We start from the raw sequence: 218577 nt of genomic DNA, 5'->3' as shown, positions 1-218577 counted from the left end.
GCATCACAGTCAGTTGTTAATGAGTGTAAGTGAAAATCCCCAACAGTTATCAGATTGTAAGTCCACCTTACGATCGCGTAACTACTGACCAGGATGCCAGCCATGGCGTTTACCAAGTTCCCAATGGGTTGCCTTTGGATGGGTGGCTCATGCCTTGCCCACTCAAGATTAGGGACCAATGAGAAGGATAGCTGTGAGAACTGAGTTCATGTTTAGCCCTCTAAAAATGGGGGAAATTAAATTTATCCTTGACGAAGAGAATTGTAACAATAAAGGTAAATGCTTTACCAAGGCTTTTATTTTATGTTATTTTATTTTTGAACACTCCCCATTTTAAGAAACAGAAAATCCTTTGCACAATGGCAGAAGGAAATCTCCAGATTTATCTGGCAGGCAAGGAAACCCAGAATAAAATTTAAAATATTGTGTGACGCTGAAGAGAGGGATGAAATAGGGCTTCCTAAGGTCTGCTGTTTTATGTGGTTGAAGGGATGGATATTGCTAAGAGATGAGAGACTTTTGGAACTTGCGGGTCATGATTTAAGATTTGGGTGGGATGCTTATCTTTGCTATGATAAAGTTACCGTGTTAGAAATGCTATTCTATAAGGCTGACTTAAGTAAAAGGAGAGACTTTCCCCCAAAATAATATTAGCTACTTCGCTACAAGAGGCTTCTTTCAGGAAAGAATGGGCTAAAAGTCAAAGATGATTATTACATGATGATATTTTGCATTTGGGACAAGATAGTTGGGAGCTTACTGTAGGTCAAGAAGATGCTCCTCAAAGAAAGCAAAGATCTTAGTTGGCTTCCTTACAGTCAACTCATGAAGATTTAACAAAGATAAGGTTGGAAAGAATGAGTTTTGTTCAGAATTGTGTGAAGATGACCATCAAGTAATCAGAAAAACACATGTAAATGTCTTTTGAAATTAGGGACAGAATATGAACTGGTAAAACGTATGATAAAAATTTGGGGGTACAATGTTCAAATGGAGACACAGGGAGAAATGTGGACCACAGATATAGAATTTAGTGTGTAATAATTTAAAAGAATATATGGTTTTTAACTCCAATTAAGCTCTTAAACATTTCTATGAATGCTTCAAATCAGTCAAGATAAGGCGGCAACTTTTTCACATATAAGAAAGCAGTTACTGGTCCAAGGAACCATATATACACTAATGCAAAAACTGTAAAGGTACAGTTTGCAATGACACCACAAATGTTTTTGCTGGGTATTACGGGTAAAGAACTGGATTGTAAATTTGGACGACTTAAATATATGATAACAGTGGCAAGAATATAGTAGGAATGTGGCTGAGTATCTCATGGTGCCACACACTTTATCCCTGCGACCAAATTCTGTGGCTGTTCAGGCTCATGTGTTGCCTGAAGTTTTGGGTTCATATCCCAAATTGAAAGAGGCAGGTTCTGAGCTGATTTTCACTGTCCAAGGACAGGTACATTTTGCAGGGACACCTCATTGCCAAATGGAGGAAGCAATTCAACATTCCTTCAGTGTAGAGTAAATCTCCACTTGTGGTGATTATGGAACCCCTATGCAGAAAAGCAACATTGAGCAATGTATGTCTATGGCTGCGTGTCATTGTACAACATGCAACCATGATGCACAATATTGCTGTCTATACAACTCTGCTTACACTGCTATCAGAAGAATATGCCTGTTGCCTTATGGCAAATAATTTGCCATGCATGTGTATAGAAACTTATGCATGCATGTGCAGCTTAGGAAAGGTTTTCGGTTTCTGGCCATGCTGGCTGAAGGATTCTGAGAACTGTGGTCTAAAACAGAAACATCCCAAAGATCTGACAGATTCAAAGAAAGAGCAAAATGATCAATCGCAGCGGTGATTTAGTAGGGGAGACCAAGTGGGTTTACTGACAAATGCTCACAGAGCACAGTATACCAGAAGGGGCTGCGCTCCTCCTGCTTCATCCGAAGAGCATTAACAGAAAGCCATGTCCCTTTCAATAAACACTATGTTTTAACTTCAGATCTCCCAGTCTCCAGATCTGCAAAGACAAGGAAAGGGAAGGTCAGGCTGGGAGAAGCTGAAACACGAAGCCCCCTTCCTTCTCCAATTCACATTTTGTTATAAGTTCATAGAATGGAGCTTTGCAGTTTTCTTCATCCACCACCAGCATTTGAAGTAGGGCAGGAGCAATGGTGAGGAGCGACACTGGTAGAGATGATCTGAGAGACACACCATAGCTAACTGGTGACGCAGTATTAAATACCAGTACTGCAGCCAGAACGTCATGGCAAACCATTGCTCAAGACGTCTACACTGAAAACCCAATGATGAGAGAGACTTTGGGTAAGTCATAATCTCTCAGCCATGGATCAAAGCAATAACAATCCCCCTCTGGACAAATCATGCCAAGAAAACCCTATATTTTAGAGCCAGTGTTTGACTAGGATGCCAGCTGTTGGATCCCCACTCAGCCATGGAATCTGACAGGGTGATCTCCAGTGTCACACTTTCTCAACCTCAGAGGAAGGCCATAGCAACCCCCCCCCCCCAAAAAATCAGGCCATGATGGCATCACCAGAAGTTGAAATCAACATAAAAGCAAATAATGACAGCAACTACCCCCCTTAAGCCTACTCAAATGTCCCTAAAATTGCCAGAAACGAAAACTGGCAGCAAAAAGCCCAAGTGGCATAATTTCCCTTCCAAGTCATGCTTAATGCTCCAAATGCAATCCCATAATGGGAATGAATATTGTGCCATCCCTCCACCGTCCTTCTTCCATCAAAGTAGCCCACCCCTGCTTGGGTTGGGACCTTGGTCCTTACCATCTTCACAGTACTCCACATCTTTCAGAAAGAGACCGCACGCTGGTGCAATGGTGTTCGGAGGATAAGCCATCAAGTCCTGGATTTCCAGGAGCTTCTTCACATGGTCAGGTTCCAGGCGATTTTGGCCCACGGCCACCAACACACCAGCCATGCGGCGCACCTGGAACGACAAGAAGGAGAAGCTCTGAAATGGGGGCAACAGAAAAGATCTGTCATTGGTAGACAAGCATGACCCACACAGCTACTTCTCTTGATGCCACAGAACCCACTTTTTAAGCAGTGTAGCCCCTAATTCTGTGGCACAAAGGGAAAAATGGATAAAGAGAGATACTTTTGCTACAATCTAGCAGGACCTTCATATTTAACCCATTAATTAATTTTAAAATTATGTTTCACTCGGCCAGAAGCATGCCCTCTTGATTTCAGAAAGGAAATAATTGCAACACATACTTTTTCCTTTTGCGGAATGGTGCATGACCACCACCACCCCACACATGCTCAAGATTGCACTTTAATCTGATGCTCAGATTCAGTTCCTATGTACTTATCAAACTGCAACAGCAGCAGGAAACATGTTATGACTTACTTATTTCCATCAGGTTTTGCTGTCTGCAGAGGTGTAAATAAAGGGCAGAGAGTCATTTTAAAAGACACAAATACAGACACACCAAAAGTGTGGGAAAGGAAAGTGAAAAGGGAAAGCAACCAACCACAACTGCATCCCCTCTAACTAGGCGAAATATAGAGACAGAAATAAACAGGGGAGGATCATAGCTCTGTCTGCTCTCTGCTTGCCCACCTTCAATGTCACACTTCTCAGAGAAGATTTCCAACACCCACAGTGCATAGGAATTATTTATAGATGTTTAAACGCTGAAGAAACATGCCAGGAAAAAACCATGATAGGTTCGCTTTAGGGTCGCCACGACTTGTAAACGCCTTGAAGGCACAAAAACACCACCACCACCACCACCACACTTTCTCCAGCTTGTCCACACCCTTCTTGTATTGTGATGCTCAGAACTGGACACAATATTCCAAGTGAGCTCTGCTGAAAGCAGAATCGAGTGGGACTATCATGTCTTTCGACGTAACCACTATTAGTCTGGAGGACAGAAGGTTAAGAGGTGATATGATAGCCCTGTTTAAATACTTGAAGGGATGTCATATTGAGGAGGGAGCAAGCTTGTTTTCTGCTGCGCCCGAGAACAGGACCTGGAACAATGGATGCAAGCTACAGGAAAAGAGATTCCACTTTAACATTAGGAGGAGCGTCCTGACAGTAAGAGTTGTCTGACAGTGGAAAATGCTCCCTTAGAGTGTAATGGAGTCTCCTTCCTTGGAGGTCTTTAAACAGAGGCTGGATGGCCATCTGTCAGGGATGCTTTGATTGAGAGTTCCTGCATGGCAGAATGGGGTTGGACTGGATGGCCCTTGGGGTCCCATCCAACTCTATGATTCTAAGATGCATCTTAGAATTGCACTAAGTTTCTTAGGTGCTGTTGACTCATGTTTAGATTGTGGTCTCCATCATCCCCAGCCAAGTGGAGCTGATGGGGTGGTGGGAGTTGTAGTTGAACTACCTCTAAAGGGGACAAGTTAGGGGACTATGTCCTGCAACATATTCTTCACCAGCTTTAGGAGTGCACTACGTTTTTGTTTGAGCAACGATGGATAAGCACAAGCAACTGCTCTGGAAATCACCGCCAGAGGGTGCCTGCCACCCACTTACACACTGGCTTTGCAAAGAACATTTTTGTTCTGTTTAAATCTCTTTACTTGTCTACCTTTCTGTCCCTGATCCGTCAGACTGTACAGCATTTGCCTACACAACAAGGCAAACTTGGCCTTTTTTAAAAATCACTTTCTGATCTGGTGTGGCTTTGCATCAAAAATTCTTCTCATCCCAAGGGAGAAAAGTTATTCCGCTGTGCCTGAACCTAAAAGAAATTCTGAACCTGGCAATGCAAATCTTTTGCTAAGAAAAAGCAGATTGTGCAACCAGTATATATTATGCAAATTAAAATCCCTCTCATTCTGCTAAATCTACCCTTCTTTTCCTTCTCTTTTTAAATTGCATCAAGGCCCTCTCACCAATGGAAAAGTCAGCCCACTGTCTCTGGATTCTGACTTTTCAGATGTGGGCTCATGGTTTAATAAAATCCTCTTCACAGCCTTAAGCATTACTAACTTGATGCCCTCCCCAATAAATGGACAAGTTTCCCAGGATGATCAATTTGTTACCTAATATGTTCCTTTTTTGCATTGTGACAGAACTGCAGCATATGCAAGATGCAACAATATCTGTGGTTACATTTCCGCTTCAATGCATTGAACATGGAAACATTCAGTTAGCGCCTAATGTGTTAACATCAGCCGAGACATTAAGAAAAGGTCAACAGGCACCTTCTTCCGGAGCCCAGCAAAGACCATGTTCTTTCAGGGTTTTAAAGGCATATTGGTTTTAATACCCCCCAGCCCAGTTTTCACATATTCTATGTACAGGTTGAGTCTCTCTTATCCAGAATTCTGAAATTGAAACTGTTTCAAAATCCAAAATGATTCATATGGATAGCTTAGATAGCGACACCTTTGCTTTCTGATGGTTCGACGTACACAAGCTTTGTTTTGTGCACAAAGTTATTAAGAATATTGTGTATAAAATTATATCCAGGCTATGTGTATCAAGTGGATATGCAACATAAAAGGGTTTTATGTTTAGACCTGGGTCCAATCTCCTTTGGAGTATTTGCAAATCTGAAAAACCCCAAAATGGTCCCAAGCATTTTGGATAAGGGACACTCAACCTGTACTGATAAAACAAGAGGGTGGTTGAGTTTACATGAGACAGAAGTGGACACAGTCTTCCAGGTGGAGCCTGACCAGAGCAGAATAGAGGGGCACTATTACTTCCCTTGATCTAGACACTATACTTCTATTGATGCAGCCTAAAATTGCATTGGCCTTTTTAGCTGCCACATTGCACTGTTGACACATGTTCCACATGTATGTGTGTTCTGTGTCTTCGAGTCAATTCTAATGTACAGTGACCTTCTCTTAGGGTTTTCTTGGCAAGGTTTCTTCAGAGGATATTTGCCCATGCCTGCATCTGGGGCTGAGGAAGCATGACTTGCCCAACATCACCCAGTGGATTTCCAAGGCTGAGTAGGGATTTGAACCTTGGTTGGTCTTAGTCCTAGTCCATTACTCAGTCTGCTATGGCACACTGACTCTGACACTCTTCCAGCCTGCCTTTCAAGACATTATCAAAAGGTAAGTAGAAGTAAAAGGTAACAAAGGAGCTTGAAGCTTCATAAAGAATGGAGGCAACATGGATCTCAAGAGGAGCATCTCTTTTTGTCTTGCTAATGGAACTCAAATTTTATCTCCTGGAGTACCTACATGACCAGGAGAAGGAGGAGCTGTCTATCCATAACACCTGAACTGAAAACAGCTATATCTTGACAAAATGCAGGCTTGTGACTAACATCATATTTTTTCTGTCCTGTGTGATTTTTAACACCTTTGTCTGATGAAAAAGCCAATGGACCTTTGAAGCCAATGGACCTTCGAAAGCTTGTAAAACATGTTTTGTGCATTTCGCTTGGCTCAATCAAGGTATCACTGTTTTGTGGGTTTTGGATGTTACTGTACTTTGCAGCAGGACCAAGAGAGCTACTCCTGGATATGCTATCAAAAGGTAAGGGTCAGTTTATGCACTGGTCAGTTAAAAATACTCTAAAGTACGGTAAGTGGGGCAGAGGAAAAATAAAACTGGTTTCAGTTACAGACTGCCTGAAAGCAGCGGTTTGCTAGCGCTGCCAGTTGCTGCATCCGGGAACTGCAGCGGCCAAACCGCGCAGTTCCCGGACACAGCAAAAAAGAAGCCCGAAAATGGCGCTTCTTTCTGCACCCCGGAAGTGGCACTGCGAGGTGCTAGTCGCGCACTCGCGGCATCACTTCCGCCACACGATTTCTGGACGCTACACGTCCGCGATGTGAAGATGGCAGCGCCTGTGTGGACGGGTGCCGCCATTTTGTACAGACCCAGTCCGTACTAGGGTTGAGGGGCGTCTAGAATAGATGCCCCTTTCTAACCCTAATACGCCCCTTCCTAACCCTAAGATGTACTTTCGGCGCGTGTGTAACGCACCATAGATCTCACCATACCTGCTTGTAGAGAAATGACTTGCTGGTGAATTCTAGCTCCCAAAACTTCAGCTCCCTGGAAAAGAGAAAGTGAAGTATTAAAACAGAGCCACACATCTTTGCACACAGTCATGGAATTTGCTTCTGAATGCCCAAATCCCAAACCCTTCTGGTCCCAACCGTTTTGGATAAAGGAAACTCAACCTGTACTGATAAAGCAAGAGAATGGTGGTGCTTACATGATACAATAAGAAAGAGATGGAGGAAGCTTTCGCCTGCCAGATGTTTTGGACGACAACTCCCCACCCCACTCAAATGTTTTGGTATGTTTGGGTTGCAGTAGGAGATGTGGCCAACAAGGAGACGTGGGGAAAAGTGTCCATCTCTGCACTTGATCCAGAATAGGGAACCTTTTCCCAGTGGTTGGGCAAAGACAAAATTGATGGGGCCAAAATGACTGCATGATTTAGATCTTATGGCCAATGACTAAGTCTTAGGTGGGGATTACAGTGGGAAGACACTCATTCCAAAGCTGTGAAAACACCAAACAATGGCAGATGGTGTTATCAGGAAGGGGATGAGGCTACCTGAGGAAGCCCAATGAACCAGATAAAAGCCAGATTCTCAGAGGAAGGCGGACATGGACTTTATTGGTCCTTCCTAGAGGGGTTTAGAATGGCACCCTCCTTGCCATCTTACTGCAAGAATGTTAAGACTTCTGGTATTGTTGTTGTTGTTGTTGTTGTTGTTGTAACCACCACCACCAACAACAACATTTATTACGGCACACAGCCAGCACAAAGCAGTAAAAGGTATTCAGGAAATTCAAGGAAGATATGCTCATGCGTACAAAACAAACTGATGAGAAACAAGATTCATCATCACACTTTGGCTTTTCTCTCCATCACATTACTCTGTCCCTACTCCACCCAGCGCAAAGCAATTCAATGCTAAACAATGCTGACAAAAACCAAGGTGGAATAATAGGCCACTAATACCTCAGATGTGATTTCATGGAGGGAGGCCTTTCCACTGGGCTTTGCGGAACGCATTTGGCCATTCAGCAATTGAAAGCAGGGCCGAGAGAAGCGTCAGCAGTTCTGACAAACAAAGCGACACGCTTGGGAGAATCCTTTGCTGAGTGTGTGTGATGAGGGGGTGTTTGTAGCTTTGGTAGAACCTGGTAGTAAACTTATGTTGTACCAATTCTGGTGTGTGGTGAGGAATGCCTAGGGATGAAATTAATGCTCCAAACACATTCGCCATCCCTTCCACAGGCCAAGAGGGTTAAGAGGACGTTTCAAAATGGTGAGGACATATGAAACACTGCTGGTAGACCTCTGAAGAACTGCATTTCCCATGGCTTACAATTCCTACTATCCTTAGACTCTCCTATCCCTATGGATTTTAGTACAACCCAAACTGAGTTGACCAGGTTAGGGGAGGCGACTTGAAAAATTAATCTCTTATGGGAGGAGTGAAAGGGATCTAGGAGTCCTAGTAGACCACTAGTTGAACATGGGTCAACAGTGTGACGCAGCAGCTAAAAAGGCCAATGCAAGTCTAGGCTGTATCAATAGAAGTATAGTGTCTAGACCAAGGGAAGTTATAGCGCCACTCCATTCTGCTTTGGTCAGATCTCACCTGGAATACTGTATCCAGTTCTGGGCACCACAATTAAAAAAAGATAAGAAGCTGGAGCATGTTACAGATCTGGGATTCTAATGGCTGGTTCCAGATTTTCCTTTAAATGACCATTTTTGCTATTGTTAAGCAATAGCAAACAGACAACTGTCCCTGAACATCCTGCTCAGAGATCGATCATTAAATCCAGATCTAACCTTCTATCACCCCAACAGTTAAATCACATGATAAAACTGAACTGTATAGTTGCCCTTCGTATTCATGGATTCTGAACTCTTGGATTCAACCATCCATAGCTTGATCCCAAAAAGCAATCCTTTTTATATAAGGGACACCATTTTACCATTGCATATAATGGGGCTTGCGGCACATCCATGGATTTTGGTATCCATGGAGGTCCTGCAACCAAACCCCAGCTAATAGCAAGGACTGGATGTAGTTTCTTCCTGACTAAAATAGCTTTTTAGGTAACAAAAAACACCCACACCAGACTCCAATTGTTCTAGTTTACTGTTTTTTCCTTCTCCAGCCCACCTGCAATCTCTCACATCTACCTGGTGACAGCAATGAGACTAACACATTGAGCTTAATCCTTCCCACATCTGGGAATGTTTTGCCTGGGTGTGTTACATGCCTTCAAATTGCCTGTCGACTTCAGGGTTTTCATAACTAAGGAATACTCAGAGGTGGTTTGGCCAGTTCCTTCCTCTGAAATACAACTTGGGAGCAGTCACCGAGAAGCTTCTCTTCCATGTCCTCAGCAAGGAGGGTGGTGAGACTGAGACAAAGTGCCTCCCCTGCAAATCTAGAGGATGGACAGGTTCACATAGGGAGAAGGGGTTTTCCAAATACCCTGGACCCAAGCCATGTAGGTCCCTGGGCCTATGCTGGCTGAGGATCTTGGGCCTATAGTCATGCAAAAGTAACTTTTTTTACTAGGAGAAGGCCTACCAACTGAAGCCAGATGGAAAATGGAACGGAGCGAAGGCCAGATGTGTCAGTTAGCAGTTCAGGTCATGGAACTAGTTTAGCAGGTGGAGTAAATTTCCCACCACATTACAGTCGGCCCTTGGTATCTGCAGGGGATCCATTCTGGACCCTCCCACAGATAACAAAATCCACTGGTGCTTAAGTTCTGTTGTCTCCAATGGCGGCACATGCATTGGGGACAACACGGGGTTGCCATCCTCAGATGCTTGCATCTGTGGATGGTAAGGGCTGACTGTACAAGAAGCCACATATTGAGAAGAATCTGAAGAGGAAAGTGCAGGGGTTGCTACAGATCTGGGATTCTAATGGCTTATTCCAGATCAGCAGCCAGTCAGGTTGTTTCACCAAAAGGGTTATATGCTCCCCATAAGCTGCCTCAGTCAGCAACCCGTCCGCAGCACTTGAGACCTGCTAACATTCCTGAACCATTTTCAAAAGCAGACCCACACAGAATGTGTTACAGTAATCCAAATGGGATGTAATCGAGGCACGTGTCACTGTCTGATGGTGATTCAAGGGATGGCCTTCTCAGTGGCTGTTCCCAGCTTATGGAACTCCCTTCCACTGAATGCTAGGCTGGCCCCAGCAAGCAAAGACATTTTCATCCAAGTCAGCCTTTGGAAAGCATAGCTGGCTGAAAAGGGGGCTTTTCAACTATACTTTATTTTCCTGACGGATCATTAAATTTTCTAATGCTTGTTATTGTTTTATCACATTTGTATTATAATACATGCATTTTGGTGGTATAATTGTACAGTGGGCCCTTCCCTGATGTGGGGGATCTGTTCTGGACCCTCCCATGTAAGGGAAAAAATGTGTATGCACGAGCCCCATTAGAAGTAATGGGGCTTGTGCCCATGGCGCAGCGCGCACGCCACAAGCATGTACCTCATTACTTCTTCCAGGGCATGTGAGGATTTTTTCCGGCATGGCCTCCAGCGTACAACGCAGGAGCGCTGTATTCTGTTGCACACTGAACTGTCTCAAATCCCAGTCTTGGGAAGGAAGACAGACTTCAAACCTCATGCACAAATAAATGTGAACACTGTCTGAGCTATGGATGCATGGAAGGCCAGGGGATGCACTTTCAGTACTAGGGACAGCTCATGGCCCTTTCACAATCGCTCCTCTTCCCAAGCTTTTGCCTGGGCAGCTGTCCTCAGCCATCCTCTCCTTTCCTTGCCAAAACATTTGTTAAAGAATAAATCCCTATCCCTTGAAAACTTAGGCCTGTTGCAGACTGCCAAAATAAAGCTGCTTCGGGTCTCTTTGGAGGTATGCTGTTTAAATGATGCATGCATCCTAAGAATCCAGAAGCTGCACCAAAGCTGCACTCCAGTGCTTAGGAATGGAGTGTGGCTTTGGCACGACCTCCGGACTCTTAGGATCCATGCATCATTTAAACAGCATACCTCCAAAGAGACCCGAAGCAGCTTTATTTTGGCAGTCTGTAACAGGCTTTAGGCTGCATGTACACTGCAGAAATAATCCGGTCTGACACCACTTTAACTGCCATGGTTTAATCCTACAAATTCTGGGAAGTATAGTTTGTTGTAGCAGAGCTCTGGGGCCACAGCAAACTACCATTCCCAAATTCCACGGCATTGAGCCATGGTAAAGTGGTGTCAAACTGGATTATTTCTGCAGTGTGGATGCAGCCCTAGATTCCAGGAAGAATCAGCTGGGAAGCTCTTTATCCTTTTGTGCTTCACAGAAAAAGGTCCTGTGTTTTATTAATCTACATTAATGTTTGGTTTTTAAAAAGGAAAAAAAAATCTTGGGCATCCAGGAATAATTATATTGCAGTCTCTGCATTTAAATTATCCTCCAGCATTTTCCCCTTGGGATTTCTCCACTTTGACTCCGAGACACTGAACATCACTTCTACATTTGGGGGCTTAGATGGCATTTTAAGAGTCTCTGTTAGAACAGGCCATATCTTGCAAGCAGTGAGTTGCCAAGCAACATGAGAAGCGGATTCGAATAATGCCACACACTGGAGGGCCCAGGTCATGTTGGGGAGAAATGGGCTCCTTACAGTCAGAATGGCCACGTGTGGCAGTCCATTCTTCCTCACCATATTTTTGATTTGGGGGTCGTCCAGAGTAGCGAAAATCTAGCTGGCTGAGAAATGGTGCCAAAGCACCCAGAGCAGGGGCTGCTCAACTACAGCCAGTGGTGGTGCTATGGAAGGGCCAAAATGAAGGCACTGAAAAATTGTGTCCTTGCATGAAATTTCCTTCCAGTTTCCAAATTTCTAGCATTGCAGAGAGTGTGAGATATTTAAAACTGTTCACACCTGGAGCTCTTACATTTGCTGTGGTTTGCATGCCCTTGGTCACTGTGTCTGCACCTTTTTTTGGATGCCTAAACAGTATTTCTAAGTAACTGATGTTTTCAGTTATTGCAATGCTAGAAATTTGGGCACTGAAGGGACCCCAAATTCTTATTTGGGACTGCAATGCCTTCATTTAGATGTCCACCCACCCATTTGCATGACTATAGGCCCAAGATCCCCAGCCAGCATAGGCCCAGGAACCTACATGATAGCATCTTTAAGACTAACTGTGTGAAAGAAGTTGTAGCAAAAACGTTTGTAGCCTAGTTCTTCAGATGCATGAAGAGAGAAGTATACTTGAACTAAGCCTACATTGAAACAATGCAGCTCCCTCTGTTCCTGTATCCTGCATAGCTCCTTTGCCTTGAGTTACAAACAGCAGAAGGAAATTATGGGAAAGCCTCCAAAAATGGTGCAGAATGAGCAGTGCAACCTGTCCCAATTGACTCCCCTTCTCACCTATTCTTGATATGGTGCATCAAGAAACCAGAAGCAGGTCTGACCTCCAGCCAGTTAAGGGTCTTGACTGGGTTCTTCATGGGTAATTCAGAGGAAGCAGAGCGGAAGGTGCTGAAGTCATGGGTGCCCAGAAGGAGTCCTGCTGCTTCTTGCATGGCTGGCAGGTTCAGATGGCTGAAACAAGGAGGCAGAAGGAATCAGTGGGGTAGAGGTAAGGATCACAGGCAGCTGGCCTAAATGTTGTGCCACTAAGTGAACTATCACCTGCCATCCATCCAGTTAGCAACTTATGCAGGCATAAGTGCAACTTACATTGTAAGTCAATGTTTCTTTTTGGTCATTTCAGAGGCTGGAATTCCCTATCACTCTTGTGTAATGCTCTCCACTGTGTTTGGGGAGGATTGCAGTAGCTTAAAAGGAGGATTAGAGGGGTGGGAGCGGGTGGGCAAGGAAGAGATGGGTCAAAATTCCACTTGGGCATTGGATCGTGACCATTGTTTTGCACCAGGGAAACAACCTGATGTCTTCTAGAGATGTTTTGGATAACAAGGACCATCAGTCACCAATCTAAGGAGGACCTCACCCTCTACGCTGGGGAATTATGGGAATTGTCACCAAAAATGTTTGGAGAGCACTGGATATCTTGCTCTTCCAAGGCTTGAGAAACTGTGGAAGGCGTGGGGGACATTCCCTCCTGTGCCTGCCAAACAGGACACATAAGTGTGTTTCAGCACATCCAATGTGATGTAATGTCACTTCCAGTCACCCATGTGTGTTATCCCACTACACTTCGCTTGCCAGTGCTGCAGAACTCCTTTGTTTGGTAGGGCTCCCTGGCTTTTAAGGTTGGTTTTAGGAGATGTCGCAGCATGGTTACAGTATTGTAGCTATGTGTACCATGCAGGATACTATTAGGATTAGGAGGGCATGTTCTTGATGCAGACACCCATCACTTTCAGATTCAGCTTCTCAACCTGAAACTGAATTGACATCCACATGCCTAGTGTGACTGTGTGGTGAAGGAAGGCAGTTGCAGAATATCTCTGTCAGACTTCAGAAACTCACCCTCTATGTGTCGCCCAACAGAGGTTCTGTTCAAAGATGGGCAGTTCAGAAGGGCAACAGCAACCAGTTACTACCCGGTAAACATAGGTCCTCGATAAGGCTGAGAAACGTGCGTGGAAAGTGTCCCCGACGTGGCGAGCACCAAGGACTCTGAGGAAGACAGAAAAATGATAAGGATGATTTGCCAAGATGCAGGTGTTGGTGCAGGTAATGTTTCCTGTTTGGGTTAGATTTGAACGGACAGAAGCAAACGGCCTCTAGCAGACACTTGGTAGTTTTAAGCATGCACATTTTAACAGAATTGCTGTTTAATTCTTTTTTTTAACTTCTGTAAAATAAGGTTTTAGCTAATATTTTATTTTAAATTATTGTAAGCTGCTTTAGGACCCATGCTAGAAGAATAAATCGAATCAGTCAGTCAGTCAACCAATTAGTCAAAATATAAGCATGTCTAGATCTGTCTTCTATCCAGCCATACTTTAATCCCTTTTCAAAGGATCCCATTTTGGGAGAAAGGCAGGAGAGAAGTGCAATCCATCCATCCATCCATCAATCAATCAATCAATGGAATCTAAGGCAGCATCCAGAAGGACATTAGTTCCATTGTGTTCATTCTTCATTAATCATAGAATCATAGAATCGTAGAGCTGGAAGAGACCACAAGAGACCGCAATTTTGACGTTGCGGACGCAATGCTTCCGGACGTCGCGCGGCAGAAGTAACGCTGCGAGTGCATGACTAGCGCCTCGTGGCGCCACTTCCGGGGCGCAAAAAGAAGCGCCATTTCGGAGCTTCTTTTCGGCTGCGCCCGGGAATCGCACGGTTTGGCCGCTGCAGTCCCCAGATGCAGCAACTGGCGCCACCGGCAGACTGCTGCTTTTAGGCGGTCTGTAACGTTCCTGAGTCAACCTTGGAGCCTTGGGATTGAACTCACAACCTTGTGGCTGCAGTACTGGAATTTAACCACTGCGTCACCAGGGCTCATACAAATACTTTGTGATCAATATGCTTTGGACCATTTCAAACATGTAGCTTCCAAAATCAGATGAGATAAAGGGTATGGTGGTATAACTTTGTCTCTTTCGGATAATAGTCAGCCACACTCCTGCAAAAGGAAATCCTTATACACTGAAAGAATCTAGTCTGCCCTGTTCCCTGAAACACTAGCTTTCTATGTATGGGTACTTTTCTTATTTGTCTGGGGTATGGTTGCCAGAGTGAAAAGGCGAGTGCTCACGTGCCTTCAAGTGCAGAAGAGGGGATTTCAGCAAGTGTTGCTTGTCAGGCAACCAGGTAACAACCAACACTTGTTGAGATTCCTCTTTAACCAGCCATTAAAGGTACAGGTGTCCTCTCCAATTTTCATTCTGGCATCCCTAGTCTGGAGGAACCTCCGAAAAGCCCTGGCCCTCAAGTCGGAAGCAGCATGAGCCAGATCCAGGTTGACAGCTTCACCGAGCATTAGGCCCCTGGCTTCCCCACAGTGCTTCAGGGAAGCCGGCCTTCCTTGTCTGGCCCCAGACGGATTCAGTCTTGCAAGCGCTGTGCGCTCCGACACGGCTGCAATGCAGACGTGTCATAAAGACGACTGGCTGGGAGGGGTGGAAAGAATGACCTAGTTTCTTTCTCTCGCCATCTCTCCCCACAGCTGCTGCAGCAAAGTGATTACCAATCCTCTGAAAACAACCAGGGTAAAGGAGCTGTTCCTGGGCAGCTTGGGGCAAGAGGCGGCCAAAGATGCATCCCAGCTGTGGCTCTCCAGATCCCTACTGGACAGCTGTCTGTCTCTTCCGACTCCAGAAGGTGATTTGCAGATCAGTGGGAAAAGTTTCACTCCTGCAGTCTCAGCTGAGGATACTTAGAAGAAAGCTCAGAACATTCCTTTTGAGGATGATAGCTCCCAGCATCCTGCATAGCCAAGAGGGCCCCCAAATGGGAGGAAAGGCTGAAATGAATTCGGAGACTTCTTTCCCAAAGCTTGTGAATCTCAAACCACGACTCATAGAGGCTTCCAGCTGTGGGAAACCTCCATTTTGGCAACTGTCTTTTTTCTTTCTTGGTGGTGAACCCTGGAGGGCTCATAGGGCTGTAGAAAAGGGGCACTGGAAAGGGGTACAAAGCCTATGCCTTTGTTCCCCCCATAGGTCAGACAGACTTTTAATCCAATGTACAAAGGAAATTCTCATTGGCCATCATAGTAAAGAATGGGTTGTTCAGTGTAGTTCTGAAGAACAGTTTCCAGGTACAATGGCAGGAGTGGACTACTGTCATCATGCCTCTACCTCTGGACTTCCAGGAAGGGAACAGGCTGAGCTTTGAATCTATCTATCTATCTATCTATCTATCTATCTATCTATCTATCTATCTATCTATCTATCCATCCATCCAATAGCATGCTGGCTGGGAGATTTTCAGGCTTCCTATATACAAAAGTAACTTTTGTACACATGGCATAATTTCCTGCTCACATCTGGTAGGCAAAGATATACTGCCACTGAACATAGGTGTTACATTTAGCTATGGATTTGCCTAATCTCCTTTCAGAGCAACTGTAGTTGGTGAGAACGGTGGCGTCTCGTTGGTCAAATATGAAGCTTACAATGGAAAAGAAGACACTCAACATCAGTTCTGTTAGGGAAGTAACCAAAAACACCAGCATGAAAGTATTCTGGTGTATAGGAGTTTACTGCCGGCTCATGGTTGCAAACACAGCTGGCTGTGCTTTTGAACCAATGTGAAGAAATAGCATCATGCTAAATCGCATTTAGAAAATCCAGCAATAATTATGGATTGACGGATCACTCTAATTCCAGTCCATTTCACATGTGTTCATTCATAAGTTTGCTCCATCCTATTTATAAAGCAACCTGCAATATTTTAGATTTTTAAAAACTATATTATGTTTGCATTCAATTAGCCTGTCTTCTTTCCTTTGTGCATCATTAACTTTGAATACTGTAACGTTTATAATACTTTCATAAAAGGGGATTTTTCAACACTTCATTGAATACTTTTTGTAAGCATGCTACTTCAAAATACATGATTTTCTAGATATTTCTATCTATCCAAGCCAAGACCTGTACTCCAAAATATGTTGCTCTCTGGCTACGCAGCCTCATTCTCACAATCACATGCTTTCATTGCATCTTACTTGGACTGTAACATACATGGGGCTGTCTTTGGAAATTGTTTGGAAACTTCATCAAGTTCAACATCTTTCGATATCTATTCAACATATTTATCAACAACTTGGATGAAAGAATAGAAGGCATGCTTATCAGATTTGCAGATGACCCCAAACTGGGAGGAGTAGCTAATACCAGAGGAAAGGATCAACATTCAAAATGACATTCATAGATTAGAAAGCTGGGCCAAAACTAACAAAATGAATTTCAACACAGAGAAATGTAAGGTACTGCATCTAGGCAGAAAAATATGAAATGCACAAATATAGGATGAGGGACAGTACATGTGAAAGGAAACTACGAGTCCTAATAGACCACAATTTGAATACTTGAAGGGATGTCATATTGAGGAGGGAGCTAACTTGTTTTCTGCTGCTCCAGAGACTAGGACCCAGAACAATGGATGCAAACTCCAGGAAAAGAGATTCCAGCTCAACATTAGGAGGAACTTCCTGACAGTAAAGGCTGTTTGATAGTGGAACACACTCCTTCCTCAGAGTGTAGTGGAGTCTCCCTCCTTGGAGGTCTTTAAGCGGAGGCTGGATGGCCATCTGTCAGGGATGCTTTGATTGAGATTTCCTGCATGGCAGAATGGCGTTGGACTGGATGGTCCTTGCGGTCTCTTCCAACTGGTTCGATGAATATGAGTCAACAGTGTGATGTGGCAACTAAAAAGGCCAATGTAATTCTAGCCTGCATCAATAGAAATATAGCGTCTAGATCAAGGGAAGTAATAGTGCCACTCTATTCTGCTTTGGTCAGGCCCCACCTGGAATATTGTGATCAGTTCTGGGAACCACAATTCAAAAAGGATGTTGAGAAACTGGAGCCATGTGTCCAAAGGAGGGCCACCAAAATGGTGAAGGGCCTGGAAAGCATGCTTTATGTGGAAAGACGTATGGGCCTGGGTATGTTTAGCCTGGAGAAGAGATGGTTAAGAGGTGAAATGATAGCACTGTTTAAGTATCTGAAGAGGTGTCATATTGAGGAGGGAGCAAGTCTGTTTTTTTGCTGCTCCAGAGAACAGGACACAGAACAGTGGATGCAAGTTACAGGAAAGGAGATTTCACCTGAACATTAGGAAGAACTTCCTGACAGTAAGGGCTGTTCGACAGAGAAACACACTCCTTCCTCGGAGTGTAGTGGACTCTCCCTCCTTGGAGGTCTTTAAACAGAGGCTGGGTGGCCATCTGTCAGGGATGCTTTGATTTAGATTTCCTGCATGGCAGAATGGGGTGGACTGGATGGCCCTTGGTGTCTCTTCCAACTCTATGATTCTATGAAAATTATAGCATTATTATTCCAGGTTAACTGCCATGTTTCTATTCTATAGAATCATGGGATTTATACTTTAAGACAGGCATTTAGCATTCTTAGCCAGAGAGCTCGAGTGTCTCACCAAACTCCAAATCCCAGGATTTAATAGAATGGAACTAGGGAGTTTGAAAGTGGAATAATAGTGCTGTAAGTGTGAACGGGACCCAAGGCATACCCCTTGTGATGCCACCCCTTGTCCTGATCTGGGAGCCCTAGTCTATTGTCCCTGAAGGCTAAATCAGTGTGAATAACAATGACAATAAAATGGTCCCAGCGGCTTTTTACTCTTATGAAGAGAACAGAATATACGGCATGGCCATTTTGAGGTTTAGCACCACTAGGGTTGGCAGTCTGTAAAAATGAAAGCAACACCTGCTGATGGTTAAAAGTACAGGAGTCTTCTCTAGTTTTCACTCTGCCGACCCTGAGCACCACAAGCAACATTGTGTGTGTGTGTGTGTGTGTGCCTTCAAGTTCCCTGTCAACCTACATCAACACCGTGAATTTCATAGGATCTTCTTAGGCACGGAATATTCAGAGATGGTTTCGCCAGTTCCTATAATATATCAGTGCCCTATAGCACCTGGTTGGCAGTCTCCCTTTCAAGTACTAAACAAGGCTGATCCTGCTTTGCTTTCAAGTGTGTCGCAGAAGCCAAAATTCAGGGAAAGGGTCTGCCTCCTAGAAACACACTCCACTCCCATTGCAGATATCTCCTGTGGACAACACCGAGAAAAACAGAACAATTCAAACAGATGTTCTGGCCTTTTGTCTGCCCAATTGGCAGCAAACGCTGCCACTGTTAAGAAGGAACAGGTGGGTAAGCGTATGGGTCCCCCTTAATGCCAATCACCATGACAACAAAATGGCTCTGCATAGGCCCAGACCTTTAAGCTTGCAGCGAGGCCACCGGAAAAAAATGGAGCATGACGGGCCATTGGCGAGGGGAGGTGGCCGCTAAGCGCCTCCAGGCAGATTAGCTTCTGGGGCGTAATAGGATCACTGGCCGTGTAAAATCCTTTTAGAGCAGATAAGAGCAAGGGGGGGGTCAGGCAGAGAGGAAAGGAACCACTAAAGACACCTAGATCATGGTCTCAGCACTGCCACTTTGTCGGTCATAAGGTGTGCAGCAAGAACACATACACTGACTACAGCAGTGGTTCACCATCTCTGGCCTTCTAGTTGTGTTCACCTTCCAGAATCCCTGATGGTTGGGGACTGGAAGTCGAAAACCCATGAGGGACCCAAGTGGGAACCATTTAGGATTTAGCATATAAGACGGTAGGTTTGAACATAGTTAACATCATGTATTAATTGAAAGGTCAGCTCCAGACAACTAGTAGTGGATCATTTCGTCACCATCACAATTATGTTTCCACACTACTTGTTTGTACAAGACATAGCATCATAGCATCATAAGGTTAGCAGAGACTACAAGGGTCATCCAGTCCAACTCCCTGCCATGCAGGTACCCACAATCAAAGCACCCCTGAGAGGTAGCCATCCAAGCTGGAGTCTCCTTCCTTGGAGGTCTTCAAACGGAGGCTGGATGGCCTTCTGTCGGGGATGCTTTGATCTGGATTTCCTGCATGGCAGGGGGTTGGACTGGATGGCCCTTGCGGTCTCTTCCAACTCTATGATTCTATGAATAGCAACAAGCCAATGACAAGGAAAACCCTAGAAATCGGCAACTCACACGCAGAAGCTAGGCTGCTTCTTATGTCCATCCATTTCTCCTCTGCACCTAAAACGCCCTACTGCATTTGCAGAAATGCAAATTCTGCAGTTCTAGAAATCTAAGCTACTGCTTTCGATTGGCATGGGAGATGGGCTAATATATATAAATACACTAGCGGTTCTGGATGGGTTCTGGGTGCCCTTAGGTAAGATTCCCTCCTCCCTAGCAATAATGATAGTTCCAAAATGTGTGTGTTTTCAGGTCATCTTGGGGGCTTGTAGAAGGCGTTATTTTGACAGCCCTGAACTCAGGAGATGCTTAGATTTGCCTGACAGCTATTTTTCCATTACAGCTTCCAGCCGTTGTCATGGAATCTCTTTTAATGTGGGCACAATCCAAGTCTCAGCACACCTACTCCCAAAAGACCAAGGGAAGAGGGAAGATAAACAGAAACAAAGTCTCTTGTCATTTTTTTCCATTGTGGTTGAGAGTTATATAAGCAGACCTTTTTTCCAACAATATAGATAAAATGCATACTATCCAAGTGTCCCAAGTAATCCTCTCTTGTACCCACCTTTTTCCACTACTTTTCAAATGTCCCTGTTTCTCTCTCCTCTTCAGACTTTCCCACTTTGTCTTCAGCTTATTTCAGTTGTTGCAAACTGAGGCCCCATACAGACTGCCAAAATAAAGCTGCTTCAGGTCACTTTGGAGGGATGCTGTTTAAATGACGCATGCGTACTAAGAGTCCAGAAGCTGTGCCAAAGCCAAGATCCAGTACTAAGGACTGGAGCACACTTTGGCGCAGCTTCCGAATCTTAGGACGCACGCATCATTTAAACAGCATATCTCCAAAGTGTCCTGAAGCAGCTTTATTTTGGCCTGTCTGTATGGGGCCTGAGTTTGAAGTAGTTCTATGTGGCCATGTTCTAGAAGTTTGTTTCTGACGTTTTGCCAACATCTGTGGCTGGTGTTTTCAGAGAATGCTGGCGAAACGTTGGAAACAAACTCTTCTAGAACATGGCCACACAGCCCGAAAAACCCACAAGATCTATGGATGCTGGCCATGAAAGCCTTCAAGTTTGCAGTACCCAAGTACTTTGTATTTCATTAACTCAGTGGGAGGAAAGAAGAAATGGGGGCAGAGCCTTGCATTTCCCAGTTGCTCAGGCAAAAGCCAACTGCTGCAGCCTCTCTTCGCTTGTGCATTCGTCTTCATTTCTACCTTCTGCCATCTTGACCATACTATGCGACTGCTTGGCCACACATATCCTGGTTGCCATCCATGATACATTGAAGGGTAAGAAAATGGTTCCGTAACACCAAAGATAAGGAAGCGACGGTACTTATCTATGGGTAACTGAAATAGTGTCCCCCATATGTTCCTATATTTTTGACATGTAACTTCATATTACTCGTTTACTTTCCCTATTTCGAAGTAACTCATTCTATACAACGGTGTAACATGTTCCTTCCAAGATTTGGCAGAGAGGATGGAGGGGCAGCTCGAATTCCTTCACTTTGAGACAAAAATAAGATGGGAAGCAAACCACAGATACATCAGACATTCAGATGGTTAGTAGAGCACAACTTTTGTGGATTAAGAGCTCTGTTGCGGCTCCATTGGCTTGGTATGGGACTCAAGGCTGAAGCAGGAAATCTCCAGTGAAGAAATGGCAAGAGGGGGGTGTCAGGAAGTGAGCAGAGAGCCCTAAATCTCCCAAAGAGCCTGGCTTTCCATTCCAAGGTCTGTCAAAAACAAGATGCTCTGCCAAGCTGCTCAAAAGGCCTGGGTTTTTGTCATATCCCCACTTACAGCCGGCTTTACTATTACAGTTGCCCCTCTGTTTTTGTGGATGTAGAGTCCATGTCCCTTGGAAATACGTGAGGGCAAACGGAGAGCGACACAATGGGGCATTAGCCCAAGGCACATGCGCAGCAACATGTGCAGGAGCGGGTTACCATTGGAGTCAATAGGGATTCCAATATCGGTGATTTTCCATTTTCGTGGGGTGGATCCGGAATGGATCCCCCACGAAAATGGAGGGGTGATTGTACAAGGCCATTTCCTTGGAGTGGCAATATTTACAAAGAGGGAGCAGCCGTTCTCAGGCTCCGTGGCCTAGGCTTGGTCAAACCCATTCCCTCAAAACACAAAGCAGCTGGGCCACCTTCTGCTGTCCAAACTCAAAATACAGCCGGCCCTCCACATTTGCGGCTTTGACTTTTGCGAATTTGATCACTTGCGGTTTTGATTCGTATGTTCTCTCTAGGAATCTCTAGGTCCTCCAGCACAGTTCTGCCAGAAGTTGACCATAGAGTTTTGCTGGAAGACCTAGAACAGGGATAGGCAACCCTTTTGAGCCGGGGGCCGGGTTGCTGTCCCTCGGACAACTGGGGGGCCGAAGCCAAAAAATAAATAATTAAATATTTTTTAAAAAATTAAATAAATAAGCTGGGACAAATGTAGGACAAAATTTTCAAATGGAGGGCACTTTTTAAAAAAAATGGAGGACACGTGAAAAAAATTGCTGATTTTAAAAAAAATGTTAAGATAAATGCATGTTTCTGAGGCTTCCATAGACAATTGCCCCACCATGCCCCTCGCGTGAGACGCCAAAGGCCCTGGCGGCAATTGGTGGCAGGACCGGGCTGGGTCCCAAGGCCTTGCCGGGCCGCATCCAGCCTGCGGGCCGCAGGTTGCCTACCCCTGACCTAGAAGTTCCTAGAGAAAACACTTGTCGAGGCTGTCAGGGATGATGGGAGTTGTTGCTCTTCACCTCTGGCTCGAACTCACCACCTTGTTATGCACTGGCACTGACCAGTTTTGGCCAGTGGATAAAGCTTTGCTCTAAAGCAGCAGAGTTACAGAGAATAGGCTGAAGACCCTGACAAACTCTCCAAGCCTTCTCACTCTTGCTTCCACAGAAGTCTTCACACTTCTTCAGGATCCAGCTGGCTCTTGTATCTTCACCCAAGACACCAGACAACTCAGTAGTCTTATATAAAAGATCTACTTTATTCTACTATATACAGCTCCAAAACTATCCAATACAACAATACTCCTCACTACTATCCACTGCTACTACCCACACAATACATTGGGAATCATAGCCATTATTATAGTCCTTGGATCATACCACCCACTCTTGTCAGTATCCACCCAGTGGGCGTGTACATCCATTCTCATTGGCTCTCTTGTTTCTACCCAGAATTAATGATTTCATCATCTCAGCCTTGACCATTTAACAATTCTCAGGTGTGTTCAATTATCCACTTTACATTTCTGTCCTTGGCATTTAGGACTTGTTAATTGCATTACCTTATACACCTGTGTGGCTCTTAATTGCTTTTGCTGAGTCATCCTGACTCTCACATACAAGTTTTATTTCATTCACTGTATATCCCATGTTGCTTTTTCCTTAACAGAGGCATCTGTAGGTCCTCCAGCATGAATCTATGATCAACTTCTGGCAGATATTGACTACAGAGTTACAGTGGAGGAGTTGGAGATTCCTAGAGAGGTGTAAAAATACCATATATAGGCCCTATACAGACAGGCCAAAATAAAGCTGCTTCAGGTCACTTTGGTGATATGGTGATGCATTGAAGAGTCTGGAAGTTGCATCAAAGCCATACTTGACTATAAGTTGATCTCATGTGTAAGTCGAGGGTAAGTTTTAGGGCCCAAATTATGGATTTTGATATGACCCATGGCTAAGTCGAGGGTAAAACTTAGGGCCATGTAACAAAGGAAAACAACACCAAAGGACTTACAAAATTCCAGCAAGCATCACTATGCTCCCACTAAAGGTTGGATGGATGAGAGAAGAGAGATATGTCAATGCTTCCAGGGCAGATTATAGTTTGCCTTTCACCAGGGGATGGTTCCTTTTTTAAAAAAATAAGAGCTAAAATACAATTGTACATTGTACTTCCAGACATGGCAGCTGGGAGAACAGGATAAAATCCTTGTTCTCTGCCCCACATTGGACCTCATGTGAAGCCTAACCACTAGGCAAGGAGAAATGCATTGAGCACACACACTAATAAAAGTTGACATAAAGTATTATCAGAAGGTGCTTTTCAATGGGGGTGGGAAGAGGACAGAACCAGGAGCGGAAGAGGATCGAAGGGCTAGGGTCAGCCCTGCCAAGAGGAGAACTTGCTGCGTCTGCATGCCAGCCATGCAGTATTAAACAGAATGCAGATTAGAAAATAAAGCAGATGTGAGCAGCTGGGTTGTGAGTGGAAAAGAATGGGGAGAGTCAATAGTCACAAATGCTTGCTACGTTCTTTACAAAGTAGGTGACAGGCTTAAAGTGGGAGGGAAGCTGGACTTTTTTGTCCCATGCTGAAGCAGGGGTTTATGGAATCCCCCTAATCTGTCTTTTGTTGAGACAATTTTGATGCCGCCAGACAGCAGACAATGCCATTGTGGAAGCAACAACTCCGGTTCACTGGCAAACTGGTGACAAACGCCTCCTGCTATTGTTGTTAAAGTACACAGCCACATCGTTCCTCCATGGCAAGTTGGAGGAACGATTCCATGAGCCAGCATGGTGTAGTGCTTTGAGCACTGGATTAGAACTCTGGAGACCAGGGTTCAAATCCCAGTTCAGCCATGGAAACCCACTCGGTCACCTTGGGTAAGTCACACTCTCTCAGGCTCAGAGGATGGCAATGCCAAACCCCTCTGAAGAAACTTGCCAAGAAAACCCCATGAAAAGGTTGTCTTGGGGTTGCCATAAGTCAGAAACAATTTAAAAGCACACAGCAACAATAAATGATTCTGTGATCAGTGTGCAGTGCACTTCCCCTGAATGGAGGATCCCTGCCCCAAGGACCTTACAATCTAATGTATGACAAGCAGAAAGAAGAAAGGAAATGGAAGTAGGGCTAAACTGCGGCAAGGATACCACTGCTACAGAGTTACAAACCAAGGTTCATTGAAAGCTATGACAGGGCATGCTCCCTTAAGAAAGGAGTCTGCTCTTGTTGATTTCTGTCCAAGTCCCTTCTCTTCTCCTACCAAACAGAAGGGAATGCACTAGGCAGTGATGGCAAACCTATGGCACACATGCCAGAGGTGGCACTCAGAGCCCTCTCTGTGGGCACACATGCTATTGCCCTTGGACAGTTTGCCAGAGTTTCTTACTAGAAAGCCAGTGAGACGTGGCACTTTGCAATAAATAAGTGGGGTCTGGGTTGCAGTTTGGGCACTCAGTCTGTAAAAGGTTCTCCATCACTGCACTAGTGTCTCTTGCACTAGTGCCTCTCCCTGGAGCAAATAACCACTTTAACAGGTTTGCATCTGAAGTGTACATTTTGCTTCTCCAGGTTTTAATCTAACCACCAACCCTGTGGGGTAGATAAAAAGAGTATCTCTTTGAGAGCTTTACGGAGCCAATTTTACATACCATACACTTGACTATAGGTCGACCTCGTGTATAGGTTGAGGGCAGGTTTTGGGGCCAAAATTATAAATGTTGATATGACCTGTGGATAAGTCAAGGGTAAAATGTAGGGCCATGCAACAAAGGATCTAAATAATGAAGCAAAGGGAACGATGCCAAAGAGCCTACAAAATTTCAGCAGTTATAAGTTTGTGGTCACACTAAAGGTTGGATGGATTAGAGAGTAGACAGTGCTTCCAGGACAGATTATATTCTTGCCTTTCACCAGGGGATGGTTCCTTTTTTGGGTACTTACACTGACCATTAGATAAGTCAAATCAGGTTTTTTGGGTCAATTTTTTAAACTAAAAATGCTAGACTTAGACATAAGTATATACAGTAGACTCATGTCTGAGTATATACAGTAGATATGGCAAGAACAACTGCATTTGAATTGTGGTGACAGCTGGCACCAGATAGACAACTTATGCTGCCATCACAGGAGCACAAGCACCCAAGGCCTAAGAAGAATGAGAAGCAAAGTCTGGGAGCAGCATGTTTTCACCTTGCTGTAGCTTTTGGTATGGCAGTACCACAAAGCCTAGGTTTGGATAAATCTGTTTATGTAACATCTTAAGAGAAAGTGATGAGATTCATCTCTCTAACATCACCATCTCCTCCTGTCTCTGCCCTCTCCACCAAGGAAGAGTGCCTTTGGAGAGTAGGTGTGCTTAAATTCGGATGGTGTCCACGTTACTTGGATTCCATGACAACGGCTGGAGCCCGTAGTGGAAAATAAATGTCACACAGATCTACTCATCTGTCTAGTTCAGGGCTGTCAAAATAGATCCCCAGGGTGGGTGGGTGAGACCTTTGAGGATGATCCACACATCTATCGAGACATCTTCAGGGTTAGAAAGCCAGTCATGAGCTTAAACCTGCCTGTGATTAAAGATCATCTTTGGAGACCCTGTTGGTTGACTTGTCATGAGTGGTTGCTAGAGAGGAGGCTCCTTGGTGGTTTGTTGTTGTTGTTGTTGTTGTTAACCAACCTCGAGTTGATCTCAACCCATGGCGACCCTGTGGATGAGACATCTCCAAGACTCCCTGTCCTCCACTGCTCTGCTTAGGGCCTCAACACACAAGCCAAAATAAAGCTGTTTCGGGTCACTTTGGAGGTATACTGCTCAAATTATGCATGCGTCCTAAGAGGCCGGAAGCCACGCCAAAGCCATGCTCTAGTCCTAAGGACTGGAGCACAGCTTTAGCACAACTTCTGGCCTCTTAGGATGTATGTGAGCCCTATGAGTCCTTAACAGAGTTCATCCATCTAGCATGCAGCCTTCCTCTCTTTCTACATCCTTCCACCTTTCTTAGCATTACTGTCTTTTCCAATGAGTCATTGCTTCTCATGACATGAGCAAAGTACCAAAGCCTCAACTTTATCATCTTGGCTTCCAGGGAGATTTCAGGCTTGCTCTATTCATGGACCCATTTGTCTTTTTGGCTGTCCATAGGATGCTCAGCACTCTTCTCCAGCACCACATCCCAAATAAATTGATTTTCCTCCTATCTTCTTTCTTAATGATCCCGCTCTCATATCCATACATGGTAATAGGGAATACGATGGCTTGTATGATTCTAACTTTTGTGCTCAGTTGTGTATCTTTGCATTTTAGGATCTTTTCTAGTTCTTTCATAGCTACCCTCCCCATTCTGAATCTTTATTGAGTCCCCAACAGATGTACCTCCAACCACGATAGGGAGAAAAGAACAATCTTCCCCATGGTCTTGAAACTCAGGCCAAGCCCTTTATACACATGCTCCAAACTTAGTAACAATCAAGTACTTTATAGTTCTAAGAAACTCACCGGATGGGCTCAGATTTAAGATTGCGGTTGAGAGCCTCAACAAGAATGCTTTCGGAGAAAGGTGGCTTGCCTCCTGACCTCTCTATGTCAATATGGGCGGCATTGCAGAGGGCATGCACCCCGGCATCAGTCCGGCTGGAGATGACGAATTTGATTGGCACCAAAGGCCGGAGCCTCTCCGCTGCCTTCTGAAAGAACACAGACAAATAGAAGACATAGATGGGATGGACCCAGGTGCTGAATCTCAATATAAGGTAGCTTTCTATGTTCTTGTAAAAGAAAACTGGAGATGCCAAAGACTGGACATGGGACTTTCTCCATCATGAAAAACCCATGCTTTATCCCATTTCACCCTTAAGTAGATGAGCTATCATGTAAAGAAACTGGGGAAGCGGAAATTACATTGTTAAGATTAATTGATTTCTACATACATACTACCAAAAAATCCTATAAAAGAGAAAAGAATGTTCTGTTCAGAATATGTGTATTTGGGGAATACGTTTCTAGTCCTTTACAAGTGCTAAGACAAGTTTGCAAGCACGGGGACAACATGAAATCAGAAGCTCAACTAGAAGGGAAGCAGTTTTCCTGTGTGGCAGATAGAGACTTATGCCAGCATCTGTTTGTCCATCCATCCATCCATTCCTCCCTCTCTATGAAATTGATGGGGTTGGCATAAGTCAACAGACAACATGAACACCCCCCCAAAAAATGCATGGAGGCTAACATGCACTCCAGAAACTTGCCCAAGAAAGGGATATTCCTCCCGTCCTTCCACCAGCTTTTACAAGAACCATGTATCCCTCCTGACCTTGTTGCACTATAACATCTACCAGCTTTAGCAAGCACCATCAATGATGAGGGATTCTGAACGCTGCAGTCCAGACACATTTGGAGGCCACATGGCTCCCACTCCGGCTTTAGCACAACCAGAATAAGTTATGCAGAGTAATAAAAACTATTTGCATAGTTGATATAGATCATAGGATCTGACTTTTTGACATGGCGCTCACAGCTTTTGCACTGCCAGAGCTCTTCCTCCTATCCCCAGTGGCATGAAGTCTCTAGTGATAACCCTCAGAGTTAAGAACAGGTGGAACACAAAAACATTTCTAGTTAAGAACATAAAAATCTACTAACTTTGCACTCTCAAAATACGTTTCTCTTTAGGTCAACTGACACAGTAAAGAGCAGTCGGCTTATTGTCAAAATGCATTAGCATCAACTGAACAACACCAAAGTGCATTACACACCGATTTCTTTCACCAGCAAACAGAGTGAGGCTGTACTTTAGTTAACCCTGTTATAAGGAATATTGTGGTTTAAAGGAACACTGGGAGAATGGAAAGTTTTAAAAGGAAGCTGATGAACTGGGTGAGGAAAGAGAGCCATCATATTACCTGTGTTTTTGCCAATGCAAGTTATACATGCCAAGTTAAGGCTCAGTTGCAAACACAAGCTATTAAAGCATCAATCCCTGACCAATACAGGGCAACTTTCATGCAGAGCACTTATAACAACGGCATTAAGGACTCCCTTGTAAAGAACTAAAACACTTCTTTGAACCATGCTTATGAATTAGGAGCACAGTAGACGCTTGGCTGCAAAGAATCCAGGTTCACCTGGAAATAATAAATCCTGTCTGAAACCACAAGGATCCATGGCCAACCTGTGCAGCACAACCATTCCAACTAAGCATTCTCCAGATGGTTTGGACAGCAATACTCACTGGTCAGATTCCTATTATGACTTCCAATTAGAGTCAACCCCTTGAGTCAGTGGGGTTTACCTATCTGTTGATCCACCACTGAACAGTTGTTTCAATGGGTTTATTTGAACTGGAAGTAACCAAAAGGTGCCAGGTAGCACTGCCACTGACAATTGAAGCTGAAGTGTAACACATGTGGATGGCACTAGACTGGAGAAAGATGGAGTAGACAGTCCTGAGATATAGATAGCTCAGCTGTTAAACTTTTTAATAAGCAAACTGGGGGCTCTGGGTGTTTTCTGTGGGACTGAGGCCCACATCTGGCCCACAGATCACACATTCTCCAGCCCAGGTTTCAAGTAACGCTCCTAAGTTAGCAAAGCCGCTTAGAAGAATGGCATGACAGACAGGCTTGCAGGAACATGGAACATTATGTAAAACAGATTATAGTATGAATATCATCAGCTTATATTTTTGGATGTTGTGAGTGAAAGGTGACAGAACAAAGCCACTTGGAGGTCAAGAGCACTAACAGTTCATGCGCTCTACTCCAGGCGATGGTAGACTCAAGGCTGGGAAGTCAAGTATTTGGCACAGGGAGCCAATCCACCCACCTGCCATGTCTTATGGCCTTTGTCATCTCTGATGGGAAAAAGCGTTGTAGAAAAGAGAAGGACACCTAATCCCAAACCTTTACTAAAATGAGAGAAGCTTCTGGGAGGACTGTGCAGTGATGTCTTCCGATGCTGTTAACCTTTCCCCATAAGCTGAGCATGAAATACAAACTGCAATGGTTAGCTACTCTAGTGCAGTGCTTTCCAGCTGCCATTGGCAATTGAGAGAGGCTTTCAGTTGTTCAGTGGTACAGCTTCAAATTCCATGTAAATCTATATAGCAGCCTTCCCCAATTGGTGCTCTCCATATGTTTTAAACCACAACTCCTAGCATCAATGGTCAATGACCATACTGACTAGGGTTGTTGGGATATGAAGACTAAAATGTCTAGAGGACAAAGCTGGTATATAGGATGCAGCCCTTATTGGGGGTCCTCATAGAATCATAGACTTGGAAGAGACCCCAAGGGCCATCCAGTCCAACCCCTTGCCATGCAGGAAATCTAAATCAAAGCATCCACGACAGATGGCCATCCAGCCTCCATTTAAAGACCTCCGAGGAAGGAGACAAATCATTTGAAAAGGTTGGAGGAACTATATAAATAGTAGAGGATTTGTGTATGTGTGTTTTTTAGAAGACAAACTTTCCTAGTCCTTCTTGTTAAACCTCAGAAAGCAAGACTGGGTTGGGAGTGGGATGGAGACAGAGACAAAATGAGTCCCATTCCCAGTGGTTCAAGGGGTGGCAACCCTGTTACTGCACAGTCCTCAAAACAGAAATAAAACTGAATTTAAAGATAAAACACTAAGCAGAGAAATGATTATAATGATGGACATGGTATTAATAATAGTGGTAACAGAGTGAGTGTGGTGTTGTGGTTTGAGTATTGGACTATGACTCTGAAAACCAGGGTTCGATTCCCCACTCAGCCATGAAACCCACTGGGAGGCCTTGGGCAAGTCATGCTCTCTCAGCCTCAAACCCCCTCGGAATAAATCTTGCCCCAAAAACAACCCTGTGATAGGTTTTTTAGGGTCACCTTAGGGCAGTGATGGTGAACCTTTTACAGACCAAGTGCCCAAACTGCAACCCAGACCCCACTTATTTATTGCAAAGTGCCATGTCCCTCTGGCTTTCTAGTAACAAACTCTGGCAAACTCTGTGCTGGGGCGACGGCACATGTGCCCACAGAGAGGGCTCTGAGTGCCACCTTTGGCACGCATGCCATAGGTTCGCCATCACTGCCTTAGGGTCTCCATAAGTCAGAAATGCCTTGAAGATACACAGCAGCAACAGCAAAAGTAGTAGTAGTGGCAACAACGATGATGATGCAGCAACAACAGAACTCTAATCTACGGACACACTGACAAGATACGTAAATATTGCACAGGAAAGGCCCTCCACGAATTCAGCACATGTGTTCAATTTGCATTGCAAAAAGAGTTCTGGGCATGGGATTCATTTGATAAGAAAATGATCCAAGGGCTAAAGCAGCTAATCAAGGCAAGCGTTTTAGCATCCGCAGGTGGCAAGGTGGGGCTGAGACAATGGGCACAAGAGGGGAGGTAAAGACAGACAGAGCAGGGGAGAAAGGGATCTTTGGCCCCCCAAGATGCTTTGTAAAATCAGCTCTCAGAAGTTCTGCCTAGCATGGGATTATGGGAGTTGTAGTCCGAAACACACTGGTTAGGCATGTAGAGAGGTCTTATAGTACCTTTGAGACTAAGGCCCTGTATACAGACCGGCACTTTGTCAGGGCGCAATGTCCTGACACCACTCCCAGGACGTCATGATGCCACACACCATTCCAGACACCGCTTTAACCACTATGGCGCAATCCTATGCAATCCTGGGAATGGTATTTAAATGGAAGTTAAAGCAGTGCCAGACCAGATTGTTTCCGCAGTGTGGATGCAGTCTACTTTTCCATCCCCCCATTATAACCATTACGTTGGCATAGTAAAGCTAGAGAGATTGCACTGTCTTGAATTACTGCCACTGTGACTAATTTAGTGTATTCCTCTTGTACACATATCAACTTTACATACAAAGGTCGCCGATTCCTGCTGTGTTTTCATATTGCCTTAAGCCGGGGGATCTGGGATTAATGCAAGCACTGAGCTTGTTTGCCCTCCTCTTTGTGAATATGGATCAACGGACCACAAAGGGGAAAGTTTTGTGTGACAGGCAAAGCAGGGACTATGGGGAAGAAAGCCCAAACAAAATGGAATACGTAATCCAACAACAACAAACCTTGGTTTTAAGTGGATTTATGAAGCCCAGCTTGTTTGAGCGCCCTTAAGCATAAGCCTGGGTTCACACTTGAAAGAGAAGCCATTCAGTCCCTTGGTTTGCTCGGTTTGCAATGTGGGGAAGGCCTGCAGAAACAACAGAATGAGAATCCTTCTCCTGAATAGTTATAGGATTCTCATTAACCAAATAAAACCCCATTATTTACTACCTTTATGCAGAGTAGCACTTCTTTTAGTACATTCTGACAGATATTATACCGCACCATAGAAAGCAAAAGTGACACTTTTGAGGATGGAGAGACATGGGGAGGGCTGAATACCCCGAAGGCACCGGAACCCATCTGATCTTGGAAGCTAAGCAGGGTCAGCTCTGGTTAGTACTTGGATGGGAGATCACCAACAAGCACCAGCTGCTGTAGGCTACCAGGAAGGAACTGGCAAAGCCCCCTCTGTGTATTCCTTGCCTAAGAAAATCCTCCAAAATTTGAGCGGGATACAAATATAATGATGATGATAATAATAATAATAATATAATGAAAATGTCATTGCAGAATATCCTCATATTCCACTGTACTTCAAATTACTTTGTTATTTACCCATAGCCCTGGTGGCGCAGTGGTTAAATGCCTGTACTGCAGCCATTCACTCGAAACCACAAGGTTGCGAGTTCAAGACCAGCAAAGGGCCCAAGCTCAACTCAGGCTTGCATCATTCCGAGGAGGGAGCTAAAATGAGGACCCAGACTGTTGGGGGCAAATTAGCTTACTTGCTAATTAGCTTACTTGCTGTTCACCGCTATGATCTTTGGAATAGCGGTATATAAATAAAACATATTATTATTATTATTATTAGCTCCCATGGAATATTGGGATTTGTAGCATGGTGAGGTACTTTAGTGCACTCCCTGAGCTATAGCCTAAGAGGTATCTTGCAGAATGTTCATGAAACTACAAATCTTAGGAGTCCATAAACCAAACCACAGCAGTTTAAAGTGATATCTAAGTGCTATAACTTGTGGTGTGGATACACCTCAGTCTGTTGTCCATGTTTCAGTGAAGAGGACTTTTGCCTCAAGACCACAGGATCAACGAAAACCATTTTAGCCTTCCTAGGGATGGAGTTCCACAATCTGGGAGCAGCTACAAAGCAGGCCCTCTCTCTTGTTTCCACCAAACAAGACTGAGAAGTCGGCTGGACAGAGAGAAAGTGCTCTCTTTACCTTTGCCAGGTGATCTCTTGACATGTGCATGTGGCATGGTTATGGTATGCTTTCGTGATCCTAACTGAAGGTACAAATCATAGCTGTCTGAATTCTTGTCTCTTCCTTTTGATTGTTTTCTCCAGTACAACATGCCTCTAATCCTAATGCAGTCTGCAAAAGGGATCTTTCCATCTGCAATCCAGTTGAAAGGACCTTGTAATTCATATAGTGGAGCGCATGAACTCCCGACCCCATTCACAAATGACCTCTCTGTGTCCTCCCTGTGCCATCCCAGTGCCCCCCATGCTCCCCCATGCACATCTGCCACTTTTATGTATTCATTGCCTTCTTTCTACCGCCCTCCACCAACTAATCCACTAATATCATCCACGCCAAATTATATGGCGATGCATTATTTACTGGGCAGTCATATTCTGTGTGTTGGAAGTGGGGGAAACAATGACCAGTAATCCCAATTAATGATGCCCAAGGTGGAATGGGATGAAGAGGGACAGAGAGATCCGGATACAATGAACAACCTCTTCCTTCAAAGTACATTTGGATTAAGTCTCAGTACCAACAGCAGCTAGTCGAACATTTCTCAGGAGCTCACATGTAGGTTGTGTTGCAGGCAAAGGCCTTTCCATTTTTGTTACCAGCATCTGGAAATTCCTCATTTGCCTTGCAGACAATTTCATTGTTCAGAAGGTGGGAGAACGAACAAGGAGATCAGATCTATATTAGATTTGATCCTAACCAAACAGTTCCGGTGAGAAATAAAGATGAGAGGTGTCTAAACAAAACCAGGATGGATGTCTAAAGAACCTTTCACTGAGCTAAGACTCAAAAGGGCCATGCGCAAGAAATGGAAGAAGGGGGAAATCACCAAAGAAGAATCGAAACAAATAGCCAGCTTGCGAAGGGAGAAAGTCAGAAAAGCTGAGGCACAAAACAAGCTCAAGCTTACTAGTGAACTTAAGAACAATAAAAAGGGCTTTTTGGTTATGTCCATAGCAAAAGGTCTAGAAACCATGCCCTATGTCAGTGATGGTGAACCTTTTCGAGGCCAAGTGCCCAAACTGCAACCCAAAACCCACTTATTTATTGCAAAGTGCTATGTCCCTCTGGCTTTCTAGTAACAAACTCTGGCAAACTCTGTGCTGGGACGATGGCACATGTGCCCACAGAGAGGGCTCTGAGTGCCACCTCTGGCACGCGTGCCATAGGTTCGCCATCACTGCCCTATGTGGAGTGGCTTAGGGAGCTGGTATATTTCACCCGGAGAAGAGAAGGTTAAGGGGTGACATGAATGATTGTCATGTTTTAATATTTGAAGGGGCGTCATATTGAGGATGGAGCAAGCTTGTTTTCTGCTGCTCCAGAGAACAGGACAGGAAGCAATAGTCAAGCTACAGGAAAAGATTTCATCTCCACTTTAGGAAGAACCTCCTGGCAAAAAGAGCTGTTCGGCAGTGGAATATGCTTGGAATACGGTGGAGTCTCCTTCCTTGGAGATTTTTAAACGGGGAGCATGGCCATATTGTCGGGAGTACTTTGACTGTATATTCCTGCATGGCAAGAGGTGCGACTGGATGTCCCTTCTAATCTCATCCAAATCGATGATTCTATGACTACCCCAGAATATGGCAGTTCTTATATGTCGTGGCTAACAACTGTTGAAAAATGTAACCTCTGTAAGTGTATCTGATTTCTTAAAACACTGGCCTGTTACAGACTGCCAAAATAAAGCTGCTTTGGGTCTCTTTGGAGGTATGCTATTTAAATGATGCATGGGTCCTAAGAGTCCGGCGGTCGCGCCAAAGCCACACTCCATTCCTAAGCACTGGAGGGCAGCTTTGGTGCAGCTTCCGGATTCTTAGGGTGCATGCATCATTTAAACAGCATACCTCCAAAGAAACCCCAAGCAGCTTTATTTTGGCAGTCTGTAACAAGCCATTGTTTCCTGGGATATCTGATATGAGAGGTTGAAAATCCCCCCCCCCCATCGCCAATGTGCTAGGATTTGTCAATTTTAATTGTCGTCAAGTTAGTTTTGACTTATGGTGCCTCTAGGAATGGGAGACAGTGTTTCATCATAGGATTTTCATAGTAAAAGAGACTCTGAATTGGTCCACCAATCCACTCCTTCCATCCAGTACTAACAATATAGAATCCTGCACGTCTCAGGCAAGCTTTTCCAAGTCATGCAAGATTCCCAGATGTCTTTTTCTGAACCCAGCCACACACGCCCCTCAACCCCAAACTCCCTTTGTCTCTCCAAAGACTCAGTCTGTCCTGGGCTCTTGTCCCGTTCCACTCCCTTTGGTGTTTTCTCTTGCATGGGAAGAAATTCTTGGACCTTGAACAACTGTTCATAGGCCAAGAAAAAGAGATTTGCATAGAAAAAGATTTGTTCTGGGCAGCCTTTGTTGCAAGAAATAAGAAACACAAGGCTGGGGAGGAAAGTAGAGGAGGGAGGGGTTCTTCTAGCAGAAACCACAGAGCATGCAAATGAAATCCAGGGAAGAGGAGGTAAAAGCACCAACCGCTACAATCCCTGTTTATCAGGGACAGCCATGAATGTGTGACATTTCTCCAGAAGACATCACCGTGACCCTATGTTGCCAATGGGGAGATTTTAAGATCTTTGTTAATTGTGGCTGCCACATTCACTTTTCTGAGTTGGATCCTCCTAGTCCCCTCAAATCTGCAAGAGAGCAACCTGTGGCGCATGAACACCCACCCTTCAATCCCTAGAGCAGTACTTCTCAAATAGTGGGGTGCGACCCCCAGCGGGGGCGCGAGGCTCCGTAAAGGGGGGCTCGTTTGACCAATTTTATAGACAAATGATACTATTTACAGTCGCGCGGGGGGCGCGAAATGTTTTCTTCTTCCTAGGGGGGGCATGACAGAAAATAATTGAGAAGCACTGCCCTAGAGGCACAATGTAGGCACAATATAGTACACAGGCTAATACAGTACAGTGTAAGATTCCCCTGTATCAGCAAGATTGGAGATCTGGCACTGAGCAGATAGCTGGACTTCATGGCTCATGAGGCCCCTTCCACTTCTATGGTTCTATGGCCTGTTACAGACTGCCAAAATAAAGCTGCTTCGGGTCTCTTTGGAGGTATGCTATTTAAATGATGCATGGGTCCTAAGAATCCGGAAGCTGCACCAAAGCTGCACTCCAGTGCTTAGGAATGGAGTGTGGCTTTGGTGCAACCTCCGGACTCTTAGGACCCATGCATGCATCATTTAAACAGCATACCTCCAAAGAGACCCAAAGGAGCTTTATTTTGGCAGTCTGTAACAGGCCTAAGTTTTCAGCAGCCCTCATTTCCTTCATTTTATCTCCTCAACCACGGTGGGACCTACATATCCAAAAGGAACCCATCTGATCTTGGAAGCTAAGCAGGGTCAGCCTTGTTTAGGTACTTGGATGGTGGATGGCCAACAAATACTAGCTGCAGTAGGGTATATTTCAGAGGAAGGAACTGGCCAAACCACCTCTGGCCATTCTTTGCCAGCTAAATTCATGGGGTCGCCATGTGTCAATGGCGATTTGAAGACACATACACACTCCTTAATCATGAGGGACAGAGCCTTCCTTCTTTGTGTTAAAAAGCAACAGCCAAGATCTTCAAATTCTTTGCTAATTCATTAGCTTCCATGCTTCAGCTGAACTGGGATATGATCCCAGTTAGATATGATCAAATAGATATGATCAAATAGTGAAATCCAGCCATTCAGTGAAGGGAAGAAGGAAGGAGAGCATGTTATGTGTTCAACCAACATTAGTGGGAAAAGGGAAATGGCTCTAATCCTTCAGAATGAGGAGGGGAGCAGATCCTGCACACCCAAGGATCAATTTCTTTTCTCTCTCATTCAACACAATGATATGGAAGGGCTATCTCTGTTCTCTCGCCCACCCACCCCCTATGACTTTTTATCATGACAATCAAGTCAAAAACCACATCTGAAAGATGTTGAACCACACCAGACACATTAGATGTGGAATTGTCAATCTGAAAACCACAGAGGATGCCCACCATGAAAAATTAGGCCACAATCTGAACTGGAACAGAGTGTAGTGAAGTCTCCTTCCTTGGAGGTCTTTAAACAGAGGCTAGATGGCCATCTGTCGGGGATGATTTGATTTGGATTTCCTGCATGGCAGGGGGTTGGACTAGATGGCCCTTGCAGTCTCTTCCAACTCTATGATTCTATGAATTCTCCTTAAGCCAGGTTGGAGTCTTTGCTCATCTAGCCCAGTGCTGACTACTCTGACTGGCAGTAGCTCTCCAGGGTTCAGGCAGCAGACCCTTTCAGACTAACTTGGGGTTACCATGGCTTCAATCTCAGACATTTTGCATGCAGATTATGCTTTCTACCAATGAGACTGCCTTTAAAATAAAGCAAGGCGTCAGTCCTCATGGTTCTGAATAAATAATTGTTTCCTCATGCAACTTTGGGACATCTAGCTCAGAAGAGGTATACCTAATTTAATGAAGTAGATGTGTTCCTAGGCATTACTTCTTTAACAGAAAATTTGCTAACAGTCAGATATAATATAGAAAGAATAAGGATAGTTTTGTACATTGCAAAATAGAAGAACAGTTCGACATGTTGCAGCACACTTATTATCCAAAACTAACAATATGCACATGTGAAATGGAACAACCAGGTGATATAAGTCATAGAATTATAGAATCATAGAGTTGGAAGAGACCCCAAGGGCCATCCAGTCCAACCCCATTCTGCCATGGAGGAAATTTCCATCAAAGCATCCCCATTGACAAATGGCTATCCAGCCTCTGCTTAAAGACCTCCAAGGAAGAAGACTCCCCTCCCCTCCACTACTGTAGATGGCTGCTACAACCCAACAATGAAATCTTGTGTTTCTCCAGCCCTCCTTTACCATCCTCCTAGTACTGATGCTGTCAAAAGTCTTTCAGAAGACAAAGGCAAAAGTGGTCTGGGCAGGTGTACAAAGTCTTTGTGGGGTTTGGACTGCTACTTCTCATTCAAGACATTTGGCAAAAGGAATCATTTGGAAGTTCCCAGGACTGGACAGGTTTTGTAAGAGAACAGGCTGCAGGGCCTCCAAAAACTGAATGTGGAATTGGTCAGTCATTTTTTCTCAGCCTGGCCTACCTCACAGGGTTGAAAGAAGAATAAAGGAGACAGGAGAGCCATGGACACATCCTTTCGTTCACTAGAGGCAAGCAAAGATATAAACAGAACTAACAAATAAGAAAAATATAATGCATAATCCCCTGTGCGAGACCAAATTTCCAAGGTTCAAACACTTGAAACCAAAGGTAGTTAGCAGGGTGTAGTGTTGAGAATACTGGTTAAGGCCTAAAGAGACCCAGGTTCAAATCCAGACACAGTTATGAAGCACACTAGGTGACTTTGAGTTAGCCACTGATTCTCCGTTTAAACATCATAGAGCTGTTGTGAGGATGAAATGCAGGTTGGGGAGAATCACATCCACTACATTGAGCTCTTTAAAGAAAGACAAATAGCTAAGAATGACCTGTTACAGACTGCCAAAATAAAGCTGCTTCGGGTCTCTTTGGAGGTATGCTGTTTAAATGATGCATGGGTCCTAAGAATCCGGAAGCTGCACCAAAGCTGCCCTCCAGTGCTTAGGAATGGAGTGTGGCTTTGGCGCGACCTCTGGACTCTTAGGACCCATGCATCATTTAAACAGCATACCTCCAAAGAGACCCGAAGCAGCTTTATTTTGGCAGTCTGCAACAGGCCTATGAAAATAATAGATACGATTCTGGATCCCTGACTCAACCAAGGTGGCAATAAAAAAGAAAAAGAAAGAAAGAAAAGGCTGAGCAAAGGGATAGATAGGACCACTAAATTTTTATTTGCCTTTTATTATTGCCTTTTATTAATATCATAAACATAATTTGTTAAACATGATGTAAAGGTAAGAGTTATGGTACAGTATTAACACTTATCAAAGGAGGAAACACCTTAGTGTATATATTCCTGCATGGCAGAGGGTTGGGCTAGGTGGCTCTTGTAGTCCCTTCCAAGTCTATGAGTCTATCCAGAGGGAGGCAGCTGGCGAGGGATGTGCTTGCCCACCTTCGTCCATATGCTCCGAACACGGAGCACAGAGGAGGGGATGATTAACAGTTCTGAGTCACTCCTCTACCTTTCAAACGCTTCCAGCATTAAAACACCATCCCAGCAGGCGTGCTGTCCTCACAAGTTCAGATTGGGAACTCTAGACAAAGAGCCCTAAGACCAGGCTCATGCTTCTTTTTCAAGACCAAATCCTGACTATGTTCTTTCATGACGAATCAAATGCCTCAGGGTTGGAGCAAACAGGCATGAAAGAGCAGCTCAAGTCCACTCCGGCCAGAGGTGGGTTAGAACCCCACTGACCACATGGCTTGCGCCTAAAGTGGATTGTGCATGCAGCGGCTGACCTGTGCCGCCAGGAGCCAGATTATCCCGGCTTCTTTTTGCTCTGGTCCTAAGGACCAGACTGAGGCTTCAGTGTGGCTTCAGGCTACTTTGGAGATGTGCGTTGCCTAAACGCCATGCTTCCAAAGTGGCTGGAAGTTGCTTCATTTTGATTGCGTGCTTCACCTCCAGGGTGAAATTTCTTTGTATGCTCACTTCCACACTTACAAATCTAGCTATTTAATTGCTCTCACTGCTGCTCTGAAACATCACAGAAGAGACCTGCCTTAAACAGAGTTTGGAAAGTTTCTAATTTGGACCACAGCTCCCACAACCCCCCAGTTGTAGTCCCAAAAAGTAAGTGACTACTCAAGGCACAGACTAGGAAATAAGGCAGTGAGTAGCCTTCATCAGCCTCTTGAACTGCTGGTGGTAGTCAAGCTGTACTTGAGTTGCAATGCATCTAACCCTGCAAATAGAAAGTTAGTGCTGAAGGGAGAAGGCTACGTTACTATCCTTCTTCCCTGACATACTGGCTTTTTCAGTATAGGAGACTGTAATTGTGGTGATGATAGTTCACAACTGAAACAAAAGATTTTTGCACACAGAAAATCAACATGACCGAGACACGAATTTAAGAGCTTAACATTTATCCCGATATACCAGCTTTGTATGTAATGGATTTTTGTTGTTGTTGTTGTATCACCATCTCCATTTTGAGATGGCACAGCTCAAACACAGGTTGGCTTTGCCTGAAATCTTGGTTTCAGAAAGAAAGAGAGAAAGAGGGAGAAAATAGATTTTTGCTGGAAATGCTGGATTTTCCGCACCAAGCAGAAAATTGGCTTGAAGGCTGACATTACTCTTCCAGCTCTCTGGTATTAAGACACCACCTTTCCTCCTACCTTTGGAAGGACTTCTGTCCATTTCTCATTGCTACTATTCTGCAGCAACCCCAATTCAATTTTAGAAATTTCAAATGTAGCACCTACCTCTAAATAATTCTGCACTCCAAGTGTTGCCTGGTTAGGAGGTGACGCCATCACACCACTGAAGAGAGAGAAAAAACATTGGAGAAAGACAATAGTTATTATAATCTTTATCTCTCTTTCTCAATCTTAATTTCTCTATGGCCCCATACAGACAGGCCAAAATAAAGCTGCTTCGGGTCACTTTGGAGGTATGCTGTTTAAATGACGCATGCATACTAAGACTCCAGAAGCTGCACCAAAGCCACAACCCAGTCCTAAGGATTGGAGCACAGCTTTGGCGCAGCTTCCGAATCTTAGGACGCATGCATCATTTAAACAGCATACCTCCAAAGTGACCCTAAGCAGCTTTATTTTGGCCTGTCTGTATGGGGCTTTTCTCTCTCATCTGTCACACCAGCATTTTACTGGTCTACCTCAGCTATGAACCGAAAGCATTTTTCTCAGAGGTCTTGAGCCAGACAAGTCCAGTTAGCATTGAAAATATTACTCTTTGGACCACAACTCCCAGCTGCAATGGATAATGGAAGTTTCTGGGAACTGTAGTCCTAAAATGCAATGTTTTAAAGCTCTGAGTCCACTAGATAGATAGCTACTGTCCATCAATTGATTCCTGTTCCCAGATCATTTGCACGTTCTGCAAATTCCCAGCTCAGCTGCATGTTTTTTAAAATTCGGGGTTTGTTACAAAGTGGTATTTCTTCAGTATGCTCCATCTCCAATGGCTTTTTGTAACATATTCTACACTGTGAGAAACTCAGGGGTTCTTAAACCCACCCCAGCCTACTATTAGTCCTGCACTGTGACTTTTGGTGGCCTCTAACTACACAATAACAAAGGCCATATTGTACTTTCTGGTCTTCTAGGAAGAGCAATGATCCCATCTCTAGTTTGTCACCACAGATCTATTCAACTAGTATGCTCTGTGAACAGCCAGTGACTGTGAATGACCAAGGCTGCATCCACACTGCGGAAACAATCTGGTCTGACACCACTTTAACTGGCATGGCTCCATGCTATGGAATTCTGGGAACTGTACCTTGTGGCACCAGAACAGTGTGGATGCAGCCATAGCTTTATCTGGAAAATTAACATATAGAGTGAGGTTAGAGAGAGGCGAAATAAAAGAGGACTTATTTGAGGCCATATGGGAACCATATCCTTGGGAGAGGCGGGAAATATAGATATAAGTAAACTTTATTATTATTATTATTATTATTATTTTATTATTATTATTTGTCATGGCCATATAGGAATCTCTGACCACAGAAGTGTCAGGATTATTGGAGACGCTTTCAAAGGCATCTGTCTTACCTATACTTTGTTCCATGGTACTGAAAGAAGATTAAATACCGAGTCTTCTGAGGCAACATCTTGGCTTTTCAGGGTTTCTTCTCCAATTCCAGGCCAAAATACTCAGCTTTTGGCTCGTCCTTCATTACAGCCCATGACAACCTGCAAGATTCAGGCAAGGCATGCTGTTATGGCTACTGCAATTGTAATTGCTTTTTATAAAGCTTGTAAGTTTACATCTGGGAGACCCTAAAAGTGACAAACATGGAGGGCAAAATTTTAAAAAGAAGGATCCCACTGACCTTTTTAAAACGGCTAATTAAGCAAAACAAACCACATTTTCCCTCCTCCTCTTCCACAAACCTAGTTCTCATTGTTTGAAATGCTTGACTTCTATTAAGAATGGACTCTTTAGGAGGTGTTTTTCCCATTGTCTTTCCTCCCAAATAAATTTATATATATACACACACACACACACATAATTGTCCACTAAACCAGGGATAAAATGTGGAACAAATTCTAGACTAAACTGTAGGACAACTGCAGGACAAAACTCAGCCCAAAATGTAGGACATTTGAGAAAAATGGAGGACCTTAAATGTCCTACATTTTGGGCTGAGTTTTGTCCTGCAGTTGTCCTACAGTTTGGTCAAGAATTTGTCCTACATTTTGTCCCTGGTTTTAGTGGACAATTATGGCAAACCTATAATATATAGTTTATATATATATATATATATATATATATATATATATATAGTTAAAAACACAATTCCTATGCATTTCTAGTTTTGCAGAGTCCCTTTCCTTCGCTTCATTTATTAATTTTATTAGTTTAATTTTATTTCTAGGTCGCCTTTCTCCCAAAAAGGGACCCAAGGCGGCTCACAATATTTAAAATGTGTGTGTGTGTGTATAATTTATGAATATAATAAAGGCAGGGCAAGGCACCTTCCCAATGCATTATTCCTACACTGTCTTGCCCTGCATTCAATGCTGTAGAAATAATCCAGTTCGACACCGGCACACCACTTATTAGCCACGATAAACGACAATTCCCACAATTCCATAGCACGGAGGCGTGGCAGTTAAAGCGGGGTCGAAACCGGATTATTGCTACATTGCGGTTGCAGCCTGAGAGAAGGCTCTAGAAGGATTTTTTCGCCCCCCTTAAAATGTTTACTTTTTTGGCAAATGTTCATTATTCAGGCAATTATTGTAGCCACCCAAATTGGCACCGCCGGAGAGAAAGGACCTTTGCGTCGGGGTCCTCAGAGTGCTGCGTCGCGTTCTGATTGCCTTTCATGACCATAAATGGAAAGCCGGGCAGCCGCGGGAGGGGCTGAGAGCGAGCTGGGATTCCTGGTTAGGGACTGGGGAAAAATTCCTCGCTTAACAAGAAACGTCTAACCGCCTTTCTGCCAGGGAGGCTCTGGCAAAACCGCTTCTGAGGATGCAAGGCTGCCTTTGATCACTGCTTCACTTGTTTGCTGAGCAGTTCCTAAGCAAAGCAGCATTAGACTCCAAAGGAGGAGGCAGAAACCTCAACAGTGTAGTCTGGATCCCTAACATGGATCATCCAGATGTTTTGGACTTCAACTCCCAGAATTCCTGATTGTTGGCCAAGCTAGCTAGGGCTTCTGGGAGTTGAAGTCCAAGAAATCTGGATGGTCCAAGTTTGGGGTAGTGATTCCCCCCCAAACTGTGCCCTTTTAAGAGGTTTTGGAAACCATCTCCCAGAAGCCTCAGCCATGCTGGGAACTGTAGTTTGTTGTGGCACCAGAGCTTTCTGACCCAGAAGGCTCCCTATCCCCCAAAACTATAGTTTCCAGAATCCTATAGCATTGACCCGTGGCAATTAAAGTAGTGTCAAACTGGATTATTTCTGTAGTGTGCATGCAGGCCAGGTTCACATTCATGAATCATCTATCATTTTTCAGCCTTTACTTTCTCAAGATCTGGCTATGATCTCTTTATCTAGAAATATGACCCCAAATGTCATATTCGTCCCCAAATGTCCCAGTATGTTATCATTTAAGCAGATACGCCTGATGCAAGCCGGCTGAGCACTTATGCAACCGGTCTCTCTCTGAGCATCTCTGTGGTGTGTGTAGAAAATGTCCCCACAGCTTCTGCAGATGTGATGAGGGTGGGATCAGGATTAAGCAGGCACATCATGCGCTGCTCCATTGCTCTTCAGCCACACCGGATTAATTTAATCCGATTGGGACGCACAGGCTGCCACTCCATTCACAAGACTTTAGCCATGGAGGTGCACCATCCTCCTGGTTTCCCTGGGACTGAGAATGCAGCCTATCCCACACCTCCTAAATTAGGAATGGGAATTCTAGCACCTTCCAGAGATGGTTGGACTGCAGCTCCCCAGAAGCCTTAGCCAGCAGAGCCAATAGTGGTGCATGCTGCATTGAATCGTGAGATCATAGAGCTGGAACAGACCTCCGGCGCCATCCAGTCCAACCCCATTCTGCCATGCAGGAACTCACAATCAAAGGTCTGTTACAGACTGCCAAAATAAAGCTGCTTCGGGTCTCTTTGGAGGTATGCTATTTAAATGATGCATGGGTCCTAAGAGTCCGGAGGTTGCGCCAAAGCCACACTCTATTCCTAAGCACTGGAGGGCAGCTTTGGTGCAGCTTCCGGATTCTTAGGACGCATGCATCATTTAAACAGCATACCTCCAAAGAGACCCGAAGCAGCTTTATTTTGGTAGTCTGTAACAGGCCAAAGCATCCCTGACTGATGGCCATGCAGCCTCTGTTTGGAGACCTCCAAAGAAGGAGACTTCACCATACTCTGAGGACATGTATCCCACTGTCATACAGCTATTACTGTTAGGAAAGTCCTAGATCTCTTTTCTTGTAGCTTGCATCCACTGTTCCATGTCCTATTCTCTGGAGCTGCAGAAAACAAGCTTGCTCCCTCCTCAATATGACACCACTTCAAATACTTAAACAGGGCTATCGTATCACCTGTGACCCTTCTATTCTCCATCCTAAACATGCCTAGCTCCCTAAGCTGCTTCAGCAACATCCAGGCGCCTCCGCTCCCGATTCCTATCTCATCTTGCTGTCCTCAAGTGTAATGGAGGGCCCAGTCTCATAGCCAGCTTTCCCATAAGATTCAGGTCTCTGGCACTATCTTCTTGTTCCCCAGGTAGCAAAAATATGTTGGGTCAGCTTTGTGGCTGAAACACATTTCATCCTTCCAACTCCAAAATTGAAGGTTAAGAGCCTGAAAAGAGGTGCCTCGGACTCATTTTGGAGATGTGACCAGTCATTGCCCCATTAAGCTTTTCAGTCCCAATTGCAGCCCTAAGGACTCAAAACTTGGCTCTCTGTTAAATGCTCTGTCCACCTTCCAGCGATCCCTCCATCTGTGTTTCTGTATGACTGGCAAAACAACAAGCCTACAAGAATGAGTCGGATCCAGACATAGTCAACCTTACAGCATTTTGAAACCAGTCTATTCTGGGACTAGCTTAAGTCCCGTGGATTTTAAGCAGGAGTTAAGTCTGGATCCAAATAAAGACTAAATTGGTGGTGCCCAAGTGGGCATGTTTATAGTGCAAAAACATATCATTGGGCAAAATTCAGGAGTCTAGTGGATTTTCCAGGAGGGAAGAATGGTCACCTTCTCTTCCCATACCTTTGACCAGAGACATCAATGCGAATGTCTCTAGTCAAAGGTAAATCACACCTGGAGGGAGGTACTCTTGGCTTTGTTTACTTGAAGACACCTCAGTCGCACCCCACTATTCAGACTGGAGCCTTGGTCTATCTATCCATGGCTATGTGCTCTTGTCCTTCCCCATGCTGAGCCTTCCAGATCCCCAAATATGGTCCCAGATCTTCTATGGTATGGCTGTTTCCTTGCACTGGAGCGCCTTTGTGGCTATGTGCCTTAGACGTTCCCTTTGCATCAACTTAATATAAGAAAAGAAGGGAGTGAAAGGAGGATTGATTTTGGGGTAACAGTCTTTACAAACTGGCCATGCCACCTGAGGCTTCTGGGATCTAAGGGCTGAAGCACCTGGCAAACTAAAGATCCTCCACTACCTAGAAGAAGAAGAAAACTATCCTCTGCCATGGATGTTACTAAGACCAGTGTCACAGCATCTGATGTGGAAACGTGGCACCTGGCTGCACCCTAGCATCATAGATTCCTAGAGTTGGAAGAGACCCCAAGGGCCCTGATCCAGTCCAACCCCATTCTGCCATGCAGGAACTCCCGATCAAACTCCCAATCATTGACAGATGGCCTCTGTTTAAAGACCTCCAAGGAAGGAGGCCCCAGATCTTATATGGTATGGCTGTAAACAATCTTGCTCCCTCCTCAATGTGACTTCCCTTCAAGTACTTAAACAGGGCTCTCGTATCACCTCTCAACCATTCATTTTCCGTACTAAACATCCACAGCTCCCTAAGCCGTTCCTCATAGGGCTTCATGGTTTCCAGACCCTTCACTCTTTTGGTCATCCTCCTCTGGACATGCTCCAACTGGCAGTGTGTTCCACCCACAGCCCTCACTGTCAGGACGTTCCTCCTAAAGTTGAGCTGGGATCTCTTTTCCTGTAGTTGGAGGTCTTTGAGCAGAGGCTGGGTGGATATCTGTCATAGAATCCTAGGCCTGTTACAGACTGCCAAAACAAAGCTGCTTCGGGTCTCTTTGGAGGTATGCTCTTTAAATGATGCATGGGTCCTAAGAGTCCGGAGGTCGCGCCAAAGCCGCACTCCATTCCTAAGCACGGGAGTGCAGCTTTGGTGCAGCTTCCGGATTCTTAGGACGCATGCATCATTTAAACAGCATACTCCAAAGAGACCTGAAGCAGCTTTATTTTGGCAGTCTGTAACAGGCCCTAGAGTTGGAAGAGACCCCAAGAAAGGCCGTCCAGTCCAACCCCATTCTGCCATGCAGGAACTCTCAGTCAAAGCATCCCCATTGACAGATGGCCATCCAGCAGGGGGTGCTTTGATGGTGAGTTCCTGCATGGCAGAAGGTGAGTTAGGAGCGGGTGGCCCTTGGGGTCTCTTCAAACTAGGGTTCTAGGACATTCTATGAATCCATTATGCCATGTCCTATTCTCTGGAGCTCCTACTAATTCTTCCTAATGTTGAGCTGGAATCTCTTTTCCTGTAGCTTGCATCCATTGCTCTGTGTTTTAGTCTCTGGAGCAGCACAAAACAAGCTTGCTCCCTCCTCCATATGGCCTCCCTTCCAGTATTTAAACAGGGCTCTCATATCCCCCCTTAGCCTTCTCTCCTCAGGCTAAAGACCCCCAGCTCCCTCAGCCTCTCCTCAGAGAGGGCTTCATGCTTTCCAGGCCCTTCCTTCCTTCCCCACTTTTTAGACTTAAGGTGAGGCCTGGTCCTGGGCCTAGGCTGGTTGCCATGGGAACCTCGCAGGGAACCTGGGCGTTGTAGTCCTGGGGGCGTGGCCGCGAGTGGGCGTGGCCTAGGGTAGCCCCGCCCCCGTGTCTGTGGCTGCAGCAGCAGCAGCAGCAGCAGAGTCCCGGCAGAAGCGGGCGAGGAAGGTTGCAGCCAGGTCTGTGCGGCTGCAGCAGGGACCCGCTGCCGGGGAGGATGGCGCTTCTCCGGCGGCGTCGCTGCTGCTGAGCCCTTCCCTTCCTCTTCTCTTTTCCGCGACGAAGAAGGAGCCAAGATGACGGTGGAATTCGAGGAGTGCATCAAGGACTCGCCCCGGTTCCGGTAAGACTCGAACCGAACCCGAACCTCTCCTCCGCATCCGCACTGCAGGGTTAACCCGCTTCCAGACCGCTCTTCATTCATCATTGGCTCGACGACGCTGGGGGACGTCTATGATAAAGCACCAACCCCCAGTTTTCCATTGCGGTATCGAAGCGGGTTAATTCTGCAGTGCGGATCCTAGTCCCTCTCCTCCCTTGGAAGGACCCTCTTCTTGCCGGATCCATCCCTTTCCCCCCCATTTTTTGGCCCCTTCCTGCAAATGGAGCATCTCCTCTTCTGCCCCTCTTTCTAATCGCATTAAAGGAGGTGGGGAAGGAAAGCAAGGGAAGATGGAGGGAAGGAGGAAGAGGAGGAGGAGAAGACATCAAGGCTCCTCGGATCTGGAGGCTTTTTGGGGGGAATGGGAGCAGCTCAGCTGGCCTTCAGCCTGGAAGGAGGCATGGCTCCTCTGCAGCAGAAGGAAGGAAGGAAGGAAGGAAAGAAGGGCCTCAATGTCACTCCAGACTCCATTGAGAGAGAGAGAGAGAGAGGCCATATAGAAAGGGAGGGGTCAGAATTCCCATATGTTCCCATAATCCCCATCCCATACTTCCCATAGATCCTCCACATCCCATATACCCCCCACACCCCAGTCATATTTTCTGTATACCCCATCCCATATATCTCCCACACCCCAGTCATAATTCCCATATAGCCCCCCCCCCCCATTCCTTTCTATACATCTCTCTCTCTCTCTCTCTCTCTCTCTCTCTGTATGGTTGTGTTTGCATTTGTGTGCAAGCTTGGATGCATCCTAGGATCCTCCAGACACATGAGTCCTTAGCCATGCCGTGCATGGGGCATCTATGACCCCACAGCTCCACCGGCGTTGTCTGGGTGCCTGAGGTGCCCGCTTGGCACGACTGTGTGTGGGGTGGCAGAGTGCTTGGCACAGATGGAGGAGGCAGACCTGGATGCTCAGGGGGATGGATGAAGAAGCCAGGGAAGAAAGGAGTGGGTGGTGTCCAGGGAAAGGAAGGAGGAGGAGGAGGAGGACCCCCTTTGTGTGTGCGTTGGGGGGGGCATTCAGCATGGCAAGAAAGAAGAGAAGATGGAATGGAGGAGGGAAAAAGGAATTTCAACAACCAGAACCCCCATATATCGCTCACATCTCACACATCATCCACATCCCAGTCATAATTCCCATATATCTCCATCCTATATATCCCCGACATCCCACGCATCATCCACATCCCATATACCTCCCACATTCTAGTATGTATTCCCATATATCCTCCGCATCCCATATATACTTTGCATCCCAATCATAATTCCCAAATTCCCATATACCCCCACATCCCATTTATCACCTACATCCCAGTCTACATTCCCATATATTCCCCATATCCCATGGATCCTCCACATCCCATATATCCTGCACATCCCAGTCATAATTCCCATATAGCCCTATCCTATATATCCCCGACATCCCATGCATCATCCACATCTCATATACCCCCCACATCCCAGTCTATATTCCCATATATCCCCCACATCCCAGTCTATATTCCCATATATCCCCACATCCCAGTCTATATTCCCATATATTCCCCATATCCCATGTATCACCCACATCTCAGAGATCCCCCACATCCCATATATCCTGCACATCCCAGTCATAATTCCCATATCCAATTTGTCTGCATCCCAGTCTATATTCTCATTTATCCCCCACATCACCCATATCCCCCCCACATCCTATATATCCCACATCCCAGCCTGTATTCCCATCTATTCCCCATACATCACCCACATCTCAGACATCACCCACATCCCATATCTCCCCCGCATCCCAATCTTTATTCCCATATGCCCCCACATGCAGAGGGGGGCTGCAGGAGAGGGTGGGTGGGTGGCACCCTCCTTTCTGCCCCTTCTTCTGAAGCCACAGACTCTGGCAGGTTTCGCATCCAGGGCAAGGCAGGGGCCTGGCCCGCTCTCTCTGTCTTTCCCTCTGGTCACCTCAAGGTCGTTGGTGGCCTTCTGCATGTGCGTCTGCCAGGGCCCAGGATTTCTGCCCGCTGCGGAGATAGAGCTCCATGTGCAAAGGACCCACTACCTGGACCATGCCCACCTGTCTGCCGCCTGGAGATGGAGCAGGGATGGGTCCGAAAGGAGAAAGGGATGAGGGGCTGGATGGACATGGCTTGGAAGGGCCAGGTTACATGGCAAGGGGCAGAGCACTCAGGACAATGCAAGATGCAGGTGTGGAAGGTCTATACGTTAGCATTGTTTGGAGGAACAGCGAGATGCAAATGCATCGGAGGACCAGTGGTCCAAGACACACTGCAGAAACCATCCAGTTTGAGACCTGGTTCAGTGCTAGGGAATCCTGGGGACTGTAGTTTATTGTGGCACCAGAGCTCTCTGACAGAGAAGGCTAAATGTCTCCCAAAACAACAGAAGTCCCTAGCATTGTGCCAGGGCACTTAAAGTGGTTTCAAACTGGGTTATTTCTGCAGTGTGTTTTGGACCGATGATAACATATACACCTTCCCCACGTGGCCCCTTTTACTTCTTCCTAAACGTCCGTTGCCGCATGTACCTTGACCCTTCCAAGATGTTTCTGCCCATCTCCTTATGTTTAGTGAGTTCAGAGTGGCATATAGAGGGGTGGGGGGTTTCCGCCTCTTCTTTGGATGCTCACAACAACCCTGCAAGGGAGGTCAGGTGGAGAGAAAGAATAGCCAGACCAAGGTCACACAAGAAGTTTCATGGCTCCATGAGGACTAGAACCTTTGAGCCTGAACGGTCACTTTGGAGGTATGCTGTTTAAATGATGCATGCATCCTAAGAGACCGGACACCATTCCAAAACCATGCTCCAATCTTAAGGACTGGAGCGCACCTTTGGCGCAGCTTCTGGCCTCTTAAGATGCATGCGTCATTTAAACAGCATACCTCCAAAGTGACCCGAAGCAGCTTTATTTTGGCCTGTCTGTACGGGCCCATGGTCTCCTAAATCCCAGTCCAGCATGGCTTTCTGTACATGGCTCTTTCTTGCTCTCTGCTTCATTCTATGTATCCACACTTGCTGCAGTGGGCTTGGGAATAGCATGAGGCCTCCAGATGTTATGGAACTGCAGGCCCCAGCATCCCTTGCCTGCAACTGCACTGACTAAGGCTGCTGGGAGTTGCTGTTCAGCAACATCTGGGAAGCTGCATGACTTCCACTCCTAGGAGAAAGGAAGGAGAAGGGCCCTGCTGGATATCGAATCCAGCATCCTGTTTCCCACAATATCTGCCAGGAAGGCCGCAAAAGGAGGATGGGAAGGCAACAGCTCTCTCTTGTTGCTGCTCCCAGCGGCAGAGACAGGGAGCACCGAAGAAAGGAGGATCGGCGCATATAGCAAAAAGGCAGCATTTTATGACAAAGCATTCAGACCAGTGCTTTGCAGTGTATACTCTCTGAGTGATGTGTACAACAATCCTGCAAGGTGGACCTAGTTTTTGCTCCCCGAGGCAAAAATAATCTCTCTGTGTATAGAAAGCTCTTTGCCTTGGGGAGCCCAATGTCATGGGCTGCTTTGGGAAAGAAAACAGGTCTACCTTGCAGGATTGTTGTGGGATGGGCAGAAGATCCAGTCTATGGGCAGAAGGCATGGATTCTTAGTTCTGCACTGGTAGTGTGTTTGTGTGTGTGGGATGTTTGGGGGGTCCTTTGCGAAACCTAAGGATAGCAAACAGGTTTAGGGTTTGCAAGACAGGCATGTGGCTGTTGTGGGAAGTGGGCATGGCTCTAGGGAGTAATGAGAGACAGCATGGTGAATCCTAGAGTCCTTGTGAGATCTATAGCCTTCTCTGCCAGAGACCTCTGGTGCAACCACAAACTGCAGAGCCCAGAATTCTATAGCGTTGCGCCTTTACAATTAAAATGGCGTCAAACTGGATTATTTCTGCAGTGCAGATGCACACACACAAAAAATAGCGGCCACTCAGATGGTCAAATCTCAGGGGCTGGCTCTTCCTTCTGGTCTGCAGGCGAGAAGAAGGAATCCCAGGGTGAGAGGACTGTCTTGAAAAGAGTGTCTGTGCATTTCCCATGGTGTTTTTGTTTTCACTGATATACTCTGAGTGGCTATGGCTGGTGCTTAATAACATGCCCAGGGACAGCTCTTTGTCACATTAACCTTGTAACATCCCTAAATCTTTGCCTTTGGTGATGAAATCTTACAGGCCAGAGTAGTTCTGCTCTGGCATCCTCACTCAGCCATTGTGAGTTCCTGCATGGCAGAGGGTTGGACTGGATGGCCCTAGTGGTCTCTTCCAACTCTATGATTCTATGGGGACCTTTTACCCACAGCATGTACCGACTGCTTCAGCAGATTGGTGACAGCCGTCCTCTCGTGCCACCGGTGTGTGTGTATGTGTTAATTATTGTATCTCTGGCATAGAGCCGGAATAGTGACTTCAACCAGCCAGATGTCTCACTTTCCTGCAGCTGTGACCCTTTGTAGTGTGACGTCAAGATGAATTGTATAGGTTTGTGTATTTATTTACTCAGTGCTTCAGCATGCATAGGCTCGGCCAAGTTGTTTCGCTTGCCAGGATATGTCCTGTATCCTTTTGTTAAAGATGTCTATGCTCCTAAACATTAGTAAGAACCTCCTGATAGTAAGAGTTGTTTGACAGTGGAAGACGTGCCCTCAAAGTGTGATGGAGTCTCCTCCTTTGGAGGTCTTTACAAAGAGGCTGGATGGCCATTTGTTTGGGGTGCTTTGATTGAGAGTTCCTGCATGGCAGGAAGTTGGACTGGGTGGTCCTTGGGCTCTCTTCCAACTCTATGATTCTGTTTTAGCTTGTTTTCTGCTGCTCCAGAGAATAGGACCAGGTGCAATGGATTCAAACTACAGGAGAAGAAATTCCACCTCAATATTAGGAAGAAATGATTCTACAAAGCAAAATAATTTTGGGTCAAGCTGTTTGTCAGGATCCCATTGTGCCAAACGGTGTGATGCAGCGGCTAAAAAGGCCAATGCGATTCTAGCCTGAATCAATAGAAGTGTAGTGTCTAGATCAGGGAAAATAATAGTGCCACTCTGTTCCGCTTTGGTCAGGCCTCATCTGTGTCCAGTTCAAAGAGGATGCTGAGAAAGTGGAGCATGTTTAAAGGAGGGCGATCAAAATGGTGTTTTTCCTCTCCGCAAGGGTGAGATGCATTGCATCCCTGTTGCAATTACAGTCATTATTTCTAAATTATCATCTACTCACATAAGTAAGCATATGTCTTTTCTTTAAAATGCAAATCTGTATCCTCTTCTGTCTTCTTTTTTGGCAAATCCCCAATGGTTCTTCCATACAAGAGACAGCCACTGAGCTGCCAGAAGGAGAGAAGGAAACTGTCAGTTCCTCTCTTCCTATTTACATGGGTGTGTGTATTGTGTGTTGTCTGTCCATCTACCCGTCTCTGTCTCTCTGTTTCTCTTTCACACACACACACACACAAATCTTTTTAGTCTAGCCTTCCTATGAGGATACCTTCCAGATGTGTTGGATCACAACTCCCATCATACCGCAGGGGTGTTTTCTGTAGCCCTGAAGTGTGTTGGAGGTTACTGTCCTGTCACCAGTGTTGGTCTGGTTGGATTCTGCATATAGACATGGCACTTTCTTTGCCTCGGGTAGCAAAATGTTTGGGGTTGGTCTTGGGTTCAAGTCCAGATTTAGAGCTGAGTGACCCAACTGTGTCTGGGACAGCGATGGCGAATGTTTAAAAGACAGTGCCCAAACCGCAACCCAAAACCTACTTATTTATCGCAAAGTGCCACATCCCTCTAGCTTTTTAGTAACAAACTCTGTGCTGGGACGATGGCACATGTGCCCACAGAGAGGGCTCTGAGTGCCACCTCTGGCACTAGTGCCATAGGTTCGCCACCACTGGTCTGGGAGGTCTGTATCGTCCCACCTGCAGGTGACAACTCCTTACATTTAATCTTCTTCCAGCAGGACATAACAGTTAGAGCAGTCTTTCCAACATAGTGTGGGAACCTCTGGGCACACAATGTCTATCATGCCCAGGTCAGTAATGGAAGTTGTTGTTCGACACATCATGGGAAAGGCTGCATCTGCACTGCAGAAATAATCCGTTTTGGCACCACTTTAGCTGCCATGGCTCAATGCTGTGGCACCAGAGCTCTGCGGTCAGTCATTTTCAGGCAGGTCATCAGATACCAAAAGTTCACCTTAGGGATGAGTGAGAATTTCAGTGGCATCATTTTTAGCGTAGCGCTTTCCCAAATTCACAAACCTCTTCCTATATTAGTGAGAAAGAACTTAAGATTTTAAGAAATTAAATGCGAGAGGATCCCAAACTGATAGATTCCTCCGTTCCTGATGGCTTAAACTCTTTGAAGTCTGGCTTCAAAAGCTTGTGTGTTCAAGCACATTTGCTCTGCTGAATTAGGGTGGAGCATGGCTTTGGTGTGGCTTCTGGACTCTTAGGACACATGTATCATTTAAACAGCATACCTCCAAAATGACTCGAAGCAGCTTTATTTTGGCCTGTCTGTATCAGGCCTAAGTTAGTCTCAAAGGTGCTACAAAATTCCTTGGCATACTGTTATTCTGGACCAGTGGTTCTCAACCTGTGGGTCGCAACCTCTTTGGGGGTCGGTCGAACAACCTTTTCACAGATGTTGCCTAAGACCATCGGAAAACACACATTTCCAATGGAAGCAACAAAGATAATTTTATGGTTGGGGTCACCACAACATGAGGAACTGTATTAAAGGGTTGCGACATTAGGAAGGTTGACTGTTTTAGACTACCATGGATAGATAGAGCCTAGAACATGAACCAGTGGGTTCCAAGTACAAGGAAAGATATGCCACCTAAACATTAGGAAGAGTTTCTTTTACTGTAAGATCTGTTCAGCAGTGGAATAAGCTGCCTTAGGGAACATCTTTGGAGTTCTTTAAACAGACGTTGGATGGGCATCTTTCAAGAGTGTTGTAAAGGTGTGTATTCCTGCATGGCAAAGGGTTCGACTAGAATAGATAGTCCTGGTAGCCTCTTCCATGTCTAAGATTCTGTGTGTCTACTTCAATGAAATGAAAGTATTCATGCAAGTTAACTTTGCCATGTATTGTCCACATGGATCAATTACATGATGTACAAATGTATGCCGTAGAAGGGCCCACCCCTCCAGATATGGAATTTCTTGGCATCTTGTTCAATTCTATATGAAAGGAAAAATTCCTCAAATGGGGACATTCTTTCTAAGGGAGACCTGCCAGCCCTTTAAGGAGCAAACTTTTCAGCCCTCAAATAAGGGATATCCCTTATAATAAGGGATGCTTGGCAACATCAGATGGCATGAGAAGCCCTGCTCTACATCCACGCTACTCAAAGTGATGTGGACGAGTGATAGTTCATGGGCAATTTTCACGGGCACGAAGGAAATGTAGTTAATGGGCACAAACATGACATGAATCCCTGGCACACGGGACGGAGGACCTTGCCGGTCTCCTGTATCAGAAAGCTTAAGAAGCACTGGTCTAGATGACCACAGATTTCCCAGTGCGGGTTTTTCAAAGCATTTGTTGTTGTTAGTTGCTGTCAGCTTTGACTTGTGACCACCCTATGAATGGGCTGGTACAGAAAGGCCAAAATAAAGCTGCTTCGGGTCACTTTGGAGGTAGGCTGTTTCAATGATGCATGCATCCTAAGAGGCCAGAAGCTGCACTAAAACTGCACACCAGTCCTAAGGACTGGAGCATGGCTTTGGCATGGCTTCCAGACTCTTAGGACGCATGCATCATTGAAACAGCATACCTTCAAAGTGACCTGAAGCAGCTTTATTTTGGCCTGTCTGTATAGGGCCATAGTCTAGTTATTTTGACTACCACAGCTCAGGATTGATGCGCTCTGAAATCCACTCATTAGTCTTTCCCCAGTCCATGGTATCTGTACAATCTTCCTCCAAAACCGCATTTCAAATGAGTCGATTTTCCCCCCTGTCAGTTTTCTTTACTGTCCGGCTTTTAAAACTATGCATAAAAGATCCCTTTGCACATTATAGGACACCCTTCAGGCTCTTGTAAGCAATCTGCGAATTAAGCTGGGTAAACATATGTCCAGCTTTCCCAACCGTGAGGGGGGGAAAAAGCAAAAGGAAAGAAGTGCAGCTCCGCAGAAACTTGGAAATCTGTGATCTATGGGTTGGCGTCCGTGGCCTCATTCCTGCTGTGCACCTTGTAGAGGCATGTATAATTTTGGCACTCAGGTAAACAAATGTAATTACCTTGAAAGACCTGTTTGGAGTGCTGCTTTCTGTCATGCGCTTGGGTTCCGCTGGGTATCCTCATCCAACTGGCATGCAGACATCCCTTGTCACCGGGCGAATCCGGTCATAGTGGTGATGTCAGTCGCTGAGCGGCATTGCTGACTCCTCATCACGCATGGCTGAGAAACCCCAAAGCAAGAACAAACAGCCCTGTGTTAGGAAGGGGCCTTAGACCAAATCCCTCCATTGATATATTGAGCTTACCATTGTTTGTACTAACAACTCTCAGATGCAGGTCCTGGCAACGTTTTGGACTTCAGCGCCTGGGCATTGCATTTGGTACGGCCAGTGTGCTGGGGTTGATGCTCCCAAGCATCTGGAGGACTGAGTGTGAGCATCACTGGTATGCATGAGCCATTTGATAAAATGTAAAAGAATAATTTAAAAGAAGATTGTGAAGTCGAAGGCTTTCATGGCCAGCATCCATAGTTTTTTGTGGGTTTTTCAGGCTATGTGGCCATGTTCTAGAAGAATTTCTTCCTGATGTTTCGCCAGCATCTGTGGCTGGCATCTTCAGAGAATGCCAGAGCCTATGGCCCAGAGCAATGGGTGCAAACTACAGGAAAAGACATTCCACTTCAACATTAGAATGAACATCCAGACAATAAGAGCTGTTTGACAGTGGAAGGTGGTGGAGTCTCCTTAAACAGAGGCTGGATGGCCATCTGTCAGTGATGCTTTGCTTGCGTCTTCTTCCATGGCCGAAGGGAGTTGGATTGGATGGCCCTTGTATTCTCTTCCAGCTCTGTGATTCTATGATTTTACTTGCAAATACTGTAATTGTTGCTGTATATTGCTGGCTTCCAGTGCTGCAGGATGCTTAGAGCTGGCTGCTGGAGGCTCTCCAGGGCTTGGTGTTTCATGCATCATGCCTAACGTCGTCATCATGGCTCAGCCCCGACATCAACAGGGCTGTCCTTTTCCATGGCTCTCCAGCTGTGGAACTCACTCCCAAGGAGGGTCAGGCTGGCTCCATCCCTTCAGAGTTTCCAATGGACAGTTTGCGCTCTTTCACTTGGCTTAAAATTAGGGCTCTCTGCTTTGGCTGTTTTTAAAAGCTGTTTGTAATTGTCTGCTTTTAAATAGGAGCTTTGCTGGGTTTGAGATGAATTAAGTATTCCTTTAATGTTTTAAGTGTTTTTATCCTTTTATGTTTCGCCTTGGGGGACCCGGTGAGTTGAGAGGCAACCAAAAATACCTACGTACAATAAAATAAAATGAAATGAAATACTGGTAGGTCTCAGATCTCAGGTTTTGGCCTGAAATATCAGGGCTTGGCATGCTCCTTTCTTGGAAAACCTACCCACAACTGTTTTAGATCCAAGAACTGCAGTGTGGACTGTTTCTGTCCATTGCTTCATGATACTCCATTCCATCTTCTGCCCCCTAATTATTTGCTTGGCTAATGGAGCTAAGGATAATGGAGCAGAGGACAGAATAGGTGAATTTCAGCACAGAATAAATAAAGAGATAGTTAATCTAAATGAATACAAGTCTCCAGGACCAGATGGACTACTTCCAAGAGTATTAAAAGAACTGGAAAATGTAATATCGGAGCCATTGAAAACTCCTGGACAACAGGAGAAGTTCCAGTAGTAGAAGTGCCCTGGAGGAGGGCAACCGTTATCCCCATCTTACCGTCCAGTTAGTCCAATGGCATCTGGAGGACCACATTATTTTCATGCCCATTCTAGGCAAAAGTCTTCAATTGGGGATTGAAATTCTAATTGGGGATTGATGCTTGAGATTGAACCCTGCAAAGGCAGGGACTCTGCCACTGAGCTAGGGATGATACAGTCCCACACCTGCCTATGTACAGACCAGACTAATGTGATGCACTCTTTGTGAGGTTGCCCTGGGAGATGGGTATGCTTAGCCTGGAGAAGAGATGGTTAAGAGGTGATAAGATAGCTCTGTTAAGATATTTGAAGGGGTGAAGAGATAAGCATTCAAAGCCCTGGGCCTGGATGGGTGAGTCTACCAGTTTGACCTCCTCTCATGCTTGCATTCACCACCTCCAAAAGATATTCCACTTTTTAAGAATCCCAAGTTCTTTCTGCTTGTTTGCATTCTGCTGGACCCTTTTGATGCTATACAGTTATCACACATTGGGCCTGTACAGACAGGCCAAAATAAAGCTGCTTTGGGTTGCTTTGGAGGTATCCTGTTTAAATGACACATGCAATTTAAGAGGCCAGAAGCTGCGCCAAAGCAGTGCTCTAGTCCTTAGGACTGGAGCATGGCTTTGGCACACCTTCTGGAATCTTAGGACGCATCCATCATTTAAACAGCATAATTCCAAAGTAACCCGAAGCAGTTTTATTTTGGCCTGTCTGTACAGGGCCTTTGATACCACATTAACTGGCTAGAGAATCCTGGCATTGGTCGTTTTGAGAGGTATTTAGCATTGTCCATTTTGGTGCCTGATAACGCTACAAGGAGAGTTGGAGTTGGAGTCTAAGAACATCGGGAGGGCCACAGGTTTTCCATTCATTTTTCACAGCCGGAGTGGTTGATTTTATTTATATCCAAACTTATTTATATCCTGCTTTTTTCTCTATATGGGACCCTCCCCGTTAGGCTAGGACTGATGGTAACCACAGTTCAAAAAATTTGTTGGGCCACATGGTTATCACCAAGTTTTAACTGGGAAGATGGCAGCCACAGGTGCTGGCAAAACATCAGGAATAAAGCAATGTTTAGGATTCTGTAGGGTGCAGCCATAACAGGTGATGCAGTATCAAAGTGCTATAGTGCTACGGTGTGGAAAGAGCCCTGGGAGATTCTTGCATGATGTGAACCAAAACAAAATTTCCACCCATCCTTACTTTGCACGCAGGGCATTGCCAGCAGCCTGGGCGGCTGATCTCACCACCTTGGCGCGAGAAGAGAGGTTGGATCCCATTCGCCATATGCGTGGTTGCTCACACATGGATGCTTTTGCCATCATGCTGGGTGCATCATTGTGACAGCCACACCTCAGGAGCTGTCTCCTCTACTGGAGCCCCGCTTGACCGCTCTGTGGGCCTGTCACCCGCATTCGGCTCCCCACCGATCACCTGGAGAGCCTCCATATGCCCCGCCATGTGGTCTGGAGCAGCTGTGCTATGAGCCACAGTGAACATGTGCGTGTGTTTGTGTGGAGGGGTTCACTTTCTTTTGTTTTCTCTTGGAAGAACAAAGTAGATGGGAGGCGAGAGGGAGGTTAGTTGATGAATGAGAAGGAAGGGATCTGGCAGGCTCATAATAAAGGTCCTTTATAAAGGGCCTTTGAAGGTTCATGGGTCTGTATGGGAGCAAGTGGTCCAGAAAGGTAGGAACCAGAAAGAGGGACATCCCTTCCTTCTGTAGAGGACCACATTCCCAAATTGGTGGGGGGGAGAGTTAAACTGTTGGGGGCTATGTGCAGGCAATGGATGGGGCCAGAACCCCCTCCTTTTCTCCCTCTCTTTTTCTGTCCTTCTCTGTCCTTTTCTTTCTGAGACCCTTGGATTTTCTCTTTCTCCCCTTTATGCCACCCCATCTCTCTATCAGTTCAGTTTCTGACACTCCTTGTCTACTCCTTTCATCATCTTTTCCCCCCCGTCTCTTTGACACAGCTTCTCTTTCTGACACTCTTTCTGATTCCTCAATCTGTTTCTGATACCCCCTCTGATTCCTTCCTTCCTTCCTTCCTTCCTTCCTTCCTTCCTTCCTTCCTTTTTCTGATCCCTCCCTCCCTCCCTCCCTCCCTCTTTCTGACTCCTTCCTTCCTTCCTTCCTTCCTTCCTTCCTTCCTTCCTTCTTCTGACATCTCCCTCCCATCATCTCCATCCAAAACCCACAAAACAGTGATACCTTTAATCCACCAACCAAAGTGCACAAAATACATGATGCCGGCTTCTGAAGCTCAACCTTCCCCAGCAAGACCAGACGGGCTCCCACTTTGGAGCCCTTCTGTCAGCAAGCAAAGACTTTATCCCAACATACTTTTAGAATGGAAGAATTTAAAGATATAGCCATGTTAGTCTGTAGAAGCAGTATGTAGAGAGATCTTGTAGCATCTTTGAGACAAAGGCCTATTACAGACTGCCAAAATAAAGCTGCTTCAGGTCTCTTTGGAGGTATGCTGTTTAAATGATGCATGCATCCTAAGAATCCAGAAGCTGCACCAAAGCTACACTCCAGTGCTTAGGAATGGAGTGTGGCATTGGCACGACCTCCAAACTCATAGGACCCATGCATCATTTAAACAGCATACCTCCAAAGAGACCTGAAGCAGCTTTATTTTGGCAGTCTGTAACAGGCCTAACTGAAAGAAAGAAGTTGGCAGCGTGAGCCTTCGTAGACTGCAGTCTATTCTTCAGATGCCTTTAGTGGAGTGGTGACCAGCGACAGACATATATATGCCATTGGTATGTGAGAATGTCATTTCAAATTCAAACGCCTTTTCAGTAGTTTAATTCTAATCTAATTTAAAGTATAATTTAATGTTGGCATCATTATTATTATTATTCAAACAGTATGCTTATGTCGATCGTCTTCTGCTTCGCCCGCTTCTCCATCCCTCCTAACTGCACCCCATTTCATTGGCTCCCCCATTTGGCACATTTTTAATAGCAGAACGCATAGGAGTCAAGATGCTCAGAGGCTAAGCAGGGATAACAGCATATATTTATTACAGAGGATTAAGGCGTGATGTCAGCATCCCGGGGTGGCTTGGCTCGGGCGGAAATGATCACTCAACTCCTAAATAAGCAAAGCGTTAGTCCAGTCTAAACAGATTTATGTAATTTTGGCGTGCAAGAGAATGCACTCTCTCCCCCTGCAACCTCCCCCCTCTTTTCCAAGCAGACAGAGTCTGTTCATTCGAAGGCTTTCATGGCCGGCATCCATAGTTTTTTGTGGGATGTTCGGACGATGTGGCCATGTTCTGGAAGAGTCTCTTCCTGACGCTTCGCCAGCATCTGTGGCAGGCATCTTCTCTGAACGTCAAAGCATCCCCAACAGATGACCATCCAACCTCTGCTTAAAAACCTGCAAAGAATGAGACTCTGTCATACTCCAAGGTACCATCTTCCACTGTAGAACAGCTCTTGCAGTCAGGAAATTCCTCCTAATGTTGAGGTGGAATCTCTTTTCCTGTCGCTTGCATCCATTGCTCCCGGTTCTATTCTCTGGAGCAGCAGAAAACAAGCTTGATCCATCTTCAATGTGCCACCTCTTCCAATATTTAAACAGGGCTGTCATATCACCCCTTAACTGTCTCTTCTTCAGGCTAAACACACCCAACTCCCTAAGCCTCTTCTCATAGGGCATGGTTTCCAGACCCTACATCCTTTTGGTCACCTTCCTCTGGACATGTGTGCTTGGGAAGGTTACTTTTAGGGGCTGTCACCCCACCAATCCCTCCACAAGAAGGGCCACTGGGAGATTTTGGTGAGCTATGGAACCAACATCTTCTCCAAGTTGTCTTCCGCAAAGCATGAAAATGGGAGGAAGGAGTGGAAGTGCTGCTGTGTTACCCAATGGGCAAGAGGCTCAATAGGGGAGACGCACCCAAACAGGAGACAGAATCTGTTTCGGAAGGCATCCCAGCAATGCCCTTAGGGTTATGCCTTGTTGTGATGACCCCTAAAGATTCTCTCCACATACCAAGGCAAAAAACCTATCCATAAAGCTTTCCTTGTTTCCTATTGCCTGGGAAGGAGTGCTTGGCAGAGTATCCCCCATTCATTTCCATTTCAAGCCGTTGATGTGTCTTGTTGGTGGCCTTTGAATTCTTCCAGCACTCCCTCTGCATTTTCCCCTTTTAGCCACATGATCACTTGAAATCATCTGGTCAGGCTTAGTAGGAACTCGTGAAATCAGGCGTATCTGGACAGGGTGGGACAGACCGTTTCCTAGCATATAAAGACATAAAGTACAGTGCGCCCATGTCATCTGCAGATGTGCTATACACAGTTTTCAGCTTATACTGAAAAGGCAATGGTGCACATGCCCATGGTGCATGTGCCGCATCGTGCCATACTGCGCCACATGCATGAGCCCCATTGTTTTCAATGGGGCTTGAGCATTTGCAGAATTTCCCTTACGTTTGGGGGGGGGGGCTGGAGCATGCATGTTTAGTTGCAAGCTCTTACTGCCAATAATTGACATTTACAGTTGGCCCTCCACATTTGCAGACTTTGCAGATTTGATTATTTGTGGATTTGATTAATGTGTTCTTTCTAGGAAGCTCTAAGTCAGTGATGGTGAACCTTTTAGCGGCCGAGTGCCCAAACTGCAACCCAAAACCCACTTATTTATTGCAAAGTGCCATGTCCCTCTGGCTTTCTAGTAACAAACTTTGGCAAACTCTGTGCCGGGGCGACAGCACATGTGCCCACAGAGAGGGCTCAGAGTGCCACCTCTGGCACCTGTGCCATAGGTTCGCCATCACTGCTCTTAGTCCTCCAGTGCAATTCTGCTGGACGTTGCCCAAAAGTTGTGCTGGAAAACTTAGTGGTTCCTAGAGAAAACACTCCTCTAGGTATTTGTGGGTCCTGCAGCATGATCCTATGATGGCAGATGTTGACCATAGAGTTCCCCTGGAGGGTCTATTTTTTTTTTTTTATTTGTGGGTTTTCCACATTCATGAGGGTCTTTCACTCATAACCTCAGCAAATGTGGAGGATCCACTGTATTTCATTCCAACATGTTGGACTTGAGACAAGAGGAACCAGTTTCAATGCTTGATAGTCCCTCAACCGTGGGGTCCCAGGTTTAGTTTCCAGGGCCTAAGATTCACAACTTGAAGGCTTTTCACGGCCGGCATCCATAGTTTTTTGTGGGTCTTATGTGGCCGTGTCCTAGAAGAGTTTTTTCCTGATGTTTCTCCAGCATCTCTGAAGATGCCAGCTACAGGAAAAAACTCTTCTAGGACACAACCACAAAGGTATTCATACCTTTGGCTCAAACAGTTGAAAACATGAGTCTTCTTGCCTCCATCCCTTAAGTCCGGTCTTATTTTTTGACTGCAGGAGCCTCCTTGCCAGACTCTCCTTGTTAAGGATCTGTAGGAGAGGCAACAATTCACCAGCCCCAATGTGTTCATCTCACCATCAGGGTTGAAGATCCATCACTGTAAGGGGCTTGGTTTGGTCTTTTAGCAGAAGGACAGTTTCCCCATTAATTGAAGGTGGGATGAGAACAAGATTGAACGAGGCAGAAGATTGAAAGAGGCATCCGGAGAGTGCCTTGACTACAGCTCCAATGGTTATAAACGGTCTATAGATGGGTGACTGGCTTCCCAGCTGAAAAAGTTACTGTTGCTTGTGGCAACGGAGAAAGCTGAATTGCAAAGGTACCGGAGAGAGAGAGATGCCGAGGCAGAACCATTTGTGTGACTTTCTGTTGCGTTATGATTCACGAGAGATCCATGAAATGCACCTATGCTGCGCATGTAAAGAATATTTGTCTCTCCATGCTGCAATATGCACAATTTTTTTAAAATTCAGTTATTCCTTGTCTCAGTATTCAACCGATGGCTCCATCTCCTGCCTTGTGAGGACCATGTAGAATCTACATGGTCCTCACAAGTAGATGCTTGTTTGAGCAGGTTTAGATGGGAGGATGATACAGTTGGAAGCGCATGTTTTGAGTCTGAAGAGGATGGAGGGACAACATTCCAGGCCACAGGGGACCATGAGCTACTGAATGATGTAGCCGGTAGCTGTATGTGTCTCAGGATGAGGTGTGGAGCTGGGTTCAGAGAGTTGCCTTGGTTAGGCCTCACCTGGGATACTTGTGTCCAGTTCTGGGCACCACAATTCAGAAAGGATGCTGACAAATTGGAGCGTGTCCAAAGGAGGACCACCAAAATGGTGAAGGGCCTGGAAAGCATGATTTATGTGGAAAGACTTAGGGAGCTGGGTATGTCTAGCCTGGAAAAGAGACGTTTAAGAGGTGTTATGTTGTGGTTGGAGCAAGCTTGTTTTCTGCTGCTCCAGAGACTGGAACCCGGATCAATGGATGCAAACTACAGGGACAGAGATTCCATCTCAGCATTAGGAGGAACCTCTGACAGTAAGGGCTGTTTGACAGTGGAAGGCACTCTCTCGGAGAGCTGTGGAGTCTCCTTCTTTGGAGATCTTTAAGCAGAAGCTGGGTGGCTATCTGTCGGGTTGCTTTGATTGTGATTTCCTGCATGGCCGGGGGTTGGACTGGATGGCCCTTGGGGTCTCTTCCAACTCTGTGACTCTCATGACCAGTGAAAGTATGAAATATGGGGGAAGGGGGGAGTCAGCATTGCCATCTTGCATGCTTAGCTTGAGAGAATAGGGGAGTTGTAGACCACTTGTAGTTCTAGACCATTGCCGTCTTGCACACTTGACTGAGAGATTTGAGGGTGGTGGACCAAAAAACCACCTTTCCAAGCTTTGAGTTGCATAAAGCTGGGCTAAGTGTACCTGTTACTTGGAGGCTGAGGGAGAATGACCACCCACTGTCTCCAAAGTGGGGTTTCTCCTTTCCTCAGTACTGTATCCAAGGGAAGGCGTTTATATTTGCTGGAATTCAAACCCAGCCAAATCCTCAAGGTCTAGCAAATTCCTCACTTGCCTTGGAGATAATTTCATTGTCCAAAAGGTGGAAGAGGCAACAAGGGGGTCAGCTATTTTGCATCTGATCCTAACCAACAAGGATGACTTGGTCAGTGAAGTGCAAGTGGTGGCATCCTTAGGTGGAAGTGACCACGTTCTCCTGGAGTTTGTTATACAGTGGAAAGGAGAAGCCAGGCATAGTCAGACACATATTCTATACTTTAGGAAAGCTGATTTCAGTAAACTTGGGGAAATACTTGGGGTGATCCCGTGGTCAGAAATATTAAAAGAGAAGGGAGTTCAGGATGGTTGGGTGGTGATATTATGGTTTCTGGAAACTACAAAGAGTTTTTAATACTTAAGAAAATGAATATGGATCTATTGTTTTGTGAAAATACCGTACTCTGCTCTGGATCCAGTGGTACAATCCCATAAGATTTTGCTGCTTCCCCCAGAACCGATGCTACTCTTCATTTCACAGCCACTTGGGCACCCTTTAAAAGCCTAGTAGGCTAGGAGACCCTTTGGAGCACTTTTTGGATGCCACAGAGGGTTCCAGTTGGAGAGTGGAGGCGAAGAAACCCCCCAGTTTTGCTGGCAGAGGATATCAAAGCACACCACTGAATCTTGGCCATAATTTTATTTTGTTTAACCTATATTTATTATCCGCTCTGATGATGGAAACTGCTCTGTAGGTTAATAAGAGGCTGTGATAATTGTCAAGCATTAGTAACCTGTCGTCGCACTCTACATTTAATAATTAAAATGAGGGATGTGGCTATAATCTAGCAGGTTTGATGTCCCAGTGTGGCTGCGATGTGAACGATTTATTCTACTAACCCTTTTTTCAGTCTGAAAGGAGGAGGAGTGGAACAGCGCTTATTGTCCCTTCCACTAGAGCTGCTGCGATCATAGTCATCATCATCATCATCATCATCACCACTACCACCTCCTCCTCCTCCTTGCTCTTGTCCTTATTGCGCAGAGATGATCACACAGGAGGAAAGAAGGATAAAAAGAAAGGATGGATATGGCTCCATTTGTCATGAGTAGAGAGGTGTGGAGGGATGCAGAGGAGGAGGAGGAAGAGGAAGAACACATTTCTTTGCTGGTGCTGGGAGAGTGAAAGGGGCTGTAATGCAGCCTGGATGAACAGTTTGAAGACTGGGTCTTGCGGTGTGTGCAAACTGAGGGTGCAACTGGCACTCATTCTCTGGTGATTCTCAAGCCAATGCCTGCAGCGATGTAGTCAGGGCTCTCCATCTCCAGGTATCTTTCCCTTCTCTCCTTGGCCTCCTCTCCTGATTCCCAGGCAGTCAAGTGGTGCTTGGGCTGGGAGTTGGTGGAAGGCTTGTATGGGACCAGGAAGGCCAAAGTAAGACAGTCTTGGATTACTCATAGAATCAGAATCATGGAGTTGGAAGAGACCACAAGGGCCATCCAGTCCAACCCCTTGCCATGCAGGAACTCAGGGGGCAAAAACTGAGAGCAAGGATGGGCAGGGAAGCTGGCAGAGTACACTGCCTTGGCAACCCAACAGTAACCCTGCAGCAATAAACAGCAGGAAAAGCTTGAAATCCAGGCCAGAGAATGCGGGAGGTGAAAATAAGGACATTTGCAAAGCATCTGAAAAAGCGGGAACCCAGAAGAGGAAGCATGGCTGCCCTTGCCAAACCAGGGTATATTATGTGCAGTTGCAGTCTGATGATTCTATGATTCTAACATCTCACAGAAGAGAATTAGGACATGTATGGCCAAGCCATATCAGAGTATGGTCAAGGCAGCTTGGACCTAAATCACTAATGTGTGAATAGTCTTGAGCTTGGGCTCTTTTCCTGCAGAAGCAGGAAGAGAAACATCATCAGTTCTCTGCAAATTTCTAGCCAGGCAAAGTTAGAGGGCTAGCCCAAGCCATTTCATGCTCCGATGCCAAGAAGATGCTACGATTTCCATTCCATGGACAAATGCCTCTTTCTTCAGCACCAAGAATGGGGCAGCAGCATCTTTGATGGGGCCTGAGGTCAGCAAACTAGATGAAAGATCCCATCACCTTCTCTTCCACTGTCTTGTTGCCACCTTTCAGCACCTGCTGCCTGAGGCAACCGCCTTCTGCAGTCTAATGATAGGGCCAGCCCTTCACAGCTAGATCACCTACACCTCGTCTCAGACCTGAAGTGTATCCTGTTGATCCTGTCCAGGGAACTCCTACGCTGCATGGACGCCAAATATTTGCACTGATCTGGAGCATCCCTTGGTCTTCTTGGTCTCCTCCTCTTAAGGCAAAGAGAGAATTGCTGGATGAACTATCATATATACTCGATTATAAGATGACTTCATGTATAGGTCGAGGGCAGGGTTTGGACTTTGAGTATATACGGTAGATCTGACTCTCCCTGTAGAGAGAGGAATGGATGTGCTCCTCTCAGAGCTACTGGGGAACTGTGGGTTTAGAGCACACTAGAAACCAGTTTGGTGTGCTACCAACTCTAGTGGAGGCTGGGGCTTCTGAGTCACTGATGGATCTACGCTTGGTTTAGTCTGAACTCGGAAGGAGAGGGCCTTCTCAGTGGCTGCTCCCAGTACATAAAATGCTGCTCTCCTGCTGGCAGACTAAGGCCTGTTACAGACTGCCAAAATAAAGCTGCTTCAGGTCTCTTTGGAGGTATGCTGTTTAAATGATGCATGCGTCCTAAGAATCCAGAAGCTGCACCAAAGCTGCACTCCAGTGCTTAGGAATGGAGTGTGGCATTGGCACGACCTCCAAACTCGTAGGACCCATGCATCATTTAAACAGCATACCTCCAAAGAGACCTGAAGTAGCTTTATTTTGGCAGTCTGTAACAGGCCATTGTATTTTTGGTTAGACTCCTCTGTTCTCCTCTCCACTCAATAACTAAGTGCAAACTACTTAAGCAATTTGAATTAATTTTGCAGCACCTGAAATAAACTGAGGACAGAGAGGAAGAGTGGAAGGAGGAGGGAGAAACTGGGACATTTGAAAGTTAGCTGGCAAAACGGAATGACAGAGGATTAATTGAGACTGTCCTTGCCAAATCAGGACACTTGGAAAGCGTGGCATGCACATGACTCAATATTTGGTGGGCCACATGCAACCTCAGGCCACTCTTGGCTCATCCCTGATAGAAACCTATCTATTTGTCCTCAGCAGCTGACTGTGAGCCTGGGAAACTAACATAACAAGGGCATCACATGCTCCCTATTACTGGCCCCAATGAGCAGTCTGGTTTTGGACCAGACGAAGCTTCCAAACACTTTCCAAATCCTGCCCTGTGTAAACGGTTGCAATCGCCTAAGCGATTCCAATTCTAGGTGTCTAGTGTACTGTGTCATTTGGCTTCCACTTTCCAGAAGCGTCGTCCACACAGTTTGGCAATGGGGTTCAAGCAAAGCGCGGGTTCCCCCCCAGCTTTGACAGATCTTGGCCATGGTTGAAAGGAATCTGTCCTTCAAGACCTGGCTCAGAAACGATGGTAATAATCCAGCCCTTTGTATTCAGAGCCAGGGCGCTGGCTGCAGAGTTTGTAATGATACACTGGGATGGCTAACTCAGAAATGCTCAAAGAGAAAGAGGCAGGCAAGAGAGGGAGTTCATATCCAGCCTTGCTCCCATCTTGTTTGATTCCCCGCAATGAAAACGGCAAGAGAATGAATGGAGGATGCCTTTTGCTGTTCGCTGTGCAAAAAAAGACAGAGGTAGAAATGACTTCTTGCCTTGCCAGGTGCAAACTGAGCTTGGAAACCAGAGGTGCAGCTATGGCGAAGGGGGGAAGGCTAATTCTAATCCCTCCATTAAATTTTTCCTCTTCCTGTTGGAAAGATAGGCTTAAATTGTATTTTTATTCCCAACTAGGGTTGACCGATTGCACCAAAGGAACTTAACACTGGCGGGTTACAGACCGCCCATTTGGGACGGGCTGTACCTGCCCCTTTCCCCGGTGTATCGGGGCCTCAGCTGCCCCAAGGACACACCGCGGCGGCAGGGAGGAGGAGAAAGGGGCCGCTTGGCCCCTTTCTCCCTTGCTTCGCTGGGCGCAGCCGTCTGAAGGCTGCGCCCAGCGACGCAAAGCGGCACTGCAAACCAGGAAGGAGCTCCGAAACAGAGCTCCTTCCTGGTCTGCACAAAGGGCACACTAAGCGCCCTGGCGCGAACCGACAACATCACGTCCGCGCCGCCCCGTATAGAGGAGGCGCAGTCGTGACGTCGTCATGGCGGCCCCCATGTGGAAGGAGAGCTGCCATTTTGTACGGACTCAGTCCGTACTAGGGTTAGGGGGGTGCGGAAGCACCGCACCTTCCTAACCTTAGTACGGACTGACTCCGTACTTTCATGGCGGTTTATAACCCGCCATTGTTTAGGCTGAAAGCTCCCAACATAGAACAAATCTAGACTGTAAATGGGGAAAAAAAATCATTTCATCTGTCCTTCCCTTCCTTCCCTATCTTTTTGCCTAAATCTACTGGGAAAAGTAAGACTCCATCATGAAGTCGAAGGCTTTCATGGCTGGCATCCATAGTTTTTTGGGGGTTTTTTGGGCTATGTGGCCATGTTCTAGAAGAGTTTATTCCTGACGTTTCGCTAACATCTGTGGCTGGCATCTTCTCTGAAGCCTGGAAGACCCACAAAAAACTATGGATGCCGGCCATGAAAGGCTTCGACTTCATGATGGAGTCTTGCTTGCCCAGTAGGCTCAGGCAAAAGCAAACTGTTTCAGCCTTTCCCACTTTACATGTTCTTCTTCATTCATACCCTTCACATCTTCTCTGAAGATGCCAACCACAGATGCTGGCATCAGGAATAAACTCTTCTAGAACATGGCCACATCGCCCGGAAAACCCACAAGAAACTAAGACTCCATCCTCTGTTTTCATCACTCCTGAGTTAATTCAGTGCATTGCAGCAACTGACGCTGAGGACAAAGGGGGGAAATGGGAGGACGAGAGGGACATTTTAAACGAAGATGGAAAGGATTACTCAGGACAATGGAATTAATTGAGATTGTCCCTGCAGTTGGACAGTTTGGTGGTCTGGGTTAATTCCAAAGCATGGCACCCACCGCGTTGAGACACAAATGGCAAAGGTCGCAAAGCTCCTTTATTCCTGCTAAATTGAGACGCAGACTAGGTGGGTTTGACCTACAAATTGGATTGGGCTCTCCTGGCGGGTCTAAATTGCCCCGTCTTTTCTGCAACCCCCAGACAAACCCTCCCCACCCGGACTGCTCTTTGAAATGACAATTTCTTGCATTTCCCAGGATATACATTTGATCAGATTACAGGCGGCAGAAAGGTTCTCTCAGGAGGAGTGGGGCGGTTCCTTGGTTCCTGAGCCCATCTGTCAGCAGAAGGGTTGCCTTCCTCTCTGGAGGGTTTCCTAAGCAGTTGTTTTTCCTTCCAAAGAACTCTGCTTGTTTTAACCTAATAGTGGCTGGTGAATCTTTGAGAGGGGTCTTCACTTTCTGCAACTGCAGCAGGTTTGGAGACCATGTATGGGACTCTCCAGTGGTTGCACAAACGATTGGTTTGTAAGTTCTTTGAATTTAACCTTCCTCACAACCAAACATCCACAGCCCTTTCCTCCTAGCCTTTCATCTGATGGTAGAATTCAAAGACATAGCGGTGATAGTCTGTAGAATCGGTACATGGAGAGATCTTGTAGCACCATTGGGACTCACTGAAAGTAAGAAATCGGCAGCATGAGCTTTCATAGGCTAAAATCTACTTCCTTGGATGTTACTCTATAAAGTAGGGTCAAATGGATGTGGGAATGGAGAGATTTAAAACTAGCTGGGCAAGTAGGCTAGAGGACTGAATCTGTTCCTTTCTGTCCCCAGCTGCTGACCAGTGTCAGAGATTGGCATCACTGAGTATCTGCTGAGGTCCATCCCCATAGGGACCTTGTTCCTGACCCACTCTCCACAATACTTCCCACTTTTCCTCCATGTCCTTGACATTGTTATCTGTTCTCCTGGCCTTTTTTTTGGTCCAAATCCCCCAGCCAGCATGACCAGAGGCCAGTGTTTCTCAAGCTCTCCAACTGGACCACCAGGGACAAGTCTCCTTCTTTGGAGGTCTTTAATCAGAGGCTGGATGGCCATCTGTTGGGGATGCTTTGGTTGAGAGCTCCTGCATGGCAGAATGGGGTGGACTGGATGGCCCTTGAGGTTTCTTCCAACTCTAGGCTTCTATAAAATGGAATGCAGCTCACTGTAGTGGCGTAAATGGTGATAAGATGAATTGTTTCCCTGCCTGCTCAGGTCTATTGACCGGACATTGTTAACAACAGGCAGACCTCCAGGAACAGAGATTCCAACTCAACATTAGGAGGAACTTCCTGACAGTAAGAGCAGTTTGACAGTGGAACACACTTCCTTAGAGAGTTGTTGAGCCTCCTTCTTTGGAGGTTTTTAAACTAACATTGGATGGCCATTTGTCAGGGATTCTTTGATTGGGAGTTCCTGCATGGCAGAATGGGGTTGGACTGGATGACCCTTGCAGTCTCTTCCAAATCTTTGATTCTATGACCTCTGCTGCTCTTCCTTCTTTGGATGATTTGTGTTAAAACCAGACTTGACAGCTCTTCAAAAAGAGAACTATCCTCTGGTAACCCTCCAAACAGAGGAATGAGTCCTGTGGCACCTAGACCAGTGATGGTGAACCTTTTAGAAGCCAAGTGCCCAAACTGCAACCCAAAACCCACTTATTTATTGCAAAGTGCCATGTCCCTCTGGCTTTCTAGTAACAAACTCTGGCAAACTCTGTGCTGGAGCAATGGCACTTGTGCCCACAGAGAGGGCTCTGAGTGCCACCTCTGGCACGCGTGCCACAGGTTCGCCATCACTGACCTAGACTAACCCATTTGTTGTGCAAGGCTAATTTGTGATCCACTTTATCTGGTGCAACACATTAATATGGCTACTCTCTTTGGACATTCTTCAAATAGCAGATCCAACTAAAAGAGGACTATCCTCTGCAAAGTAGTCAGGAGGCTATTCTTCTCTCGACCAAGGACCATCCAAAACACCGCCGTTCTCCCCCTCAAACCACACATTTCCACCCGGAGCCATTTTTAGCTGTTTCTCTCTTGACGGGGTTATTTCCAGTTTTGGAGACAACCAGGAGAAAACAACCTTTTCTTAAAAAGAAGAAGAAGAAAAAGAATTGTGGGTGTGATAGGGAAGTAATCCTTTGCTAAATTAGTTCTCAAAGGAAGCGATGAGTAATTTTAGCAGTTTTCTTCCCACTGTGAGAACGTCTTTGAAAATTGTGTTGTTTTCAAATACTGTTTCAGTAGTTATTTTGTGCAAGATTTTGCTGTAGGCTTTGTGTGTGTGTGCAGAAACCAGCATTTTCTGTGCACTTTTTGTGCAGAAAATAATACTCCTGTTCAGAAAACATATGCAGAAAGTGCGGTTTTGTGCCAAGAAAATGCCGGCTTCTGTGCAAATAAAGTGAATGTTGCTCAAATTCAGCTGCTGTTGCTTATGATGCAACTTGGCAACAGGTGATATATAGTGAGATTCTCTTTTCAATCTGTCAGCCCTAGTTTGCTTCAATATGAAATGGATAGGCCTTCTCCAGCCTGGTTAAGTCAGACCACAAAGCCCATCATCCTATCAGATGGCTGGGGATGCTGGGGTTTGTAGTGTGAGTTGTTGGGGGTGTGCCGGGTAGGGGAAGCCGAAAGGGTGCAACAGAGGAACAGTGTCTAGATCAAGGGAAGTCATAGTGCCACTCTGTTCTGCTTTGGTCAGGCCTCACCTGGAATATTGTGTGCAGTTCTGGGCAACACAATTCAAAAAGGATGTGGAGAAACTGGAGCATGTCCAGCGGAGTGCAAGCAAAATGGTGAAGGGTTTGGAAACCATAAAGCCCTATGTGGAGAGACCTATGTTGGAGGTCTTTAAACTGAGGCTGGATGGCCTTCTGTGGGGGAGCTTTGATTGTGAGTTCCTGCATGGCAGAATGGGGTTGGACTGAATGGCCCTAACAAAACAAACAGCTTCATTTATATACCACTTCATACTGAACTAACGGTGTCTAAGTGGTTTACAACTGTAGGCTAATTGCGCCCAACAATCTGGGTACTCACTTTAGCGACTTCCTCGGAAGGATGCAAGCCTGAGTCAAGTTTGAGCCCTTTCGCTAGTATTGAACTCGCAACCTTGTGGTTTTGAGTGAGTGGCTGCAATACAGGCATTGAACCCCTGCGCCACTCATGTGAGCCCTCATGAGAAAAAGTGGCCTGTAATTCATTAAACCTTATGCTGAAATGAATAAAATAATAGAATCCTAGAGTTGGAAGAGACCTCAAGGGCCATCCAGTCCAACCCCATTCTGCCATGCAGGAACTCACAATTAAAACACTCCTGACAGATGGCCATCCAGCCTCTGTTTCAAGACCTCCAAGGAAGGAGACTCCATTACATTCGGAGGAAGCATCTTCCACTGTCGAACAGCCCTTACTCTCAGGAAGTTCCTCCTAATGTTGAGCTGGAATCTCTTTTCCTGGAGCTTGCATCCATTGTTCCAGTCCTGTTCTCTGGAGCAGCAGAAAAGAAGCTTGCTCTATGCTCAAACAAATGAGTCTTAAAGATGCTACTAGACTGCTTTTAGAGCTTTTGTGGAATGTTATAATCCACTCCCCCAGTTGCATGGAGTATAATTTTAAAGGTTCAGACAGATAGATAGACGGAAAGATAGATAGGGCACATAGTTGTGGGTGGGATTTTGAGGTCAGAGTGGAATGAAATACCGAATGTCACAGTTCCATTATTAATATTGGCCATTAATGGAACTGTTCGCACAGATGTACCCACCGCTCTGTCTGGCTTTGTCTCACCTTACGGCTCCATAATGCAGAAAGCCACCCCGAATTTCCTGCGCCGGGAGGGCAAGAGTTCAGATCTTGAGCGGAAAGCATTTCTCGCACTCGTGCTTAATCAAATGCAGCCTCATGTTTGCATTTGTGGTTTTTTGCTTATGAATCAGAGGCGGGTGGAGGAAAAAGACGAGAAGAGAGAGAAGAGTCAGACTACAGGCTAACTATATCCCCTCTCCAAGAGCTTTGAGCGAAAGAGGCTTGTTTTTCCTGGCTGAAGGCAGCGGCCTTTAGCAGACGGCGTCCCATTGATATTCAGCATTGCACAAAGGAAACTGGCAGGACATGTGGTTCCGTGGGGGTCTTTTCATCAGGATATTTCCCCCGCTCTCTTCTTTAAACAGACACAAGCAGAACGATCAAGATCCCTGGGTGGTTTAGCAGAGTGTTTGTTATCATGTGTTAAATGGCGTGGGCACCGTGGCGGGCGAGATGAGAGACGCGTTGGCTATTCCAAGATGGTTGGCCTACGTAAACAAACATGGTGTCGCTTTGACCTCAAGCCCACAAGTATTATTGGGAGGCGATTGGTAGAACTGGGAGGCTGAGAGCGTGAGCTGAAACCCCCTGGATCAAAGCGCATATATATATATATATATATATATATATATATATATGCTTTATAAACAACCATCACCACCAAAACAAAATGGTGCTATGTAAATGGATCCTTATGGCCTGTTACAGACTGCCAAAATAAAGCTGCTTCGGGTCTCTTTGGAGGTATGCTGTTTAAATGATTCATGCATCCGAAGAATCCGGAAGCTGCACCAAAGCTGCACTCCTGTGTTTAGGAATGGAGTGTGGCTTTGGCGCGACCTCCGGACTCTTAGGACCCATGCATCATTTAAATAGCATACCTCCAAATAGACCCGAAGCAGCTTTATTTTGGCAGTCTGTAACAGGCCAATGTGTCCTAATATCTTCTATATACCAACATCTGTAGGGATAATGGGCAGGTTTAAAGTAGTTGAAATAAGTACCTGATAGTAAAATCATTACAGTGTCTGGCAACAAATGACCCGGGTCTTTCAGGAACTCACAGATAGGAGCTCAAGATGGGTACCTATCATCTGCCTCCTTGTTTTATGTTAAGAGTGGGTTGTTTTTATTAAAACAAGTCTGGTGGCATAAACCTGGAGAAACTGGATTATTTGGATTGTTAGGGGATTAGCCAATCAAAGTGATATATTATCGCGCTGGCTTTGACAACGGGATGCCAACAGGAAGGAGAACAGAAGCCTGGGTAGCTGCCAAGGCTATGTTGGAAAATCCATGAGAGACATTGGAGCTGGACAGATGGGCAGCTCTGCGCCACCCGTCTTTGCCCCGAGTTGGTGCTGCAGCAGCCGCACGCTGCGACACCGATGCGATGCCAAAAAGAAGCTGCCTAGAGCAGCTTCTTTTTGGCGGCGCCGCAAACAAGAAAGGGTGCCACCGTGATGCCACTTCCTGCCAGCGATGTCTGGACGCTGCGCGGCCCCCCGTGCGGACAGAAGTATACCTTCTAAATGCATCTGAGGAAGTAGGCTGAAGTCTACGAAAGCTCATGCTGCCAACTTCTTTCTTTCAGTGCGTCTCAAAGGTGCTACAAGGTCCGACTACATACTGATTCTACAGACTAACATAGCTATATCTTTGAATTCTACCGTTATTTTATATTAGTATATGATTTTAGTATTTTAACATTATGTAGTGTGGCCTTTTGTCATTTGCTTTTTATTTCATTCTTTTTATTACGGCACACAGCCAGCACATTTGCTTTTTATTGTACGCGTTTAAATTGTATAACATTATAATTATGCTTTGATTGTGCGTTCTTCCATGGCAGGGGTTGGACTGGATGGCCTTTGTGATCCCTTCCAACTCTATGATGGTGATGGTGGTGGTGGTGGTGATGATGATGATGATGATGATGATGATGATGATGATGATTTACCAGTCAGAGGAATTGAGCCGTCTGCTTTGCTCCTGAGTCCGGAGCTGCTAAGCTTTTGGGAAGATGGTCCAATGTGTGGAAATACAGCACAGTGGAGGGATTTGTTGGAGTCCAGTTGTGGCGAACACAGCCGTCAGTGTTAAATGTGACAATTGAGTTCCTGTAGCAGAAGCCAAAAAGGGAGAGAGAGAGAGGATATTGTCTGCCATCCTTCAAAAATGCTCCAGTGTTCATCAGAAACAAAAGCAAAGCCTTTAGCATCCAATGAGCTTTTGGAAACACACAGACACACTAAATAAAATCAGGAGGGAATAGAGATGAGTAGCTATCAGTTGCAAAATGCCTGCCCTGTATGCGCAGACTGAGAGAGTTTGTGTGCAGTCAATTGTTGCATGCTTGGTGCAAGCAAGGAAACAAGCGATGAAGTGTGAGAGTCTGATGATGTGGATGGATGGTGCTTCTCGCTGCCAAGAAGGGACACCTGCAGTGCATGGCATGAACCAGTGGCTCAGGAAGGGTTAAGTGCTTCCGCCATCCCTTCCCTGGGTTTCAGGCTTCCGAGGAGCCTGCAGACAGTGCCAGCTGCCAGCTTAGTTTATGAATGAGGCCAGGCCTCCTTGGAGGAAAGTTGCAAAAGCGAAGGAAGTCGCAATGAAAGACTGTCACTCCAGCTGTTGAAATCAATGGTGGCACTCCTCCTTCCCAGCTCTCCCCCTCCAACCTCAGCCTCTGTAAAAATAAAAAAGGACCCAGGATCTGTGCCAGAAAGAGCTGGCACGAAGCTTGGTAGTGGAGCGGATAGCCTCCGAACAACCGAACAAATAGCCTCGTAGGGGAGAGGAAAAGGGCAGATTATTTCTAGAGAGAGTAAGTTGCTAGTTTCAATTTGGGGAGGGAAAAACAGTGGTGTCCAGATGTTAAATGAATGTGGGGAGGTCGTTCCTACTGTTGTTGTTGTTTATTTATGTCGACTTACAACAACCAAAAACAACCAAAAATGGTGGGTCCTGTCAAAGGCGTACAATGCAATATAATACAGTGCGCCCGTGCCATATGCGGGCTTCCCATATGTGGACTCAAGATCATGCAGACGACAAGCCCCCATTGAATGAATAGGGCATGTACCCACGGTGCGCAGTACGCAGGAGCACACCACATATATACAAATGGGAATGAGGTCCCGCATTTTTTGCCTTTCGCGGGGGGTCCGGAATGGATCCCCAATGTATGGCAAGGGCAGACTGTATAAAGCAAGCTGACAAACACATATAATCATGATATACAACAATATTATAAAACAGTATTAAACTAAAATTTCAAACGCTTGGCAAACAGGAAGGTTTTTAACTTTCCTATTTTGTGGTGATATCCCAGCTAGGACCATAACTGCCGCTTCCTCCTTACCAGATTATGCATGAATTAGACATTAGTAAGTATTGATTAAGTCTTCACCTTCCTTTTAGTCTTTGTATTATTCATTGCATTTATAGCCCATCTGTTCCTGGAGCGGCTGAGTGACCGTATTTCAGGAACAGGTTTGTGCGATGTGCTTTAAAAAAAACCCTGCGCACCAATCCAACAGGAAACTCTTTTCCACAAGCCTTGTTGAAATGAATAAGAGCCACAGAAGGGAGCAATTACTTGCTTTTCATCACCAAACGATTTGCAAATGAATGCATCGACTTTCTCCCTTGGCTGGGAATTTGTGCCTTAGCTGTGCAACTCCTTGTCGCACTGGTTTGGTAGCGGCATCAGGGCAAGACTTTGGGGCTGAAGTCCAAGCCACCTGCGCACCAGAAGAACGAACAGAAGGGATCACCAAATGCAGTAGGGCAGCTTTAACACTTTCCAAAATCAGCAAAATAATACATATATACACATACACACAGAGAGAGAAAGAGAGCATGTCAGTGTAGTGCGGTGGTTTAAGCTCTGGAAACCAGAGTTCAAATCCCTGCTCAGCCATGCAAACCCACTCTGTGACCTTGGGCAAGTCACACTCTCTCACCTGCAGAAGATGGCAATGGCAAACCTCCTCTGAAGAAGCTTGCCAAGAAAACCTAGTGATTAGGATGACCTTCCTGACAGTAAGAGCTGTTTAACAGTGGAACGCACTTCTTCGGAGTTTGGTGGACTCTCCATCTTTGAGGCTGGATGGTCATCTGTCCAGAGGCTGGACGGTCATCTGTTGGGGATGCTTTGGTTGTAAGTTCCTGCATGGCAGGCCTTGGATTGGATGGCCCTTGTGGTCTCTTCCAACTCTATGATTCTATGTCAGAAAAGATTTGAAGGCACACAACAACAACAACAACAACAACCGCTCCCGTCTCAAGCTGTGGTTCCCAGCCTTGCATTCTCAGGTGGTGTTAAACCACAACTTGTAGAAGCCCTGATCTAGCATATGCTTCCGGGAGCACAAACCTTTATGCCTGTTGGGATGTTGTTCTTTGGCATTGTTTTCCTTTGCATTGTTCTTTACATCCTTTGTTACATGCCCCTAAGTTTTACCCTCAACAAATCCATGGGTCATATCAAAATCCATCATTTTGGCCACCAAATCTGCCTTCGACTTATATATATATGAGGTCAATGTATAGTGGAGTATATACAGCAACTGGTGATATAATACATTGTCTTCAGTGCCCATTTGCTGCCCTTTTGCCAACTCATGCCCTGCCACCCTCCTACTCTAAATATGCTCCTGGATCCAGTAAGCATGCTTCTTGTCGCCTTGACAGTTGTTGCAGAGGATGCTCTTGAAGCCACCGAAGCCATCCTCCCACTTTGAAGCTGACATCTTTGGCCCCGGTTGCTTAGCTATGGAGGGAATGTGCGAGTCCCACAGGATGCTGAATTCTTTCGCTAAGCAAGCAGTTTTGATGCTCACGGCCGAAAGAAAGAAGGGGGAAGGACCGGTTTCTTCCAGACAAGGGAAGTGTGAGAAGCTAGAAAGTGGTGGAAGTTCATTCCTCAAAAGCTTTTCATACTTCCCCAGCTAAAAATATGTATCCCCCCACATCCCCATTTACACATTTCTGCAGCATTTCTGGCCTAGCAATGCTGGAGAGGAAGGACCGCTTCCGGAAGGCTGCCGACTTTGTGTAAACAGTATGTGAAGCGAGTGGGGAAGGGACTATTTTAGGAATTGTGTGATTTATGACCCAGATACGCTAATGGCACCATAGCCGGTCTAAGCTTGGAAGCTTAAGCAAGGTCAGCTCTGGTTAGTACTTGGATGGGAGATCATCCAAAATGAATGGTTTGATTGAGAGTTCCTGCATGGCAGAATGGGGTTGGACTGGTTGGCTCTTGTGGTCTCTTCCAACTCTAGGATTCTATGATTCTACGGATAGCAGGTGCTGTAGGATCTATTGCGGAGGAAGGAACTGGCAAAACCACCTCGGAGGATGCCTAAGAAAGTCTGATGAAATCCATGGGGTCGCCATAAGTTGATAGCCACATGCATGCAAAAAAGGTGATTTAGTGATGTGAGTTCAATGCCACCCAGGGACTCTGGGTCAACTCAGCCTGGCATCCTTACCTAGGTCTTTAAAATGAATACCCAGCTTGTTGGGGGCCATTAGCTTACACTTTGTAAGCCGCTTCGTACATTGCTAAGCAGTAAGAAATGTAGTTGCTGTTTATCTATATCCCTGACCAAGTGAGGCAGTTTCCAATAAAAGTATTAATATCACTATTAATTCCATAAAATGGCTAGGTCAGTGCCTGGATGTCTAAAAACATACAGTCGTACTCCTTGTGAAGATAAGATAGGAAGGAAGAGAGCCATGTGTGCTAGCTTGAGCTAATTTCAGGCAAAGTGGCATATACATGTAACTAACTAATACATGTGCATCATGCACACCAGGTGTCCAAATGGAATGGTATTACTTTGGCATAGCAGAGTGTCACTTTGAATGAGAGATCATGCTGGTTGGGGCAACTTCACATCAATGCCTGAGGACAAGGATCTGGCTCTGTTGCTGTTATCCTTAGGGTCAATGTGCTGAACATCATGTTCAACACTAGGTGAACCTTCTGAACAAGCTTTGGTCTTCGACAGTGGAAGATCTTCCCTTGGAGAGTGGTGGAGTCTCCTTCTTTGGAGATCTTTAAACAGAGGCTGGATGGCCATCTGTCAGGGGTCCTTTGATTGTGTATTCTTGCATGGCAGATGGGAGTTGGAGTACTGGATGCCCTTGGCGTTTCTTCCATGATGCTATGATTCTCTTCCAAAGACCCAGTCCTTGACGTATGGTTCTGTGATTCCCTTCCAAAGACACATTGCTTGATGGAGCCCTGGTAATGCAGTGGTTAAATGCTGGTGCTACAGCCACAAGGTTGTGAGTTCGATCCCAGGTGCTCCAGGGTCAACTCGGCCTTGCATTCTTCTGTGTGGGCCTGTACAGACAGGCCAAAATAAAGCTGTTTTGAGTCTCTTTGGAGGTGTGCTGTTTCAATGATGCATGATCCTAAGAGGGCAGAAGCCTCACCAAAGCCACACTCCAGTCCTAACTGGTGTGGCGCGATGTGTGGATGCTATGTGTCTGTTATGTCATAATGGCGATGCCTGTGTACATGGGATGCTGCCATTATAGCTCTGCTGGCACGTATTAGGGTTAGGGACCATGTGGTCCTTAACCCTAATATTGGCACGAGCACGGCGCTTTTGCGCAATCTGTACCGCGCCTAAGACACATTTGAAGACCCATCTCTTCCAGCAGGCCTATGCAGGCAGTTTTTAATCATGAATTTTAAATATGAATTGTATATTTATGCGCTGGCAAGAGTGGTGGTTTGGACCTTCATTTTAAAAAGTAAACATTCCCCCAGCTCCACGAAATACTATATTTCAGCGGGGGCAAAAGTGTCACTTTTTGACATTCCTTTTAAACATTTGCCTCCTCGGCTTGTCTTTAAATATTTAAATTTATGCGATTGTATCCCAAACCCAGCCAACCCTGAACACATTTTTTTCAGAGGTAGCCTTGGAATGCGCTTCATAATCGAGGCCGCCCCCAACCTGAAACTGCCTATGTACCCCCAGCGCATACCAGCCAGCGTCTACCCCTCTGGGCAAGCGGAGGGGGCATTTGTGGCTCTGTGTGTCTTGGCATGAGAAGGGAACCCATAATTAGTTCTCGGTGGGTCTGTTGTGTCTACCTCTCCCTGCCTTTTGTGTCGGCGAGGCTCAAGGAACCAGAGAGACCCTCCAGACCTGTTCCGTTTAGAGCCAGCTGATAGAAAATAATCCTTATTTAATAACAGGCCACCTGATCAGCGGAGCAATTAACGGATTTTGAGACGCAACTGGAGTTTTGGATGGTGCTTGAGAGGAGGAGTTGGCGAAGGATTTTGTCTGAGTCCCATGCAAGAGGCGGAATAAAAGAGAGTGCCTTTAAGCTTGCAAAGGTTTATGCAGAAAGGAACAATTCCTGAAAAAGTGCAAATAACAAAAACACCATGTTTTTACCCGAGAAGACACCTTTCTAGGAATCTCTAGGTCCTCCAGAGCAACTCTGTGGTTGACGTCTGACAGACACTGAGCATAGAACTGCGCTGGAGGAGCTACAAAGGCCTAGTAGAGTGTCTTCTCTAGGAATCTCTAGGTCCTCCAGTGCAACTCTGTGGTCAACGTCCAACAGACACTGGCCATAGAACTGCCCTGGAGGAGCTACAAAGGCCTAGTAGAGTCTTCTCTCTAGGAATCTGTAGGTCTTTCAGTGCAACTTTTGGTTAAGTTTGAATGTAGAGTTGCACTGGAGGATCTAGATATTCCTAGATAGAACATATTAATCAAATCCGTGAATAATCAAATCCGCAAATATAAAAACTGCAAATATGGAGGGATGACTGTGTCCTCAATTTTCCTTCCTTCCCTCTTGTGTCCTTCCTGCTGCTCATTCCCTCTGCTCACATCTCACATCTAGACTCTGATATGATTTCCAAAACTGACTTTCACCCATCTCCACTGAGCCTATTTTAATGCTTATTTAGGAGTCATGCATTTTTGTTCCGTTGTTATAGCACGATTGTGCGGCTGTGTGTAACTATTGATCGCTATAGCGCTATGCTAATGTTATCTTCCAACAGCGCGATTGTTGTGGACTTGGCTCTAGTGTGATAATCTTCATTATCAAAGTGTCTAAGTACTAGTTCAGGATTAGGATCCTTTTCTTTTATTGCTAGCATTCTTCTTTCCCTCACAATGATTATTCCCCCTACAGCTGTTTATGACACTAATCAACTGGACATAAGACAGGTGTCAATCATCCAAGGAGTGGGGAACATATATATTTCCAGAAGCCATATATGCCCAGGGGCCATATATCTCATCCAAAGGCCATGGGTTGCCTATCTGTGGTTTGGTGACTTTCCCCTCTTTTTAAAGTTATGGGATGTAACTTTGTTTGGCTTAGCTTCTGATGAACGATCCTGTACTTTGTGGCTGTCGGTTTTGTTTGCTTTTGTTATGGTTTAATGGGATTTTCTTGGAGAAATGTTTTAAATTCTTCGTAAGCTGCCTTGAGGGTGAAAACTGGGGAGGGGTTCTACATCTTTGAAACAGTTAATGCTATTAACTCTTTCCTACTAAGTGGGGCCTGCATCAAAAACCCGCAGCAGTTAGAATGGAAATGTGCAGTGTCCATGCACAGGAGCGCACAGCCATTATATCTAATGAGGCTTGGATATATATATATATATATATATATATATATATATATATATGCCATCCCCTGGTGAAAGGCAAGAGTATAATCTGTCCTGTAAAGACTAACCCACCTCTGCCCTCTCATCCATCCAGCTTTTATGGTGAGCGCAAACAGTTATGCCTGCCAGAATTTTGCAAGTTCTTTGGCATCATTTTCCTTTGCTTCATCTTTTACAACTTTTGTTACATGTCCTAAAGTTTTACCCTCGACTTATCTATGAGACATATCAAAATCCATAATTTTGGCCCCAAAATCTGCCCTCGACTTATATATGAGGTCAACTTATAGTTGAGTATATATGGTTTATATATATATAGGCAAGAGTGTAATCTGTCCTAGAAGGACTAACCCAGCTCTACTCTCTCATCCATTCAGTCTTTAGGGTGAGCGCAAACAGGACTATCATATCATTTCTTAACCTTTTCTTCTCCAGACTAAACATCCCCAGCCCCCTAAGCTGTTCCTCATAGGGCATGGTTTCCAGACCCTTCACCATTTTGGTGGCTGTCCTTTGGACACATGGCTCCAGTTTCTCCACATCCTTTTTGAATTGTGGTGCCCAGAACTGGACGCAATATTCCAGGTGAGGCCTGACCAAAGCAGAATAGAGTGGGACTATTACTTCCCTTGATCTAGAGACTATACTTCTATTTATGCAGCCTAAAATCGCATTGGCCTTGTTAGCTGCTGCATCGCACTGTTGACTCATGTTCAACTTGTGGTCTTCTTGGACTCCCAGATCCCTTTCACATGTAGTTTCATTCAGCCAGGTGTCCCCCATCCTATAGCTATGCATTTAATTTTTCCACCCTAAGTGCAGTACCTTACATTCCTCCGTATTGAAATTCATTTTGTTAGCTTTAACCTAGCTTTCTAATCTAATAAGGTCATTTTGAATTTTGATCCTGTCCTCTGGGGTATTAGCTATTCCTCCTAATTTGGTGTCATCTGCAAATTTGATAAGTATGCTCCCAATTCTGTCATCCAGGTCATTGATAAAGATATTGAATAGCCCTGGGCCCAGGACAGAACCCTGTGGGACCCCACTGGTCACTTCTCTCTAGGATGAAAAGGAGCCATTGCTGAGCATCCTTTGGGTTCGGCCAGTCAACCAATTACAAATCCATGTAACAGTTGCCTTGTCTAGCCCACATTTTACAAGCTTGTTTGCAAGAATGTCATTGGGAGCCCTGTCAGAGGCCTTACTGAAATCAAGATATAATGGAAGCTCGTTCCCGTTTTTGTGGACAATGGAGCTCCAGATGGATGATGGTTCTTGTTGTTTGGGGCTCTCACACTCAGGCGCAGCACTGAGTCTAGGATAAAAGTATGATCCTTGGTGACGGTTGCCCTCTGTGCCGAATGAGGATGCCCATCCTTTACCTTATGCCAGGTTGGTCCCCTGCAGCCCAGCGGTGCTGTCGGAAGCTGTTGGTGTCAGCGAAGGGCAAACATGTCCCAACAGGGAGGGAAGGAGAGCGAGAATGCACCGGAAGACGCTTGCAGAATGAATGGAGATATGAGGCTATGGGACATTAGGCATCTGAGGTCACTGAGCAAGAAAGAAGGATGCTGTTGTCTGCTGCAGCTGTGCACCTTTTGCAACATCTGAAGTAAAACGGCAAGTCAAAGGCTATATCCGCATTGCAGAAATAATCCAGTTTGGCACCACTTTAACTGCCATGTATGCTTATGTGACTTCAATCTTGCTTACCAGAGGGATTTACTCCTGTCTAAGTGCTTTGAACAGATATGCTTACTTACATGAAACGAACGTGCCTAAAATCAGGCTGTCTTTTATGGATCCCACCTTAATATTTAAAATGCAGTTATGGGAGAATCGTGCTTCAGTTCATTTGATGCTGAAACCGCACCGAAGGCAAAGGGGTTTTGTGGGGGAGAGAGAGCTAAATGTTGAAAACCAGGGGTTCCCCCCCCAAAAAAATAGCAATTCAGTTGTTGTGTTATAGTGTTGTTTTCCATGCTGTTTGCAATTCCATCTGGAAGCTGGCCCCAAGCGCGCATTACGTTTCCTCTGGGTTGTTGCAAAACCCTGCGCAGCTGACCAAGTGACAGGGCGGCACACGCAACCAAGAGCCCTCTTCAAGCTATTGGAGCGGATGCTGTTGCCGGAGCGGGATCCTGTTATCATGGAGATGGTTGCCATGGCGCTGTTTTCTCATCCTGGCAAGAGAGGGGGAGAGATGTAAAGTAATAATTCAGAGGTGGGGGAGGACAGTATAGAATCTGGGGGAGGTTTGTTGAGGACACGTACTTGGGAGAACTTTTAATTGGCGCTGCTGAGATATCGTTTTAGATTTTGTGGCCCATATGTATGAAGTTGTAAGGTGCAAGCTCTGAGAGAATGCAGGAACCATCATCATCCAAGAGTGGATCAGCATTCTGGTACCCAACATTGGGATGCCTCTGGGAAGGGCCATAGCCAGAGACTGGGAAAATTGCGCCCAGAATCATAGAATCATAGAATTGGAAGAGACCTCAAGGGCCATCCAGTTCAACCCCATTCTGCCATGCAGGAACTCTCTAGCAAAGCATCCTCATTGACAGATGGCCATCCAGCCTCTGTTTAAAGACCTCTAAAGAAGGAGACTCCACTCCACTCCACTGAAGGAGTGTGTTCCACTGTCGAACAGCCCGACGTTCCTCCTAATGTTGAGCTGGAATCTCTTTTCCTGGAGCTTGCATCCATTGCTCCAGGTCCTGTTCTCTGGAGCAGCAGAAAACAAGCTTGCTCCCTCCTCAATATGACCTCTTTTCAAATATTTAAACAGGGCTATCCTATAACCTCTTAACCTTCTCTTCTCCAGGCTAAACATACCCAGGTCCCTGAGACGTTCCTCATAGGACATGGTTTCCAGACCCTTCACCATTTTAGTCACCCTCCTTTGGACACATGGCTCCAGTTTCTCAATATCCTTTTTAAATTGTGGTGCCCAGAACTGGACACAATATTCCAGGTGGGGCCTGACCAGAGCAGAATAGAGTGGCACTATTACTTCCTTTGATCTAGACACTATACTTCTATTGATGCAGCCTAGAATTGCATTGGCCTTGTTCAACTTGTGGTCTACTTGGACTCCTAGATCTTCTAGTGGCCATGCTGGATGGAGGATTCTGGAGCTGTAGTACAAAATAACCAACTGTCCCAAGCCATAATTGTGGTACAGTGCATATTTGATCCCTGGGATATCTACCTATATATGACTCAAAATCCTGGTCTGCTACTGATGGTCAGGGCAGGCAGTGATGAGTTAGCAGCATCATGTTCATCTTTTTTGCAGATGACACACTGGCTGACCCATGTTGAAGAAGTGGATACATGAAAACTCATGATAAAATAGATCAGGGGCCCTGATAGAAAACCCACAGGTTTCCAAGCATAATTTCATAGCTGTGGGAGTGGGAGAACGATGCAAAGTGAGAATGTGGCCATAAATCTTCAAAGAACGGTGTGAGGTGATACAGGTCTTTCAAGTGGCTGGTAGGCAGGCTTTAAATTAGTAAATGTTGATGCATGAAAGCAATAAATTTGCTTCCCAAAAATCAGTTTCCTTGGGTATGAAGCCTTCTCTGAAGACATCCCTTTGGTTATATGTGCAAGTTGTGATGTGGTGGTGTGCGCTAACATATGGCAACCTTAAGGTTTGCTTAGAGTTGCCATATGTTAAATCTAAATCTAGATTTAAATCTAAAGCTTAGGGTTGCCATATGTTAAATCTAAATCTAGGGTTTGCTTAGGGTTGGATAGAGGGAGTATTAGAGAGTATGACTGGAAACTCCCATGGAATAGGCAACGCATCCATTCCAGGTTTTGGCTAGTGTAGGGAGCTCTTCATAGTGCTAGACCTGTTTAGGAATGGGAAAGCTCCTTTAAAGTCTAGGTCAGTGATGCCCAAACTCTGGCCCTCCAGTTGTTTAGGACTTCAGCTCCCAGAAGCCTCAGCCACCTTGGACTATGCTTTGGGATGCTGGGAGCTGAAGTCCAAAACACCTGGAGTGTTTTCTAGGAGTGTGTGAGTGTGTGTGTATGTGTGCAAGGCCAGAGGAGGGTCACCAAAATGGTGAAGGGTCTGGAAACCATGCCCTATGAGGAAAGACTCAGGGAGCTGGGTATGCTTAGCCTGGAAAAGAGATGGTTAAGAGGTGATACGATAGCCCTGTTTAAGTATTTGAAGGGGTGACACATTAAGGATGGAGCAAGCTGCTCCAGAGACTAGAACATGGAACAGTGGATGCAAGCTACCGGAAAAGAGATTCCACTTCAACATTCGGAGGAACCTCCTGAGAGTAAGAGCTGTTGGACAGTGGAATGCACTCCCCAGAGAGTGGTACAGTCTCCTTCTTTGGAGGGTTTTAAACTGAGGCTGGATGGCCATCTGTAAGGAATGCTTTGATTGTGATTTCCTGCATGGCAGAATGGGGTTGGAATGGATGGCCCTTGTAGTCTTTTCCAACTCTATGATTCTATATCCCAAGCCGCCTCATTCCTGGCAGCTCCACTGATGCCTTCATTTACAGCACACTTCTTAGGATCAGAGATTCTCAAGAGGGAGCGGAGCACTAAGAGACAAAGAGCAGTTGCATTTCGAACTGATGCATTTTTAATAAGGACTCTTTATCCTTTAGAAAATGTTGATACAGCCTTTTAAATAAGTCCTCGTTGGAGGAAAAGCCCCCCTCAGTGATGGTTGCATGGAAATGAAGGCTACAACCTTTTAGTAATGTTTCCACACTTGCTAGACTTGGAAATTTTTATTCAGATGAAATACTCTTTGCAGCTATGGTTGATGGATGCTTACGGTTGGATGCTTCATGACATCATCAGGCCCCAGTTCCTGTGACATCACAGGAAGTCATTCCTAAGTCTCATGTTTAGGCTCTGAAATCTTAGCGCCCGGCATAGCCCCAACCTGACAACCCTAATAATAAAATAGTGTTGGTGATGTAATACATGCATCACTGCATACTATATATGTAATACATAGTGTAGACAGTTTGGTATAGTCCTAGCAGAGCCTTTGGTAACTTGGCATCTTCCAAAAGTGTTAGATTGCAACTCCCACCATCCTCATGCTGGTGGAGGGTACCAGGTTGGGAGATACTGCTTTAACAGATAGGGATGCAGATTGCATGATGGACAGAGGTCTGGAAACTATGAAGCTCTATGAGGAGAGACTTAGGGAGCTGGGAATGTTTAGCCTGGAGAAGAGACGGTTAAGGGGTGATATGATAGCCCTGTTTAAATACTTGAAGGGATGTCACATTGAGGAAGGAGCAAGCTTGTTTTCTGCTGCTCTAGAGACTAGAATAGGGAACAATGGATGCAAGCTCCAGGAAAAGAGATTCCACCTCAACATTAGGAGGAACCTCCTGATAGTAAGGGCTGGTCAACGGTGGAACACACTCCTTCTTCGGAGTGTAGTGGAGTCTCCTTCCTTGGAGGTCTTTAAACTGGGTGGCCATTTTTTTGGGATGCTTTGATTGAGATTTCCTGCATGGCAGAATGGGGTTGGACTGGATGGCCCTTGCGGTCTCTTCCAACTCTATGATTCTATGATTCTAAGCCTTGGGATCCAGCTTTTCCGCAGCCGCTTCCACATGCATCTCTGTGAAATGTTTTGGTCTGCTGAAATGCTTTGGTTGTGGAATGGATTCTGAGCCTTCCCCCCCACCAATGAATCATGACAAAAGTAGCCTGAGGGTTGGAAAAGCACGGAGAGGGGAAGAACAACGGCTCATCGTATAGGAGCAAGCAGGGCATCCAGCCAAGAGATGACAGCATCACCCAGAACTCTCCGAGGATTAGAAACTTGGTCTGTTTGGGTGTCCTTAGCATGAGTCAACAGCTTTCTGGCTCGATGCTCTCGGAGCAGACAGATCCAAGGCATCCGGAGACTTGATCATCTCTAAGTGGCCACCAACATTGCTTTTAGGATAACTTAGGAATTAGTCAGGGATATGACAAGGGAGTAAGGAGAAGCTGTGGGTGTCCAGGACCAAACATTGCCCTAGTAAAAACAAAACTCTACCAATTGGAGCCTACTAGGAAAGAGACGATCCTTTGAATCAGAGCTTGGAATGTTAGTTTTTTTGGACTGTAACTCCCAGAATTTCCCAGGGTTTAAGTAACTTGTACAAAGTCTGCTTTGAATTACAGGACTGGTGGCACGGCGATATGTTTTGTGCACCGGAGTGGAACACAGCTAAGAGTCCTTCAACAACTATCTCTTCCTTCCATGATATTTCAATCTAAAGCGATGGAGCAAAGGAGGGAGTCATTTTCCACTAGGCATTTGTAGCTCCTCCAGTGCAATTCTATGGTCAATGTCTGGCAGATGTTGACCACAGAGTTGCGCTGGAGGACCTAGAGATTCCCAGAGAGGTGTTCTCTCAGGTAAAAACGGCCTGTTACAGACTGCCAAAATAAAGCTGCTTCGGGTCTCTTTGGAGGTATGCTATTTAAATGATGCATGGGTCCTAAGAGTCCGGAGGTCGCGCCAAAGCCATACTCCATTCCTAAGCACTGGAGCAGAGCTTTGGTGCAGCTTCCGGATTCTTAGGATGCATGCATCATTTAAATAGCATACCTCCAAAGAGACCCGAAGCAGCTTTATTTTGGCAGTCTGTAACAGGCCATAGTGTTTTTGGTATTTGTGGCTTTTCCACATTCACGGGGGTCCTGTACCCCAGCCCCAGCGAATGTGGAGGGACAAGTGTATATCACCGTGGTTCATGAAAGCTCATGCCATAATAAATGTGTCACCCTTAAAGTATGTCTCATGACTCTCATTGCTTCGACATGGCATATTCAACATATGTCTAGTCCTTTCATGCATGTGTTCAGAACATTTCTCAGGCAAGAGCATCCTGTCATGCTTTACAGTAACTTGTGGAGTCAGTCTGAAGAGTTGCTCTTGTCATTATTCTTCTGGCCATGCTGCCAGGCTGGCTGGGGGCACTGAAGCTAAGAGAGGCAGGGATGTAGCTTGCAAGGCCCTTGAGATGATGTTGAACTGCAGGTCCCATCAGTCCTGGACAGCATACTTAGTGATGAGGAGCATTGGGAATTGTAATCCAATAGCATTTCGAGGGCCACACAATCCCCATTCCTGGCCTGGAGGTAACTTTGAGATGGAGGCAAGATCAAGTCCCATTCGGGGCACCACATCAATTCAAGGTTTCCTATTGAGGTCTGTTTCAGGAAGAAATAGACCTCAACATCCTTGCCTTCTGGAAAGATCAGACCAGTGCTTTTCATACTACTTTAGTAAAATACTAGCAGAGTCTTTTCCCAATGTGCCCAGGACTGGTAGCGTATAAGTGCCATATTACTGGCATAGTTTCCTGGCAACTCACCATGGATTGGCAGCCATGAGCTTGCAGACTAGCAATGGCCTATGGACCAAAGCTTTGAATGGCACCAGGCACCCAAAGGGCTGAATTGAATTATAGAGCGGTTTTCAGGGGTTGCATTCCAGGGGCGGGTGGAACCAAATGGTGAGGCTAAAAATACCAGCATTAAAGCTCTTACTGCCAGTCACCAAGCTTTAGGTCCGGCTGTTCAACTTTTTACAATGGAGGGGAAATAGTTCTGGGCACCACAATTCAAAAAGGATGTGGAGAAACTGGAGCATGTTCAAAGGAGGGTGACCAAAATGGTGAAGGGTCGGAAACCCTGCCTTACGACAAAAGACTTAGGGAGCTGAGGATGTTTAGCCTGGAGAAGAGAAGGTTAAGAGGTGATATGAGAGCCCTGTTTAAATATTTGAAGGGATGTCATGTTGAGGAGGGAGCAAGCTTGTTTTCTGCTGCTACAGAGAACAGGACCCAATGGAGCAATGGATGCAAGCTCCAGGAAAAGAGATTCCAGCTCAACATTAGGAGGAATGACAGGAAGGGCTGTTCGACAGTGGAACAAACTCCCTTGGAGAGTAGTGGAGTCTCCTTCCTTAAGAGGTCTTTAAACAGAGGCTGGATGGCCATTTGTCAATGGGTATGCTTTGATTGAGAGTTCCTGCATGGCAGAATAGGGCTGGACTGGATGTCCCTTGTAGTCTCTTCCAACTCTGTGATTCTATGATTCTATGATAGCAATGTCCAGATTCAGCCCTATGACCTGATGTTCCTCACCTTTGCTTGAGCAGTTTTCCTTCTGGCAGGTTACACCCCGAGGCCTGATTTATTATTGATTGAGACGTAACCTTTTCTCCTCTTCAAGACCTTCCTTTCTGTCTCCAGCAAGGCTTTGCCAGTTCGGAAGGGAGGGAAGAAAACAGCGCCTGCCCTCCACCTGGTTTCCGAGCCGCTTGCTGTCAAGAACAATTGCCTGGGACACCGTTTGGACTCATTAGCCGGCTGCTCGGCTGCGTGCCAAAAGAGCCGGGATCATAACCAATTTATCTGGAGTTAATGCTGCCTGTCGTGTGTGATCCCTTGTTGGAAGAAGGCGAGGGAAAGGGAGCAAGCGAAAGGCTCAGTGGGCCAGGCAGAGACGCAGAGCATCCTTGGCCCTCCCTTTGCTTCCAGAGGACTCCTCTCTTTGTCGATGCAGCAGGCCGCAAAGGCAACTGCATCTCTGGAGGGGAAAACATAACCTGGTGAAATGCATGTTTGAAAGAGAGGGAGAGACAGGAGAGGTTCAAGGTGGGGCTGCACACGAGTGGCTTCCAGAAATGTCATACATTTGTTTCTTGCCGCATGAAAAGGAGGAAGGGAGGGGAAGGGAGGGGGAAGAAAAAGACAGGCAGCAGACCCTTTAAGTCTTTTTCTTCTCTCTTTATTTTTGCATGAGCTTTCGTGGATACAAACCCATTTCTTCATATGCAGTACCAAATGGTATTCAAGCCTCGGCCCTTCTTATACACTGATTTTTTATACGCGGATTCAAGCAACCGCCGTTTGAAAATGTTGAAAAGAAGTACAAATTTCAAATATCAAACCTTGATTTTCCAATTTATATAAGGGACACCATTTTGCGATGTCATTATATTTAATGGGACTTGAGCATCCACAGATTTTGTTATCCACGGGGGATCTTGGAACCAAACCCCAGCATATAACAAGGGTCCACTGTATTTATACAGTTGTGGGAATGGGGCAGAATGTACTCGGATCCAGAGAGATGCAGTTTTGTAATCTTCTAGTGTAAGGGCTGCAACCTGTGCATCCCTTGTAAGGATTTGCATCTTTTTCCAGGGAGGTTGTAATGTTCTGCAACTTTTTTTAGCATTGCTATTTCTAAAGTCAGATTTGTGTCCATTAATCCTCTTGCATAAAGACGGTCCCATTTGTCCAATGCAAAATGTACGGGGTGTTGCTGGCATAGATGGCATATATCACATGGGGGGGGGAGCAATTAAATGTACCTCTGGAGTCGGGAGTGATGTTATAGTCTCTGGCTATAGAACAGAGAAAGGCTTGGTCACCTTGGTGGATGACCTATGCAGAGAACTAGACAGGGGGATTTTTGGTTCTACTGGACCTCTCAGCGGCTTTTAATACCATCGATCATGGTACCCTTCTGGGCCACCTCTCTGGGATGGGATTTGGAGGTTCTGTTTTACAATGGCTCTGTTCCTTCCTGGAGAGACGAAATTAGAAGGTGGTACTAGGGGACTCCTGTTCGACCCCCTGGCCATTGGGGGTCTTCATCTGTGTTGTCCCCTGTGCCATTCAACATATATATGAAACCGCTGGGAGAGGTCTTCTGGAGTTTAGGGTTGTGGTGACATCAATATGTAGATGACACTCAGCTCTGCTACTCCTTTCCAACTCAATCCAAGGAGGCTGTCCATGTCCTTTACCAGTATCTGTCGTCCGTAATGGACTGGTTGAGGACAAATTGAAACTTAATCCCAACAAGACAGGAGGTGCTCCTGGTCAGTCGGAAGGCAGATCAGGAAATAGGGATCCAGCCTGTGTTAGGTGGGGTCACACTCCCCCTGAAGACACAGGTTTGCAGTTTGGGGGTACTCTTGGTCTCAGCTTTGAACCTGGAGGCCCAGGTCTCTGCAGTGACCAGGAGCGCTGTTGCACATTTAAAGCTTGTGCGCCAGCTGGGAGTAGTCTCTTCCAACTCTATAATTCTACGATTCTAAGGCCTGTTACAGACTGCCAAAATAAAGCTGCTTCTGGTCTCTTTGGAGGTACGCTGTTTAAATGATGCATGCATCCTAAGAATCCGGAAGCTGCACCAAAGCTGCACTCCACCGCTTAGGAATGGAGTGTGGCTTTGGTGCAACCTCCAGACTCTTAGGTCCCTTGCATCATTTAAATAGCATACCTCCAAAGAGACCCGAACCAGCTTTATTTTGGCAGTCTGTAACAGGCCTAAGTCTCTCTCTTTGTGCGTACACCTTCGGGTCCCCTATCTACTTATGGTGACCCCATGAATTTCATAGGATTTTTTTGGGTAAGGAATACTCAGTTGGTTTTGCCAGTTCTTTCTTCTGAAATATAGCTCACAGAACCTGGTATTGCCTCCCTGTTTGTTCCCAATTCAGTGCCTCCCTCTTTGCAAATTACACAAGCATCAAGAAAAGGGGTTTGCTTAGCATAAATTAAGTAATGGGAATGAGAAGCCAAGGAAGTCAAGATTAAGAAGGAACTGAGAGAAAGGACTGGGTTTGGCAGGTCGGAATGAATTGTGACACCGCCGACAACATTAAGGCCTGCAATCAGTCTGTGGCAAACCAATTAAAACACACACACACACTTTCCCCCTCCATTTTTGTTCATTTTGGATACTTCTGTCTCTGGCTTCTGCAGCCAAGATGAAACCAAGTGGAAAGATTACATCCGGATGAGCGGGGAGGAGATGCCCGCGAAGATCCACGTGATTTCCAAGCCGGGAGGATGAAAATAGTCAGGAGGCATCTGCCCAAGAGAAACTTTTCAATCGTTCTATTTTGTACACACAAGAGCTTGCCAGCGGCATAAAGAAAGAGGCTAAGATTCCTACCGGGCATCTGGAGCCTGCCTTTTATTCTTGGAAGACGCTTCAAAACGGATGGCTCAGTTGTGGTCAGACCTTGGGCCTTGCCATTGCCACTGGGCAACGCTTAAGGGTCTGACTCACTTCGGATTTTTTAAACCAGCGGTGCAATAGAGCCAAGAACGTTCAGAGTTTCTAAAGCAATAGCAATAGCAAATACATTTTTGTACCACTTATCAGTGCACTTAAGCGCTCCTATGACCTGTGGAAGGATGCAAGGCTGAGTGGACCCTGGAGCCCTGCCTGGGATCGAACTCAAAACCTTGTGGATGTGAATGGCTGCAATACTAGCACTTAACCACTGCACTACTAGGGCTCCTTTTAATTGCATGGATAGAGTGCTTTTTCCTGATCATGGATGTTGTATCTTATGCGGAAGGGGTGAGTTGTCTTGAAGGCATGTAACAGCAGCATAGAAATTAAGCATCTAGTGTTGTCATAGGGTGCATCTACACTGCAGAAATAAAGCTGTAGTTTTGTGAGGCACCAGCACTCTTTGGCAGAGAAGGCTAAATACCTTGTACAACTACACATCCCAGGATTCCATAAGATGGCGCTGAAGCACTTAAAGAGGTATCCAACTGTATTATTTCTACAGTGTGGATGTACCCTTAATAGATATTGGACCTGTGAAGGGCAGCGAAGAGGTGCAAAGCCTGGAAAAGTTACCTTGTTGGACTCCACATCCAACTGGGGGATTCTGGGAGCATAGTCCAGCACATTTCCAGGTCTGGAGAAAGGGTTACATACTATGATGTCTGACGTACTAAAATGCTCAGCAGATGGAATTGCTCATTCCCTAAACTCCCCATTCCATATGTTCACAAATCCTTTCGCTCATGTTGTGGGAATGAGGCAAAGAAGCCAGCTGCGTTCACCTAGAGACCGCAAGGCTTGCTGGCTGTGTTTTGGTTTCTCAACTCCACCGTCGTTGAATGAAACCAGATCTCTCCCTCTTCCTTATATAATCCAGAGCGGTGATTAATAACTTGGAGCATTTCCTCCACGGTTTAATGTTTGGCTTGTATGTCAGGAAGTCAATTTGTTTTGGTGCGAGGGTCCTGTTCTTGGCAAGGAACCCAGGAATGCCACCGTCGAATTCAATAAGGAAGGGAAGGAGGGTTTCCATCAGTTTGGCCATGGCTGCTGAACATGGAGGCCTTGCGTTGCAGAGAGCAGGGGGACCTGGACTGCATCCACACTGCAGAAATAATCCGGTTTGACACTACTTTAACTGCCATGGCTTAGTGCTATGGAATTCTGAGAATGGTAGTTGTAGCAGAAAATCCAGCTATTCACATTTGGATGTGAACTGCGCACCATCATGATGTCGCTGTAAAGCCGATAGGGAGAGTTCAAAAATACAGTGGCCCCTTGCTGTCTGCACAGGTTTGGTTCCAGGAGCCCAGTGGATACCAAAATTGATGGATGCTCCAAACCCATTAAATGCGTTGGCATAGTATAATGGTGTCCCTAATATAAAATGGCAAAATCAAGGTTTACTTTTTGGAATGTATGCTTGTTGAATGTTTTCAAACTATTGGATGGTTAAGTCCATGGCTAAAGAATTCGTGGATCTGGAGGAGCGACTGTATGTAGATTTGCACGCATGGGGTGGAGAGAAAAAACTTGGAATGGCCATGGATGTTTGGTTCTGCATACTGTAATGTACTGGGACTGGGGTGTGCTGGAAAGGGAGAATTGGTTGGACAGTTGCAAACTAGCTAGTAAAATGTGGGGGATTTGTAACTGGTTGACCGGCTGAACCTAAAGGGTGCTCAGCAATGCATGCTCAGCTTGGAGAGAAGTGACTCCAACAAGGTGCCACAGGGTTCTGTCCTGGACCCAGTGCTATTCAGTTTCTTTATCAATGACTTGGACGAAAGAATAGAAGACATGCTTATCAAATTTGCAGATGACCCCAAATTGGGAGGAGTAGCTAGTACCCCAGAGGAGAGGATCATCATTCGAAATGACCTGAGTAGATTAGAAAGCTGGGCCAAAACTAACACAAGTAATTTCAGCAGGGAGAACTAGAAGGTACTACACTTAGCAAACATAATACAGTGCACCCGTGTCATACGCGGCTTTCAGCATGTGCTGAAAGCTGCGCGGGAGAAGGGGCGTTGTGTCCCGTAGGGATTAATGTGGCGCGTGCCACCATGTGCACGAACCCCATTCATTTAAATGGGGCTCGAGCATAGGTGGATTTTGCTTTACATAGGGGAGTCTGGAACAGATGTTCCTATCATTTTAACATCTTAACAGGCTGGGGTTGTCTTAAATTCTCTTATGGTTGTGCAAGACTGTGCTGTAACCTGACAATCTTTGAAGACAGAGTTGAGAAACGGAGGGAGGGAGCTCAGCGCAGAGGTGCTCCGTCACATGGCTCCATTCCACGGCTGATGCTGGCATTGACCAAAGGGCATGCCATGACTGAGATGCCTGATTCATCTTCACGAGAGATTCCAGGTTGCCCTCTCCTGTCCCAGGGCAGTTTGTTGCATCCTCTGCTTCTTGGGCAGAGCTCTGGATCCCATCTTAGGAGAGAGAACACAGCTTGCAAAGGCCAACTCTGCTCTTTTCATTTGGGATTTGGCCTGTTTGGGTTACCAAAAATAAGGACCAATGTCAGCAGCATCGTAGCCATTCCAGATGGGCAATGTGTTCCTCTGCACAAGGTACAATGAACCCTTTGCTTGTTTCACCATAGTTTGCATTGGAAGTTACTTCTGTTTTTGGATGTGGGTGCTCTTATTTTCAAGGATGGGGGCATGTGTTTGGGTGATAGATGGAATCACTCACTTTAATACTGATCTCAGGTGCTGAGTGCCCATCACTATGTAGCCATGGGGAAACAAGAAGGAGGCACTGGCATGCTTTGAGATGAAATCTTAAGATTTGTGGAAGGAAAATGACAACAATATTGTGACCATGGAGTGCTGAATGTCTGTTTCGGGAGGATTTTTGGAGAGGTGTGGAGAGACTGTAGACCCAGAAGGCAGGGAGGGGAATGGAGCAGGATTCAAAATATGTTATAGGTTGCAATTGTTCTGTCTTCTCCCTTCAATGCACAGTTCAGGTGTTCCTCCTTTATTGGTATGACTTCCAGAACAACTTGATCAGAGATCTGGTGATGTTCAACCACCAATTTCAGTATGGTGAATTCCTACCCTGGATGCTGCCTGGCTGGAATCTTAAAGTTTGTCTCTAGTCTGAAGAGGGAAATCTTTTCTGGCACCTTTGCATGTTTCCTGATGTATTTACATTTGTTCCCCTACATTTGCCCGAATGAGATGAATACACTGTGTCTGTGGTTTTCAGGGACAGATGGTGACTTTGGCCCAGTACAAACGGGTGGAAAGCGCTGTCCTCAGGCCAAAATTAGGGTTTGGAAGCGCATAGCGACCGCATGCTCCCGAAGCCTAATACTGAACGGCGGCGCCATCATGGCAGCCTCACATCCATACAGGGGCCGCCATGATGATGCCTACACCGCACAGTGCCCAGATGTCGCTGGCAGGAAGTGCTGTCATGGCGGCGCCCTTTCCTGTTTGCGGCGCCACAAAAAAGAAGCCGCGCTAGGCAGCTTCTTTTTGGCAGCGCATTGGTGCTGCAGTGTGCGGCTGCTGCAGCACCAATTTGGGACCTCTTAGGAACATGTTGGCTCCACATATGAAAATACGGAGATCCCCAAATACAATGCAAGGTATGCAGGTTGTCCTAACAACAGCATAGCGGAAGCCATTGTGATGTAGTGGTTTCAATGTTGGGCTAGGGCTCTGGGAGACCAGGGTTCAGATCTCTGGTGCATGGTAGGTTGATGGTAGCTTTGTATTTGTACTCCAACATGCTCTGTGGGAATCTATTGCAATGCATAAGCAAAGGCTGTTTGCTGAATAAAGAATGGATCTTGATGCAATATGTGAAACAGAGGGTTAGGCAGGCATGTTTGGTGTCGGAGTGATTACAATCCCAGAGCCAAGATGTTTCACAGGCCTCTTCCTCTTTGCTTTGTGGCCCAGACCACAAGGATAAGAGCTGCTATCCACTGGGATTTGGCCAGGCTGCTTGGAGCAGACAAGATGGCCTCATGGCTTACCGCACTTCCAGGTGCCGATTTAAAAGAACCATTGTCCACTTCTACCACAGGAATGAGCTCCTGGAGAGAGATCGTTTTCTGGCTCACCCGGACTTCCAGAGCCAAGTGGATTTTATGCCCCGAGTCTTGGCCTGGAAGTGCCTTTCCCCCTTCAGCACTGGCTAGAATATCCATGTTTTTATGTAATACATGTCTGTGAGTCCATGTGGGGGTGGATCCTTGCTTAGAAGAAAACATTACATGACCAGGATTATAACTCCAAAAAAGTAATGTTTTCCCAAGCTTTGCTCAGTCAAGTGGCCAAACACCAGATTGCTAGAGTTTGCTGTTGAGGAAATGAATCCTTTAACTAGCAAACAGAGTGCCACGAAACCACATCATTATTTCACACCCATCGAGACGATGGAATGCCACTTATTGGGCCTGTGGAAGATGCATTTCCTTTGGAGCAGGAAGGTCAACTTTGGGCTCCAGATGTTCTTGGAGTGCAGCCCCCAAGAGCCCTTGACAGCACAGTCAATGGTGGGGAATGCTGTGAGTTGCAGTTGCAGCCCAAGAACATCTGGAGGGCCACATGTCCCCTAGCCTTGGTCAAGGATGGGAGTGAACATAGTGTGGCCTATTAGATGCACAAGGGCACCACATTCTAGTTTTGTGGCCCGTGAAACCACAAGGGATTGTGTGTGGCCCACTGAGATAGAATGTGGAGGGGGAATTTACTCCTGGGCTTCACACAGTTGCCCACCTCTCATCTAGGCAAGTCCTTCTTGTGATATCTTATGATGGGACTGGCTGGTGCTCACATCCATCTCTCTTTTTTCTCTTTACAGGGCGACCATAGATGAAGTGGAAACAGATGTTGTGGAAATCGAAGCCAAGCTTGACAAGGTAAGCCAGGAAAGAAAATGTGTAGAAGAGATTTGAGACCTGCGCAGAGGTTCAGTTTATTCACTGGGAACCAAGAACAGGGCTGGCCCTACCACTTGGCATGGCGAGGCAAGTGCCTTGAGTAGTAGCTTCTGGCGGACAGTAGTAGCTGTTTCTCCTGAACTCTCAACTGTTTCCTTCGCTTGGAGGATAGACCTGTCTATGGCATACAGTTAGTGTCTAGATCAAGAGAAGTAATAGTGCCACTGTATTCTGCTTTGGTCAGGCCTCACCCGGAATACTGTGTCCAGTTCTGGGAACTACAATTCAAAAAGGATGTTGAGAAATTGGAGCCATGTGTCCAGAGGAGAGCAACCAAAATGGTGAAGGGTCTGGAAACCATGCCTTATGAGGAAAGACTTAGGGAGCATATGCATCTGAGGAAGCAGACTTTAGTCTATGCAAGCTCATGTTTTCAACATCTTTCTTTCGGTTAGTCTCAGAGATGGTACAGGATCTCTCTACATACTGATTCTACAGACTAACATGGCTATATCTTTGAATCCTATCCTCATGTAGGACTACAGCTAGAGATAGGAGGGAACATAAACAATGGCTAGTCAGAATTAAAGTTTTTAACCTAGGCTGGAATCTATGCTTGCAAAGAAATAGTTGTATATGTGGCTCGGTACGCTCAGGTCTAAGCAAACTGCAGCAGCCTCTCTTAGGTTTTCTGTTGTTCCTTTACCACAATCTGATACTGCTTGGTCACACTTGGCTTGGATTTCAGTGTTGGAGGGTATGGACTTGTTGCATGGACTTATAAAAACTAGAAGTGTCAGGTGAGTTGTTTGCATCTTTTCCTCCTTTGGCCAGTCCTATCTTTGCTTCTTGTCCATAGTCCCTTGTTTTTCTTGGAGATATTTTTTTGGTCATGGTACGGAAACCTTCACAAAAAAGCCATGCTCTCTTTTATGTTCTTGCTTTGGAGGCAGGAACCAGGAGCCATTACAGAGACTGGTCATTTTCCTTGTTGAGGGGACTTCTCCTGTTGTGACATTTTGTGCATAGTCTTCACATCCCTATTTCTAAGTAAATGTGCGTCGGATGACAGATTTAGGCTGAATTTCTGACCTTCTTAATGTGCCGAACACTAAAACCTCTCTCTCTTATTCCTGAGCACATATGGATCCTTCTTCCTGAAGTTACAGTCTTGGTTGGCCTCAGGCTTTGCTGTGTCGGGCTCTTGTGGATGGATTTTGTACCATCTCCAGTGTTTTGAATAACGTTTGAGGACGTTCCCATCTTCACCCCCCCTTCTCTTCCCTCCAAAGTGTGCTTCCAGCAAAGAATGTATGGCTCCTTTTGCTTCCTGGAAGGACAAAATCTTCATGGCAGAAACTGCCACGTTGCAGAAGGAGCTTTCCTTTCCAGAGGCTTTCTCAGAGCCTCGCTGGTGTTCATCTGGGTGCCAGATGTGACCGGGAGTTTGCATCTGCTTGCTTTTGTGTTCCCTGGAATCGGATGCAACAGTGCAAAGACGCTTGCCAGCATCCAGCCTTGCTTCGGCAGATGATAGGAATGAAGAGAACATGAGAAGCGTGAAGAGAAATGCATGCAAGATGTTAGCTCTCTTGGCCCTCTCTCCAGAGTTTGGAAAGTTAAAGGGGAGAGTTATAGTGATAAAGTGTACGTAGAGAGCTCTTGTAGCACCTTTGAGCCTAATGGCAGCTTTCGTAGACTTAAGTCTGCTTCCTCAGATGCACTTGGTCATAAAGTGTCAGTGATAAAGTGTGTCTGTGTCTCAGAGGTACATTGGTTTTAGACCATTTTACTTATCATGGCTCCCTTATGGAGACCTGAGATTTGTAGTTTGACTTGTACAGCAAGGTACCCAAAGTACCCCAAGCAGAGAAGGAATGAGGATTAAATCATTAGAGAAGGAATGAGATTCAACATTAGGAGGAACTTCCTGACAGTAAAAGAGCTTATCTTCAATTATTATTATTATTATTATTATTATTATTATTATTATTATTGGTATTTATACCCCAAATGATGATGATGATGATGATGATGATGATGATGATACCTGAAGATACTCTCAGGGCCTGCAGTAGTTCTGACCCAGCAACCTTACTATCAGATGACCCCAAAATACTGGATATGATACTATGTACTGCTGTTCTTTTATATGGGTGCAAATATGTCCCCAATTAGATAAATACAGATCAAGTCAGGTATTTGCATTTTTAGACTTATCCTGTTGATGACATCATCATCATCATCATCATCATGATTCATATTCTGCCTTCTTCTTACAAAGTGGGGCTCAAAGCAATACGTTTGTGACTAACGTGTCGAAACATACTACTCCACAAAAACACCCTTGCCTTCTCTCTTTCTCAGCTGGTGAAGCTATGCAGCAATATGATCGAGGCTGGCAAAGCCTACATCATCACCAACAAGCACTTTGTTGGTGGAGTCCGGGACCTATCGCAACAATGCAAGAAGGACGAAATGATTTCGGTAAGTGGAGTGCCAACAGAAACAGGAGCTCCTGAGCATGGCCAGAGCAGCTAACCCTACCACCAGCAAGTCATTATAGGATGCCCTTACCCTGAAATCTGGTTGTGTATGCACACATGGGTCTTAATTTATGTTGCAGTTGCATTCATGAACTCACAATAGACGTTGAAGTTAACATAACTTGGAGCAGCTACTTCCATGGGAATTCATTGGAGACCAGGGGGATGTGTTCCGATGGAACTGAAATAGCCATTATGTTATTGATTTTGCTCAACCCACCGCCATTTTAAACAAATTTAAAGCCTAAATCATCAGGACTTACCTTTTCTAGGCCAGAGAAATATGCAGATGCTCTCTAGAGCAGTGGTTCCCAACCTGTGGGTCAGAACCCCTTTGGGGGTCGAATGACCCTTTCATGGGGGTCACCTAAGACCATTGGAAAACACATATTTGCATGTAGCAATGAAAATAATTTTATGGTTGGGGGTCACCACAACATGGGGAACTGTATTAAAGGGTCGCGGCATTAGGATGGTTGAGAACCACTACCCTAGAGGGACCAAAAGAGTACTGGAGTGTGGCTTTGGCGTGGCTTCTGGCCTCTTAGGACACATGCATCATTTAAACCGCATACCTCCAAAGTGACCCAAAGCAGCTTTATTTTGGCCTGTCTGTGTGGGGCCCAAGATTTCCAAGGCAGGTTTTCAGTGCTACCTTAAAAGGAGGCCATAGGAGCAGGTTTTCTGCATTGGCACCCATGGTGTGTGACCTTTGAGTTTCCTTATGGCAGTGATGGCGAACCTATGGCACGCGTGCCAGAGGTGGCACTCAGAGCCCTCTCTGTGGGCACATGTGCCATCACCCCAGCACAGAGTTTGCCAGAGTATGTTAATAGAAAGGCAGAGGGACACGGCACTTTGCAATAAGTAAGTGGGTTTTGGGTTGCAGTTTGGGCACTGCGCCTCTAAAAGGTTCACCATCATTGCCTTATGGCTTTATAATTCCATGATGCTCCATTTGTGGAAAGGTTCTGTGGAGGCGAGGCAAAATAAAGAACCTGGTCATACACGGAATACATGATTTCTTATGGAATATGCTAACATGTACCTATAGACCAAAGGAGAGTCTTCTTCTTAATAAGATTATCAAGCAGATTGCTAATTAGCATGGACCGCTGGGAGCCTGTCTGTGAGATGAACACTGGAAATGTACAAACCAGAGATGTGCAAAATTATCCCGCTTGCAAAATTGCGCAGGGATCAGGAACCTCTACAAAAGCTTTGTTATTCTCTGCATCTTGCAAAAGCGAATGAATAAATAAAAATGTTTGGATCGGGGAACTCACATCGCTGTCTCTCTCCCTCTCTCTCTCTCTCTTTCACACACACGGATCTCTCGCTAAGCTAAAAATATCTGAGGAGTTTGATGCCTCAAGGAATCGCATTGGTTTTCTGGAAGAAGAAAAAAACCCAGAAAGCAGAGACGATGCAGCTGAAGTAGGTCAGCGAGCATCCGTTATTTGGGAAGAGGAAGATAAGCTCTTGCAACGGGGAAAGGAAACCCAAGCTTGAGCGGAGGCGGTGCCTTTGGGACAGTGATCAAAAAAGAGCGAGGGATGTTTTGACTTCAGAGCTACACCTCTCACAACATCCGGGTGCATTTGCAGCTTCCCATGTTAAGAATCACAGAACTGGAAGGCTCCCAGGGGCCACCTAGTCCACCTCCCATTGGCCTATTGTTTACTCCAAATACAGGCGTATCTCACTTAAGAATGTCTTTCGTAGGTCCAGGATAGATGGTCGCAAAGTGGTGTGGTGCCGCCAATACTAGGGTTAGGGACCGCACACCAACTGCACAGTCTGTAACCTTCACATGGCACGGTGGTGGCCTAATGGAGGTGTCCCATCCACACAGACGCCACCATCTTGATGTAAGTGATGCGCAGCATATAAACATTGCTGTGTGTCACTTATGTCATAAGTGCACCATTAATGCGCTCATGACGTGTGCATGGCGACCCAAAAAGAAACCGTTTTTTCCGGCTTCTTTTTGGGGTGGAGGGACGCCGGTCAGTTTGGCTGCTGCAGAGTCCCTCTGGAGGGAAACAGGCCACCCTTTTGGGGCGGTCTGTCCCAGGCCATAGAATCATAGAATCGTAGAGTTGGAAGAGACCGCCAAGGTTATCCAGTCCAAACCCCTGCCATGCAGGAAATCACAACCAAAGCATCCCTGACAGATGGCCAAAGCTTCTTTTTACAAAGGGTTTTTATACCTCCCCACTCTCTTCTATTCTCAGCCTCTGTTTAGATGGAAGGTTTTTAGCAGCATTGGCATTGGGAGGATGGTGAAAGGGTCCTGGAGGAAAACAGACTTTCAGTGCCAGGTTACAGCAGTGTGTCTGTAGTATATAATGCAATAAACAAAGGTTGAGCTGGAATAGACTGGGATTTTCCTCCATCTGATCCTGCTGTAGTTTTCTGTGCCTGTCTGCAGAAAGCAAATTGCACAGCAGCTGCCTACAGAGTCACTTACCGAGTGTGTAAGAACAGCAAAACAGAGAGGAAAGGGAAGAACAGATAAGCCAGCCTCACCAGATACCACTTAACATGTTAAGAAAGCTTATCTGTTTGGCCACCACAATGGAAATCATAAGAATAGTAGAGCCAAGTAAATGAAAAAGCAATCACTGCATACATTTTGGAAGAAGTCTTTCAAAGGGTCTCTAAAAATGTTCAAAATCTTAGAACAGCATAGCTATAGTATCACAACTATGCAACTGACTTTCCCCCCCCATAGAACAAATTCTATATGACACTTTGTTCTCAATTACTGTTTCCTCTGAGCTTCCTTCCTTCCTTCCTTCCTTCCTTCCTTCCTTCCTTCCTTCCTTTCTTTGTTCACTATCTTGCTTCTCTTCTAACTGCAGGAATGCCTGGACAAGTTTGGAGACAGCCTGCAAGAGATGGTCAACTATCACATGGTATGTTAACGCTCTGCTCCGGCGTGTGCCCTTTGCTGTTGTGCCCGCTAACATTTCCCAACTGTTATTAATGTATCCCACTAGCCATTGTTAGGAATGCAAGAACTACCTTGCCGATTTAGACCACAGTCAATCTAGCCCAGTGTGTTGTGATCTTGGTGGTCAGCCAATTCACTCTAGATGTCTCCAAGTAGAGTAGGGTAGAGTAGGGTTGCCAGGTCTCTGGGCACTGGCTCAAATCTCTGGAACTGCTATGCTTCTCTGGATTTCCAGGTGGAGAGACCAGTCTCAAGGTGAGCCATGCTGGGAGAGGAGAGTGTTTGGTTTTATTATTTAAGGTAGCATGGAAGCCTAGCTACTCCGCTTCTTTCTTTTAGCAACACAAATGAATAGATGCAACACAGGCCTGTTACAGACTGCCAAAATAAAGCTGATTCAGGTCTCTTTGGAGGTATGCTGTTTAAATGATGCATGCATCCTAAGAATCCGGAAGCTGCACCAAAGCTGCACTCCAGTGCTTAGGAATGGAGTGTGGCTTTGGTGCGACCTCCAGACTCTTAGGACCCGTGCATCATTTAAATAGCATACCTCCAAAGAGACCCAAAGCAGCTTTATTTTGGCAGTCTGTAACAGGCCACAGTTTCTAATTCATGCTTAATTATTTTCCAGTGATAAAACATGGGGAGTTACTATGTAGCTGATGCTCAGCTCTAGAATTAGTATTAATAGACTTAGTGTCGGTTGTCTTAGAATCATAGAGTTGGAAGAGACCATAAGGACCATCCAGTGCAACCCCATTTTGCCATGCAGGAACTCTCAATCAAAGCATCCCTGACACATCCATCCAGCCTCTGTTTAAAGACCTCCAAGGAAGGAGACTCCACCACTTTCCGAGGGAATGTCTTCCACTGTCGAACAGCCCTTACCATCAGTTTGCTCCTCCTAATGTTGAGCTGGAATCTCTTTTCCTGGAGCTTGCATCCATCCTCGGAGTGTAGTGGAGTCTCCTTCCCTGGAGGTCTTTAAGCAGAGGCTGGATGGCCATCTGTCGGGGATGCTTTGATTTGGATTTCCTGCATGGCAGAATGGGGTTGGACTGGATGGCCCTTGCCGTCTCTTCCAACTCTATGATTGTATGATTATATGATTGCTCTGGGTCCTGTTCTCTGGAGCTCCTGCTAGTTCATCCTAATGTTGAGCTGGAATCTCTGTTCTTGGAGCTTGCATCCATTGCTCCGGGTCTTGTTCTCTAGAGCAGCAGAAAACAAGCGTGCTCCCTCCTCAATATGACATCCCTTCAAATATTTAAACAACACTATCATATCACCTTATAAAAACTGCAACTATGGCAACATCTCACAACTATTTTGAACCTTGGAACTTTAACTGTAACTAATTAGTTTTTCAAGAGTAGCCTCCCAAGTTCTGGGAGTTGGCAGAGAGGAGGAAACAGTTTCTTGGGAACCCCCCCCCCTCAACCAAACCATGTATGCGTAGCACTTTGGATGCATTTAGGCTGTTCCCCTATCAATCTGTCGAGGGTGGGCTCTCAGTCTTGTTCCTCCGAAGCTGCTGAGTTAGCACTTAAGCAGGCTAGGAATCCTGTCTGCAGCTGTACGCCAGACGGAGGGAGGAGACGGCTTGGAACGGTTGCCATTGCCATGGGTGGGGAGGAGGAAGGATTTTGGTCCCTGTGGTGGCAAGAAGTCGGGGATGGTGTCGCTCATGTTTTTCATCCTTGTTTTGACATTTCCAAATCAGTCCCCAGAGAAAGCCTGGCAGTCGGTCAGAGCCTCAGTGCTGTAAAATCGGTGTCCAAAAGGAAGGGCTAGAACATTTCCTTCTCAGATCAAGGGGAGAAGGAAGGAGGAGGTCCAGCTTCAGTTTCCCCTGGCTCTGTTCCTTATTCATTTATTTGGACACAAATATATATATATTCTGCCTTTCTAGTACTTATACACTTCTCAGGGTGGCTAAAAGCAATACAAAGAAATAAGCCAGAATGTCAGAAAAATAAGGAACATAAATAATATCATATTTTTCTGTCTGTAGTCATTGGTTTATTTCACTATATTTTATATAATGCAGCACTCCAAACATTGCTGGGTGTCTCTGCCCAGCCGCTCCTTCCATTGCTCACAGTGCTCCAAAATGATGCTAGGTCAGGTGTGTTGTGGAGGTTGTCCTCCAAATCTATTTGAAGAAGGCTCCCCTGTGTCACATCCAGCTTGGTCTGTACGGTTATGAATCCACAAGCATCTCTGTGTGCCTCCATGATGTTTGTTGGGGGTGCTGCCACCATGTTGTCATCAAAGCACCTTCATTTGCTTGCCATAGAAATGGAATCTTTTGGGCTGGTGATGCTCATTCCCAAGGGCAGTCCATGCTGCGAGGGCCCTGCGCTCTCGAGCATGGAGTTCTGTCTTCAGGGAACATCTGCACATTGGCTCAAACGTCTTTTCGCTGGGAGTGCAAGTGAGGCTGGTGGTGGCGAGAGTTATTTTTAGTGGCTTTTCTGCTTCAACTGTTGTTTTTGCTCTTGTGTGGGTGAGCATGTTGGGCTCGTCCTTCCCTCAAAGATCGAAGGAACTCCAGGGCTATAAGCAGCATTCACTCGAGGCGCATGTCCGATGTGGATACATTGAAAAAGAGAGGACGATCCCTGGCAGGGCTTGGCCTTTGGCTGCAATTACAAAGATGCATTGTCTCTTGTCCAATTTCTTCTCCAATGGCAGAGGCTCCTTTTCCGGAAGTGGATTTGGGATGTGCACATGCGCAACTTCATTCCTGTTGTGGTTCCTCAGTCTCCTGCTGATATTCTCATTCTGTTCCAGTACTGTATCTTTATACAGACATTTGGGTGCATTTTGCCTGTTTTCCTTCAAAATATGCCAGGTTTTTTTTCATGTTTTTAAAATGTGTGCATGTGTTTTATGCATAGGAAGTTGACTAAACCAAATTTGTACACATTTAATGCATTTTTTCTAGTGACGGGAGAATGTTTGTGGACTTTTATTTGGCCATTATCTCATTAGTTTTTCAAAAGCCTGTTATTTAATCTTGAATATTTTGACATGCATATATGGATTGTCACATAGGCCTTTACAGACAGGCCAAAATAAAGCTGCTTCGGGTCGCTTTGGAGGTATGCTGTTTAAATGACACACGCATCTTAAGAGACCAGAAGCTGCGCCAAAGCTGCAATCTGGTCCTTAGGACTGGAGCGTGGCTTTGGCGCGGCTTCCAGCCTCTTAGGACTCATGCAGCATTTAAACAGCATACCTCCAAAGTGACCCGAAGCAGCTTTATTTTGGCCTGTCTGTACAGGCTCATAGTTTCCCTGGCTTTTGTGATTACAAGGTGCACAAATCATATAGCAAATTCAATAATATCCAAACAATATTATACCTTTATTGGGCCAAACAAAATGCACAATTGCATGTTGCAAGCTTTTGAAGTCACACTGGCTTGTTGAAGAAGGGTCATTTACTCAATCCCAGTGCAGCAAAACCACCCAGCCCCATAGGAGAGTGTCTGTTGCCCCTCTTTTACTCAATTCCAATGCAGAAACTGGAGTGTGTCCAAAGGAGGACGACCAAAATGGTGAAGGAAACCATGTCCTATGAGGAATGATTTAGGGAGCTGGGGATGTTTAGCCTGGAGAAGAGAAGGTTAAGAGGTGATATGAGAGCCCTGTTTAAATATTTGAAGGGATGTCATATTGAGCAGGGAACAAGCTTGTTTTCTGCCACTCCAGAGAACAGGACCCGGAGCAATGGATGCAAGCTCCAGGAAAAGAGATTCCAGCTCAACATTAGGAGGAACTGACAGAAAGGGCTGTTTGACAGTGGAACACACTCCTTCCTTGGAGTGCAGTGGAGTCTCCCTCCTTGGAAGTCTTTAAGCAGAGGCTGGATGGCCATCTGTCAATGGGGATTCTTTGATTGAGAGTTCCTGCATGGCAGAATGGGGTTGGACTGGATGCCCTTGTGGTCTCTTCCAACTCTACAATTCTATGATTCTATGATTTACTCAATTCCAGTACAGGAGAGCCACCCAGCCTCATAGGAGGGTGTCTGTTGCCCCTCTTTTCTGGGCTCCCCTCTGTTCTAGTCACCAGGCATGCGCAGAACATACACAGTTCATGCAGAAGCGCAGACTGTGGGTCAGGTTCATCTGGCTTACATTAAGACTGGTTTGGTTGATAGTGTTGAATACTTCCCACTCATCACTTCTGAAAATCAGAGGAAAGCATCTGGGGCATGAAGCTGATGTGTTTCCACAGAGCCAGCTCAGCAGTTTGTGTGGATCCTTGCCATGCCTCAAGGGACTGCACTGTTGCAGGATACTCTGCTTGGTGCTGCCCTCGGGACTTCTCCAGATGCCGCCTGTCTCCCAAGTAGAGGGGGCTTTTGACAATGAATAACATCCCATCTGCAGTGAAGGAGCATCACTGTTTATTGCACAGGGGACGGGGGAGTGATCCTATCCCATCCCTGTGTGACAATCTCCAGGGTGAGGTGACATCCTTAGGCAACAGATCCTGAGAGCTGCAAGTGGTAGCCATTTTTCAGAACCTCCATGTGGTCCTATATCTGAAAATAGAGTGTCCCATGCCCCACAACTGTTTCTTTTGCACTTTGGACTCAGATGTGCTGGAGGACCCTTTCCCATTCCTTGCTCCAAAGGAATGGCCAAACCAGCTGGTCCTATACTTGGAAGTGAGGCATTCTCATGGTGCCTTCTGTCAGCCACTACTGTTAGGCTGGCTCCAAAACCAAGAAGAAATGTATGGATTAACCCTATTCCCTTAATCCCAGAGAAGGATCTCCATCCAAAATGACCAATGTGGAGTGAGTCACATCCTGGAATTTTGATGACTTCTTTGGGGCGGGAAGAGGAGACAGATTTTCTGGAAACATTTATTTCATACAGTGGGTTCCAAGGATGGGTTTGGGAGCCAAGAAAATGACGGAGAAGTTAGAAATCAGACTTTTAAAGGATTTAGCCAAATCCATTGAAACATAGGAGTCCCTCTGGAAATCTTCCTCGTATGATATTGGCTGCTGATCAGTTCAATACAGACAACTATAATGTTGGTTTCTTTTCTGTGGCTCATATTGTCAGAGGCACTGAGTTGCCCAGGAAGCAAGTTTGCTAGCATTGAGAAGATCCCAAATAATATAGGCCCCATACAGACAAGCCAAAATAAAGCTGCTTCTGGTCACTTTGGAGGTATGCTGTTTAAATGATGTGTGCGTCCTAAGAGGCCGGAAGCCGCACCAAAGCCATGCTCCAGTCTTAAGTGCCAACATTTAACCTCTGCTCCACCAGCGCTCTTTGTAGTCGTAGTCTATGACATTGGCAAGGCACCAAGTTGGGAATGAGTTTATAGAAGAGTAGTAGAGAGGTAAGTTACAGAGAGGATGAGGATGAGGATGGAATGGGAGCAAGGAACTGGGCCATTGTATGTTAAATTATAGACCTCATTTGACAACCTAATGGGCAGAAACATCATCATCATCATCATCATCATCATCATCATCATGCTTTCAGAAAGAATACTGGACAAGAGCGATCAAGGGTCTTACTATTACTTATTGGAAGATCAGAATCGGCATATTATGACCCTGATGCTTTTTTGTAAATGTATATTGTTGTATAGCTAATAAAGGTTGAATGAATGGAATGGGCCTTGCTATAAGGGAATATGTCCATATGGCATATTATATTGATGATGGTGCCCTCGTCTGGCAAGCATGAAAAATTCAGTTCTATAGACATCCTTGACTCCATTGTTTTAAATGTTCAAATGGATTAAATGGTATACCGCCCTGAGATCTTCAGACAAAGGATGGTATCTAGATAATTTAATTAATAAGTAAATTAATAAATATCAAGCTTGATGGACCTCTGAGGGTTCGCTGGCTGGTAAATATGAAGTTATTGGTTCGGAGAGTTTGGTTTGCATGTTCTCATCTTTACATTCTCCTTGCTTTCTTTCAGATCCTTTTTGACCAAGCTCAGAGGTCCGTCCGGCAACAGTTGCACAATTTCGTGAAAGAGTGAGTGTTTGGGGTCTGTGCATCATGCGGCATTGCCAGGCTTTGGGGAATTCATTACACAAAGGGCATAGGAGTATGAAGTCAAGAACTCCAGGTAGACAAACTGGGATGGAAGGACTCAGATCCCCTTCCGTGTTTGACAGACATATTTTCAGAATGAGCATGGCTTTTGGACAAGTTGGTCAGTGGCTACTGGGAGCTGCAGTCCAAAATAGTAACTTTTCCAAGTTCTGCATTGTTTTCAGTAGTGACCAGTAAATTTTGCTTGAAAGAAAAACAGTAGCGATAGCACCCTCAATCCTTAAGATTTGTTTCACGCCAAATTCCTTGCAAAATGGACCCAAGCCAGCTTGGTTTCCTTCCATCAACCAATGTTCACCAATCACAATAATAATAATAATAATAATAATAATAATGATGATGATGATGTATGATAACTAGTGTCCAAAGACGCTTTTATCTTGTTAAAATTCTCTTTTTATAGCCTCATGTGATAAAGTCCTTAGTCTAAATATCAAGTTTGATTAAACTTTGGTGCATAAATGTGCATTATAGGGCCATTTTAAAGGCAGCTGAAAAAGTGGGATGATAGAGAGCTAATTGGGACTGTCCCTGTCAAATAGGGAAGGTATGTTCACATGTTGCAATATAGTCCAGGTTAATGTTTATTGTGCTAGCCAAAGGCCATGACAAAATGAGCATATATGTTGATATGTTGGAATATAGAGACGTTCAAAGCTAGACTTTCAAGAAGTAAGCACACATTTGCAGCCATCTCTACTAGAGCTGCATTTCATTAGCAGGAAGCTCCTTATAGACTTTGGTTTAAAGCACTAGTGGGGGACATCTGTCCCACCGACCGTAACTCCCACCATCCTTTGCCAGATTAGTCAGAGGTGAAGGCTGATGGCCAATGGTCCAATGTCTAGAGGACCATACATGACCAGAACCTGGGGAAATTACATTGTGACACCTTTGGGACTAACTGAAAGAAAGAAATTGGCAGCATGAGCTTTCCTAGACTTCAGTCTGCTTCCTCAGATGCATTTTAAAATGTTGAAATCTGCATCTGAGGAAGTCAGATCCTTAAGACTGGTGCATAGCTTTGGCGTGGCTTCTGGACTCTTAGGACGCATGCATCATTTAAACAGCATACCTCCAAAGTGACCCGAAGCAGCTTTATTTTGGCCTGTCTGTATGGGGCCTTTCCCAGGCTCTTTATGTTCCATTCTTGGATTAGAGAGATTTGGTTTTTTATTAGTCCTAGGCATGTTCACCAAACTCTGTTCTTCGCAAGCAGCAGTAAGAGTCCTGTGTCTTTCTCAACTTATTGTTCCCTTCCCCAACTATGTTTCCTTCTCCATTCCTAGCCTTTCCAGAGAGCTTCCATTGCTCACGGTGGAAGGAAATGGTCTGCGGATATGGGATATCCCTTTCCATCAGGCCTTTCCGTTTCAAGCAACAGGATCTGACCTCGCTTGCTCTGCTCTGCTTTGTCCGCATAAAACATCTCTGTACGCTTTCATGTCATTAAGAGAAATTAAAAGAATCTCAGTTTTGGATATATCAACGTTTGCCAAAAATTCTTTTTCTCTGAGAAAAAGAGGTCCAGCAAAGGTGAAACTGCTGAACAGAGTCCAAAAACAACATCTGCTTGTGAAATTAGCAATGTGCTGAACACTGGAGGGCATAGTGTCAAATGTCAGATGTGTGGCATTGTTGGGATCCAGTTGTTTTGTATGTTTCCAATATCCAGATTTAGCTGTGCATTGATCCATTGGTGATACATTGCTCTTTTCAGTTAAATCCATCTCCCTTTACTTTGCTGAGTTGCTCTATCTATCTATCTATCTATCTATCTATCTATCTTAGTAAAATCGTCTTACCTAACGTTTCTGTTACAAAGCCCCACACAGGCTGCAGCAAAGCAAAGCAATGAAAGTGCCACAGCTGCAATGGATGTAATTACAATAGAGATAAACCAGACAGTCCAACATAGGGGGCATGGGGTGAAGGGAGCATGTATGCCAATGTGCTTTGCCAGTGTATCACTGGGCACACTGATGTGCCATTGCACATGCGACTGGGTGGCTGGTCATGCAGGTGGGCATCCAATGGAATAGCATCTGGGTGGGAAAAGGGAGGTCATTGGAGGTTGTAAGCAGTGTGTTTGTGCGATGGTGTGTATGCGTGGTGGGGAGGCAACAACAACAACAACCAAAAGCACCGCAGAGCTTGCATGGAGTGGGCAGCCTGTGGGTGTTTGACCCATCTTGGCAGTGGGCCTTGCAGACAGCATGGTTTCACCCCATTCCTCCTCTGTTGGACTATCTGGTTTGTGTTTGTTGTAATTATATCCATTGCATTACTGGCCATTGTGTATTTGCTTCACTGCAGTCCCATACTGGTGCCATCATACTGGTGCCACGATGTGCATTTTCTGCCTCGAGTCGGAGTAGCCCAGCTTCCTTTTGCTCCTGTTTTTAGCCTGGAAGTGCAGCTTTGTTTCGCTTTTAGCAACAGCAGCTTCAGTAGCAGCTTTTCACCTGCTTTCGACTTGCGCATCGTCTAAACAGCCGGGCATCAAAGCTATTAGAAGCCACTTTATTTGGCCAAAGTAGCTCAAATACAATCATTTAAACAAAGCAGTCCCTGCTCACAAGCTTGGAAATTAAAAACCAGGACACCAAATGAAAAGGAGAGGGGGGAAAACCGAGACACCAGTTGGTAAAAGATCCATTGCCGTTCATTAAATGAACAGCTGGAATGGAAGAGAAGGGAAGCAAAACTCCTGCTAATGAGATGGTTTCTGATCACTAGTCCCCAGAATTGTGTCTCTCCAAGCATTGCTCTATTGAAACTCCCATCGTCCCTCACCATTGACTGTGCTGGCTAGGGATGATGGGACTTGAGGTATGGCTGTTTACCACTGCATCAGTGGCATTTGCAGAGTCAGGATGGAAAGAGCCTTGTTGAAACCCTTTGCAGTCTCGCTGGGGCAGAGAATATGATGCTGCTCCTGAGGGTCGGTGAGAGCTGAAAGTGCAGCATGGAGACTATGGCCTGTTACAGACTGCCAAAATAAAGCTGCTTCGGGTCTCTTTGGAGGTATGCTATTTAAATGACGCATGGGTCCTAAGAGTCTGGAGGTCGCGCCAAAGCCATTCCTAAGCAATGGAGTGCGGCTTTGGTGCAGCTTCTGGATTCTTAGGATGCCTGCATCATTTAAACAGCATGCCTCCAAAGAGACCCGAAGCAGCTTTATTTTGGCAGTTTGTAACAGGTCTATATATGCTGCCTTGAGTTCTTTCGAGGAAACGAGAAATAAATATGTAACTAACTATAATGCTGTGGAAGCGGGGGCAAAAATGATTTCCAGACAGATATAATCCTCCCTGAGCTGCTTTCTTAATTTTCTGTCTGGGGAACGAGTTGGGAGTATATATTGTCTTTGGTGCAGTCTAGATAAATGTGATTGGTTTTTGTCCTAGAAAGTTAGAGAGCATCTGGACCTTTCGATGAATGCCAATGTACAAATATAATAAAAGGACAGATCCAGTGAAAAAGTAATGTTAGGATGCTCAGATTCTCAGTAGAGTTACATGTTCCTTGGCAGAGGTCAAATGAATGGTTGCCCAGCTGCGAAAATGGTTCACTAAACCTAAGCAACTGCCAGGCCCAGCTCCTAGGTCAGTGATGGTGAACCTTTTAGAAGCCGAGTGCCCAAAGTGCAACCCAAAACCCACTTATTTATTGCAAAGTGCCATGTCCCTCTGGCTTTCTAGTAACAAACTCTGGCAAACTCTGTCCTGGGGCGACAGCACACGTGCCCACAGAGAGGGCTCTGAGTGCCACCTCTGGCATGCGTGCCATAGGTTTGCCATCACTGTCCTAGGTGCTTTCTTTGCTTGTATGCTTGCTTAACATATTTATATGCCAGCGTTCCCTTCGAAAGGATGGCAAAAGGAGATGAAGCCGGCAGTTGGGGAAGGAGCAGGCTTCCTGATTCTTCAGGACAGCAAGCTTGCCTGACCCAGAATTTAAGGGTCAAGAGGTGTCATTTGGCCCCTTCTAGCTAACCAGATGTACAAAAGCTTTCTTCATTTTCAATATTATTTAGTTTGTCATGACCCTGCAGTTGCTTTCTTTGCCAAGAGCTGGGTGGTGTTGTGCAAGGCTGCTTCTGGTCCCTTGAGACTTCTGCAAACTCATTGGGCTTCCCAGGGGCAGAAAGCTTTGGTCGAGAGATGTTAATCCTCTGTTGTCTTTCTCTTTCATATGAGAATGAGAAACCAAATGCAGGTGCTAGTAGACCGGAAACAATCAGTATACATCCCCCTGGACAAAAAAGGAGCAGCAGTTATTGGACCATACCATTAATTCCATACACAAGCAAAACTAAACTCAAAATTGTGCAACATAGACTCCAGCCATACATGGAGAGAGAAATCCCAGAGGTGCAAGTAGAAGGAAGAGACATTAGGGACCACATTGCAAACATATAATGTATAATAGTATTCCAGGGAAAAAAATCAGCATGTGCTTTATAGATTATAGCAAAGCATTTGAATAGCATGTCACTATTTTTGCAGACCCTCATTATACTGCCCTCTCTTGTATTCATAATTTAAATATTGTGTCATAGTTTTATAGATGGCTTCATATTGTATAGTGTTGTGCTGTCCTTTGAAATCCCTAGATGTGTGAACACAGTGGCAGCTGGTGGCTTCCATGTGAATCTGCTCTGGCTGAACTCGAAAGATGTTATTCAAGAACCACCATCTTATCTGCAAAATACATTTAATGGTTGGAATACAAACCAGACCAGATGCATATGGAGTCCACCAACTGCCCTTGCACATGGACCCAAAGGTTTCAAAGCAGTGGAGTAGATTTGCTGCGCCACTGATATGGGAGCCCCCAGCCGCTGTTGCCCAAGTGGTTTCCAAACATTGACAGACACATAAATTGATAATCCGGTGTGTTCTGATTTCAAGTTAATGGTTCGAACTGAGAAATGACACATCCCTGTTACCTTGCAGTGATGTCCGGAAATTCAAGGAGACTAAGAAGCAGTTTGACAAGGTCCGGGAAGACATGGAGATTGCTTTGGTCAAGAATGCCCAAGCGCCACGGCACAAGCCGCACGAAGTCGAAGAAGCCACTGGCACCCTGACGATCACGAGGAAATGCTTCCGACACTTAGCCCTCGACTACGTCTTACAGGTGAGACCTTAAAACCCACATCCTGGGCTGAGCCATCTCTGTAGCCTAGGTCTTCAAGAACACTGATCTTGCAAATTTCCTGTGTTTATGTTTAAAATCTGTTCTCTGATCAGAGCCGTGTAGATTGGAATATTACTGTATATGCGTGACTATAAGTCATGTATACATTGAGGGCAGGTTTTGGGGCCAAAATTATGGATTTTGATATGACGCGTGGATAAGCCGAGGGTAAACTTAGGAACAAAGGATGTAAAGGATGAAGCAAAGGAAAACGATGCTACTGTTTGTGCTCAGCCTAAAGGCTGGATGGACAAGATAGTAGAGGAGGTTGATGCTTCTTTTGGGTGTGCTGAGAGGAGATTAAGCTCTCACCTTTCACCAGGGCATCATATAATAACAATGGCGCGTTACAGACGGGCCTTTTGCAGCGCATCCACGACATGCTAGGGTTGCCTCAGGGCGGCGCGTGCACACGGCGTGCAACCCTAGCATGTCATGCATGCACCGCAGTTGCACAGCACCATATGTACGGCGCACGTATCCATTACGTCGCAGCTGCGCAGCTTCCATATGGAGCTGTGCAGCCGCAACGTTATAGCGCCATCTTTGGGGCTTTGCGGCGCCGCAAGAAGGAGCTGCTTTTTTGAGCTCCTTCTTTGGTGCGCAGCTGTGCCGTGCGATTTTCATGCTGCAGCACAGCTCTGCAGCAAAGAGAGGCGCCGAGGAGGTGCCTCTTTTGGGCGGTCTGTAACACGCCAATAATTCCCTTTTTGATAAGAGTTAAAGTACAGTACTTTCATTGACCTGTGGATAAGTCAACCTAGGTTTTTTGAGTCAGTTTTTTGACTAACCTTTCTAGACTTATACATAGGTATATACAGTACTTTTCTTTTTAATGGAAGGACTGTCGCTGCATGGTCAGAATAATGTCATTTCAATCCGCAAGCATCTACATTCATTAGGTGGATCAAGTGGCAGGCAATGGGAAAGACGCTCCTCTGCCTGACGCTCTGGACAGATGTTTCCATTCAGAGCGGGCCATCTCAGCCTAGGTGAGGAGAGCATTGGATCTCATGCAACGCAGCAGCTGGTCTTCTAACTGCTTCGGCTTGGTTTGAAGAGGAAAATGGGCTACCGGTTCAGCTTAGCAATTAATTCGCCCTGATTGAGACCCTGCTTAACATTAGTTTTATCCCACCCTTTCCCCTCTCGGGAGTGTGAGATCATTGCTCCTAAAGCCATTTCCAGACTGATTCATTCCCCCTGCTGCAACCCCCGAGAGTTTGCTGCTTCACTGTGAGTCTCCCACATCCCTAGTAATGGGTTTGCTGCAACACAAAACAGATTCCCAGCTAATATTGATCCAAGCTGTTCCATTAGCCCCCTCGCTCTCCATCCCTTTAAAGTGGAGCCATCTGCCGAGACCTTCTGTCTCGGCCTGGGACTGCTTACGCTGTCATGTCCTGTTGATCAGCACGAATGAACAGGGGAGTGGGGAAAAGAAGGAGAGACAGCGTGCCCTCAATGCCATGGGTCACCACCATTACCTTCTTTGCCTTCCTTTGTGACAAGTTGAGGAACATTATTGGAAGCGGTGTTTATTTTAGCTCTTGGAAGGAATCATTACAGAGAAGGGAGAACATTTGCGTAGCTCACAAAGCCGAGAAGAAGAGGAATACTCAATAGATGGGCTCCACTCCTGGGAAGCACTGGGATTCTCTGTGGGTTTAGGATATGCATTGTGCGTTGTGCATTAAAACCTTCTGCTAATCCTCTAGTTAACCCTGGAATTCTCCTGGGATCGCGCTTCATTCAGCATTTTTTAAATCCTTGTGTTAATCTTTAATGAGCGACGGTGAGCTCATATCTGTACTTAATGCATACCCTCCGACATTTCACAGAACAGGTCTGTCCAAGCAAAATCAGCATGTGTTCAAGATGGTAAAGAAATATGAATGAGGAAGAACAGGCAAGCTAGGAGAGGCTGCAGCAGTTTACTTCTGCCTGGGTTTACAGGGAAGGGCCAGATTCCTCTGCCTTTTCTCCTCTCCTCTCCCTCCTGCTTTTGCAATTTGAACTCAGAACTCAAATTGCAATAAACTGGGGACCAAGATGGAAAGTGGGAGGAGGAGATAAAAGCTGGGACATTGTAAAAGCATCTGAAAAAGTGGGACTGCCGAGGATTAACTAGGACTGTCCCTGCAATATTGGAACCCTTGGATGGTATGCTTAATGGAGCTCCTGGGTTTGGTGTTATTTTACAAAGTGGATCTAGTTACCTTCAATATTAGTTATCCATTATTAATTAATTATACAAAAAGGATGTATTCATCTTACATATTTAGATTCAAATTTCTGAATGCTTTTTAAATAAAACTGTTCTCCGGACATCTGTGGATACGGGATGGAAGATGCTTCGGAACTAACTGGATTACAGCCATCCGTTCTTTCGTTCTTTCTTTCTCAAGCATTGCATGTGAGATTGTGAAAGCGGGAGGCAATATGTCAATCCAGACACAAGGTGGCTCTGTGGTGCCACATTTTTTGACCAGGATAAAATGTTGGGCAACGAAGGGGTACATAACCAAGAATCCCATTCCTGACATCTTCTATCTCTAGCGAGTGACTTTTATTGTTGAGACCAGTCTTTCAAGTTCCCTTGTTTAAAAAATCCCACTTCAAATGTTCATAGCCACCTCTATAAGTCTAAAGATACCTCTGTCCTGTGCATTGATGGCGCACTTTTAGCGCCACCAGGACTAGCACACGGACGCTGAGTTCTCTTAAAGAAAGAACTGCTAAGGGGTCCGGTGCCAAATGCACAGGTTTAGGTGCCTTTTTTCGTAGGAGATGGGCGCCTGGGGCTTGCCTTGTTCCCAATCTTGGGGGAAAGATGGGCTATGAATAAAGATGATAGTGATGGTGATAATATGATGAAGGATTTTTGCACAGGCACCTCCATCTATGCTGATTTCTGCAGATATTTTTACTCTTGTTAGAAGCCCAGACTGCTTTGTTTCATATTTAGTAAGCAAATCTCCATTTTCATCCCCCTCCTTTTTTCCCCCCATTCCTTTTAGATCAATGTCCTCCAAGCCAAGAAGAAATTTGAAATTCTGGATGCGGTAAGAACTGCGTTTAGTTTGCAGGTGATTTCTGTTAGGTTCATCTCCCCCTTCTCCAGAGGTGAGAAGAAAAGCAAATCTGGGTTGCAAATTGGAGAGAACCTTAAACCAGTTTAATTACTGTTAGTAGGGTAAATGGCTTCTTTAGGGTGGTTCTCCTTCCTTCCTTCCTTCCTTCCTTCCTTCCTTCCTTCCTTCCTTCTGTTCACATTTTGGCTGGCATCTTCAGAGAATGACTAGACTAGAACATTGATCTCTCAAGATTCAGTCCAACACTCAGTTGCTGTGAGGGAAGAAAACAGAAAACAATATTTGTGCACAGATATTACAACCAAGAAACACATTTCCTATCTATCTATCTATCTATCTATCTATCTATCTATCTATCTATCTATCTATCTATCTAATCTCCCCCCATTTGCTACCATACAAAGGTGGGATGTCTTTTCTAAGGGAATATATATTCACTGATCTATGGCCTGTTACAGACTGTCAAAATAAAGCTGCTTGGGGTCTCTTTGGAGGTATGCTGTTTAAATGATGCATGCATCCTAAGAATCCGGAAGCTGCACCAAAGCTGCACTCCAGTGCTTAGGAACGGAGTGTGGCTTTGGCGCAACCTCCAGACTCTTAGGACACATGCATCATTTAAATAGCATACCTCCAAAGAGACCCGAAGCAGCTTTATTTTGGCAGTCTGTAACAGGTATATGTCCAAAAAGGGGGGTACTTTTTCTTTCAGAACTATATTTCTTTGCTCATATTCATTTGTAATCAACATAAAAATGAGCAAACAGTTTCTGTACTCACAGATACTACTAAGATATTGGTCAAGTTAGGTATTGTGGGAGTAAAAGTGAATGTTTCTTGTCTGCCTCTCCAGTCATATTCAGGCTTTCCTTCTTTGTCCCCTAGATGCTGTCCTTTATGCATGCCCAGTATACCTTTTTCCAGCAAGGCTACAGCCTCCTACATGAGTTGGACCCCTATATGAAGAAACTGGCTTCTGAGGTGAGAATGTATTGTGTTCAGGATGGAGAGTCAGAGGGAAAACAAATAGAAAGAAGTAAAAATGGGAATTTCATTGACTTTCACATTCAGATTTTTAAAGTCTAAAGTTCTTTCTGTTCATTGTATGAAGCAACTTGTGAGTTTTGTTAAACTCCCTCTCACAATTGCAAAGTGATTTTGCAGCACCTTTTGAGACTAACTGTGCAAAGTAAACCAAGTCTATGAACGCTGATGCTTCAACATCTTTTGCACAGTTAGTTTCAAAGGCGCTGCAAGGTCTGATATTGCAAACTAACATGGCTCTCTATGTCTCCAAATTGTACCCTTCTTTCCCATTTGCCCAAGACAAATTAGTTACAGTTATTGCCAGCGTGAAGAGGACTATGTTATACTTGCATGGCATGAGGAGCTTGTTAGAAAGAGGTGGAAACTCTAATTCAGCCCTGCAAATAAGGTTGAATATGGTTGTCCCCTAGATGTTGTCTTTTATGCATGCCCAATATACCTTTTCCCAGCAAGGCTACAGCTTGGAGTGTAATGGAGTCTCCTTCCCTGGAGGTCTTTAAACAGAGGCTGGATGGCCATCTGTCAATGGGGATGCTTTGATGGAGAGTTCCTGCATGGCAGAATGGGGTTGGACTGGATGGCCCTTGGGGTCTCTTCCGATTTTATGATTCTATGATGCTAAGGCTTTGCAAGCAGTGAGTGAAGGAAGCATTTGGCCCTGGGAATGCTAGTTCAAAAATGTAACTTCCCCAAGCTTTGGTTGCAACATGCGCAAACGAAAATGACTCCTGACCTGTGCCCAGAAGGTACAGAAAAAGATGAGATGGATCATTCTGAAATGCGCATGCCTCTGTGAGGATTGGAATGGTTCTGTGGCCGTGAGGTTTGCGCTGCCGGCTTTGAAGCCAAAGCCGCCGGGTTTTCCTGTACTACAGTCTCCTAACGTCCCTCATGTCAACTTAGGATAAAAGCCTCCTTGGTTAATCCTCAGAGCGATTGCCCAGTATCAGCGCCCTAATCCTCAAGTGCCCTCACGTGGCGCATATCCCCTGGCATCCCCTGGCAAGCTGCCATGGAGGTTTCTTTCTCTGTCTTGACATTTTTGGGCCTTGCTCAAGAGGGCACAGCTGACCAAGGTGGTTAAATTGAAGCGCTACAAACCCAAAACAGAATAGTTATGGTTGTCTTAAAAACATTTATTGCAATTTTAAACTGCCCACTAACCAAAATCTTCCAAGCCCAATGTGTTAGAAATACGAATCCTCAGGTTGAATTCTAAGACCAACCATTTGCTGAGTACAAAAAGTGATACAGACCTTTCATGATACAAAAATATACTTCTATATACCCCAGGATTTATTTATTTTTTACTTTGATAGTGGTTAATTTAGTAACTTGGTAGTAACTTAGTGGTTAAGATGCCAAGACAATTGGAAGATTGGAAGGTTGGCAGTCCCAAGTGCCACATGATGAGTTGAGATTCTGTCACTTAGTCCCAGCTTCTGCCAACTTAGCAGTTCAAAAGGATGCAAATGCAAGTAGATAGATATGTACCACTTCCGTGGGAAGGTAACAGCGTTCGGTGCAGTCATGCTGGACACTTGACCACCGGAGTAGTCCTTGGACAATGCTGCCTCTTCGGCTTAGGAACGGAGATGAGCACAACCTCCTATAAGTCAGTTACAACTAGACCAGTGGTTCTCAACCTTCCTAATGCCACAACCCTTTAATATAGTTCCTAAGCCTCAGAGGGATCAAGTAAGAGTAGGAAACTGGACCCTGGATGTGTATTTACTGGACCCTATTTATTCTCTTCCTTGCATTAAGCTGGACCAGTTGGTGATCGACTCTGCCGTGGAGAAGAGGGAAATGGAACACAAACATGCACTTATTCAACAGCGGGTACGTTTCATCCTGGTTGGGAAAAAGTATCTGTTGAAGTCATGCTCCCAAAGGTTACCAAGGCTGGGGTCAACCTAGATAAGGGTTGGGCTACTTTATGGGAGCCAGGGGACATTTCTCCCATGGATCCCATCCAGTGGTGGCGAACCTATGGCACATGTGCCAGAGGTGGCACTCAGAGCCCTCTCTGTGGGCACATGCACCATAGTCCCAACACTGAGTTCAGTAGAGCTTGTCACTAGAAATCCAGAGAGGTGTGATAAATAAGTGGGTATTGGGTTGCAGTTTGGGCACTCGGTCTCTAAAAGGTTCTCCATCACCATCAGCAAGCCCAAATATTCCTGTTTTCGACCCATTTCAAAATGGCGAAGGGAAGTAGTGTACCCTTTTGAGTGGGACTAGAGAGGAAAATGGAGGTTGCAGAGTAATGTGGAGTTCTGGGAGTGTGGGGTGTTATGATGTGTTTTCGTACATTTGGGGCTTTTCTGTGGCAAACCATCAACAACAAATTGCACCTTTTTAAAATTAAAAATGTAAACTTGGGGGGCTTAGAGGGATTGGTGAATGGTTTCAAGTGGCACAAGAGTTGGGTTCAGGGTCTGCATGCAGCTCACAGACCCAGCATGAAGACCTCTGTTTCTCAGAGCTTTTGATTTCCCTTGTCTAGGAAGCTGGCAATTAATGTACTTGGTTTTGTGGCAGGACACTGAAAACAAGCTTTAATTTGCAAGTCCGATTGCCGAAGCATGTACTTGGAGGTGCATCATTATGGGAGGGCAAAGTAGTGACTCCTATAAGTTCATCACATGGGATGGATCCCATAGAGAAACTGGATTTGAACTGAAACCTCCTCGCTAGAGTGGGTAGTTTTTCAGACGACGTTAGCATTAATGAGAATTAACATGACATCAACCCTAACAGAAAATCCTGAAAGTAAAAAGGAGCGGGTTTTGTCTACTTTCTGTTTGGATCAATGCCACATTTACCCCGTCGTGTGTGAAAAACTACCCGCTTTTGCAGCTTTCCCCCTGCTTTTTCTGCATCGGATTTTTGCAGTTTGCCCCTGTGTAATAAATTTCCATAGTGAATACAAATTCTAGTTTGAGCTACAGCTACCTCTAGGAAGTGTATGCGCACAGGACATGGAGGCAATGGCTTTCCCCTGTTCTTTGTATGCAGCATCCCATTAGGACAGGAGTAGCCAAAGGGCAACGCTGGGGCTACCTGTCACGCTGCCTTGCTGTTTTTGCAACCTTCGTCCCATCAAACTCAGCCCTATACTAGGGAATAAGTCCATTGGGTTCAGTGGGATTTGCTCCTGATTCTTAATGTTGCACTTGGCCTTTGCATCCCAGCTCCAAACTGGATTGAATGTCTCGCACATCTCTGCCTGCTCTGGAGAAGCAACACTTTCCCTTGTTCCTTCCCTACACATCTCTCCAATGGCCTCTTCCTCCTCTTCCCCAACTTGCCCCACTCTCCTTGCCTTCCCTGCCAGATGGCCTATACTGCCCCCTAAATCAGCCACTAGACAGGCGAAGGGCTGGAGTTGTGCGCTTTCCCACCCTCACCCCACCCACAGCATTGAGACTGGCCAAACTGCCATGTTTTTCTTCACTCCCCATAAGAGACCTCACAATGCTCTGTCCAGAACGTTATCTAAATGGACACTAAGGAGGGCTGGAGGCGGAGGGAGGATCTCGGCCATAATGATAACACTCTTCTTCTCCCCTCACCCCAATTTTTGGGGGGCAGAGTTAGTTAACCTGTCGATTACACACCCGCACATGAGCGGGACTGAAATGTATTAGCTTTCTTTCCTGTCCATTGCAGCCCCAAAGGTGGCTTACGATAGAGTACAGTTGAACATCCAATCCGCTACATACTCTCCAACTGTCCCAGTGCGTCCCAGTGAATCCTCTCCTGTCCTACGTTTAGAACTGCTTTTAAAATGTCCCAGTTTCTCGCTCCGCATCCCACTTTCCCTATTTGTCCTCAGCATTTGGTACTTCCATTGGTACAGACTGAATTCAAGGTATAAATGTAGTTTGACCGTAGTTAGCTCAGCAGCGGGTAGAAAGGGGAAGAGACAGCAGAATCGTGCTCTTCCCAGTTGGCTCAGACAAAAGCAAACTGCTGCAACCTCTCCTAGTTTGCCTGCGCTTTCTCCTTAATAGCTTTTGCCATCTTGACCACACACTGGTGTTGTTTGGTCACCTGTGTCCTGGTTTCCACCTATGCAATGTTCGCAGGTACAAGCTGTTCAGAGGAAGGAACTGGCAAAACCACTTCTAAGTATCCTTTGCTTAAGAAAATCCTATGAAATTCATATGGTTACAGGCAACTTGAAAGAACATAGAGCCGGTCAACGCTGGCCGGAATACTCCAGGCTGTTCTCAGAGTATTCTGGCCTCAAGGCTTCCCCGAACATTGAGTTTGTGGTCAATTCAACAACAAACCTGCTCTAATGAGCAAGACTGAGGTTGCATGCTTCCATCCTCCCTTGTAGCAGGCAAGCTGGTGCCCTCTGAATTTGACTATAATTCCCATTAGCCTCAACCAGTATGCCCAGTGGCCATGCTGGTTAACAGTCCCAAACTTTGAAACCTTGGACTGATAGATAGCTTCTAGTTCTGTTAAGAGGATATGTTGTCGAGGGTTGTGTTGGAGATGCTGAAAGGCCAAGATCTGAAAGGTTGTCCTATAGAAGCGTCCACCCTAAAGCACCCTGTTTTACTCTTAAACATCTCTTACAGCCAAGCAGTTCTTCCTAATGTTGACACGGAATCTCTTTTCGTGTCATTTCAACCCATTGATTGGTGTTCTAGTCTCTGGAACAGCAGAAACAAAGCTCACTGTGGTCAAAAACACACTGCAGAAACAATCCAGTTTGACACCACTTTAACTGCCTGGGTTCAATTCGAGGGAATTCTGGAAAGTGTAGTTTTGTGAGATATTTCGCTTCCTCTGTCAGAGAGCTCAAGTGCCACAATATCCTACAATTCCCAGGATTCCCTAGCACTGAGCCAGGGTCTCAAACTGGGCTATTTCTGCAGTGTGTTTTGGACCTATATATATGTGACAGCCCTTCGGACGATTTAAAAGTGGCCTTCAGCCTGCTCTTCTCCAAGAGACCCAGTTCCTAAGTCGTCTCTTGCTTGTGGATAACAAATTCTACTCATTTCAATGGGAGCGATCTAGGTTGGACTAACGTTGGATTTGTCCTTATGCAAAAGAATGATACTAAATTTGGGTCTTGTAGACATGTTACAGACTCTGGGTGCTGTGCATACAGAGTATTACTGGGGTTTTTGGTTTGCATCGAGTGTACATCATTCTTAGTCTTACCTACCGACTTCGATTGTCGGTTTCCAGGCACACAAACTCCAATAACACTGTTTTTCTCTTTTTCCTTTTTCTTCCTTACTCCTTCTTCTCTTCCCCGGTTCACCAATTTCTGCCATGCGCACCCAGACTCTGTTGCAGGTGAGTACCAGTTTGGATTTACTTTCTCTTGTTGCTGACATTGGCAATAGGTTTGGGTTGTGCTTGTCTGCAAATGGGCTTGCTATGGGGTTATTTCTCTAATGTCCTACCATTAGGAATGAGAAAAAAATCCCAGTTGCTTTGAGAATCTCAGTGTAGTTGTTCGCTTTGCGCCTCCTGAGACGTCCACAAGATGAAGCACGGTTTTCCTCACTGGTTTGCATCTTCGTCCCAAACGTTTCCGTATTTGCAAGGCTTGCAGTTTTGTTTCCTCTGCGTGAAATCATGCATACATTTGTTAAAAAACGCTTACAAAGGAAAAAAGTGCACAAATGCAGAAAAGGTATGCAAAATGAGAACATAAAAGAAGGTATGTAAATAAATGCATACGTTCCAGAAGACGCACGCCAAAAAACATACACATTTTCCTCTGGGAAAGAAAGAAAAGTCCCACAACCAGATATGAATGGAATGGAAATGCAGGTGTGACTTTGGAGAAAAGCAACAAACCACTGGCCCATCTTGCCTGATGTTTTCTATTCTGGCGGTGGCAGACGTTAGGTGGAAACCTTTTCTGGAGCCACAATCTGAGTTCATTGAAGCAAGGGATGGGACATGGGACCTTGTGGACGTGCGCACACACATACGGCACAAACCCCTTCCCAAAGGATTTAATTCTTGGTGGTGCTTCCCTTATGATAGCTAGGGCTTATGAGCGTGGCTTGTTACTTTTGTGCCTAGAGAACAATAGTCAAAGTGTGAGACAGAGAAGGAGAGGCTTGGAGAACCTTCAAACGGAATCTGGATTATTCTTTTCATTGCATGTGACTACTGAAGCACTCTTTCCCTGCTCCTTTCTTTTTCTTCTCCCAGGGGAACTATTATGCGTATTCCCACAAAGACCATCGTTCTGGACTCCTTTTATCACGCCATAAACTGCCTGTCTCCTTGTGGGTTGTACCCCATATTCCTTTCACATCTCAGAAAGAACGGTTCCATTTTGTTGATTTATTCCCCATTGGTAAACCAGCTTTGCTTAAACAGACGTCAAACCAACCCCAAGCTCCACTCATAAACCCTCATCTCGCATGCCCTCCAATGCGCAGGCATTTGAATTTTTATGGCCTTCCTTTAAATGTCCTGACAGCTGGGAAAGTCAAAAGGGAGAAGAAAGGGAATAACATGGTGTTTGCTGCCTAACGGTTTAACTTGTTCAGAATCTTCCTAAGATATAATGCAGAGTATGGCCTGTTACAGACTGCCAAAATAAAGCTGCTTTGGGTCTCTTTGGAGGTATGCTCTTTAAATGATGCATGGGTCCTAAGAGTCCGGAGGTCGCGCCAAAGCCACACTCCATTCCTAAGCACTGGAGGGCAGCTTTGGTGCAGCTTCCGGATTCTTAGGGTGCATGCATCATTTAAACAGCATACCGCCAAAGAGACCCGAAGCAGCTTTATTTTGGCAGTCTGTAATAGGCCTATGTTTTTGTTGTGAATGGGTAAACCGGCTTTGAACAAGTCTATAGTTTGCTTGTCTTTAGAGAAATCCATCCGAAATGGTGCAGGACTTGAACCAGACATCCATTTCTAAAGGGTAGCATGTGCAATTCACAAGGTGACAGGGACAGTTGCCAGTTAAGATAGATCCAACGGTGGCTCTTAATATATACATGTTTTTAAATGTGTACATTATTTGTCACTTATATTAAAATTTCTATCCTGCTCTTCCAGCACCTATGGATTATTCCATAGTGGATGTCACAAAAATACAACAAAAGCAGAGACCGCAGAAAAGCATAAGCTTTCCATAAAATGGCCGTTGACTATACTGGTGGCAGGCATTCTGCATTGGCCAAAAACATCTAAGTGAGACTGCTCATCTGCCATGCTGTTTTTCTGCACCCCAGATTTCTCTGGGTAACCTTTTTCCTGGCCAAGAAAAAAACATTGCTTTATCCCATTGTGGTCCCCAGAAGGTCCTGGGACAGAAAAATCCAGATGTGCTGGAGTGGCCCACCTTAACCAGCATCAACAGTGGTGAGGAATGCTAGGAGTTGCAATGCTAGGAATCCCAACTTGGGACAAACTGGAGTTCAACAACATCAGGAGGGTTACAGAATTCCTGTTCTGGTTGGCGAGACCAGGGATGCAATGTGGGTTTTTTTGCATTCAAAGCAGGCAAGCCCCCGTCCAGCTCTAATCCTACCTCTTACATGAGACCATCTTAAATTAGGCCAGACTTTTGTACATCTAGTGCAGGACTATCTACTCCAGGATCTACAGCAGAGAAAGGTTTAACCCTTTTAAAACTGGAGAGGCTGGGGATTGAACCTGAGACCTTCTGCGTGCAACGTAGGCATACCTTTGAGTACAAAAGAACAAATAAAAGATGGGCATTGCTTTAGTAGCGCCCTGCTTATTAACTCTTAACTCTGTGCCAGAGAACAGGACACAGAACAATGGATGCAAGCTCCAGGAAAAGAGATTCCAGCTCAATATTAGGAGGACCTTCCTGATAGTAAAAGCTATTCGACAGTCGAAGACACTGCCTTGGAGTGTAGTGGAGTCTCCTTCCTTAGAGGTCTTTAAACAGAGGCTGGATGGCCATCTGTCAGGGATGCTTTGGCTGAGAGTTCCTGCATGGCAGGGGGTTGGACTGGATGGCCCTCAGGGTCTCTTCCAACTCTGTGATTCTATGATTCTTTCATCTGAACATGGGAGATCTGTTTAGATACCCTGGGCAATGATCGCTTTGCCAGTAAGGCCAGTTAAGGTGTACTGGTGTCTGTGTCCTTCTAAAGCAGTGATGGTGAACCTTTTAGGAGCCGAGTGCCCAAACTGCAACCCAAAACCCACCTATTTATTGCAAAATGCCATGTAACTCTGGCTTTCTAGTAACAAACTCTGGCAAACTCTGTGCTGGGACGATGGCACATGTGCCCACAGAGAGGGCTCTGAGTGCCACTTCTGTCATGCGTGCCATAGGTTCGCCATCACTGTTCTAAAGGGTGAGATGCCTTAATGGTGGATCAGAGGCTATGAAGCACAACATGATTTGCCAGGTTAATGAAGCAAAGATAAATAAAAACACCAATGCAGATTAGAGCGAATGCTCTTATTTTCTCAACAACATTCTCTCTCTGTCTCTCCTTATATCAGTTGATTTGTGGAGAATTTCATGATTCTCCTCTTCCTCCAGAATGGACTGGAGCATTGCCCACAGCGTGTGGATTGCGAATGTGTGGGAACAGAGGAGGGGTGCGTGTGCCCATTGGGTTGATTTACTGGGGAGGCTTTCAAAATAAATAGGTAAACCAGCTGGCCATATGGCACTGCTTTATTGCAGGTCCAGCTTTGGCTTGGCCAAGGAGGGGGTCCCTATCTCCCCAAGTGGGATCCCAGGGATGATGGCTGGTTGCAGATGGATGGGGAAGGAGGATACAATCTTGATGGAAAGTGCTCTTCCCGAGCAGCTTTCCAAATTCTCTGGCGCGGGTCAAAGGTGGTTTTTGCCTCCCCCTCCGTGACTCGGTTGTGTTTTCTCTTGCCTCTCCATCCCAAGATGACAGTTGTATGTTAATGAGCCGTTGTGCTAAGCTGATTGACTCTGAAAGAGAAGCCCCAGGCCCCAGAAAGAGGAGGAGGAGGAGGAGGAGGAGGAGGAGGAGGAGGAGGAGGAGGAGGAGGAGGAGGAGGAGGAGAAGAAGGGGTGGGCAGGTGGTCCACAAACAGGGGTCCGACACTCTCCCTGGTGCAGCCCACTCTGACCGGAGGAGCCAGAGGAGAGGAGCAGTACTTGGAGGGATTAAAACAAAGCAAAACGTGTGGGTGTATATGTGTGTAGTGTGTGTGTGTGTGTAGTGTGCATTTGGTAGCCGTGGACGAGAAGGAGGCAGAGGCAAAGAGACCCATTCTCTGCTTCTGGCTCTGTGTGGCATTCCCACTCCGGTGCATGATCTGACACCAGACCGAAAAGCACGGGCATCATGAAGATTTTTGGCCGCCTTGAGTATCTCCTGGTAAGGAATTGCGTTTATGGGGAAGGCAGCTAAAAGGGATGCAGGGTTACAGTTTTCAGGTTGTTGTTTCATGCTCTTGTGCCGTTCCCCCCTGTATCCCATGGTGTCCGAAGGTGGTTTGGAAAAGGCCAGTGGCGTGTGTGGCTTTTAGTGAAGCATCTGTGGAGTGAGACGTTCCCATTTTGTGGCTTTGATCCTCTGGACTCCAACTTGGAATGAGACAAGAGTTCTAGTTTTGAAAGGGCTCTTCCAAGTGACAGATCTGGATGGCCCTGGAATGGACTCTGCATGTTGTTGGTCTTGCTTTTTGATGCTGTTGTACTCTTTTGGATGTACAAAAGCACAGCCTTCACACGTGAAGTGTGAGGAAGCTGTTGTACAACATATCTCCATCAGATTGTTTGTCCATGCAGCTTCATGCAACTTGAAACTGGATCTTCCAAGTCCCAGTCTGCTTAGATGGCAGTGGCTCTTCTGAGTCTTTCTCATCCCCTTCTACCAGGTCTCTTTAGGTAGAGATCGAACCTGTATAAACCTTCTTTATACAAAGCATGTTCTCTCCCCCAGAAGATCTCTTTTAGGAAAATGCCTTATACTGAGTCAAATGGTCGGGCTTTCTCCGATCAGCAAATTTGGTGTATCATAAAAGGGTTACAGATCGTTAGTTATTTAGTCGTTTTTTAAATTGCGACGGATCAGGACAGATATGTATGGGATACTTGGCTAGAATAAATCCCTTGGCTTTTGTTACAGTGGACCATACTTTGGTGAGAAGGGGCACTACACTGCTTTTCTACTCAAATTGGGCAGTGTTTCTAATACATGGGGTCTCCTTCTTTGGAGGTTTTTAAGCAGAGGCTGGACGGCCATTTGTCAGGGATGCTTTGATTGAGAGTTCCTGCATGGCAGAATGGGGTTAGACTGGATGGCCCTTGGGGTCTCTTCCCACTCTATGATTCTATGGTTCTGCCGCCTTGGTTGTGTTATGGTCAGACAGTCATTCTGCCTCAATCTGTCTTGTCTCCTGCACTCACTGCCTGGGTTTTCTTGCAAAGGGCATGCACTTACTATGCAGTTCTTTTTAACTAGAGATGGGATCAAATGCAAGGCAGGCACTTTACAACCACCAGGATCAAGAGTCAGGGGCCTCTTTGGGTCGACAGGGCCACCTTTCTGTTTTGTCTTTGTGAGTCTTTCCCCCCCAAACCATCTTATTGAATGTGATTGCTTTCATTCTTTCCACGCATGGGCGACTCCGCATATGCAGCTGACGAACTGACCTGCCACATCCAATGTTTTGCACTGTGGCGGACGTCACATGGAACTGGAAATGGAGAAAGAAAGAAACCGAGTGAGAAAAATAAAGGGAATCAGAAAGCAAGAGCGTGTTGAGAGGCGAGAAGGAATCTTTTCACTCTCCAGGGCTTTGTGTGGGTTCACACATAAATGGAAAGTCAGATTGTAATGTGTTGAATGCTGGTTTGTTGCAAAGCATTGAAAATTAGCTTTGAGGGCATAAAACCAACATGGTACTTGCAATGCTATCAAGATTTTTGGCCCTTTCCCCCTTGCAGTCATATAATCATAGAGTTGGAAGAGACCTCAAGGGCTATCTAGTCCAACCCTATTCTGACATGCAGGAACTCTCAATCAAAGCATCCTTGACAAATGGCCATCCAGCCTCTGTTTAAAGACCTCCAATACACTCCAAGGAAGGTGTGTGTTTTACTGTTGAAAAACCCTTAATCTCAGGAAGTTCCTTCTAATGTTGAGCTGGAATCTCTTTTCCTGGAGCTTGCTTCCATTGTTCCGGGTCTAATCTCTGGAACAGCAGAAAACAAGCTTGCTCCCTCCTCAATATGACATCCCTTCAAATATTTAAACCTATGATATCCCGTCTTTCTCCCAAAATAGGATTCGAGGCAGCTGGCCACTGGTTTTTCGGTTTCCACCTCTATCCCCATTGGCCACTTCAAAAGCATTGCTATTTTGGAGGCTGGGTGCACCAACGCCACTTCCAACCCCAAAGGGAAGAATAGGGGAGGCTGCTCGCCTTTCTTGGACTCTGGTCCCTCTTTTGTGGTGGCATTTTGTGTTTCCAGGGAAACCATTCTCTGGTGTCATTTTCTTTTTTCCCCTCTTTGAAAAAGTGCTCTCAGCCCTTGCCTGGGATGTATAAATTCAAATCAATGGGGGAATGGAAGCCGAGTGCCTCTGGGATGGGATGACGCTGTGATTTATTGAAGTGACATGAAAGCAAAGAGAGCAGATGAGAGAGGAGGTTTGCAAGAGGTTCTGAGTATGCAGTTTGGCAGCGGCTGCTTTATTGAAGCCTCTTGTTTGCTGGCTCTCCAGCTAATTTTTCAAGTCAGCAATTTCTTTTCTTTTTTAAATATTCCCTCCAGTTGGGATGTGAAAAATTCTGTTTCTATTGTGTTGCTCTTCTCCAAATCCTACCGACCTTCTTGTCCAAATCTTCGTTCATATCAGGTTGCAAGACTGAGTTTTCCCCGCATGAAAATGTGTATAGACATTTTTCTAGAGCCCCTTCTGTGCGCACATGTGCCATCACCCCAGCATAGAGTTTGCAATAAATAAGTGGGTTTTGGGTTGCAGTTTGGGCACTCGGTCTCTAAAAGGTTCGCCATCACTGTCTTAGGCAAAGCCACCTTTCTTTGGATTGGGGGTCCCTTGGCAGCTCTTGTGAGGCCATGACTCATCCGGGTCCCCATGGCGCCTTCTCCGTCTGCCTCCTTCCCTTCATTACGACACTTTCCTGGAGCGCCAGCATCTTCCCGCATGGAAATAACTCATCCTAATGAGAGTGAAGGGCCCGCTGCTTAGCAACCAGCCTTCATCGTGGACCTGGATGCTGCCATGTGGGCAAGAGGCACTTAAGTTAATGACGGCTGTTGGTGCTGCATTTCCCATTTCTGAGAATGCTTGGGTGGGGAAATGGCAGTGGGGGCACTTCTTGGGTGCTTACCCTCAAAGGAGTGCGGAGAGGAATCAGGATTAGAAGGATCTGAATACGATATTTATGTACGGAGACAGTGAACTTCATCCTTTACATCCTTTGCTACATGCCCCTAAGCTTTATCCTAGACTGGTCCATGAGTCCCTAATTATGGCCCCAAAACTTGCCCTCGACTTATACATGAGGTCAACTTATAGTCAAGTATATTTCTATACCACTATATAGTGCAGTGATGGTGAACCTTTTAGAGGCCGAGTGCCCAAACTGCAACCCCAAACCCACTTATTTATTGCAAAGTGCCATATCCCTCTGGCTTTCTAGTGACAAACTCTGGCAAACTCTGTGCTGGGGCAATGGCACATGTGCCCACAGAGAGGGCTCTGAGTGCCACTTCTGGCATGTGTGCCATAGGTTCGCCATCACTGATATAGTGCTAGGCAGTCTCTAAACAGTTTACAGCGTTAAGCCAATTGCCCCCAACATAGAGCTCCTAGTCTAGAATCATAGAATTGTAGAGTTGGAAGAGACCCTGAAGGCCATCCAGTCCATCCCCTGCCATACAGGAATACAGTGGGCCTTTGGTATCCACTGGGGTTTGGTTTCAGCCCCACCTGCTGTGGATACCAAAATCCACAGATGCTCCAAGTCCCATTATATACAATGCCATAGCAAAATGATATCCCATATAATATTTTCAGACCGTGGAGAGTTGAATCCACGCATAAAGAATCTGTGGATATGGAGGGCCAACTATACACAGGCAAAGGACTCCATGGGACAGATGGCCATCCAGTCTCTGTTTAAAGACCTCTAAAGAAGGAGACTCCACTACACTCCGAGGAAAGAGTATCTTCCACTTTCGAACAGCTCTTACTGTCAGGAAGTTCCTCCAAATGTTTAGGTGGAATCTTTTTTCCTGTAGCTTGAATCCATTGCTCTAGGTACTATTATCTGGAGCATCAGAAAACAAGCTTGCTCCATCCTCAATATGACATCCCTTTGAGTATTTAAACATGGCTATCATGTCACCACTTAACCTTCTGGCTTAGAAATGTAAGAAATGAGGCACCAGTTTAACCTCTCAGGGATGGAAGGACCAGATCCTGGGGGCAGCTCCTGAGAAGGCCCTGTCCTGTGTTTCCCCCAGATGTACCTATGAGGGTCCCCTCCAGATCTACTCTTTGAGGGAACCAAGCGAAGGGTCTTGCCTGAAGATCCCAAAACAGAGGCAGGCTCATATGGAATATGCACCTGAGCTGTGAAGGGAACATATTTTTCCACACACACTATGTAATTCAAGATTACTTTCCATTGGGTTGGATTCAGACTTAGGCTGCAGTCCTATACAGACCTCCTGGGAGTAATCCTCATTGAACTCAATAGGGTTTGCCCCATGTCCTAAGATTGGTCTGCATTGTGGCTGAATTTCTCCTCTGTCCTTCTGCTCACTTCTCGCCTTTCTTCTCCTCTTGTAGCTCTTAACAGTCTTTCTTATGTTTGGTCATATGCTTTTGCCATTTGGCTTGTCTTTGTGCCTTTAGGATTTCTCATACGATGACTCCAAAGTGGAATTCAATGTCGATGCTCCAAATGGAGTGGTGATGGAAGGCTACCTCTTCAAAAGAGCAAGCAACGCTTTCAAGACCTGGAACCGGTAAGGCATGTCCTTGAAAGGACACGAAACAGCGCGGTGCAGTGGTTAGCGCAGGCAATAGGCAACACTATGCCTTCCAGATGTTTTGGGTCACAGGTCCTATAACTCTCAATCAGTGCAACAAATTGTCAAGGAATATGGGAGCTCTTGGTTCTTCTTGGTTCTGCATTCACCCTTTTTGTGACTTCATGCATGAATGTCCAAAGTAAAATGAGTCCAGAATCCAAACATTTTCTGAATTCATAATTTGGCAGCACTTGGCCTGATCTAAAGTATGTTGGAATTACATGTTAAAATAGAGGTGGGCTACTCCAGCAGGTCTGCAGGCCACTGAGACCCTTCATTTTTTGGTGCATGGACTGCCAACAAATGGAGGGGGGCACATGGCCAGAGGCAGCCATCTGGCTTTGAAATCTGGTGGGTTCTTTTCAAGAAATTTGGGCTTGTGTGACCTATTTAAAAGTGAGTTGCATCTCCTGGACACCCCTAGGAAGAGGCAGTTCACTATTTAGGGGCCAGAAAAAGTGCATCACAGGTGCATCTAAGACAAACATGCTACTAAGGCCTCATTCTCACATTTAAATCAGTTTGCGATCCAGATTGATGGATTGATTCGACAGTGGAACGTGGTTCACACTGCATTTGCCTCCATCACATTTTCTTCTTCTCGTTCACGTTGACCAATGATTCAATTCCAAAGGGACCATCTTCGGCGGATGATCATCTGATCATGTCATTTAAAAAATCGATTCTGAACCGTGTCCTGTTCACACTTGCTCTGAATCGATTTATTGCAAAAGACATGGGAAAAAATGGGTCTAGCGCATGCTAAATGGGTCTAGCGCATGCCCCCCTCTCCAAACCGCTTCGGCGATTCGGCTCAAATGTGAACAAGAGTCATTTAAACCACTTCACACCGGTTTGCAAACCAGTTTAAAAATGCAGTGGGAATGAGGCCTAAGACAACCATGTGGCCATATACCCCGCCTTGAATCCCATTATGGGAGAAAGGTGGGATGTAAATCCTTGAAACAAATACTATATATACTCAACTATAAGTCAGTCTCATGTATAAGTTGAGGGCAGGTTTTGGGGGTAAAATTGTGGATTTTAATAGGACCCGTGGATAAGTCGAGGGTAAAACCTAGGGCCTTATAACAAAGGATGTAAAAGACAAAGCAAAGGAAAAAGATGCCAAAGGACTTGCACAATTCCAGCAGACATAACTATTTGTGCTTAAACTAAAGGCTGGATAGATGAGAGAGTAGAAGGGATCAATGCTTCCAGGGCATATGCATATGTGCATACACACACACACACACATACACACATAATACAGTATATATGACTTAAAATGCAGTACTTTTGGACCTGTTACAGACTACCAAAATAAAGCTGCTTTGGGTCTCTTTGGAGGTATGCTCTTTAAATGATGCATGGGTCCTAAGAGTCCGGAGGTCGCGCCAAAGCCACACTCCATTCCTAAGCACAGGAGTGCAGCTTTGGTGCAGCTTCCGGATTCTTAGGATGAATGCATCATTTAAACAGCATACCTCCAAAGAGATCCAAAGCAGCTTTATTTTGGCAGTCGACTCAGGTTTTTGGGGTCACTTTTTTAACCAACATTTCTAGACTTATACATGAGTATATACAGTACATATTTTCCCCATCTCTGCTTTAAAACTGGTCCCGGTCATTTTAGTTGCTCTTGCCAGAATCTTTTCTAGTCCTTGTTTAATTCAGGAGGAAGAGAAATGATTTTTTGCTTCTCTCCCCCCATCTCCCTCTTCCCTTCCCTGCCCTCTTCCTCTCCTTCTCTGTCTCCATTTGTCTCCCCAGGAGGTGGTTCTCCATCCAGAACAGCCAGCTGGTGTACCAGAAGAAGCTAAAGGTCAGGAAGGCCGCCTGGGATGACATTAGCGGATTAGCTGGCTTGTCTTGATATCTTGTTGTTCAAGGGATTGCGGAGCCATTCTCTGTGGGGTGGAAGGAAAGGGGACAGGTCAGAATAATAATCCCATGCTAGTCCGGTCAACACATGCATCCAGAATGGGTTGCAGAATCCTCCACTTTGGATACCGCAATCCGTCTTGGAATTCGGGTGCAACAGAAGGCATTCATGTCGCTCGATCAGTGCTCCAAAGGGAACTGCAGCATCTCAAATACATTCTGCAACCCACTCTGGACATATATTTACTAATGCACAAACTTATATCTTGCCCTTCTAGTGCATACACATCACATAGGGCAGTTAATGACATTGCTATGGAATTGTTAGGAAAACCAGTAGCAAAATACAATGACATTACAAAATCAACATTATAAGAAAAATTGGCAGATACAGCAAAACAACAACAATGACCAGTGAGTAAAACATCATTTTCCAAAGTCACCCATTGGCAATGCTGACTGAGGATGCTGGGAACTGTAGTCTGAGATAGTAATTGCCCCAAACTTTGGTTAGGCCAAAACAAAACCCCTCCGGCAAATCTTACAATGTCAAGGATGCTGCTGCTGTTCACACTTGGGTCCCGTTCTTTCCCTTGGCTGCATCTGCACTGCAAAAATAATCCTGCTTGGCACACTGTAATGGTTATGGCTCAGTGCTGTGGAATTCTGGGACTTGTAGTTTCTTGTGGCATCAGAGCTTGTCTCACAAAACTACAGTTGAACCTTGCAGCACAATGAACCATGGTAGTTAAAATAGTGTTCAATAGGATTCTACAGTGCGGATGCAGCCTAAGTAGTTCAGATCAAGCACAGTATCCATTTATTTATACATTATGTATTTGGGGAATAGACACCTAATAGATTGCCCTGGAGAGAAATAAGGTTCACTCCCCTGTGAATGCTAAGAAAAACAAGGCAGAATAGCAAATACAAGCTCAACAAATAGTTCTTAAATGCAGCTAACTGTGCTAGTGTTCTTTCAGCTATGAATGGCTCCCAAGGGCCATTACACTGATGGCCACCTCTTCTCCTTCCAGGATGTCCTCACGGTGGTAGTAGAAGACCTCAGACTTTGTACCGTCAAGCCCTGTGAAGACATTGAGAGGAGGTTTTGCTTTGAGGTTGTGTCTCCCACTAAGTAAGTTGTACAGGCAATCTTTGATTTCCTTCTTTTCTTTTCCCCCTTTTGTATTATCCCAGTGTGCTTTATGGAGTGCATGAAGTCAGGTCCTTGCCCCATGGAACTTGCAATCTAAAATTCAACAGAGATAGAGGAGGGAAGGTGAGATGGAGTAATAGCAATAGCAATAGCAAGTGCATTTCTGTACCACTTCTCAGTGCACTTAAGCACCCCCTATGCAGTTTACAATCTGTAAGCCAATTGCCCCCAGCAAGCTGGGTACTCATTTTAGCAACCTCAGAAAGATGCCAGGCTGAGCTCTGGCTGGTATCGAACTCACAACCTTAGGGTTTGTGAGTGAGTGGCTGAAATATGGGCATTTGACCACTGTGCCACCAGGGCTCCTGGTAAACAGGGAGACATTGTGCTGCAGTTCCAGATACACATTGCCAACCTTCGTTGCAGGATGAGGATGTTAACACTACATTTGAAAAATAAGATATCCACCTTCTTTTATTGTTATGTAAAAATCACATTACTCAATACAAAGAGTGGGAAGATTTTGTTTTTAAAGAAGTGAAATAATTCAAAAATGGTGACTAAAATGGTGAAGGGTCTTGAAACCATGGCCTAGGAGGAACGACTTAGAGAGCTGGGGATGTTTAGCCTGGAGAAGAGAAGCTTAAGAGGTTATATGATAGCCCTGTTTAAATACTTGAAGGGATGTCACATTGAGGAGGGAGCAAACTTGTTTTCTGCTGCTCCAGAGACTAGGATCCGGAGAAATGGATGCAAGCTACAGCAAAAGAGATTCCACCTCAACGTTAGGAGGAACATATTGACAGTAAGGGCTGTTTGACAGTGGAACATATTTTCTGAGAGTGTCATGGAGTCTCCTTCCTTGGAGGTCTTTAAACAAAGGCTGGATGGCCATCTGTCAATGGGGATGCTTTGATTGAGATTTCCTGCATGGCAGAATGGGGTTGGATTGGATGGCCCTTGCGGTCTCTTCCACCTCTATGATTCTATGGAAAATTTCCCAGATGAGCATTGGTTGTGGCATTAACAATAGTACATCACCAATTGTAGTTTTAAGGGCTTGGTTGTGTCTGTGAGTTAGGCTGAAATGTACCACATGGATGGAAGGTGCATAGAACGTGTCCCTCACCCCATCCTTTGTGGAAGGTGTGTGTGTGTGTGTGTACGCATGCATCTCCTGGTCATGCTATTCAGTATTTCAGCTTGAGAGACAGGCAAACTGTGTTTTCTGTAACCGTTCTTATGGTTTGTAACATGTGTCTCACTGCTTCTTCCCTTGACAGAAGCTGCATGCTGCAGGCTGATTCCGAGAAACTGCGTCAGGCGTGGATCCAGGCAGTTCAAGCTAGCATAGCCTCTGCATATCGAGAGAGTCCTGACAGCTGCTACATTGAAGTGAGTTTACGCGTTATGGTTTAGAGATGCCAATGGTCCCATTCTGCTTTGAAGAAGAGATGTTGCTTCTGAATTCAGAAGCTTTCACAATTATTATTAAAGTCCCAAACTGAATGGACGTCCCAGCTATCTCCACTAGCCAAATTCAATAAGCCCAGCTATTTCCAAGCACACTAAGGTGCATGTACATGTCGGTGTTAAAAGATGAGACGCCTGTAAGACAAAGAGGTGGCTCTGGTAATCCAGCATCAAATGTGGTTCGATATGTAGGGATTCAAAGTCCTGTATCACCACCTTGTGAAAGAATTTGGTAGCACATGCATTTGGTAAATTGTGGTCCCAGAACCTCCTCCAGATACCTCAACTGATGGATATTAAAATCCTATTATTTACAATGGCATTGTAAAATTGTGTCCCTTATATAAAATGGCAAAATCACGGCCCTCATTTTGTGTCCCTTCCCGCCAGAGACTGGACCGGACTGCCTCCCCTTCTACCAGCAGCATCGACTCTGCCACTGACTCTCGGGATCGCAGCGCCAAAGGGGAGACTATCTTGCAGAGGGTGCAGAGCATACCAGGGAATGACCAGTGCTGCGACTGTGGGCAGGCAGACCCTCGATGGGCGAGCATCAACTTGGGCATCTTACTATGCATTGAATGTTCAGGGATACACAGGTATTTTATAGACGCGCAAGAGCTTGGGCAATTCATAGTATCCTAGAGTTGGAAGAGACCTCAAAGGTCATCCGGTCCAGTCCCCTGCCATGTAGGAAGACACAATCAAACCATTCCTGGCAAAAGGCCATCCAAACATTAGTGCCACTCTATTCTGCTTTAGTCAGGCCTCACCTAGAATACTGTGTCCAGTTCTGGGCACCACAATTCAAAATGGATGTCGAGAAGCTGGAGCAATTCTAGAGGAGGGCAACCAAAATGGTGAAGGGTATGGAAATCATAAAGCCTTATGATGAGAGGGAGCTGGGTATGTTTAGCCTGGAGAAGAGATGTTTAAGAGGTGATATGATAGCAATGTTTAAATATCTGAAGGGATGCCATATTGAGGATGGAGTGAGCTTGTTTTCTGCTGCTGCAGAGAATAGGACCCACAGCAATGGATGCAAGCTACAGGAAAAGAGATTCCAGCTCAACATTAGGAGGAACCTCATGACACTAAGGGATGTTCGACAGTGGAAGATATTCCCTTGGAGTCTGGTAGAGTCTCCTTCCATGGAGGTCTTTAAACAGAGGCTGGATGGCCATCTGGCAGAGATGCTTTGATTGTAAGATCCTCTTGTCCATCAACCAGTTCTGGAATTATGCCTAGCTGGACACAAAGACCAAAATGCAACCTCACTGGCCGGATGTATTTATTTCAAGTTAGATGCTATATACTTTCCAGTGTACGCACAGTGTGGGCAATGTATTATTATGCTTAATGATGTGTTGCAGATATTGAAGCAATGAGGTGGCTGGTAGAAGCCATTATTTTGTACTGCAAGCCAGCCACTTGTAGCATTCCTGTTTTTAAAAATTGACATGAGAAGTGACAATATAATGTGAGTTAGTTAAAAACAAACTATAAAGGTAACTGTTTGGGGGCACGTAAGTGTACTGTAAGTCAGTACCTTAAAATAACATTACAAGCTTTGGATATGTATAAGTACCAAACAGATGTTGAATTTTATTAATGTTCCTCTGGGTTGTGTTTCCCTTCCTTACAGGAGTTTGGGAGTTCACTGCTCCAAAGTGCGGTCGCTCACACTGGACTCCTGGGAGCCAGAGTTACTGAAGGTAAAGACCAAACTTCAATACCAAACAGAGATGGATGGAAAGGAATGCAATGGTTAAAGGATAATTGGAAGGAATGGCATTCTGTTACCAGGGAGGGGGTCACCAACAAGTCCTTTTCTGTATTAGGTTCCTGCCGCAGCTATGGCTTTGAAACAGAACATTGTGGGGAAATGAAGGTGCCGGCATGAGGGTTAGGGAGGAGAACTGACTTAAGCTTTTAACACTTTGCCTTTCTTGCACGCTTTCCGAAAGCTGATGTGTGAGCTGGGCAACGCCACCATGAATCAGATCTATGAGGCACAATGCGAGGAGATGGGACTCAAGAAGCCCACCGCTGGCAGTTCCAGGTAGGACTTCATCCAACTCTGTCGGTTCTTGTGAAAGGTCTCACAGTTCTTTACTGGACTGGCAAGAACTCTCCATCTTCTTGCTATGGCCTGTTACAGACTGCCAAAATAAAGTTGCTTGGGGTCTCTTTGGAGGTACGCTGTTTAAATGATGCATGCATCCTAAGAATCCGGAAGCTGCACCAAAAACTGCACTCCAGTGCTTAGGAATGGAGTGTGGCTTTGGCGCGACCTCTGGACTCTTAGGACCCATGCATCATTTAAACAGCATACCTCCAAAGAGACCCGAAGCAGCTTTATTTTGGCAGTCTGTAACAGGCCTTAGTCACCTGTGTTTTTTAGACTTTGGAAGTAACTTATTACAAACAACTTGTTATTATTTCCATTACATCCTTATATAGAGTCAGACCATTACTTCATATACTCCCCTGTTGTCTCTTCTGGTAGCAGTTCCTAGGTTCTCAGGGTGGAGTTTCTTCTTTGAAGCTCCCTGGGTGATTTTGGTTTAGCATCTTTCTTTCCTCCGCCCCAATAATGCATTTATTTGTTGAGATGTTTGTACCTGGACTTCTAAGTTAAATAGCTTTTAGTGCAACATTCAAGCTCAGAAAAGCAAAATGAAGTACAATAACAATAAGATCAAAAGTAGTAAATTAACCAACCCCAGTTCTAAGAGAAGAATAGAAGAGCTGCAGCTCTGTTAGAATGCGTGTTTTGCATGCAGGAGGTTCCAGGTTCAATCCTTGACTCTACCGGAGCCCTTCCACACTACAAAATTGTATCACTATGATTCCACTTCAACTGCTATGACAACATCCAGTGGAATTATGGGATTTGTAGTTTGGGGAGGGGGGTTTATAATCCTCAGCCAAAGAGCTCTGGTGCCTCACCAAACTGCTTTAAGCTTCAGCCACAGAAGTTAAAGTGGAATCATGCTGCTATCATTGTGTAGTGTGAAAGGTCCCTAAGTTGGGCTTGGAAAGACGTCTGTCTGAAACTCTGAGAGTGATTGTTATGTTAGCATTGTCGACAACACTAACCTACACAGATTCATGTCTGAATTCCTATTAAAGAAGTCTAACCTTTTCTTTATTGGAAATATTCAGACACAAATCTGACTTTATTGTAGAGCCATAGCTCAGTGGAAACATTGCAGAGTCAAGGGAGGACAGTTAGCAAAGTGGATGTTTTCCTGGGCATTATTTGTTTTAGAGAACATTGGTTACCAGAGGCAGAAATAGCATGGAGAAATTAGGAGCTTTGAATGCTTGCAACAAGTATGTTTGAATTCTCTTTCACAGGCAAGACAAAGAAGCTTGGATTAAAGTCAAATATGTGGAGAAGAAGTTCCTGAAGAAGCTGCCATCTGGGGAGGCTCTGGCTGAGCATGAAAGGAAACCACGGCGCTGGAGTGTGAAGAAGTGCCAGAGGCGCAACAGCTCCACGAAAGCGCCCACCGCGCGCAGGAAGTACCGGCACGAGGCAGGAAACGCATCGCCGGCAGCACACTCTTCAGGTGGGGGACCCATTTTAATGTCTTCTGTATCCTCTCCTCCACTTGCCTATCTCTCAAAGCCTGCATCCACACTGGAGAAATAGCCTGTTTTGGTGCCGCTTTAGCTGCCCTGGCTCAAGGCTATGGAATTCTGGGAGTTGGAGTTTGTTGTGGGCCCAGAGAGGAGCAATTTCTATCAGCCTTCACTGGAAGGAGCGAATGAGGCAGAATAAATAAGGGACCAAAACATATGGTCCAAAAGCACTGCTTTTGGACTGATTTGAGAGCATGGAGTTCAGAAGATGCACCCCCCCCCCCCCCCCCGGATCAGGCTGAAGCCGTGCCATGGTGGCTCAAAACCGGCCATAGAAGGAGCACAAAAGACGTTCTCCTTGCCAGCGGTCCATTGCAGACTGCGGCAGGACTGCAGCATCTGATTGCCATGGTTGGAGCGGGCAGAGGGTGCTCCAAGGCACCCATCTGCTTGAGGCCAAGTAACAGGACCACCAGCTCATTCCAGTGCCTTAAGAGCCAGTGCAAAACTGTATTGCTAAGGACAGATTAACAGTACCAACTCTGGAAGAGACAAGATGGCAGGAATATGGGGCCATCGGCCCAGATCAAGAAATGCCTTAAGGGAGAAGGGTAATTTCACCAGAAAAGTACCATTTGGTCGCCTCCTCCATCCTTATGCTGCCTCATTGAATCTTACCAGTCGCATCCTGGTAGAATAAAGTCACCCCTTGGTTTTAAGTATACCATTAATTGGGTATAGTTACCATTTATCCTAGTTTAATTAACAGATTTAGCTGTATGATGCTGCACAGTCAAATTTGGGATCAGGCTTGGAGCAAATTGGATCTGAATTGAAATGGACCCAAACTGGATCCATGTCCAAATTGCCAAATCAGGCTCTGAACTGTCCACATCCATAGTATATATTCTGTGTGCCTGTGCTGGGAAAACAAGGAAGTAACTAACTATAACAATCTCTCTTTATCGGCAGCGGCCACCTTGGAAAGGAAATTCCGGCGAGATTCCCTCTTCTGTCCCGATGAGCTGGATTCCCTTTTCTCCTACTTTGACACAGGAGCTGGAGCTGGGCCACGCAGTAAGTAGACCTAAACCATCCATCATTTGTCTGCCAGCTGCGTCTTTCCCTCCTGGCACTTTTTGGGCACGGGCATTGAGTTGAAACAGCAGTGTTTTTGGTTTGGAGAATTGTACACTCATATGCGGGCAAACGTTTTATGAAAGACAGAAGAAGAGGTTGACATAGGAAATTGTTTTCAGAAACCTCCACCTATAATCTTTGCCCCCCATCCTTCCATTGCACCTTTATTATTTCCCCTCATCCCCAGCGTTTGCTATTTTGGTGGCTGGGCTTATATCTCCCCTCCCTCCCATCTTCTTTTATGCCAAACCTGTGCAGTTGGCTGGCATTTTCTCTCCCTTCTCCCCTTCCCCCATGTCTTCATTTTGTCCTTCAAGGGAAACAAAATCCATTCCTGACCGCTGCATTTTTGAACATACAAAAAGAACGACGTCAGATGCCTCTTTGACAATGAACTCCCCCTGACGTTCCGTCCACCTTCCTCTTAGGTGGCAACCACGTCTCAGTGCCGCACCCCCTGGCAGCCAGCCCAAGGAGTGACAGTGGCCATGGTCCCGCTGGGAGCGGTTCACCGTTCCTCCTGGATGGAGGTAAGGGGGATGCCTTAACAATGTAGAGTTGCAAGAGCGTGTCTGGCTGTTTTAGCCAAGCAGCACCTCCACGTTCGGAGGCAGTATACCTATACCTTGAGGTATCAGATGCCCATGACAAGCAGGGGTGCTGTGACCATGGGGTTTGTGCAGCCTCCTCAAGGCCTTAGTTGTGGCTCCATAGGTGCATCAACCTGGGATCTTCTGCATGCAAAGAAGCTGCTCTGTCGCTGAATTACGAATTCAGGGAAGGATTTTTTTCTTTGCTCCTTCAGCAGCTTCCTGATCTCAGTTCCCTTCCTTGCCCCCCAGCCCAAGAGTTGGCATTTGTCTCCTGGAATAAAGCATACACCCATGTGCATTCATATTGATCCTTTCCCTCCCAGTTTCAAAGAAATCCCACTGGAGGTTGAGGTGTGAAAATTACATTTGAGTGTTCTGCAAACTAGGCAAATAAATAAAATAGGTATAATTGCTGTTCTTTGAAATGCTTTGGAAACAACATGGAAAGTCTCTGCCAGTAACCCTGCAGCATGTCCTTAGTCACGTCACATTCCTTTTCTGGTGCTTTTGGGTTTCCTCGCTGCATTGTGACCAGCTATCCGGCAGCATTTACCAATCGTTGTACCTTGGTACAATCGATGGAGGCAAGAGCTGAATGATTTGTCACTTACTGCTTCTTTTGAAACACAGAGAGTATTAGAAGCACACACTTTAAAGCAGATAAAGGCAACTTCTGGAGGTTCAGGGCCTCATTGCTGTCCCCCCCTCTAACTCACCAACTGCCACAAATCATTAACTAATAATAGGATTGCTGCCACTGCTATTGTTACTGCCAAAGCTCAATGGAAAGTACGGTAGCTCTTCACAGCGTCAATGGGAACCAGAATTCAGAAGTGCCCTGTAGACCACATGCGATCCCTGGACCATAATTTGACTCTGCTTTAAAGTGATTTCAGAATCTATGCAGAAAGGATCAGCAAATGAGAGTACTTTTATGGCATCATGTGTAACCCTGTTCCAAACGGCTCTTGGGTACCATTTCTGACAGTACAGTAGTTTGATCCCTTACAGATGTTCTTGCAATGCTATGCCTGCTCCAGAAGATGGGGCTCTGGTATTCTCATGTCTTATCACTTAACGAGTAGCCAGAAGAAAGAAAGAAAGTGGAGGGACATATACTGGAAAGTCAGTGTACCTGCATATTAAAGTGCATTTTGTTTGTTCCTTGTTGGCCCTGCAGGTCTAAGCAGTGACAGCGGACTTGGCGGCAGCACTGACGGCAGCACTGATGTCCTGGTGTTTGGCTCAGTGGTGGACAGTGTCACAGAGGAAGGTAGGCATTGCAAGCATGGATGGATGGAAGCAGGATGAGTGTCCCCTAATAAGTAGGGGACAAATATTTGAATAGACTAAATGCCCTAAAGGCACCAGATCCCAAAGTGCATTCTGTTAACTGAAAAAGGGAGAAAGGAAAAGGAGTGTAATCTTGGTCTTCCCAGTAGACTCAGGCAAACGCAAAAGGCTGAAGCCTCTCCTAGTTTGTGTGTTCTTCTGGTTTAATATGTTTTTGCCACCTTGACCACACTCTGATGTTGCTTGGCCATACTTGTCCCAGTTTTCATCTCTGCAATGATGGAGGGTACAGTAATAGCCTTAAAATAAACTTCCCAAGTGGGAGCTTATTTTTCCACCAGAGGAAATGCAGCTAGGGAAGGAAGGAAGGAAGGAAGGAAGGAAGGAAGGAAGGAAGGAAGGAAGGAGAGTGTGTGTGTGTGTGTGAGAGAGAGAGAGAGAGAGAGAGAGAATGGGACAACTCTGGTTGCATCCAATTTTGTCTTTCACCTTATCCTCTATGGACATGCCAAACCCATGGCAGCTTTTACCAAAAAACCATAAGGCCGTTTGGAAAACATTCACCTCCACATTCTCATGGGATCCAGGAAGAAGCCCCCATGGAGAAAAGAGGCTGGAAATATACAGTGCACCCGTGCCATATGCGGGCACACTATATGTGGTTTCCAGCTTACGTGGAAGCCGCATGACAATTAAAGTAATGGTGCACGCATGCTGCCCCAAGCCGCAAGCATGTGCCCATTGTTTGCAATGGGCCACGAGCATACGTGGATTTCCCCTTAAGTGGAGGGATCCGTAACGTATCCCAGTGTAAGGGAAGGTCCCGTTGTATAAGTGATAGAGCCAATGACCAGGCCAGTCAGGGGAAAGAAATAGGTCTATAATTTACTTGAAAGGAACAGAGGTAGAAAGTAGGTAGGTAGGTAGGTAAGGTTTAAGGATTTGGCTTCTGGTGCCAAAGATTCATTTGGCAAAGGACGCTGTGGTGAGAAGGACGACAAGTTTGGGCATATGCAGTGCAGGGGTGGGCAGCTTCTCCGAGGCCAGGAGTTGCACCCGTATTCCCGCTACCCACTCGCTGGACCTGGGAATGCCACAGTTTCCTCCGTGCCCACCTCCATTGTAAAAATAGAGAGCTATCAGGGGCAATTTTGCAGTTTCCCCCCTATTCACACCCATCCTGTCTGTTGTAAGGCTTTTTGTAAATAGGGAGTGACTATAAATAGGAGGATTTTTGGGTTTCTTAAAAAAGGAGGTAGTGCGTTTTTGGGCACAAGGTGGGCATTGAATTGAGCCGCTGGATGGGGCTGCCTATGGTTGGCAAGCCACACTTTCCCCCTCCCTGATGTAAAACATGCCTGAGCATTGGGTCACCAATGCTAATGTCTCATCGCAGTCTATTCCTCCCTGACTGCGCCTGCAGAATGCGAAGTTTCAGAGGAATCCAGCGGAGAAGCAGAAATCGAGCAAGAGGCCTCTGACCTGGAGGACCTGCGAGAGCTGCACCCTGGCCTGTTGGTTTACAAGGCGTCACGGGCCAGGAACCTGCCCATCATGGCGGAAGCCTTGGCACACGGCGCTGACGTCAACTGGGTGAACGACGAGGATGAGAACAAGACCCCCTTGATCCAAGCTGTAATGGGGGTAGGCAATAGGTTTATATTATGCATTTGCGTCTCTGGAATAGAACCAGTGGCTTCATCCGTCTCTTTTGCAATGTAGATCACAACTAGTCTTTTTTCAAATGTTATCTCCCCTGTTCCCAGAGATATAACTATCACCATTAACAGTTAATGACCTCCGAATACTTCAAACATTCCCTTTTCTTAGGCTGGTACCATCATCACAAGAAGTCTTTGTGCAGCTGGTTTTATTTGAACGGTGATTTAAGGACTTTGGTTTAAACACAAGAACTTATTTAACCACATCGGAGCGCATTTATAAAACCCAGCCATCACTAATAAAATATCTCCATTACATTTCTTATATCTCTTCTAGTAAACCTGTTTTAAACCAAACTTATAACAACTTATAAAACCTTGACAATTAATTTCTTTAATTCTCTCATAAATAGGCATTTATGATCTTATTCGTTTTAATACTTACTAACACGTGTTTTTATTATCAGCCGATCAACTAAGAGCAGATAATGTTTCCCTATATAACATTCTCATAAGCAACTTACTCTCACAATAAAACAAGCTTTAGAAGAAACTTATAACTGTAAAACCAAATATAATATTATATAATCCAACAACATGTTAACAAATCCTTATATAACTGTTGCCCCATAACTGCCCCACTTGCAATCCATACAAAGCCTTCGCTCTCCCCTTAATTTCTAATACGCTCTCATAAAAATCCCATAACACAAAACTCAATTCTGAACTCTGAATTACCTTGTCTATAATAACATAACTTTTATTAAACATTAAACTTAAGGATAACATTCAGAAACAAAATCATGTCAGGATTAATGCAATCCTGACTCTCTTATACAGTCCTCAGATGGCACTACACATACACAAATCTGTACCAGCTTGAAAGCTGGCGTTAGATTTTGCCCTAGAGTCACCATAAGTCAGAAAAGATTTGAAGGCATACAACAAGAAGTAGTGATGCGATTCAAAGCTACAAGATTTTCTCAGTGCTTAATGTAGCTTCGTAGCCTTCCACAGTTGCAGTCCCTGATCTAAGAATGGCAAGCTCCATGTGCTTGCTGTAAAAACAGGGTAGGCATTATGGAGGAATTTACTATAGACTAGGTTTTCTCTTAACAGTTCCACCACTGTCTTGGCTAAAGCAGGCATTTCATGTCTGCTACTTAACTTTCCTCCATGACTTCATTTTTCTTGTTATTGTGGTATGCCTTCAAGTCGTTTCAGACTTATGGTGACCTTAAGGCAAACCTGTCTGGAGCAGAGAGTGTGCGTCTTGCCCAGGCTCACCCAGTGGGTTTCCATGGCTGAGCAGGAAACCAACCCTGGACATCTCCAGAGTTGTCCAGTGCTCAAACCATGCTGCCCTTTTCTACTATTTCATTAATCTCCACTCATCCATCTTGGTGTAGTCTGAATATTGCAGCCCCATAGTTTTGTAACTGCACACCTACTTCATAACCAGAAGATTCAGTTTCAACTCTTGCCATCTCCTAGTTGGCTGGGAAAGGCCCCTGCCTTAAACCCTTAAAAGATGCCACCAGTCTTTTGGCTGTGCTTTAGATGTGTATTCCTGAATGGCATTTGGTTGAACTCAGTTGTTTTTGTGTTCCTTTCCAAATCTGTAATTCTGTGACCAAAACTCTGAATGCTCTTAAGGCAGCTTCTTCTGTCTCTCCAATGTTAAAACTTGTTCAAGTCTATACATAAACCTGAGATTGCAAACTCATCTCTCTCCCTCTCCTGTCTTCTCTAGGGCTCTTTGATAGCTTGTGAATTCTTGCTCCAGAATGGAGCAGATGTTAACCAAAGAGATATCCGAGGGCGAGCGCCTCTGCATCATGCCACGTATTTGGGGCACACTGGGTAAGTAAGCTGCTGTGCATTCTGGGGTGCAGCCACAAATGCTTAGATCCAAGGCACTGGGGTGGGGTCTGGGGTTGTGACGACCAAAAGCAACACCGGGGGGAAAACATCTTTCCCCACCCCATGTGAACTGTAGCAGCATGATCCTTTTACACTTCCCTGTGACTTCTTGTGCCCCTTACATCCTATCAGTGTGTAGACAACCTGCTCTGCATGTCATGACATATGGTTATAAATAATAGCGCTGAGTCCAAAAACCGTAGCAGATAACATCTGAATGCTTTTCCTAAGCAGAAAACCTCTGCAGATGTTTCCAAAGGGCAGCTGCCTTTGGTGGGGCAGTGGCTACCATTCCCCGACCCCATTGAGATAGTCTGTGCCATCTGGCCCAGTTTTCTGATCTGTTAAGGTCATTTTGAATTTTGATCCTGTCCTGGGTACTCCTCCTAATGCCCTGTATTTCATCATCCTAGTCATTGCTAAAGATGTTGAATAGCACTGGGCCCAGGACAGAGCCACTGGTCACTTCTTTCCAAGCTGAAGAGCAGCCATTGCTGGGCACCCTTTGGGTTCGGCTGGTCAACCAATTACAAATCCATTTAATGGTTACATCATCTAGCCCACATTTTACTAGCTTGTTTGAAAGGATCTCTTTAGGGACTTGGTCAAAAGGTCTTACAGAAACCAAGATACACTGCATCCTAATTTCAGTAAGGCCTTTGCATATTGAGTCTGCAGCTAAAACACTTTTGGGAAGTTGGAGATGCAAGAAATCTTTTTCTTTGCCAGAGACCCAGAAAAATCACACCCACCCAGTGGAGATAATCCTAAAATGCACACTGTGCAATTATGGCACTGTGGTTGCACTTTAACTATCATGGCTCCATCCTACAGAAGCCTGGGATTTGTAGCTTGGTGAGGCAGAAGAGATACCTGGCAGGGAATTCTAAATACCTCCCAAATTGCAAATCCTAGGATTCACAGGATGGAACCATAGCCATTAGTAATCTCAAAATGCTAGAAATGCGTAGTGTGAAAGAGACTGTAGTTTAGCACAGATTCCTATGAAAGTATAGCGCTTGGGAACGTCAGTTTTTTAGACTCGAAGTCAGGGAGTCACCAGGCCATGCTGTCTTGGGATTCTGGAAGAAACCAACATGACAAGCTCTGAAGTACTAGAGTCATAGGTCTGATACAGACAGGCCAAAATAAAGCTGCTTTGAGTCACTTTGCAAGTATGCTGTTTAAATGATACATGCATCCTAAGAGTCCAGAAGCTGTACCAAAGCCACACTCCAGTCCTAAGTACTGGAGTGCAGCTTTGGTGCAGCTTCCAGACTCTTAGGACGCATGCATCATTGAAACACCATACCTCCAAAGTGACCTGAAGCAACTTTATTTTGGCCTGTCTGTATAGGGCCATAGAATTATAGCGCTGCACTAGATCAAATGCAAGCTATTAAAATGTCAAAGTGCATTACTGCAGTGCTCCCTTCCCTTATATGGGGGATCTGTTCCGGACCCCTCAGTGTAAGGGGGAAATTGCATATGCTCATGCCCCATTGAAAATAATAGGGTGCGGGCATGCGGCGCCGTGTGATGCACTCACCATGGGCACATGTATCGTTTATTAGATTCTTATGCAGCTTCAGCATATGCTGAAAGCCGCGGAAGTGAAGCCCACTTATGGCATGGGCTCAATGCAATTCTGTTAAGGTTATTTTTTACACCATGGGTCATATCTAACATTTTGCTTTTTTAATATTTGGCAGCCAAGTCTGCTTGTTCCTAAAGAGAGGAGCCAACCAACATGCGGTTGATGAGGATGGGCAGGACCCTCTCAGCATCGCGGTCCAGGCTGCTAATGCGGACATTGTTACCTTGTAAGTAGACCACTGTTACAAAGGGATGGATTCAAACCTAGTTATGTATTATGTATTCAAACCTAGTTATATATTCAATTTCATGGACTTTTGTTCTTCTTCTTGCATATTTGTGTGTTTCTGCTGTTATCTTTTCATTCAACAGACTGTAATCATTACAGGATTGATATAGTAAAGCTGAGATCCAGCATGGTGTAGTGATTTAATTATTGAACTATGACTAGAGACCAGGGTTCAGATCCCTTTTTGACCATGGAGACTCTCTGCCTTGGCCAAGTCACCCTCTTTCAGCCTCAAAGGAAGGCAAGGCAACCCCATGAAAGGTTATGGCCCTTGGGTCGTCATAAGTTTGAAACAGGGTGACCAAATGTCATAACCACAAAGGTGGACAAGACATTGGAAAACGTAAGACGATCAAGAAAAATGTAGGATACTACTAAATAAAAGCTAAGAACATTCACATACATGTAAATTCATGCTTCTAATCGTGCTTAAAGTGGAGGACATTTTGGAATTTCTCCTGGACAGGAGGTTGAAATGTGCGACATGTCCTGGAAAAGGAGGACGTCTGGTCACTCTGGTTGGAAATGTCTTCAAAGCACACAACAGTAGTAAAGTTATGTTGTGGACTTTTAGAGTAGCTGCTAACTAAAGCTCTCTGAGCAATGCACAGCCTGTTAAATCAGATAGCATGCACTATTATCAACACTATTAATAGTATTAATTAATAATAACATGACTAATAGTGTTAAAGGTAAAGGTAAAGGTAGCCCCTTGACATGAATGTCTAGTTGTAACCGACTGTAGCGGACAGTGCTCATCTCCGTTCCTAAGCCAAAGAGCCAGTGTTGTCCAAGGACTACTCCAGTGCTCATGGGGCCAGCATGAATGCACCGAACACTGTTACCTTCCCACTGAGAAGTGGTATCTGTTATCTACTTGCATTTACATGCTTTTGAACTGCTAGGTTGGCAGAAGCTGGGACTGGTGGCAGGAGCTCATCCGTCATGCGGCACTTGGGCCTCGAACTGCCAACCTTTCGATCTTCCAATTGTCAGAACTGGCATCTTAACCACTAAGCCGCCTGTCTTATTATTATGATGAAATGGAGTAATAGTAATAACAAAGTTACTCTATTTTATGGAATCATGGGACACGTAGTTTGGCGAGTGCTGGGGTTGAGAATGAGAAAAGCCTCTTCCTAAACTGGCAGTCGCAGAGTGGCATAGGATGGAATCGTGGCAACTAAAGTGGAATGATAGTGCTTAAATTAATGTAGTGTTAATGGGCCCCTGGTCCTCAAAAGACCATAATTTAGGAGACACCAGGTGAGCTGTGCGCAGGATGGGTCTTCCAAAGATGAAGGATGGTTCTTCCATAGATGAAGGATGGTTCTTCCAAAGATGAAGTGCCACCATGGAAAAGGCCTTTGCTTTCCAACCTTTCCCTCTTTCTCTCTCCCTCTAGGTTGCGTCTGGCTCGAATGAATGAAGAGATGCGAGAAGCTGAGGGTCCGTTTGGTCATCCAGGTCAATATCCCAACAACAGTCCCACAGAGCTCCAGTACAGAAAATGTATACAGGAGTTCATCAGCCTTAACATAGATGAGTGTTAGTGACTTCTCCCGCCAACCCTGCTGCCTCCTCCTCTTCCTCCTCTTTTGGGTCGAAATTTAAGGATGCTGACTGAGCCCTGGAAAAAAGAAAGAAGGAAACTGTAGACATGTCTTTGGTGGAGTGGGGGGCATGGCTGCTGACAGAAGGCTTCCTGAAAGCTAAACGCATATGGGTTGTACAGAAGTAGAGGAAGAGAGAGAGGGACTGAGAGAGAGAATCTGAGAGAGAGAACCCTTAAGGTAAAATTAAGTCAACTTTTCATGCCTGGTCCTGTATGACTTCTGTTTTTGACACAGATTTGCTTTGGAAGGGAGCAGACTGAAACTTAAAAATCAAATCCTGGTGTGCAGGATTGCCTAAGTCAAGGATATAAGACCGATCAACAGTAAGCCACAATTTAAACATCATTCTGTATGTGTCACATTGGGATAAAAAGTGGGACTCAAAATAGGTTTCATGGGTTTGGAGAGAATTCTACCTCTATATAGAAAGTCAGTCTGCACTGAAACTGAAGGAGGTTTTTCTCTCCTTCTCTCTCTCTCTCTCCCTCCCTCCGTCTCTCTCTAGCAATCTTTCTAATGCACACACACATGCACACACAAACACTTACTTTCCAACAGCATTGACTGTCAACTTGTAATGGGATCGGATTGGTTTGAACGCTGAACATTGCAAACACACACACACAAAGCGGATGGTTTGGGGTGGACTGCAACTGCTCAGCCCGCTTGGGTTTAGCAGGGCTTCTGGTGGACCTGTTTGCTGTGTCCTGTGCATGCGCTGCAGTTCTTGGATCGAGAGGCATGACTCCCCACCTTACATGCTCTCAGGTTAAAGCCAGCAAATGCTTCCTCTGACTTTTTTTTCTTGGGAGGGTGGGGGATCGTAACAGAAAACTAAGCATAGCTGGTAAAAGCCATAACTCGGCCGCTTCCAAGATGAGGACACAATTTTTGCAGGGCGAAGACAGATGTCTTGTACATGGAGGCACATGCTCTTCATTTAAGGTCAACATACCTTCTCCTTTAGGATTGAGTTCTGGGGCTGGATGCAGGCAGTTCTCTAACCTTTTTAGCAAGAGCATGCAATTGGAGGTACCATTTGCATTGCATATGTGACGCCAAGAGGCTACCACCCATCCTCATCCCCAAAGCAGGATTGCAGCTGTTCTTCATGAAACATGAACGAACAAAATAGATGAACATGGGAATCACTCCTCCTTACTTAGGATCACACAGTGTGTGTGTGTGTGTGTGTGTGTGTGTGTGTGTGTGTGTGTATATATATATATATATATACACACATACATACATACACACACACACACACACTCTCTTCCAGGTCAGCATTCTCTGAAGATGCCAGCCACAGATGCTGGCGAAACATCAGGAATTATTATGAGTATTATGTTTGGACTTCATATCCAAGAATACTCCAGCCAACTACTGGCCAAGCTGGCTGAGGGATTCTGAGAGATGTAGTACAAAATGTAACTTCTCAGATGTTGTCATAGCTGTATCCCTTCTGACGCCACTTAATGAAATGCTCCTTCATCCCATCATGTTCGTTTTCATCACCGCACATAGAAAACCAGCCTGTCAGGGAGGTTTCTAACCTTTTGTCCTTGATGAACATGCAAAAGGATGCCAGTCTAAAATGGAAACAGAGTCTGCCGACTAAGCTCTCAATCTGATGGCTTGTATTCATGCAAACCACAAACCTAGGAGTGTGTTGGGCTTGCATTGCAGGAGGAGCACATTGCTGCAGTTCCTCTTTAAAGAGCACATCTGTTTTCGCCCTTCAAGTATTATGCCTGTCTTCACCTTTAGACTCGCCAAAATGGTGAGGCTTGGAAGAAGACGCTCATCGCCGGCGATGGGTTTTTGTTGGTTTGGTTTTTTTTAGGGGGGGGGGAACCACACAAACACACCTATCCAGGGAGAACTGTAAATTCACTCTCCTCAGGCCTTTTGAGGCCACGGTTAACCGGAGCACACAAGGGAAGGGGGTCATATTCCTAAGTCACAACGAATTTCCTACGTCCCTGTTTTGGAGAAAGGGATTTCTTCTTTTCTGCATGCCTGCCCTTGCAAAGACTGTGATACCTCCCTTCACCATTGCATGACTGCAGAGGGCTCAAAGGATCTGGATTTCTGGGATTTGGGGGTTTGGGGGTTTGGGGCGGGGCACGGTGGGATGGGGAGGGCTATTTATTTATTATGCTTTTTGCTGGAGCGGGATCTGTTCTTACTCTCCGAGTAACTCTGGGGTTTTATGGTCTTTGTCAGAAGATGGACTGGGATTTTACTTTAGACTTAGAAGTAGCTAATTTCTCTTGATGATCTTATATACAATATAAAGCGGCAGCTAGCCCAGAGTTGTTCTCCCAAAGCAGCTGAACCCTGCAGTGTGCTTTGCGTCGTCTTTTGTCTGGGATGGGCAGGGAAGTCTTTCCTTCCTATCCTCTTACACAGATGTTCTCTCATCTTGAGGATTGCTCTCCTCCTCATCTTTATGCTTCTGTTCCATTTCCCCTGATATCTCAGCTGAGATGTCAGTCCATCGGACTTGAAAAGTGCCCAGAGGCAGGTGGTATGTTTTAAAAGGCAAACGTTTCTCCTTGACATGAATGTCTAGTCATAACCAACTCTAGAAGGCGGTGCTCATCTCTGTTACTAAGCCAAGGGAGCCAGCGTTGTCCAAAGACGACTCCGGTGCTCACGTGGCTGCATGACTGCATGGAACGCTGTTACCTTCCCACCAAAGTGGTACCTATCTATCTCCTTGCATTTGCATGCTTTCAAGCTGCTAGGTTGGCAGAAGCTGGGACAAGAGATGGGAGCTCACTCCATCATGTTGGCACTCGAACTGCCAATCTTTCCGTCTTACCATTGTCAGAAGTGACATCTTAGCACATTCAGCTTCTGCCGATCAACATAGCGAGAGAAGAGTGATAAGAGATTAGAGGGGGTAGACACTGGCTTGGCCAAGGATGCCTGAGGGATCCGTATAAGCTCTCGGACTGGACATCTTAGCCACTAAGCCACTCTTCACCCAATAGGCCCCATGGTATGGCAGAATTGGGTAGATAGGAATAGTTTGACTTCAACCTGATTTAAGACCTGTGATGGAATGGTTCCACTGAAGGGCTTTTGTTGACTTTGCTGGAGATAGGATGAGTGCTAGGGGGTCAAACTCAGCATGAAAGTCGGCAGGGAGAAAGCTCTGTTGTATTGACTAACCAAGTCAACAGAATCTGGATTCTCTAACAGGCCTAACCAATTCTAGCAGCCCCAGTTTTTGCACACCTTGGTGCCTGTACAGTCCTTCTAAGACCACAGGGTCCCTGGCTGCTTTCTGTAGCTCCTTGGCTAGCCCATCAGTACCTACCAGGCATGTGATGCTAGCAATCCCACCATGTTCTCCACTTCATTGCAGATTAGCTCATTACATTGAGCAATGGCTTTGTCCTCCTTGTATATATCCATGTGTGACCACTGCCCAACCTACATTATACTGTTTGTTCGCTTCCTTGCCACTCCACTGCAAAGTAGCCCTGGGTGGTTGATATGGATAGACTGAAGAACCCAGCAAGTGTTCTCTCTCTCTCTTGCACACACAAACACACTCATGGTCCTGCTCCTATAGGTACTATACCTGAATCCTGCACCCAACCTACAGTCTGGATTCAGGAGCCTTGTTCCATCCTAAACTCATGGGGCTTCCCTTCGGATAACCTCTGTGTAAATTTGCTTGTGACGGGTACATTGGAATATAAGAGCCCATACTTCTCATTCCATATCTGTATAGTAGTTCTTCTCCTCTGGTGGAATGAGTAGTTTAAGGCATAATAAATCCCATTCTACTCTTGCATCTTTGTAGAAACAGTAAGCCACCATGTTCTGGTTAGAGCTTTCAAAGGTTACCGTATTAGACTTTAACTCTCAGAATCTCTCAACCAATATGGCTGGGGGATTCTGGGGTTTGTAGTTCAAAGAAGTAACTTTCCCATTCTTTTGCTCAGCAGATCAGGGCCTTGCACATGTAGAAGTAGAAGGAGTTTCCATTTCCCCTCTTTATCACAGAAACCCCACATAATAGGTAACAATCCAATATTGAATGATTGATATTAAGGTTGCACAGTGAGAAAGGTTTTGGCCCTAGTTCTTCCTAGCGAAATTTGCATCATGGTATCCATTGCATACTGTGGAGCACTTGAGAGCATACATTGCTCCCCTCCATAGGTGCAAATGTAAATGCAGTCTTTCTAAATCTATTTTAGGCAGTTCAGTCTTCCATACAGGCGTCTCAAAAAGTGGTTCATTTATGCTCTGTGCTACTTTATTCTTGGACCTCCAACTTCTCCCTCCTGTTACCACCAGTGCCGTCATCCCAGCATCCATCTTCTGTTTCATGGGCACTTATGTATGGCTTAGATCTTACAAAGAGGCATTTAGAAATCCTTTATTCTATCAAAAACTTGGCATCCCAAACTGAATTCGCTTTAAGCAGAGCACTCCAAGATCATTCACTGTTCTTTCTAGAGCCTGGGAGCCACTTGGTTGGATTAAATCTACCAAACAAACAAAACCACAGAATCACCAAAAAACACACACTAAACTGCCAGTTTTTCTAGGCTCTGGTCTTTCCCCAGAGTTACAGTGTGGAATCCTGACTTTAAGTCCCACCAAAACAGGAGAACAAAGTCTCTCTATATTCCAGCTAGGCATTCTACCTTGGAGGGATCAATAAAAGTCATTTCCAAGAGATGTAAGACCTGAATAGACAGGCCAAATAAAGCTGCTTCGGGTCACTTTGGGGGTATGCTGTGTAAATGACACATGCATCTTAAGAGGCCAGAAGATGCACCAAAGCTGTGGTCCAGTCTTTAGGTCTGGACTGTGGCTTTGGCGTGGCTTCCAGCCTCTTAGGATGCATGCAGCATTTAAATAGCATACTTCCAAAGTGACCTGAAGCAGTTTTATTTTAGCCTGTCCGTACGAGTCCGTTGTTTCACATCTCAGAGGATTTGACCATTCCTCTACAGATAGCAAATTATACCTTGCCACCCATCCATCCATTATAGGAAACCATGTATACATCTGCCTAAGATGATTGAATCTGCCCAAGACCAGGCCTTTGAATCTTGCTGTGAACCTTGCCTCTTCTTGGTGCTGCTGCCCATCCCTTCTCTCTTTGTCCCCAACCTACTGACCATGCAATGGCATTGGGTTGCTCACATAACTCTCAGCGCCTCAGCAAATCTGAGCATATCTCTCAGCTTTGCTCTTGTTGAGTTACTCTGAATCCCACCTGCGTTTCCTCTTCCTCTTCCTCTGCTTCTACACCAGGTTGCAAGATGTTGCATTTTCTTCCTGCACTGAATTTTGCACACATTTTTGAATGTGTTTCCTCCAATGTGTTCAAATAATGTGCTCCCTAAGCACAATTTACCTAATTCATGCAACATTCCCCGATTGACGAAAGCCTGCTTACTTGTGTTTTTCCCAGTTAGGTGCATCTTTAGCCATTTCCACTTCAAAACGTGGGCCTTGTTCTTTTTGCACCGTATAAAGACATGCTCAGCTATGCAAAAGGAGCCAAGCTGAGCTTGTTGCGCCGTTTCTTGATCCCTTTGGAGAGGCGGGGTATAAATAAAAATTATTATTATTATTATTATTATTGCACCAAGTCTTGGGAGAGGTGAAAACGCTACTTCCACCAAGACGGTCAGGGCCATGAAAATATCGTCTTGTACGATAAACTCTTAATTCCCTTTGGAGGAGGAGACGCCATGGCAGTTAAACATATAAGGCGCTGAAACCAAAGCTTTTCTTATGTCCACATCATTCCTCTTCCCCTATTGTAGGCATGAATATGTACAGCTGATGGGCCAGAATTTGGAAGTTACATTTTGGATTGCAACTCCCAGAATCTCCAGTCAGCATGAATTCCATGCTGTCTAGGAGTTTGGAGGGACTATAGTCCATCAAAGCTATTGTTCAGTGCACTGTAATGGGCGAACCACCTCAAAACAGTATGTGTTTTCAGTATGTGTAAAATGCTTGCGTGAAGTCCCCACAAACATTTCCCCCCATCCCCACACACACACAGACACACACACACACACAGACACACACACGCCATTATATTACCCTACAGTTTTTGTTGCCATTGAGGCGATGGAGCAAAATGCACAAAGTCCACAGGGCTGGCATGAGCCAAAATTGGAGACCTTTGGAGAGGATGACAAACCGCATGTCTGATAAGGGAAGGCTTTCTTTTTCTATTTAAGATATTATCGGTACCTTCTTTAAATCCAATGTATAAAACCGACTTTTGTGCACTTTTTTGTTCTTATATAACAGTATTGGGTCCTTTTGTTATTATTATTTGTCACGTCCTTTTTGTTACGGATTATGTGCTTGTCTTTTTTTTGTTCAAATGGGTGACAGTTGTTCCGTATTTAATTTATTACTGAGAAAGCCCCGGAGGGCGAGTGCAATGACATTTTCTTCTTTGTTTAAGACAGTTTGGTTGTATTTAATGTTGGTTTCCCCCCCTTTTGTACAGTTGCGAGGGAGTGTATTTTTTTTAACACAAAACCCCGAATCTCCCATTCCCAACCATTTTCTATAATGGACAGTTATCATTTAGTTGTATTTGCAGTTCAAGGGCCGCCGGAAGCACTTAGTTATAACTATGGGTCCAATTTTAAAAACACGAGTGCATTGCTTTTTTTTTTTGGTTACGCAAAAGTAACTAGTGCATTGAAAGGGACAACATCCGAATGTCACAATCCGCTGTAATATAAGACACACTGAAGTAATGAGCCCCATGTAACTGTGAAAGTAATTAAAACGGTGATCTCTTGTTATCTTATATTAATATAGTTCGGCCTTATTTATTGTACAAAGGAATTATTTACAGGTAACTGAGTATCTGTTAAGTAGTTGCTTTGAATCTCTGTTCTTCCTTATCCCTTATTTTTGGTACGTAGGTTGTGTTAAGTTAATGCTTCTGTGACTCTCATTGATTCAATGGGTCTATTTTGGTTGGGCTTGCCATTAGATTTAGGTCCAGTGCGTCCCATTACATACTGGACTGCAACTCCTATGATCCCCCATCATTAGCTATGCTGGCTAGAGCTAATAGGAGTCCGAACCAAGCACCACCTTGAAAGTCATAGCTTCCCCACCCTTGTTCTAAAGCATTTCTGCAATTTCTATATGCACTAATGGGTATGTTTGGCATTATGGGGAGAGTGATGTTCAAAAATGTATATAACTCCACATTTCTTTGCAGCAAAACAAACAAAGCCATCAGTAATTCCCGTTGGAATCAATATAATGTTGCATGACTTGGCTTATTTTCTGCACCCTCTCTTTCAAAATGGAGTGTACAATCTGCACAATCCTATTTGCACTGTAGAGTCCTATTTGAAAGCATCTCTCCTTTCCTGCACTAGTCTCCTCTCTTCTTTTTTGCAATCAGGACTGCATAAACCAGCGATGTCCAAACTCTGGCCCTCCAGTTGTTTTGGACTTCAGCTCCCAGAAGCCTCAGCCACCTTGGCCAATGATCTGGGATGCTGGGAGCTAAAGTCCAAAACACCTGGAGGGGCAGAGTTTGGGCATCGCTGGCATAAACCATTTGCGCCTGTAGATTTGCATTCGTGAATTGAGCAGCACTCCTTCAACAGAAGAGCACAATTCTCCTTAGCAGATGCCATTACATGCTCTCATATATTTCTTTAATAGCTGGTTATGGTTTCCATGTTAGAGATGAGAAAATAAGGCAGGGAGACAGAGGCCTGTTACAGACTGCCAAAATAAAGCTGCTTCGAGTCTCTTTGGAGGTATGCTATTTAAATGATGCATGGGTCCTAAGAGTCCAGAGGTTGCACCAAAGCCACACTCCATTCCTAAGCACTGGAGTGCAGCTTTGGTGCAGCTTCCGGATGCTTAGGGTGCATGCATCATTTAAACAGCATACCTCCAAAGAGACCCGAAGCAGCTTTATTTTGGCAGTCTGTAACAGGCCAGAGTGTTTGGCCAAATTGTGGGTGGGGAATTTTTGGACCTCCTTTAGCTGAAGGGGGATTATGGGAGTTGCAGTCCAGCACCAGTTGCTCAGCCCAGCTTCCTAGTTGTCAGTAGTCAATTCATTATTTGGTGGAGTGATTCATTGAGGAAATGCTATTAGATCAAGCTGTTGAGATAAACCTAGGGAACAAGAGATAACCTCACAAAAAAGGAGGGCAGGAGAGGAGAGGACACAACAAAATGTGTGTATGTGAGAATGCTCTCATTCCCAAGTGAACTGGATTTGGACTTAACCTTCATATGGTTCATGCAAACATGTGCGGGTGCATCTATGCAATGGGCAACCTGTGTGCATGTATGGAGTGATGTGTGTGTGTGTGATGAGAGAAGAGGACTGAGTGCATGCGGGAAGCAAAAGCTTCTATTTGAAAAGGTATCAAAATATGAAGTGTTTTCCCCCAATTTTGTGTATCAGTGTGAACATAGTGTAAACATTGAGCTTCTTCAAAAGGGCTGTGTTTTCATTAGCCACATGCACACACAAACACATACACATTTTAAAAAGGTGTGGGATCACTTTATTTAAAAGAGGAATTACCCCTCCTGGTAGAAAAGAGACAACCTCCCGAATTCTACGGAACATCTCCCTTGGAGATGCACTTCTGTACCATGCCAGACCTCGACCGTTCAGGTCCATAGTGGTAACAAACATCACACATTTGTATTATAAGATTAGATTACCCATATTGCAACCCGACACCTGGGCCTTCCTTTTTGCACAGTTTGACTTTCTACTACATCACCTTTAAATCGCACCGGTAAAAGGAATTTGTTGTTCTTCCTGCTGTGTCACAGTGGAGCTGTACAGTCTGCAAAACTGCAAGGCAGCATCCTTCATGGACCTATATATACACCTCTTTTTGCAAGGCATACAACAGGACCAGCCCATTTTATAAATGCAGGTGGAAGATGGGGGCCTAAGCCTAACTGCTAGAGCCAGCCCCATTGAATCAGTTGCTGAACGGTAAGCCAACCCTTCCAGTTGGTTCACTGGCGAGGCTCTGGTGCATTTAGGCCTAGACTTTTAAAAACGTGGGTACATATGCCCTCTCAGTTGCATGCATTTAGAGAACTGTCATGCTAGAAAAAAAAAAGAGTTGCCACTTCCTAGGGAGAAACAAGTGGGGGAAAAACACCTTTCAACATTGTGTTTTCTCAGTGATCCATCCGCCTGCCCTTTTAAAGTGGCACAAGCCAAGGGGAGCGCTGCGTTGTGGTTTTGCCGAATGTGCAGAAAGGCTTGAAGCATACCCTCCAACTGTCTTAATCTGGCAGCGACAATCCTGATGCATTCTCTGTTGTCCCACTTTTTTCCGCTGCCTTTACAATGTCCTGGCTTTCCTCTCTGCTGTCTGCTTTTCCTCTTTGGTTGCAAACAGTTCAGATTGCGACGGTGGTTTGCGCTCAACTCCAAAGAGTGGGAGGCAGTCTTGCCCTTCCCAGTTGGCTCAGTCAAAACCAAACTGCTGCAGCCTCTCCTAACTTGTGCGTCCTTCCCCATGAATAGCCTTTCCCATCTTGACCGCACTCCGTTGCATTGCCAAACGCGTCCTGTTTTTCAGCTGTGAAATGTTGGAGGGTATGCCGAAGCCAAGAAGTGTGATTTTGGTTTTTAAAAGGCTTTGCAATGCCAAGAATGCCAAGTTTGGGGAGAAGGGCAGGGAATGGTGGGGCGGGTAGGATTATGGGGACCTCTCTGTATGAAACTGACACTCTCTGTAAATATATTCCAGCATATTAACAGCTCCTCTGTCACTTTGACTTGCTTTGACTGTACAATCTTTGTTACACTGGTTCTTTACCCTTTCCTCCCCATTCTTCTACCCAGTTTACCCACTCCCTCTCTTTACTGAGGAATGCCTATGGACCCCAAACACTTTGTATATGATTTATCTTTGTATGGTTTGAACAAATATAAGGACGATTCTGGCACGCAACCATGCGCACCGAGGAAAGACCCTAGGGAAACTCTGCTGCTCTGGCGTCTTACTGCCCACCCTCTTTCTCTTCCCTTTCCTTCTATCGTCTCTTGAAACACTGTTAATAAAAAACCTAGAGTAAAGTCTTTTACCTCCTCCTGCTTTGCCTCTTGTTATTTATGTCGTGATCTCTTCTTCGCCTCTCTTTTTCCTATATTAACCTTCAAACTTGGGGACCAAACTGAGAGTAATCCAAGCCCACTACAAAATGCGATGGCTTTTTATGACTTGTGGCACTAACAAAATAGTTGACATTGACTCTCCAACCCTGGCATTAATTTCGCAATGTTGCATCTACATTTTACCGACTGCTGCAAGGAGGGTGGTGTGCATTTATGGGTTTCTGGAGCGCTGTACATAGTAGCTGGCTGAATCTGGCCAAGGATTCACTCACCCCGCAAACCCAAAAATGCTTACCAGCTTGGAAGTAAGCTCCATTGAATTCAGTTGGTAAATGTGTACAGAGGGACCTTGTTATCCGCTGGGGTTTGGTTCTAGGATCCCCCATGAATAGCAAAGATCTGTGGGTGCTCAAGTCCCATTAAATATAATGGCGAGAGAGTGTGGCCTCCTCAATGCCAGCCTGTGGGTTTCCATGGCTGAACTGGGATTGCAAACCCTAGCCTCCCACTTCTCCATAGAAATGCACTGGGAGACTTTGGGCAAGTCCCATGCTCTCAGCTTCAACTCCAACCCTATAATCCAAGTATTCCTTCATGGTAGAAGGCAGTTGACCCCTGGGAATGCCTTCCAATGCTCGGTGTTATCCATGGCAGGACCCCTGCCATTGCACCCCACCCGTCCCCTTCTCCTTCTTTGTGAGGGTCACACTCTCTCAGCCTCAGAGGCAGGGCATGGCCAACCTCTCTCTCTCTCTGCACCTCTCTCATGGTGATGCTAAGGCAAACCCATCATGCATTTTTATTGATTGGTTTATTAATTTTGGGCAGGGGGAGATCAGAATATTCATGAATAAGCGAGTGCGATGTATCCAAGAAGGGGGTTGGATGAGATGATCCTTGGGATTCCCTTCCAATGCTAGGATTTCACCCCCTTCTTCTCTTCGGTGAGAATTTGAATGGGAGAGCATGGCGAGAAAGGGGAGAAGGTCCGACAGTATCCACCACCACCGACACACAAAATGTTCTCTCCTTTGGTTCTCTTTTGTTTCTCAAAGCAAAGCTGTGGGCCAAAATGGAGGGGGGGGGACATTACCCTAAGAAAGGAAATAGCCTCTGGTAAAACCCAGTATGAATGGTAGCTTTGCTTACGCAAATCCTGGCCATCGAATTGTCAGCTGAAATCGCTATTGTCAGGCTTATCTACAAAGATGGAACTCCATTCTCATAGCTGCCCCATTTCCCTACCTCTCAAACCAGGTGGCACTCTGAAGGCAGAGTTCCCAAAGTGCTCCAGATTGGGGAACTGGGAAATGAAAACTGCAACACTCTCCCAGTCTTAGGGGCACATTGAGACAGGCATCTGGAGAGACCCCTTTGGTTGTGCCACAGCTGCCTGTCTCAATGCACCCTACTACCTAGAGAGTATGGGGCTTTACAGACAGGCATTTTGTGCCAGACTGTAAGCGTAGCATCCACACGCTGGATGTCATGACTCTGTCCCTATCACGTCATGATGCCACATGCCCTTGTAGATGGCGCGCAGCATCATGGCGCGGCTGTGGCGCTGCATCTAGACGATGCAGCACCAAAAGGGCATCAGGAAGTTGCGCCGCTGTCGCTATGAGGCCCTTTAGAGGGAGCAAAAAGGAACCGGGTTTTTTTTTTTGGCTCCTTTTTGTGCTCCCTAGAGGCCGTATCGGTGGCGCAGCATGCAGTTGCTGCGGCACTGATCCGGCCATTAAAGGGGCGTCTGGATGCCACCCATCTTTCCAGGCCCTATGTTCTCATCACCTTGATCTTAAAGGCCTTGAAGACCCTTCAGTTGGGGCACTGCCAGGATGAAAAGATGGGCTGGAGGGGGAGTTCACATTTGGCCAGTAACTACTGTAAATGTAAATTCTATAAATTATGAGATCATAATCTTACAATCGTGTAAATACTGAACAGAACGCCAGCCTACATTTTGAAAGTAGCGTAGTGTTGTATGAATTCATAAGTATACTCGTTCCTCCACATTTATGGCTTTGACTGTTGCAGATTTGATTATGCACGGATTTTATTAATATGTTCTCTATAGGAATATATAGGTCCCCCGGTACAACTCTATGGTCAACTTTAACCAAGAGTTGCACTGAATGACCTAGAGATGCCTAGAGAGAACACTCTGACAGGCATTTGTAGCTCCTCCAGCACAACTCTATGGTCAATGTCTGGCAGATGTGGACCACAGAGTTGCACTGGAGGACCTAGAGATTCCTAGAGAGGTGTTCCCTCAAGTAAAAACATAGTGTTTCTATTATTTGTGGTTTTCCCCCATTCATGGGGGTCCTGGGCCCCTAACCCCAGCAAATGTGGAAGGACGAATGTAAATAGGTCTGGAATAGAAATTTGGTGTAGTTGATGCTCCTCTCTGTGCTGACCTTTTTCTTGATCATTTTTCTCAAGTTCTGATATGTCATGGAAATGTTCCGGTATTTCTGAAACCGGTGAAACTAGGAGCTGAAATTTTCCCCAAAGGATTGCAATCCAAAACATATATGTCCCGGGCTCGCTGTCATCTGGGATGTGAACATTTCAGTGTTTGCAACACAAAAAGGGGAGAGAGCCCTAATGATTATTCACATGTAAAGGTATTCCCTGTTGACACGGTTATCAAGTCATGTCCGACCTTAGGGTACGCATATATGACCTTAGGGTAGGCTTATGCGCATATGCACATCCTCTAATAAATTCGCCAATAGTTAAAATGTTTCCCATAGGTCAGTGATGGTGAACCTTTTAGAGGCCGAGTGCCCAAACTGCAACCCAAAACCCACTTATTTATTGCAAAGTGCCATGTCCCTCTGGCTTTCTCTGTGCGGGGGCAACGGCACATGTGCCCACAGAGAGTGCTCTGAGTGCCACCTCTGGCATGCATACCATAGGTTCGCCATCACTGTGATGATGAGCAGGGAACCCAGGACGGAGCCTACATCAGACGGCAGCTTTCACGCCCATAGCAGGGCTCTGCGGTTTTAACTGGCCAGTGGCATTTGGGGTAGCTAGGAGCACTTCTACCTTTGATACATCAAGGCAGCGCTCTAGAAAGGGAACACTGGGTCAAAAGGTTGATGTTTTGCTCAACGAACATCCTGGAAATGTTGAAAAAACAATACACACCAGCCTTATCCAGTGGGTGATCTCAGCTGTGCCCTAGGCAGCTGCAAGACATCAGAGGATGGAAAAGAAAAGAACAAGGCAGAACTACCCCTCTTCCTTACCACAAACCCAACGTTTCACTTTGAGGGTAGATACCTTTGGCTAAGTTGGGTTGTCTTCAGAGGTATAGCAATATGGAGGGAGGGGGAGGCACTGAGAGCCTTGCTATTATTATTATTATTATTATTATTATTATTATTATTATTAAATACGGATTTATTTTATAAATATGGCACAATATAGTGCCATAAATCCACACGGCGCTTTACAGACACGGCAAAATCAACCCATAACCTGCCAATGGCATACAATCGAAAAGCCATAAGATATAAATAATGTACCATGGTCCGACTAATTACCCCATTTAAATACAACTATAACCCTATAAAAACTATAAACCAGGTAATAACAGTCTAGATTATCAGACAATATCAAAAGTGTTTAGTTTGGACCTGAATGCCAAATGAGAATGCTTCGCCTCCCCAATAAAATAGTCCTCCAGTCTCCAAATTTCTGGCATTGCAAAGAGTGAGATACTGAAAATCACTTTTAAAGTTCCTATTAGCTTTGTTCACATTTGTTTGGTCACTTTGCCTGCTCCTTTATCTTTGGATGCCAAAAATATGGCCAAAATTCTCTGTCACTATCTATGGAGATGATCGCACTAGCTGTCTTTTCCCGATCTGGGTATGTGCTGAGACCATGTCTTATTGCACAGCTCTATGCCCAGATCGGAGGCATGCCATACCGGATCGGGACTTCTCCCATCCTTTGCTAAAAATGGGGCTTTCCCGTTCTTAGCAAAGTAATGGGAGATGTCCCAATTGGGTATGGGATGCCTCTGATCTTGGCATGGGACTGTGCAACAACACATGTTCCCAGCCCGGTTTTAGCCCTTGCCTAGATTGGGGAAAAACAGTACGATAATGTCCTAAGTTACACAACTTTATGTCTACTTAGCTGTTTAGCAGAGATGCTAGTAAACCTTGTTAGTGAATTGCAAAGATGCATAACAGGAAACAGTGCATTGGCACTCCTTAGCTGGTGTTTCAATGCATGATGGGACCGATGCACAACGGGACTGATGTGCATGGGTCCGTTGTACATCAGTCCCAAAGCACATGGGTTACTTTGGTGGCCCTATTACAAAGTAGCACAACAGCAGCCCTTTACTGGATAGAGACATTACAGAAGTGCCTGATTCTAAGTCTGGTTGATGTGAGTCTGTTTAGAAAGACGTAGGTCCTCAACAGGATTCCAGAATGTATTTCTAAATGCTCAACTTAGATGTCAAGTTTCTGTAATGCTAAAAATGCAGGGACTGAAGGAAAATTGAATGTAAGGGGGCAAAATTCTTATTTGAGGACAATGTCTTGGTTTCCCTGCCCATCGCTACATCCTCCCCTCCCCAATGCCATTCTTTCAGAGAAATATGGATAGGGTACAGGATGCCAAGATTGGGTATGCAATGTCTTTGGACTCGGCATGGAGAAAAATCAGCCTATAAATGTCCCCAATAAAACAGAAGTATGGTTGCTTATTAGCTACAATAAGCGGTTGGTTGGAGTTATGTAGTTGCTTTAATAATCCTTTGCTATGTTTGCCCTCCCATTAGTTCTCCTTTCCAAATTCAAAAGCTGCTTTCCTAAAGGAGGGGCTCCAATCCTTTGACCGTTCTGGTTGCTTCTCGTCGTGCTCCATCCAGCCCCAAAAGGTCAGGAACCTGCAAAAGCGAGGAGTGAAAAAATGTGATTGTTTTTCTCTCCCCCTAAAAGGAATCCATCCATCATGGCCAGGTGTCACAAATAGACCAGATGGGTCACCGTTGCTTTGCTTCAATGTGGCAATTGCTGTCTTTCTGTGGGACAGAATGTTCTTCCTCCAAAGTATGTGCCGTTGACGTGACCCGATGGGGAACCTTCTGTACTGTATCCCTCGGCTTGGTTTTCATTTGAGCTGGTGGATGCACATAGGAGGGGAAGAATAGGAACCTTTCCAATTCATCACCAAACAACAGTCGGTCCTCCACATTTGTAGCTTTGATTATTGCGGATTTGATTTATTCATGGATTTGATGAACATGCGCTGTCTAGGAATATCTAGGTCCTCCAGCCCAGATCTTCAGGACGTTGACCATGAAGTCATGCTGGAGGACATAGTGATTCCTAGACACTGTAGGTCCTCCAGCACAAGTCTATGGTCAGCTTCTGCTTGACGTTGACCATAGAGGTGCTTTGGAGGACCTAAAAATTCCTAGACGGGTGTTCTCTATGGTTTTTTATTTGCGGTTTTCCCACTTGTCGCTCACCCCAGCGAATGTAGAAGGCCCGCTCTATAGCGCTATGATGCCACTTGAACTGCCATGGCTCCTTCTTAAGGAATCTGGTGACTTGGTGGGATATAGAATTCTCACGTACCTCCAACATTTCACAGATGAAAATAGGGACATATGTGCATCAGAGTGTGGTCAAGATGGTAAAAGTGATGAATGAAGAAAAGCATACAAGCCAGGCGAGGCTGCAGCAGTTTGCTTTTGCATGAGTCTACTGGGAACGGCAAGAGGCCACCACTTCTTCCACTCTTCCCCAACCTTCTGCGTTAACTGAATGCAAACTACTTTTGCACATTGAACTCAGTTTGCATGAGTTGAAGTCGGCTGAGGAAAAGGGGAAAGTGGAAGGAGGAGAGAGTCCTATTGTACGGCAAATGTGGCTGCAAATGATTATACAGTAGAGTCTCGATTATCCGACGTAATGTGGCAGTCCCATAGGTTAGATAGTCGAAAAAGTCGGATAATCCGGAGGGTCATAGGAAAAGCCTAGCAACCACTATGAAAAGCCTTGAATCACTATGAAAAGCCTAGCAATGGTGGTGCTCTGGGCCAGGTGGCGCTATGGGCCTGGTGGCGCTTACTGCTGCACTCGGGGCTGGTGCCTGTGCCGCTCGGGGCTGCGCTCGGGGGCCGGCGCCTCCACGCTTGCGGCCTGGTGCCGGTGGCGCTTGGGGCCACTCGGGGCCACGCTCAATGGCCGCTGCCTCTGCGCTTGCTGCGCTTGGGGCCTGGTGCGCTTGGGGCCTGCTGCTGTTCGCTGCCGCGCTAGGAGCCCTTTCCAGCTGGGGGCGTGGCAAGGGCTCCAAGCCACGCCCACCAACCAATCCGACGTCGGATAATCCGGAACGTCAGATGAACGAAGGTCGGATAAACGAGACTCTACTGTATTAGGAATATATGGAATATATGGGTTTTCTTGGCAATATTTGTTTGGAGGAGGTTTGCCATTGCCTTTCCCTGAGAGAGTATGTAGTGAGACCTTGCAGCGCCTTTGAGACTCACTGAAAGAAAGACGTTGGCAGCATGAGCTTTCATAAACTTAAGTCTACTTCCAAATGCATCTTAGGAAGTAGAATTAAGTCTATAAAAGCTCCTGCTGCCAACTTTTTTCTTTCACTTGTTAATACTGTATTTACAAAGGGTATGTCCTGGGCCATTCAGCCTTTGCTATCATGCTGCTCTGTTATTGCTTGGGTCCTTGATGCCTTCTTGTTTCCATTTGAAATGGCTGGTGAGCCGAGCCTCAGTGTCTACCTTCCCTTCTTCCTTCTGCAGGAGATGCCACCTATCTGGATATTTTCCGGGAGTTTTCTCACATGGCTTCAAACAATCCAGAGAAACTCAACCGTCGCAGCCTCCATGTCATCCACTCCTACAGATAGCCTTGGGTTCGTCGGTCGATTTCTCAATTCAAGACTGTGGATCCTTCCAGCTTTGGAAAGCAAGACAAGACCCCAAGCCACAGATGAAGAGGGCCTTGAATGAAGAAGTTGAGTCGTCCAAAATGGAGATGGTTCGACATAAGAAGTTGTGATCGCGCTGCATCATTTGCCATTGGTACATGCACTTTGGGCAGCAGTCTGTGCGCCATAGGAAGAAGAAACTAGAAAGCATGCTAAGGAATCCATGGAGACATGTCTCAAGATACTCACAGTGTGATGCGGCAGCTAAAAAGGCCAATGCTATTTTAGGCTGCATCAATAGAAGTATAGTGTCTAGATCAAGAGAAGTAATAGTGCCACTGTATTCTGCTTTGGTCAGGCCCCACCTAGAATATTGTGTCCAGTTCTGGGCGCCACAATTCAAAAAGGACATTGAGAAACTGGAGCGTGTCCAAAGGAGGGCGACAAAAATGGTGAAGGGTCTGGAGACCATGCCCTATGAGGAACGACTTAGAGAGCTGGGGATGTTTAGCCTGGAGAAAAGAAGGTTAAGAGGTGATATGATAGCCCTGTTTAAATATTTGAAAGGATGTCATATTGAGGAGGGAGCAAGCTTGTTCTCTGCTGCTCCAGAGAACAGGACCCGGAACAATGGATGCAAGCTACAGGAAAAGAGATTCCACCTGAACATTAGGAGGAACTTCCTGACAGTAAGGGCTGTTCGGCAGTGGAATGCACTTCCTCGGAAGGTGATAGAGTCTCCTTCCTTGGAGGTCTTTAAACAGAGGCTGGATGGCCATCTGTCAGGGATGCTTTGATTTGGATTTCCTGCATGGCAGGGGGTTGGACTGGATGGCCCTTGTGGTGTCTTCCAACTCTACGATTCTATGATTCTATGATTCTATGATTCTAGATAAAAAAATCTATGGATATGGAGGGTCGACTGTATACACCAGAATCTGGTGATCAGGATTCAAATACCAGCTTGCCCATGTAAACCCACTGGGTGACCCTTGGGCATGTCACACTCTCTCAACCTCAGAGGATGGCAACGGCAAACCCCCTGCCAAGAAAACATAAGGCCTGTTACAGACTGCCAAAATAAAGCTGCTTCGGGTCTCTTTGGAGGTATGCTATTTAAATGATGCATGCATCCTAAGAATCTGGAAGCTGCACCAAAAGCTGCGCTCCAGTGCTTAGGAATGGAGTGTGGCTTTGGCGCGACCTCCGGACTCTTAGGACCCATGCATCATTTAAACAGCATACCTCCAAAGAGACCCAAAGCAGCTTTATTTTGGCAGTCTGGAACAGGCCTAAGATGCATTTGGATAGGCTTGCCTTTGGATAGGTTTGCCTTTAGGTCGCCATAAGTCCCAAAAGACTTGGAGGCGCATAACAACAACGCTAAACTCTAGGTCGCAAATCTGTAACTGCAATTCTGGATGCCAGTCATTATCATGAGTTCCTAAGTGAGAAATATCGCTAGCCAGTTTTCTCCATTTCACAAGTCTGGAAAAGACGTTCTTTGCGGAATTAGATCAAAAGGAAGAGTCTGGTAAATTCGGGTAACAACTGTAATTGGTGGTAGCCCTTTTCTTTATTGGAAAAATTAAGCATTAAATAAATAAATAAATAAATAAATAAATAAATAAATAATAAGCTTGTTAAAATAAAGTTTACCCTACTCACTTCCATGCCAGCCTTCTCTGAAGATGCCAGCCACAGATGCTGGTGAAACATCAAGAATAAACTCTTCTAGAACATGGGCACAGAGCCTGAAAAACCCACAAAACAACTATGGATGCTGGCCATGAAAGCCTTCGACTAGATATACAGTCTGCACTCCCCTTTGCGCATATGGGGAAAAGAGCACATGTTCAAGCCTCATAGGAAATAATGGAGTGCGTGCTCATAGTGGTGCATGGGGTGCACGGCACATGTATGCACCACATTATTTCTACCTGGGCTTACCTTCCACGTGATCTCAAAGCCGTGGAAGGCAATCCCGTCTATAAGGAGGGCCAACTGTATATACACTATATACCCAACTCTCTTCCATGCCAGCATTCTCTGAAGATGCCAGCCACTGATGCTGCTGGCAAAACATTAGGAATAAACTCTTCAAGAACATGGCCACATAGCCCGAAAAAACCCACAAAAAACTATGGATTCCGGCCATGAAAGCCTTCGACTTCACTAATTTTTTTCCCCTTCATAAAAACATTTTTGAGCATCTTGAGACACGTCTCCATTATTTTCTGTATGCGCTGCCTAAGCATGGATATGGACTCCGATTCAATTTGAAGATGTCTTTCTTTCAAGAGAGCTGGAAGGCGAAGGAGAAAGAACGGGGTCCTAAAAACCCACCAGGGCCCTCTCCAGGTTGAGAGGTCCAATCCATAAACCCCCCTAAGCTTCCATTTTCAGTTTCCCACAATGCCACGGGTTATCCCACCACTCCAGGGCATTGTGGGAAATTTAAAACGAGACCCCCCCCCCACCAGCTGCATTAAAACCAACCCACTATATACCCTGTTCCCATATATTTAATTACGGTATCTCCACCTTCTCCCTCTTTGATTTTTAAGGCCCTGCTCCCTACCGTTTGGAAAGCATGGTTTGAGGGTGCATCTGCACTGCGGAAACAATGGAGTTTGACACCACACTAAATGCCATGGCTCCATTCTACACAACCTTGGGATTTATAGTTTTGTGAGGCACTGTAGTCGAGAAGACCTTGCAACATTACAAATCCCAGGATGCCAAAAGACGGAGCTGCAGCACTTAAAGTCAATGGACACTTAAGGTGCACTTATAGTATCAAACTGAATTATTTCTGCAGCGTAGCTGTACCCTTAATTATTGTTATTGTTGTTATTGTTATTATTATTATCATCAAATCTTGTACTATTGTTTTATAGTAACAAAATATAGCGGTCGGACCGCCTGTACTGGTACAGGCTCCGCTCCTCCAAAGCCGCCTTTCCTTGAGCATGTATAGAAATCCCTGTTTATATCCTGAAAATGTAATATATCTCCGGGCAAAAGAAATGTATGTTTAAATCATTGGAGTAGGAGGGCGAGGAAGTTTGTGGTGAGGAGAAAAACCCTATTTACAAGGTTATAAATAAAGACGAGAGTCTTTTTTCCCCTTCTTCCGCTATGCTAGGCACTACTGTTTGCTTGTCGCTATTCTGGTCTAATCCTCTTTTGGGCAGGTGAGAAAATGATGCCATGGGGCATTTTATAGGGCGAGATTTATTGGGTACATGTTTACGGCTTTGCAGCCAGCTGCCAAATAAGACTTTCCCCCTATTCTTCCGGGGAAAAAAGGTCGAGTTTGAGCTGGTGTGCTATCGATGTGCCTTATGTAACAGAGCTATGTGCACACACAGCCTTTTTTGCATGGTTTCCTCGTCTCCAGCACATCAAATTCCATGAAAGGCAATGTTTAAATAGTGCGTCAGATTCCATGAGAAGACGATGTCTATGTAGTACATCAAATTCCACGAAAGGTAACAACTAAATATGAAGTAGTAATAGGGTTGCCAGGTTTTCGGGAGGTCACTATGGGCATGGCGGCGGTGACGATAGTAGGGTTCTGGACTGCGCAGGATGTGCGAACAGCGGCCTAATGATGGTTTCCCATCCACACGGAGGCTGCCATCTTGGCATAACTGACGCACAGCGTCCACACGTTAATGCACATCACTTACATCACAAGTGCGCCATTGGTGCATTTGCAACGTAACCTGGGAGGTGCAAAAAGAACCCAGAAGAACCGGGTTCTTTTTACCGCAGAGGGACACCGCACTGTTTGGCGGCTGCGGTGTCCCTCCAGAGGTAAAACAGGTGCCTGCAGACCACCGGAAACTGAGCCTATGGCATAGTCCTTCTGTCTTGCCAAGCCAGCTCAAGGCATGCAGGAGGCCTTCTGTGGGTTCTGGGCTCCCATGAAAATAGAGATCTAGATCCTACATAGTCCAATGTAGCATACATTTTCTCATAAATACCACCAAGAGAAGAAATTCTGAAGCACCCTTGGAAGAAGGCATGTCCTTTTTGAGCCACATCCTCCAAGTTTAATCACTGTCTGCAAACACTGTTTGGAGATAGATGACTAAGGAACTTCTCCTCCTCCAACTATTTCTGACCACTGATAAAACCTTCTTTACGGGATGATCAATAAAGATGGGAGTGATTTTCTTCCAGTACACTAAGTACTGCTTCCTCATCTCTTTTCTGGTCCAGCTCTCCTTGGGGCAGGTGAAAGAATTTTATAGGGTGAGATTTATTGGGTACATGTTTATGGCTTTGAGGATGGTTGCCAAATAAGATTTTGTTCGCCCTCTCAGCGTTGTTCCTGAAAATCAGTGAGTGAGAAGTCAGGCCACTGAGTATAAAGTATAGGCAGACACATACTGGTCAGACTGGAAAAAATGGAGTCGGGGAGCCAAAGCACCAGAGGGAGAAAGCGAGGATGTTGGGGACAAGTACACCCCCATTATCCAACCTGCATAGAGTTGCATTGAGGGAGGGCATCTTCATCTCCTCCCACACTGGGTTCCCCATCTCTTGCCACCTTGCTGTGATCAATTGCATGGAGGCAGCAATCCCAAATCCCTCCATTTTCCTTCTTTGTCTTGTCGCTCACCCCATAGGAAGTGATATTGCATTGCTCCCAGTCACCATTTTGAGAAGGGCTGCAGAGGAAACAGTGGTATTTAGCAATAGAGCCTTACATCTCTATACCGTTTCATAGGAGATTATCACACGGGGGACGGGATGTCATTGTCTTGTCCTTATCCTGTCCTTCCCATGTGAACATGGGAAGGACTTTCAGATGACATTGCGCTTATCTGGACATTATCCCGGCTGGAAAGCGCAAGTGACAGCGATAGTGCAAAAGACTTTCATATGATGTTGCGCTGATCCTGTCATTGTCCCATCACTGGAGTGGCATTGCCTAGCATTTTGCATTAACAGGACTTCATGTTAATGCAATGTTGCTTCAATAATCAGCGCCACATTATGAAAGGCTATATTACGAACGACTGGGAAGCGATCCCATCTCTATCCTGTCTGTGGCATGATAATCTCCATAGTGAACTCTCCAAACAGTATACATTCTGTAAGCCAATTGCCCCCAACAAACTGGGTACTCATTTTACCTATCTATGAATGGATGGATGGCTGAGTCAACCTTGGAGCCCCTGGGATCGAACTCACAACCTTGTGGCTGCGACACCGGCATTTAACACCGGTGGCCAAAAAGTCCAGACCTTGTGTGTGGGCATTACTCCACATTGCATTTCACGCAGGCAGACAACATCATATATTATTAAGATGTTTATTTAACATTGCTTTAGTGCATGTATATGTTTCGCTATTTAAATAGGTTTCGTCCAGTGTCATCTATTAAGGAGAGCATCAGGATTTCTATGTTATGAGTAAACTGATGAAGAAGCAGGCGGAGAGAACAGAAACACTGATTCTGTTACTCAACAAAATGGCCTCTGCGCCTGACAGTTGGCCACTGGGTGGTTCTTGAACTGAGGATTGTAGGTGAAGATATGCTTCCGGAAGCAGCTGGCAGCTTTCCGGTCACAGTCACAGATGAGCTTCTCACACCGGTCCCTTGACTTCACTGTGAAAAGATGAGATACTATCAGTTGCATGGATGAGATGAGAAAGAGACACACAGACGGTTCTCCAGACTGAAGCCCTGTTTGACCACCTGGAATTGTTCCTCACAAGTAGTCAACCATCTCTGGTCCCAACCACCAACCTACTCACCACATTTAATTTTATCTCTCTGAGCATAGAATCTGTATGTGTGGATGTGTGGAGTACATCCAAACATCTCTGCTTTGTTGTAGCAGCAGTCATGGCTGTGGCAACACCTGGGATGGAAAGAAAGAAGAACAGAGAGGAGAACAGGTATCATTCAGGCCTGGTGGCACCTTCCAACGGTGGCCCTGTTAAGATGGGGATCTCAGTTATCACTTCAGATGAAGTTCTGCCCATAGTATCCTCACCCTGAGATCTGTTATCATTCAGAACTTTTTGAACCCTCCAGACCCCAAACCTATGGCACTGCAAAGAGCGCCACTGAAAACCATTCACAGTTGGAGCTCTCCAAAATGATCCCTTTGCCTGCCCCCTTTCTTTGGATTCCCTAACAGAATTGCTAAATGCTCCTCTGATGTTTCAAGTTACTGTAACGCAGGTCATCTCTGGTGGGCCTCACCTGTCAACATCATCCACAGGGAACCCTTGCGTCCCTGGTCCACAGTGGCATCCGTAGTTGGTGAAATTGGCCAGACTGAAAGTCACGGTGTTCAGTTGGATCATCTCATTAAACTGGGAGGCAATGGCGGTCACAAGAGTTGACCCTGGAAGAGAAACAATCGATGGGCGTGGGATCATAGAGTTGGAAGAGACCACAAGGGCCATACAGAACAACCTCCTGCCTTGAAAAGCACCCCTCCTAGGCCAATGTGGAGAAATGAACCCCAGAGTAGATCCACTGCTCCTTAAACTTCAGAGATCCCAGCTTCATCCTAGTCCTAAAGAAGGCTTAAAGTCTCTGAATCGTACCATCATCCCTTTGCCACAACCATCCTTGTGGCTTTTCCCATTTACTAAGTCGTCCCTGTTGGTTAGGATCAGATCAAGGGAGGAATTTGCTAGACCTTAATGTTTTGAGTTTGAGTAGTCATCCATCACTACTACATCTCTCCTTTCCGAGTGTGCGGTCATCTGTTCTAGAAAGGCATCATCCAATTCCTCCGTCTGACTTGGGAGTCAATATTAGACTCCCAGAATAACATCCCTGTTGCTTTCCCTCCCCTTTAATTTTTATCCCGATGCTCTCCGCCTGGCGTCCGGGATTTAATCCTGGATCTCTTCACAGATGTAGACATCCCTGATCCAGCCTCATCCCGTACTGTGCCTGGGTTGGCGTGAAAACTGCACATGATAAACTCCCTGGTGCGATCCTCTCCTCCCATGCTTCTAATGGCTGACCTTACTTAGTTTGCAAGTTCAGATGGGATCTGGTGCTTTCTGAGCCAAAAAAATATCAGAGCGGCTTACAAATTGTCATAGAATCATAGAATCGTAGAGTTGGAAGAGACCACTAGGGCCATCCAGTCCAACCCCCTGCCATGCAGGAAATCACAATCAAAGCATCCCCAACAGATGGCTGTCCAGCCTCTGTTTGAAGACCTCTAAGGTCCATCCTTTCGTAGGTACCCAGCTTCTTGGGGGCAACTGGCTTACAGATTGTGCACCGCTTAGAGAGTGCTAACTTCACTGATAAGCGGCATAGCAATGTAAATGCTATTGCTGTGCAGTCATGCCAGTTACAAGAAAATCAGAGCACTGCAATTGTGTACATTGAATAGGATCCAGGTTTTCAGCCTCTGAGTCATTGAAGGCATCAATTCCAGTTAGCCTATTCCCATAAAAACTGGCCAGAAAAAGAGACAGACACAGAGACGGAGACATATTATATCTGAGGCCCCTCCATTGCTTGTTTTGCCCGCCACCTCCATTAATATCAATATAATTATTATTAATATTATGTTTAATTATATCCCGCATTCCTCCCAGTACAGGGACTCCAGGCGGCTTACAAATCAGTTCAAGTTAAAACACTATAAAACACGCAAAATACAAGTTCAAAAAAGCAATTAAATAATTCAAACAATTAAAAATATTACATTATTAAAATTTAAAGTGTAAAATTCTTTAAAACCAAGGAAAACAGCAGCCATGTCATGTGAAAGCCTGGCGGCATAGAAACGTCTTTACCTGCCGCTGGAAGGACAGCAGGGATGGAGCCAGCCTGGCCTTCCTAGGGAGGGAGTCCCAGAGATTGGGAGCAGCCACTGAGAAGGCCCTTTCTCTTGTTCCCAGCAAACCCATCTGAGAGAGTAATGAGATAGTGATAAGAGCCTATAGTGCCACTCTATTCTGCTCTGGTCAGGCCCCACCTGGAATATTGTGTCTAGTTCTGGGCACCACAATTTAAAAAGGATGTTGAGAAACTGGAGCGTGTCCAAAGGAGAGCGACTAAAATGGTGAAGGGTCTGGAAACCATATCCTATGAGGAATGGCTTAGGGAACTGGGGATGTTTAGCCTGGAGAAGAGAAGGTTAAGAGGTGATATGATAGCCCTGTTTAAATATTGGAAGGAGTGTCACATTGAGGAGGGAGCAAGCTTGTTTTCTGCTGCTCCAGAGACTAGGACCCAATGGAACAATGGATGCAAGCTCCAGGAAAAGAGATTCCAGCTCAACATTAGGAGGAACTTCCTGAACGTAAGGGCTGTTCAACAGTGGAACAAACTCCTTCCTCAGAGTGTAGTGGGGTCTCCTTCCTTGGAGGTCTTTAAACAGAGGCTGGATGGCCATCTGTCAGGTATGCTGTGATTGAGAGTTCCTGCATTGCAGAATGGGGTTGGACTGGATGGCCTTTGCGGTCTCTTCCAACTCTATGATTCTATAGGGAGATACGGCCTTCAAATAGCCTGGACCCAAGTCATATAGGTCCGTATTGAAGTCCTAGCCACTTCTGGGGAGCAGGAGTGGTCCGTGGTGGGTCTCAGGCATGGAAAATGGTTCCCTAGACCTCTGCTTTAGATGGATGAGGAGTGGAAATATTCACTTACCATAGGCCAAAACCAGCAGGAAGACAATGATGTTCTTCATCTGTGCACGTGAATGAAAGCGATCTATGACGGTTCTTGTCTCGTTCTGGAAAGGACAGTTTAGTACCATCTTGCTGGAGTCAACGTCCCTGCTTTTATAAGCCATCTCAGCAAGATATTTCTGTCAAATTACCTCTCCTTCTCCTGTGGTTTATAATATTTACACTTGAGGTCTGAGACAAAACAAAGCAAGGGGCCATAATTATCTAAGAAGTGGGACAGAAACATGAGAGCATTTTTCCTGAGTTCAACGGTGGGATCTGGATACAGGATTTCCATTAGCCTGGTGTTTACCTCTAATGTCTGCCACTTATTTTTAAACCTGCTGAGACACCCATCAAACGATATGAATGCATAAAGAACATTTGCATTTGTTTTAGGACAAACAAACCCGTCTTTTTCCAGTCCTCTTTTCCTGGAGCTTGCATCCATTGCTCTATGTTTTATTCTCTGGAGCAGCAGAAAACAAGCTTGCTCCCTCCTCAATATGGCACCCCTTCAAATATTTAAACAGGGCTCTCATATCACCTATTAACCTTCTCTTCTCTGGGCTACATATTCCCATCTCCCTAAGTCGTTCCTCATAGGGCATGGTTTCCAGACCCTTCACCATTTTAGTCACCCTCCTTTGGACACATGGCTCCAGTTTCTCAATGTCCTTTTTGAATTGTCGTGCCCAGAACTGGACACAGTATTATTCCAGGTGACCAAAGCATGACATGGGAGCCACCAGATATCATTGAACTGGGGGGGATGGGGGTTATTTTCCACCTTGCTGCAAATGGATGGCCTTCCATTCCACTTGCCTGGTTAATTATAGCTTTTCTTATTGTCCAGCAAAAGTACGGAAGGGAAAAAGACAGGTAGGATGATAACTGCTTGTTTTGTGTTCTATTTCCAGCCTGGATGATGGCTACCTTGAAGGTAAGTAAACAAACCCTGCGGGAAATAGACCATTGCGTACTGATCCTCTGAGATCATGTCCCTTTGCTGTTTGGACATCTTGAAATACGATCATCGTAGTAGATGTAAAGATTTAAAGTCGGAAGGGCGGTCTGAGCTAGAGGAAGGAATTTGGATTGCATGAAAGAGGATGCCTGGAAAGAAAACAGCCATATCACCTTTCGCCCATCTAAGAACAAGGACCAGAGGGCCAAAATAGCCAGAGGAGATGACACCTAGACGTCAAAGGTCCAGGAGAAGAAGCCATCGTTGTGTATGGGCTGCATGCATCACGCCGGCTGTCGAAACAAAGTCATCCTAGAACCAGACTGGGCATCTGTGCCACGAATTCTCCCTCCACACCCTTCCCTGGGTCAAATGGGCACATTTTCTCTGAAATGGAAGTGACATACATTGACTTCTGGTTTTGGTTCTACCGTGTTTTGGGTCATAGGAGGTGATCAGGTATGGGTTTGGGTTGGTTACAGCGGCGAGAAGCAACAGATACATTTGGGGGACATTTTCCCTGCTCTGTTTGGAGGTAATAAATCACATCCCCAAACTGGGTTCAAGGAGCTATACCCTCCAACTGTACCACCTTGGAATCAGGGGGAAAGGGACTAGGAGTAGACACTGACATTGCGTGATTGTAAATATCACAACCTTGGGACTAGAATCATACAATCGTAGGCCTTTATCACAGAGAGGCAAATCGGTTGAATCAGGGACGTAGCCAGGATTTTAGGAAGGGGGGGGGGTCCAGACTAAATGCCACCATTATAATGGGGCCCTGGCACAGCGGCGCAGCAGCATGCACCATTCATTTTTCTAATGGAAGGTGGGGGTCCGGACCCCAAGACCCCCCCCCCCTTGGCTACGTCCCTGGTTGAATCCCATGTAGAAACAGGATTTTAAAATCTGCTTTTGCAGGTTGTTTTTCAGACGCGTCGGCATCACTGAGAAAGACTGCAACGTTAATCCGGATGCAAAGTCAACAAAACACACTCCTTTTTTCACTTTTGGGAAGTTCCTGAACGTACAAAGGAACGGATTTTGTCGACTTTGCGTTCGGATTAATGTTGCGTTGTTTCTCATTGATGCAAATATGGTCTGAAAAACTACCCGCTTTTGTGGGTTACTTCTAATTTCTGTTCCTCCAAAGCTGGGACTCAAAGTGGGTAGACTCCAAGATCAGCTGAATGAAGCCATGCTGCACAACACTGCAGCAATGAAAAGCGGGGAACGCAATGAAATATCCTCGGAGACAGAAGGACTCCATTGGTGCCTCATTTCACTTTAGGTTCCACTTGTAGTGTTGACAATTCAAGACGTCTCTTGATGCCAAAATGAGTGGTTATTTCGAAAACCGGCCTTTCGTTCTCACATGGAAGGGAGGACGAAAAACTGACTATATTGTCAGGTTTCGTCAAATGACAGGGGCAGTAGGTTTATGGCCGAAATCGTGTTGCGGCAATACGCCGGCGTAAAGATGGTTGCATAAGGATTTGCGATTTCACAGCGGTTGCATAAGTGTGATCCTTCATGCAGCCAGTCATTTCATAAACTGTCACCCCAAACCCGCTCTCTCTTGTTCTCTCACTCTCCTTCCTTCCTTCCCTCCCTCAATCTTTCTTTTAGTTTTGGCTTTAGTGGGTGGGGAACTATTTGACTGTGACACAACAGGTGAGATCAAGTCTTGTGCAATTGGTTGTGTAACTGTGGGATGCAGCCCAATTGTGCTGAGATATATTGACACTGAAGGAACCTGCCAAGAACCCTATGATAGGTTGCCATAAGTTGGAAATGACTTGAAGGCACACAACATCAACAGCTATTTATACTATTCCAAACATGGGTTGAATTTTGCCATTGTTTCGGCTTTTTCAAGTGCAGTCAGAAGTGTGTTTGTGTGTGTATGTGTGTGGTGAGGCAATAGGGAGGCACTCCTCATTGCAAGTCATGACATTTCCCAGGAGACCCTGGGAGGAACCTTTAGCTGCTCCATAAGCTTCCTAATGATGATTTTTCCTGGTTCCCGGATGGCACGCTTCCAGTTTGTGATTGGAATGACTTGGTTATGACCTTCATGACTGACAGTTAAAACGCAACGCACAGCATATTGTTTGGAGCCATACCCATTGGGAACTATGGCTGAGATGCCGCATCATCAGATGGAGCTACTGCTGCCCGTGCCACCGCCCAAAACCCTACCTCTTAAGCTGGGCAGCAATCCAAGCCAAGTGTTTCGGAGGTGCTGAGAGGTCAGAGCACTGGGAAATGGTGACTGCAGCACTCTCCCAGCCTCAAGGCGCATTGAGACACTAGGCTGGAGAGACCCTTCAGGGACCTGGGGCAACTGCTTGTCTCAATATGCCTCACTAGTAGGACAACAGTGCAGATGACAAGGGATCAAGGGAAGTAATAGTGCCACTCTATTCTGCTTTGATCAGGCCCCACCTGGAATATTGTATCCAGTTCTGGGCACCATAATTGAAGAAGGATGTTGAGAAACTGGAGTGTGTCCAAAGGAGGACTACCAAAATGGTGAAGGGTCTGGAAACCATGCCCTATGAGGAACGTCTCAGGGAACTGGGGATGTTTAGCCTGGAGAAGATAAGGTTAAGAGGTGATATCCCTGTTTAAATATTTGAAGGGATGTCATATTGAGGAGGGAGCAAGCTTGTTTTCTGCTGCTCCAGAGACTAGGACCCAGAACAATGGATGCAAGCTCCAGGAAAAGAGATTCCAGCTCAACATTAGGATGAACTTCCTGATAGTAAGGGCTGTTCGACAGTGGAACAAACTCCCTTTGAGTGTAGTAGAGTCTCCTTCCTTGGAGGTCTTTAAACAGAGGCTGGATGGCCATCTGTAAGGAATGCTTTGACTGAGAGTTCCTGCATGGCAGAATGGGGTTGGACTGGATGGCCCTTGGGGTCTCTTCCAACTCTATGATTCTATGATTCTTGTACAGTATCCCAATCTCAAGTGCCTGGGAAGACCTTAAGCCTAACTTAAGAGATAGGTTTTTGAGGACATCGAATCGTATTGTAGAGTTGGAAGAGACCACAAGGGCCATCCAGTCCAACCCCATTCTGTCATGCAGGAACATTGTGAAATGGGAGAGGTTGTGTATTGGAAACCTTGTGCAATGGCCACATGGTTGACTTCAGTTCAAGCTGGTCCCAACGACATACTATGTCTCTGATCCCTTCCTGAGAATATGAGCATCACACAATGGTGCAATTCAACTTTATGTGACTGTAAGTCAATTTAGAGTGACGTAGCATGGTTTAGTGGGTTGGGCGTTGGACTAGGACCCTGGAGATCAAGGTTCAAATTCCCACTCAGCCATGGAAACCTGCTAGTTAACCTTGGGCAAGTCACTCTCAGCCACAGAGGAAGGCAAAAGCAAACTCCCTCTGAACATGTTTCTAGAACATGGCCACATAGCCCGAAAAACCCACAGAAAACTATGCATGCTGGCCATGAAAGCCTTCGATTTCACATAAGAACAAACTGATTTGCAACCCAACCGTGGAGTCATCACTGCTGTGAGTCATCTCTTTCATATTGTTCATCCTTATCTGAGCCAAGCGCATCTGCTAACAGATTGATGGATGCTATGCCAAGGGAAACCCCCCAATCCTTCCCTTCCCAATATGCTTTCCCTTGAGTAGGATTTTGTCCTCCACAGCTCCTTAGAAAACGGGTTGACGATCAAGCTGCCCATGTTTGTGGAGGTGGCAAATGGGCAAATTAATGAGACTGTTCATTCTTTCTTATAATTCATGCTTTCATTTTGAACTGACCGAGAACCATGACCAAAAGTCGGTGAGGATTAGAAGGGCATGGCTGTGGCACAGGAGTCATTTGGGAGGAGGGTGGCACAGTTACCATTGGATTATCTTTCAGTGGTTTAAACCCCGCTTCGTAGGAAAAGGAGTTGTCTAAACCGGCACGACAAGACAGACAGCACCGAAATTGGGATCCCTTCCTTCCTTCCTAAACAAGGATGGGGGAATAAATGAAGTTACAGCAACAAGGGCACCCAAGTATCTATATTTATTTCTCTCCCTCTCGTACAAGCACACATCCCAAAATAAATTACAGTCAAATGTTCATCTTGCCATTGCATCCATACTTCATCATCATAGTACAAGTAGCAGAATACTAACAACAAGAACAAATGGGCAGAAGGAACACAGCAGCAGAGACGGGGGCTTCGGGATCAGGGGCTCGGTGAATCCATCTTGGGTTTTCCTCCAAACACAAAAGGCCTTACTCAAGGTGCTGAACCTATTTTGGGAGGATAGGGCTCTTTAAAGGCTAGAATAAACCCAGGATGGAATGACTGAACCTCTGAGACAGAAGTCACATTACCCCAAAACATAATACATCTTTTAGAATGAAAAACAATACAGTTCTCATGGTTTCTCCCTCCTGAAAATGCTACTTGGGTTTGGTCAGATAGGCATGTTCATCACTTGCTGGCTGGCTGGCGGAAGAAACACAGCTAGGAAAAGCTAACTCTTTGGATTAGAGTTCCAGGATCACTGGCGGTTGGGGGATTCTGAGACCTGTTGTTCCTAAAACTCAATTTTGCAAGAAGTAATGATGATTAGTTCTTCTCATTTTAACTGAAGCCCAATGCTCAACTGAAAATACATTGGGCTTCGGGTGACAGTGGGAGAAAGAATTGGGGCCAGCAAGAAAATGTTCTGACCAGGGTTCCAGCCAGACAGCCCAAGACATTCCACTTTGTTGGCCTTCTATATGCATTTTCCAGCCCTCCGCAATCAATGCTTAGCAAGCTGTTCATGCAGAGTAGGCTCAGGCTGCATCCGCGCTGCAGACACAATCTGATTTGGCACCACTTGAACTGCCATGGCTCACTGCTATGGTACTGTAAGTCACCATTTCATGTGGCAGCCAGCAAGAGATGAACAGGTGCCTCTGACCAGGCCCCGAATATATAAAGTGCATTATACCCCTCCGCTCCCTACAAAGCCCTTGGTGGCTTTTCTTTCCTCCTATTTCTTAGCTAAGGTGCAGGGAGATACCTTCTAGATTCTAGCATATGTGTAGCAAGGCAGTTTACAGAGTACAACGGAGACACATTTAGGAGGAAATGGATCAGCTGAGCAAACGTCGTCCTACTCTCATATCCCTGGCAAAAATTCACACACGTATGTGCAGTTTGTTTGAAATAATAACAATACCTAGTTACAGGAACAGCTGGGTGTTGCGCCCTTTCGTAAGGGAGGGTGAGGAGTGCCAGCTTGCTTGGCATCCTGGGAGTGAGTTACTGTGGCGTAACGCCAATCTAAGCCATTGCGACCCTCTCTTGTGGTGGTTGCAGATGGTGGGATTCTATTCTGGCTGCACAATGACAAAAATACCCCCCTAAATCCACTTTTAAAGTGCAGCAACCTCCCCGAAGGCAGCCATGCCCATGTCAGTGAAGACTCAGGGGAGCAGCAGATAGACATCCAGCCATGTTCCTTTCCACAGCAATGGCATCATCCCCAGGGACTCCTGAAGGACCCAGAAAGTCTCAGAGGATGCCTCTCACAGTGTGTCTAGCTAAAAGAAAAATGCTGGGCACATCACTGCTGCTTCCTTTGCTTTCTATCAATACAGAAATGGCAATCTTGGGAGTTGCTGCCACACTGAAAAGGTGAAGTGGTTGCACCAGGAGATTTATCATGACTATTGCCAGAGATCTGTCACCCGAGGCAGGATGGCAGCCCATAAAGAAATGAATATGTATAGGCTGGAATTCATTATTGCAGTTGCAGATATGCATCCCGGTGTTACATACCCATTCATTCATATTCTTAGGAATTCATGATTGTAGCACTATTGCAATGTTGATAAAAGTCCTGCAATCGTCCCTTAATGGCCGCCAGCCTTTGTGAGCAATGGAGGTTTGTTCTCCTGTCGATCAGAGGCTGGATGGCCATCTGTCGGGGATGCTTTGACTGAGAGTTTCTGCATGGCAGAATGGGGCTGGACTGAACAGTCCTTGTGATCTCTTCCAATTCTATGATTCTATGATCAGGATGCAGCGGACTGATGCGTCGTTCCCAGAGCGATTGCTGGTGCAACTTGGACAAGGATCCTGCTTCTGTCATACCAGAGATTGCTGGCAGGAGCAGGATAGAAATGCCAGTCTGTTGTGCCTTGAAAGGCAGAAGAATAGACCTCCATTGCTCACAGTGGCTGATGACTGGTAAGTAAGAATTGGTGACATTGGTTTGGGCTGATCTAGGCTCATAGCCATCATTTGCAAGGATATTTGACCAATTCACAAGAGGGAAAATAGAATTTAAAAGTGAAATCCAGCCCAATTTGTACTGCCAGCCAATTGTAGACACTTCTGTTGCTCATGTCCTTATTTCCCTTCCTTCTTGTTGGCACAGGGTGCCCAGCCAAGACAGTCCAAAGAAATGACTAGTGCCCTTTATGCCCAGTCTATCTGCTGCCTCATGCTGGCTACCGTTTTGTACTTTTGCCTCTCTGCTTAAGAGAGCTGTATAAATAAATTGCGAACTTCACAGTTTGAAAGAGGAACAACACAAGCGGCGCTTAAAAACACACACTCCTCGCCACGGGTTTTTACGAGGGAGGGCAAACAGAACCGTGCTCACTTCCAAACAAAAGACGTTGCCCTGGACATTACCAATTAGTTGCGGTCAAGTGTTATCGCACATCTTCCTCCGATCCCGGCAGGGAACATAACGCTTGTAAAGGTCCGATTAGACATTTGTGTGTGGATGGTTTAACATTTAACTCGGAGACATCTGTGAAATGTTGACGGTCCAATCTGCTTGCCCGGGGGTGCCCAGCTGGATCTGGTTTCTTCAGGAGGCTTTCCACGGAAAGCTGAGAACACCTTTCTTTACAACGAGAGAGAAAGAACTGGACACCGTCCAGACTCTCTCTTACCCTCAGAAGCCGCAGACTTTGCAAGGGAACACAGTTTGCGATTCTTGAAAGGAGGCTACAGGTCAGATATGTTTGAAAATGAGACCGCTTTAGCCCCAGTGCAAATATAATACAACGAGAAGAGGTTTTCAAGTCAGTCCAGGAAGCAATCTGGATGCAACATCACAACTGGCTGGCTAGGTTCCGTTTGGATGCAGCCTTAGGTGCAAGAGGTGGGTGAATATTGGATCTCCTTAAGCCATATCATTGTTATTACAGTCAAAGCCCAACCTTCCACCACTTTGTGCCATTTTGTTTGTCCAAGGACAAGTCCGAAGCAGCTTGAAAAACGAAAAGCAACAGACTCTAGCTCCCCATCGGATGTCGGTTCCGATCAGTCTTGTGGTTCAGGAGTGGGAGGTCACACCATCATTAGGGGGTGCACAGCGCACTGGGTGCCACTCCTCAGAAGTGGTGATATTGTTGAGGAGGCAGTGGTAGTGCCCCAAGGAAACCTCATCCTGGTCAGTAGCAAATGCTGCAGTGCCTCTGTGTTGGCTGCCATCGCCTTTGTTCCACCAGCTTCCACCACGGTTGCTCTTGCTCCAGAAGAGGAGGATTGTCCGCCATGCCCACCCTTCTTGCCCATGTAACCCCAAGGGTGGCACTTGGCAAGTAGCAGCACCACAGCAAGACAAGAATGTGCAGAGAGGGGATTTTCTTGTGGGCTTCTCTGAGGGACGGCACATGGTCTTGCAGAAGGAGAAGCTGAGCATTGGTGAGGGGTTGTATGGCGTCACATGCATGTCTATGGGCTCTCCAGTCACAACAATGGCTGTTCACCATCTTCTGGCTGGAGATGGATGCGACCATAGAGGTGACACCATCAGCTGCACTGGGGTGACACCAACCTTAGCGACACCACTGGTCACAATGTCTTTTGTTAGCTACGATCCCCCCGACACCAACCTTCCTTAAGAAGCCTGCATTGCAAGGTCATGAAGGTAGGGTTGGCACACCATCAGATACTTTGCTAATCTCTTTTGGACATTATTAGCTGTTGAGGCCAACATTTATAGAGCGCTCCTTTTGAAGTTCCACACCTGGGTACAGTCCTGGCATTTGGTAGTTGTTATATTTTGAATACGAAGGGAGCCTTTCATTTTGAGGAAGAATGTTGCCATTATCGGCGTGAGTCTTTTCCATGTTTTGGTTAGTGACCAGGCCTTCCTCCACATATCGATATTTCTCCAGCGTCAAACTCACACTTGGCACAATAGGCGAGTGAGGTATTTTGTGGGATTTCTTGGCTGTCAGACGCCGGTAGAAGAAAATGAGAGATAAGATGACCGTGTCCACGAGGAACTCAAACATCTCCACCACGGACAGCACTGAAGACCCAAACCACAGACTCCACTGGCTTCCCATGCTGGACATTACCAGGGTTACCTAAACATAAACCAAAGATAGGTCCATGTGGTTAGATGCACGCAACATTACTCTACTGGCATTTTTGTAAGTCTGTTGTGGAGAACATTCATTGCCTTCCAGTTTTATTTACTGGGATGAATATATTCTTGTTCTTTTTTTGGTTATTTTATTGGTAATCTTTGCTTTGATTGGGTTGGATCCAGACTGACAACTGCTTTCTGTGCAAGACTAATGATGATGATAATAAGTCTACTCAGAGGTAAAACCCAATACATTCAGTAGGACTTTCTCCCAGGGAAGCATATATAGGATTTCTAGAATCATAGAATCATAGGCCTGTTACAGACTGCCAAAATAAAGCTGCTTTGGGTCTCTTTGGATGTATGCTGTTTAAATGATACGTGCATCCTAAGAATCCGGAAGCTGCACCAAAGCTGCACTCCAGTGCTTAGGAATGGAGTGTGGCTTTGGCGCAACCTCCGGATTCTTAGGACCCATGCATCATTTAAACAGCATACCTCCAAAGAGACCCGAAGCAGCTTTATTTTGGCAGTCTGTAACAGGCCATAGAATAATAGAGTTGGAAGAGACCGCAAGGGCCATCCAGTCCAAACCCATTCTGCTATGCCGGAAATCCAAATCAAAGCATCCCTGACAGATAGCCATCTACCCTCTGCTTAAAGACCTCCAAGGAAGGAGACTCCACTACACTCCGAGGAAGGAGTGCGCTCCACAAGCCATAGGGTTTGCCCATGTAATGGCGCCACTAGGCTTGGCGTCACCCAGTGCGCTAACTCAGTTGCATGCTCTCAGGTCCAACTGAAAAGGGAGTGTCTTGACTCCAGTCTACTTCCTCAGATGCTTAAGTCTATGGAAGCTCATGCTGCCAACTTCTTTCTTTCAGCGAGTCTCAAAAGTGCTAAGGGTCTCTCTACATAGTGATTCTGCACACTAACATGGCTATATCTTTGAATTCTAGGTCTTCTATTGTGACTCTATGGTTAACCTGTGGCACGCTGGAGGACCTAGAAATTCCTAGAGAGAACATATTAATCAAATCCGCAAATGTCAAAGCCACAAATGTGGAGGGCCAACTGTACTTAACTACGTAACTGATATACAATACTGATCTCTCTTCTTTTACTCCTAAGGTACCTTTGCTGGAAAGGGGAAAGCAGACTAATGTAAAATACAATAACAGTATGGCCCTTGAGGTCTCTTCCAACTCTGTGATTCTAAGTAGCAACAGCTCCAACTCACATTGTACTCGGGGGATTCGTCCCATGAGTTGTAGTCAAGTCTCTCAAAGAAAACGTTCACCTTAGCAATATCGTTCCTGAAACAGAGATAAAATAAGTTCGGAGGTGAATCCAAATAGATCAGGATACATTTTTTCGGATAGAATGTCACATTTTCTTTCCAGAAAAGAAGGGGCGGAAAGGATGGATAGTTCACTGTTCTGTCTCTTCTTCAACATTTTTGGTGGGAGTGGCAAGTGATATTTGTCTCTATTCAATGCCCATGGATCCAAGGTGGCAGCAAGGTGAGCAAAATACACACCCGCAAACATGCACAACCTTTAGAGGGGAAATAGAGAGAAAACTTATACCAGTGCTAATGGTGACCCCAGCTTTGCAAAAGCATTGGAGGATCCTCTCTCCCTGTGGAAACATTCAGCAAAATGTTTCCACACTCCATTTCACTTTCACAGACCTTTTTCAAAACAGGGAGAAAAATAGCAAAATGGTTCATTTTGGCCCGCGAGAACAACATCATGTTTGCTCTCTACTCCTGTTGCAGACCAGGATTAAGCAGCTGGATGCAGGGAGTGTTCAGAACCTGGAGATGTCAAAATGTTGGATAACGTGGGCAACAAGGAGCGCAGGGTAAGAGCAAAAGTAGACAGATGTACCACTCACTTGGTGCCAGTTGTGTTGTAACCGGTTTGCGCTTGCAAAACCTTGTGGATCCATCCCTGAAATACAGAGGAAGAAAGTGAGACTAAGATATAATAAAGGAGGCAGGTACAGAAGCTCACAGAATCATAGAGTTGGAAGAGATCCCAAGGGCCATCCAGTCCAACCCCATTCTGCCATGCAGGAAATCTAAATCAAAGCATCCCCGACAGATGGCCATCCAGCCTCTGTTTAAAGACCTCCAATGAAGGAGACTCCACTACTTTCCGAGGAAGGAGTGTGTTCCACAAGCCATAGGGTTTGCCCATGTAATGGCGTCACTAGGCTTGGCGCCACCCAGTGCGGTAACCCATGGTGCCACCCCCTCTTCATTGACCTCTTCCCATCCCACACCGTGCAGAATCTGCGACATAAAACCACCAGCAAAAATTGATGATTCTATGCAATTCTATCATTAAATCACAATATCATGCACACGGCCTAAGTAGCGCATTTACATATACATAGTTACATGTGGTTGAAGTGAAAATTCATTTGATAGCAGGATGTGCCCAAGGTTCAGTAAAAGGGGATTAAAATCCCAGAACCTGCCGAAGCTCTGGTTCCAGCCCCACAAAGGTTTCTCTAATTCCCACCATCCCTTTGTGAACCCTTGGTGTTATAACCAATGGATTTGTTTATAGCCACATGAATGGATTAATAAAGCTTCTACTTTACCTCCGACTGGCTTGAGGGCCACTTGGCATAGCCTGCCGAAAGTTTGTACCACGCCTCCCTGGGAAGAATACAAAACAGCAACTAACAACATATTTGGTTTACGTTATATGTCCACAACTACTAAACATATGAACCGGGAATCTGGGTTGTATGAAGGACTGAAAAAATCTAACTGGATGAGCATCAGTCGATGTGCAAAAAGGAGTGTGTGCGTATTATTGTTGCAAGGCAGCTTGTCCCGTCTTTCCTCTCCAAATAATATATGACCTGGTACTTGCTTTTGGGTCTGTTGCTAATTTATGTTGGATCTAAATTTTTGGAGAAAAGGAGGATTCATATTAAATAAATCATATCCCTTTTCATACATCAATTGAATTGCTGTTCTGCTTTTAGAATTGCATTTTCCTCAAGCCAGAACTTTGAAAAGGTATTACAAGCTGCCCTTGCCAAATGCGCAGGACCCCAATGCAGGACCTCAAGTCCCATTTCTCTGAATGGGGTGCGCTCCCACATACCATGTGGCATGGGCGCACACCCCATTCATTCCATGGGGGCTTGCTGTCTGCGTGACATTGAGTCTGAGTATGGCAAGCCTGCATATGGTGCAGGTGCACTGTACTACAATTTTGGGCATTAGGACTGCCTTTCCCAGTGTTCTCCCAACCATGGTCCAAAAAGGGGAATCTTTCCAAAGTCTGTTCCAAGCATCTCCTGCATTTATTCAATTACATGTTCATGTCGTTGAACATGTAATTCAATCAATGCTATTTATTTCTTTAAATGTAAAGTTGCAGAGCAGCAGAGGAGAACAGTTTCTTTTTAAGTTTGCAAAACTGACTTGGGGATGTGGGAAAGGTCACAGGAGCAAGCCAATCCGTGCTTTGCACAACTGGCTTTGGGCAGAAAGCAATAAAACAAGTTCCACTGGAACTCAGTCCAGCAAGTTTGTACATCTGATGAGAAGAGAACAAATCCAGTTCCACAGCAGCCTGGATGCTGTAAGGCAGGAACAGGTAACTACATGTCAACCAGGGGCCAATTTCTCCCCCAAACTCTCTTGCAGGCTGTATCACGCCAACCATGTTCCTAAATACCGTGCTTCATCGGAGTCCTTCCCAAAATGGCAACTTGCTAATGCCATTTTGAGGAGGACTCTGATGGAACTAGAGGTATTTTGCAGCTCAGGGGTGCTTTCTGTGTGGTTGGGGTGCTTCTGCACATTTGGGAGGGCTTTCCATGCAGGTTTTGGGCCAATAAACCCATCCAAACCTTGTGCCAGATTTTAAAACGATTTGGAGAAAGGAAGCTTGGGAGGCTTTGGGGGACTGGCAGCGAGCTTCCAGAGTGGAGGCCACATCCCTGCTCTAATATCTAATATGCATAGATCAGTGATGGAGACCCTTTTACAGACTGAGTCCCCAAACTGCAACCCAGACCCCACTTATTTATTGCAAAGCGCCACATCCCGCTGGCTTTCTAGTAAGGAACTCTGGAAAACTCTGTCCAAGGGTGATAGCATGTGTGCCCACAGAGAGGGCTCTGAGTGCCACCTCTGGCACACATGCCATAGGTTCGCCATCACTGGTATAGATGCTTATATGTACCCTTGGAAGAAATGTGATGAGCAGAGAAGGGAAAGGCAGTCAATGAAAACGCAGATCTCTGAGACTGGCTAAGCTTATTACCATTCAAATGGATGAAAGTGCTTTTGCTACTCACTTGCACGGCTTGGGGCACTCATTGAAGCAGCTGAGATTGTGGTTGATCAACTGATTATACAGCAGATAGAAGCAGTGACCTGGAGGGAAAGAGAGGAAGGGGGTCAAAAGGAGGCAGCAGCCCCTGGAAAAATACCTCTGAAAGTCCTTTAAGCACCTAAATCAAATGCCAACTGCATGGACTTGAGCAGCAAATGCCAAATGAACACAGTTGGATCATCTCTTTGGGGTTTATCGCACTCACTTTTGCCCCCGATCCAGACACGGGGGGAGACGTGCATGACTGAGTGAAAGCGCATTTTATTGCACGCTATACTGTCCTCAAGGCACCCCCATGCCATCGCCCGACCCTAACCCATCCCAGATCTGGGCTCAGCCACATGATTTTGGTCAGCCTGAAAGCTTCCGTCCTTCAAAGTTCACTCGCCTGAACCCGGCTCAGGGATGGGTTAGGACCAGGCGATGGCATGGGGATGCCTTGAGGATAGTAAAGCGTGCAATAAAATGTGTCATGCGCGTCCCCCGCCCGTGCCCAGATCAGGGGCAAAAGTGAATGTGATAAACTCCTTTGTTTCCTGCTGGACATGCTGGGATTGTCAACTCCTGTTTCTAAGTAGACACATGCTCAAGTTTATTGCACATAGGGTTGCCATAAGGCAGGACCTCCAAACTGGGACAAATGTAGGACAAATGTAGGGCCACATTTTCAAATGTAGGACACGTTTTTTAAAAATGGAGGACACATGGAAAAATTGATATTTTTTTTTAAAATGTGAATATAAATGCATGTTTCTTAGGCATGCTCAAAATGGAGGACATTTTGGCATTATTCCTAGACAGAAGGCTGAAATGTACTTCTCTTTCTGGCCAAATACTGCCCCCCCCCCAATTCTACAAGAACATTTCCCACTCCCAAGCAGGCATAGCATTTAAAGACCACAGGCAGTCCCTTGTGCCATTGCAAACTACATTTCCCACTCCCAAGCCTTCTTAGCAATTCCCCCCTTCCTCCTTTTCCTTGCCCCCTCCAACCCCCCAAACCCCTCGCCCCCTCTTTTTCCCAGGTATGTCTCAACTTAGGAGGGATTTATGGGACAGATCCAAAGCCTTTTTTCTTTTCTAATGGGGGCAAAGCCTTGAGAAGCCCTGGACCCCTGAGAAGAAGAGGAGGGGGGCTTAGAGAGAGGAAGAAAGAGAAAAAGAAGATGAGGAGGGGGAAGAAAGGAAGAAAAAGGAGAGGAGGAAGAGGAGGGGAAGAGGAGGAGAAGAAAAAAACCAGAGTAACAAGAAGAAGAGAAGGAGGGGAAAGAGAAAGGGGGAAGCAGCTTGCCTGAGTGTAAATTCCTCCCTGCTTGGATGTTGCCCAAATAAGGAAGCAGAGGGCTGGCCAATAGAGGCAGGGCAGTGCAGCAGACCCCGCCCCTGTTGGTTTCAGTCCTCCTGCTGCTGCTCCAGGCATGCTTCACAGGCAGCACTCTATAGAAGGCAGGCAGCAGCCCTGGGAGCTCAGAGTTGGGCAGCCACCCGGGGGCGGGGTCGGGGGCGGGACGGGACCGGGCACGCCCCCAGGGGGCGGGAAAGTCCCGCCCACCACCGTGAAATGGCAACCCTAATTGCACGGCCCCTGAAATGGGCCTGGCGCATTACAAAAGGGGGCGCGATGGGAACGCAAGGCAGCATAGAACGCAGTTTACTGCACAGGAGAACGCTGCCGCCATCGCCGGACGTTCTCATCGCATTCCAGATGCATCCCTGGGGAATGCAATGAGAACTTTTGGCACTGGCGGCCGCGGTGGCATTCTCCTTTCTGAAATTGTGTTGGCCTTTTTAGCTGCCTCATCACACTTTTGACTCATGTTCAACTTGTGGTCTGCTCTACTCATGAACCTGGACACTGCTACCCAGATGCAACGCTCTTACCCCAAGTAGGAAGCTTATTATAATTGCAGTACTCTGCCCCAGAAGGCAGTGGGTAGTAGTAGTATCCGCAGCCACACTGTTCAATCATCTGGTGTTGGAAGCAGGAATGCAAACAGGCCTGTGGGGAGGAAACATAGACAAGGATATCAGGTGAGCTTCCCTGACCAGGTGGGTCCAACCTAGCACTTCAGACCTACTAGTGCTATGAGGGAGTGAAGACAACCTTACACGGAGTTGTAATTGTATACTCCAGAGCAATGGCAAGTACATTTCTAGACCGCTTACCTTACTAAGCGGTTTACAAAGTATAATCTAATTTCCCCCAACAAGGTGGGTACTCATTTTAGCGACCTAGAGAGGGATGCCAGGCTGAACTGACCCAGAGCCTCCGCTGGTATTGAACTCACAACCCTGTGGTTTGTGAATGAGTGAGTGGCTGCAGTGCGAGCATTTAGATACTGATAGAAATGGCTGCATTTTCCAGTTACACATTTGCAAACAATCAAATGCTGTCTTTTATCCAGCTACATACAGTTTAAAAGGCAATACTTCAGTCGTACCTGCATTGTGTAACTGCTGTTGTAGATGAGTTTGACGTTCACGTCCTCTGCGTTCTCAGTACAATCGCCGTAATTTCCGCCCAAGCGATTCACCTCGTTCTTTGTAGTTGGGGAGAGAAAAAGAGCATCTTATCTCAAATTTCAAACCAGGCCAGAGTAAAGGTATATAAACAACTAAAAATGTGGGTCGGCTTTGCTCATCTTGCAAAGCGGGATCAGTCCCCTCAAGACCAGATACTAGATATACATTTAGTCCTCTGATGGTGAACCTTTTGGAGGCCGAGTGCCCAAATTGCAATCCAAAACCCACTTATTTATTACAAAGTGCCATGTCTCTCTGGGTTTCTAGTAGCAAACTCTGGCAAACTCTGTGCTGGGGTGACAGCACATGTGCCCACAGAGAGGGCTCTGAGTGCCACCTCTGGCACGCGTGCCATAGGTTCACCATCACTGGCCTAGGGTTTGGTATCTGCCTTGGCATGGGGTTATCTTGGCACAAGTTTGCTAAGAGGGGCTTTTGCCTTTGTCTTCCTCAGAGGCTGAAAGAATGCACTTTGCCCAAGGTTATATGCCCAAGGTTTTCAGGGCCGAGTGAGGATTCGAACCCTGGTCTCCATAGTGCTCAAACCACTACACCACATTGACTATCAATGGATCCAAAATGATCTGAAACCCAATCTGTGCTGCACCCCTCCTTGCCAGTATTGTTTTGAGCATTGCCAGTATTACTCCCATGTGCCTACCTGTTCGATTCCAATGGAGCTTTCGATCCCAGGTCGGACATCAAATCCTTCATGTTCCAGGAACGGCGTCTGGTTGTGGTTGTGGATCATCACTTTCACGCCTGCTACAGTCGACAGCAACGGGATGTGGTCCTCCTGCTCTACTTTGAGGAGAAGGGACAGACCTAGGATTGAAAAGCAGAGGTTGGAAAGCAGGGAAAGGAACACATTTTCACACCATGTTTTATTACAAAGGGGAAGCAATATCATTCTTGGCGGACACTGTCTTAAGTGGTGAGTATCCCAAGATAAAGGTGCTCCTAGGATATATAAAATGTTCCACTAAAATGGCTTTTGCTTCTGAGGTTATTGTGAAAGCAACACCTGACTGCATAGGCGAAGTGTGTAAGGTGTGCGTTACTCAGGATGACATCCATAGCACCAATGTGAGTACGCATTACACAAAGTCTGACTGATGTGCACATGTCTCGAGTGAAGTTTAAAGGTGTGTGTATGTTCGGTGCAGATGATTCAAATGCACAGTCAGCCTAGAGATCTCAAGGCTAGTGCCCTCTCATTAAAACATCTTGAACATTTCTGGGCATCCTCAGAGCCACATCGGTGGTGCCACCACAACTGTGACACACCTGTGGTATGGAAATGCACAGTATGCCTTAGAATGATAGAATGATAGAATCATAGAGCTGGAAGAGAGCACAAGGGCCATCCAATCCAACCCCATTCTGCCATGCAGGAACTCTCAATCAAAGCATCCCCATTGACAGATGGCCATCCAGCCTCTGTTTAAGGACCTCCAGGGAAGGAGACTCCAATACACTCCGAGGGAGTTTGTTCCACTGTTGAACAGCCCTTACTGTCATTCCTCCTAATGTTGAGCTGGAATCTCTTTTCCTGGAGCTTGCATCCATTGCTCCATTGTGTCCTATTCTCTGGAGCAGCAGAAAACAAGCTTGCTCCCTCCTCAATATGACATCCCTTCAAATATTTAAACAGGGCTATACTATCACCTCTTAACCTTCTCTTCTCCAGGCTAACATGCCAAGATTTCTTCTTTGGGTTCCAGCTTCCAGAATCTGGCCATCCTTGTTGGTGTGTGTGAATGTTTGGGAAGCCATGGAAGATGTTTTGCAAGCTCTCTTAGCTTCCGAGGCTCCATTCCTAGGCCCACCTATCCAAGGGAAACTGACAAATTTTGCATTCCCTTATAGAAAGTATTGATCATCTTACTGTATATTTGTACATTCTTACCGTAAACAATCCCAGGCTTGTATGCTTTCCAGAACTCATCCGTCCCATTACTGTTAAAAGTGTAGCAGCTTCCATAGACTGGATGGTGGAAGTGTTCAGTATCGCTGGAGTAAAAAAAGGAAGAGAATGAGAAATGAAGAATAGACAGAGGAATTTAGAAGCCATCATCATCATCATCATCATCATCATCATCATCATCACCACCACCATCATCCTTGTTGTCATCCTAATGTTCGGAAATGCAACAATGCTCAGCACTTAAAGAGTTATAAATGTCTCAGAGATAGGGTTAAATACAAAATACAAATAATTTATTATGGCACAAAATAATAAAATCTTTACAAAAATTACATTGCATTGCATCCATTGGAAACATTATATTCCAGCATATTATGTGAATATATATATATAGCTAGCTAGCTAAACGTCAAGGGTAAAATCCAGACTTGTGCACCTAAATGGATTTAACAGTATACTAGATATATGGGTGTAACAAAAATAGTTGACTATCTCCGGAAGATGTTATGTGATATCACACTTTATATTTAGTAGGTATGTTAAATATGACACAATCTATATCATGTGAAAAGTGGCATAATGAGATACTGACAAGAGCGTCTCGATGCACATCAGGGTCTACTGATGCCCATCGGCACTCCCAATGTGCATCAAATCCCAATGCACACCAGTTTCCATTGGTCCCATTGTGCATTGGTCCTGCTATATGTATTGATCCCATTGTGCTTTGGGTCCCATTGCACACTGGTCCTGATGTGCATGAGGTCCCATTGTGTATCAGTCCTGGTGCATGGTTGCAGCCTAAGCTTTCGTAGGCTTGGCCTACTTCCTCCAATGCTTGGAATGAAGCATCTGCGGAACTAGACTGAGGTCTCTGAAAGCTCATGCTGCCAACTTCTTTCTTTCAGTTAGTCTCAAAGGTGCTTCAAGATCTCTCTACATGCTATCTTTAATAGAGTTCTTGCAATAAAGCCTTCGCTGAAGATGCCAGCCACAGATGCTGGCGAAATGCCTTTTTAAGGGCCACATCCTACATTCCATGGATGAGCAAATCCACAACCCAAAGGTCACTGCAACCCTTCCTCTCAAATCCATTTGACGTCTGGCTGCTGTTTTCAGCTGATCCTATTTAGCAACTCTGGGAAGCGATAATTGATCCGGTGGAAGCCGCAATTAATTCTGTGCCACCCAGCTTTGGATCCTTTTGCTTCCTTATGACACCAAGCTGTTGGACAAAGAAGCAGGAAAACATGGTTTCCCATGCGCTCATCACATCCTGGCCAGCCAAGTCCTCATCTCTATGATCATTGGGATTCTCAGTCCACCAGGAACCATAGAGTCCCAATGGATTCCAGGGGATTTCCGGCTGTTGCTTGCGCTGCTGCCACTATGTGAGCCTTACCAGGGAACCAAGGAAGTGCCATGAAATGCAAAAGTCCCCATGTTAATTGAGGTTAATTAGAAAGCATTAAACTAGATGTAGGTTGCTAATGTTCATTTATTTCCGAATGACTACAATGCACTCCATTATCAATAAGGAAATGTAATAAAGATAATCAATTATGTTTTGTTGTTGCATGCCTTCAAGTCCTTTCCGACTTATGGCGACCCTATCGTGGGGGTTTGCCATTGTCTTTCTCTGAGGCTGAGAGAGTGTGACTTGCCCAGGGTCATCCAATGGGTTTTGTAGCCAAGCTGGGAATTGAACCCTGGTCTCCAGAGTCGTAGTCCAACACTGAAACTACTCCATCACCTCCTGATGCAATCTTTAAACAAGCCGTGGTAGTATCTGCTGAAGCCATTTGTAAGTGGGCAGTGATCAGAGCGCACTGTGGCACTCAGAGCATCATTTGACCACTGCTTATTCACAGATGGATTCAGTATGTTCATTCAAGGCACTCTGGTTATGTGCCTTCAAGTCAACTCTGACTTATAGCAACCCTATCTAAGGGTTTTCTTGGCAAGATTGATTCCAAAGAAGTATTTACGTGTGTGTATGCGTCTATGCGCTTTCAGGTTGCCTGTCAACTTATGGCAACCCCATGCATTTCATAGGGATTTCTTAAGCAAGGAATACTCAGAGGTGGTTCAACAGTTCCAATGCATCTGAGGATGTAGACTGAAGTCTATGAAAGCTCACGCTGCCAACATCTTTCTTTCAATGAGTCTCAAAAGTGCGACAAGATTTCTCTACATACTGACTCTACAGACTAACACAGCTATGTCTTTGAATTCTTCCTCCAAAGTGTAGCCTGGTATTCATTGGTGGCCTCCCATCCAAGTACTAATCAGGGCTGACCCTGCTTAGTTTCCAAGATCAGAATGAATTTGGTGCATTTAGGTCCTCCGATGAGGTTTGTCACTGCTTTATTCAACAGCGGTTTGCAGAGAGTGCATGACTTGACCAGCATCACTCTGCTTGAATTTAAATGACCATTTGCAGAATTTGAAGATTGTTTCTTATCTTCTCTTTTTTGAACCAAGAAGTGGAACAAAAATAGAACAAATCAATTCGACTCAAGGTAAATCAGGGACAAAGGTGCTTTAAAAAACATCCCTGCACTTTCAGTTACATAATGTTTGCATCTGCAATTGCTTTTACAAGTGAAGGTGCCATCTAGACTCAGAACAAGAACAGATCAATGCGCAAGGCATGAAACTCCACCTATGGAGATTGCTTAGAACTTCCAGGAGTTTGCAGATGGCTGAAGATAAGGCTTTTTCTGATAAGGCTTAAGCAAATGTTGACTTGGTATTGTTGTGTTTTTTTTTTAATCGGGCAAATATTTTCACGGGCCTTTGTGGCGAGCTCCTATGCGCCTCGTTTTAAAAGGGACCCGGGTAGAGTTTGGCCTTGCCCATTTTGGCCAGGCCGAAAGAACAGCTGGTAAAGTCACACCGTGTACCATACAGACAAGATAAGGCCGGTTGGAAGGATGTCAGGGAGTAGCGCAAGAGAGAGACACACACGCAGAGAGCATGAACTGGGAGTGAAAGTCACTTGTGGCAGTGCGCCGAAGAATTATCACAAAGCTGGTAACCAAGTGAAAGGTCTTCTGGTGTCTACCATTCTTTTGAGCCAGTGTGATGATGTGAAGGTTGGGACTAGGACTGTGGGAGACCAGGGTTCAAATCCACATTCAACTGTGGAAAGCCATAGGTGACTAGCCAAGTGGAGTCTTATCACATTGGTTATTACAGTATGTATATAGGGCCTGAACAGACAGGCCAAAATAAAGCTGCTTCGGGTCACTTTGGAGGCATGCTGTTTAAATGCTGCATGCATCCTAAGAGGTCGGAAGCCGCACCAAAGCCATGCTCTAGTACTAAGGACTGGAGCCATGCAGGAACTCTCAGTCAAAGCATCCCTGACAGATGGCCATCCAGCCTCTGCTTAAAGACCTCTAAGGAAGGAGATTCCACTATACTCTGAGGAAGGAGTGTGCTCCACTGTCGAACATCTTTTACTATCAGGAGGTTCCTCCTAATGTTGAGCTGGAATCGCTTTTCCTGGAGCTTGCATCCATTGCTCTGTGTCCTATTCTCTGGAGCAGCAGAAAACAAGCTTGCTCCCTCCTCAGTATGACATCCATATCACCTCTTAACCTTCTCTTCTCCACTCGGATGGATATAGTGGAGTGGAAAACAGGGGCAGACATATATAGTCACCCCTCTGTTTTCGTGGACTTGGAGTCCGCATCCCATGGAAACATGCAAGAGGCAAATGGAGGGTGATGCAATGGGGAGTGCGCAAGAGTGCGCAGCCATCAGAGTCAACAGGGACTCCAATATCGGTGATTTTCCATTTTCGTGGAGGGTCCGGAATGGATCCCTCACAAAATGCCATTGGTATAATAATAATAATAATAATTTGTTTTATTTATATACCGCTATTCCAAAGATCATAGCGGTGAACAGTAAGTAAGCTAATTAGCAAGTAAGCTAATTTGCCCCCAACAGTCTGGGTCCTCATTTTAGCTCCCTCCTCGGAAGGATGCAAGCCTGAGTCGAGCTTGGGCCCTTTTGCTGGTCTTGAACTCGCAACCTTGTGGTTTCGAGTGAATGGCTGCAGTACAGGCATTGAACCACTGCGCCACCAGGGCGTGTGGGAATGTCAATTCAAATTCGAAATCCTTTGTGTATGGAAATGAAGTAGCAAGTCCAGTTTCAACGATGGTCAACTGGCCAATGTCTTTGGAAATGGAGAGGCAAGACCAGTTTGGCAATGGAAACTAGCCTGTAGGTGAAAAGCTAGGCATCTGAGGAAGTGGACTGAAGTCTAGAAAAGCTCATGCTGCCAACTTCTTTCTTTCAGTGAGTCTCAAAGGTGCTACAAGATCTCTCTGCATACTGATTCTACAGATTAACATGGCTATATCTTTGAATTCCATCTCAGACCTCAGAACAGCGGTCCTTAAACAAAAGAACTACAAGGGTGGATTGGAAAGATAAACAGCAGATATGAATCTATCCATAAACTGCAGTCCGTCAACGATGGATTGACCGGGGATAATGCCTTCCTGACTCACTACACACATTTCAACACTATCTGACCCCATCCACAGATATAAGTATCCTATACTTATCTATTCTCTTCACCTACAGGCTAGTATCCATTGCCAAACTGGTCTTGCCTCTCCATTTCCATACACACTGGCCAGTTCGCTATGTCTTTGTTGACTGAAAACCATCATTGAAACTGGACTTGCTACGCCATTTCCATACACATTTGAACTGACATTCTCACATACCAATGGCATATATAGGTCTGTCCCTGGCTTCCAGCGCACCAAAAGCATCTGAGGAAGTGGACTGAAGTCTACGAAGGCTCATGCTGCCAACTTCTTTCTTTCAGTGAGTCTCAAAGGTGCTACAAGGTCTCTCTATGTACTGCTTCTACAGACTAACATGGCTATGAATGCTAACACTTTGCTGTTGTTTTGCCACATGCTTCCTGATTTTCATCTGTGACATTGATATGGGTCTGGCATCCTATGGAATCCTGGGACTGACAATTTAGGACCTAATGCAAAGCTAAGGATTCCAAGAGAGCAGATATTACTATGGTTATTATAAAGTGGAATCATAGTGTGTAGCATGAAAGGGTGCACTGCTGTTGCATATTGCATATTGCATGTGTCATGCAGCATGCTCCCATCGTAAAGAGAAGCCATAAAGAGATCAGGTTGTCTGATGGCATAGTTGGCCATTTGGCGGAGACGATGCCAGCATCAAGAAACCTTTCCACCTTTAACCCATCCCCTTGGCTCTCGTATTCTTGCCCGCTCTTTCTGCAAAGCACTTGCAGATATCTCTGGGACAAAGCTTCTGGGCAAATGTCACTCCGGAGAAGTTATTTAACCAGGTGTGGGCAGGTTTGCACTGGTTTTATCAGATTGTTCTCGACAGGTTGCAGCCGCTGAATGCAAAGGCAAGCCGGCAAGGACTGGGTGGCACTGGGAATGACATCAACCTGCTCTTTACCTCCGAGGACAAGGTGAGGTCGGGAACAATCCCGGGGAATTTTCTCCTCTGTGTCCTCAAATTATCCCAAAAGGAGAAAAAAGGCCAACGCCCGGCTTAAGAAACTGCCTTTTGTTACTGAAAGTCTGGAGATGTAAAAAAGGCGGGGATGTGTTCTCAGGTCAGGATGAGCCAGAAACACTGGGAATGGCACAGAGGAACATTACGACTGGCCTTTCGAGAGTAACCCAGTAAAAATGGCAAACAGCTATGTTAGGAAATCTGCCCTATTCTATTTTGTTTTTATTTCCGCACATAATGATGACCACACGACAAGAAAATGAGAGCCACCTTCTACTGGTTATCATGCGCAACGTCTTCAGAATGACGGATTTCATTGCAGTTTAGTTGTACCTAGTCCTCAGACCATTGCAACAGCCTCGGATCCATAAACACTGTCACAGTTAAGTTTATTGCATGCCATTTCCAGACCGTTCGGGGCACAAAACGGGCAAGAACCAGTGTTACCACACAGGAGAATGCCGTCGATGCCACCGAGAGTCCCCAAGCCATTCCCCATCCGTTCTATGGCAGCCGATTTTGAAGAACGGTTTTGAACCATTCTTCAAAACCATCTGCCATAGCATGGACAGGGAACAGCTTGGGGACTCCTGGTGGCATCAGTGGCATTCTCCTGTGTTGTAATACCCATTCTCGCCCGTTCCATGCCGATCCTATCCCATGCCCAGAACAGTGGGTTTTTTGAGCTATGTAGACATGTTCTAGAAGAGTTTCTTCCTGACGTTTCGCCAGCATCTGTGGCTTTGGCATCTGTGGCTGGCATTCTCTGAAAATGCCAGCCACAGATGCTGGCGAAACGTCAGGAAGAAACTCTTCTAGAACATGGGCACAGAGCCTGAAAAACCCACAAAATAACTATGGATGCTGGCCATGAAAGCCTTCAACTTCACAGTCTGGAACATCAACAACATCAGAGTCGGGTCAAGATTGTTCATTGTTGTACACTGTTGAACTCCTTTTAACATTACCATGCAAAGGAGACTTGTAGCATCTTTCAGGCTCGCTCTGTGAACATAAGCTTTCATGGATTTGGTTTAATTCCTCAGGTGTAACTTTTTGATATAAGGCAAGGTATAAATATTTCAATGCATCAATTAATAATAAAATAAGATGGCAAAGGTTATTAATGAGAGAGAACACACAAGACGCAGCAGTTTGCTTCTGTCCAAGCTGACTGGGAAGAGCAAGGGTCTGCCTTCTGCCGTCTTCTCCCCCAATTGAGTACACATTATTTTTGCCCTTTGAGCACCATTTGCTGCAAGGAACGTAAGGAGCTTATCCTGATTCTATCAGATGGTTTTTGCCCGCCTTGTTTGCCGCCCAAATACCTTAAATTGGGAATTACTTGAAGGGACACAACAACAACAACAACAAGATGGGACAAGAGCTAAGGAGGTAATAATGTCAATTCCTAATTTCATATACAAATTGGTATAGTTTGGGCATATTCTTGGCCTTGAGCTTGTTGTTTCCAATATGAGATACAGGGATGGGCAGGCTCTTCTATAATAATTGTGCTTACTCAAATGAGCGCAATATTGTTAATATATATATATATATATATATATAAATCATTAAAAAGGGATTAAACTATTAACAGTACTATCAGCATCTTAAAACACAAGGTTGCATCCTCGTTTCCAAAGCCGTGCCTTCCAGCTCTTTTTGGATCCAGGAGTTTTCCAGCTTGGGAAAATGGCTGGCAGAGCGCTCCTACAAGCGAGGATGGATCTGGACTGTATTTGGACTCCGGACTCCCCCGCATAAAGAAAATTCCATGTATTTAAATGAATGGGGCTCGTGCACATGGTGGCGTGGTGGCATGGCGGCGCACGCACACCCCATTAGTCTCTATGGGATGCGCCGTCCCTTCGTCCTATGCTGAAAGCCACATAAAGCGTGCCCACGTATGACGCGGGTGCACTGTAGATGGCAAAAAACATCTGATAATATCAGGATGCCACCCAAATTAAGGTTTAAACTGGATATAAGTAAACCGAATTCTGGGGTTCTCTCACGCCACACCATTGTAGCATTATATTCCAATTGCCACAGCTGCTTCCTGTGGAAACCTGAGATTCGTAGTTTGGTGACGCACTGGCGCTCTAAATACCGCTCCCTAAATGGCAAGTCCTAGGATGCCATGGGATGCAGCCATGGCAGTGGAAGAAGAATCATAGCAGGGTAAATACACAGTGTGAAAAGGCCCTTGGCACAGAACGAATTACCATTTCTGGACAACGTCCTGGACACCATCTTGAACGGATGGGTTATTTACCTGGCTCGGCAAGGTTCGCCGTCATACTGGCAAGCATAGACCAATTCTTCGATGCTGTCCTCACGGTGAGAGATATCAAGAATGGGTGGGACCTGGGACATAATGTTCATGTAGTGGAAACGGTACCACTCCTGGACAGCATCCACCCCAGAGGAATAGACTTTGGTGTAGCACTCTCCGCCTGTTGCGTTGCACTAAAGGAAGACAAAAACTCACATAAGGAAAGGGAGAAAAGAGACTCAAATCTGCTGGCTATGGGGGATGATGGGGGTTGTAGTCCAACAAGTAACTTTCCCACCTTTAAGAAACATCCATAACTGAGCTATGAAAATATGTGTCTCTGCTTGATGGAAATTGGCAATAAAAAAGGCCACTAAAAATGGCCGAAACCTCTTCAACTTACCATCCGGAAGCCCACTTTCCCATTCATCTTCACCAGAGCAATGTTACGATCCAATTGAAAATTGGAGCTGTTGACGGTGCTGGGGTTTTCGTCCAACCAGACCTCCGTGGGGACACTTGCATTGTCATCTAGGAGTCTTTCCGGAAAGTAGAAGCCATACAAATTATAGAGTGTCTCCCTTGCCAAATCGTCCAACTCAGCCATGTCTTTTTGGACAATGTTGACCCTGTGGAGACGGAAGAACACCAGGGCAAGCCTAAGCACACAAAGACACCAATGGGGTCAACCTAACCAAATAGACTGCAGAGCATTGGCAACTGTTTTGGGAATCAGATATCTGGAATTACTAGGCGAACCTGAAAAATCAAAAGTAGGATCCCTCTTGCAATTCGTCTGCAAAGGAGATCACTGGCGGGAGAAGGATGGAAACATCTGTCTATGGCACCCAGATCAACAGGAGAACAAACCTCTGTTGCTCACAGTGCCTGGTGGCTGTTAGGGTACTTTTATGATTGTGAACACAGTCTTCCCTACTGCAGATTGGAGCATCTGCAGATGGCCCCACTCCATTCTCTTCAATGGCAGCATACACATATAGCCCAGTGATGGCAACCTATGGCACCCGTGCCAGAGATAGCACTCAGAGCCCTCTCTGTGGGCATGTGTGCCGTCACCCCAGCACAGAGTTTGCCAGGGTTTGTTATTAGATAGCGGCACTTTGTAATAAATAAGTGGGTTTTGGGTTACAGTTTGGGTACTCGACCTCTAAAAGGTTCACCATCACTGATATAGCCACATGTTGTGCCGCCATGGGAGGGGTCTGAAATGGAACACTATGGGTATGAAGGGCGGATTGTGCATAGTCTTCCTGAATATGAATCAGTCACAGACTTGTAACTCTAGCTTATGAATCCATGACTGCAATACTGAATTCCACCCATAATCTTTCTTTTGGTTAATGCAGAGGTTGGCATTCGCTTCTTCGCTCCATGATGACCAAAGCCCCTCCAGTGGACTTACTGTAGAGGAGCTGCCCATCCCCATGGCTATTTTGTATATAGGGGAGAGTAGAGAAACCCTTCATTTCCTGCGGCCAGATGCAAAATGATTGCACCATCTGATCTTCAGAATAATAGACTCAAAATCCAGTTTATGGTCAGCTGGGACAGCCATAGTATAGTTCTACATGCAAAACTACTATGCAGTGCTGGAGCTCTACAAGACTCTCGCTTCTATGTAGTGGGAGTTTCCATATGCCCTGTCTAGAAAGCATGGAGATCACTATGAAGTGGATCTGATGACCTTCAGGATGAGCATCAAGTCAACCAAGTATGGTTGGCTACGGCAGAAAAGGCCATGATATCATGCTCCAGAGAACAGGACCCGAAGCAATGGATGCAAGCTCCAGGAAAAGAGATTCCAACTCAACATTACGAGGATCTTCCTGGCAATAAAAGCTTTTTAACAGTGGAACACCCTCAATGGAGGATAGTCTAGTCCCCTTCCTTGGAGGTCTTTAAACAGAGGCTGGATGGCCTTCTTTTGGGGATGCTTTGATTGAGAGTTCCTGCATGGCAGAATGGGGTTGGACTGGATGGCCCTTGGGGTCTCTTCCAACTCTATGATTCTATGGCTGCACTCTGTGCTTCCTTATTCGGTTGGAATCACCAGTGTAAGAGATGATATATTATTTGATACTATTCGCCATACACCCCCCCCCCCCCCGACAGAAAGATATTGTCCTACCTGTAGGGATTCAAGTTGCATATGGTGACAGCGGGGAACATCTTTGGCTCTGAGTGAACGGAAAGAGACATGACCACAGGGTAGGCCCAGTATTCGTTGAAGATGAGTGCAAACTGCCAGTACAACATGGCGAAGCTGGCAAGGAAGAGGAGCGCCCAGAAGGCCGTCTTCATCTTGTTGCGGCTGGAGCAGACCAGGCGGATGGTGCCATGGATGGTGGTATTGAGGCAGAAGAACTCAAACAGGTCCTTGAAGGAGCTGTAGAACTCAATGAGGGCAGCATCTTTCTCTTCCAGGTCCGCACCCTTCTCTTTCGCCTCGTCTTTCTCCATTCTTTAAACCTAGGACACGTTTTGGAAATCTAAGTTAGGGGGAACGACTTTGCAGGGTATTCTTTACCTACTAATCATGTCTATCATTTCAGCCATCCATCCAAACATACTTGGTCTCTTCCAACTCTATGATTCTATGATACTATGATCCTTATCAGACCTCTTCCAACCTTTCTGTTCAGGTTGAATCTAATGTACGGCAACCCTACCTTATGACAATACTTTTCTTCTGAAGGAAATTTCCCCTCTGACGCAGATGGAGGATGACTTGCCCAGGTTCAACCAGTGGGTTTCCATGGAAGAGCAAGCATCTGAACCCTGGTTTCCTGAGTCATAGTCCAAGACTTAAGCTACTGCCCCATGCCATCCCCATTTCCCTGGATGACTGCATGGCATTCCATTTTATTGATGTTTTTGAAATTTAAATGCCTCAATTTGCAATATCCTTAGTGGTAACTGAGGACGTTGGTCGGGGCGATGCGAACAGGAATGATTGATGCTCGCCTGATTCACAAAATATCACTTCCTGGCACATCTCCCATTTCCCAGATTTCAACAACAAGCCTGAATCACGCTCAGCGATTCTGAACAGCAGAGAGACAGTCAGCGCTGAGAGCTGGCAAGAGTTGATGATACCTGAGAACAGATTTGCATGCTTAATTGACTGACAGGTTGATTGAGGCTTGATTTCGAATTCTGGATTTTGACAGGTGCGCAAAAGCCTAGAGCTTGGAAACTTCCCATTTTAAACAAGGCTGCCACTTCCAGCATCCTCTAGCCAATATGGCCAATGGCTTTGGTGAAGGCCTAAGTAAGCTGGGAATGGGAGAGAGCTTCATTTAGGAATTGCTCTGAAGAGCCTGTTCTTACACAGGGATAAAGATGGATCCGGATTAGATTAGAATCACAGAATCCTAGAGTTGGAAGAGACCCCAAGGGCCATACAGTCCAATGCTTTGCCATGCAGGAATTCTCAATCAAAGCATCCCTGATAGATGGCCATCCAGCCTCTGCTTAAAGATCTCCAAAGAAGGAGAGTCCACTATAATCTCCAAGGAAGGAGTGTGTTCCACTGTTGAACAGCCATTACTGTCAGGAAGTTCCTCCTAATGTTGAGCTGGAATTTCTTTTCCTGTTTGAATCCATCGCTCCGGGTCCTATTCTCTGGAGCAGCAGAAATCAAGCTTGCTCCCTCCTCAATATGACATCCCTTCAAGTATTTAAACAGGGATATCATATCACCTCTTAACCTTCTCTTCTCCATACTAAACATCCCCAGCTCCCTAAATTGTTCCTCATAAGGCATGGTTTCCAGACCCTTCACCATTTTAGTCGCCCTCCTTTGAACACATGGCTCCAGTTTCAACACATCCTTTTAAAATTGTGGTGCCCAAAACTGGATACAATATTCCAACTGAGGTCTGACCAAAGCAGAATAGAGTGGCACTATTACTTCCCTTGATCTACCTCCCTTCTCATAAAGGAAGACTGGCTTCAATGTGAATTTGTCTTTAGCTCTGTCGGCCAGTTAAAGAAAGTGTACACAATGGACATCTATGGCAGAGAACACTGTTTGATCCGCAGCGCTGACCGTGACAAAAACCGGGGAAGAATGCAGAGGCCCTTACAAAATGGTGCCCTCTGCTGCTTGCGTCTGAACAGTACTGAAGAATGGGAAGGCAATGCACCGCTCAATGTTCTTATTGTTATGTGCTTTCAAGGTGGCTCTCACTCATAGGGACCCTATCCCATCCTAGTGTTTTCTTGGCAAGATTTATCGAGCGCCAGAATAAATAAAGCAATGGAAAAGTCATGAGAAATCTGAGACGCTAAAAGAGCTGGATCGAATTATATGCCCAAATTCCAATCCATCCGTTGAGGTACGAACAAAGATAATGGTTCCCTGGTACATTATATTAGTACATCTTCACAACTGAAGCTATAACAAAAAGGAATCTCCTCCGGGAAGATTTCACCCTCAAGGGAACTGACTTTTGGGAAGCGGATGTATTGCTTTCACATTACAAACCCATCTGAACAAACCTGAAAAACACAGCCTTTGGGGAGATTTTGAGAGCGGATCACAATTCGCATCTATCTGGATCCTATTGCATGCGATCACTCTCTCACAACTGTATCAATATGTGTAATATAGATATACATATGTGTAATAACTTGAGGCTTTAATATCACTCAATATCAAAAAAATGAATGGCTATCCATTAAAACTCATTCTGAAATCATAATCCGTCTTAAAGATGCTGCTACTTGGGATCTCATTTTCCGGATGACACTTCAACCCATGCTCTGCTGGATGCATCTTCGCAGCATGCAAGGTGTGGAATGAATGGTTCAGTGATGCAAAGTTCTGAATTACTGTACATAGATATCCTCCTCAGATAAAATTCCAATGCTACACTGTGCGCATGCAACCTTCACTTGTCATGCTAATGTTTGTAGTCATGGCAGGACAAGCCGGCGCTGAATCACCTTAAGCATTTTTAATGCGGCAGCAAATCTCTCTGTGAGTCTAGACCAGTATCTGCTTTCGGCATCCTGGCTGAGTATGCAATATGTGATGTAATAAAGAATGGTTGACGGTTGATGCAAGGAACGCAGCAGTACAGACTGACAAATAGTCTAATGTGGCATAAAATAGTCAAAGGACCTTATCGCACACATTGTTTTCCCTGTTATGAGAATGGGAAGGGGACTCTTGGGACTGTGCGCGACCGGGACAAAACGGATTTTATCACATGGCAAATTGTCCTCAAAATGGCCCTGTTTCTTTCCGCGGCGCCAAGCCGTCCCCATTCAGTGCTCAGGAGCGTTAAATGTTTGGGTCGGGACAAAATGGCGTACCTCAGCATTGAATGGAGACGGTTTGGCGCCACGGAACAGAACAGTGCCATTTTGAGGACACTTTGCCGTGTGATAAAATCTGTTTCTTTCGCAGTCTACAGAAGTTTCAATAACTGACATAAATTCAAAGCTCATGAGCAAAGCATGCTTCAGAGTCCGGAGGCGACTAGAAATCCTAGGGGCAATCTATATGTTGTTTAGTTTGCCAACATACACATCCATCGTGCCATAACTGCAACAGAAGACAACCCCTGCATCAGGATCACCAATCTGTTTATTCATAAGTGAATTCCAGTTCCTCATAAACATGCACAAGATTGCAAATTTAATGACCCCATCCAAGTTCCTTGTAATCTTACTCAACAAAACTTTTATGTGTGTTCAGCAACATTACAGCTAAACCTAGGATGCAGCAATGGAGACATAGAATTATAGAATCATAGAGTTTGAAGAGACCGCAAGGGTCATCCAGTCCAACCCCATTCTGCCATGCAGGAACTCTCACTCAAAGCAAACCCAACATGTGGCCATCCAACCTCTGTTTAAAGACTTCCAAGGAGGGAGACTCCACTACTCTCCATGGGAGTGTGTTCAACTGTCGGACTCGAACAGCCCTTAATATCAGGAAGGTCCTCCTAATGTTGAGCTGGAATCTCTTTTCCTGGAGCTTGCATCCATTTTTCTGGGTCCTACTCTCTGGAGCAGCAGAAAACAAGCTTGCTCCTTCCTCAATATGGCATCCCTTCAGATATTGAATCAGGGATATCACATCACCTCTTAACCTTCTCTTCTCCAGGCTAAACATCCCCAGCTCCCTGAGCCATTCCTCATATGACATGGTTTCCAGACCCTTCACCATTTTAGTCACCCTCCTTTGGACACATGGCTCCAGTTTCTCAATGTCCTTTTTGAATTGTGATGCCCAGAACTGGACACAATATTCCAGGTGAGGCCTGACCAAAGCAGAATGCAGTAGCACTATTACTTCCCTTGATCTAGACATTATACCTCTATTGATGCAACCCAAAAATCACATTGGCCTATTTAGCTGCTGCATCGCACTGTTGACTCATGTTCAACTTGTGGTCTACTTGGACTCCTAGATCCCTTTCACATGTTGTCTCCTTAAGCCAGGTGTCCCCCATAATCCTATATCTGTGCATTTCATTTTTCTGCCCTAAGTGCAGTACCTTACATTTCTCCGTGTTGAATTTCATTTTGTTAGCTTTGGCCCAGCTTTCAAGTCTATTCAGGTCATTTTGAATTTTGATCCTGTCCTCTGGAGTATTAGCTACTCCTCCTAAAACATATTCCAGTTTAAAGGCCATGGCTCAATGCAATGGGATTTTGGCAATTGTAGTTTGTTGGGGCACCAAAGCAAAGCAACAAACAATGAACAACAACAACAACAAACACTCTCCTAACCAAGGTAGATGGCTCACTCTACCCAATGGGAGAGCCAGGATTTGGGGTTAGACTCATAGACTGCGTCCGCATTGCAGAAATAATCTGGTTTGACACCACTTTAACTGCCCTGGCTCAATGCTATGGAATTCTGGGAAGCTCCACTCTGGTGCTGCAACAAACTACCATTCCTGGATTTCCATTGGATTGAGCCATGGCAGTCTAAGTGGTATCAAACTTGATTATTTCTGCAGTGCGGATGCAACCATAGAGGCTCCTTCAGCATAAAAAAACACCACTGGTGATACATTACATTACAATCTGTAATTCCTAAAACCATGAAGCCTGGAGGCCCAACATTACCTAACAAAACCACTGGTAGGAAACAAGAACTCCAGGCCATGCTGTTGCAGAACGAAACCTTAAAAATAGGCTGAGATAGTGCTTAGTTTAACATCTCATATATATATATATATATATATATATATATATATATATATATATATATATGTGCAATTTCAAACCAACTCATAGCAGCACATTTAATGGAACAAAGGCCCTCTGAAGCACATGAAGTTTCTTTTATGGTCTGTAAAATGACATGACTATGCCTAAGAGTTTCCTATTGCCAGTCCAAAAGGTTAGCCTCACACTTTTGAAAATGCAGAAAGGAAAACCTTTAACTAGGGACCCAACTAGTCAAACATATTAACTATTACTACTTAAGCTAGGCCAAGGGAGGAACGTACTCCTCCACCATGAAGAGACACTAAAGGAGAAAGGGTTTGCTATATTATTTTCCCAAGTGTATACATGTCTGTGCATGGTTTCTCCTAATGCATTTACTTGCTTCGTTTTTGGGTTACGTATATAGCCGTGAATTTTCCTGCATGGCGGAATGGTGTTGGACTGGATGGCCTTTAGGGTCTTTTCCAACTCTATGTTTCGATGCTTCTATGATTCTATGTGCAGCACATCTGCCCTGCCAGACCTTTGTAGGTCTTTAAACAGAGGCTGGATGGCCATCTGTTGGGAGATGCTTTGACTGAGAGTTCCTGCATGGCAGAATGGGATTGGACTGGACCCTTCCAATTCTAGATTCTTGATCCACCTTCATAAAACCATGAAGCCTAGAGGCCCAGTCATTCCGCTTACACAGCACAAACCTCACTCTGTTGCCATCAAGCGCAAAAGATCTTCCAGCAAAGATGCGCATACATAATCCAAACTGTGCATGTTACGGCAAAGACACACATCCATAATCCAAACTGAGCATGTTACGGCAAAGACACACATCCATAATCCAAACTGTGCATGTTACGGCAAAGACACACACCCATAATCCAAACTGTGCATGTTACGGCAAAGACACACATCCATAATCCAAACTGTGCATGTTACGGCAAAGACGCACATCCATAATCCAAACTGCGCATGTTACGGCAAAGACACACATCCATAATCCAAACTGTGCATGTTACGGCAAAGACACACACCCATAATCCAAACTGTGCATGTTACGGCAAAGACACACACCCATAATCCAAACTGAGCATGTTACGGCAAAGACACACACACATAATCCAAACTGAGCATGTTACGGCAAAGACACACATCCATAATCCAAATTGAGCATGTTACGGCAAAGACACACATCCATAATCCAAACTGTGCATGTTACGGCAAAGACACACACACATAATCCAAACTGTACATGTTACGGCAAAGACACACATCCATAATCCAAACTGTGCATGTTACGGCAAAGACACACATCCATAATCCAAACTGAGCATGTTACGGCAAAGACACACACACATAATCCAAACTGTGCATGTTACGGCAAAGACACATATCCATAATCCAAACTGTGCATGTTACAGCAAAGACACACATCCATAATCCAAACTGAGCATGTTACGGCAAAGACACACACACATAATCCAAACTGTGCATGTTACAGCAAAGACACACATCCATAATCCAAACTGAGCATGTTACGGCAAAGACACACACACATAATCCAAACTGTGCATGTTACGGCAAAGACACACATCCATAATCCAAACTGTGCATGTTACGGCAAAGACACACATCCATAATCCAAACTGAGCATGTTACGGCAAAGACACACACACATAATCCAAACTGTGCATGTTACGGCAAAGACACACACACATAATCCAAACTGTGCATGTTACGGCAAAGACACACATCCATAATCCAAACTGTGCATGTTACGGCAAAGACACACATCCATAATCCAAACTGAGCATGTTACGGCAAAGACACACACACATAATCCAAACTGTGCATGTTACGGCAAAGACACATATCCATAATCCAAACTGTGCATGTTACAGCAAAGACACACATCCATAATCCAAACTGAGCATGTTACGGCAAAGACACACATCCATAATCCAAATTGAGCATGTTACGGCAAAGACACACATCCATAATCCAAACTGTGCATGTTACGGCAAAGACACACACACATAATCCAAACTGTACATGTTACGGCAAAGACACACATCCATAATCCAAACTGTGCATGTTACGGCAAAGACACACATCCATAATCCAAACTGAGCATGTTACGGCAAAGACACACACACATAATCCAAACTGTGCATGTTACGGCAAAGACACATATCCATAATCCAAACTGTGCATGTTACAGCAAAGACACACATCCATAATCCAAACTGAGCATGTTACGGCAAAGACACACATCCATAATCCAAACTGTGCATGTTACAGCAAAGACAAATGTTACACTTCTGAGTCTCCATACAGTTCTACCTAGATGGCATCAATTCAGCCCCTAGCATTGGTGACAGTCACACAATGCACCCCTGTCCACAGTCTTCCCAAACCCACAACCTCTCTTTGGTTATAGAGAGACCTTGCAGCACCTTTGAGCCTCACTGAAAGGAAGATGTTGGCAGCATGAGCTTTCCTAGACTTCAGTCTACTTCCTCAGATGCATTTGGTGGAGTGGAAGCCGGGCACAGACTTATATATGCCATTGGTATGTGAGAATGCCAATTCAAATTCAAAACCTTTTGCACATGGCAATGGCATAGCAAGTCCAGTTTCAACTGTGTTTTGTATTGAACAAAGGCACAGCGCACTGGCCAATGTGTATGGAAATGAAGAGGCAAGGCCAGTTTGGCAATGGGAATCCATCAACCAGGTACAGACAGACATCTTCTTTGGCATCTATATGCCTGGCTTTCCACTCCACCAAATGCATCCAGGGAAGTAGGCATGGTTGCTTTCTTTCCGCAAGTCTCAAAGGTGTGACAAGATCTAGGTACTGATTCTAGAGACTAGCACGGCTATGTCTTTGAACCCTACCTGTCTCTGGGCTGATTCTGCTGCAACAGGTCTGCTGGATGTCGTGCCTGGAGCTGTGCCCAAAGGAGCAGCCAATGTTCTGGCCTGGCTGGGATCCTAACAGTTTCCTTTATAGCTACTGATAAGGAGGCCAGGAGCTGTCCAGCCTTGTTATGCAGATTCAGAGGTTGAGTCATGTTCCCACAGTCACTGGAGTTTCCTTGGGCACAGATTGGATCAGCAGATTTGTGTGTGTGTGTGTGTGTGTGTGTGTGTGTGTGTGTATTCCCTAGCCTTTTTTTCTCCAGCAGGGAATGAGAAGCCATGCAAACTAGAAAAGCCAGTCAGGGAAAACTGGAAATGTCACTTTGGGATGGTGTTTGTATTATTATTTTCCTTCCCTCCTGGTTTGGTTTGGATGCAAGGTCAGGAAAGCGCTCTGGATGAGGATTTGCAAAGGAGGATAAAAGCATGGAGAAATGATCCAGGCTGAAAAACATCCTAAATTCTGATCTAGAGGGATCTTGTAGGTCTTTAAACAGGGGCTGAATGGCCATCTGTCGGGGATGCTTTGATCTGGATTTCCTGCATGGCAGAATGGGGTTGGACTGGATGGCCCTTGAGGTCTTTTCCAACTCTATGATTCTATGGAAAGAAAGAAACTGGCAGCATGAGCTTTCGGAGACATCAGTCTACTTCGTCCAGTTTCTCCACATCCTTTTTGAATTGTGGTGCCCAGAACTGGACACAATATTATTCCAAGTGGGGCCTGACCAAAGCAGAATAGAGTGGCGCTATTACTTCCCTTGATCTAGACACTATACTTTTATTGATGCAACCTAAAATCGCATTGGCCTCGTTCGCTGCCACAAGCCCGCATCGCATTGTCGACTCATGTTCAACTTGTGGTCTACTTGGACTCCCAGAGCCTTTTCACACGTATAAACCTCCTTAAGCCAGGTGTCCCCCTTGTTAAGTTCAATGTCACCATAGATCAGAAAGGACTTGAAGGCACACAACGGCAACAGTTCTCTGCCGTCTGAGTCTAGCCTGGCTGTTCAAGGAACAGTTCTTGCCCCATCTGATCCTAGAAGAAGCTGATCCTAGAGATGGCTAGTGGCATAAGGAGTTACCTGTCTCACCTGTACTACCTTTCCAAGCCCTGCTCTGTTGCCCCTTGTGGTGAGGTTGAGAACTGCAGACTGAAGAGAATCCAGCATGGAAAAGGATTCGGAAGGGCATCGTTTTTGGCTTGTTGGTTTTCCATGGCAGAATGGGTTGGAATGGATGGCCCTTGGGGTTTCTTCCAACTCTATGACTCTATGACTTTCTCCCTATATCTCTCCACTGTAATACAATAGTTCTCCAGTTTCTTTTCCGCCTCTTCCTTGGAACAGTCTGTTCTGCACTGAGGTTTGTCCCAACAGGAGTCATAGGAATGATCCATCCCAAGCTCTGTAACATGATGAATTCATTTTCAACTCCCATGGCTGGAATCCTGGGATCTATAGTATGGAGAGCCTTGGTGCGCTAGCAGATCCTAGGTCATGCTTGGGGTTTGCCTGGGACAAAACCTACCTTTGACCATGGCCCCTTTCACGCTATACATTTACAATGTTAAACTCATCTTTAACTGTCATGACTGCATCTTATGGGATCCTGTGATTTGTAGTTTAGGGCGGCACTGGAGCTCTCTGGCTGAGAATTCAGCATACGATGTTGTCCTAGCAGTTGAAGTAGAGCAATAGTCCTATAACTGTGTTGTGTGGAAAGGCCCCCGGTTCTGTCTATTTTGAGTTTAAAATGTTGCATTTAGCAATGGCTTTCTTGGACATCCTTGTTCCATGCTATTCATCCTTATGCGAAGTCAAAGGCTTTCATGGCTGGCATCCATAGTTTTTGGTGGGTTCATCAGACTCTGCAACTGTGTTCTGGAAGGGTCTATTCCTGATGTTTCGCCAGCAGAGAAGTTGCCAGCCACAGGTGCTGGCGAAACATCAGGAATAAACTCTTCTAGAACATGGCCACATAGCCCCAAAACCCCACAAAAAACTATGGCTGCCAGCCATGAAAGCCTTCGACTTTATTCCTGACGTTTCACCAGCATCTGTGGCTGGCATCCTCTCTTCTCTGGTGACGCCAGCCACAGATGCTGGTGAAACGCCAGGAACAAACTTTCCCAGGATATGGCCACATTGTCCGAAAACCCCAGAAAAAAACCTATTCATCCTTATGCTTGTTGGACCGACGACTGGCTCCTCCTAGACCAGTTTTCAGATGAAACCTGCCATGCACACAACGAAAGCTACACCTGTTGGTATATAAGGTGTTGGTCTATGGCCGTAATAAAGATTCTTCTTCTTCCAGGGTTAGGCTCAGCCGAAAGGTCTCCGCAGATGTCCATACTTCATTCACCAGTGACAAAATCATAGACGCACAGAATTGGAAGAGACCCCAAAAAGGGCCATCCAGTCCAACCCCATTCTGCCATGCAGGAACTCTCAATCAAAGCATCCCCATTGACAGATGGCCATCCAGCCTTTGTTTCAAGACCTCCAAAACACTCTGAGGAAGGAGTGTGTTCGACTGTCGAACAGCTCTTACTGTCAGGATGTTCCTCCTAATGTTGAGTTTAATCTCTTTTCCTCTAGCTTGCATCTATTGTTCCAGGCCCTAGTCTCTGGAGCAGCAGAAAACAAGCTTGCTCCATCCTCAATGTGACACTCCTTCAAATACTTAAACAGGGCTATCATATCACCCCTTAACCACCTTTCCAGGAGCAACAGGAGCAATGGTGAGGGAACTGGCTGGAGTTTGGGGATGGGGTGAACGTAGTGGACATTTTGTTCCCAGTGGCTGCCATTTCATTCCCATTCAGAATGATGTGTGGAACCACAATGATGTGTGGAGCCATGGAAATCCACTGAGTGGCCTTAGACAAGTCACACATTTTAGCGCACTGTGCGACATGTAATAAATTATGTCCAACCTCTGCTAAGGAAAGAACATGAATCACTGTAGGGCCCAGGGCACACATTCTTCCCCCAGTCCCAGTTTCATGGAAACCTACATTTTAACTGGCATTTAGGCTTGTTTATGTAGGTGTTGGTGCTGTTCCTTTTCGATGCAAAATAAATCTTAGTATTGCCCAGGGCATGAACATCAATATCATTTGCACAAAAGGAGTACTCAAGAGCATGGCTTAAGGGGGGGAATGGCAACAAATCACCACACAAAAGGAGTAATTGAGCAATGTGCATAGAGGAGACAAGTTGCTCCAGGGCTCAAGAAGGAGTCATTGATCTATAGGACAGTCCATCAGCACATCAACACAACACACACACACATACAGACACATACCCCCAAGCAAATGAGATTAACATTTACTGCATGGAATGAAAGAGCCAGAACAAGCTCCAAGCTGGAACTGTCCTAGGGCATGAATATGTGCATCATCTGACAGCCTGAGTGCATGGAATTCAATGCAACTTCCTACCTCATGGGAGAAACCCCACAGTGGTTCCCATACTTGGATCCTCCAGAGGTTTTGGACTTCAGATCCCAGAATTTCTGACTGTTGGCCAGGCATCAAGGATCTGGGATCCAAAATATCTGGAGGACCAAAGTTTGGGAACCATGGCCATAGCGCATAGTCAAGCTAGACTCATGCAGTCAAGGATTGCAGGACTTGTTTTACATGGCAGAAGGCACTGTCTCCTATGATGTCTGCTGGGTTTGGAGGTTGGACTGTATGGCCCTTGTAGTCTCTTCCAACTTTATGATTCTAAGGCTAGGCAGCTGTCACCCAGCATCTGGCACCTGGGGCAAGCATCTCACTTTGCCTAATGTTAGTATTATTGCCTGCTTGTAGTTTTTCTATAAGCCTCCTAGTTGCCCATTGTGGAAAAGGTATGTGACACTTAACAGCCCTTTGCTCTGGTCATGCCTTGGATGTTCTTATGCACCACATTCACAGGCTTTGTGGGTGTAATGTTCCTGCCAAGTGGAACTCTGGATTTCCCCAGATTTCTGATCTGCCTGTGAGCCTTTTAATCTTCTCTATGGAATTGGCACACCTTCTTATGCATGGCATGGCCCTAATCCTCTTCCCAAACCAGGAGCTTGCTTTGCAGTTGTTTCCACCAAGTGAAAAGCAGAATGGAGCTGAAAGCTCATCACTTTTCCTTAGCTGGCAATTGGGCACCTTAAACCAGTATTCCAAAAATCAAATCCTTTTGGCTAATTTGAAACTGGGATCTTCTCTGTTCCAACTAGGAAACTTCTCTAGGGGATTTCCAGAGCGCTGCTTCTCATGTTTTGCATCTGGCCTTGGTCTTCATCACCAGCTATTTCTATCAGATTGACTCTCCCCTTGGTGCCACCCATTGACCTAAATCCAGGGGAAGCCGGGGATCTGTTGTTGAAGGGCCAGGGAATCCACCTCTGATTTTTCTGGCTGTTCTCTTCCTGCAGCTGCTCCAAGTGGATCTGGAACTCTCCTGGGCCTCATTCCCACTATGTTCCTGAGTCTGGGAGAAGGTCCTCTCTTGTGTTCCCACCAGATGTGTTTGCGAAGGTGGTGAGACTGAGAGAAGAGCTCTCCGGAGGATCTCAGGGCCTGGGTCGGCTCACATAGGGAGACATACTCTTCCAGATAGCCTGGATCTGAACCATATAGGGCTTTAGAAGTCATGACCAGCACTTTGGATTGTGCCTAGAAACAAACTGGCAGCCAGTGGAGCTGTTTCAACTGGGGCATTATATGGTCTCTGTAGCCTGCCCCAGTTAAGAGTCTGGTTGCAGCTCTTTGGATCAGCTGAAGTTTCTGAACTCTTTTCAAAAGCAGACCCAAGCAGAGTGCATTACGGTAATCCAAATGAGATGTAGCTAAAGGGATTATCAGACAAGGGGACAAAGGATGGGAGTGAAGTGGATTGCTCCTGTCCTTATCCTGTGATCACGCAAAAGAATTACACACATGTCCTGCTTATCCTGTCATTATCCATGCGATCGGATGAAAGGACAGGAAAAGGACATCCTTTCTCCTGTGTGATAATCTCCTAAGGCAGTGGTTCCTAACCTGTGGGTCGGGACCCCTTTGGGGGTCGAATGACCCTTTCATGGGGGTCACCTAAGACCATTGGAAAACACCTATTTAATTATAGTTATGAAGTAGCAACGAAAATAATTTCATGGGTTTGGGTCACCACAACATGAGGAACTGTATTAAGGGGTCGCGGCATTAGGAAGGTTGGGAACCACTGTCCTAAGGCATGTACCATGGTGGTCAAATCTGACCACTCAAGGAATGGGCACAGCAGGCACACAACTTTAAGTGTGAAAACACACTTCTGGCCTCCTTGGAAACCTAGGCCTTCAGGTTCAAAGCCAAGACAGGGCTTTCCCCAAACTGTGAACCTGTGTCTTCAATAGCCATATTACCCCATCTAACTTCTGTTAATGAAAAATGATAGGACAATTCCACGTCACTGATGGGATAATGACGGGATAAGCGTGATATTGTCTGGTGGTCTTTTGCCTGGTTGTGGACCATTCCACTTCACTGACAGGATAATGATTGCCTTCCAATTGACTAAAGACACCTCTTGTCTTGTCTAGATTAAGTTTCAACTTGTTTGCCCTCATCCAGTCCATTACTTTGGACAGAAACTGGTTGAGGACCAGGACAGCCTCCTTGGATTGAGATGGAAAGGAGTAGTAGAGTTGGGGGTCATCTGCATATTAATGGTATCACACTCCAAAACTCCAGACAACCTCTCATGTAAAGTTAATAGCATAGGAAACAAAACAGAACCATGAGGAACCCCATAGGTCAGCAGCCAGGGAGTCAAAGAGGAGTCCCCCAACACCATCTTCTGAGTTTGTCCCTCCAGGAAGCAATGGAGCCACAGTGAAACAATCCCTTCAAGTCCCAACCCAG

At 45.5% G+C, this 218577-nt stretch overlaps 4 protein-coding genes across 6 annotated transcripts; 1 reads left to right on the top strand and 3 right to left on the bottom strand.

Annotated features, from left to right (window-relative positions):
- Positions 1–1081: 1081 nt before the first annotated feature.
- LOC149307706 (tRNA pseudouridine synthase-like 1) lies at positions 1082–42662 on the bottom strand. Of its 2 annotated transcripts, XM_089536922.1 has the most exons (9): positions 42591–42662; positions 41432–41572; positions 40121–40178; positions 26918–27105; positions 13471–13620; positions 12406–12579; positions 6996–7050; positions 2823–2985; positions 1082–2035 (listed from the first exon to the last, which is right to left on the bottom strand). In XM_089536922.1, the coding sequence occupies exons 2-9, from the start codon at positions 41488–41490 to the stop codon at positions 2001–2003; spliced, it is 882 nt and encodes a 293-aa protein (XP_089393048.1). In that variant the 5' UTR covers positions 41491–41572; positions 42591–42662; the 3' UTR covers positions 1082–2000. The 2 variants fall into 2 exon arrangements, with proteins under 2 accessions (XP_089393048.1, XP_089393047.1); XM_089536921.1 differs by lacking the exon at positions 1082–2035 and having other exon boundaries at positions 2581–2985.
- A 4284-nt stretch (positions 42663–46946) lies between these two features.
- ACAP3 (ArfGAP with coiled-coil, ankyrin repeat and PH domains 3) lies at positions 46947–168125 on the top strand. The gene is made up of 26 exons (XM_089534288.1): positions 46947–47133; positions 97514–97571; positions 99960–100079; positions 103006–103059; positions 109066–109124; positions 114167–114350; positions 117431–117475; positions 118391–118486; positions 120320–120394; positions 123869–123880; positions 132417–132529; positions 134369–134420; positions 135517–135617; positions 136922–137033; positions 137502–137710; positions 138757–138826; positions 139079–139173; positions 140475–140689; positions 141675–141779; positions 142271–142372; positions 143616–143708; positions 145152–145372; positions 147143–147252; positions 149025–149135; positions 150603–150664; positions 167763–168125. Exons 1-26 carry the CDS (start codon positions 47087–47089, stop codon positions 167867–167869), a joined length of 2628 nt encoding a protein of 875 aa, XP_089390414.1. The 5' UTR covers positions 46947–47086; the 3' UTR covers positions 167870–168125.
- A 5165-nt stretch (positions 168126–173290) lies between these two features.
- LOC149307704 (phospholipase A2 homolog otoconin-22-like) lies at positions 173291–176586 on the bottom strand. Of its 2 annotated transcripts, none has more exons than XM_089536920.1 (4): positions 176547–176586; positions 174120–174264; positions 173666–173772; positions 173291–173516 (listed from the first exon to the last, which is right to left on the bottom strand). In XM_089536920.1, exons 1-4 carry the CDS (start codon positions 176584–176586, stop codon positions 173371–173373), a joined length of 438 nt encoding a protein of 145 aa, XP_089393046.1. In that variant the 3' UTR covers positions 173291–173370. The 2 variants fall into 2 exon arrangements, with proteins under 2 accessions (XP_089393046.1, XP_089393045.1); XM_089536919.1 differs by having other exon boundaries at positions 174120–174288; positions 176550–176586.
- Positions 176587–185507: 8921 nt separating this feature from the next.
- LOC149307703 (epithelial sodium channel subunit alpha-like) lies at positions 185508–205028 on the bottom strand. The gene is made up of 12 exons (XM_089536799.1): positions 204697–205028; positions 202951–203176; positions 202548–202741; positions 194708–194811; positions 193460–193623; positions 192717–192815; positions 192157–192274; positions 190238–190316; positions 188519–188576; positions 187805–187860; positions 187146–187221; positions 185508–185903 (listed from the first exon to the last, which is right to left on the bottom strand). Exons 1-12 carry the CDS (start codon positions 205026–205028, stop codon positions 185508–185510), a joined length of 1902 nt encoding a protein of 633 aa, XP_089392925.1.
- Between the last annotated feature and the right edge of the window lie 13549 nt (positions 205029–218577).

The sequence above is a fragment of the Sceloporus occidentalis genome, unplaced genomic scaffold, assembly GCF_023333645.1.
Source record: "Sceloporus occidentalis isolate IW3139 unplaced genomic scaffold, rSceOcc1.0.p SCAF_8, whole genome shotgun sequence".
NCBI lineage: Eukaryota > Metazoa > Chordata > Lepidosauria > Squamata > Phrynosomatidae > Sceloporus > Sceloporus occidentalis.
This window is presented reverse-complemented; position numbering and strand designations above follow the sequence as displayed.

What these genes read in the sequence shown, in the direction of transcription:
- ACAP3 (XM_089534288.1), top strand. Translation starts at nt 47,087, where the DNA reads ATGACGGTGGAATTCGAGGAGTGCATCAAGGACTCGCCCCGGTTCCG. An exon ending in GAATGTTCAGGGATACACAG is followed by an intron (nt 137,711 to 138,756) that starts GTATTTTATAGA and finishes CCTTCCTTACAG; the next exon opens with GAGTTTGGGAGTTCACTGCT. An exon ending in GGACAGTGTCACAGAGGAAG is followed by an intron (nt 143,709 to 145,151) that starts GTAGGCATTGCA and finishes CTGCGCCTGCAG; the next exon opens with AATGCGAAGTTTCAGAGGAA.
- LOC149307703 (XM_089536799.1), bottom strand. Translation starts at nt 205,028, where the DNA reads ATGGAGAAAGACGAGGCGAAAGAGAAGGGTGCGGACCTGGAAGAGAAA. An exon ending in TGCAACTTGAATCCCTACAG is followed by an intron (nt 203,177 to 204,696) that starts GTAGGACAATAT and finishes CCGTCTCCACAG; the next exon opens with GGTCAACATTGTCCAAAAAG. An exon ending in ACAGCAGTTACACAATGCAG is followed by an intron (nt 192,275 to 192,716) that starts GTACGACTGAAG and finishes TCCTCCCCACAG; the next exon opens with GCCTGTTTGCATTCCTGCTT.
- LOC149307704 (XM_089536919.1), bottom strand. Translation starts at nt 176,586, where the DNA reads ATGAAGAACATCATTGTCTTCCTGCTGGTTTTGGCCT. An exon ending in CTTCCTGCTGGTTTTGGCCT is followed by an intron (nt 174,289 to 176,549) that starts ATGGTAAGTGAA and finishes CTATGATCCCAC; the next exon opens with GCCCATCGATTGTTTCTCTT. An exon ending in GAGAGATAAAATTAAATGTG is followed by an intron (nt 173,517 to 173,665) that starts GTGAGTAGGTTG and finishes ATCTTTTCACAG; the next exon opens with TGAAGTCAAGGGACCGGTGT.
- LOC149307706 (XM_089536921.1), bottom strand. Translation starts at nt 41,490, where the DNA reads ATGTTGCCTCAGAAGACTCGGTATTTAATCTTCTTTCAGTACCATGGA. An exon ending in TACCATGGAACAAAGTATAG is followed by an intron (nt 40,179 to 41,431) that starts GTAAGACAGATG and finishes CTCTCTCTTCAG; the next exon opens with TGGTGTGATGGCGTCACCTC. An exon ending in GAGTGCAGAATTATTTAGAG is followed by an intron (nt 27,106 to 40,120) that starts GTAGGTGCTACA and finishes GTGTTCTTTCAG; the next exon opens with AAGGCAGCGGAGAGGCTCCG.